At 41.7% G+C, this 226,875-nt stretch overlaps 11 protein-coding genes across 21 annotated transcripts; 6 read left to right on the forward strand and 5 right to left on the reverse strand.

Annotated features, from left to right (window-relative positions):
- Positions 1 to 6,589: 6,589 nt before the first annotated feature.
- mau2 (MAU2 sister chromatid cohesion factor) lies at positions 6,590 to 11,686 on the reverse strand. Its single transcript, XM_029525280.1, has 19 exons — positions 11,453 to 11,686; positions 11,245 to 11,262; positions 11,026 to 11,091; positions 10,820 to 10,915; positions 10,627 to 10,721; positions 10,522 to 10,549; positions 10,272 to 10,427; positions 10,043 to 10,189; positions 9,860 to 9,950; positions 9,676 to 9,779; positions 9,466 to 9,543; positions 9,036 to 9,101; positions 8,710 to 8,793; positions 8,564 to 8,613; positions 8,351 to 8,428; positions 8,133 to 8,244; positions 7,929 to 8,019; positions 7,190 to 7,317; positions 6,590 to 7,105 (listed from the first exon to the last, which is right to left on the reverse strand). The coding sequence occupies exons 1-19, from the start codon at positions 11,684 to 11,686 to the stop codon at positions 7,031 to 7,033; spliced, it is 1,797 nt and encodes a 598-aa protein (XP_029381140.1). The 3' UTR covers positions 6,590 to 7,030.
- Positions 11,687 to 12,252: 566 nt separating this feature from the next.
- Positions 12,253 to 15,751, forward strand: armc6 (armadillo repeat containing 6). Its single transcript, XM_029525109.1, has 8 exons — positions 12,253 to 12,425; positions 12,538 to 12,679; positions 13,326 to 13,411; positions 13,508 to 14,078; positions 14,186 to 14,331; positions 14,510 to 14,641; positions 14,722 to 14,859; positions 14,947 to 15,751. The coding sequence occupies exons 2-8, from the start codon at positions 12,559 to 12,561 to the stop codon at positions 15,157 to 15,159; spliced, it is 1,407 nt and encodes a 468-aa protein (XP_029380969.1). The 5' UTR covers positions 12,253 to 12,425; positions 12,538 to 12,558; the 3' UTR covers positions 15,160 to 15,751.
- Positions 15,752 to 16,060: 309 nt separating this feature from the next.
- On the forward strand, positions 16,061 to 25,410 carry slc25a42 (solute carrier family 25 member 42). 6 transcript variants are annotated; one of them, XM_029525115.1, is made up of 8 exons: positions 16,061 to 16,168; positions 18,514 to 18,668; positions 19,101 to 19,212; positions 20,203 to 20,228; positions 20,445 to 20,611; positions 20,737 to 20,853; positions 21,429 to 21,580; positions 21,724 to 25,410. In XM_029525115.1, the coding sequence occupies exons 2-8, from the start codon at positions 18,588 to 18,590 to the stop codon at positions 22,047 to 22,049; spliced, it is 981 nt and encodes a 326-aa protein (XP_029380975.1). In that variant the 5' UTR covers positions 16,061 to 16,168; positions 18,514 to 18,587; the 3' UTR covers positions 22,050 to 25,410. The 6 variants fall into 6 exon arrangements, with proteins under 6 accessions (XP_029380975.1, XP_029380974.1, XP_029380970.1 ...); XM_029525114.1 differs by having other exon boundaries at positions 16,063 to 16,159; XM_029525110.1 differs by having other exon boundaries at positions 16,076 to 16,421.
- A 45,798-nt stretch (positions 25,411 to 71,208) lies between these two features.
- LOC115058098 (neurocan core protein-like) lies at positions 71,209 to 107,667 on the forward strand. The gene is made up of 20 exons (XM_029525406.1): positions 71,209 to 71,293; positions 82,154 to 82,233; positions 85,700 to 85,897; positions 86,502 to 86,684; positions 87,300 to 87,474; positions 88,205 to 88,332; positions 88,897 to 89,181; positions 89,639 to 89,779; positions 89,889 to 89,957; positions 90,075 to 90,232; positions 90,327 to 90,495; positions 94,522 to 95,664; positions 99,080 to 99,196; positions 102,947 to 103,060; positions 104,517 to 104,568; positions 104,777 to 104,883; positions 105,160 to 105,242; positions 105,412 to 105,556; positions 106,527 to 106,709; positions 107,480 to 107,667. Exons 2-20 carry the CDS (start codon positions 82,161 to 82,163, stop codon positions 107,596 to 107,598), a joined length of 3,642 nt encoding a protein of 1,213 aa, XP_029381266.1. The 5' UTR covers positions 71,209 to 71,293; positions 82,154 to 82,160; the 3' UTR covers positions 107,599 to 107,667.
- Positions 107,668 to 110,691: 3,024 nt separating this feature from the next.
- Positions 110,692 to 113,706, reverse strand: LOC115058172 (transmembrane 6 superfamily member 2-like). The gene is made up of 10 exons (XM_029525495.1): positions 113,615 to 113,706; positions 112,634 to 112,737; positions 112,440 to 112,537; positions 112,259 to 112,362; positions 112,087 to 112,169; positions 111,867 to 111,991; positions 111,402 to 111,503; positions 111,213 to 111,305; positions 111,002 to 111,121; positions 110,692 to 110,901 (listed from the first exon to the last, which is right to left on the reverse strand). The coding sequence occupies exons 1-10, from the start codon at positions 113,704 to 113,706 to the stop codon at positions 110,692 to 110,694; spliced, it is 1,131 nt and encodes a 376-aa protein (XP_029381355.1).
- Positions 113,707 to 130,227: 16,521 nt separating this feature from the next.
- LOC115058353 (myomegalin) lies at positions 130,228 to 164,613 on the forward strand. The gene is given in 46 exon segments (XM_029525702.1): positions 130,228 to 130,737; positions 135,611 to 135,687; positions 138,026 to 138,149; positions 138,242 to 138,399; positions 138,495 to 138,651; positions 139,199 to 139,252; positions 145,611 to 145,748; positions 145,847 to 145,966; positions 146,070 to 146,162; positions 146,263 to 146,487; positions 146,574 to 146,732; positions 146,824 to 146,925; positions 147,514 to 147,651; positions 147,806 to 147,985; positions 148,165 to 148,359; positions 148,451 to 148,633; positions 148,708 to 148,824; positions 148,921 to 149,001; positions 149,112 to 149,218; positions 149,318 to 149,460; positions 151,826 to 151,956; positions 152,083 to 152,258; positions 152,435 to 152,762; positions 153,248 to 153,413; positions 153,473 to 153,637; positions 153,742 to 154,004; positions 154,097 to 154,311; positions 154,520 to 154,637; positions 154,761 to 154,878; positions 154,982 to 155,036; positions 156,206 to 156,453; positions 156,532 to 156,636; positions 156,748 to 156,909; positions 157,049 to 157,306; positions 157,425 to 157,556; positions 157,650 to 157,766; positions 157,852 to 158,041; positions 158,130 to 158,251; positions 158,457 to 158,693; positions 158,814 to 158,915; positions 159,085 to 159,305; positions 159,383 to 159,526; positions 159,653 to 159,791; positions 159,911 to 159,957; positions 160,169 to 160,223; positions 161,529 to 164,613. Coding segments are annotated over 46 exon segments (6,846 nt in total). The 5' UTR covers positions 130,228 to 130,596; the 3' UTR covers positions 161,669 to 164,613.
- Positions 164,614 to 166,270: 1,657 nt separating this feature from the next.
- On the reverse strand, positions 166,271 to 169,544 carry prkab2 (protein kinase, AMP-activated, beta 2 non-catalytic subunit). Of its 3 annotated transcripts, none has more exons than XM_029525703.1 (8): positions 169,417 to 169,544; positions 168,391 to 168,573; positions 168,141 to 168,298; positions 167,929 to 168,022; positions 167,526 to 167,640; positions 167,156 to 167,289; positions 166,634 to 166,702; positions 166,271 to 166,535 (listed from the first exon to the last, which is right to left on the reverse strand). In XM_029525703.1, exons 2-8 carry the CDS (start codon positions 168,547 to 168,549, stop codon positions 166,458 to 166,460), a joined length of 807 nt encoding a protein of 268 aa, XP_029381563.1. In that variant the 5' UTR covers positions 168,550 to 168,573; positions 169,417 to 169,544; the 3' UTR covers positions 166,271 to 166,457. The 3 variants fall into 3 exon arrangements, with proteins under 3 accessions (XP_029381563.1, XP_029381565.1, XP_029381564.1); XM_029525705.1 differs by having other exon boundaries at positions 169,222 to 169,528; XM_029525704.1 differs by having other exon boundaries at positions 169,063 to 169,528.
- A 306-nt stretch (positions 169,545 to 169,850) lies between these two features.
- LOC115057410 (calcium-binding mitochondrial carrier protein SCaMC-1-like) lies at positions 169,851 to 175,315 on the reverse strand. Of its 3 annotated transcripts, XR_003841924.1 has the most exons (11): positions 174,751 to 174,930; positions 174,498 to 174,624; positions 174,313 to 174,400; positions 174,088 to 174,199; positions 173,011 to 173,169; positions 172,763 to 172,915; positions 172,333 to 172,440; positions 171,996 to 172,163; positions 171,685 to 171,835; positions 170,890 to 171,262; positions 169,851 to 169,973 (listed from the first exon to the last, which is right to left on the reverse strand). XR_003841924.1 is itself a non-coding variant. In XM_029524513.1 (10 exons), the coding sequence occupies exons 1-10, from the start codon at positions 174,928 to 174,930 to the stop codon at positions 171,081 to 171,083; spliced, it is 1,428 nt and encodes a 475-aa protein (XP_029380373.1). In that variant the 3' UTR covers positions 170,149 to 171,080. The 3 variants fall into 3 exon arrangements, 2 of the variants coding, with proteins under 2 accessions (XP_029380373.1, XP_029380374.1); XM_029524513.1 differs by lacking the exon at positions 169,851 to 169,973 and having other exon boundaries at positions 170,149 to 171,262; XM_029524514.1 differs by lacking the exon at positions 169,851 to 169,973 and having other exon boundaries at positions 171,081 to 171,262; positions 174,498 to 174,644; positions 174,762 to 175,315.
- Positions 175,316 to 176,387: 1,072 nt separating this feature from the next.
- LOC115057782 (protein FAM102B-like) lies at positions 176,388 to 183,458 on the forward strand. Its single transcript, XM_029524988.1, has 11 exons — positions 176,388 to 176,567; positions 177,748 to 177,868; positions 178,097 to 178,126; positions 178,535 to 178,651; positions 179,094 to 179,140; positions 180,351 to 180,454; positions 180,818 to 180,913; positions 181,010 to 181,217; positions 181,575 to 181,711; positions 182,010 to 182,073; positions 182,315 to 183,458. Exons 1-11 carry the CDS (start codon positions 176,422 to 176,424, stop codon positions 182,355 to 182,357), a joined length of 1,113 nt encoding a protein of 370 aa, XP_029380848.1. The 5' UTR covers positions 176,388 to 176,421; the 3' UTR covers positions 182,358 to 183,458.
- A 322-nt stretch (positions 183,459 to 183,780) lies between these two features.
- prpf38b (pre-mRNA processing factor 38B) lies at positions 183,781 to 188,799 on the forward strand. 2 transcript variants are annotated; one of them, XM_029525669.1, is made up of 7 exons: positions 183,781 to 184,199; positions 184,646 to 184,714; positions 184,970 to 185,121; positions 185,456 to 185,516; positions 186,104 to 186,121; positions 186,771 to 187,006; positions 187,327 to 188,799. In XM_029525669.1, exons 1-7 carry the CDS (start codon positions 183,990 to 183,992, stop codon positions 187,997 to 187,999), a joined length of 1,419 nt encoding a protein of 472 aa, XP_029381529.1. In that variant the 5' UTR covers positions 183,781 to 183,989; the 3' UTR covers positions 188,000 to 188,799. The 2 variants fall into 2 exon arrangements, with proteins under 2 accessions (XP_029381529.1, XP_029381530.1); XM_029525670.1 differs by lacking the exon at positions 186,104 to 186,121.
- A 22,364-nt stretch (positions 188,800 to 211,163) lies between these two features.
- Positions 211,164 to 218,140, reverse strand: fndc7a (fibronectin type III domain containing 7a). The gene is made up of 14 exons (XM_029525425.1): positions 218,056 to 218,140; positions 217,549 to 217,567; positions 217,028 to 217,285; positions 216,272 to 216,526; positions 215,445 to 215,702; positions 215,101 to 215,355; positions 214,539 to 214,793; positions 213,705 to 213,962; positions 213,136 to 213,393; positions 212,723 to 212,977; positions 212,173 to 212,436; positions 212,052 to 212,081; positions 211,812 to 211,848; positions 211,164 to 211,229 (listed from the first exon to the last, which is right to left on the reverse strand). Exons 1-13 carry the CDS (start codon positions 218,110 to 218,112, stop codon positions 211,817 to 211,819), a joined length of 2,454 nt encoding a protein of 817 aa, XP_029381285.1. The 5' UTR covers positions 218,113 to 218,140; the 3' UTR covers positions 211,164 to 211,229; positions 211,812 to 211,816.
- Between the last annotated feature and the right edge of the window lie 8,735 nt (positions 218,141 to 226,875).

Genomic DNA, 226,875 nt, shown 5'->3' on the forward strand with positions numbered 1-226,875 from the left:
TTTTACACAACATGTGGTGCAACCTTGTGTGTTGCACCACATGTTGTGTTGGTCCTGCACCTGAATACTATTTAATTTAATAATCTATTTATAATTTATATATACATTTGTACATATTTCTCCCTACTCAGGAATTATAGAAACTGCCTGTTACCTTTGATCTTACCTGCAACTCCAGCCTGCCAACAGCAATCTGCTTAAACATTATACTGGGACCTTTAGCCCAGCCTCCACAGCATTGTCTCCTGTATCTTATGGACCTCTGTTTGAATCACATTCGACTGCCTGACCCCACATTAAGGCCTTAACATCAACTCCAACTCTATATCTGCTATACTAACTGAGAAAAAAGAAATCAATGCAATATCAACCTAGCCTTTGACTGTGGGGATTAAGATTGGGGGGCTGCATTAATGACCAGTCTACCAAGCTTGAAACTACAGTCAGATGCATACGTGTGTATCCAGAATGCACACATCAGGGTTGCAACGTCAGAAGTTCTGGAATTGCCTCCATAAAGGCTCCAGCTGGCTGCCTCTTTCATGACAAGACCCACATCCCTTCAAAGCATCCCTGTGAACTGAACTAATCCCCTCTCATCCACAAACAGCCTTATAAATGCATGTATACACATATGAGTTTGAAATATTGTGAAGTGAGCAGGGGTTACTATTCATTGGTGGTGGTGGGGTCAGCCTCTCCCTGCTGCTATTTAAATTACAAAAAAGCCCTCTCTAGATGATACTGTGTCATCGAATCTGATTGTTTCTGTCCTGTCATCCCTCCACTCTATCTCCTGAGGCTACAGATTGTCTTGCATAAAAGCAATCAGATATGTACCAGGGGGTTGACTTCTCATAATCACCCAGCACAAAGCAAAGCATTTAATATAGCTGAGAGAAAGCTTTGGAGTTTATGTGTTTTGATGAATCTTTCTATAAATACTGTCAGTGATCCTGTGGACCCTTGAACAATTAGTTGTTACCTCAGTATTACTTTCAAACAAGCATTCAGGTCCAGCCAGGACAATACAGCCTGCTCTTCTATGTTACTGTCTGGGCTGTTAACTTTTAGCAGCCTGGTGGGAGCAACACTTTTTGTGTTTAGTAAAGCTATATTTTCACACTGATGGACATAAGGTTGCTGTCATCATCAAGGTCACCGGGCTCTTGTATAGTCTTGGATCATAAACCTGAGAGAGGTCTGATACTGATGCTGTCAGATGAAAAGTCATGGAATCACCAAAGTTGATAAAGACCAGGAGTGTCTTTTGTTGTCATTTATCCAATATTTTAGATATTTCAAGTCAAGTATTTAAAGCTTATCCTCTTGTGCTGTGAATGTTGGTAAGCACTTAAGGCATTACAGTAAAAAAATTATATGAAATATAATTTGGTAGCACCAAATGCAAATGTGTCTCCAAAATTGATAGGATTCATCCTCTGGGAAGTACAAATGTCTGCAATTTCATGCCAATCCAAATTCAAATATTCAATTTCAACTTAAATGTTGGTACAATCGACTAATTCTGGCATGCCAAGGGATTCACAGCAAGTGCAGTTAAAAATTACCATGGCAGGGATTTAGCTTGCAAATGAGAATAATGATTAATTATATTTAAGTTTCACAAGTGCTGGCAGGCAACACAAATAAATTTGCAATTCCTCGCAGGGGTATATTAATTGAGAAATATTTACAAACACAATATTCCAATAGAGATCTTTGAAAAATATTAAAAGGGTTCCCAGTGTGTGTCTCATCAGGTTTTATTTATTTAATTATTTTTTATATCTCTCTGTTAGGCCCTGCGATGGACTGGTGGCCTGTCCAGGATGTACCCCGCCCTCACTCAATGTGAGCTGGGATTGGCTCCAGCACCCCCACGACCTGGAAACTGGTAAGCAGTAGAAGATGAATGTTATTTTTCTCAAATACCACAAACAATGCATTCATCTGCACAAGGGGTTCATTTGAAGAGCAGACAATGGAAATTTTAATTGTTTTTAAATGGCTATGCAGTGGCAGAAAATAAATAGCAGAGATGCCTGGCAAAAATAATAAATGAGACTTATAATGACTGTTTATGTTTAAAGGTGATGCCATTAAAGGGGATCATCATCTTCATTTAAGCTGAATTCCAATAATTGGGCCTCGAGATGCTTGAGTAGATTATATAAAACTGTCTTTGTCCACTTCATCTATGTAAGAGCTGTACATGTTCTATTTACTCACTGTCAGCTATTACATAAGAACCCAGTGTCTTAAAAAGAGAGGCCTGATGAAATGGAGCACTGGGGACTTTTTTTTTTTGTTGTTGTTTGTTTTTCAAAATAAAATGTAATTATTTTTGAATGATCTGATCTGTTGGGAGGGAAGGGTGTACTGAGGTAAATCTAATGTTATATGCACAGATATGTGAGGCAGTTTTTGGTGTCCAGGTGGAGGGAGCAGCTGTAAGCAGGCTGAGGTGAAGTCAGACTGCAGCCTGTGTCTCCCCTGCTCTCTCTCTCTCTCTCTCTCTCCGTGTGGACCAGGCCCAATGGCCGCCCCGTTACAACATGACAGCTTCAACTTAATCCTCATTAAGTACTGTAACAATGCAGGAAGTAGCTGCTGCAGTCACGATTAGGCGGGATCACTATTTGGCAGGAAGCGGCTCCTCTCAGCTGCGCCTCAGATACCTAGAGCGTCCTAAAACTTTTCGCTCTCTTCTCCCTGATCCTCTCCTTTAGATGGCGAGACTTCCCGGCGGCGGCGGGCCCGTGTAAATAAACATGGGAATTATGATAATTGGATGAAATGATCTTCTCTCCTCCAGTGTTGACATGAACAGTAACAATGGATGAGCTGTTGGAGGGCTCTTTGAACACCGGCAGCCTCTCTGTTCAGCGACACAACCTCGCGTTCATTCATGAATAAACAAAGCCGATAATGAAGCCTATGAAGTGTCACAATAAGATGTTTTCTGAATGTCAATGGAGACCACTAGCCGTTCAGGCCTCTTTATTTTTAGCTGGCCTGGAACACTAATTACAGTTATTATACATGTCATTATAAAAGCTAATATACTGTTTATGTTTTCGACTTATTTTTAGTTCATATTGCATGCATACTTACTTAATAGATTCCAGGTAATATGTGCTTTATTATTATAATCATAATCAACCCTGAATTTTTCAAATGATCATTTTTAAAATGATGCAGTTGCACAGACTAGCCTACTGTGATTCAGCAAAGACTAGACCATTATAATCAATGACTTCCACAAATTTCAGATAATGTACAAACTGTGTGTGTGCCCAGTGTGCTCACACCCTCGGATTTTTTACCCTTAAAGTGAGCCGTTGAAGACTTGCCAGACTTGTTCTAAAGTATGTCTAATTGTTGTTTGTACAACTTGTGAAGGATTAGAGCCATAATTTCGTAATCACGTTGCATTTGTGCTGTTTGATGCAATCAGTAGAATAAAAAAATGGTAAAAGAAGCGCTGTAATTTGTGTCCCTCTGTGGCAGAAATGCAGGCCAGCTGCTCATTGAAGTGCAACTCAAGAGCACAGTCAAATATAATGAATGATCTATGAGCATTCTTCAGCCTGATGGATTTTCTCGTGTTCAAACAGCAGCCGACTGGTTTCTTTGTCAGGTTTTAAGTCTTAAATGTGATTTGACATACAGCAAAGCCAAATCTGAGATGTTACCTGCTCAAAAGTTGCTTTTCTCTAAAATTTGATCAGTATCTCACTCACATTCACTCTGCAGAATTATTGGGTGTCTGCTGTTATTGTTACAGATAGTATGGTCTATTGAAAAGTGCTTTAGAGATAAAATTGACTTGGCTTAAGTCCCATTACCCACAGCTTGATGTCAGCACTTGACGTCGATGTCACGATGACCTGATCCTTATCACTCTCCAAATTGCTTCAGACTGAAATTTTGTCATCTTCAACAGAGTTTGTTCAGTTTTCTGTGTGACTAGTTCCACTAACACATTCTTGCCAATTGTCTTGATTGTGAATTTTATATGAAACAACAGCTAATTGAAAAACACACTAATTGTCCTGATAAGAATATGCAGTGTTATGTGCTTCTCGAGGGGACAAACTTTAGTTAATCACAAATTAGGACAGGCCGTGTGCATACTAAACACAAGAGTTTCAGTCTGGAAAACTGGTGGAAGCTACCCAGCAGCAGATGATTACGTTTTCTTGTTGTCCTTTCATCCTCCTATTGACAACTGCTGATTAGAGCTTTAACACCTTCAGCTTTTAAAGAAGACAGGTTGTAATCAATAGCTCAGCTCTTATGGTTTAATTACATTTAATTAAATATGGATGCTATTAAAGTGTTTATTTTTGGCCTTTCAATATGTTAAATGTAAAGCTCTTTAACTACATTCCTTGCACTTTTTTTTTTAATTCATGCTATGAAGTTTCCAGTTTCTGAAGTAAGCCTTTTTTCTCTACACAGTCTGGAATCCATTGTTTTCAAATCATTTCTGTATGCCAGTAAGATATGCATATAGGGATTCTCTGCAGGGTATAATGCGGTGTAAGGGGAGACCGATATCAAAATGCTGCTCTGCATCATCCCAATACATTAAAATAACTGAGACTGATCAATAATTAAGCAAGTGGGAAGCATCTGCTAACACATTTCCATTGTGTATGTGAAATGAATGACTCTGGTTTGGTCCTTTAATGCAATTGTTTCATTTAATTTCAGCTCTGGCTGCTGGGATAGAGCATCTACACCTCTCTGTATTCATTGCTTCATTCGCTTTGCTTGAGGTGTCTCATTGCTTTGGTCAAAATTGGGGCATATGCGCGATGGGTTTTTATTTTTTTATTATGTGTTGTGTGCGGTTTCTTTGTTGTACTATCACATTGAGACTCATTCCTAACAATGCAAGATGACATGAAGTATTTCTTTTAAACTGTCAAGGCTTCAGCAATATGACCAATCACGTCAATGTGTTGTTTTTATTTTTATTCATAAAAGTCATGTGCTGAGGGTTAAACATAATTAAAATCAACAATGGGGAAAAAAAAAAATATATATATATATATATATATATATATATCAAACATTCACTTTTATGAAATACTGTAATAGGGCAATAAAATAAATGGGTTCCATTCTGTAAATTTTATTGCAGCTAATACTTTGCAAATGACCAAACTATTTGCAAACTATGAACAGACAAATCCATTTTAGAGATGTCTTTACAAGATAAAATAAAATGTACCCTTTTCTACATTAGTGTAACAAAAATGACAGTCCTACCAGTTGTAATGACAATGACACAGAACAAATGTACTTCCTTTAATGAAAGGCAGATTTCAATAAATAACTTAAATGAGGATTATACTGCCATCATCTGGAAGAAATTGATAGAACAGAAAAAGATAGAGACTGTAGTGAGGAAAAACAACAACTAACAAACAAAATCCTTAAAACAAACATTTAGATTTTATCATGAAACACGTATGTGCAAATAATTATTCTTGCTCATCGGAAATATTAACACTAGCATCTTGATACCAGGCAAAATGTGCAAAGCAACTTAACATACACTAAATGCTCAAATTCTGAAGGAATTACAACCACGTAGTAAGTGAACTGAACTGCAATGTCACCAAAGGACACAAATACTGTTTAATCCATCCATCTCAAAAAATATTTCAAGACAATTTTATATATATATATCCCTAAAAATGAAAATAAAAATATGGTCATGGGTACCACAGAGTTGGGTTTGAGTTTGTTTTTGTTTTTTTTTTTTTTAATCTGTTTGTAGACAGATTTTGTTGACACACTGCATCAAGGTAAAATGCAGTCATTGTAGCAGAGATGAAATAAAGGCTTCACTCCAGTATGGGTGTGATCCAACCAGCGGAACTGGGTACTCTGAATGTTAACATGCTGATGGTCGCAGATGTGAACTGCCTTTGCAAGTTATTTTAGCTCAGCGGATAATTATAGATATACAGATATACTCTCAGAATTTGTATTTTCCTTAGCAAAAAAAAAAGCCTCCTTAGATAGTCTTGGAGGAAAGAGTTAAGTGGTGAACTAAATTAGTGAGAAAGTGGGATGATTTTAAATGAAACGTTTGACAGTGCCAGATTTATGCTTATTTCCTTTCTCTCCAAAGGATCACTGAGAAGACAGATCCCACCTATTCTACAGCTGTTTCCAGTCTTTACACTGAACTGTCTGCTGGTGGCAGAGATTTTCCAATCCCCTTTTTATCCTTAGCAATACTTATCAGACGCCAATGCACACCATGCTCAGCAAAACATTAAAACATGAACAAATGCATGAATTCCACAGAACCCTTTTTTTTTTAATTATTATTTTTTTTATATAACTGTCGCAACAGTTTATAGTGATTACTGATATGAATTGCAATGATTAACTAAGTCATTCATATGAAAGGTGCTGTAAAGGTGAGAAAGCATGGACTAAAACAAATTCAAAGTGTAATCATTTTCAATCATTCTAAAAAATAAATCAATAAATATGTTATGTTATGGTACAGATAGAACATTTGGGCAGTACTATGGTTTACCTATCAGTAAACTTGGCCAAAAGCTATCAACATGCTATTTACCAAAAATGAAACTATAAAGTTTATCGGTACATTATGTGGTGTCAGATTGAGGGGAAGAACTTATTGGAATCAAGACAACTCTGTTATACTTCACAACTGTACAAAGAGCGTTGCCAGTCTTCTCATCTAATCCTTCCTTTAATCAGCCAGTGAAACAATTACCACCGCACATTGTGCCAGTCTAACACAAGTTCAACAAACATTTACTGAAAATGTGGCAATGATGCTTCAGTTTCCCAAATGAGTGGGGGAGCTCCAGTGCACCTCACACAGCGACATAGCCCCCCAGTGTCTAATTTAGGTTCCCTACCTCCCTTTGCTCTTATTCTTCTGCTGGATATGTCCCCCTCCGTTTTCTATAATTGTTCTCTGCAACTATTCCTGTTTCCACATCCCTGTTGGGGTGGGCGGCAGTTCTCAGAGCAACCCGGCCAGGCTGGTTGTCGGTCCATTCTGAGGCTGAAACTGCACGGGAGGGAGGCCGTCTGTCCACTTTGGCACAACATATTACATTGTTAGCCTCAAAATTGGCTGGACTCATTTATAGGCTTGCTGACTGACTGAAATTGCACTTACATTGATGAGGTTGTGTTCAGGGAGGCTGCAGGCCGCAATGTGGTCCTGCAAGAGCTGCTGGGAAAAGTTCTGGTGCATCTGAGCTGCCTCATGAGCATCCATGGTGTTTCCACAAGCCTTGTTTAGATCTGATGAGGGAAAGAGAACAGTGAATACAGCTTACATGTTTAGCAAGTTTAGATCTTAATATCATGTTGATCCTTTAATGTTCTTCTTTGGTGGTCTAATGATTTTGAACTGAATTGAGAACTTTGTATCTGGATTCTTTGCAGGGGGTTTTTCTCAGTGGGATTGCTGAATATTGCTGTACAAATAATTTATGTTGCCATCAGCTGTTAGTTGGCGAGCTAAAGCAGTGGCATCATCGGACAAAAAGACTGTATTTAATTTTACTCCATGGCCCATTTTTTATATATATATATATAGTTTGGCGACTCTGTGTTTTGGAACACACTCATGAGCTTTCCTCTTGCTCCCCCATCAGGCCAGGATATAACTATATTAAATCTCTTCAGATTTGGTGTGATATAAATACATTTAATTTGATTTGATAAGCAGATAGCATTGAAAGCTGTTAATTTCACCTTTAGAGTAATTTAACTAATATGTAATTAACAGTTCAGCTTTCACATTAAGGTTTTGGATCCTTTTTCTTTTTTTTCACCTATTGTATGGAAGAATAATCAAACATAGCTTCAACATCAATAGAGTGTCCCTTAGGGATGAGTGACAGCTATACCTTTGAGAAGTGCAGAAGACCACAGCTGCACAGACATGTCTGGGATCTTGCTGGCGAGCTGCATGGCAGGCACCACCATATTGTTACTTTCCTGGAAGAAATATGGAAGCAAACATGCAGTCAAGATTTCATCTGCAGTCTTATGTGACCAGTGCAACTGCGTGTGGTCTGATGGACAGGAAATTTGTTTATTTGTGGACTCACCCTGTGGTTGCCAAGAACAAAAAAAATATGTCCCAGTAGGACAAGTGAGCAAGCAGTCAGCCTATTTAAATCCTCAGCGTTAGACATCTTCAGGGTTTCCCTAAGAAATTTTCTGTTGATGGAAGCATACATGTAAAGCTCTTTTATCTAAACTTAGGCTCAGGACACTGCTACTTAATGTAAAGTTTATTTTGCTCATAAGCAGTAGGTTTTCTTACTTGGCCTCATTGTAACGTCCCTGGAAGAAAGACAGGAGCCCTCGGATATAAAATGCTGCAGCTTGTAGACAATGAGAACTGAAGAATTCAAAGTTACATGATTGATTTAAAAATCTTGCAAAAACAAACAAATGAGCAAAAAAGCAAACAAACAAACAAACAAAAAAACTCATAGCAAACAAACAAACGGTGTGATTTTGCCCGTATAGTTACCTGACAGGGAAGTTGTGATCAGGGTTAATTCTCTCTAGGAGACTGTACAACTGTTAATTTAAAAAAAGCGTGTGTGATTGAAGGTTAAGGAAACATACAGTATATATATATTTAGAAATGTTTGGGTGAGGAACTGGCTCTCTAACCTCCTGATGTCTGTTGCCTTCCCGGATATAGACACTGGCCAGGTTGATCACAATGAAGGTCCACAACTCCTGGTGTGTTGTCAACTGGCAGAGGCCAAAAAAAAAAAAAAAAAAAAGAGAGACTGACAAAATCGAGTCTTCTGAGCCTCACACAGACATGGTGTTATACCCCAAACTATTCCTTTTTCAAACATTTCACTGTTACATGAAAAAAAAAAAAAATCAGACTTGGTAGTGAATTAATGAGATCATGTTCTGGGATTGCAGTGGGTTTCAAAGGTCTGGATAAACCCAGGGGGTCTGAGTGGGGAGGATATGAAACTCACCTGTAGAGCAGCGGTGAACTGGGCCTCAGCATTATCCATGCAGTTCACTGAGATACAGTAAAGGCCCTGCCACAGTAAAAGAAGGGACAGATGTCATGTGCTTGTATTAACTGCGGCAGATACACCTTACCAACACTGAGCAGTTCTAGTGTAGTGGGCAACCAGAGCCCCTACAGGAACCATACATGGAAGAAATGTTTTGTTTTGGTTTTTTTTTTACTTTGATTTCTGCTCCATATTTCATTGAATACAAGATTTAACTATGGTCTTTTATTAAAGCTACTACAGACAAATATATTGCTGACTTTCTTATAGCTGTACTGTATCATTAATTTTATCACTAGACAGTGTGTCTAATGATAAAACTGTTACTTTTTGTGTGTGTGTTACTTTCTGTAACAGTGTCTTTTGTCTTTTCCTGTGGGCTTACCAGCAATGTATGGAGCTGGGCAGAATGAGTTGTAAATAACCTGGGAGACTGCTGACAAAGCTGACAAAGCTGAGAAATCTGAACACAAAGAAAGACAATCACAATCTCACTCACGATAGAGAAGCTGCAGAGGAAACTCCTTTTACAAACTCTTCACTTTTATTCACAGTCAGCATCTGTCCATAAGCAAACTGATGACTAATGACTCACCTCCTGTAAAGCCGTGGCCTTGTGTCCGGTAACGAGCCGGCACATGATGATATGCTCCAGCAGGATGACTTGGAACGTGGACAGGATGGGATTGCTGTCCAGCACTTTGAACAAGTACAGAATTGGTTCAGCATCACTGCCTTTGAAAGGGAGATCATCAGTAAGAGAGCTCCAAAGAACTTACTCTTCAGCTTCTCTAGCTGCATGAGAGCTTTGTCTGTGTACTTCTGTGCCTTCTCCAAGTACCCAGCCTGCATGGAGTGCATCACTGTCACCTTATGAAAAACAAACAACCAAGGCTTATCCTGTTGTAGATGCATGACACAAAACAGTATGCCATTTCAGAAAGCATGTGACAAAATCTCACCAGGTACACAAGCACACACATGTGCTCTTTGGGCAGCCAGTGAAAGAGGGCTGCTGGATTAGTGGGAAGGATTTCATCGTCATGGAGAGTGGAGATGGTCTGGATACACTGCTGAAGCTGCTTCAGACATGGCTTCACACTCTTTACCTAAACCCAATATATGGATAGATATGTGCCTGGCATTGGCATGATATTCATTTCCAATACTGACATGGGGATACAGACGTACTTGTCCAGCATCCAGGTAGTGTGTGACCTGCAAGATGAGGAAGAAAACTCGTAGGGATTCCTTCTGTATGGGGTTTCCCTGCCAGTTCTCCACTATGGTCCCACACAGCGTCAGCAAAGGATGCACCTCACTCAGCTTCTGCTCCATCAGCAGCAGCTGCAGAGTCACACATACATACAGTTTACAGAGCTGCCATGTAAGAGACCAAAATAAATTCAAAGTGACAGTAGCAGAGAATTATTCAACTTACCATTCCTTTGCTTAATAAGAACAGAGCCCTGTCGGACAACATAAAAACATCAAACTGGATATGGGACAATGAGTATTAAAACACAGATCAGTGTGATATTTTTACCGTGTGTACTCTGATCCCATAACTCTTGCATACTCTGCTCCAACTCCGAGGAGGTCACAGGCAGACACCAAGTCCTTCTCCAATGCATGTAATTGCTGCAAATGGAAAAAAAAAAGATATCCCATACATAAATGCCTAACAAATCAATTTGCCAAATATAAATAAGCTTGCAAAGCTTTATGTATTTCCTTACTGCCAGCTGAAAAAGCAGTCTGCAATGCCAGTATGGAGTTTGCTGAGAGATCTGGATGGCCTTCCGCAGCACCGGTTTGGCAGAATCCACCAGGTTCTTGAAAACAGAAGCCAATGGGGGGGGGGGTTACAAAGACACAGCCGAGGAGGGTGAGCAACAGAAATATTACTTTACCCTCAGCCCCCCCAACCCATCATGACACCTACCTGTTGACAGTAGAACTCTGACAGAATACTTGCTGCTTCAAACTTCACATCTTCAAATTGGGAAATCTGGCATAAATTATTAAGGCGTTTTTTTTTTTTTCTCACAACCACCCAGAGCCTGAACCAGAACACTTACTTCATTTTTATGGATTTCAGATTTGTCTGAGGTCCCACACCCTTCAATCTAATGCCAAATCACATCATTCAGAAAAAGGATACTTGCTGTGATATGAACCACTGAGGAGGAAATGATAATAATAATAAACAACAGCACACAAAACAATATTAGATCAGCATTACATTGAGCGTTTATTTTGGTAGTGAGCTGGTGCAATGATTGAAAAAAGAGGAAGCTTTACACACTGGACGTGATTCAAATGTTTATCCTTTTCAGTGACTGAGTGTACCACAGCCCGGTGCTGCTCACCGCTTTCTCCAGGTGAGTCTGGGCCAGCTCGCTGTTCTTCGTGTGGCCGTAAAGGACCGAGCCCAGCTGGAGGTGAGTCCGGGCCTCGACCCTCGGAGGCGGCTCGAACTGAAACACCGCCTGCAGACAGTGGACGCACAGGCGGATCTTCGGCGGACTGGACGTGCGGAAATGTTCCGCTAAGCCCAGCAGGGCCAGGTACCAGGGCTCCGGGGCCTCGGTGCTGGCTGCCATCTGAAGGGGTCCGGAAAACACCGACAGGAGACTGCGCCCACTCTCACAGGGTCCGAGCCTCAGCTACAGCCAAACCCCTCATTCATTCATTTGCATGAATCCGAGTGTTAGCGCCAAACCTGGCAATAGAAGAGCAACTTCCGGATTTTGCTTTCAAAATAAGACCCCCGTGCAAACACAACAATTTACCATATGTGTAATCTGCGCAACGATACTGTCATATTTACAGATAACTGTTCCCAAAGGATAAGTTCACAGTGAATATCTACTAACCCTGACAGTTCGTCGCGAAATTATCAATTTCTATGAATACACACTTTGCTTTGAAGGGAAAGTCCTAGTAGAAAAACTTTGACCTCGGAGTGCCCGAATATCTTCAATTTAACTGACATCAATTTAGCGCTACTCTCCTATTGCGTAATAGCTACCAAATTCTTATTGTATTGATTGTGTATTTGTTATGTGAGGATGGAACTCTTATTTTATAGTCGGTGTTTCTATGGGGGCAATTATAAGAGTGGCACAGTTTGCGGAATTTGCTATTCATTTAAATCGTACGCAAAATTCACGCCCAGATCTCCGTTAATGGAGCTTTAACTGAGAGCACAGCCCGCTACGAAAAGAGCCTTCATTCATACCAGCCTGTCACTGAGGGATCAGTCAAGTGAATTCACCTTTACCATTATTTTCTTGCACGGGAAGGATCCAACAGTGTGACGGCTTTAATTAACGGAAGCTTGTACGTTTTCAACAGCCACGAGGGAAAATAGCACAGTTTGTGTTAGCTAGCGAAAGCTGCTGTTTGCTGTCTTGGGTAAATGTTTCTCATCTTTCGACACGCTCCGTTTCAGGGAGGAAAATAACGAGGGAAGATGTCGAAACGGAGGATCACGCAGGAAACCTTTGATGCTGCTGTCAGAGAAAACATGGAGGAGTTCGACATGGACCCTGACGAGGCTCTGAGGGATGCTGTGGAGCAGTTTGAGTCTCAAGGTAAATGCCACAGAAAGGACTTGAATATTTACTCAGCGGCTGTGAAGCCAAGCAAAGTATGATCTATGTAAATTTCAAGGGAAAACCATTAAATGACAGGGGCCTGATTAAGTATCAGCTATCATTTTTAATAGAGATGAAGACACCGATGGACACAAAGCAGATGTACGACTTACTAAAACCTACCAAAATGTTTACTATGGCAGAGAAATGATCTTTAGTAACACAGAGGTCCAGCGATTGATGTCTAAACTGGAATAGTAGTAAGGAAATATCTGGCCTTTTTACTTTCTCAATGCTGATATTTCAAAATTACAACAGCTGTGTTGTGAATGATTGGTATACACCCAAAGATGCTTATGGGGAGTGTAGGAAGATAAAAGATATAATTATACCTATATATCTATATGCAAATAAAATTTAGGTATTGAATAAACAACCTGTATCCTTCTCACTGTTTAAACTTCATCAACCTTTCTTGGATAGTGACTGTTTTTTTTCTCGTGAAAAGGAGTAGTCTTGGGGAAAAAAAAGAACATAATGCCGCCCCCAAACAATGCTTTGCATACTGACTGCATGCTCTTTAGTTGGTAGGTTCTTCAAAGTTGTGTTAAAGCACTAACCCTTCTGACATGTGTGGATACAGGTGTGGACCTAAGCTGTATAGTAAAAGCTGTACCAGCCGTATCATCTGTTGAGACACAAGAAGAGCAAACGCATGAGGTCTTACAGGTAAGTCCTGTCCTGTTTTGTCAAAGGGGAACTACTTACTCTTAAAGTAACGGTTGTCCAAATCAAACTCTTATGTTCATTTAATCTCACTTGCAGGCGTTGGACTCTCTCAGAATTGGGAAAGACTCTGCCAGTGTTATGGAAGTGACAGATGACATAAAATGCTTTACTGAGCAGTGCTCACTTGGCTTTGCCCAGAGGTACCTGGCTGCCCAAAAAGATGCCTATCCTGTCATCCTCTCCTACTGCAAAAAGAGTGTGGATGAGCAGGAGGCTGTGCTGGCTGCTTTGAAGGCTCTGGTTGCTCTGACAGATGGACAGCCGGACTTATTGGATGCAGAGGGCCAGCAGTTCCTTTTGGATATTCTTAACAAGTACCAGGCAGATTTCTCAGTGGCGCATGCTGCCATTTGCGCTGTACGCCAATGCTGTTTGAAACATGAACAGAACAGGCAGGATTTAGTGAAAGGTGGAGTCCTGCCCCTGCTGACGAACTCTGTTAAACAGCATAGTGAATGTGCGGAGGTGGTGAAGGAGGCCTCTGCAGCTCTAAGGGTCATGACCTTTGATGATGACGTCCGAGTGACATTTGGGCATGCCCATGAACACGCCAAGATGATTGTTCTCGAGCATAATGGATTGAAAATCTTAATTGAGGCAGCAAAAGGTAAGGTTGAAAGATACAGAGACAGTTTGGGGCTTTCTCATAATAGCGTCAGTGACCATGTTTTTTGAAAGTCTGACCTTCTGGTTTCTCATATTCCTCCCTCACAGCTCATATCGATAACATCTCTGTTCTAAGTGAGCTCTGTGCAGCTTTGTCCCGTCTGGCTGTCAGGAATGAATTCTGTCAAGACATCTGTGATCTGGGAGGATTAAAGCTCATGATGACGTTGCTTGCAGAATGCTATGAGACAGCGGTAATATCAAAAGAGACTATGAAACAAATAAAAATGTTGATGCATGACTGTTCTGTTGTGGCAGAAATTGACCGGGGGTATTTTCGTATAACAGACTACTGCCTTTCCTGTTTTTCAGTATTCTGATGTCTTCATTTCTTTTACAGTTCCACTCACTGAACTGGTTTTTCTTTTGCAGGAGCTAGTTCGGCAGGTTCTTAATGCTTTACGAGCCATAGCAGGAAATGATGATGTAAAAGATGCTGTTGTTAATGCAGGTGGTGTCCAGCTTATTGTCATTGCCATGAACAGACACATGACCAACTCTGCTGTGAGTTAAACTTTGTATCATCAATCCCCTAGCAGTATATTTTCAAAATGCCCTGAGCTAGTGTTCATGTTGTGTCATAGGTGTGTGAGCAGGGCTGTGCATGCCTCTCTGTCCTTGCTTTGCGTAAACCCAACAACTGCAAAGTCATCATGGAGGATGGAGGCGCCTTAGCTGCTGTGCAAGCAATGAAGGCACATACTGATGCAGTCAATGTGCAGGTAATATGAGGTTACTAGTAATTGATAAGCTCCCTTGAGGGGAAAAAAACAGACCTTGTATGTGTGACAACTTTCCTTTATGAACAGAAACAAGCTTGTATGCTGTTGAGGAATCTGGTTTCACGGATGCGCAACTACAGCCAACCAATCCTGGAGATGGGAGCGGAGGCCCTGATAGCCCAGGCATTAAAGACCCATCAAGACTGTGGTGATGTGGCAAAAGCAGCCCTTAGAGACCTGGGATGCCAGGTTGAGCTTCGAGAACTGTGGACTGGCAAACATGGCAGCCTCACCCACTGAAAAGACCACAATGAGTTTGTGTTTTAGCCATGATGAAACTTTAGCACATTGTATGTAAGAAGATTTGAAGCAGATGCACCTACCTACTAGACTTATTTGTACAGAGTAGTTGCAGTTGGGAAGACTTGTTAGCATTGCAAACAAACATGCCATTTGTCCTACACAATTCCTTTATGTGGTTGGACATCTAGTCCTCTTTTATATGTTTCATTTGCTGTTAATATTTTGTTTAACAGATATTTGATATGATTTTAATTTTATATTTCTAACATTTCTATGTTCCTAAAATGTTAAATGTATTTTTTTGAGTTTGGTGCCATGGGTACCTACAAATACATCTGCTGCTATGCAACAATATCTTTCCCATTTGGCCAGAGCCAAATTTTAATATGTAATGAATGAATTGTTGGTTTACTAGACTAGACAACACATTTCCTTTGTCTTTATTTTGCTTATACATTATGCAATGTAAAACAGAAATATCAGATGTAGACTAACTAGTAATGACAATATAAATATTCTGCATGACCTCATAAAACACACATTTTGTGTCAGCTTGCTGTGTGCACTGTGGCTTGATTTGATCCAACTAAAAAAAATTCCAGTGTACTTTTTGTAGTTATTTAGAATTATAGAACCTACTTTTGAGATAAAAGCATATTGTTAAATGTTAACAAATAAAGCAATCAATTCATCTTTGAACAAAACCTACTTGGCAAACGACACTAAAAATGTTAGCCACCACATCACTACTTTTTTTTTTATAGATGACCAACTTGTTGCAAAGCCCCTGTCCTGTCCTGCTCACGCCCCTCTAACCGGCCTATCCAGACGCGCCTCTGCCAGACTTCATTTCCCACAATGCCCCGGTGCTCGTCCTTGTCAACCAGTGCTCCGGTCCGGCTAATGTTAACGCCTCAGATCGCTGTCAGGAGTAACGACAGAAAGTCAGCGGCATGTATGATGTCAGTCCCCTGAAGGTGCCGCGGCGCCACCGACAGTGAGACATGTTTGTACCACAGTGCCTTTAACTCCAGGTGCCCGTTTCATGAACATTCAGGCTAAACGTTAATGTTTCCGCAGCGAGAGTAACGATAACGTTAGTGCAGCGGTAAGCTAACAGCCTGCTAACGTTACTTAACCTGCTGTGTGGCTAACTTGAAAACAGCATCAGAAGAAACTACGGACGACCTGAAACTGCTCGCCGAGTGAGGCGGGTCTCACTGCCGACTGCTGGCTTCCTTCGTGTCGGTCTCAGATCGGTAAAGTGTTTGTAATCGGGTGACAGTTAGCTGGCTGCAAAGGGTGGCTGTGTTTGGTTGGTGAGCAAGTTTAGAAAAGGCTGAGGGGAGCAGCAGCCGCTCGGACCGAAACGTGCTGAGTTTGTGTGTAATGCAGTTCTGTCTGAATACGGATCTAGTTGTCCATTGTCCATGTTCACATGAATAAATGGACTTGAAATGGTCAGGAGCAGGGATATGGGGTAAAAAGCTGTCACAAAACAAACCACCTCTACACGACAATCATCAGGAGGTAGTCTGTATGATGTGCAACATCACAAATTTAGGATTCACATATTTTAGTTAGTAGATTTTTGCTGTACTAATTGAAAAAAGGCCATTGCTCTATTCATCTATTAATCATGATTTTATTTATAAAGGATGGATGCCAGATGTAGGTTTGCTTCCTTGCTCTGTCTTATTATGGTGAATTGAGAATGTATTTTCTTTCTTGGGCTTAAATTTGATCAAAGAACTCATTTGAAGATGGCACCCAAACAATTATTTGATTTGAAACAACTTCTGCATCCCTGCTAATGGATCATACGTTTCCCAAAGCATTGGCAATAATATTATTTGTTATTTGTGGGAATTTTGTGGCCTCTAAATTGCTGTGTTCACATGTCTCGACATGCTCTGTACATAACTTCTTTATGAAGATAACCTGACTTAACTTGTGTGGCTGTTGAACTGAAAAGAATTAGAAACTGCACTTATTGTCTTCTCAATGTATATACACAGACATTTTGATATTGTTCTCATTCTGAAACACCACAGTTTACTGACTGACATTGATACTTAACTAATGGACATTAGGTAACTAAACTGAAAGAACAGTTCAGCGAACATGATGGCACTGCTGTTTATTTAGCAATGTTAACCCATAATGATGTAATGACAGGGCCTCATTCCTGTGTATGTGTCATGAAAAGAAGGTGTTGAATAAGTGTGGTAATCAAGCAGACATGTTGAGCAATCAGGAACAAGGAGTGGGTGAGGGGGTGAGGGTGAGGTGCTAGCCTGTGACTGAGGACAGTGGGTGAGGTGAAAGGGGACACACCAGGGGTTTTAAGTGCTTTTTGGATGATCTGGCTTGAAGCGCTGTTGTGCTGATGCCCATAGTAGTTGCCCATGACTACCCAGCTTTTCAGTGAACCCCCTGTTTGCGATCTTTTCCGTTGGCTTTCTCTCACCATCTTGTTTAATGTGGTTTTCCTTACAATATGTTATGTTCGAAGTAAATCTTTTCCCAGCAATATGTAATTATTTATTCAAAGTTAATTATATCTTATTTAGATTTGTTTTGAAGCTGGAAAGCCGGAAAAAAGGCCTTATTAAGGCACATTTATCATATTCTCATACCTACATCCATTAAAATGTTTATATATTTGTTCATTCTATGTGACTTAGTTCAAATTTGGATCGAACAATGGTTGAGTGTGAAACTTGTGTGGAATTTTACAATGGAGCGGAGAGCATGTGGGGTTGAAGGTTGTATGAATAGGTGATTTGACTGGTAAAATGATTAGCTCGAAAACATACAGACATCTCAAATCACCCTAGATTATGTTCTTCCTTTGTAATTTGTCTCATGCTATTTTTCCTTGACTATGTGTAGAAAGATGTTGTCGTTTTACAATTGAGAAATGATACTTTAACCTGCAGTCAAAGGAATGCTTCAGTTGTTTTCTTCTCCTGCAAGAGATTGGGTGTATGTTACACTTGCTGAGCGTTTTTTGTTTTTTTGTATTGAAAGTAGGTTAAGGGTAACCACATTTTCTTCCAAGTATTCACTGATGGTGCAGATTTTATTTACACACCATTTTGTTCTGAGATAACTACTCTGTGACTCATCACTTTACTGACCTGACACAAGTAAAATCAGCAAAGTTCATTATGAGGCTACAAATGAATGCAAATAAATTATAATTTGTAGATAATGATTCTTATAATTCATCATATGAGTCAGTCGTGCTTTTGATTTGAATCATGTCCACCCAAATGTATTGCTAAGCTGAATATTTTACATATAAGTGATGTTGTGGGTTTTTTTTTTCTACCCCGTAACTCTTAGTGACTGATGTTGCTGCCACTTCAGTGATTGAATTCATGAGAGTGTTCATCGACAGCCGTGCTTAGTTCTCGGGGATGGGGAGTGGAATCCAGGAGCAACGAGCATCACTCGCGCAGAGTGAAGTGCTGCCACTGGCTTCCTCCAATCAGTCAGAAGTGAGCTATGAGATGACATTTTATAGATATGAACTTTCCTTTAACACAACACAATGAAAATCTCATTATATTAAAGCCCACATTTTAACATATTTGATTGTTTGCATTGCTGTTCAGTTTTAATCTGTACATTTCAATAATTTACCTAATTTAGAAGCAACAACTGAAGAAATCAACCATAAAGTGTAGCCATTGTGAAAAATATTGTTGGGCACTAAACCACATTTACCTTTTGATTGGTTCATTCAAGGACACCCATTTATAAGGTTTTATGAGCTGGTTAGTGAGATATCATCTATTAAGCTTACGTGACCCAGGCTTAATGATCAACAGTATTTCACACACAATATAGTTCACATGAGGAAATAGTTTTTAGAGCGTCACTCTGTGGGTGTTGGTGACCTTAAATGTCATTCCTCCATCTCTGTGCAGGGTCTGAAGCACACTCGGTCTGTCCTCAACTCACTCTTCTCGGGTGCTTTAGCAGGAGCTGTGGCCAAAACAGCTGTAGCGCCATTGGACAGGACTAAAATCATCTTCCAAGGCAAGTGGGATGTTCAACTATACCAAAACCATTTTAAGAGTAAAGGGAAAAACTAGTTATCATATTTTAAACAAACACTACGTAACCGCTGCCACAAATAGTGGCTTAACCAAAACTATTACAAAAGACAGCGTTGAGAGGTGTCATGCAGTGATGTGGCTGGTGGGGTGTATTACCTTTCACCACCTTTTCCACAAACCTTTCCTGAAGTTCTGTCTCCACTTTTACCAGGATCTGGTTCAATCATCGGTGTCTCCACTCCTGTAAATTAAACAGACACAGTGAATATAACCATTCAAAGCTTATGCTATATGGCAGACAAAAGATGCCAGGAAGGAGAGGGGATCTGAAAATGTAGATTGTTTTCTCTGAAAATGAGAAACATTCTACTGGCAACTGAATTAACAGATTTTTTTTCTCCTTAGAACAGAGATTAAAACTGGTTGAAACAACAAATCCAGCAGTTTCACATAAAATGTTGATTCACTGACTCTCTTTGGTGTAAGTAGGGGGTGTGTTAGTGGTTGGAACCTGGCTGACAATCGAATCTTTGATAACTTATGAACCAGACATTCAGGATGCTTTTACTACTGGTTGAATTATTCACTCTCCTGCTCTCCATAACAAACAGACCAGGAGGTTAAAGTTGGTAGAAACATGAATAAGCGGTTTCACTTTAGAACTCTTTGACTTGCTAATAATGTGAAACCACTCTGGCTTTTTCCTCTCATGCTTAGTAATCCAGACGTTTGACCAAAATAATTCATCAGCTTTATATATCTATATAGCTGGAAAATGTAAAGGTATATATTTTCAGATGTGTGTAGAAACTAGATAAAAGGGGATTCTGAGCATCAGGCAGGCAACCAAACAAAGCACATGCACATCAGATATGAGACTTTGGTATAGCTATACTGAAATGAGAGTAAAGAGACTTGCTTTAAAACCCTGTGCATGTCATTTATACCATACATCTGTTTCCCTTTCCAGTGTCTTCAGCACGTTTTTCTGCCAAGGTAAGTTTGGCTTAAGAGGCATTGTCCATTTTATGTCAGTTGCTCAATAAAACAATAACTTGCTCCTTTCTCAGTTGCGAGAACTTAATTCAGTTCCGTTTTTTAAAGTCAGCTAGTAAGAATTTACATAGAATCCTGAACAAAAATACATAGTCCTGAGTTTAAACAAAGAAGAGAGTATGATGCGTGCATTTATGTGTACATCCTGTATCGCAGGAAGCATACAGGTTGATTTACCACACTTATCTGAAGGATGGCTTCTTCAGCCTGTGGAGGGGAAACTCTGCAACGATGGTGCGGGTCATCCCGTATGCTGCCATCCAGTTCTGTGCCCATGAGCAGTACAAGAGGCTGCTGGGAGGCTACTATGGCTTTCAGGGGAAGTAAGTCTTATTTTACACTAGTAGACATTTATGAACCTTAATGTTGAGGCCCATCATAAGATTCTGCTCTTGTCTTACACATTTATTAAAACTTTGATGTACATTTGTTATCTCTGCTATTTCAGAGCCCTGCCTCCGTTGCCACGATTACTTGCTGGCTCTATGGCTGGTATCACAGCAGCTATGCTGACCTACCCTCTGGACATGGTGCGAGCGAGGATGGCTGTAACACCAAAGGAAATGTACGAACATCTTATCAATCATATTAAAATCCAGTTCAATGTTCTTGCACTTAATTTTATCTGTATTTGAAGTACTGATAATATTTGGACTGCAGCATACAGAATGTTATAGAAGTTAAAGTCGTAGTTTAATTATTTTACTGTTGCATTTTGAAGTTTCAGTAAAAGCTGTAATAGCGCAAGACATTTATTTCTATTTTTAAACTGATTTTGAAATGCAAATTTTTTCAAGCCAAAACACCAGGATCTGGCCTCCTTGTGATAGGAGTGAAAGAGGTGCAGTTGTGTATTAATTATGATATTTTAATTTTGTAAAACAGTTTTTATAATAGTGCTACACATGAAAAAAATGATTACGATATTAATTTAGTTAATATTGCCAAACCCTTTTGACCCTGATGCAGCTTCAGTCAAGCTATAGATAAGAAGGCAAAGACAGAACATCAGTGTTTTCTTAATAAAAACAGTTTTGTTTTGTTTGTTTGTTTGTTTGTTTGTTTTTCTTTTCAACTATATCACATATAGCTTTATCAATTTCAGATATTTAAATCTTGTTTTCTGTTTCTCTGTTCAAGGTACAGTAACATTCTGCATGTGTTTGTGCGGATATCTCGGGAAGAGGGCCTGAAGACACTGTATCGAGGTTTTACTCCCACAATCCTGGGTGTCGTGCCCTATGCTGGACTCAGCTTCTTTACCTATGAGACACTGAAGAAAGTACATGCAGGTAATGCATTAGCTCCACCAATCCTAAATATATTGTAACTATGCCTTTCTTTCTCACCTAATGTTTTTTCTTTTTCTTTTTTTTTTGACATTTGTAAAATACTTAATTGAACTAGGAGTCTTAACATCTTTCTCTCCATATAGAGCACAGTGGACGCCCACAGCCTTACTCTTATGAACGTCTGGCTTTTGGCGCCTGTGCAGGTCTCATCGGTCAGTCGGCGTCTTATCCTCTAGATGTGGTACGGCGCCGCATGCAGACCGCAGGAGTCACGGGTAACACATACGGCACCATCCTAGGCACCATGAGGGAGATCGTGTCTGAGGAGGGGGTTATCCGTGGACTCTACAAAGGTCTCAGTATGAACTGGGTTAAAGGGCCCATTGCGGTGGGGATCAGCTTCACTACCTTTGATCTTACTCAGATTCTCCTGAGAAAGCTGCATCAGATGGGCTATACAGCTCGATAATTATCATTCAGAATGGGAAATGTGGCTAGCACAAGATCCCTGTAAGTACTCTTAGAGCAAACAAAGATGGAAGAGTGAGAGAGAGAGGGAAGAGTGTGTATCGATAGAGAGAGGCAAACACACACGGGCTCAGGATATGTGGGTAATATAAATATATTCTCTTGCTTTATCTGTGTGCAACAAGGGATGCGCAGTCCCTGTAGGCATAAAGTAGGGTGTACGGTGTACCATGTACCTGTATACGCAGTTATGTACATCTAAGTGCAATATGTGGGGTAATAATATGTGTATATGTTGTGTACACAGAGATTATAAAGCTCATGCCCTTATGGAGTGGGCCTGTGAGTGTATTTATCAGTCAGAGAGCTCAGAGGTTCACACACTCTGACATCTCTCCACTGCCTTGTGTCTGCGTAAAACCGACTCCTTCCAATGCGATGCAGGTTGCCACTCATTTGTTTGTGACTTTTTGATTTGATTAAGGTAAAGTATACCCTCTAGAGATTTGCTTTGATGTGAGTGAGTTTGTTTTAAGGAATTATAACAAAGGTTAGGATGTGAGCTAGCTGCACATGATATGATGTTGGAAACAATCTTACCCAGCCCAGAGGTAACATTAGCATTTTTACTTCTAATGAAAAGTTTTTGTTTGAATATTGAAATATATATGAATCCAGTATTTTTAAGTGGAGTGACTGAACATTGAAGTTTAAGAGTGCCGGTATTACTTTATGTTTGTTATCACATCATATAATGAGCTTTTTAAGATATTGTACACTTGGATACGTTTTGTCGCTTGACTGATACATCAGGTGATGTATTTTACCCAGAATGTTCAAGTTCAAAATACCAGCTAATTATGCTAATTTCAATTGAACTAATTCACATCAAACACTTTTATAGGTCATTCGTGAAGGTGTGATGTAACAGTTTATTTGGAACGGTTGTACAGTCTAATGTAATCCAAAACAACAGCTCAGCAGTGGGTATTACCTTTACCTTGGTGAAGTTTACTGTGTCCAGTGTGGGTCGTTGTCACTGTGTAAGAGCTGTTGTTTTAAATTTCTGGCATGTTTTGAGAAAATATTTTGGACTACATTATAGCAACAGATGGGTTTTTTTTTTTTACATTATCACTCTTCTTTATGTGTCACCAGTAACAAGCAGACACAGATGCCAGTGTTCAGTATAGAAATGTTGTCTTCCATTTGCTGCCACAATGGCAGCTGCAGGATTTGTCTATTTTTGCCCGCTGCCATTCATGCCTGGATTATTTAAAACTTGACAGGCCATTGACGTAGCAATAGTCACAAAATTCTGGTTTAGGTGGACTCAGTCTTCACCTGTGATCGTATGTACTAATGGATTAACTTGACTGTAAATGCGCACATAAGTGAAGTGACTTCTCTGTTAAAGGCAGAATTCAGTAGACATTATCTTTTCAGTATTCTACTTCAATAGTGTCAATAGTTTGTATACTTTCTCCATTCTTTCTTTGCTTAGACCATACATGCTGTTTCTATACTTAGACCATAAATACTGGTGATGAAGAGCCAAGTAGAGCAGAGGGCAGGAAGTGTCTACCTTACCAGAATAAAACAGGAAATGGGTGTGATGATTTAAACTGAAATTTAGCAGTTGGTAAAGAAAAAAAAAAAAACAAAACATGATTTTTTTTTTTTTTTTTTTTAATGCATTAACTCACAGTGGTTAAACACTCCACTAGGGCTGCACAAATGATTTATTCTATGACTGATCAATATTAAGAGTGAATAATATCCATGATACTGGAGTCCAGAGAAATGCCTTAACATTGCCTAAGTTCTCAGATGATATACAAACACCCCAAAATATGGAAAATGTTTGGGGGGTTTTTTGTGTCAAAAGAAAAATACACCCCTTTTATCAGTATTAGTGAATCTATGTTGCATGTTTTAACTCTTCAAAAGTTCAATCACCTGCTAAAGTGACTGATCGAACAGGGATGGGTATTTATTTGGTACTCACGTTGATACAAGGTTACCTGTAATTCAGCACTGAAAGATTCTTCTCTGATTTTTTTCTTGGTATTTAATCATTTTGGATATATGCTGCTCGAGACATGTTTTGGTCAGTGACACATTTTGAAGTTTGACATCCAGCTCTCTTCAGTAGCTTACTCAACTACTAACCCCCTCATAACAACCCCCTGTCTGTCTGACCGTCATTTCATTGTCTAGTGAGTCAGGATACGTGTAGCGTTCAGGTGACCTACTTGAACTGAACCAGGCTGCATTCACATCGGCTTACTGTGGAAACCTTTGAAGTTAACAGCTGAGCAGCAGATGCAAGTTTAGTTAGTTTACCTCTTACTTTGGGTAGCAAGAGGGAAGTGTAACACAGCTGAATTCAATGACCTCTTGAATCCTGCATATAGTCTGAGTCAATGTGCACAAAACTATGTTGTTTAAGGTGAACAGTAGTCACAGTACATTACGGTATCCAGTGACTGAAAGCTTAGGGAGGGGCAGTTACTGATCCTTAAGTGCCTAGCAAGGAATAGTAACATGTTTACTATGACTGAGCTGCTTCTACTAACCTTTTTGAAGGTTGCTTCCATTTTCTAGCCTTGCTGCAGTCTTGAACTTAATAAATAAAGAGAAGCAGTTGGTTTGAAGGTGGTTTGCCGTTTTGGGGATTGTTAGACCTCCATCAGTGAATGTTATACTTCAGGTGTAGTTTTTTGTATGAGAATTTTGTAAAACTGACAAACTGCCTTGCAGGGTTTAACCGTTTAGGGTGAGGTACCTGATTTTGTGCTCCCTAGCAGATCAATCCATTCCAACATGGGACAGATTTCAGGATGGTACGATTTAGAATTTCATTTAATGGATGATTTATTATTATTTTTTTTTTTGGGGAAGAAATGAAAGAGGATTGTAATGTTCCTCCCTTGTGATTGAAATATGCCGTAACAGGAAAACTGGAAAAACTGCCAGACAATCATCGAATGCCAAAAAGTTTTTATCTTTTTATTTGTTTCAAAACAGAGGTATGAGTGTTGTTGAGAACCTGACAGTGATTACTTACAACACTCTGGTAAAAGTGATTTTTGTTTGTTCTAATCAAAGCATATTAAATTCTAAAATCCTCTTTGTGGGTTGTCCTACACAGATGTGATGAAACACAATGCTACTGTATATACATGTGGTAACACAACATCTTGTGTGCGTTCTTTTTTCAGTGCAGTGGCCGTTTTGTAAATCCAAATGATTTTTGCCAGCTGAATGTAAATGTACCTACTAACGCCACACCATTTGTCCAGTCTGTAGCATTTGTAGAACATAGTGTTCTGTATTCTCAAATAAAATTGGATGTTCATGACCGATTGAAGCTTGTTCAGTGTTTGTCTGATGTTTTTTGGGTGGGGCATTTTTTTTTTTTTTTAGCTTTATTTTGTTAGGTGATTTTGTTAATGGAATGATAGTGTAGATACAAAACACTAAGTGTGTGATCATCAAAGATGCTCATCATCTTGTTAATGATGAGGAATGGTTTTTACATTCTGGGACATAGTTATTAAAACTGTTTTGTATAAATATGAATCTAAATAGACACTGCTGGAATTGCCAATAAAAAAGAAAAAGCTATAAAAAAAAAAACGTAAAGAAGTCGTGTTGTTGAGGCCCATCCAGAATATAAGATAGATGATGTAATATGATATTTAATGTATGAATCAAAATGAAAGTGAGTGGATGTTTAGGCCTGTAGTGACGGGGCCTCACCGCTGGAGGGGGCTCCGTCCTCGGGAATAGGGGCCCGGGTTGCCGAAGGGGGGCGCTGTGAGGCGGCTCTGAGGCCGGAGGGGAGAAGGTGAGCCGGGTCAGACGACACTTCTCTGCCGGGGGGCCGGATTGGTGCTTTTGAACTTGACCGTGAACGCAACGCACAAGAACAGCAAGAGCAACATGAACACATGGACCTGAAGAAGAAACTGGTTCAACCTTAGAAACTAACCGACTCATCAGAACGAAGGAAAGCAGACTTTCTGAAGACACAGAGGATGTTTGAAGTTTGGTTTAGATCAATCCAAATTATGCTGGATAATAATGAATCCGTTTTACTGGCGTGCAGCTGGTTTCACCGGATCTCTGGTGCCTGATCCGGACTGGAGACCCGGAATGTGTGAATTTGTGGGGAGAAGCGGAGGAATAAAGCAGCTACAGGGAAGACAGAGGACTAATTAGAGACGGAAGAGGGAGGGATGTTCAGAGGCTGTCGGAGGATGGATGCGGTTGCTATAGATACTTGGCATGATGCCAGGTGGAGGCAAAAGCAATTTGCATTTATTCAGATGATAGTAGCTCTCTGTTTCCCCTTCTGTCTGTGTCAAAGAAAGGCAGTCACAGCCTTTCTTCCATTTTAATTTCTCCTATTTCAGATTCATCGGTTTCAATACCATTTCCTTAAATGATTCGTTTTGTGTGGGGTTTTTTTTTTATCTAAATGTTTAAGAAAACATATTAAAAATGCAAAAATATTTACCAACTTGTACCCGGAGAAAAATACATTAATACATATATTAATACATTAATATTTTCATCATTAGGCTGTTTTTATTTGATGGTGCCACAAAAAAAAATTTGTTGTAAAAACCATCAGATTTTTTCTTTTTCTTTTCTTCTCTAATCATGTATTTGATTAAGCTCATCAAAGCTTTAGAGCCACGCTGTTGCTTCTTTTGCCTCTCTTTTATATATATATATATATATATATATAGTGTGTGTGTTTTTAGTTTGCCCTCTTTTTTATTGAGAAGATAAAGAACACAATTGTGCGTTATGCTCCCCCCAGGCCTATGGATAGTTTTGTGTGGGCCTAAATTTGTCTTTAAGGTTAATCTCACCAAGAAAATGCATTTGTTTTAGAAAAACACTCTAAAATACCATAAAAGCCGGCCTCCTTGCAGTTTTGCTCAAATAACTCATTCAAAAGCATCTGTGTTATGGTAAATGAGCAACATACTAATTAGCCTTCACTCAGCAGTCTGGCCTACAAAATAGATTGGTGTTGGGCCTTTAGAAAATTTATTTCACATTATCTCTGATTTGGCAAAAATATTTATTTCTCTGCACCAACAAAGAAAACAAACAAACAAACAAAAAAAACCCCAAAACAAAACAAACTAAATTCAAAGAATAAATGTGTACCACCTCACATAATACCTGATAAAAACCAATTCCAACAAATATGTGTATATAGATATTTATTTGGAACTAGATAAAGCTCTTTATTTAATGTGTAACAGGCAAGAAGAGCTGTTGTTCTTAAATAAATACACATTGTGTTGCTACAAATTTCAGTACAGCTGAATTAATGTAAGAGAAGAAACATATGTCAAAACAAGAAGCAGCAATAAATATTTGCCCTTTATATTGATTATGTTGAATTTAATGATTAATAAATTGACTGAAGAACTCAAATTCCATGATATCTTTATTGATCAGATTTATACCAAATACACACAACTCAAGTTGGTTGAACGAGCAAAAAAGACGTTGTGGGGTTGTTGTTTTTTTTTCTTTTTTCTTTCAGCTGACTCAACATTGACATCTTAAGTAAACACTGAATCTTTTGAGGTAAAATATCCACGGACACACACACACAGCTGGGTTAAGTAATATATCATTTTACATCATTTTACACACATTTTATTCAACACTCTCATGACTATGTTTGGAAAAATAACACACCACATTTGCTTCAGTTATATTTTTTAATATATTAGCTCTTAACTCACGCAAAAAATATACTTTGTCCTAGTCAGTGTTTTTTTTTTTTTTGTTTGTTTCTTCGTGGAATTAGTTAAGCTCCACATGTTAATTGTACCCCACAAGAATTAGCAAAATTGTTAAATTGGTCCAGTACAATCTCACAGAAATTTCTTTTCTTCACGCCAAAAGTTGTTCTGCCAATGAGTCATTTTTCCAGTCAGCCTTTGAACTGGAGAGAAGAAAGAACACAAAGAAGAAATTAGTGACAGAACTGGGACACAGAATAAAAACATAAAAACATAACCCAACATTTCCTATTTTTTTTTACAGCCAGGCTCATATAGAACAGTGATGACACCGGCCAGTTCAGAGTCGATAATCATGTCTGTGTGTCACGTCACAAAAACTGACACAGCAGCTTTCAATAATAAAAAAAGAAAAAAAGAAAGTCGGGATTTTGACACGGCAGTTGTAGCTGCACCTCATGACTACTAATATCGGTCTGTGCTTGAGTCTACACTCAACCACCTCTGACCTCTAAAGTCTGGAGCGTCAAAAGGACACACAGCCGAAATGGGACCCCCACAATTATGCCTGAGGGAAAAGACACGGATGTGCACACACACACACACACACAGTTATGCTGTCTGGTTTTGCACCGTCATGACTGAACAAGATTAGGATCTGACGAGCACAGATAAAGGATTTAATTCAAATTTGTCCAGCTTTAATCTTGATCAGAAGTTAAACAGACCTTTGCCTTTATTTTCATATATTTGAATTTTTCTTGAAAACTTTTTTTTTTTTTTTTTAAATAAAACCTAAAATCGCTCTGGGTTCCTGGGTTTGAAATGCCAGTTTCTTAAATCTATTAATTCACGAACAGTGCAGGATGATTCAGAGTGAAAATCAAGGTGTGTGTGGGTTGTATGGAGGAGGAGAAGGAGCAAGAGGGCTAGTTATGATTGAGGGGATCACAGCTAGACTCCAGTCCCTGGATAGACGCAGTGTTTCAGACACTGGGCAATTATGAGGGGCCTTCCCGAGCCTGTAGGGCTCTCCAGGGCTCTTCTTCTGCCCACGCTGTCCCAACTATGGGCTAATGTATGCAGAGGGGAGCCCACAGTCCTGTCTCCAAACTGCACACATTGAAGGCAACTGAGGAAAAGTCTTTACCGCTGTTATATTAATGCATTTTCATTTTATATATATAACAAAAGTAGGAGTGAGGGGGTAAAAGTCAGAGCCTTAACAGGATTGTTGTGACTTTTCAAATGACACAAGTGTTTTTGAGCCAAAGAAAGAAACACACATTCAGGAGGTCTGAGGACCATAACTTCTTTAAGTAAACCATTTCCTCCTCCATCTTCCTCTACAGTCTTATATTCCTAAAATATCAACAGAATTTTTTATTTTTTGCGAAAGACAGAATTTCTCAGATCTTCTTCTTCTATATCGCCCTTGATTTTTAGTTTTTACTTTGAGAATGCACACACACTGCAACTCTTTTCAACTCTTTCCTAACAGGAAACAACCACCGACACCAACTTAATGAGGACTGGATATTTGAAAATGTGTGACTGAAGCTTTGGATTGGATGAAGACATTTTTTATTCTGATGTCCTGGATTTATCTATAATGAATGTATTTATTATCTCAGAGCTGTAGACTCAAGTCTGTGACTTATTTCAGACTTGTTTTTGACTTTAGACATGAATGTAGTAAGTTTTGACCTGTTAAAATAAAGTAAGAACATGACGAGTTACAGATCTTAAAATTTCAGAAGTAGTCTACATGTTGACAAGGCAAGTCTCTGCGCTGTGAGTTTGCTTCTAGATGAACCCCAGTGGATTTAAAAACAGCTCTGATTTTCAACTTTGTTAACTTCTCCAGCACACAGAGAATACGCTGTTCTCCCTTCAGGACAAGGTCAGTCTTAAGATATTCTCACCATAACAAGCTACAGCTTGTCCCGTAGATCAAGAAGGCCTGACGGAGAAATTGTGTGTGTGTGTGTGTGTGTGTGAGTGTGTGTGTGTGTGTAAGAGCTGCCAAAGTAAGAGAAGCATAAATACAGAAAAAGGATGAATTTGAGGGGGTTGGACTCTCTCCCTCCATTTGCCCTCTTTCTGTATTTTACCCCCTCTACCTCCTCACACATACACACACCCTTACGCTGACATTGTGTCCATTCAACAAAGACGTCCCTGCAGCCCCCTCATTATAAATACATGTCATTGGATCACAGCTCGTCTGAATCCCTGAGTCTGCTGCACTCTAAGTGGCCGTGACTGAGCCCTGAATGGGTGGCCGAGCGACAGCTATACCAATAGAGCCAACTGTGTGTGTGTGTGTGTGTGTGTGCGTGTGTGTGTACAGAGACAACCTCAGCCTATGGGAATGAAGGCTTCGCAGCAGGATGAGGTCAGAGGTCAGGTCGCCTGTTACATACACGCGTTCACATGTACATACACACAGTCTACTGGACATTGGATACACTGGTGCAGAGAAGAGAAAAGAGAGGGATGAAAACACTGAAATGGTTTTGGGTTTAATTCAGTGACAGTGTGTGGCAGTTAACTGCTGAATGTGTTAAGCAGGTTTCTTTAAATCTGGGGCAATAAGTTTCCTGCTGCCTCAACAACAAAGCTGCGCAAATCTAGTCCTGGCTCACTTAGAAGGAGGGAACAAGGTGTCCCTGTGTGTATATATATTCATGTGTGCGTGTGTGTGTGTTAAAAGAGCTCATCCTATTTCATTTTGCAGGGGAAAAATGCGAAAGTGTCGCTATCCCTCTGGAACCACAAACCAGGACACTCACTCGCTCTCGCTCTCTCTCTCTCTTTGTCACTATCAAGGCTTCTATTTCTGAGTCTGAGCTTGCATTTCTCCCTCGGTGCAACAAAGTTTTCCTCACTCTACTTTCCCTTCAGTTTTGAATCCACAGAGATATGACCCGGACTCATCTGGAAATCAGTAATTAACCAACAACTTATCACGAGCAGATACGCTAAATATCCACACCAATAAGGCATTCTCTGCTGCCCCGTGACTTGAGAAAATAATTACATGACATAAGAAGTGCCTCTGCCAATGACAGGTACCGATTAGTGAGTGTGCTTCACACTGGACTTATTAATGCAGCACAGCAACAATGGGCAGAAGGAGAGGGGCTGGTTGCTCATGTTAATCATCTCTGCTGGCCCACCACCTTCCAGCACCTTTGCCTATATATGTGTGTCTCTTCCCCCTCGCAACACAAGGACCCCAAATAGCTGCCCACACACACTGCCTGATCGGAAAGGCAGGCAGGGTTTTTGAGGGACAGGCAGCTGCCATTGTCTCAGATGGAGCTCTGCTGCTATAGTTTGACTGTTGGAGAGGGTTTTATTGAAAGATGAAAATGTTAATGCTGCATTGCATCTGTCCATCACACTTAATCTTTGCCTTCTGAGAGACAGCGTGGTTTAAGCGGCGTCTAGATATTTTTTCCAGATGAGCGTCACACTTATAGGACATGTATGTATCTAACTTGTGCAAGTGAAAAGCAATATACGCTGAGTGATTATCGCAAATGCCAATTCTAAAGTCATTTGTGGAAAAATAAAACCTGGTCAAATTTTAGTTGCAAGTTATTAGTTGCACAACATATGATCGTTCCTTGAAAGGCTCAGAAGTCAAAAGTACATAGGGAGGAATGAAGCATATAAAATATAACACAAGTGAAATGGAGAAGAATGCAAAGCAAGTGAGAGAAAATGAGAGATGAGGGACTAAGAGGGGGTGAGAGAGATGTGAGTCTCAAAAAAGTGTCAATGCCAGGCTCCCTTTAGGCATGAGTGAGAAACTATGAGGGCTAGTGTTGCGTGAATGGTTCAGCAACACGCATACAAAGACGTACCATGGGCACAAACGCACACTTTGACACACATGCACACACCCTCTCTGCTGAGCCAGAGCCTGGCCAGACAGGTCTATGGATCTATTGAGGGGACTTGGAGGGAGCTGTCCCTTTCTGTGGAGCTAATGAAGCCTGCACCCACAAGCATAAAGGAGTGGAGAGAGTTAGCACTGCGCTCCTTCACCCATTCACTCACTTCCTTCCCTTACAGAGCTCCTGATGAGGTAATGCTTTCTCTCTTAAAGGGATACCATAAGTAATGCACCTTTATGCATTCAGCCCTTTACAATAAGACACGCCAGAAATAAATCTGAATCCAATTTTATGGATGCAAACTAGGTGCAGTTTTAGGATGCCTGCTGTTAAAATGTTGCATAAAAGAATCATATTGTTGGCATTTTTCCATATATTTCATATATTTGTCAATAACAGCCACGGAAAGAGCAACATAAAACAATATGAAGGTTCTTCTCTGGGTCGCTTTCGGCACCAAAAATGCTGAAAATGTAAATCTTTGAAAATATGTGAAATCAGAGGGGCTGCTATGGATTAATACACACTTGGCGCTCTAGTCACAACAGGACAGTGTGAATGGAAGGCTTAATACAAGCAGTGTCTATGTTGGTGGGCAGCTAGCAAACTAACTAAGAGTATTTAAGGAACATGTTGCCCGATGTAACAACGCTCATGCTCACTGATAACACCAACTTAGTTCTGTGACACAGAAGAATCAAATAAGACAGACTATAAATAACACTGACACAGGAACACTGGGAATGGATTTCCAGAAGCTGAAAAGTTTCTACAAAAACGCTTAAATATTCTAACAAATCGAATCATTGATATTCGATTTGTTAGAATATTATGCTGCAACTTTGATGAGCAATAATAATAAAAAAAAAAATAATAATAAAAAATATGCTGCAATCCAATCTCAAAATTTTAAGGTTAAAAAAAAAAAAGAAAGAAAATGTGTTCATAGCATGACATGTAGGTTTTTATAGATTTCATTTGTTCGTGATATCCAGCAAAATATGCATCAGAAAAAGGATTAATAATTTTTTGCAAAAGTTACAGCATAACTACCTTGTCGTTGTAAAACAGTGAAGTTTGTGGTCTTGATAATCTTAAATATGAAGGATATAAGACATTGGATCATTTAGATTTTTGCCCAAAGATTTTTGTCAACGATAAATTCACTGTTGGTTTTGGTCTTCCGTGGAATTTATCGATGATGAGTAAAAGACAGAATATGACAAGATGCATCTTTGTGTGAAAAAATAGCCACGTTTTGACAAAACTGTTAATAAAATTTCTCGGTTTGATTTGAGAGAAATCACAGTGGCTGATGCGCACCAACATGGAAATGTGGAGTTCCTGTGCAAAGTTGCCATCAATCCAAAAACGAAACAAAGACAGGCACCACACTGGAGAGCCTGAGACCAACGTGTCACTCAGAGAAGAAATGTCACACAGAACAGAGATGTGGAGAGGAAAGGCTTCCAGGGGAGGCCTGACTTAAGGCTGCCTGTCTATCTGCCTGTCTTCTACTGCTGTGACTACAACATGATGAAGGAGCTCTTGTCCAAGTCTACACCCAGTCTAGTCCTCTCTGAGCAGCCAGACTGAGCTAACAATAGACAGCAGTGCTTATCAAACAGCCGGGCCACTTCATTAGCATCCAGCGCGACCCAGACGACAACCTCATGGGCCAGACACTCCCCTCGCTGGCCTTGACCCATGAACTCTAGGGTCCTTGTTCACCTGCTACAGCCGTATTCATGCTAGCAAGGCTGTCTCGCCAGCGGCCGACTACTCTGCATATGTTCTCCTCACATTCCCACGCTCCGAGCGCAGACCTCCAGCGCAGGAGACAACCACACTTTCAGCACAGCAGCATTCATACGGGACATTATGGAGATTTGTTTTGTGAAAGGCTGTCTGAGACTTTTTCTGGCCTCATTTCTTCGTGACTTTGTTTCTTTTTAGAGGCTTTTCTTTTCATTCCGCCTCTTCAAATGAATCCATTAAATATCCTATAACCTCGTTTGTGACTGGCACACAAAGAAAATAGATAACAGTTATATCAACGACAAATAGATTTATATTTGTGTATTCCAATTGCAGTAGGTCTGGAAAGCCTCTTTCTTCTTCCTGTTGAAATAATGCTGTCGTGCCATTCCTCCCCTTTCTGCTTTCCTCTCTCGGATTTTTTCACGCCAGAAGCTGTGTTGTTGATTTGCCTTCCCCCCGGCACATCAAGGGTAAACTCATGACTCCCCTCGACTTTCCTTCCTCTTCCGGATTCTTTACCATTTGTGACTGGCCGAGAGCAGCTTTGCGTCTCCTCAGTGGCTGGCATAATGAAGAGAAACAGGGATGTGGCTAACACAAGCCTTCATTTTAGTAGGGGTGTTTATGTGTTGTGTTGAGAAATGGGGGAGAGCGCGTTCCTGCCCTCCGACAGATAATGTGGCTGTCAGATATGGAAGGGCGCAGCACTCGGCGGCTTCTTCACTCAGATCATGTGGGGGGAACCTGGGAAGGCATGCAAAAGGCTGTGACTGAATTTGCCTCACTGCACAGCATATGGACGCCCTGATCGCTCTATGCAAATGGCCAAGACACAGACACATGTTCATAAATGCAGACAAACTACCCCCCTCCTCCCCTTCAATCCCTCATTAATGGTTCTTCCTAAAACCACACCCCCCCCTCCTTCTTTCAAATAATAACATCTCCACTAACACCCCCCCACTCCATCTTCCCCTCCTGAACGACCCCCCATCCCAGTCTAGACCCTGCAACCCTCTCTCTATCACACTCTCTTGAACCAGACGCCCTAAACCCCCTCCTCTCTCCTCTCCTCAGCTCCCACGACCAGCAGACAGACCCTATGATTTGCGTGACCGCCATTTTGCTGCCCACACTATACCTAACTGTACAGCACAGCAGCTGCCTTGATGGGTGAATGCAAATACGAGCGCTGCATTGTTACTCAGCTGCTCAGACGACTATCAATCGCATGAATTAATGCTGCCCCTCAAAAACAAGACCTGCTCGATCAAACGTGACCACAAAACAACGCGCTGCGGAAAAAAAAAAAAAATAAATCATACAACCCTTCATTTCTCAGACTAAATGAATGGCTCCGAACATTATGATTAAACCAAGTTATGGTTCAGGTTTGAATATATATTTTTTGATTTTACGCAAGGCGCCGTTTCAAAGTCACAAATAGAAGAGAAGCCGTTCAATTTAAATTGTGTACTTGGGAAGCAGCATTATATGATACTTCAAAGCTACAATCAAGTGTTCTACAGGCAGCAATTTTAATGACGCCGTCTATTTCTATGTTTCATGTGCAGCCATTTTCTGGCAAAATCAGTCCACCCCACATTTGTTCAGTGCCATGGTAACCAGACACCCATGTGCATGAAAATGAGACTATTATGGTCTGTGTGTCTGGAGTTTGTTGGGCCCATGGACCCCTTCTTAATTAGAGTCTGTGTGCGTGTCTGAGCTCTTCTGTTTGCTTAATGCTTTCATTGGTGCATTATGTATGTCTGTGCGCAAAAACTGTGAGTGTGCATGCGTGACAGAGCACTATCTGATTAAAGAAAGCCCCAGCTTAGTCTTTTGTACAGTGCCACATTTGCATGCCAGGGAATCACATGCAAACATGCACACCATATGGCACAATGGGTCCAGACCCCTCCAGCTCTTGCATGCGCCCAACACCTATCAAACACATTTCTGGGTGCAATTACTTCCACCTGAAGAGAAAAACAAACGGTAGCAAACGCCCTCTTAAACATTTCTTCAGGCTTGCTTTTCTTGCCGCTATGCCACATTCAAAGGAACAATTATCAGCACACACCGACGACGTGCTGGTTGCGGGTTATGCAAATGCAATTAGCCCCCATTTGCATTCGATAACAGCTAACGGATGCACAGATGGCAGATGACATAGATGCGCCCGCCATCTTTGGCAGAGGGGATAAACTGGCGGCCATTTTGTCTGAAGCTGTGCCCATCTGGATAAAAACAACCACACTGCATCACTGTGACAACGGCAGCACTTTGGGAGCTGTGGCTGCACACTGCTGCTACTTGCTGGCAAACGCTCTCAAGGCCAAGCATATTCATTCAGTCCATTCATAACACACAGATCTCTCCCTCAGATCCATAAATAATGTAAAGTCTGGCTGTCTCATATGCTTCAAATTGTGACACTGTCAAGCTTAAACACTTTAATGAATCTCTTAAGCTCCAACATAAGTCCAAGTAAAAATGAAAATATCGTTTACAGTAGTACTTATTTCACAAAAACCATCCACCCAAATCCACATTTTATATGTATTAGGTAATAAGAGCACATTGAGAGTTGTTCACAGAGTGGAAAAAAGTGAAGTACAAAAGAGAGATACTTGCCATTTTACCATTTCCACTACAAGATAGGAAGGTCTCTGCTCTGTGATCCTCATCCCTCAGCACTGTTCAGTCATCTTTAAAAAAAAAAAAAAAAAAAAAAAAAAAATCTGTCTGGCATTAAATATTAGGCGTCATGGACAAAAATCATGTTTACACTTGGCGTGCCAGTGTTCCTGGTTTGAAAAGACACATGTCTATGGCTCACCATAGTAACAGCAAACCAAGAGAGGAGGAGAAAATAAAGATAGCACTGTCTCTTTGTCAAATGTAAAAACTGGTTGGGGAATAAACAACGGGTGTGCTGAGGATGGAGTGAGTCAAAAGCAGAACTCCCAAACTGGTTTTAGACAGCCAGAGGCAGAAGGTGGGGGATCTGTCAATCTCACGAAGAAAAAAAAAAAAAATCAAGAGAAAGGAATATCCCTCTCAGTGCTCTTTCAGCATTCTGTGCATTGGGTATTATTTAGGGAGAGATCCCCTTCAGCAGAACCACACACAGCCAGTGGTGATCGGGACTTGAGGTCCAGTCTTAGGAGCCAGGGCTGCAGCTGAGGGCCAACCAGGGCCTGTCCTTTAGAGGTCTGCAGGCCCCGAGGCCACAGACTAACAGAGGAAACCCCACTAAGAGCTGTGCAGGTTGTGTTTCATATTGATTTTTCCTGCATGACGGTAGCTCCAGAGGTGCTTCATTGCCTTCAGGGACCTTCTCCATCCTTCCCAGCCCACTCACTAGCCCCCCACCTGGGCTTCACTGGCTCTGCTGGACCCTTGGATGGAGGAATGGGCCACAGGAGGAGAGGAGGAAGACGAGAGCCCGTGGCAATGATGATGAGCTGCACCAGGTCTCCGAGTTCAGTCATCTACCCGCCTTTATCCAGCCTTCCAACCACCCACCCTTGTTTCAATCTGAAAAAGGAAAAATAGACATTGTTTTTCAAACTCTCACCTTTGGCATTCAGCATCCCTCTGCTCAATGCAAATGCAAATGTAAACACTCTTACTTTGATTAAAAATATGTGGGAAGAAAACGCCAACTTGCTCTCTTGTAACCTGCCCAAAGGCACTTGCTGCTATACAGACACAAATAAAAATGCTCAGCATACTGTATGAAACAGAGACACAACTATGTCAGTTCATATTTTAAAATGTCTTCCAGAAATAAAAATCATTCACATCTAAATCACTGCATGTAACCTATATGATTCGAATGTCATTATTTAACTTTTTGTTTATTTTTACAAAGTTATTAATACAAAAATTGCATTACCAGCCTCTTGGTACCAAACAATTCAGTTAAGTGCAGGAATCTCTTCCCTTCATTGAAATATTCCGAATCACATGTATGGCTTTGTTCTTTTGTTGTTTTGTTTACTTTTTTATTTTTACAGTTTCAGGGCTTTCTTTCAGGGGCAACACATTCACTGGCATGCATTTGTAACAAAATCAGCAGCAAATACATATTCAGCTCAAGGTGGTATCAATAAGACTCATACAAAAGCCAATTTAAACGATTAAGTTCAGTTATGGGATGGTGAGTTGGTGAATTTGAGTTTGCTGTTATGCGCATGTTTTTGAGCTCATAATGGGGAGCACCCGATATTGCCCCCAGCTTGGCCAATGCAAAGGAGTAACATGGGGTGAGACTGGGTGAGCCGGAGGAAGATTCAGACACAATGCCCCCATTGAGAGGCTTCAGACATGGGTGTTAACTCGCCATTCCTTCACAAACAAAAGGCCCCCCACTAGAGTCGGTGTAGGGGACAATGTTGGTTCAGGGCAGCCCTCCACCCAGCAAGAAAGAAAAGAGCTGCATTATCAAGTTGGGAGAAGGCGAAAGACAGACCAGAGATAGAGGGATATGTTTGTATATGGGTGGGGGTGACCCATAGCTTTGGACTTGACGAACAAAACAGAGAGACATCGACAAACATCGCTGAAGCGATGCAAGACCCTACAACCTTAAATATTCAGGATCTCTTAAGGAAGGTTTAGGAGTTGTTGTTTTTTTTTTTACCTTTATCAGAATATTCACCATCAGCACCATCACCATCATATGGTTTGTCTGCTTTCTCTTGGCTCAGTGATTCATCTTGTTTTCATGGCTAATTCAACATTTGGCTGCTGGTTGTCATCTGAAAATGAGCCAGCTCCTGCTATGGGTGTACTTACACTGATGTAGTGAACAAATAAATAGAGAGAAACACAAATAAAGATGTTTCATCAAAATATACCTAAACCACACAAAGCAGCATTAAGGCCTCACTTAACTGTAACAGTAACAGTGAGAAACATTAGATTCTAATTTACTTTTTATTTTAGAGCATCTAATAAAGGCCCCAAACTCCCCCCTCTGATCGGTTAATATATAGAACACACTGATTAAACTTGGGCTGGGTGAATTTAGATGAAGCTACGGAGCCTGGAAAGCGCACTGTTGTCTATATGCTTACAATCTACAGCTTAGGTTTCTTCAACAAATACACAGAGCTATACTTACAAACCATGTAAAAAGTATGAAATGGCTGCAAAAATGTTTTAAGATGAAACTGATTTGGGCCATGCTGTCACACCTTCCGGTGGCATCCCAGATGCACATTGACTCACACAAATTGTGACCACTTACTGAGACAGTGCATGTCCATTTTGTAAAATACCACATATTACTTGGTAGCAATGAAAACGCTTGTTGCATATATACCAAATGACCACAGCGGTTTTAGTCTAGCTGGTGAACGTTTTACCCCCATACCAATCTCATTTTCCCCCCAGTTTCTAAAACCGTCATAACCGCGAAAAGTAACGTAGCAACAAGAAAAAACGAGGTGCTATTGTCTGTCGCAGCAGCAGAATCTTCTTACTGTAGTTCTCTTGTAATCATCTTCAATTTTTCAAGATGAAGTGCTGGAAATGAAACACCAAAATGCACCACTACTTGTGCACATTTCAAAGCTTTCACTAAAATACATCTACAGAGCCAGGTTGGGAATCTGATATATACAGTTTCCCCAGACTTTAATAGCCTCGTGTTTGCAGCAGAAAGCAGGAATCATATCCTCCAGTGAATTCAGCATTTTTTAAGCATCTTTAGCGTTCCTCCAAAGACCATATAACAAGCTTTTACTTGTTCACAGTTGCTTGTTATATATACTGCGGTTGTACAGGAACACTGTTTTGGGAGTCAGTTTGGGAGTGAAACTGACAGCACTAACAAGCTATTGGTAATGTAAGTGTATGAGCTTTTAGTCTACCTTCCACTTCCAGACAAGCAAAACAAAAGAGGTTTCTGCTTAAAATGTACAAAGGAAACTATCAGGTTAGAATTGTTTGAAGCCATACGTAGAAAAGCTGGCAGGGGGTCGGGGTGTGGCGGGTGTAGAGGTAGCTGGAAAATGTTTATGGAGATCCTGAATCTCTCTGGGAGCCTAATAGAATCCTGTGGCTGCAGTAAGAACTCATTGTGGTGGTGTAAAGGATTACACCAGTAAACTGGTAAAACAGAGGAAGAGCCCAAACACTCTCTACCTCCTACAGAGAGGCAACGAACCATCGAACAATGAGAGGGGAGAGTATATACTGCAAGCTGACTCATTTCATCAACGCAGGCAGAAAGTGGCGAGAGGAGGAAGATTGAGGAAATAGATAAGGGAGTTAATATACATGCATGCGCACATGTAAAAAAAAAAAAAGGGGGGGGGGGGGCTGGAAATAGAGTGAAAGATAGAAAAGGGGTGGAAGAGGAGCAGAGGGGGGCCTGGATGACAGTTCCAGCAGTAGAGGGTAATATGGGCAAATGATGTCTGTCTTGCTTGTCTGTCTGCATCCTGAGTGACAGTTTACAATCTCAGAGGCAGCAGGCAGACCCAGCAGGTTGGCTCTTTGGTGCCATACAATCCCTCATTTCGTGACCAATTTTTTCCCTTTCTCCTTCTACCATCCAACTCCAGCTCCCGTCTGTTTAGAGCTATCTCTAATCTCCCTCATTCGTCCTCCACCACCACCCATCTCCTCTTGGACTTTTGTCTACCTTTAAAAATGTTTTTGCTGTGTCTTTCATTTTAACCCATCATTTCAGCTCCCCACATGCTGAGTGAACGACATGTGAGCACCTATTTTTTAGACCTTAAAGGCAAAATAAAACTCTGACAGACATTCAGTTTTCTAATACTTAAGCTATGCGGCAATGATTTCTGACAGGCACTTCCCTCTTCAGCAGGTTTGCCCCTGTTCTTTTTTTACCCCCCCTTTAAATCACAAATGATGAACTGGATCAGTCTGTCTCTGCACCTGGCCTCACATTCATCAGATAACTTCCAAAAGAAGAACAATCACCATCTTTGATGCTAAACCAGCAGATAAATTCTGAACTAATATTTCCTTGCTTTTCCTTCCTACTTGCTTTTGTATCTGTTGAGAAAAAAAATCCGCTGAAGGTGTACTGGAGTCACTACAAATGTCTGTGACGAAGAGACAGCCCACCCAGCGTCTGATGAGCATGATGACCCCCGTATATTTCCCACAGTTTTCATAGACAGCATGCAAGTGAAGCATTATTCTCCTCTCATCTGCTGTTCAAATGGAAACCACACTGAGCATAATGCATCATCTGCATTCTGCAACCTGCTTCGCTCAAAGACTCCTCTCTCCTCCTTTGCTCTCTTCATCTCTGTTCCTTCAAAGGCTGCCGAGGGTGTATTCAAACAGCAGGATACACACTCAGCTAACAAACCTCATTAAGGGCCCATACACACTTTCTCAATGTTAACACTAGCTGCCACACATCCCCTCTCAATGCACACACTGGTGGCCACACTGACCACAACAAAGCATCTTTACAGAGCTAATTAGAAGGGTCCCCCTCTCTATTTGAATTCCATCTGAATTGGAGGGAACATGATAACAAGGAAAGGAGAAAGAGATCGAGAAGGAGAGACATGCAAGAGAGAGAAGGGAAAGGGAGTTGGAGCAAAAACAAGAGACGGAGGAGAGATGACGCTTGCTAGTGTACTTGAGGAGATAGTAGGCGTCTTTCACAGTGTGGGATTGAAGCTGGAAGCTTAAGCAGGCGGGGGGAACTGAATTAGTGTGACACCGCTCTGTAGCTCGGACGCAGCGACAGACGGATGTTGGGGAGCGGGGAGGGAACTCAATGCTGCACTGTTTTTTGATTGGTGTGCCAGTATCTAGAGAGAGATAGAGGGAAGGAAAGGGTGTGACACCAGCCGCTCGCTGAAGGTGGTGAGAGAGCAGCTGCTGCCACGGACGACATATCAGAAAGCACGCTGACACACTGTTCTTGAACATGTGCAACATCACCAAAGGAAAACACACAAAAACGGAATTTGGATAAATATTTGAGCGAGAGGCATGAAGCAAATAATGTTAATAAATGTGTGATATTTTGGTCTTTCTTTGCTTCTACTTTTTAAATAATCTCAGTTTTTCACAGCACAAAAATTTTGAGAAAGACAGAAGGTCGCTCAGTTGCAAAACATTCCTCTATAGTTGCAATACTTTACTCCAATCCTCCTCCATTCCGTGTTTAAAATTTTCCTTTGTGTGTGTCCCCAGCAAGCTTCGTGCGTGCGTGTGCAGGCGTTTGTGTGTGTGTGTGTGTGTGTGTTTGTGTGTGTATGTGTGTGTGTGTGTGTGTGCGTGTGTGAATGTGGATGCAGACAATGCCAAGTTGACAGTTAGGGTCTGGGATCAAGCACAAGGCCAAGTTTGTCTCCACAGACTGGGTGAATGGACACATTAACAGAAGTAAAATATGCCTTTGTTTCATGAAAAATACTAAACAAAAACATAAAAAATAAGAAATTAAAATGAATAAATTACATTTTTTTTTAGGAAATGTAACAACCAGGCAGAATGCAAACTATTTCCAAATGCAAAGAAAAAAAAGCTTAATAATTCAGACTTTTCTTTTCAGTACTTCATAGAATTTTAAGTTCAAGTTGAAGTTATGACCTAATTGTTGTCCCATCAAGCCCAGTGGCCCCTGATGAGACTGCAAAGGATTCTGGGAGAATAGCAGGTGTCCACATGTCACAGAGCTTTACAGACAGCTTGTTAATTTGCACAACTTTTACACACACATCGCTTACTCCGTGTGTGTGCATGTGGGTATATGTATGTGTGTATATATTAGCGATGGGACTTGACCCTAGCGAGCTGCGGCAGTGTTTCGCGTCTTGCTGGGCGTGGGAAAAAGACGGGACCCCTTTTCACAGCTGCCTCAGCCGAGGCCTGTACTGCTGGGGGCCCCTGTACCCCCTCCACACACACCCGTTCCCCCTTGTCTGACCCACCTCCCTCCCCTTCCTCCTCCTTCTATCCCATTCAGGTTCCGGCCTACTGGCTTTCAAAAGCAGGACCTCCTTTCCAGCCCTTCATAAATACATCTCATTATTCAAGCCCTAGTTTGCATAGGGATTCCAAAGAGATCTCCACTCTGTTCGTGAGGCCTGAAGCCCCTCAGCCTTTTGGACCGCACAAGTGCAAATTTCGACTTCGTAATCTCTCTGTGTTAATATTTGTTTTAAAGCGATGTGTTCACACTTGTACAACTATTTCACCAATATTGTGAATGTCTGTATTTATATTCTGGTGCATCCTCTTGAAAATGTGCCTTTATTCAGGGGATGTGGCTGAAAATCCACGGAAACTAAAACTAGTGAAAAAAGAGTTTAGCATGACTATTAGTGAGTGCTATTAGTCTGTAGTCCATCTGCCACCGGCTATTGTACAGTACCTCAAACACACACACACACACACACACACACACACACGCACATACTCTTCAACCCCTCTACAACTCCCCCCAACCCCACCCCCATTCGCTGCAATGCATTACTGCAGAGATTTATCTCCTATCAGCCTGTATAATACTGAGGTTATAATTTACATCCACTCTAGAAAACAGCAGCACAGGCCGGTCCTTGCATATGCTAATATAATGCTTGGGAAAATCTGGGTGACTCAAAGAACTCCATACTAAATTTGAATAACTGAGCTTTCTATTGAGCTTCAAGGTTGTGGAACCATGAAGATTTGACCTTGCTAACAATATGTACTTATTGTTTAATTCCTAATGCTCAGGCATTGAAGAGGGCATTGGAGGGAATATACTGACAGCCTTAAAGCTGGGAATGTTTCTGTTTCAGTGTCGAAATAACTCAAATATCTTTTCGGTTCAGGTTTCCCTTTCTCAGAGGCCTTAAAATACAAAACGCTTAATCCAAATTTTAAGTAGACTCCCAAAACATCTGTCTGAACTGATCACCTTACATTAATCTTCCCTTTTTACAATTTACGCTGTGTTATTTTCAAGCTATTCAACTAAATGCTGAATAGCACATGTGTGATACCTTTATACAAATCGATACTTGACGTACAACAATCAGGAGACTTTGGTCAAGGGGAGGGTGGTTTTTCAAGGCATTAGGGGCAAAAAGGACAGAGCCACCCAAACACTCTTTCCACATGAGCAGGTCCAAACCTTGGGTGAGCCCTACGCCTGCGCTCTACTAACGGGATAAAGGACCGCAGCAAAGATTACATGACCACCTCCCCTGCACCTACCACACTCTCTACCTGACAAATAGGATCACAGTGTTTAAAGGGATAAAACGCTGAATGTATGAGAATGAAAGAGAGGTGTGTGTGTGTGTGTGTGTGTGTGTATGTGTGTGTGTGACGAGGACAGGGATGATGTACAATGTAAAAATGCTAATACTTCAAAGGAGAGAGGAATGATGGAATTCAACACGGGCTTTTTACTTCACTCACTCAATTTCTCAATTCACAGCATTTTCACTCCCATTGTTGCTGTAGGCTAGTCTATCGCTCCTACACCCTGTATGTATTTATTATGATATATATACATGAATCATATAAAACTGACCTTTACACTGTGCATAGACAACCGAGGCAGTAAATGTCCCTCTTTTTGTTTGAATAAGACAGTGAGAATTACTTCAGTGCTGAACATTTTAAATATTGTTCCTGATTCAACACACAAAATCATCAATATTTAAAGATTCATGTTCAGTCTCTCTTTATTTTTTTACACCCACACAAACACATCCAACCAGCTCCATCCCCACAGCTCCAGAAAATATGGACAACAATCAAGCAACAACAGCAACATTGCTGGTCATGACATGAGAAAAAAAAAAAAAAAAAAAAAACTATCTGCAAGCCTCCAGCATCTTAGAGTCTGACCTGAACGTTTCTCTGAACTCCATGGATTTACTGCTCTGTCCAAAATATATGAAGCTGAAGAAACCAGCTGCTGGTTCTTTTGGCAAAATCATGGGTTGTTGCTCATGTGTGTACACCATGCATGAGCTGTTGTTTTAAATATTTACCTGTAAGATGGCAGCTCCTTTTCTTGTCTGGTGGTAGTTTGTCTTCATTGCAAGTTGATGCAAACTTTGAGGTTGGGATTGTCAGCATTTTCCTTTAAAGATAAAACAAAAGCGAGGCATTAATTTTTATAATACGCGGTTATTCATTACAATGAATAAACAGCCTGTAAGTCAGAGGAGGGAAAAATGAGACCAAACAGGAAATAAATGCATTTTTGTCGACCTTGCAGCTAACAACACTTGTTTTACTGTCTTCACGAGTGCTGTTTTCACCAGGCACACTTCTCATTATTTTTCTTTGTTTCAAGGGTAATTGTGTTTCGTGTTTTGTGAACAGTAAATCATGTTTGATAAAAGCCCAAAATGTGTTTGGTGAAGAATTATACCACAAAATGATGCTTCATCTAGGCAGCACCCCAGTTGCCAAGCTACTAAAAACACGAGCTCAAACATGTAATCATTGTATACAAATCAGAACAGGCTATTAAATGCATCTCTGTGAAAAGTAGGAAGATTAGAAAACTCCAATAATATTTTAATCCCTGATTTTCTTTGCATCACGATAAAATGGAGGACATGGGAGGTCAAATCACATATGCTGTCTCAAACTGTACGCTGGCTACTCTATGCAAAAGTCAACAACTCACACCACACAGTCACACAAAGTAACACAAAGTCACAACACTACATGAGCTTTCTAGTTTAACGGCGCATATCAAATATTGTCAGTCATGGTCTAAATAGAGCATGCTGGGACTTCAGGGATATTCAGTCATCTCCAAGGCTTGCTGATTCTGCTCTAAGAATAGATCAAACTCTGAGCCGATGTCCTATTTTGCTCTGATCTAGCAGCCGAACGTGAAAATAATCCATCCAGCAAAACACAAATTTGAACATATCTGCCATGTCTAACTCAGATTCAGCTCCAGTGATGAAGGCGGCTGTGGATGGCCATTCACAGCTCAGTCTATTTTGCTCTAAATGAGTGATACACTATGTTGTTGATGTGTTATACCCTGCAGGTTCTGGCTGGGGAGCAAATAGTCAAGCAACCGCGACTATGTGACAGTCGGAAGATGGTGAAACAGTGTCTATGGCGTTATCAGGCAGGTTAGCTCACAGTGGCTCAGTCCTGTGGTGTCTCTCCACGCTCCCCTCACACAATACAGGGCTTCATTTTGCACCAAGCTTGATGATCATGTGCATACAATTATACATTACACTCCTAATGTCAAGTTAATTACAGCCAGGGAACATCACTTAGCCTTCAGTGCTCCTGAAGGAAACAGAGGAGTCAGGGAGTCTGCTGGTGGATGGAGCCGCAGAGGAAAATTTCACACTGTGAAATTGTGTGAACAGGCTTCAGTGAACGCCACACCAACTTCAAGGCCTGAAAAAAATCGCCATAACCTCCATGTGAGATCTGAGAGAGCGATCTGGTGCTGCTGCTGCTGCCAACACAGTCACGTGAGTCCTGGCTCGACCAATCGCGCGATTCCTTTAACTATTTCTGTCTCGCCCCTCAAGATATTGCTGTTATAACACCCACACTCTTATGACAACTACACAACAGCGTGTGCTGTGGATGTTGGCTTTTACATATGCGTCTCTCTGCCCCGAAGTTGAACGAGTCACAACGATGCTCCAACCACGAGTCCTGCAAAGAGCAGCAACATTCACGCTCTCAGTCACGCAGGTGGCTCCTGTGAACGAGCCAACACCTTTTCAGGAGAGAGCAACAGACACACACAGACACACACACACACACTCCCCTCCACCAACACTGTTCCTGGTCGGCGGCCTCTCTCAGCATCCGTCCATCCTGCTTCTTCCTGCTGCCGGTATCATCATCATCATCTCCTCTTCCTCCTCCTCCATGCCCGGTGAGAGGGACCTCCGGCTCCGAAGTGGTCGGCGTCAGTTCGTACTTTCGGTTCTCTAGCTTTATGAAATTAAAACTCATACAGCTAGATAACCAAAGACACAAACTAAGCCATCGTCTCTTAAAGGGGCCGCCTCTCCGATACAAACAGAGAAAAGGGGGGATGGAGAGAGAGAGACTGCTTGTGGCCACATTGCATAGAAAGCCCCCTCACACTGTCACACACACACACACACACACACACACACACACACACACACACACACACACACACACACACACACGCGCGCACATACGTTGAGAATGAGGCAGAGCAGCTGTACCTACTCAACCTATGGCGAGCTTTTTTCTGCACGTTTATGAAAGTGAAATGAAGTCTAAACACAGTTTGCAGCCTACTGGCATCTATGATTCTCTAACTCTCTCTCGCTCTCTCTTTCACACACACACATTAGGCCCAAATTACAGTTCCTTAGTTGGCCGTCTACCACAAAATTCAACTTTGCTGTTTTCGACTCAAAATGATTTACACGCTGTAAAACACGAACACACAGACTGTTTGTGTTTCACATACGTTGTTGTTGAGCATCTTCGGCGTGTAGAGCTGCAGGCCAGACACCTCAGCAGTCCAACTCTAACCACATTCAAACTACTGATTAAAGTCTGAATAAAAACAACAAAAATCACAGTTGATGCTGCCCTTTAGCCAAATTTGCGGATTTAAACCGTCAGGTCTCACGAACAAGTAAAGTTGCCATTAGCCTGCACATCCTTGAGTTGTGTGGCTGTTATGTAGTTTAAATTTAGTATAAACAGTCACAAAAGCACAAAAGGAATTAAAAAAAAAACAAAAAAAAAAAACACACGACATCCCTCTTCACCGGGATGAAGACAACTCCCACATCAACTGTCTTCCAGCCTCCAGCCCACTTACTTGCTCACTGAGCTAAGTCCAGTCCAGCAGACCGTCCAAATCCTCCAACAGCGTCAAAGCTGCGTCTGTTCTGCGCCAATCCGCATTTACACACAACGGCGTGAGAGAGCAAAGGCGGAAAGGTAAAATAAAGGAGGGGAGCTTTAGTATCCTGTCTGCTGTGGGCTCAGGCAGAACCAACACCGTCTGCTCTCCTTCACACGCGTAAGCTGCGACTGTCAAGCGCAGTGAGTCCTCCCAGTGAACAGAGGGGATAAACTCCGCCTCAGAGAGAGAGAGGGGGGAGAGACTGAGAGAGAGAGAGGGAGAGAGAGGGGGAGAGACTGAGAGAGAGAGAGGGAGAGAGAGGGGGGAGAGACTGAGAGAGAGAGAGAGGGAGAGAGAGGGGGGAGAGACTGAGAGAGAGAGAGGGAGAGAGAGGGGGGAGAGACTGAGAGAGAGAGAGGGAGAGAGAGGGGGAGAGACTGAGAGAGAGAGAGGGAGAGAGAGGGGGAGAGACTGAGAGAGAGAGAGAGGGAGAGAGAGGGGGGAGAGACTGAGAGAGAGGGGGGAGAGATTGAGAGAGAGAGAGAGGGAGAGAGAGGGGGGAGAGACTGAGAGAGAGAGAGAGAGGGAGAGAGAGGGGGGAGAGACTGAGAGAGAGAGAGAGGGAGGGAGAGGGGGGAGAGACTGAGAGAGAGAGAGGGAGAGAGAGGGAGAGAGAGGGGGGAGAGACTGAGAGAGAGAGGGAGAGAGAGGGGGGAGAGATTGAGAGAGAGAGAGAGGGAGAGAGAGGGGGGAGAGACTGAGAGAGAGAGGGGAGAGAGAGAGAGGGGGGAGAGATTGAGAGAGAGAGAGGGAGAGAGAGGGGGGAGAGACTGAGAGAGAGAGAGGGGGGAGAGACTGAGAGGGAGAGGGAGAAGGGGGGGCTGAGAGAGGCGGGAATCTGGAAATATTAAAGTCAATTTGAAAACAGAATGATGCAGCTGTCTGTCAGTCAGGAGCTGCTTCGGTCTTTATCCTCAGTATTTATCTTTAGACACATTTGTAAAAGCAAGCCGAGCTGATCTGATCAGAGCAATGACTGTATTTATGAGAATGTCTCCTAAATGGACTTTTTCCATTTAAATCCAGATCTTGTCTGTGCTGTTTGGCTGCTTCTTTATAATCTTCTCCACGCGTCTAATGGGGGCACAAACTTTGTAAAAATCCCCTAATCCTTTAGAAATTAATTAAATAGCTGCATCCTTAAATTGAGAGCAGCAATGCTGTTAAATGGAAATCGTGTCAAAGAAACTATAATTAATTCGAATTCAGAATATGCTTTTAAAAAATTGTCACAAGAAAAGGAACATCAGGAAAACAAAAGCCTTAATAAGACCTTTTTATGATATTTTAGCTGCTCTGATGTGTATGTTATAAAATGCTGTATGCGGCCAATAAACTGTCTACTGTCATTACTTTAAAATATTACATGATTTTGATGTTTTCTAAGTTTTGTTTTTCCTCACGACCATTACATTTAATGAAAATCCAGACTCTCCTCTGATCAGAGTATCTTGCAGGTTGCAGAGGCTGAATAAAGTAAGAGAAAATGTTGCAAGTCTAAGAAAGAAAGTCGGTGTGCAGGAGCCAAGCAGAGGAATTCGGGGTTTCTGTCCTTGGTACAGAAAATGCCCACGCCTAAACTAAACCCTGATACCATATTCAGGCTATATTCAGCCTTATCGAGAGCGATATTGTGATATGAGTGATATCTAGGCCGCGGAGATGTGATTGCAATCTCACCCTTTGATATAAGAAGCCAGTGGCAGAGACAAGAGCCGAGAAGAAACTTCCAATATCTCCCAAAGTTTGGAGGGATATTTTAAACGATGCACGCGTGTGTGTGTGTGTATGTGTGTGTGTGTGTGTGGGTAAGAAAACCAATAAAAGAACAGGGGGCCACAGTCTTGGCTTCCTCCAAAGCAAGCTTGCATCTGATAGCAGCTACATATCTGATTATTGCGCATGGGCAATCTGTTTGTATCATGGAGGTGCAGCTCTCCTGTCAGACTGCAGCACAGGTCCAGCTCCACTGTATGAATCCCATTCTACTCTGCATTATTTATAGGTAGATCTAATCAGCTGTGGCCTCTGCTGCTGTCATCCTGTAATTGAACTAACACCACGGAATGATGCTGGCGAGGTGCTCATAAAAGCGGGAAGCCTTGCACTTAAAAAAAAAAAAAAAAAAAAATCACTGTTGCAACATTAGCATGAGAGCGGTGCTCATTTTCATTGGATGCACAGGACTCGTTGTTTCTGAGCATGCGCAACCTGGGAGTTGGAGTACACGTGTGCACCATTTTATTGCATTTGCTCAAAAACTCTTAACATCCTATGGTTTGTGCTTCTACATTAAATTATAATTCTAAACTATACGTTTCAGCAACAGATCAACGAGATTTAAATATTAGATTGCCCATTTAGGCTACAGCGTATGTTTTTCTACAATAGAGACAGTAAGGCAATTATTTTGATCACTAAATAAAATATCTATAAAACTATATACAGAATAAAAAGATAATTGATCGATAAAAAGCATGACGGATGAAATTAACATCAATTCAGTGAAACTGTAGTCAAGGTTAAAAAAAAATAACAGTTGAAGAAGGAGGTTGTGTGTGTGTGTGTGTGTGTGTGTGTGTGTGTGTGTGTGTCAGATGGATTTTCCCACAAACAAGTGACAGGGAAAATGTAACCCCCCACCCCTCCAAAAAAAAAAAAAAAAGAGAGAGAGTGAAGAAGAAGTCAACATCAAGTTCAACAACGTGCCGGAGTGAAATTTCCATAACAATCGGGTCTGGGATCCTCGAGGTGCCCCCACCCTGCACAACAGAGTCTGGCGTCAGCCCCGCTACACTTTCCCAGGCTCACAACAATATCTCCCTGCTGAACTCTGCACTGCAGCGCTGCCCGGCGCCTCCTCCTCCTCTCCTGCCAGATGAATACCTCTCACATGAGCACATGGCAGCGGAAAGTCTCATTAAACATTCCAGTTAGCAGAAACTTCTTCACCAACACTCAGCTCTAAGTCTACAAGAGGAGAAAAATGAGTCCAAACCTTGGTGAGATTTTTCTCAACGCTAAAAGCAAGTCATTGATGCTACAGAGGCCTAATAGGATCTTTACAGTTTTTATAATAGTCTATTATTTCTACCCTATATTAGCATTATGAAGTCCATTAGCAGCTATATATATACATATATATATTAGTAACAAGCGAGATCTTTAAGCCTAGAATATTAGATTTTGAGCTTTTATAGTGCATCTTAACTTCTCTCTCAGCTAATGTTTAAGAAAAATAAAACACTTCTTTAATTGTACCCATAAAAACGTTAAAATAAATAAATCAAAATAAAGTCCAAATTACCAGGCACTATGTTTAACTTCTATCAGTGTAAAAATAGAAGACTACATGCAAATTTTTCAAGTTCAGTCCAATATTTCATCCACACGGATCCTTTGGATTTAGAAAATATGCCTTTATAATTTGCTGACTTTAAATTTTGCTCCAGAAACGCTTGCATCGTCTTTTTGCACTAAATCCAAATAAACTGCACTCAAAATTAGAGCAAGACAGCGAGATCTGCCCCGCTGCACACCGCTTCCATGCAGGTGCAATTTACCATCAAATTTACATTTTTTTCTATTTTTTATTTGCTGCATTAACGGATAACTGGCTATCATATTGTGTGGGAAAATCTTCTCTTACCGGATAAAGCGGGTGAGACAGGAGGAGTGGGAGAGCTGCGGCTGCATCCAGCGAGAGAGGCAAGGGGAGGGAGGATGATGATGATGATGATGATGAGGAGGAGGATGGAAGAGGAGGAGGGAATAGACTCGGCTCGGGGCCTATCAAATTTGTCAAACAGGCCCTATAATAATTTGGGGGGAATAAAGGAGCATATAAAACAGCGTGGGATTTATTGCAGCTTTTATTGTGAAACAAGAGTCAGAATCTATTCGACAAAGGCTGCAGCTGCATGGATTAGCCCCAAAAGTGTGTTAATGTCGTTGTGATTAGGGCAAGTAATGTAAAACCTTCGGGTCACAATTATACACAATTGTAACGCCAACGTTAAAGGCTTTTTTCTTTTGGGGAAATATTTCTCTAATTTATTCGTTCTTTTCTGGAAATACGTGACCTACTTCTAAAGAGACCGGTTATATTGTTTCAGTATCATTACTATAATGTAAAATATGATTTATTAATTCCAACGTGATGATTTTAATAACCTTAAAACATTTACCCAACCCCCCCCCCCCCCCCCCCCCCCCCAGGGTTGGTTTTATTATTCATTTTTTGAGGAGAAATCCTGTTATTTTATCTCTTTATTCCTGGACTCACATATTGACACACTGGGAGCGTTTGAAATCATGTGAGCTCGCTGAAAATGCCATGGATCACTGTTGTCTTGTTTTAATGTTAGATATGGACTATGATAAACCTATAAATAAACCTGTATAAGACTGCCTCTGTGATATATGGAGCTCATTCACAGTAATACAAGCTGCATGTACATGGGCTTACAGCCTGTTTATAATCAATATAAACAATGGACAAGCTGTGTACACTGGAATGCTAAATGAATTACACATATTGCTGGCTGCTCCTCACCAACAGATTGTTTCTGTTTCCACAGAAGGACAAATGCATTTTAACGAGCTAGATCTTAAAGACAAACGACACGATGCACTCTCGCACCCTTTAAAGGCCGTGTGTGTGTGTGTGTGTGTGTGTGTGAAATAGCCTAAAGAAATACAGTACACACTTAAAAAAAAAAAAGCACCCACTACAGGATGAAACAGCGACACACTTTGGTGAGAAGAAAGTCGATCACCTCGCTGTTTACAGTCCAGCGATGATATGGTTTTGTTTTTCAGGATTATTAATCAGTTTGATCGACCTTCATCTCTTTGCTTAAGATAAAAAATAAAATAAAAGAGTAGATGTTGACTTAACTAAAAAGTATTCTGGTACAGACAAACAGTGTGTCTGCACGGTATGTTTCCTTAAAACGTGACTGGGTATTAAAGAAGACAATAGAATTGAATGGTCGATCATTTCATTCATAGAATAAAGAAATATAAATTAACTATGACAACATTACCAATTTCGGAGTTTAGACCATTATGATTACAGTACCCGGCTCAAGCCATAATCAAAAACAGTTTCATTGTGGCCTATTTGTATCATGTCTGTTTGAATAGAGTTGAATAAATTTAGAGTGAATAAAATTGCACATCACATTAGTCACATTTAGATTTTATCACAAAAGGTAACCAGTTAAAACCAAAAGAAACAGTCAGAATTGAAAGGTTGACCAAAACGAAGGCCAATAGAGTTTCTACTGTGAAAGTGCAGAACTATTGTTATTAATCAAAATTCTCTTCTTATTATTATTGTTGTTATTGGTAGTAGTTAAAGTTGAATGAGTAGTAATAACTTTTCAGTTAATTAATTAGATTAGTTGGTTTTATACCATTCTTTCAATTACACATAACACAATAAATAATACCAAAGCTGAATTATATGCCTCATATTTCTTATTTGTAATTTTAAAAAAGTATACTTTTTGTTGCTGCAGAATCTTGGGCTTCATGTCCTGTATTACTGTCTCTTAAATATATATTTCACCTCAGTGGAACATGCCAATCCAATTCACTCTACCTGGAGAGTTGATACCATTTCTACAAAACACCGTTATGATTTGTCAGCCGACAATACAAATGATTAGCTGTTAAATACATTATGATTGAATTATTAATTTATACATATTCAAGTTATTTTGACTCACAAATGTTTGTGTATTAACCAATTCTTCGTGGTGTTGTTTATTTATGTCTGTATCTTTCAACACACATTATCCATAGTGATGAATCAGAAAAGTTCTCTTTAGTTGTACTAGTGTTCCAGTTTTATTTCTTTCTTTTCAGTTTTGTGACACAATTGTATGGAGTTTCACCTAAGATGGAAAAGTGGTCTTTTTGGAATTTTTTTTGCTGTCATGTAAGTTTGTCAATTACAAAGACATGAAGCAAAAACCATCTATATTATATTTTATTTTTTAAAAGAAGGATTAATTAATGAAGATAGTCTTTTACTTTATGATTTTAAATTCTTCAACGAAATTCTATAAAAAGCACAATTACCCACTATATTCACTTATCTCTGAATTTTTCACTTCTGCAGGCCCCGCCTCTTCTGTGTACAGTGTTGGTGTTAATTTTTCACGGTAAAGCTCACAGGCCTCATATTACACTCTGTTCATGACTCAACTCAAAGAGTCATGATCAGGCTCAAGTTTCTTCTGTGTAAGAAATTACATGTGAATTAATTTAAGAAATACATGTGGATTATAACATCCAACATGAGGATGTTCAGTTTGTTGATTCTTTTAGTATGATTCACGTTGTTATGGTATGTTAAACCCTATTTTTGCATTTAATGTTTTGCAAATGAAAGCAATTATTTACCAATGACACAAAATATTTTCTGCTTGAAATAAATGAGGATGTGTTTTTAAAGAATGACATAATACCAATACAGGATTAAAAATAAAGTAATTATTCCTGTGCATTATCCTTACTGTTTATAATCAACAACAATAAAATGCATTTTAAATGAAATTAATATGTTCTGTGCACAATAGCACATTTTCTTCTGTGAGAAAAAAAGTTGAGATTATTCAGGGAGGTTACATTTACATTTTTACATTTTTCCAGAGATCATAGATCATGTTTAGTGTGCTTGTTGATGAAACAAAAGATTGGTGGCTATTAGTCTGCTGAACAAAACCAGCTCCTGACACTACACTAACTTCTTTCTTTTTTTTTTTTTCCTGTGTGGCCTTCAGCCAGTTCTTTCAGCTAAAAGGCTCAACTCTACAAGGCACATCAGAAATAAAATCCAGACATGATAATATAATTCTAAATAGGTCCGTTCAAACATTGAAAAGATTGCTAAAATAAACTAAACGAAAAATAAGTGAAACACAGCAGACATAGAACTGCTTTGCAGCAATTTCTGGAGACAAAAAAAAAAGATACAAGATTGCAAATAACTTCCCTGTGCCAGATGAAAAAATATCGATGATGAAAAAAGAAAAAGAGACGCACAGCTGACAGAGTCCCTGAAAGTTTCCTGACTGTGTGTGTAAATGGAGTGAACTTCTTACCGCAGCGGGCTCCCAGCAGAGACCTGTTAATTCCTCCTCGGCCTGGTGTGAAAGAGGCAGAGCCAGCCCAAACCCTCGTGCCTTAATTCGCAGCAGGCTGGGTTTTATGATAATCAGAGCTGACACCGACCTGTGCGCCCTGAATGGGGAGGCCGCGTTCCCACGAGCCGCATTCCTGCGGTCAAGTTCAAGCTCAAAGCGCGAGCCACGATTACTATGCAAGACATGCCGCGTGGCTAATTCCAAAAAGGCGCGCGCTCCCCGCCATGGGAGAGTTGTCACCTTAAATTCAAATATAGACAGATAGACATGTGGATAGATGCTGCTGTGTTCACATACAAACATCTATTCAATTTGTGTTCTCAATTTTATCTCATCAAACTGAAAATGACTATTTTCCAGAAAGCCTCATTGTTTTCTCTCATGTCTACACCTCATCTTTTTACACAAACAGGATTTGCTTTGCCCTTCCTGGGGGAGACTTAGCATCATAATGGGCCAAACACAATGCCCATAATTTCTTGTAATTTTTCTTCCTTAAATGGCAACTCTTGCAGCTAACGATAATCAATGAGCGTGTATGTTCATGGGAGTTATCCCAAAAGTCACTGCCTTAAAAAAAAAAAAAAAAGAGAAGTTAAATCTTAAGAAAAAGTAAAAAAAAAAAAAAAAAAAGATTTGTAAAGACATTTTGGCATAAACTGCAGGATTTGTCATTGTTAACAAATAGCTGGACACCTTTTCAGCACAGGAGGCATCAAGAAAGATCACGTTTTAATCTGTTAGTTACTGCTGTCATGAATCTAAAGAAGTTGTTGTAATGTATTGCACGGGGGCAATGTAAAGTAAGTTTAAGTGTATAATAATGTATTTTTTATTACATTTATGTGTCCAGTGTTGAAAGTGTTTAATTGTTCCCTGGTTGCAACACAAGTTTCATTTAAAGGACAGGGCAGGAAAGTTTGGTTTTGTTGGTGAAAGGCAGAAACAATATCTGAGGAAAGTCCTAGCCATGCAATAATTTTGATAATAAATTAATTTTCATTATAATAAGAAATACAATCATAATGATCACTAATGGGCTCATTCAGTTTTCTGAAAGAAAAGTTTGCATTGATAATATTCTACCATTCACTTTAAACTATTACTTTTTAACTATTCACGTTCATATGTAGGCAGGTACATGATTAAACTGGTGTTCAAATACTTGGTACTTGCATGTCAATATATTTCCCTTACAAAAATGCCTTTTTTAAATTCCATAATGCATTTCCCATGCATTCTTACGATATATTGCATAGTTTGGGGTCACTGTAGATAATTATTAAAAAGCTATAATTTCAGGAACAAACAAAAAAGAAAATGACATTGTTTTATACGTGCACTGATAGTGACTGTTTTCTTAAAAGTTACTTTCCAACTTGTAATATCTTACAGAAATTTTGAGACATTTTGTAAATCTGATTCAGCTTCTTTTTCAATTTCTCCAGAAATTTCAGTCAAAACCAGGTGTCTGCATAAAAATGCAGGACCTCAGTCTGAGTTTGCTTTCAACAGCAGAAGATTCCCACATGTGTGGCATGTAAGTGTGATGTGTCTAGTCAGAGTATAATCGCTGGCTCAGTCCCAGACAGCCCTATCCCACCTCCCCATGCTCCTGCATTTGGGGTGCCACAAAACAGTGTCTGGCTTGCTGATCCCATGACCCCTGAGGGAATAAATCCCTCACTCCTGATTTGGACGCTCCAGCTCTGTCTGTGATCTAAAAAAGTAAAGAGTTTTACATGTTAGGGAGTTATTGTCCCTATTTCAAAGCTTCATGTGTTTGAAAGATTTTGAAACATCCTTTTCATTGTGATAACTAATTTGCATTTTATGGTGCTGAAATTGTATTTATTTTATTTAGATCATGAAAAATTGCTAACTGTGGTGAACACAGAGAAAATCAAAAAAGAAGAAGCAGCATAATACACTAATTGTGGCTCAAACTGTCTGTAACTTTACTGTTGTGTACACATTTACAAGCCCGTATACTTGTTCAGTGGTCTCGTTTTTACAGACTTCGTCACTTTGGCTTTAAAGACTGATCAACCTCATAAAACATTTTACTTTCAACTCTCTGTGCTGCTGAACAGACTCATCAGTGAGGAAGGAAACATCTTATTATGTACTGACGACAAAGAGGGCTGGCCAGGTCAGAGGTGAGATGAAATCTTGACCTCACCTCCCCTGAGCTGCACAGCGTGGCATTGACCACAGGGCAGTTGATGAACTCCCAGAGTGGTGGACAGTGCATTTTATGGCCTAAAGTGTCACTTCCTGGACAGCTGACGGATTAATCTTTAACCCAATCAGCACTGATCAGTTGATATCAATTCAGTTCAGTATCAAAAGTAGTTGATCAAGCGAGAAATCCGGATAATAGTCAGTGGAAAAAATTAACATGATCAAAACTTTGTATTGATTAGCCTCATTAATCACCCGTAAGTTGTATATGCATACTTTGACAGATTTGAACTGAGTAATTTCAGTGGATTTATAAAAAAATATACATTGCATCTGGTCTAAACTGCGTTATATTAGCATTTTCTTTAACACCTCTTGAAATTATGCTTTATCATCAAATGGCTGATTGCTATTATCAAGGTCTGGTTGTTTCAGTCGAAATGGAGTTTTCTGAAATGGCCCTATTTATCTTTAGGGTCGATATATGTGAGAGACAATGTGAGATGCGAGAAACAATGTCATCCTCAGCCAACCATGTAAGCCAGACACCCAGTCACTCAGTGTCAAGACAGCATGTCAGCGAGAACATAAATCGCATCTATGAGTCCACCAAGGCAACTTTTTTACATTTGGGAAAAATATACAAATTATTATTTTTATGTGAGGTTCACCAAATAAAAACTGTTAAAAAGTGTTTAAGTGTGAATTATTTGTAAAAAATGATTAAGTTGATTTCTACCTAGTTTCCTGGTCTTGTGTAGAAAAAAAAAATATATTTCCATATTGTGTCACTGTATGATGGTCAGTCCTGTCTTTAGCAGGACTGGGCAGACACTGGTGGGCAGACATTACCCACCCCCAGCACAGCATACATTCACACACACACCCACAGACACCGCAGGGCAGTCATTTTTCACCCAGCCCTATGGGCCTCTGACAGGTCTGGGAGAGGGTCTGTCTCGCTGTAAGGCAGACTGGCAGGACTGACACCTCCGTGTAGCAACATTAATTATGGGCATCTGCTTGGACGCCCCAGTCTGGGGGGCTTGCAGGGTCCTTGGCTGTTGCCATAGGGACCATGAAGAGCCGTTGGTGGTTTGGGGGGCAGACAGAGACCCTGTTATTCTCCTGAGGGGTGGCCAGACATGACCCCCCACGATTTGCCCCTTTTGATTTGGGTGGGAAACAGTGAGCAGCCAGCCAGGAGAGAGACGGATCGTTTCAGGTTCATTTTGTGGACTGTGGGTGCAGATCCTGTCAGCCTGACTAAAACAGCAGAGCGCAAAAAGAATTTAAATTTAACATAACTCTAAATTCTAATTTGTTACAGAGTACTGTATTGCTTTATGATGTTTCATGAAACCTAAATGTCTTTGCAGGGTTAAATAAATGTTTTTCTTTTGATGTCAGAGTTTATTCATCTTTGTAAAATTTTATGTTTGAATTTTATATATGCAAGGAATGCAAGGAAATAGTAAAGTAAAGTAAAGTAAATTAGTGTTACTGACAAATTTTTACTACACACGCGCGCGCGCACACACACACACACACACAGTGTGCCTGGACTCGCTTTATTCCCACTTTGCATATATTAGCCAGTGTCTGTGTTCTGAAATACATTGTTGTGTTTTCCCACACCTCCCCATTTGATGTCTCTTTTGTCACTGTGAATAAAAGAAGATTGATGAATGGGAGATGGACTGCAGTTCCATCTGAGGGGGACAAAATCAGCAGCAGAGGAACTGGATGACCCCTGTTGGACAAGAAGTGAACGGCAGAGTTAAAGCTCGTCCTGATGACTTAAGCTGATATCTGAGTTTCTTACTTTTGACTTCCAGATACTTAAAAAAGTGTTTCATGTAACCTTGAAAAAAACAATTTCCCCCAAATTCTGGATTGTGTTTAAGCTGCTATTTGTTCACATTTAAAACATATACAAATGAAAGCTGAAGCTATTCCCAGGACGTTGACTTTTACTCCTTGAATAAAAGTTTGTAATATTTGTTGTAAAAGAAAACAGCTATTTTCAGATTTATTCAACCGCTAAACATCATATCACCAAGTTATTTTCACTGATGGATAACATTTATTTTTATTGATGAGTGATGAGGGTAGTAGTTTAGCCTATCACATTGCATCACACAGTGAAGGAGAATACATTCAGATTCCCACACTTTTAAGGGGTATTGTGCAAAAATCATCTCAATGCTAAATTCATACGCCAAATAATGAGGGGTCCTCATATAGCCAGAAAGTTATGGTGTCCATCCTGACTATAGAAAACAAGTAAATGCCCTTTTGGGCCTCCCCTGCCCTTCTCCTGTGTCATTATTGTACTGGCCATGGGGCACACTGAGACAAAAATGCAGAATGCAAAACCCTAAAGGGGGCAGTTGTTAACATGTTGCCAAAGCTGCAAAGACTACACAATAATCAAGCTGCATATAAAAATGGACTCAAGATCTGAACCAGGTTTCAGGTTAAAAAAAAAAAAGAAACATGATGAAAGGCAAGAATTTTCTCTATATAATAGTTTAAGTAAATAATTTCAAAATAAATTAGATAGTTCTATTGACTGCTGTTTTTCATTGGGATATGAAGTGATTATAATCATCAGTCATGTCAGATATTCTTTTACAGATTACATATGAAAACTGCATCGCTCATCTCACTTTTACTGTTAAAGAATGGACATTTTTCATTAATATATTTATTCCCCTGTGTTCCTCGTGTAAAGAGCTCTGCCACTTCTGCACATGGACAACCTGCAGCATATAAGGTTTGCATATCTAAGGCCAGGCATGTTCAAAATCCAGCCAGGTCAAAATTGCATACGGCCTGCAGCCTCTGTCATAAAATGTTTATTTTTTTGTCCCCCAAGAACTGTCGATCACTGAATGTAAAATAAACATTTACACATTAAAATGTTATGTTTCACCAAAAGATAGACATGGCACTACCTCCCTCTGGCTGTTTATATTTCTAATGCCAATCTATATGTGTACACATTTTTTGTCTTTCCCTTAATGTGTCCAAGAAAGAAACAGTATGTTTACACATACCTGGCAAAACCCCTGATGCTGTTTGACCCTCACCGTGACCCTTACTGGCCAACTTCTAAAATGGCGACTGTAAATATAGAAACCGTAAAGTTTTCTGCGCGCTCTGCTGCTTTCAGGACAGGTGGAAATTGAGTATTTTTTCACCGAAATAAGAAAAAATTGTGTTTCCCTAATGTGCCATAAAACGATGGCTTTTTATAAGGAGTTAAATGTATAGAGACACCACCGGTCGAAACATGCTAACGAATACAACAAGCTATCAGCGAGCATAAATCTGAAGATATCTCGTCAGATATGTATTAACACACCGTTTACTTACTTTTGTTCGTTAGCCTGCGATGAAAGCTCGGAAGCATCTGGACGATGAGATGAATGTGACCGAAGAGCTGCTGGACCTGCAGAAGCCAAAGGACCAAACGAGAAAGGCAAACGTATTAGTTTGTTGGTGTCGCCCGGAATGAAATGAAACTACGGCGGGATTTGGACGGATGGATCACCTCCCACCGCCGGAGAAACCTCACCTGGAGCACAGGAGGTAAATATATTACACCACCATTATTCACCAACAACTTCACTGCGCTCAACATCTTATGCACGATCATGTCATACAGACTATTAATTTGTACTCACACTAAAACCTTACCTTCAAAGAATCTCATGCGTTTTCATGACAAATCTGGCCCTCTGTGGGGGGGAAAGTCTGGATCACTTCTGTTTTAGGCCTTAAAACGTGACGTGACACCAACTGTATCCACTAGATGGCCCTAAACCATCATTATTTGAGCTGCATTGGCGTCAGCGTGAATTTTCTCCCCCCTCCTCTTGTCCCTCAATGTGAAGTTGGATTGAGTGTCATAGAAGATGAAATACATGATGATATTTCTGCCAGAGGGGAAGGACATAAGAGAAGTTTCTCAAAGTTTGTTTCGCATACGTGATTCAGTTGGCCTGGAGCCGTCAAGCAGTTTTCCTCAAGTGCTATAAAATTTGGAGAAGTCACACTTTTCACTCTCTGTCAGTCAGCTGAGTCGAACAGACTCTGAGGTATAATTTACTGGAACATTGAGGGCAAGCAGAAGCCACTGGGTGCCCTTCAAGAAAGTTTCTCTAAACATTTATTAGCACAGATGTGACAGCGGAGAGCAAGAAAAAGAGCTTTGGATGTGAGAAACACTTGCAGTTACATTGTGGTGAGGAGACCATTAGTGGCGCTGCACTGTGGAGCGAGGAGGCGACCTGATATTAGGACTCAGTGAATGTCACAGTTCAGCTCTCCTGAGGCTGCTGAGGTTTCAATTAGACTGACCTTTTTACCCGGAGGGTTAAAGACCAGCTTTGCTCTATGATCAATGGGATTGTTAGCCAGCTGGCCAGGTGTGTGCATGTGGGAGGGTGTATGTGTGCTTGTGTGTACTTTCTTGAAACTCAAAAATCAATAAAAGAAGAAGAAAAATGTAATAATGTGTATGTAGGTGCTTTAAGGGGTCTGAGTGTGCTGTCAAAGACAAAATAGAACCGTGAGCCTGGGATATTTGTGGTACTTGAAAATTTGCAGGCCTTTCTGTCAAATCCTCACACAGCACCTCATCACACACGCAATAGACACAACAGAGACAGACAACACAAATCAAGGATGACCTGAGCACTCGCAATGAAATGAGGCAGAGAGGGCATATCTTGAGGTAAAAAGTTCAACAAATTGGAAAACATTTTTATTTTGTGGATACTTGGTACTTTATAAGTTTTATGGCACTCTCATGTCTGTCAGCAAATAAATATGAGAATAACAGCGAACAATTAGCTTAGGCTAGCACAAAAACTGAAAACAGCAGAAACAGCTTTATCAACTTTGTCAAAAAGTGACAAGAACTGCAGCTCAATAAGTAACATGCAAAACTGTGAAACACCGTTGAATGTGATGTTCCACAGTGGTGGTAATGAGTTGGACAATACCTTGGCAAGAATACTTCCTGTTGTCTTCACTTGGCGGCAGCCAGAGTCACACCAGCTGCTGCCCACTTAGTTGACTGACTGCTGGCAGAAGCTTCATATTTATTTACATACACAATTGTTGTATCACACTTGTCATCTGGCCAAAAAGTGAATAAGAGTATCTCACAGATATCAGATTTTTCCTTGTGACTTTAATTATTGGCACAGCTTCAGTGAATTATTGTGTGAATCAGTAGCTCTTCTAGAGTTTTGGTCATTTTTCTCACAAAGCTGATGTTAGCTGATGCTAAATGAAAAGCACTAAAGCCCAACACTACCCAGCAATAAAACGGAAGACAGAGTTAGTGACAAGATGATGAGGGTCAGCTAAAGAAATCATTTTTTTCAGAATGTGGTATAGACCAAAAACAAAGTGATTATTGGACCTACATTTGCACTCTGAGACACTCCGCCTATTTAATGATTATGTCATTTGGTGATTGCTGTACTTACATAAATGCCCAAATTGCCCACAGTTAATGTAGATGTCAAGACACTTTTTAGGCACACTTAGACACACTGTCTGGGATTGTACAGTCTTAATGGTGGTCTTTTAATAATCAAGTGCATTCAAGATGCTCAGCATTTCTAATGAAGTTATGTTCCTTTAAAAAAAAATTCATGCTGTGTTAATGCCTTGTCAAGCCAAATGTGATGTAATTAGAAAAAACAAACAGATGGGCACTTTCATTAGAGGCACTAAACGCGCATGTGTGTGTGTGTGTGTGTGAGAGAGAGAGTACATGGCTCAAAGACACGTGCGCACACACACATACACACATAAAGACACAATGAGAAAATGTAAGTTTTCAGAGTTACTGGTTTTATAAGACAAATCAAATCTCTATAACCTATGAAACACTTTTATAGCTATTGTGTAAAGCTTCCTCCCCCCTTTTTTTTTTACTCCACAGCAGGTTCCTTATGTCTCACAGCAAAATACTGTGAAATTATCTTTTACAACCATTTTATTTCAGCATTAGTCTCTTAGTTTAGCCTGCAGAAAGCCACACACATATAAATATATATATTTGTTTTTGTTTGTTTGTTTTGTTTTGTTTTTTTTTGGTCTACAGTCAGTGTTGCCCCAACATAACAACAGATTGATGACTTTTTAAAAATTTAAAGTCAGTAGAAATAACTAAAGTCCATATTTTTTATTTTGGTGGAAATAGTAGTCAATGCTGTTATGGAGGCACATGTCCTTGTGAAAGGAGAGATATGTGTATACTGATATGAGAAATGGTCCTTAAAAATAGTGCAACACCAGTAGTTGACACAAAGAGAAAGTAGAATACATTTTAACAACTTTCTTGAATGTGGCTGTAAAAAAAAAAACGATAGGAGACTTGAGGGATGAAATGGGTTTAAATCTGGAAGCAAAGTAGGTTAAGTAGTAAATCTTCAAATCTTTATTGAGATTCCCTTCAGTGTCAAGGATGGCGAGTGAGGCAATGAGACTGAAATGTACGCTCCTATCAGGGCAATTAGGGCAAGTCTTACCTGCAGCAATGAGGAAATAAAAAGCATCTTTAGCTCTTTCATTATGTCAGAATTTCTATCATGGTGAGGAATTATGACAACGAGTAGCTGAGTTACATTAAAGTGGAAAAGAGAAACAAGGCATCGTAAAACCAGAACTACGGGAGATTAGTATTTAGTATTATAGAGTAAAATAGTGTGAAACTGCAAAGGCTGAAGTGTAGTATAGTAAAAATCACAGTGGAGTCTATAACAATTGTTAATGGTAAAATGACCAAATTTCTAAATCAATTAAGTTTACCAGACACCATAAGACTCTGCAGCCTGTGTAAACAGCGTGGGAAAAAAAACCTGATGTGGAAATGGCGATCCTCTCGGAATTGCACTCTGACTGGGACTTTAGATTTCTTAACGGCAATATTACTTGAAATCTCAAGTCCAAAAAGACAAGACACACAAGAATCACAATTAGAAATAATTGTTCCCCAGGAGGATTTTTGATTTCTTACCCATGCTCCAAATAGAAATATTACCAGACATATTTACATCTTTAAGAGTTATTCTATAGATTGTATAGAAAAATAAAACTAATGATAAAGCACTAAATTCTCATTCACATTTTCAATGGCTATCCAGCTCAGGCAAGCAGTCTCAGCAAGGAAGCCCAGACACGGTTCTCCCCACCCCCTCCACTCGCTGCTGTGGGAGGATCCAAAGGAAAAGTACAAAGTCAAGGATAAAATTTAAGTGAATGGGCCTATGAGGAACTATAAACGTATAAATAGTGCAGTCTATAAAGATTTTTATTACGTTTTGTACGTGTTAAGCAGTGATGCATAGTTACTATTAATTCAATTAATAATTCAATTGATAAATCCACCCATAATTGTACAGAATTCATGGTCAAGCACAACTTAGCCAGGTATTTGGATAAATATTTGAATAAGGAGGAAAGCCATGATGGCTGCTTAGATTTATGTTGACTCAACTGGCAACCACTTTAATCCAAAGCGATTTAGAAGTGAAGGAACTCACTACAGTTTAATTGTTGTAGGAAACCTTGGCAGAAATAGGCTTAGTACAAGAAGCTCAAGTAAAAAAGTGCACTAATAGTGCACGGTAAGTGCTAATTAGGCAAGTTAAGGTGTCAACGGTGTTAAGAGGAGATGATCCCATGAAAGATTCATGTAGAGAAAGAGGGACAGCCCTGCATTGGCTGTGTAGGAGCATAAGACTGTATGTATGTATGTTGAGCTGAAGTAGATATGTGTGGACCCAGAGGTCACTCTGAAGGCAGGAATTTGAGAAATGGATGTCCATCTGTAGTAAGTAAGCTGACAAATAGCGGAGTGGCTTGTGCCTTTATTGGCTGATTAAGACCTTACAGTCTGAAACATCTACAAGAGATGTACAATACAAGAAATAACCCTGACCTGCACCAAAAGATGGGCGGCATATTGAGTCACTTTGGGCCTTACTTTTCTGATGCAACAAGGTCAGAAAAGGATAGTTGGATCCAGGTTTTGTGCAGTCTTGGTTGGGGTCATGGGTAAAGAGGTGGCTTTGAAATTGATTCCATGATGGAGGCTCAGTGCATATGAATTGGAGTTCAGATTACACATTTTTATTAAACTCTAATCAGTTCATCTTTAGGGCCAAAAAGACCTCAAGCAATATATCAAATTTCAAGGGATACCCTCAAGGTGTTATTGTGATATTGCAGCCCCAAGAGTGGGACGGATAATCCAAACACATAACAGATCCACAAGGATCCACTGGAGGGTTTTCTATTTCCACTGCTGCTAATAAACATAATACACCTTCACTGTTAGTGTGTGCTTGTATCTGAGTGTCTAAAGGACATAGAAAAGGCCAAAGCTTTGTCAACAGAGCTTCCTGCTTTCAGAGCTGTGGATTTTATATGCTGCTATGAATAGAGCGACTGCCACAGAAACTTGATGAAAGAGGGAGGAGGAGGCGAAGGACGAAGGCTGAGTGTGACACAGACCACAGATGCTTCTCACAAGGGCTCATTAGATACACACATACATGAACTTGGTCATACCTACACACCCCAATCATGCATGAGAATCTGCACAGTCTCACACAAGGACATGCATCATTGACACACATGCACACCCACACATACACACAGCTGCTCCTCCACACATGACCTGAATTTTGATTGCCAACGTAGATCAGTGCTTAATTGGGCATGTAAAAGGTTTTTTTCCCCACTGTGTGTTGCTGGGGGGATCTGGGGTATTAAAAACTATCATCAACCCTGAAATAAAAGCCCTCACACATGATCTGAACTGTGACACATGAAGTGTACTGAACATCGCATTTCAAAGATAAAACAAGATCTAACATAAAAAGCTTTGCCAAAAAATATTTGTGTCCTGTTTTGGAAACTTGCAACTAAAACATTTTCGAAACATTTTTATATTGGGAGTTTGTAGCTGCTTGTGTCTCACTCCTCCCCCAAACTCCCTGTTGATCTGTTTGCTAAAACTCTGAACACTGTCTTGGCTGTGATTTTTTTTTTTTTTTCTCCTCCTTCGCAATTTATCATTTCTATTTCAGGCTGCCAAGACATGCTTTCTTTTTGAGGTTCAACTAATAGCTTCCTTCTATTACTATGACATTTTGAAAAGATGCTTTAATTCCAGTGACATGAAAAAACACCATAGAATTGACTAGAAAGCTTAGCTGCCATTATATAGTGTGATTACATGTCTTTCAAAAAGAAATGCATAATGTCCACCATAGGGGAAAAAAAACAACATATTTTTTCAGCCATGTCATCATTAGCATAACACGTAAAAATCTTTTAGACTATTTGAAAATTGCTAAATAAAAAAACTGCAGGAAGGCAAAGGGTTATTTTTAGCTCAAAAAATATGTGGTACACAATTTTGATCAAAGCTGGCTTCTGGTGTTGGATGTGTATGGGCTTTTTTTTTACCTTGTGCTGACAGCTGATTCACTTCCCTGACAAGTGAGCAAGCTGTTTGCGCTTCCGAGGATTTTATTTAAAAAATGCCATTTCAATCATCAGGGAGGAACAAGTCCCCTGATATAGATAAAAGAGTCAAGAACAAGTGTAGCTGAAAATCTACATGGGCATGAAGTTGAGCTGGATCCCCAGTGAGCTCACTGGACAACTAGTTCTGAGGAAAACAAGAGGAATGACAGAAATGACAGCTGACAGCAGCAAATAGAGAAAAAATATTTCCATTTTTGACAGCAAAAAAAGGTCTGCTTGAATGATATGAAAAGATATAAAAAACTACGCCTGAAACTGGTGTGAATGTCAGTTAGTTTTTCTGTGATTTGGTCATGAATTCCGACTCATCTTGAGGGGGACATGAATGTCTGTAGCGATGATAATCCAATTCAATAATTGTGGAGACATTTCACTCTCAACAGTAAATGTCAGCCCGTACATCCTCTGGGTACCTTGCACATCAGTGAAAAATGTTATAGTCATCCATTTAGTAAATGCTGAGCTAGTTCATCCTGGATCAAAGTGACAGAGACAGACAGACAGACCAACACTGACATTTTGGACAGGACAAAGGGAGAAATTAGGCCAAAGGAAGAGGCCCGTGGTTAGACAGTTTGGAGGTAATCCATGTGGTTAACAACGTTACCCACCATGTCTCCCTGACTTCCTCCATGACTGCCCTGCTGCTGCCCAGATGGGGCTTTTTGGCTTTCAAACACTTTAACACAGCATGGTGGCTGAAACAAGTCTGAACTGCTTCATCAGCACAAAGACCGGCGTTTAAAGAAATCCTGTGTAGTTTCGCCCCTCTATACTGGGGGATATCCGGTTTCCCCTCGTTTTATGTGGCATGGAAGTAGGCTTGTTTGATCTTTCCACATTAAGAGCATCTCCGTAAAAGAAACCCAAGAGGAACATGTGTACCCAGTGAATAATTAGTTAACACAGGCGACCGAACACACTGCACATCTCAACCAGTGTGGAGAAGTCACAATGTCACAGAAAATCTTGTTATGCTCTCTTTTTCCTACTGATGGCAGTGTGTGTTAAGACGCTATAATAGCTTTCCAGACATTATTTTTGTGTCATCATCCACATCCAGTCTCCCTTGTGTATTGTGTGTTCTCCATTGTGCATGAATGGCGAGTGATTGACATTTTTTGTCTGTTTGGCAAAGAGCCTGACATTTCTAAAAGTCACAGCTCTCAATAACGCTGAGCCAATTCTCCTTGCATGTGTGCTTATGCGCATCTTTACTTGTGTGTGCGTGAACTTGTGACTGTGCTGTGCATATGCGGTATTTGTATGAAATATAATCTCTTAAACTTTGAGCATAAACAGACTTAGATATACCACACATTTCCTGTGGTTAAATATATGTTTGATATCAATAATTTACAATCATTTGTCAACAAAGTATCGGCTGTGAAACAGCTGTGCTGCTTTAAACATAGAATAAAGCGAATGTCTTTATTTTGAATCGTCTCTTCTAATGGGCTGTTGATGTCAGGGTGGTTTCACATGTTTAAATGAGCTTCCTGCTGCAGTTCCCTGTGGCCTGTGCAGTAAAACTCTTAACAGTTGTGGTTGGTAGCTCTGCATCCCTTTCCACTCGTCTTCCTGTTGTGTTCTGAGGGAATCAGAGATGCAATAAGAGCTGGATGAATTTCCCACTGCTCTGTTTGTCTGTTCTTTCTGCATCACTCTCACAACACAGGCGAGGGGCCTGTCAACATACTTGTCTGTAAATGTGTTGCTTTTAAAATAAACACAGTGACAGGATCAGAAGTGTGTGTGCGTCTGTGTGTGTGTTCATGCCCAATTTGTGTTTTCGCCAGTGACTCCAATTTGAATATATTTTTTTCTTTGTCTCACTAAACTATTACAAAACATGACATTCCATCTCGATGCCAAAAACATTGAGCCAAGATCTAACGTCTGCAACAGGATTAGAGGATAACCAAAAATCAGTTATGAGTGCACGCTGAATTTGACTGAATGTGACTAAAATATGTTCTCTGAGACAACAACCAGCTTTGTTTTTTCAGGATTTTGCATGGAACGTTGATCTTTAGTTTTGTGCAATTATTATGAAACGAAGACTCACAAACACCAAAGAGGATGACGAGGTATTTGGATGGCCAAATGTCACAAATTCTTCCCTGGTTACTCAGGTCTGCAGCTTAATGAGCTGACAAAAACAAAAGCTTATCCTGTATTTGCACTTAAATCATCATCATTGCTGCAAATTCCAGACTACACCAGAAAATAAGACAACATCCATGAATCACTGTGATAGTTACTTAAACACACCACAAACTGTAAGACAACACTGATCAGTATGTAATAGTATGTAACAGTATGTAACACTAACGGACTGAATCGATACTCATACCTCTGTGAACTGGAAACTGATCAGCGGACAAAGAATCTGCCTTCAGCTCCAATTATAGGCGGTCAGTTTCTAGGTGAATTTCAACATGCCTCTTTCACTGTTCTTTATCCCTCAGTCAGCTCTGAATTCTTCAGAGACACCAGGATATAAAGATGTGTCATATTTATGTGGGTGCCTTCACTCCCTCTGAAGTGTCTCAATTTTTTTAAATGTATAAAAATAAACTGTTCAAACCACTAAACATCGCACGCATTGTTTCAGCACAGCACCTGTGGCTTCGGTGTCTCAACCTCAACACATTTTATTCATATTTAATCTCTTAACATCCAATTTTACCTTTATTTCCCCCTCCAAGTAGCCAACTAATATGTTTAGTTTAACAATGGATAAAATGATGGACCCACAGGGAACCACCGACCCACTAACTCTGCATTTCTTTAGCTCAGCTGAGCCGTTTAGTATCTCTCAGCTCATTGTTTTTGGTTTTATGGCCCGCATCTTTGCTGTTCTGTTTTACTCTCTCTGCTCTCATCAACCTCATTTCCAATTGCAGTCACAGCAGGTGGCTGTCTCCAGAGCAGCATGTCCAACAAACCCACTGTGCCTGCTGCCTCCTCAGCACATGCAGCAGACGGACAATGATGGCATCCAGCTAATGAGCGCAGTATTCGGCAGCTGAAGAGATCAAAGGTGACAAAAACACTCCATGTGTATGAGAAAACCACAACAAACACAACAACTGGGTAACCTTTAGCTCTGCACACATGCAAAGCTTAGCACTTAATTTAGTGTCAATGAATAATTTTAGTCTATATTTAGTTTTGTTTAATTATTAATTTGAATCTTGTTCCATGTTATAATTGTGTTATCATTCTATCTCCTTGATCATTTTATGTCATCTGATGCCTTTTCATGTTTTAACTTTGTGTGTGCCATTTCTATGTTGTAAAGCACTTTGAGCAGCATTTCCTGTGAAGTGCTTTACAAAATCATCATTGTTATTTTTACCACATGGTAATATGTACATATCGTGTTTACTGCCTATGTCAGTGGTCAAAAAGGAGCTTTACATTCTGAAAAACGATCTTACTCTACTGGCTGGTAATTTTAGGCTGTTGTAAATCTCCATTGAATACAAATCATGCGAGGTAAATTATTTAAACCATGGGCCGAAACTTTTTGATGTCACCCATCGTTACACCTTTTTCAACATTCAGTCTGGTGTCTTTGGACTCATGATAGAAATAGGCAGGATTGAACCAAGTTTGTCTTTGCCACAGAAGTTTCTAATCCCTTAGCCAGAGGCAGGCCAGATGGATTAAAGTGAGGTTAGAATGAAGGTTAGGAAAAGCTGAAAACCAAAGATTTGTCTTTAGATCACATTACTCAGCACCCTCACGTTCACAGATCTTAGGTTTGAGGGAAAATTTTCATCTTTATTCTCTCAAAACGACCTAAATTCCAGAAATAAACATCATGCCTGGATCAGTGAAATTAATAGACGCACTTTCCTTAAATAAAGATTTTTAGTTCATTTCAGAGTCTGATCACAATGATTAGTGACACATTAAGATTCCAAAACGAACTCCTGCCTCAGTGACACGGGAGAAGATGCATAATTCAAAACCATCTTGAGGCTGGAGAGAAATCGGTGTAGGAGATGAACCTGTGGCCAGCAGCAAGCTTCTTTCTTTCTTTCTTTCTTTCTCACTCTGTTTGGTTTCCACTGAACCTGCAGTAGTGATGACAGGCTGATTGTAGTCAGCTTGTGAGATACATCTGATCCAGTTTTCATAGAGCAACTATGTCTGCTCCACACCAGTCAATATGCTACTCCTGCACACATTAGATTGATAGGTCTGATGAGGGTTTTGTCTCACTGGAATTGGTTATACAGTATGTGACTGAGCAAAGTGTCATGATTGTAGAGGTGTGTGGATCTGTGGGGGGTGTGACATGAGGACATGAGGGGTTTTAGTAGCTGGTGGTCAGACTGCCATTGTGAGCTCCTGGGGTAAATTCTGATGTAATTCACAGACACTGGATCAACCTTTGAGGTTTATGTGGGATTATGGGCATACAAAGTGCACCCCCAACCTCTCTGCCCCCCCCCCCCATCTACACCAACCTCAACCCTCCCCCCCCTCCCATCTACACCATCACCCCGCTCTTTGAATGGAGGCGCTGGAGCCGTCTGCCTGTCACCGCATGCCTCTTTGTTCAAACTGAATCTGCTTCTCTCCCTCAGCGTAGCTGCCGGAGAGGAGGGAAAGGAGTCGGGGGGTGGGTGGGGGGGGGGCGCGGACGGAGCACCTAGCTGTGCGTGCGCATCGATTCCGGCATCAGCCTGTGAGGATGAGCGGCGCATAAGGCTGCTGCCCAGCGAGCGGAGGAGAGAAGGAGGACGGAGCGGAAAGTCCAAGACACGGAGCGCTCTTCCCCGGTCTCTGCTGCCTCTGCAAAGTGCTGTTTCACCCTTGTTCCGCCCGCCCGCCGTCTCTGCAACCTCCGGGTGCTTTGGAGAGCACCTGCACGGAAGCGCAAATCTTTCGCCCACATTCCAGGGGACTGCACCATTAAGACGCACCTCGTTTTTTCAAAGGTAAGAGTGAGAGCCAGAAGATGATCTGCTTCCAGTGCACGCTTTATGAAGGCAATCATTTGGTCAGTGTGCTGTATCTCAAGTCAGCGGGTGGCAGGAGGCTCCTGAGACCGCTCGGCTACTGGAGGACGATCTTGCAATTTCTTGCTTTCCATTAAAGAAAAAAAAGCACTGTTGGTTAAACTCGATCAAAAACAAGCCAAGTCAAAATTTCCAGTGTGCCCGGGCATGAAATATCAAATAATCTGCATGAATAAGTGTCAGCAATACGTATTTTATGTGGACTCATCAGTGCTTTCCACAATTCATCATCAGAGCTTCAGCTACACACAAATCGCATCTTTAATTATTTACTGGTCGAGCTTTTAATATTGGTCTATATTTACTACCCATGTAGAGACATGCATAAATCATCAAGTCACCAAGTAACCTTTTTAGTTTGTCCTTTACATCTCAAAAGATCTTGTCTTAACATCATCAGTAACTTTCTGCTGTGGTTCGCACATCTTCTAAACCTTCCTTAACAGATGCCAAAATGAAATCAAAGGCAAAGGATGCCTTCGGTTGAGTGATGCAGTTGTGGAAGCAGATCTGAACACCCGAACAGGTGTCTGTGAAATCTTTTATGTAAATCAGTGTCATTTGGTGAACAAACAACATGTGTTGAGTAAGTGCCAAAATCAGATCCACCTCCAGAGCTGTCACCTGGGCATTACATTAAAGGTACTGCTGGATTATCAGAGATCACCCCGTGGGTTGGCTGCCTCACGCTAACTTTGCTTTGGTCCTATAAAATGACAGAAGTGACCTGCTGGAGGTTAAAATGAGTGGTTGTCCGTTTCCAAGCTGGCAAACTGATCTCAGAGAGTGTTGCATTGATGACTATCCCCTCTGAAACAAACACTGGTATGAACAAATCACAGGGAAGGATGAGAACAGTTTGGGTCACCTTGACAAATGAGCTGTATTGTCTGAGAATATGAGAGCCCCCACAGCTCAATAAAGCCCATTCTGCTTCTTTTCACTGCTCCAGTCCAGAGGAGTTCAAGTCTTTTCTTCTCTGGCCTTGTTAGTGTGCCCACCACCAGCTGTGTGTCAGAGCCACAAAGCAGGACAAGGTTAACTAGGCAACGCCACGTTATAGACGAGCCGGAGTTGAGGGAAGAGGGACCGTATGTGTATGAAAGATAACGGGCCTGTGGGATGAGGAGAGAGAAGATCGGCGAAGAATGAGGCTAAGAGAACCAGCTGAAAGTTTACAACATGCATTTTTCATTCTTTCCGGATGTGTCTACAGTATGTGCATGTGTCTTTGTGTGAGTGTGTTGTTTGAAAGGGCCATGTGGGCTGGGCATCAATGTGTCTGGCACGCATACAGTAGTTGTGTTCGTGTCTTGCTCTGTGTATGTAGATGACTGCACTTACACGAGCAGAGGGAACAGACAACAGTGCTGTGAGGGAACAGATGAGTCTGATTTGAAAATAGAGTACGAGCTTGGTTCAGCTGCCTCGCTGTCTGTCGTTGCACACTTTGCACTCAGTCAGCCTCAGTATTCTTTATCATGTCTGGCTCTGAGCTCTCTGCAATTCAAGGAGTCACTTAGTCAGTGGAATATGGAAAAAAGTCAGATGGTTTTGAAATAGATGAAATCCTTTACAACTGGAAAAACTGATCAATTACTCAACCTAAAACGATTGGCTGAAATTTTAGCTCATTCATCCAGCAAAAATGCCAAACTTACTTTATTACAGCTTTGAGGATCTGCTGCTTGTCTTTGTCTCATAATAGTAAACTGCATATTTCTTGGTATATTTGGAGTCTGTTATAGTTTTTATAAATAATTTAAACATTTTATACAACAAAGAGTTTATCAATTGGACTGGAAACAATTATTTCATTACTCAATTGACAGCAAAATGGCCAGCAATTGTTGTGACACTTGATTAATCACTGAGTTATTTTAAAGCAAACAGGCCAATGTGGCTCTGAAATGCAAAGCGTCATTTGAACATCCTTGGAATTTAAGACATTACGGTGGTTTTGTGAAACTGTGCTCAGAAGCTTTTCGCTATTTTTTGAAATCTGATCGATTCATTTGGAGATTTATCAATCAGAGAAATACTCCTTTGTGTCAGCCCTCAAATATCGTAGCCTAAATTTTCAGAATGAAATGAATCAGAGCAGACAGTTTATCCCTGCTGGTTATAAATGTGCTTTCCTGCTCTAGATTCCTGCTCCATATGTATTTGGAGAGGCTTGCTGATGGTATATTGTTGGAGCCAAACCTACCTCACAGGCAGGGTCTGATATTAATCTATGATATGAAAGCACCCATTCGGATATTTCACTTAGGTGATTATGGGCTGCATTCCCACCTTATATGGTGAGAATAACAGAATGGCACTATATAAGTGCAAATCAGTGCCTACTCGTTCTGATTAAGGCCGTAGCTCGGATCAAAATAAGCTTCACCTCTGAGAGCCACAGCCTTGGTTCTTTATGGTTGTGTTGCCATGAAATTGGGATGATTATGTTTAGACTGAATGGGTATCTTTGTAAATTGCAATATATTTATCAAACTTCTTTGTTGCGGTCTGTTTTTCTGAGCTCATGAACAACCGATCTGACAGTGAACTAGACTGTGAGCTAAAGTGAGTGTTTATGATCTCTTTGAACTTTGTGGGCTGTTTACAGCCAGAGGGGTGAGCAGGTTTAAAACGGAAAATGACTTCACAGTGGCTGGATCAAAATCTGTCCACGTTTTCAGCACTGGACAGCTCCCAAATCTCAGACCTGACCGATCCGACCATGAACATCTGACAGATATATCTAAAAAAATAAAATGCAGTGAACACTTTGTGTTCTGAGCTGCTGGATTTAGACACAATATCAAACTCTGCCTCCCTCTCTCCCTGGAATATTTAAACCCTCTCATTGAGTGAGTCCCCAGCTGCCAAACCCCAAAAGGGATTGGACAAACCAATCCATCAATCAACTTCAGTCTTTGGCCTGGGTGGGACTTAAGCAGCCAACCAGACCAATCACCACAAGCGTAGATGAGACCACAGCTGAACCGCTCACCCACACAAAGAGAGAAAGGTCCCTCTCTTTGTCTTTGGCTGGGGGGCTCTCTTAATGTAGTGACTGTTGCAAGACAAATGATTGGCTTTATAGAGGAATAAGAAGGTCTTCGAGGCAGCACCAAAGTTTTATTTAGTCTGGGCAAACAGTCATTGCAGTTGTGTTACTTGAAAAATTTTCCCCTTAGTTTAAAAAGACAAAAAACAAAAAACAAACCCAAACAACCCCTTTCAGCTATTATGTCTTGTTATTTTCCACGCCTAATGGCAATGAGGGCTTCTGACTAACTAGGCATTGGCAGTGCCAATAAAATGCTCAAAGACAAAGCTCTTTTTTTCTCACCTAGTTCATAGACCACAGACTCAGTACATCATCAAAGAAGAGGAATTCTTGGATGAAGTCCCAGCGGAGTATTGGTATCTGTGCCTACTATTCCATCCTATGGTTAAAACATGGCCAGATGTGGCCTTTATAGTAGCTCAGTGACTTAAGCCAAACTGTGGGTGTGGAGCTGTGGCACCAACATACTCAGGATAAGTGCTTTTGTTACCAAGGGCCTCCCCCTGAACCTTCACCTCTGACCCCTGGTTTCTGCTTTTCACAGTTTGTGTAGTGGCCACTCCAAAACATTAACCCCGTTCATATTGCTAAATACTTAAGATACATTTGATCTCAATATTTTCAGTGGAACTGACTCTTTAAAGCTGCTGTAATAAATATCCACATTATGAGGATGAAATACATAATAAAATTACCACATGTAGCCCGATATGAAATTAATAGTCTTAAAACCCACAGAGAATTATCATCCAGCTGAATAGCTCACACGTCTTTACTGTTTTGATTTACTCTCATAGCTTGCGTTTGCTAATAGCTTTGCAGTGTCTATTCTCTCATCTGTCACTGCTGTTTACAACTCGTCACACTGCCTCCATGTGGCAGAAATTACAAATTCAAGCTTGTTTATGAATGAAGCAAGTTTTTGAAAGTATGATGATGTTTAAGTTGTAACGAGACAGCCGTACAATAATATGGTGTTTAAACCGTCAACTAAGTTTAATAATGAATTTGTCAGTATAGATACTGTTTTTTGAAGGAAAAAAAAGGTTGCCAAAGACAATATTTATTCACAATGTACTTTTTAACATGCGTTTCTATACCAAATCAATTTTTAGTGAAATCTTTTTCAGTGAAAAAATTCTCTGATGTCTGAAATGATGCCAGCATGATTTGATCCTTTCTGATCTATTACAGAAATGAGAGATGATTGATTCCACTGAGACTGCTGAGTGTTTTCCATTTCCTCGAACAGCTATATTACCATATTCTGTTGTCACGTATTTAGCAGAATTTATTCATGCGTTATTCAGATACATTTTAGTAGATTTTTTGTCAAATGCATCTGCTTAACACGCACTGGATCTCACAGAGTTAAAACTACACCTCCTTCACTTGCTTGCTCAACAAAAATACACATATGGCGATGCTGGAAAGAAGCTGAGGATAAAGAGGTGGAGAGAGAAAAGGGGATTTTTGAAATCATCTGGTGCAGCTAAATATCTCTACAGAAAGGTCGCTAACAGATGGATGTTGGAGGAGCTCTCAATCTCTCTCCGGTATGAGCAAATCGTTTGTGACACATGCATTAAACATCTCTATATTTCCTCTTGGATACCTGTGTATAGTACTGAATAATTGATGAAAAGAACAAGAAAGTTGCCAACTACAGTACTTACAACCTAGTTTCAACTCCTTTTTGTGCCTTTCTTCGTCTATTTGTCTGGCTGGCTCATTCAGCGAGATCTACGTTGCCTCTTCTCTTCGCTTTGCTGCACACACACATTGTGCCAAATTTTAAGTTAGCCTTTTAGCATGTTATCGAGCTGGTTTGAGTAACCCTGTCCCTGTGCCTAGTGGAGTCAATGGTTTCAGTTGGAGAGGTGGGGTGTGTAATTTTGAATTGGAGGGACAAGCAGCTTTCCAAATTCTTCTTGCCATCTGAAGCTCTGGCCAGAACTGCATGAGTCATTAGTTGCTTTGAGTGTGATTAGTCACCACACAGGCTCACTCAATACAAAAGCTATCTGTGCGTTTATATGCAGGAAATTAGAATCTGATTCAACTCCGTTCAGTCCCCCTTTGCAGTGTCCCTTTTTTATTTTTTTTTCTATTTTCTCATTTCTTGAGCAATTTATATTGATGCATGATGGTTTAACACCCTTTTTTGAGGTACAACATCATGACTGCAAAATACTGCCACTGCATTTTTTCGTTGTAATTCATGAATGAAAATTGCTTCTTTCTGAACAGACATTCAAATTTCAGCCACAGATCCTTCAGGATGGACTGGTTGCCGCCCTTTTCTCATAAACAACAAATTAAAAAGAATTATAGAGGCCCCAATGCAGCTTTCTGAAGAGCTTTCATCATGACAGTGTTTTATTGTCATATTGATGATAAAATGGCCTTCCTTTCATTCCTTGTCCCTCGTCCTCTTCCTCTCCCAGCTCACCACTTTGTCTGTCACTCGTCTGGAGCTGTTATTTTCCTGTTCACTCTGCCACTCTCTCTCTAGAGGTAATAGTTTTGTGAGACATGATTAAAGAAAATGAGAGGAGAGAAATCACCTTTTCTCATATCCCAGTTGGGGGAAACAAGACTGACTGTTCAACCCCTTACTGTAAAACTGACTCTGCTTGAGAAATATAGACGAGTAGTCCAGATTTAGCTGAGGACTTCAAGCCTTTTATGTTACCTTATATTTGACGTATCTGTATTCTTAGACAATAATTCAATTGTTCGCTCTTGTCATCATGGTGGTGCATACAGAACGGTACTATAAAAATTGATTTCCCCATTGGGGTAAGAAGAATTCACCCAACAGAGGAACTGTTTAGTTAGTGGAAACTGAACAAGCAAGTTAAATGCCGAACAGAGAAGAAAAGACTCATGAGTTTTACTCTTTCTGGGGGCAAAATCACTGCAACTGTATGTAATAGATCCACTTGGTTGTTTATTTCCTGGAATGTATGCCAACAAGAGATAATAATTTAGTGTGATGTGTTACTGCTAAAATCAGGGTAAAGTAACAAAAACATTGATCAGCAGACAAATATGCCAGCTTTAAGCTAGACGCTTTTTAATATGACCTGTATTTGGTTTGAGAAAGTGAACACTGCTGTCACTGCACCATTTGCTTTCTGAGTTATTTTTATGACAAATAAATTACAATGTAATTTACAATGCAGCATTCTAAAGCTACATCTCCCCTGTTACACCAGAATAATTCAGCTGCTTCTAGCCTTCTAGCGCTGGTTATGTACATGACTTACCAACTGCTGTAGACACTAACATGGGCCTGAGGTTTTATTTTTAGCTAAAGGATTACTTTGAGCATACAACATCTGCAACTATTTATGCACTGTAGACATTATATTCAAAAGTCATCTTCAGAATTTCATCTAATCATAACCTACCCTATAATGATGTTAGGAAAAAAATCTTCATTTAATTCTCTGAGAGTTTTGAGTGCTACATTTAGTTCCATTCTTTTACAGTAGTTCATGCTAGTGTCATGTTAGAGCGGAAAGCTTGGCAGGCGCAACAATAGTAATTTATACATGTCAGTTAATAACTGTCTTGACATTCAAGAGTATCCATGTTTGTATTTGTGCGTGTTTGAGTGTTGTTTTGTGAATGAAAATGCAGACATTAAGATTCAACCTATAATTTGCAATCAGCCGAGGTTTGATGTGGCGGTTTGACTTTGTTGGCTTAACTGTAACACTGTTACAGCGGCATAGTGGCATGTTTGCATATGCTTGTGTCATCGAGCAACACAGGACTTAACCTGGCCTGACTAAGGAAACCATGATAGTCCCCCACACATGCACACGCACACACACGCACACACACACTCCAGTGTACCATGAGGAAGGCATTGTAGTCTAAAAGCTGTCATGCTGTGTTCGCAACCACACCAGCAGATTAGATGTCATGTTACACACTTTTGATGCTTTGTCTTCAAGCTATTTTCCCACCAACTGCAGAATTGAAGGAGATTTGGGTCGAGGGGCCCATCTTGCCTGCGTCATGATGCTCATGAGGCCAGTCGGTTTCCTGCTTCAACAGATTGACAGCTTAGTGCTGAACACTAATGTGGGTCTGCCAGCCTTGTCTGCTAGCTCTCTTTGGATCTCTGTCACCGCACTCGCAGGCTCTTACAATGAGCCAATAGTGCGTCCTATTCAGACGACATCGTGAAAATGTGTCAGACGGACTCTCACATTGAAGTCCACTGAAGCATTTTAGAGACTTCTGGCTGAAGACACAACTGTGCCTGTGTAAGTGAAGAGACGCGATTTGGAGGGAGGCGCTCACAACATCTGATGTCTCGTCCTTAACAAAAGGTGGCACTTGTTAGTATGCAGCTGGTGTGACTGGATGTCCAGTGCACTGTATCTTGTAAATCCCCTCTGGTTAAAACTTTGAATGGCTGCTGTCTATAGGAACACAGTTTGCATGTTGTACTGCTTCCATAGAGACATCCATACGCTGAGCTCTGAATTCTGTTGCTGTGGATAGTGGTTGCTGGAGCCCTGCCAGTCCCAGACACCAAAATACAACACCCTCTAATACACTCTGCTAGCAAGACTGGGCAAACGTCTTGGTGTCATGACCCTCTCCAAACCTTTAGAAATCGCTTGTCACCCACCCAGCAAGCCCAACCAATACTGCAGGTCCTCAACATGCAAGGAGTCCAACGGCTCAACCCCAATCTGTCACAGGCCATCACAAGGTCCTCAACCACCTTTATGGTGGTTTGTTTCAAAGTGTGTGGCACAGTGGGGTCTCACCCTCAGAACCCCCTTTTTCAAAAAGCTTACGACCAACTTGGTTGCCCATGATTCAAAAGTGCACAACAAATTGTTCTTTAATGACAGTATTGTTTAGCAGGTATCACCAAGTGCATTACTATTTGAGAGAAATGTTTTTTTCTTTGCCTCACACGCTCCACTTTTATTCAGTTGAATATTTTTCTTTTCGCTTTCACATCATTGGAGAAGAGAGCCTCCATTATTCTCGTAATTTATAAAGGGTTGAGGTGCTGTTGCATAATCTTCTTTTTAAGCTTGGGGGATGCTGCTGGCATGAGTTGCTGTTACCTTGGTGAATGCAAAGAGGCCATTTACTTTCTTGGATTAATTATTTACTTTATGTAACTTAATCCTTTAAAGTCCAAATGTGTTGGAACAATTTCTGCTCCGATTATTTTGAATTCTTTAAATAGCCACTGTAATGCATGTGAAGTCAGCAAGGAACAAAGAACCAATATTTTGTCCACAGATAAATGAATAATTTAGCCTTGTTGAAATTGCTTAACTCCCCTTGAAATCATCATTACTGTTGAAAACAAAGCTGTGTTTACTTCAAACAGCATACTCTCCTCTTCATCTCCATTTCATACCAGTGCAGAGCAATATGGCTCCATCTCAGGCGTCTCTCCATTGAGCTGAGAAGCTTCGGGCCCCAAGCCAAATCCTCTGGCAAAGTCAGCAGCTCATTTCTGATGTGTGGTAGGATTTCCTCTATGTTGTGCAGTAGGAATGCTCCAGAATTACCTTTCTCCTGCAGTATACTGAAAGGTAATCTTGTCTTGTTTTTTGGAGAGTGACCATTTTGATTTTATCAATGCAGTCATAGTCATATTACATATTGATATTATTCAATCCAGTTTTCTTCATCTGATTTATCCATGTCTGACAGCAGAAGCATGTGATATCAGACTTGTGAACTTTTTTTTTTTTTTTTTTTTTCAGTTTTAGCACTTACTAAAACATTGCGACTGGAGCTCAGGTACTAAAGTAAGTCCAATTTGAAAAATATAATTTGCTGTCAACAAAGTCATCTCCCAAATAATTGAAATATAACTATAAATTGGAAAAAAATCTCAGTTCTTCCATCTGTTTGTACTTTTCAGTGAGGTCTACATGAGCGCTCATCATTGTATAATTTGTATAATTGTATAATTTAATTAAATCATGGTTTCTTTTAACAGCCACATATGAGTGAGAAAAAGGTTGAACTAACACTTCACACTGTTTTAAGACTGTAAATCATGTTCAATATTTTATTTGCTGTTACAGAATATTTAAATGCTTCATTTAATTTGAAATATTTGAAATCACACCGTGACAATTTTATTGGTAATATAAAATATATATGTAAAACGAATGCAATGAAATATACAGGCAGGCCAAGAATCCTTCCTTCTTGAAGACTATTATGTTGATTATTTATTGAATCCTAAAATGTTGATTTATTCATTTAATATTCGTCTGGAGGGTGTAATATGCTTCGCAGTCTGGAGGAGTGAGGGGATTGCACGTCTCCTGGTCTGTGTGGGTTATCTCTCTGCACTTGGATTTACTTCTTCAAGGCACAAAAAATGTGGTTTTACAGGACAAGACACCTCTTTTAGCGGTGGATATATTTTTCCTGTTACATTATAAGATATAATATTGGACAAAATTTATCAGGCTTAAGCTTTTTTTCTGTGTTTACAGAACCCTAATAGTGTTACTCATTAAAAAAACATGATAAATCGTGGAAGATATAAAAGCTGATAACATATAGGTAAAGATTTTTTAAAAAGAACAATGGGCTCGATGCATGTTTGGTTTGTGCACATTTGATAAATGAAATTGTTTATGATATTGATTGGACACTCTCATGGCCACTTTGGTGCAGATAGCGGACTTTTATAGGCGTGACTGGCAGGGAGTTGGATATGAGTGGAGGGGGCTGGGGGGTAAATGATTGCAACAATACATAGATGGGAGAAAAAGCTAACAGAAGGACAAATAGTTTTCCCGTCCCCTCCCCAACTTGCAGAGACCTGCATCAGTTCCTACTGCTGCTGCTCTTGAACTTGAGTTGAGCTCATTAAGATGAGTGGTTTCTTTGCATGATTGAAACAGCACCGGCACAGTTAGGAAGGAACAATAACTTTCACTTCATTTCCAGCAGGTGAAAACCCTTTGTCTGTTTTTTCCTTTCAATCAAGACACAGTTTTGTCAAAGTCACAAATTTGAGATGTTCTAATTAGCTTAGTGTTTTATAAATCAGAAATCTATGGATACAAAGAGTATGCTTGTTATCTGTTCAGACAATGGAAGCCACCGAACTGCTATTTCTGAAAGAAAAATGTTCACACTTCGTCTCTTTTGCATCTCTTTCACACTTTCACACACACCAGTGACAGTGCGTGTCCATGCAGAGCAATGTCCCAAATACACAGAGCAATTTTTGGGTCGAAGAAAACTGGGATTTTTAAGATCATGGATTTCATGTTAACAAACAACATCTATAACATCTGAATATTAAGTCAAAAATATAGTTACAGTACAGAGTTTGGCTTCAAGGGGAAAGCATACATATTAATGCATGGGCTGATAGCGCTGCATACGGATGTGTACACTTTCCATGAAAATGGACGAATATATGATTCAGTCTCAATATGCCTGAAAGCAACTGACAATATTCTCAGCAAGCTGCAAGTAAACTTTAAGATTTGCTTCATTTACAGTTTAGAAGATAAGCTATTCATTGTATTGTCCAAACTGTTTTACAAAATTGGAACATTTAAAAGCATTTATTCATATCCAGTATAGCAAAATTTGATCTAAAGAATTCCACCGGCTGGCTTACTCCTGATACTACTGGTTTATCCTCCCTTCACTGATCTCCTATCTATTCTCTCTCTCTCTCTCTGCAGGTCCAGGATGGTGCTGACTCTGTGTGCAGCTGGGCAGCAGACCCTCTTTGCTCTATTGCTGCTGCTTTATTTAGGTTTGGGTGAGTTCTCTGTCTCCTATCTACACTCTTTCTTTCCTTCAACCGCCTCATCTTCCAAATGCTGCAGAAACCATCCAGCAGTTTTGGATATGAAGGAACAAAAGCCAGTGTCAGCAAAGCATGTCCAAACACGGGATGTTTTGTGTAAGAAGAGGGTGGGAAAGAGGACAAGTAACAGAATGGATGGGAAGGAGGGATGAAAGAAGAGGAAGCAGCTGGACCAGAATATAGAGAAAAGAGTTACTGCATTCGTTTTTCTATAGGCATAATTACACCAGACAGGTCTGTACTCATGTGAGTGTTGTAAGTGAAGGCTGACATACTGAGGATGTTTGCAGACAAGCTCGGTGGGACTGAGCTGGAACACCTCCAAACCCATTTGTGCAAGTTTAGTCGACCATCTGTTCCATTACAACTATGCGTAAAATTCACAATTATGTGAACAAAAACAAAAAAAAAAAAAAGAAAAAGAGAAAAAAAAGAAAAAGTCCAGGCGGCAAATCTCTGGTGGATGCAATCGCTGGTTTGAGGTCACGCAGCCTGCTGACTGCCTGCACTAAAGATAAGTTTCTCTCCTTAATTACTTCTCCTGCCACTGGCATGCATGGTGGAAGTTTGTGAGCCTTGGGTTTTCATTTAAAGAACTGCATCGCTCATCATTAAAACAACCTCACTGGTCATTACACATGGATGGGAGAATGCTTCTGTCGCACAATCCAGGATCCAAAAGTAAACAAAACAATCTTCCTACTATTATTTAAAAATGTTTCCTTCAACTGCTGACCTATAAACTGTTGCATTTATGACCACAAAGTTGCCTTTGAACAGACAACAAAGAATCAAATAATAATACTTGTTTTTTTTGTTTTTTTTTACCATGGCAACTACTAATAATAGTGTAAAGAGAGTGAATTTTCAGATTCAATTGAATTTAGGAAACAGCAGTGAAACCCATTTTGCAGTTTATCTGTAGTTCCAACAGCTCAGTGGACTCTGGAGGGCTGACAGGAATGAGAGATGACATCTGTTAATGACAGAGAGTGTCCTTTCATGTCACTTCCAGCTCTCTGCTCCTCTTTTTAGGCTGTTTTTCTTTTGTCCCAATTGCCATGTTACAGACAGGGTACACTTGTCATTCAAAGTCCCTCAATTTCCACCATTTAGTTTCTCTCCCCTCTCTCATCTTCTTCCCCTGTTATTCCTACTCTACACTGGCTTTTATGGCCTGTGTGCTTTTTTCAGGTATTTGTGATTACATCTGATTTGGGGGAAGGTGCTGGTGGTGTTTTTCAGCACAGGGAGATGCTCTCAGAGGGGTTCAGCTTGTGAAAGCCAGCCAATCTAAATGCAGATGGAAATTCCTTTCAGGGATTCAATTCCACCATGTGCAATATTATTTTTTTCCTTTTTCTTTTTCAGACATCCCCTCTTGTGATGCTTGTATTAATCCACTTCATCTTAGTGGCTTTGACTTACAGCAAAATTTCCTCAATAGAGAAGAAAAGTAAACAAATGCAATGATACTCAAAACGATTTTCATTAAGTCCATTAAGTTTTTTTGTAGCGACTCCGTCTTCTTTCACTGACAAATACTCAACACATCACACAACGTATCACATGTAACATTAATATGACTATGACTGCATTAAGAGCAGTTAAAAGTAAGTGAAACGTTGCAGTGACACAAAGACACAAAACATGATTCCCGCCATCTATATAATGAAAAACAATAAACAATGTCTGTAATTGACTTCACCATCCAGAGAAGGTAAAACTATAGATGTTGTTAAGAATTGGTTGGTTGCTTTGTGGATAATACCTTTGTAGGTGATCTTGTTGTCATGGTTACATTGGACCTGTATACCCTGGCAACCAGGCTGGGTGAGTTGCCGATATCGATCTGTAGAAACACAAATCTAACTATTAGGATGATATCCCCTTTACAAGGATGCTCCTTTTGTATGAAATAACTCCTCAATTAATCTGAGTGACAGTAAAGGTCATTGTGTGAATGGTGAGAAGAAATTAAATAATTAGGAAGGAGACAGCCACTGTGGTGAGCTGTATTGTCAAAACAAGTATTCAGACCTTTTATTATAACATAACTGTGATAAATGCTATTGACTGGAATTCACAGTTTTGAATGGCACACACCTATACCAGCTATAGAAGGCAAAAAATGCAAATTCAATGAAAATCTAAGCTATGAGGAGGAAGGAGCTGCCTGCAGATCTCAGAGAAAGGACTGTGAAGAGCCACAGATGTGGAGAGGGCTGCAAATGATTTGGGTCTATATTGAGTCTAATACTGTGTCTGGTTCCCACTAGCAATGTGGTCTCTAGAATTCTTAAAAAGGGCCTATAATGCTGCCATGAGTTTTCTTTGTGTGTCATTTAACTTGTTGTGCATGTTAAACGTCTAAGGCCACGAGACTTAAAGCCCACACCCAGAAAAATCAAGATGGCAACAGCCAAATTATGAATTTAAAGCGTCAAAAAACAAACAAATAAATCGAAGAGATGAATTAAAAATATCCCAAATAATAAATGTTGTCAAATGATATCAAGAATTTCAAGCAACTTTATTCCCAGCACTGTTCTCCACAATTCTTCATTTTCCTTCCTCAGATTGCCTGGCAGGGGGTTCCCTTGTTTTCTGGCTCTAGTCCAGCCTGTGTGGTGGGTCAGCCTTAAATAACTATAAGCTCTTACATGTGTTTAGACTGCAATCTAAGGTAAAGATATGACGCTGAAGCAAGGAAATCTGCCTTCATTGACACCATGAATGAAATGGTGAGCACAAAAAATGGCCTTGATATGTTCTCTTTAAACAGAAATTGTTTCAAACAACCAGGTATTTTCACAGAGAAAGTAGTAATCTGAGGAATCTATAAAAGTTTGCAAAGTGTCAAACTGTTTATAAGCACCAGGTCAGGAGTCAGGAGGAAACCAGGCCTGGTTAGGGTTGAGAGGAAGCTGAACAGAGCTATGTGCAGCGATGTTCGTCATCAGATCTTGGTCCTGAGCCCTTGGGATCCTGGATTGCTCCAAAGCTCAACTTGTATCAGGTAACCTTCAGCAAGCAGCTGTGACACTGAGTGGTTAAAAAAAAAAAAAAGTCCTTGAGCAACTCAGCCAGAGGCCTGAGTTGAACCCAAATACCTCTGAAGAAACCTGAAAATGGTCGTCTACCAATACTCCCAAGCTGCCAGCCTGATGCAGCTTAAAAGGATCTGCAAGAAGACTGGCAGAAAATCTGTAAATCCGTCTGTGCAAAGGTTTTGGCCAAGAAGAGTCCAGGTTTCCAGTATAATTGCTCCCTTAAGAACCTGAAGTAAATTCTGAATTTTTTCAATTCCTTTCCAACCCCCCCCCTAACCCTAACCCTAACCCCCCCCCCTCCCCGAATATATTTTATTAAATTGCATATTATAATTATGCTCTAATTTGTTGGTGTTCCTCTTTAGGTGAAGCCTCCTCCGTAGTGAACATGCGTAGGGTCATCCATCCTACAGTACAACAAACACTGGCGGCCAAAGCCGTCCTCCCCTGTGTCTTCACCCTTCAGACCAGCTCCTCCAGCCAGCCAGCCCACATCCAGTGGACCAGACTCCCGGTGGGGAGAGAGGGTGCTATTCAGGAGGATATTGTGCTTTCAGTTAAAGGTGAAACAAAAATGTGGTCTGACTCAGCTGTAAACAGCTCAGCAAGCTGACATTAGCAGTTCCAGAAATGAAAATGATCCACCTCCTCTGTACTTGTAAACACTCCCAATCTATCTTAGTGTTAGAGTTTCAGTGGAATCAAGACATATTCAATGTATGTATGTATTTGAGGCCCCTCTGTTTCATTTTCAAATTTGTGTGTTAATTGTTTTGGCAGCAAATAGTTTGCAACTTGCTGCAGAGTGGCGCTTTAAGCACCCGTTCCTCTGCTGCAACGTTTTTTTGCCAGATTACACCAGAACACTTTAACATATCCATTTAACCTATTGTTTAAAATACTACGATAGCCCAGTATCTTAACAAATCTGAAAGCCTCTGAAATAAGACTGTGGCAGAGCTTGACAAGCTGACAACAGCAGCTCTTACAGTTAAAATGAGATAAGCCCCTTCAGTGAAAAGGTTTGAACGAAAAATGAAATTTGGACGTGACATTTTATCTCTGTTTCTCTAGTGCTCGATTTGTATGTATTTATCTTCTGTCTGGAAAATCCGCAGTATACCAGTAGACATTTGTGATGAAGAAACCTATTTCTCTTTGCCAAAGGTGATGTAATCAAGGTGAATAAGGCTTTCAGCGGACGTGTCATGCTGCCAGGATACACTGCCAATCGCCTGAATGCTACCATGGAGATCTCCAGTCTCCGTACCAATGATTCAGGCACTTACCAGTGTCAGGTTGTCATGGGCAATGACTACGAGAGAGACACTGTGCCCCTGGTGGTCTCTGGTAAGTGCAGCAGCCACTGACAGGGATTTCATTGTGAGAAAGGTTTAGTGCCATGTCCCCTAAAGGAAACATTTGAACTGAGCAGATCTGCTGCTGACAGACTGAGCAGAATCAACACAAAAGCCTTGAAATTTCTTCCTGAAACTTAATAGATTTTTGTGTCTTATTCCATTCAGGTCTTGTTGTGGTAATATAAGATGAATGATGGTTTCTTTAAAACAAGAACAAATCCAGTCCCCCTTAAATGTTTTTTTATTCAATTAAACATTAATAACATTGACTCAGTCTATCAATACCATAGCTTTTAATATATATAGCTTGGTGTTGTGTTGTTTTTGTTGTTTATGTTATTGAGCTTTCCAGTGTATTAATTTTGTAATTCTGTGGACTGAAGTTTTTGGTTCAAACACTAGTGATGATTTTTCTGATTGCTCATTTGTGAAAAATTTGCTGAAACTCACATGGGGTAGATTGATCTGTTTGCGGCCAAGCCAACATGTTCTTCAATTACATCCCGCTGAATTATTGATTTTCAACTTGGCTGTGCTGGTCTATCTCTTTAATAGAGCGAACTGAAAAGGTGTACCTCAGCTGTCTCCTTGTCTGCCCATGTAGGTGTGGTGTTTCACTACCAGGCTCCCAGTGCCCGTTACTCCCTTTCGTTTGCCGACGCTCAACGGGCCTGCCTGGAAAACTCTGCTCAGATAGCCACGCCAGCCCAGCTGTGGGCAGCGTACTATGACGGCCTTGCCAGCTGTGCAGCCGGCTGGTTGGATGATCAGACTGTACGGTGAGAAAACATTAAATAAAACTTGCACCTTTTGCTTAACGGCAGGGATGTAAGAAACAATTTTTATGATTCATATCAAGTGACGGATGAGGATGAGGATTTATTTTGAAGACGTCAACTTCAGACTTGGGGGGAAAAAGTAATTTCTCACAATTTATTTGAAGCCTTGATATTAAAAAAGTTTCTTATTAAAAAAAAATACTGAAAAATAATTTCACAGTCAACAAGGACACCAAAAAACACCAATATTGTCACATTTATAAAACAGAAAGCAGAGAATTCTGGGCGCTTTTGCTTCAAAGAATAATAATAATTATTCACTTTCAAACCAAGAGTTGACCAGCAACAAATGATCAATCGAGTAATTGATTAATTAATAAATTGATTAATTGTAATTAATAATACACTAATTTTCACTGTCTTTGTGTACTGTTCATCACTTTATGGATCATCCACCAATGTAAAAACTTCACTTCACCTTCTTTAGGATCATCCTTTTTTACCCTCTTTGCTGTTAATTGCATTTTAATTCATTCTAATCTTTTACTCTTTAAAGATGGAAACACATATTCATTTATGCTGAACTGACATTTAAAGATGTAATAGAAATGAAAGCTTTGATAATTGAGCTGAGATGGTGTTCATACAGTGAAACATCCATTAGATATTTATGCTAATAATTTCCTAGTTAAAGCACACATGGTTGACTTCCACATGGTTGTCTCCGCAGTTATTCTGTGCAGCTACCAGCGCTTGGTTGCTATGGACACAAAGAGTACTCTGCTGGAGTGAGGAATTATGGGAAGAAGGACCCGAAAGAGCTGTTTGATGTGTATTGTTTTGCAAAAGAACTGGATGGTACACACACACACACACACACACAGAACAATTATCAAAAACCATGACGCCTTTTAGTTTTATAATGATGTTTGCATCATACCCATTACAATATTAAGATAAGTCCAGCAACATTCTTTTTCATTGCAATAAAATAATAAAAAAGACAACATTGGACTGATCCTGCTTGAAAGTGTAGTCAAAGCTTATTGTGTGAGCATGGGCACTGCAGTTCTCTCGTCCTTCTCTCGTAAATAATTTTGAAATTCTAACAATGTTTGTTCAAAGCAAATGCACCATTTGCTCATTATTGATTTCTGTTTACGTAAAATTGCAGTGTGCAATAATAATTTAGGAAACTAACATGTTTTAAAGAAAACAACAACTTTATATACACAACAAGCTTTAATAGCTTACCGTTGTTAAAAGAATTAATTGTTTGGACCTCAGAGAAACACAGAGAAACAACCAAAATCATAGAATGCCAACAGCCTTATGCTTTTAGCACCAAGGCCGTGACATAATGTTACATGTAGTTTTAGAAGTTCTTTTACTTCTTGACAATTTCGTGTTTCCCTCCTCTAGGCGAGGTGTTTCACTCATCTGTCCCAGGCAAGTTGTCTCTGTCTTCAGCCTCAGACCGATGTGTGTCCCTCGGTGGTGAGCTGGCCACCGTCGGGCAGCTTTATCTGGCCTGGAGAGCTGGCCTGGACAGCTGCGCCCCAGGCTGGCTGTCTGACGGCAGCGTTCGATACCCGGTGACCCGGCCTCGCCCAGACTGTGGAGGGAGCCGGCCAGGAGTCTGGACCATCACACCCAACAGCACTGCAGACAACACCACAGTGCTATATGATGCTTATTGTTACAGAGGTACTGTAAAACATGGCAACATGAGTAAATCTGTTGTGCTATTGCAATAATCTTGGACCAATGAGTCATGGAAATTTAACATAATTGCGCGTGTCAATCATAAATAGGAACTTATATGGATGATTGAACTGAAGTAGCTACCATCTTACTCATAGGAAAAGTGTTGAAGTTGCTGTGAATACTTAATGTGGTAAGAATGAAAATAAATGTCATTGCCAGTGTTGTAGCTATGGCAACACTGATTTGTGATCCACATTATCTACCCCGCTGCTATGTGTCTTCAAAACAGAAGAACAGATTGACAGAAGCAGTGGAAGAGACAGAAAAGAAACTTAAACATCCAGAAGCTAATTTTAAGATTTCTGCAACATTAAAACAGTAAATTTTGACACAATCTGGATAAAAACCTTCAGAAACTCCCACAGGAGAAGCAAATCATTTTAAACTTATTTTCTAGGTAAAGTGAAGAATACTGGCTCCATCTCTCAGATCTACACCTCCCTGTGGAAGCCCTGGAGCTACCTCACAGGCTCAAGTGATGCCGACTCCACAGGGACAGAGCGGCCTGACTTGACTACACAGCAAACCGCCACTAAAGGTTTTACACTTGTCTTTGCTTCGCGGATGTGTAGAAGCACAAAACAGCTGAATAATCAACCAGAGAATCAACAATTTAAAATATAAACATGGATGTTATTCCCATGCAGGGTCCTCAGATGTTTCACCTTCCAACTGGACAGGATTGTTTGACCTTGAGGAGAAAGCCACTCTTCAGGGTACTCCTACTTTTGAGCCATCTTACAGTATTGATTCCTTTGAAAAAAAAAAAACAAAAAAACAAAAACAAACTTTGCAGATAAACTGGATTATCATTCACCTGTTTATCTCCACAGCCACAGACCCCTGGTCCTCAGAGTCCTCAGAATCTTATGTGACCCTCAAACTGATCCCAGGTCAGAGCTCCTTAGACTGGGGAGAGCTGCTGGAGCCTGGACCTGATTCAGAAGAGTTTCTCCAACCCCCAGCTCACCCACCTACTGCTGAGAAGAAGGTTGGCCTGATTCTAGGAGTTTTTTCTAAGGTTTGAAGGGCTGAAAGGTGCTGCAGATACAGTTAAATTTTCATCCACTGGTTCATTATTTCAGGCGATCTCAAAGATTGTCAAGTCTATTTGGAAGCCTTGGAACTACCTGGTGGGGGCTGGAGAAGAAGAGGGAACCCAAGCACCAGACAGCCAGGTTGAGGAAGAGGACACCACTACAATACAAAACAAGACTGATCAGGAGTCATATCCATCCAGCGCATCATCACCAGGTGTGTGGATTGTTGTTGTTTTGTTTTGCTTTTCATTGAACTGAATGGCTGATTCTGAGCCCGATGCTGGGGAAACATCATCTGGTCAACAAAACAGGACGAAACACCATGACTACAAACAATCTCTTTTAAATGTGAGTCATGAAAAAAAAAAAAAAAACACCAAAGTATACAAGGAAAAAAGTAACGGCAAGCCAAAGGCCTTTGGGCCCTTTGCATCCAACTTGGAGCCAAACTAAAACTGCGTGGTTCAGGCTGCCTCTCTGAGTCACTAATGAGCTGTGATGGACACCAAGTGTGACAGTGAATGAGCTTCAGCTGTTGCACTTGCTCCACTGTCACTGCAATTTAATCTGAATATTTAACAGTATTTATTACTTTTTTATTTAACTTTACTTTTCCAGATAATATCTTTTTAAATAAATGAGAAATTCAATAAATAAACACAAATCAGACTATATTAAAATTCCACTGATTACCCTACTTTTGACTGGTTAAAGTTTATTGACTGGTGTAAAACAAGTCTGAAGGTCATGCAAAGATTAATTCACGTAAACAAAAAAAGTACATGGCCTACAAAGGTAGCAAGGATGATGGTGTGAATGCACTATTGGAGGGAAGTTCTTTGTTTCTTGATGTTGTTTGTTTTTTTTGCATTTCTTTGCCACACTCACTGTTGTCATTCTGGGTGAAAATAGCATGGAGTGTATGTTCCATTTTTCTTATCTACTAGCACAAATATAAATGGTGCATTATCATGTTTACCAAGTTTCTGTATTCCTTTTTCCCCTCAGTAATATTCTGTCACATTTGACTGTCTCACTAACAGTGTCAGTTGACTCGGGTACGGGAGGGCTGTATAGAGTGAAAAGAAGCAGCTGCTGTGTTATTCTCTTAGCCCTACTCATCGCTTATTGCCACTGAATAGCTATAATTTTCTGTTGTTCTTTAGTGGTTCTGTTTTTCATTGGGATCCAAGCAATTATTTGAGGATGGACCTACACTGACAGCTCCATTTGTTGTGTATTTTGCTGAGTTTGTGTGTGTGTGATACTACCCTTTCATTTATCTGTGCGGGAATAATGACCACCAATCAGTGTATGCAGTACAAAGGGTAAAAAAGATACACAAGTGACCTTCGAATTTCTTCTCTAAATGTGAATGACATTATCCATGTCGTAAATGCCAGACAAACCTGACACAGAAATGTCAGCCTTACTCTGAGACACCCACAGTTTGGACCTGGCACAGATTGAGCAATGAGGAGCTTTGTGTTGATTGTATTCTACTCATCACACAACTCACCACTACAGCAGGGATTGGTCTCTCTTCACGAGGCGTTACAATCAGGACATGTGAATGTCTTGCTTGTGGTTGAACCAAGCCAAATGTAATTTCCACTGTTATTGATAAGGATAGGGCTAACCTCCTCAAATCAGCTGATATGAATAAAATAGGTGTTTTTTTATAGACTTCTTTGGCTCAGAATCTGTTGTTGAGGCTAGAACAACATTTTTGCTCAGACAGAGATCCTTCAATGGTCTGAAGGCTAAAGGCGGTCATGAGGGTCAAATAGTGCAAACTGATATACAGATTTCAATTTTTATGAGTGCCCCTTCAAATGTCTAACAGCTTGTGTAATGACAAATGGTATACAGCCTTTTGCTTTATTTTACTTAGATTTAAATAGGCTCAGAGCGATGGCATGGCCTTGACTTGTTGAATCAGTCTCATAAAGATGACTATTTGCCCTTGACTTTTATGTATCTTGCAAATTTTCTCTCTCTACTTACTCAGGTAAATCACTCTGGACTGAGAAAAGGCATTTTGCTTATTTGTCTGGCCTAGGGAGAGGCTTAAAATTTTAAAACTACTGATAGATATGGATGGCCCTTCTATGTTTTTTCCTATATATCTCAGGAGGCTTGTATTGATGGTTTTACTAAATATCTAGGAAGGACAAATGTGAATAATCCGTAGTCCAACATCCTCTCCTGTTCTTTTACTGACAAAGGTATTCATGTGACTCTGTGACCCAAAGTCAAGAGATATCTAATGTTACAAAGGAAACATTTGGATACTTCCAAACCTTCTCATGTCATAGTCTTTACTGAGAGATTTGCTCACTTGCAGAGCTAAAACATTTTATATCTTTGTTTTATTCACTTCTTTGATCCATATGTGGTAAATTCTTCTGGTAAATGAAGCAGATTTAGACGCAAAATATATTGATCAGTTCCATGTTTATATGTAACCAACTAAAGGACACACTAGATTCTTCAAACCCCTGCACAAAGGAAATCTGTTTGACACAGTAAGTGCCATTGTTACATGGCAACACATTTCTATTGCATGTTGGGTTGTAAATTATTTTTCCAGATTCTGTGGATCTATTTTTGAGGTAATTAGTGGAACATCTAAAATAAAAACTGAATCTTGCAATGCTCCCTTTAATTGTGTTTTGCATTATTGGATCAAAGACTTCCCACCAAGTGTCACCTTGTGGTACAGACAGACATCATTCCGACCTAAAAGCATTCAGGCTTTCTTAAAAAAAAAAAAAAAGACAAGACAAAGCTGTTTCTCAAGAATTGGCCACAGTTTCTATTATTCACCTGCAGATCTGAAAAACTTCCTTCATGGGTGACCACTTGTTTAAATAAGCTTAAAAGTAAACAAATATAAAAAAATATCAAATGACAACACAAGCTAACACCGATGATAAAAGAATGCTTTAGAGCTATTCAACTCAGTAAGAGATACCTGCATATTTGTTGTTTTTTTTTTTTTGGAGGAAATATATTTCATTGTTTTGGTTACGCAGAGCAAGCAGAGACAGAAACAGAAGAAGCATGTCTGTTTCTGTGACCACCTTCATAAACTAGTGCACACACTGAGAAATCATGTCTCCAAATGTCTCTCTTGAGCTGGATGCCCATTATTGACACTGAGGCACAGGCATCGTGGGAGGAAAACAGCAGGTTTCTTACAAACATGAAGACAAGCAGAGGATGTAAAATGAGTGAAGGCTAACTCATCAGCTTCAATTTCACTTCCTCCCCCCTCAGGGGTCTTGTGGGTTTACTGGTTTATATGTGCTGGCTCTGGAAGAAAGTGGTTTTCAAATGACAGGCATCTCCATTCAGGGTTTCTTCAAACTGTTTTATATAGTTGTTGATTCAATTCTTAGGCAATTTTTGTGACCGTATTTGTCCTTATTGTCATCGCCTTTGGTCTGATTGTGTTTGTAGGTGTGTGTGTAAGTGTGTGCTTGTGCCCAGAAGGTTCTTATACCTTCACCCATACATTTTTTGTTTTCCATTTGCTTTAATTAAAGCTGTTAGCTATAACTATAACAATTGCATAGTCATCTTCTTAGACGTCATCAGTAATAGACTATAGAATGCTACATTTTGATGAGATGAGATAATTGTTTTTGAAACTGTTCTTGCTGTATATTATCATTAATTAATTATCATTAATTTCGGGCATAGAATTTATGAATAACATAGATCTTATTCAACTCTGTGTCTGTGTCCCTGCCTTTTTATCACAGTAGAAAGCTTCAAGTGTGCTACAAATCAAAACCTTTTTATAGAAACTGGTAAATATTTAAACATTGATATGACAGGAACATTTTTATTTAAAAACTCACATAGTGTTGAATTGTCCACTTAACAATAACAAATAATTTAATATAGCACATCACATTTGTAAATGTAATAACATAATTTTCTTTAGTTTGTTTCTCCCTTATATTCAGTGCATTTCTCTGTTCATGTGCAAAGAACTGCTTGCTACTGCTGATAATACTGAAGTGCAGCACTGGTTCAGTGACGGAGAGAAATGGCTGATGAGTAGTTCATACAGCTTTGAAATACTTGTTTTGCCTTTCTTGGCAAGACAGAGAATCCATAAGATGATTCTCACTTTGGTCATCACGCTAGTTCTTCTGCTTCTGTCTGCAATAATTGCACCGCTGACTCTACTGGTCTTTTCTTTTTCTTCGCTATGTGCCCTCTGCAGGGTTGCAATCTTGGGGAACTTTGTGGTCCAATCCCACAGAGATGAACAACACACCGGTGAGTGAAAACTCGCCCACTCGGTTGGCATCTAGTTCGACCACCTCCAGTGTTTCTACAGAGAACACCAAGAGCTGGGAAAGTTCAGAGACGCACACATTCACCGCCTCTAGCTCGGCACCTGAAGTCACCACATCAAGTGGCGATACCTGGGTCCGTGTTGAAGCAGAGACCACAACCCAGTCGAACGAGAAGAGGGGAGAGACAGTGACCTCCAGAGCAAGTGGCAGAGGAGGCAGAGGGAGGGGGAAGAAGAACAGAGGGGAGGACAGGAGCAGAGGAGAAGAGAAGGGGAGAGGAGACGACGAAGGCAGTGGAGAAATGACAGGAGCAGAGGCAAAAGGGGAGATACAAGTCTCGCGGCGCCCAGTTGGCACCAGTAAACCAAGAGAAAGGTCCAGAGAAAGATCTAGAGAAAGGGGCCACAGGAGAGGACAGACCACTACCACCACCACAACCACCACTACCACTGACAGCCCTCCAGAGGCCACAGTGATAACCACAACTGGGCTGGAAAGTGCTGACCTTTCTACATCAGAATCCACTTTACCAGCAGAAACCCCATCCCTGTCAGTCTTTTCAGACCCATATCAAACCCCGTCCTCATCTCCATCTCCATCTCCTTCTCCATCGGCAGCAGTTCCACCATCTCCATCTCCATCCATCTCAGAGTTTAATTCCTTTTCACAATCTTCACCATCTCAGTCACAGTCTGAGCCCCAATCAGCTTCCTCTCCACCCATCGATGCACCTCTATCGACTTCCCAAACTCCATCACTCTCACCCTCCCCACCAGCCCCTTCTTCCCAGTCCACATCTCAAATGTTTGGATCAGGAGAAACATCCCGGTCTCCCCTCTCAGAGAACCCCCACAGCTCCACTCACCCCCTCAGCTCACTTCAGTGGGTCCCAGTGGAAAAAGCCGATCAGAACAGCTCTCTGGATTATCCTCCATTGCTGCCAGGGCCGGATGAGGAGGAGCCCACGTGGTCTCACGCTGTGGGTTCAGGGGCCCTGTTGCCTGGCAACATAGAAGAGGAGAGCAGCAGAGGACCCAACATCAGCACCATAACTCTGGGCCCAGCAAGTAAGAGCTGTTAGTTCATTTACCCTGTTGGTAGCCTTTGTTTATGTAATTAGTCTGAGAATTTTTTTTTTTTTTTTTTTTTTTTTCGAATTAAAGAATGATTATAATTTGATTAACTGAAAGCATCACATTGATTTGTTATTACAGCTTGAGTTTTATTTTTCAAAATTTCTCTCTCTGGCAATTGAATTATTGAGTCAATTTAAAATTTAAAGTCAATTTTAAAAAAAGAAACAAGTCAGTGAAACACAGCAGCTGACAATCACACAGGTTTTAAACAAACATTGATTAATCAAATGGAATTGGAAGAGAAAACAAAGAAAAGTATAAAACAACATCTTTGATCTGGCTTACTGACTGCAGTTGTGCCTGCTATGGTGGCTTGAGGGAATCTTATTGACATTTGTGGTGCACTCACTCTCTTTTTGTCTTATGAATTCTGTGATTCAGATATTCTAAGAAGACCTCGACTTTGTTTATAAGCAGTGCTAATAAACACCTTTCTTTTTTTTTTTTTTTTCATAGTTTATTGACGTGTGAACCTTGTTGCTTCACAGTGAAGTGGTTGTTTGCACCAGTTGGAAATAGCATTACTATCCACACCTTAAAAACGCTGACATTATGATGGCTGCTTATTTAATGAGGTCGTCTTGTTTTCTATTTTTATATGTGGGAAATACAGAAAATGAGATGTTTAGGTGTGTAGACATGAAAGGCGCCTTTGACAGAGCTCAACTGAGCCCTTGCTCAAATCTAAGGCATTACCCTAGTGACACTCATCATAACAATATGGTAAAAATAAGCTCCTGGTTTTAAAAGAACAGAATTATCCTGTCGTGCTGGCTTTTCATGTCCGTTCCCCCGACCCCTCCACCAGCGTATTTATTCAAAAGATTCAGTGTTTATTCCCCTGCTACATACCTTTTTATTCCCAGCGCAAGACATCTTGGCCACTTTATGCAGTCTATTGATTAGGTTTGCAGCTCAGTGAGGCTCCTGGCTGGCCACCTGTTTTACTACTTATTCAGAGCTTGATAATGAGTGCTCATACAGAAAACATCTTATCATCCAACATTTGAAAGCCCCATGGACATGATGCTATTATACATTTTTATGGTGATTTATTTGGCGCCCTTTGAAAGCCGCCTGCTCAGGGTTTGAGGGATCCACAGAAGGAAATCAGCTATAAACTGTATCAACAGGCAGCCGAGGGCAACCTCCTGGACTGCTGATGTACAGTACGGGGGTTGATTGATTGACTGAGAGACCCTGAAGCAATGCAAGCCGAAGAACATAAACGCACAAACACGCTGATATCTTTGCTGCCCAAACATAAAAGAATGGATGTGCTTGCAGGAGATTGGACCAGAGTAATGGCTTTCAGCCTACATCTCTCTCTCTCTATCTCCCTCTTTGTTGTGTCCACACTGTCAGCCCTGTCCAGTCCCCTGTGGCTGGGATGGTATTCATGTTGGTGGTCAGTGTTTGCTGTCCTCACTGGATCAGGCAGCACTTCATCAGTTCATTCAATCAATGGGAGGGAGAGAGAGAGAGAGTGAGGGAGAGATCCATACTAAAATGTGAACACATCAACACAGACGCACATGAATTTGCACTTGATACACAGATACATAATTGCGCATCAGGTTTCTTTCAGCTGTTTTCAGCTTTTTCATCTTTTTTTTTTTTTTTTTTTTTTTTTAATCAAATGTAGCATTTAAATCACACAAAGGTCTCTTTGTTTTCACCTTCCTCTCTGTGCTCTTCTGCCTTCACAGAAATGCCAACGGGGTCTTGTGAGATTTAAAATGCTTATCCAAGAGTCATATTTCCAAAGTAAACTGTGTTTCCACCATAGTCCGGAGCTGTGATTACTCAGGGCAAAGGCTAGGTGTGACATATAGATTAATGCTTTGAAGTTTCCCAGTGCTGTTGCTGCAAAGTAATATCCTCTAACTGTCCTCTCTGAGTAAACATATTAGTTGGATTTTGCTGTTGCCAGCTTATTGTCGTTGTTTGTGCTGGTGGTGTCAGTCGCTGCGCTGAGTGAGGGGCTCTGCCGTCCTCATTCTCCCACTATTGATTTTTCTGCACCACTCGCTTTAATGAACAACCAATCACACAAGTTTTATCTTTCACACATATGGAGACGCACATACATACTGTCATAAATCTTCTTGTCATAAGAGTTTATTTGTTAAAGCATGCCATGACCTTGACTGATGCAGAGGGGGCAAGTGCACTTTGGACCAGACTGCTGTACATTAAATGGAATGCATGGCTGGTTTTAGCACCTGACTTCAGCAGAATTCAACCCTCAAGCAGTGAGGTTTGCTTTGCAAAATTTATCATAAATCTATAGTGCTAAAGTTATTTAGAAAGCTGGCTCTCTGCCAGCGTCCTTGATTGAAAACTCTCTCTTTTTTGTCCCTGAACATTTATTTGGCCCAATAAAGCAGCCGCCATGATGAGAAGTGAGGATGTGAACTTGAGATAGCTGCTTCTGGTTAGTTATTGAACAGGATCAGCTTCAGGGATAATCATAACCGACATACTGACTATGTTCATCGTGCTCTGTAAACAGAAACGCGCACACACACACACACGCACACAGCGTCACACACACACCACCTCCTGCTAATCAGAGAGTGAGAGAGATGTGGCAGAACGAAGACTCCCACAGCCCAGCTTCTGCAGCCATGATGAACAAGTGGTGGTTTTCAAAGGCCTTAAGTTGCTATAATGAGCAGCTCAGGGGAGAAGCACGTGGTGGTTTATCAATTGATATGGAAATGTGTAATTGTGGAGGGAGACCACACACACGCACACATTTTGGGGGTGAATAGGGAGGCCAAGGCGCTCAGCGGGGGGTCTGCTCATTTCTTTTGAGGACGGCTAATGTCTGAAGTTCTCACGCTGCCCACTACGCTCGCTGGAGTGAGCCAAGTCTAGCTTTCCATATGGTAACCATGACAACTGTGGCTGTGAGTGGATGGTGAGGTTGAGGCTATGTGCCTTCTGATCCCTTTGAAAAGAGACAGGGTGTGAAATGGATATGTGTGTGTTGTAACCGCTGGTTTTGGCTCAACGGCAATGATGGAAAATTAGTATGGTGGGGTTTTTTTTGTTTTGTTTTTTTTTTTTTTCACAATACACCGTTATACACTGATTGTGTTTAGACTCCAAACACTGCTGGAGGAAATTGTGCTTCAGCCATCCAACTTTAAAGAATCACCATGGAAAGAAATATTTCAGGCTTTGTTCTGTGTGAGATACATGTAGTGCCCTTGCCAAAATAAATCAGATTTAAACAGGGAAAATAAACATTCTCTCTTACATTATCACTAATGAGCGGCCCTGTTTTCAATCCCTGAATTCCCCCTCAACCCCCCCCCCGTCCTTCTGTCTCTTTTAGTCGAGGTTGAGCCCTGTGTGACAAACCCATGCCTGCATGGAGGAAAGTGTCTTCCTCAGGGAACGGGCTACAGCTGCTACTGCCCACAAGGATACACTGGGGAGAACTGTGAGATTGGTAAGTTATGCTCAAACACACACACATACATTGGCATAATGAAGCCAGCTCACCGTAGGTCGGTACATATTGATGTAAGGTTCCTCAACGGTCTATTGCTAGGTCATAGGGCGAGCTGTCTGTCACAGTGGGAGAGAAGGTTGACCATACACTGGGGTCAAAGGTTAGGCTCAGACTGTCAGAGAAGGATGATGGTAATAGTCCCTCAAGGTTGTAGCTCTGGTAGCTGTCACTGAATAAATTTTATTTTCAGGAAAAAACTTCTTGTCAAAAGTTGTCTTGTAGCCAGGATGCTAATTTCATGCACAAATGGATCCACTCTGTGACACAATTTTCTATCTTGTTATTGAACAATCACTCAAATTTTTATTTTATTTTTTCTGCGTAGAATTAATGACTGAAGGTTTTTGGAATTAAGTAAAGGCCTCACTCTGATTTATTGAGGCTATGAAAAACAATCATGTTTAATCCCAGATTCAAAGAAAAAAGGTGATCACGGTTATTTATGTAATTTATGCTCTTGGAGAAAAGGTCAGAATCACCCAAAACCACTGAAGATGACCTGGATGACAAAAAGACAAAAGGCAAAAAGAATTCAGAGATTCAGAATCTTCTTTATTATTCCTTCTTTGTCTAATTTCTTCTTTCACTCTGAACCCCCCCCCCATCTTTGGTAACAATACAATACAATGCAGTGGGTCACATGTACTTTTTGAAGTGTCACTGTATATTTGGGGCTTTTCAACCATTCACCTCGTCAGCTTGAGGCTGAAAATAAAATTGCGATGTTCAAAAAGCTCCAGTAATAACAGACATTACTGTTTCGAAATCCAAGATAAACACAGATTCAAAGGAGCTTCGGAGAAACAGAAAGGCTGATAAAATAAAATATATTCAAGTCAAACAGCCTAAATAAAAAATTGTCAGTGTGTTGCTGAGAGATGCTTTTGTTCATTAATGCAATGCACAAAGAAACTGAAGAGGCGCATCAAGCTGAAAAAGATTAGGATGCTTTTTACTGATATCTTTCTCACTGTGAAACAAGTACTATTTTTATGTTATATAAATACATCCCTTTTAAATGTCTCTGCTTCATTCACATGATTACTGGGAATTTTGGAAATAAGATTAATGACCACATTATATTAAAATTACTCATTCTTTGCATCGGTGTGATCAACATCTTTATTGATTTAATTCTGTGAAATAGGTTTCTGTTTAGGTTTTCTGATTTCCTTTATCGTGATATTAGGAAGTATATTCAGTGACAATACTGAAGCAGAATTTATTTTATGACTTTTACCACACTACAGTTGGAAGACAAATACTGTATCTTTAACTCCACTAGGTGTTTAAAAAAAAAAAAGACAATGGTCCTTCTGTCGAGTCAGATGTTTTTCAGGAGGATCTTCTATCGGCTTCATTGCATATTCTTCAAGTGCTTCATTATGCAGGTTCTATAAGACAGTCAGTGCATTCAGGTAGAATAAGTCGTTAGGTTCTCTAAATTCATTGTGGCATCAATATAGCAATGTGGTAGCATTAAAAGGAAAAAAAATAATACTTTTAATATTTTTAAAAGCAAGTACTCCCGTACTTTAACTGAAGTAAAGGTTCACCTGAACAACTTTCACCTTTACGGAGGTCATATTTGACCAGGATTATCTGTACTTTCACTCAAGCAATGGAGGTGAGTACTTTTTCCACCGCTAAGTATATTGATAGTGCGATAGACGATTCTATGGATCCTCCATTACTCCCCACTCTGACCCTGAAATATACATCTGTCCTAAGGATCCTACTTTGTTCACACATGCTCAGAATATTAGGCAGGTTTTCCTCAAGTCTACATTCAGGCTGCGATTATTTACTGAGTTTTGTGTGTTACTCAGTGTCGTAGAAAGACAGAGGGACAGACAGAGAGACGCTCGTACTGACAGCCAGCAGCTGATGCGTGGGCATGCTGGAAGGCTTTGTTATGGATTTGCAGAATTTCCAGTATCATCTCTCAGAGGAGCAGCTTTCCCTCTGCATAATAGATGAGAGGGAAGAGGCGAGAAACATGGAGCAGGACCATTTTTAATGAAAAGAGTTACACTTTAAACTTGCACATCTCTAAGTCATACAATGTAATTGATTGGTTGGAGGGATATTTCATATATTTTATATTTTTGTTTGTTTATTTGTTTTCTTTTATATGTTATATTCTTTTTAATTATTCCAACCATTTGGCATATAAAGAATATGAGGTTTTAGCCAGTATATGTTCTTAGACTATCTGGCTGAGATGAACCCACTTTGTTTACTTTATTTTCTAATATGCTCTGAGTTTGGTAGCTTTATGATTAAAATGACCAATCTTTGATTTACATTGTAGGACTTTTTGCCCCATTTCATTGTAGTTAAATAACTTTAAAGTGTTATGTTTTGTATCACATTCTATCACATCTTGGTTTTGAGTGATTTGAGCCAATAAACAGAGTTCAGGCTGCTTTTCTGCTCTTAAATTTTGTTTTAATGTTACAGAGAAATTGGGGTTGAATTGATCCAAACTTACAATCGGTTACAAGTGAAAACATGATCACAAATCCTTGGTTTCAGTCTCTATTGGCAGCAAAGCAGCTCCATTTTCCTCCCTCTGTCATGAAAGAGCTGGAGCAATCTCCATCAACAAATCGAAAACATTTTGATGCCACATGAAAACACTGAAGTTAAAAACTTAGAAAATTGTGTTTAAGAAATGATTCAAAAGCAGTCTGACTTAGTGTCATCCCGACACTGCTGTGTGAAGTACCTTACTGGCAAAGCGTGATTTAGACAGAAAATGGAGTCTTATGGGTAGAGGCTAAAGGTCGGTCTAGCTGGATCCGTCTGACACATCTACACCAGCTCCTCACAGTTGCTGACCTTTTCCACTGTACATCTTTTCTGCTTGAAACTAAGAAACTGTTGAGCTCCGACGAAATACTCCAAGTAAGTTTAAACTTCTAAGTAGCTCTTTCCCTCTCTGCAGTCTCGCTGTGAGTTTTAATAGATTTCCGTTGTCCTGGGGTATATCTGTTATTCTAGGTCCAAAAAACCCCCACAGTGCTGAAAGAAGATTACATGCCCCCTATTTACAATGATAAAGCTATGCTTTATTGATCCCTGTAGAGAAATGTTCTTGCCTGCCACAGAGAGGTTAGAGAGCACAGTGAGCTGCAGAGCTGCAGCCCTGGAGTGGGCAGCGTATCTGTTGTTGCTTCAGGCTTCCTCAGCAGTGTGGAAGTCTGCCAAGAAGGGGCCCAGACCAAGTTCAGCCTATCTTCTCACTCCACCAAATTTATGTCTACACTATAATAGCTTTAAAGGAAAAGCAATTCAGACTGCAGTTTCTCACTCATGCAGTGCTTTGTAAAAAGGGACAAAATAAGAAATTAGATGTACATCAAGTCGAGATTTGCAAGATGGATGTAGCAACACTTGAAAGGCTTTTAGCGTCTTCCTCTGTGAGGGGAAAAAAGGGGATTTGACTTTCTGTATTCTGCTCACATCCTGTTTGAGTTATGATGGACACACCAACATGGGCACACTGCACAGTTAAAGCCAGGATTGATGACCAGCTCTTTTTTTTTTGTCACCACTTAAACACGTGCACAGTTTTCTCTCTTCTTTATGAACCATGTCCCTTCAGCAGAAAGCATCCCTTTAACTTGAACCCAAATGTGCTTTGAAATCCATCTGTTCTCATTGCTGCTTTCCTTCCAACAGATGTTGATGATTGCCAGTCCGAGCCATGTGAAAATGGAGGCACTTGCATTGACAAGATTGATTCATTCCTCTGCCTCTGCCTGCCCAGCTACGGAGGAGATACATGTGAGAAAGGTGAGAGTGAGAATACTGCACCCACAATGTGGAGAGGATTATCATGCATTTCGTTATTGGACTTTGTAGCACCAACAAATTCAGTATGTTGTCGTGTGTGCAGCCACAGTGGGGAATTTATTAAGACTCCCAGGTGTCTGACACCAGCAGTTAAAGGTGCTGGTGGAAATAATCCTGCTTGGCGTGCAGTGTCTGTTTCCTGCTCTATGTCACAATATAATATCACAAGGCTGCCTCTCTTTGCAGCCATCATGGAGCCAGTAATGTTTGCCCGTACGTGTAAAGGAACATAAAACTCAGGGACTGCTTCAGAGTAGTACTAATGGTTTAAGACCACAGGAAGAGTAGTTAACATTTTTATTGTGGATCCAAGTGAGGCAAACAGGCAAGAAGTATCGATATAGGTAGTTTCAAAGGGAAGAAGGCAGATTACGAAGGACATGTCTCTAACCACGACTGAGCTAACACAAACAGATCATTATTTTAAAAGTAGTTTGACATTTTGGAGAATATGCTTGTTTGTTTTCTTGCTGCGAGTTTTCCAAGATAAACTGTGTTAATAACTGAGCTTAAGACATGTTGGTTGGCAGACTATGGTACCTCCGGACACAGCCAGATGAGCTGCTTCCAAGAAATTAGTCAGAAAATGACAGTGAGAACCAAAGTTGGAGAGGCAGGGAAAAGAGATACTGAAAATATGGAGGCAGATGTGAAGCTCCGTTGCTAAATATAAACCAAACTAAACTGGCAATTAACTGACAGAGCATAGAACAGTTCGATGCTGGCATTCAAATATCAAAATAGGCAAATAGGCATCCATGTTAGATAATCAAACAGGCAGCTCTCAACCCACAAGAACAAGGCTGTCAGCCCATGATACAGCAAAAATTCTCATGAGAACATGTAGTGTGAACAAGAAATGCTGAAGCAAAATTCACATGTTGTATGTCTGTGTGGTGTGTGACACTAAGTATCCCCCATGACACACAGTCATTGATTCATCACCTTACTGGTTGTTACCACCTCTGGCCAGGTCTGTGTGTGTGTGTGTGTGTGTGTGTGTTCTGTGCCATGCAGAGTGGTAATGAGGATTAATGAATATCTAACCTTTGCAGTTATAAATTAATCCACAAGCTTTGGCGTTATTAATGAATACTAATAATGCAGAAAAAGGGCCACATGTGCAGTGAATGGAAAACGAGCCTGTATAATTACACTTCATGTATTTACCCTCTCAAAGCCCTATATTTTAGTCTTTATTTGCCAAATGAGACAGAACGCTCTGTAAGAGAGCAAAAAAAGGAAACATTTCTCCAGCTTCCTCTCTCCTCCCATCCCTGACAGACTATTTAGTCTTTCTCCATATTCCTGCATTTAGTGAGGCATTTTTCATTCCCTTCAAAGAATAATTTTAGCTTCTGTCATTTCTGTGCCTCCTTTCCTCTCTTCTTTACAGACATAGAGGGTTGCGAGCATGGTTGGAGGAAGTTCCACGGTCACTGCTACAGGTAACAAAACTGGGAAAATAAGGAACTATATATAGTTAATATATTTACCAGCTACCTCAGATGTCTCCTTTGTCTCTGTTACTTCTTTATACCCTTGAGTGGTCTGTGACACACTTACTACAGCACTCTGTAACAATTAAACTGGTCTTGCTGCATAATGTATGAAATGTGTATTTTCAGCTGCACTTTCACTGCGTTTGTACTACAGGTACTTCACCCACAGACACACCTGGGAGGACGCAGAGAAAGACTGCAGAGAGCACAGCGCCCACCTCAGCAGCATTGTCTCTTCCACGGAGCAGGACTTTATCAATGGTATGGTGGTCTATATATTTTTTTTTCTTTGGTGAGGTCCAAATATGAACAAAACATAGATAGATATAAATTCACTTCCACATGTGACATTCAGAAACAGGACATGGGATAAAATAACTGAATGCGAATCTAACTTATCTCCGTGGTCAACCTGATTTGTTCATTACACACACAGTATGATGCAAAAAGAGATGGTATTCAAAGAAACGGTGATGAAGAAGAGAGAAGAGTTTTTCCAGTGTAATCAGGATCAAGTTTCATTGTTGTTTTTTCCAGGCCTGGGTCATGACAATGCCTGGATCGGACTGAATGACCGCACAGTGGAGGAGGACTTTCAGTGGACTGATGGAAATGACCTGGTAAGTAATCAGAGTTCAGCTGTTCTGCTGAATGAAAATCACCAACATAAGTTTCAAAGCTCCCAATAACAAGCCCCAAGCTTTAAAAAAGAAAAAGAAAGAATAATGAAAGAAGAAAGAAGAATTGGTTGTATTATATATAACTCTTGTGTTGTTTGATGTTGTGCAGGTGTATGAGAACTGGAGAGAGAGCCAGCCGGACAACTTCTTTGCTGGCGGCGAGGACTGCGTGGTAACTATTACCCATGAGGACGGAAAGTGGAATGACGTGCCCTGCAACTACAACCTGCCCTACATCTGCAAGAAAGGCACAGGTACTGAAACGCCGCTGATCTGAATGCAACATTGAATTCATGGATTTCACTAAAAAAAGCGAACTGTTTCTTCAGCACTCCTTTCCGTCCTTCCCCGGTGCGCTTCAGTATGAGTCAGTATTGATAATTATTTTATGTAGACAGATTTTTCCATTCTTATACAATTTAGCTGCTTGCGTGCAGCTGTTGAACAGCTGGCTCCCTGTTAGTCATCAGTGCTTGTCTTCAGTTCTTATGCTTTTTAATCCGGAAAAATGTCTTCATCACACAGCGTCAGGAGTTACACAGACTTTTTCTCCATTAAAGGTCACAGCAGCAGATGCTTCAGAAATTACCAACAACCTCAAGTGAGGAATTTTTATTCAGTCTCAAACCTGTATTGATTTTTGGAAGCAAGTGTCTCCTGGGCTTAGTTCCATTTCGTCCATGCAGCAGAATTGTAGTTGCAGTTGTGATCAATTATTACTGTGTTCACAAATTTGATGAGATTTTTTTTTTCCCCAATTCCGACTAGTACTCACCTCCTCCTTCCCTCTGTACGCAGAGGATGGTTAGGAGGAGTTAGGAAAGGGAAAAGACAGATGGGGATTAAGTAGTTCAAGTGTTTGTTTGCTGGGCTGTGGTCTCATGGCTCTGTGGCTTGGCTGAATTCCTTATCTCCGTCAGAAGGCTCTTTCCTTCCTCTGGCCTCAGTGCAGCTCACCATAACTATTAGCTACAGTAACAATGCTGCCATCTACAGGCAACCACACCTGTGCTATAGTGCCTTTAATTTTTTATTCTGTTACACCTACTGCAATGGACAGTATCCTTGTGTTTGTACAGTCTGTAAGTGGAAGAGGCCATTACTTTATATGGATTTGTATATTTCAGTCTATATAAGACTGATGTAAAATAGATGTTGTTTGTAGAAAAACCTTTATATACGAGATATAAATATGGTTTTAATTTCATTTCATTCTTTTGTCAGTGTTGTGTGGGACCCCACCCACAGTGGAGAACGCCCACTTAATAGGTCGCCGGAGGTCACACTATGACATCCATTCAGTGGTGCGCTACCAGTGCTCGGAGGGCTTCTACCAGCGTCACATCCCCACTGCTCGCTGCCGGGCTGATGGGAGCTGGGAGAGACCCAGGATCATTTGTACAAAGTGTGAGTATTGTATAGTATGAAGCTCCATCGGTGGATGGGACAGTCTGAGGGGAACGTGTTACCAGCGTCAGTAGCATAGATCCATGGATCCAACTCGCTTTGTGTCAGCAGGCTGGTGTTGGTGTGATAGTGTGAGGAAATGTTTTCTTGGCACACATAAGACAACTTCAAACTTTATTTGCTACAGACTAACTGATCGTTATTGTTGACCAGCCCTTTATGGCAACATCCTCTCATCGTCTATTGGCTGATAATGTCACAAAGAAAAAGGTGACCTGAGCAGCCTCCCCTGTCAATGGATCTGAAATATGACGTTGGACAGGAAGCAGGGTCCACCATGGACACAATGAGACAAACAGACATTCATTCTCACCTGGACATCTGCTGTCCAATTAAACTGTGCATTTCTTCACAGACTGAAGAAGCACTAGGTGACACAGCACTAGGCCGCCCATCTGCAGATATATTGTTCTATTTATATCTTATTCAGTCTCAAAGAAACAGGTTGCAAAGTAAATACATGGTTCCCTTAAATTTGAAACATTTACAATCTAGAAAAATGCAAAGTAAAGATAAAACTGATTATGTTTTTAAACGGTGATGCAGGGATTTGACTCACCAGGTCCAACAAGTACAGTCTGAAGCACCATAATCTTACTCTGTCTTCATCTCAATCTTTCCCTGATCTTAAAATCAGGTTGTGCTGTTCATCTGCAGTGCTACAGCAAATCTACAACATAAAATAATCATAGTTGCCTCTCTGTTTTTAGCCCGTCGATCACACAGGTACAGACGCCACCATCACAACCAGCACCGTGAGCGCCGCAGCCACAGGAGGCACGGAGGGGAGGGACACAAGGCTAGAGAGGACACACACAGCTACTACTGAACCAAATAACACAACGTCAGCAATGCCTAGGTGCTAACCATGGCCCATAAAGAAAAGACAGTAGTTCACCTCACTCCCATTTCCTTTCCTTCCTCCCTCCATGCTCTCTGTTTAGCTGATGAATAAGGTTTTCTGATTTTAACATGAACTTTGTTTCCATAATCCCGTCAGTGAGTCTGGGTATTTTGATGATTCATCTTGTTTTCACCACCCTTCCTTTAACCCGAGGTCCATGCGAACACTAACTCTAATTAACATCCCTCCTCCTGTTTCAGAACAGTAAATCCTTCACCTGTCTATGAACTAAAGCCCTCTAGACTTTACAGCAGTGTGTGAGCATGTGTGAGCGAATGCATGTAAGAGAGACTTAGAGAAGTGCTGAGTCGTTTTTTGTTTTTTTTGTTTTTTTTTGGGCGGGGGTTTGTTCGCTCTACATGAAAAATGACTCGTCCTAGTGTTCTGTTTCCGAAGCACAGCTGTAATAATGCAAGATAGCATTCAGTCCATGATAACCCTGAGCTTTTTGTATGTGTACTGTAGCTGTTACTTTTATCCATAGAGTACCCGAATAGCTCGTCTGTCTTAATCTACTGACATTTGCTACATTTTTGTGTAATGTTACTATTTATTATGAATCATTTCTTAGTGAATATGCTTCTTTTTTTTTTTTTTTTACTTAACTTCAGAGAGTCAAAGTAACATTGTTTTTTCTAAACCAGTATATAAGTCAAACAATCAGTAACAAAATTAATCATGATTGCCTCTAATCTCTGCATTGTAAGTATTGTGGTGTTTGTTATTGACTGATCCTCGATCAATAGCTGGACCTTGCCCAATCGAATAGACTCCTAGTTTCCCGTAAACATTCTCACCTCATGAAAATGTCCCATTGAGAAAAATAATTCAAATGGGATCCTACAATACTTTTGTGAGGTTAACGACTTGATTGTACCTGAATCGCTAAATACTTTCAATTTTTGCACGGCTGTAATTCCATGATGGGTAGAATGTCGCAATATTTTGTCTTTGGTCCCTTTGATATTTGATCGGTCATCCACTTTTTTGGTGTTCTTATGACTTTTTGTCCTGCTGTTGTATTTCATTCTTAATAAAGTGGGAAAAAATGACCATTCCTGACTTTTCTTCATTCAAGCCAAACACCCCCCCAGATTTATCCACCTCTATTTTGAAAACGTGTCAACCCTCAGGTAAAAAAATGATCTGTTTTATGACCAAAACAACACAAAGCAAATGACTTTTCTGTGATATACTAAACTAATATAGCGAACTTAAAAACATTAGACCTAATAAACATGAAGTTAGTCCTGTCATTGTTAGGAAGCTGACAATAGCAAGCTCGTAAGCCTTAGACAGAGTTAGCAGCTGTAGACGTGGGTTTTGGTTTGTTTTTTTCACTTTAGTCCAGGTGCTGTAATATATATATATATATATTGCTGTTGTTTTTAAGGTTAAATCTGTTATGCCACCAGTTTTGTGCCCCAAAATGGGGGAAGCCTTCATGCTGACCTTTTTGTTTTTGGAACTATGCTCATTTTATTTTTCTCTCCACAGAGTGAGCAATAGTTTCATCCTGTTTGGTACCTGAGGCCAGATTTTCATTTTTGTTGTGTCAGTGGGCAGAATATTTGGAGAGAGAGAGGATGACACACGAACAGAGTGAGACATAACAGAGGCTATTTGCCAGAAACAGAGAAACCCAGAGCCACCCATTTAAAAGAAATAAAAATAATAATAATAATCAATGCAAGACTGATAGATGCAACAGTGATGATAATGCATCTTTAACAAGGGTCATAACTTTTTCCTCATTACATCAATTTAACTGTTTTATTATCAATTCACTAATCCTGCAAAAACTCTAATTTCTCTGCTCCACTTGCTAGAAATAAACTGCACTGAGGTTTAGAACGTGATTAAGTGGTAAGTTGATGTCTTCCCTCATTTCGTTTGGCATAAGAAAAAAGGATTTCTAAAATGATAAAGTGTAAACTTTGCTTAACTTAAAGTTTAAAGAGCATATTTCCTCTGTGTCCTTAACAACAGCCAGTTTAGTTAAATCACAGTTGTGGTGTCGCAGCCAAAACTCTTCCAGCTCAGGTTATTCTGAGCTGAATGATTTTTCATGTGATCGTTGTGTGCTCCTGTCATGTGTGACGGCTAAATGAAATCCAGGGGTCACTGCTTATCTGCTGGACAAGCACAGCGTTCATAGGGCAGGATGACATCATCAGTACTGCAGTATTGATTTCTGAGCAGTTGGTCCAATTAAACCAGCAAACTGTTCAGTTGGAGGATGAAAGCAGGTTTCACGGTCAACTTAAACCTGCTAGACCGATGAATTGATGAATTGATGAGTCGATGATTAGAACATTTTAGAAGCAATTACAAGTCAATAATCACAGCTGCTTTCATTTGTTGTTTCATTTGCTCGGACATAAAACTTTTGGGACATTACCTTGGGATCTAAGAAATTGAAATGGAATTTTGTTTGGTGGCATTTTGTTGTAATCAGTCAATCAATCAATCAACAGGAAGGAATCAACATTAGCTGATCAGCAGCAGTTGCAGCATCTGTCATCACTTGCTATCATCTCTGTTATCAGAGGTATCAAGAGGTTTTCAAATGTTGAACAGTTTTTATACAGTATGATCCGACGGTTTTCACTAACTACCCATTTCAGAATAGTAACAACAGTCAAGGAATTGCGGAGTTTGATGTAGATAATGATTTGAACTCCCATGAGGCATGTTACTGACCTGTATATCAAGGTTAATAGTCTTTGGGACGATCTGCGTCTGGGTATCTGCATGATTCACCCAAAAGCCATGAAAGATGATTACACTCCTAAACACCATCTTATCAGGGTCCAATAGTCCATTCAGGGAGTGCTGCACATGGTGACTCATTTTCAAAATGTTGACTGTTGGGAGCAATGCTTTTAGATTTCCTCTGGGATTTCAGGTCGGAAAAAAGGGGGGTTTAAGGCAGTTTGTGGACAAGAGAGTCCCCAGAAAACATTAGCCCTGTCCCAGTGTGAAGTGCTGCTCAACAGTCCACAGCTTGTGTGCGGTTTAGTTTTTCTTCTTGTCGTTGTTGGTCTGTCCTTTGGGAATGGGTTTCATAAAATAAGCAGGCCTGGTGTGGCAGCGCAGCACCAGGAGGGCCGGCGCAGCAGCCAGCAGCACATTCAGAGCGATAACGGGCCACCGTTTGTCTGCTGGGACTCGGTATGTGAAAGGAGTGCGGGAGTGAAAAGATGCACCAATATGGCACCATTGCATCTGGAGAGAGCAGCAGAAGGACAAAATCAGTCTTTATTTTGCATTTTGCTTCTTTTTTACAGATTATGAATAATGACAAAAACACAATCAACAAAGCTACCTGAGCCATGGCTCCGGCAAAGAAGATGCTCCAGTCTAGCATCCAGCTGCACCCGGGTGTTCTCAGGCCGTAGATGAGGACAGTCTGCAGGGGGAGCGCGTAAAACAAATACACCAGCATCTGAAAGAATTGTGCAGAACATCAGTCATTTTTTTGGAACAAGGAAAATACACTAGCTCTAGTTTATCTGTGCATCCGTCTCCAGACTGACCATGACCCGAGGGAAGCCGACTGGATCTTTGAGGTACGGCTCATATTGATAGACGTAGGTGAAACAAGTATCCAGCGGACAATCCAGCACCACCTGGAGCAGAGCAGGCAGCTTCAACTGTCAGTATCTCAATGAGTGAGGCAGACATAGTGGAGAAGGTTACCAAAGCCTCCGTGTGCTTTTACTCACTAAGCCTCTGAAAACAGAGAAGGCCATGGCTCCCAGCAGCAGCAGTGACAGAAGCAGGTCAACCGGCCGGGACAGCAGGCCTTTCTTCTGCTCCTCTGCGATCTAGTCAACGTTGTAAATTCACGTAAACCACAATGCAGATAACAGTTGTTCTTCTCTTTCATGATAAATCTAATTAAGATTTAGTTTGGCCACGACTTTCATCACACTTAAATGTGTTTATGTCCAATTTCAAACACGCTCTAACTTCTGTATGAGCTGTGACCATCATCATAAATGCCATTCGCGACATGGGGTTCACACAGCACGAGGGGTTGGACCCTCAGACGGGAATCTGAGAGGTCCCAAAATGATTTCCACAGAAGTCTTTTATTGAGGTTTTCTCTTATTTTAAACATTTGTGTTGGATGTCACTGCTCTGTAGATATTCAGAATATTTTAAATGTCTCAAGAACTGAAAGTTACCTTGTCTGCTGTGACAATTGGCATCTCTCTGGGTCTGCTAAAGAGCAACGAAGCCGCCCAGAAAGGCACCAAAAAGAACGGCACGTTCCTCCAAAAGGCGAGGTGAATGTTGGACCCATATTTACCTGCACGCACACGCACGTCATCAGCCTCAAAGCGCATTAAATGAAACGCATGCATCCACACGATGACAAACACTGCTCATGCAGGCGGCTCTCACCAATGACCACCCCTGGGATGAGCACAATTTGGTGAGCGATGGAGGAGCCGGCCCACAGCAGGCCGAGTCTTCGATAGGACTTTCTAATGGGAAAAGCAGCAGGTTTGATTAAAACACACAGCAGAGAGACAGACAGACGGACAGAGACGGCGGCGACGATGCAACTGCTCACCCTTTGAACATGCGGTGGATGATAATGAGGAAGAGTATGAAGTGAACAATGCCTTCCCAGTAAGACATCATCACAGCGTAGGCGCTGCTCAGATGAGGTTCACCCTGAACAGACGGTATCACACAATGGCGTATAAAAATGTGAATAAGAATAAAGACGTGTAAGGGGACGTTTATCTCACCATCTTTAGATAGAAGCCCATGAAGCCGGAGATGAGCCCGTCCTGCTCTAAGGCATTAGTCAGCCCAACCATGCAGGTGAAGGAGAACTCTGCAAACACTGAAGAAGCAAGTGGAGTATGGAAATGAAAACAAAACAAAACAAAACTGCAGTTTCACTCGAAGAGATGGCAAAAATACATGAATCCGGCTGTACCGTAGAATAACGGGTCCACATTCCTCTTGTGTGACACGGTGCAGAGGAGGAGAATAAGAACTGATCCCAGGACAGTCATTCCAATCCCCAGGATGGGCAGAGGTCTGAGGAGTGACAGGGACATTTCACTCTACTGTATAACCCCACAGGTGTCGAACTCACAGGGCTGTAGCTTGTGCCGAAGCAACTGACCAATTAATCAGTCTAAAGAAAAATCAATTTGCAACTATTGTGATCATTGATTAATTCATTAAATACACTAATCCGTCCAAAACCAATCATTTGCTGTCTGCAGAGCCTCTGTTTCCAGGATTTGCTTCTTTTCTTTGCCCTTTGTAATAATTTACTGAGTGACAAACCAGACAAAGCTTTGTGTTTTGAGTATTTATTATATAAATGCCTCCATTTCCAACATTTTCCTCCATTTAATATGAAAATAAGATGCAGGTTATTTAATAAATTATTATGTTTGTTATAGCTCACCGGAACGTACTAACTTCACCTCTCATTCAGACTCTAATCAGAAAAAAAATCAAATCACAAATGAAGAGTGAGATTGTTATTTCCTCCATTTTACATTGTGATTATGTAGCAGTGACATTTACCATTACTTGATGGATTAAAACTCTGGGCCTTGCACTGATCTTAGAGAGCCCCAGAGAATTAGGGAGATTTATTTGCATTTGACAAGTTAAACCGAAAGTAATGAATTTAGTACCACATTACTGCGTTTACCAGTTTAATCTATATTCCATGAATGAATTAATTTTTTTTTTTTTTTTTAATTTGCTCATCAGTTACTTTACACTGGGTCACCTCAGGATAAACACGCCCTCGCTACTGACCTCATTTCCCTTCAGCCCCGGGCCTTTCCACGACCTTATTATTACTAGCACTTTCACTGTACGATGCCTCCACACAGCAGCCAACATTAGCATGACCTGCTCTCTCTCACACACACACACACACACACACACTTACTCCTGTAACATGGGGATGCTGTTCATGGTGTAGAGGACTCCAGGAGCCAGGAGAGAAAGCAGAAACACGGATACTTCCTCCGGAGGCCTCATGGTCAAAAAACTGACTGCTGGGTCTATTTTAAAAGAAGAAAAGAAAGAAAAAAGTATCCAGGTGGAAATGTCCCCGGCTAAAACCGCTTATTGGTTATGAGACCAGCATGTTTGAATCCAGCGTCCGCTCTGCTGCTACTGAGGGAAGGTGATCGCTAAGAGGAGTGTCACCAGTTGCCTTTTGATCTGTGATGAAACACTGAGCTGCTCCACTGTGTCTGCTGCTATCCTGGTAGTCTCAAAGTTCAACCTGGGGGTCATGTTCAGTGTGTGCAATCTGGGTGGAAGGGAAGGCATAAAAACATTTCCATTATGGATACCTAAATTGTGCCTTGTGTGTAACATTTACCTTTCTGTTTATAGCCTCACAGCAGAAGCCATATGTTGTCCTTTATGATTATCCACCATTCAGTTTGTACAGACTGCCGCTTGCTGGAGACAACTTCCTCCTTTAGCTTTGTGTTTTGGGGCTTATTGCTTTCCAGTAATATATGAAGTTTGGAATTATAGGTAGATGAAAAGAGATAAAACAAAAAAAAAAACCTTGGTAACACTGCACATGTTGAAGTGTTGTCTAAGCCTGTGTGGCCCCTGGGAGCCCCTTAGGGGGCCATCTGTCCTGTTTGGTGTAAGATTAACAACTGCCCCATTTGATGTCTCCAGTCTTGATTAGATTCTGGATTATATCTGAGTGGGAACACAAAGTTCAGGACGAAGATTATGTTTTCAGTCAGTGTGCTGTTCGAAACTAATCATTGTTACATTTCTTGGACAGTTTCTTCACAAAACTTTGGCTCATACTTGCAGTCTTTTTAGTTTAGATCATGGAGAATGAACCAATGCGTTACACAACCACAATAAGGATGAACAACATTTGTAAAGCAGGGTCACAGCTAATGCAACTTTATCTTCTGTTACAAAGCGGCTGAAGAGGATTATACTGCTGCTGCCTCAGACACTTGGCGACCAGCTGAAAGAGAGCGTGGAGAGGGGTGGGGAGTCCATGAGGAGAGTAGAAGCAGGCGGATTCAATCAGACGTGCAGGCGACCCTTCACACACCCACACAGCAAACAGATTGTTGGATTGTTTTAGTAGGTGACACAGATTTTTTTAAGAGAGCCCACTCAGTCTGTCAGCATGCTGCACCCTCTAATCATCGGCATTCTGACCGTAAACACCTCCCTAACCGTCGTCTATTGGACCTTCATCCTTGGAGATGCCTACTTCAAGTGGCTGGCGGAGCCAGAAGACAAACCCAAAAAGGTGGTCACCCCAGCCTGAGGGAGTGGCAGTCACCATGGACCTACGCTGTTACTCTGCTTAGGACTAGTTCAGCTTGTAGAGCTTTCTGTGGAGTTAGATGAAGAAGATCTGACACCCCGCTGTGACATTAACTGATCTTGAATGCCTCTCGCTTGTGAACGAAAAAGAAGACCCTCTCACAGGTAACGTCTGACATGAATCTAAAACATCTGCAGCAGATGATTTGTTGTGTTGAATGGTTTTTCCTTCTTGCAGCAATATTTGTGCTTTGCAGTTTGAAGCAGTGGCTCAAACTTCACCACACTTCAGTGATGACAGCTTCCTCAGGTGATGCTGTGTTAAATCCATCTTCAGTTTTTCCATCTGCTGACTCAGTGAAAAAGGTGCTGCTGGTGACGGAGGCATGTGTCAACCAAATCCTGCCTAGGATTACTAAAGAACGTCTCATCCTGAGACGCCTTCAGAGACCTCTGCTTTCTCATCGCAGCCGTTCCTCTCCTTTGTCTTTCTCTCGATTTTGATATTCCCTCAAATTCATCCCCCTTTTTTAAGTCTCTCCTCCTCCTCTGGGTGTTCGACATGTCTCATGTCTTTTACTGCGGGCTGCACCCGGTGTCTTGGTTCATTCTGTTTGCAAATATTGCCATCACCATTATAGAATGGCGTTTTCTGATCTCCCAATTCAACCAGGTCTCAGACCCACCAAAAGAAAATCAGCCTCAAACCTAACAGAAGCAATCTACAGCAAATCCTGATGCTTCCCAGAAAACATCTGATAGGATGAAATTGTAATTTAGGACTAAAGTTTACCTGCCCAGTTATAGAAAAAATAATGATGGTAGGTTGGTTTGTTTTTTATCGATTTTTTTATTTTCTGTTTACAGTGATGGAGCGACCGACATGGTAAGCCTTCTGTTTCCATGACCTTAACCTGCTGCCATGTGTTTCTGCTTATTTCCAGAGTTAATGCTAACTGTAAAGTCCTCTCATGCACAAGTAAAAGAAACAAACTGAGGAGCTGTTTGAAGTTTTGAAGGTAAGGATGTGGATTTATTCCCTTAATCATCTTCAAACTTAATTTCCTCCTTTTCATCTGAAATATCTTCTCATCTTTTACAGAAGAATTTGATTATAAGTGTTGCAGAGTATCAAAAGTTACATTTGATGTTACAGTTTAGAGTTTCTCATCCATGTACTTGTTATAATAGTCAGACTGCATTCTGATATATCACCATCTGTTCTGTTGCAAGGCTGTTCTGGTGCCGAGTAAATATTGTGTAATATTAGTAAATGTTGTCGTAGGACATTTATAGAATACAAGAAATGGATTGCCTGTGTCCCTTTTAGATAAAGCTAAAAGCATGAAATGTATATAAAACCATGTCCATTTAAACAGTGGGTTTGCAGTAATGTACTGTATGTGTTATATTTACATGCAACGTGGTCATGGAGGACCATAAGCCTCTTTGGCATATTACTGTCCACCTCTCCCTGCTCACATCTCTAATCCCTGCAGATGGAAAGCTGATATTACTCTGTGACAGACTCAATCCTATTAACTCTGTCTGTCCTATATTCACCTATCCTCCGTCTCACACTCCTCGCTCCACAGGAAATTCAAGACCCCTTTCTGAAAGACAAGGAGGAACACTGGGATTTAAGTCTAGACGAGAGATTAGGAGAAATGGCACACTTAAATTATGAGATTGTATTTGTCTGGTGAGCCACATTTCCAGTGACACTCCTGAGAGATAATGTTCTCATTTTTTAAACATACTGATGTCTCCATCTGTCAGTCAGTCCTGCCATTCTTCCCAGCTCCAGACAATGTTACAAATCTTCAACCGCTCAGTTCCTCTCCCTCCTCCTCTCTGATGCACCTGTTTCACCCTTCCTACACGTGTTCACAGTGCCATGCAGAAGCAGGGATCTGCAACAACGCCATAAATCTGTCATCATCCAAAGAAACAACACCAAAGTTTGATCATATTATTTCAGATTCTCCTATAAACAAAGTATCTACTTGTCAAACACGACTTGACCAAAGCAGCCAAACCATGAAGCAACAACCAGTTGTGTCCCTGAACGCTTCGGGAGGAGTTCTGCTTTTCAACCTCACACAAGTGCTGTTTGAGCACCGACAGCTCCTGCAGTTGTCCAGAAGGAAGGCAGAGGAGGAGGCCTATTTCGTGGACTACATTCCCCAATCTAGAGATGCTATAAGTCTGCCACAAAATGTAGTCTACGTTCTGGTTGGGGTGGTGCTGGTTATTGTTGCCACTTACGCCATAGTAGGACACCTGATTAAAGACCTGATGCATGACCTGGCAGGTAACCCCTGGCTGGTGTCCTCTCCTTTGTCTCGGTCTGATGCAGTGTCTATGTTTGTGGCGTCTGTGAGTCCTCTACTTCCCCAAAAGTCTCAGGTCAATGTTGTAACAATTTTGTCTTTCCCCTGTTTATCCTCTTGATTGCAGTTCCTTTTTTACACCATTGAGGTGATTAAGAGAAACTGACTGAAAGTTGCGGTTTAACTCCAGCTAAAGTAACAACTCAAAGGGGCACTCTGGCAATTTAGTGTTTTAAGGCCAAGATACCTTAACTGGTAGATGCCTACTTCTTTCAGTCTCCTAACCAAAGATTCGACAGTATCATCAGCGTTAAACAGGCCTTCTTGATGCAAAGAAGAAATGAAGTCATTTTTAATAATTATATAGCCTGTATAAATACTTCACATGCATAATTGGCAGAGTGTCCTTTTAAAGCGCAGCCATCACTCCAGAAAAAACACTGAACATCATTTCACTCTCATGCTTTTTCGCCCTACAGACTGGATCCTTGGCCCCAAACCAGTAGAGGATGATTCAGAGGAAGCGAAAGCTGAAATAGAAGAAAAGCAGAGACTGAGTGTTTCTGAGGAGCTGAGGGGGCAAGACATGCTGAGCATAGAGATAGAAAGGGCCCATCCACTGCCTGGTTTCCACCATCCATCCACTCAGCCTCCACTGAGAAGCGCCATTGCGTCGTCTTACCCTGGAGAAAAAAGGATATCCATTCATAGTGTCACCTTCGCATGCCCCGCCACCCCCTATGCCACTTCCCTGTGAGCTTTTACAAATTCAATTTGTCACAAAAGTAGTTCAGATAGATGTTTGTCACATCTCTCATTTCAGTGCAGTGATCGATATTATCTCTTTGCAGTCATGATGCATAAGGTTAAGCTGTTGTTGTTTTGTAAAATGCAGATTTTGGTCAACAGTTTGTACTCTCTTTGAAAAGAAAATGCTTTCTTTCATCACCTATTAAAAAGTTAGAGTAAACATGGTCCACATTGTCAGTCATTTAATCTTATTCCAGTTTGCCATTAATTGTCCAACTTCATGGGCTGTAAAATATAAATTATTTACTTTGTGAACTCCAAAGATAACGTGAGTTGTAGAAAGGACATTTTATTTTGATAGCTGACATTTAAATACAAAAAAAAAAAAAAACATGACTGAAAACTCCTTCTGAACTTTAAGTGTTCTTAAATTGCACAAACATTTCTTTTTCAGTGCATTTTCCACCATCATTACCATCTTTTTTCCATTAATGCACACTTGCTGTTAGAATGTGTTTCTGAAGAAAGCACACCTCAGTTTTCCTGTTGTGGTGTTGAGACTAAGCTTCTCTCAAGTAAACAACTGAATAATACAAGACTGCGCTTGTGTCCTGTCTTCTCTCATTAATCCATCTTACCTGACTAATACCTGGTTGTGTCAGGGGCAGCAACCTTTGTAAATGCCAGGGATTACCATATTAAATACAGTTCAGTAATGATGTCCACCAGACAGACAGACAGACAGACAGACAGACAGACAGACAGACAGACAGACAGACAGACAGACAGACAGACAGATAGATAGATAGATAGATAGATAGATAGATAGATAGATAGATAGATAGATAGATAGATAGATAGACAGACAGACAGACAGACAGACAGACAGACAGACAGACAGACAGACAGACAGACAGACAGACAGACAGATAGATAGATAGATAGATAGACAGATAGATAGATAGACAGACAGACAGACAGACAGACAGACAGACAGACAGACAGATAGATAGATAGATAGATAGATAGACAGATAAATAGACAGACAGACAGATAGAGAGATAGATAGATAGAGAGATAAATAGAGAGACAGACAGACAGACAGACAGACAGATAGATAGATAGAGAGACAGACAGACAGACAGACAGATAGATAGATAGAGCTTCCTGCTGTTCTATGTGCAGCAGGTATATAATCTGAGGGAACTGTGCTTGCTGGGCCATTCCTCCGTCTGACCTTGAGAGCCTCTAGCTGCTGCAACTAATCTAGTTTTCAGTTGCATCACTCAACAAGCGGACCGATAGGGAGTGAAACAAAATGAAGGAATCGGGGTGAAAGATACAATTGAACTTTTGATGGCTTTGTGTAGTCTTGTTCCACTGGAGTTTTAAGACACCTAATGAACCGGAGGAGCCTCTCCTGCGTCGTGAGTACGTGAGACGATGAAGGGATAGATGTATTGTTATGTATGTTGTTAGGTATGTTACTCTTCAGATATTGTCTTGGTTTTAAAGATTTAGGATCGTGCATCTTTTTGAAAACGAGTGGATAACAGCAGATTTTTGAAGACGACCCCGCAGCAATGGACGTGTCAGTGGACGGCTTAAACATTCGCCACAAAGAGGAAGATGGGACCGTGTTTTTTGAGTCTTACAAGCCACCTTCTCGGGATGCTGTCCACCTGCCTACCTATGTCTTCTACCTGCTTATTGCTATCTTCATAGTGCTATCAGTTCTGTATGCCATCATTGGGCACCTCATCAAAGACCTCATCCATGACTGTGCAGGTTTGTTACTCTGCCTGCAGCCTCTTAAAACCACAAGATACTGTGTCTACTGATTCAAAGTTGTTGTCATTGTAGTTTTCTCTGGCATTCTGTTTAATGTGCTTCTTTTGCACACTTTCCATCTGTTTCTTTTCTTTTTATTTTCCAGATTGCCTATTTGGGGAGCAGCCTGAGGAAGTAGTGGTGAACTACTGCGAAGCCAAGGATAAGTTCATGGCCGACTGGTGCCCAGAAACGTCACCTGAATTAGAGGCCATGGCCCGCGCCGAGGAGAGTAAGATGGCTGACGGAGACTTCATGAAATCCCCTGCCATCTGGATCATCAACACAGAATCTCGGGGCAGCAGATCGGGACCCCGTGTGGTTTTTGGCAAGAAGACTTAATGAAAAAAATGGATGAGGAATTTGAAATTGAATGAGAAAGCTGTTGATGGTCCTGACCTTCCTGAACGTGGTGTAAATACATGTTTACGAAAATGCTCGGGAGGTGAAACGAAAGGACATGAATGTGTGAGGCTGAAAATGTGTAATAGTGTAGGAATGGCGGTAGCTCTGTCTATATAGGTGCTAAATGCCATCTAGTGTCTGCTGAGATACCTGCAGCTGATTTAAAGGCTGAGATTATGGAGATGAACAAAGAATGCAGGAAAAAACAATGAACAAGCTTTTCCATGTGATCGCTCATTATTGTATAACTTTTATAAAAAAAAAATTTTTTCCCCTGATCATAGCTGATATAAGAATATGTAGACAGTGAAAGGATATCAGACTAAGACTACTTTGAGAGCCATAAAAGAAGCATTACTTTGATTTTAATAAATAAACATGGAAACATGTTTCCTTATTATCTTCTATTTGGAAAAATCTTTGTTAACAAAGACAACCAAAAATAGAAACACAAGAATGGTTCACATTGATTCAATGAATTGGACTGAAACAACAAACGAATGGGTGGAGTAAATATAACACTGTTTTTATTTTCCAAGGTGAAGAAAGGATGAACAAATGAAGAGGGTTAAAGAGAAAACTAACATGTAAATTTACACCCAATTAATTACACGCACAAAAACATCTGAATAGTAATTCTGAAGAAATCTTTACTGTGAAAAGAAAAAATCTTTTCCTTTTCAAATATAGTGGACATTAATGCGCTTCATGAAAACACCTATGTGCATTTGCACACAGAGATAGACAGTAGGTCCTGGATTTTCCTCACATAGATACACACGCACAACCCACACAGACCTAACATGCAGCATAAAGGACCAGGGAGGCATAAAGTTTCAGAAGTTCCTCCATTAAAGAATCCACTTGTTCCAATAAAAACACCTCCATCAACAAGAGAAATGACCAGAGCATCAGTGGACCTGCCATGGAGGCTCCCAGCTCATATCCTGTTGGACTGCCAAAGCATCCAGAAAGTCTTTTTTAAAATTTGCTGGCTCTTTCAGCGACTTTCGTGGCGGGGTCTTTTGTGCAACCACAGTTACAGCAGACTGAATTTCATGGCAGTCGGACGATGGAGCCATTAGTGATCAGGATTCACAGGCTCACAGCCCTGAGAGCTGCCACAGCACTTCAGCGTGACTCACAGGAGGTTTTTCTTTTCCTCCGTGTGAAAGTGGCTTTATGTAACATCAAATTTGTTTTGAATTAGGGATGGCTACAGAAGAAAGAAATATTAAATATTAATTGGCCTGCTGCTTCTGACGTAGCCTGTTTGGGAAACAGTAAGATGGCTATGGAGAATCTCACGGAAGCATTTCCCCTCGTTTGATTGTTTTTGCTGGCTTGTCTGTCTACAGGCTTTCTTCAGTTGGGCCTGTTATGTGTTTATTGGGACAGATCATCTGTTGAGGTCTGAGCTTCTGACGGCCTAGTGTGACATCCAGTGGCAATACAGAATAATTTAGTTTGGTGTCACATAAACAAATATCACCGCTCGGATTTCATGTTAAACTGTTAGAATGGTTCACATCTGAATCACGTTACATCCAAGTTAAACAACAAGGACATTAGGACATTTACTGACCAATGAACCGTCCACTGAGGAAATATTACTGTGATACCACACAAGACTGAAAACAAAACACTGCTAAAGCCTGCTTCATGGCCCTGCGTTAAATCAACGCCGTACCCACATCGTAGGGTGTGGAGGCTCATGGGGAGGCCCGCCGTAGCCTGACGTCACCTCCCCCAAAAATTGTTTTAACGACGCGTCGAGACGGCGCAGGGCTGTGATTGGTTTGCTTGGTAGCAACGCATTTCCGGTTCCGTATTTCCAGATTCTTCTTCTGTTGCGATGTAGATGTTGCACGGATACCTTCTTCGACATCCAAAAACTCAAACTCCAGCAAGATTCTGTCTCTCTCGGTCGACATTGTTCACCGTGCCCGTGAAAAGTCGCAAGCTAAAGAATTAATCAACCGGAGAAGACGATAACCTTTCGGGGAAGGAGCTCGGCCTCCTACCGCTCTGCCGGTGTGTCAAACGATTGGTTCCCCCCAAGTTCCGGTTCCCCTTTAAGCTGCTTTACTGCTGAACCGTGCCTAGGTGCTAAGTTACCGTGCGTACTTAAAGAAGAAACGTGGTGATACACACCAGGTAATAATACAACCAAGATGTATGATGTAGAATGACCCGATCGTTATGGAGAAATTATCCAGGTAAGGTGAGGATTATACATCGTGACCACGTCTGTGCTGTTCCAATTAAGAATACGTGGCCGTATTATTATCTGGAACACACATTAGCTTGTACCCAAAGTTTGGATGTCTTCTGTGGACATCACTTACAACAACACGGTCCGACTCCTCATCACAGTATACAGGTCTGTCTGCCTGCACACACACACACACACACACACAAAACATTAACAACGAGTAATGTCCCGGTCCTTGTGTGTGTTGTTGTGTCTGAGTGGAGTACTTCTTCTTAATTTGCGGTCAATATCTTTGTGCAGAAGTAAAGCCAACAAGTTAAATAAATTCCTCTGCCCCCCATGTCACTTTCTCTGTGACCTGACTGCAGCTGGAGCCCTCTCCTCTCCGTCTCTTCCTTTCTGATGGAGCTGCCAAACTCAGCTGTTTCTGTCAGAGATAACGTTTTGTGTCGGGCTTTAATACAAGCTAGGCTAATGGACGTTAGCATTAGAGCAAATTCACCGTCACCACCTTTTTAAAAAACTTTTATATAGAAAATTTCTCAACCCTTTATTTTCTTATTATTCTTTCTTTTCCTTTCTGATCACCGGACTGATGCTGACTGGACATTTTCCTACCGAACTACAGACAGCAGACAACAGGCCAGCATAGCAACAGTAACCAAGGGGGGCGGGGCTTAGCGAAGGCTCGGTGGGAGTGGGGGGGGTTACAATTAGGAAGAAAACAAGTAAGAAGCTTATGTAACTCAACTTTGTAACTCACTAAAATAGTTGTGTTTTTTTACATGTCCCCTTTTTCCTCCTTCCATAAACAACAAATCATCTTCACACTTTTACTGGTCTAGTCTGTGGTCACGTCCTGTCTCGGTCCGTTCCTGGAGGGGTGCCAGACCGGTCTGGTCTGGTTCGGCCTAGGTCCTGGGGGGGGCGCCGTATCTGCATTAGCCAAGTCCATCACTCACAACCAATTAACTCCGTAGACACGTTCAGGTGCCCACACCGGGAATGGACCTTTACATACATACATACATTTAGGGTTACAGTACAACATACGGCTCCAGCACCCCACGTGACCTCTTCTTCTTAGCTCCGAGTCCACGCCTGTTGATTTGTTAATTATTTTTAGTAAATCAAGTAAATAAATACCATGCTTTGTTGCTGAATTTCTGTTGTGTATATGCTACAGTTTAACTGGTTGATCGATCAATGACAATTATGTAGACCTATAGCCTATTTTATGGGCGTGTCGTGCAAAGATAACAGGGAAAAAATATTTTAAGTGTTCAGTGAATGGATCATTGACTTTCGTATAAATCGTGCGCTTACTTGGAACTAACCCAGGACATAACCCAATTCCCAACCCAGTTTCCCAAAGGGCGGCCAGGATGAGCGTTTATCATGTGAGTGTATGTTCTTTATGGTAAAGTGGACAAACTTGTGTTCAACGAGTTCGTGAATTATGAAAAACATGGACACTATGTTTTCCAGGAGCAGAAATGTGTCATGGCAAGCAATAGTAACGTTATACGTCAAAAATAATGTCATCAATTCGTCAGTCGAGCATGCTAAACAGTTAGCTAGCAGTCGTAGTGTAAGTGATCCGGCAGTGAGGTTTACTTAACGTAGGCTACACTCGCACAGCTATGCTAGCTAGCATCCATTTACACAAAGATTGACAAAGAATGGCCGAACAAATGCATTCTCCATTTATTTTGTTATATAATAAATGCCACACCGATAACCTACACATTGGCTTTTTCCATTTCGCTTTCCGTACACCCAACTGTGTTTCTATTTGCGTTTCTTTCTTAAGTACGCACGGTAACTTAGCAACTACGCGCGACTCAGCAGTAAATCAGCGTAAAGGGGAACAGTAACTTGGGGGGAACCGAATCGGTTGACACAGCGGTGAACTGCACCGCCACGAAATGGACCATAAACCAGATTAAAAACTGTGAGAGCAGTGGTTACTGCTGTGCAACATGCAGCCATTTCAACTACACAAATCTGCAGTCTAACCGAACTGAATACAACCATTCACCCAAACACTTAAAAACAATGTTTTGTGAGTTGCAGGCTTGGCTCCAGGAGAGGGCGCTGTTAAAAAAATGACCACACGTGCCATCACATCGGATGTCTTAGAGGAAGCACAAGAACACTTTTATTTTATTTTTTTTTACACTGATGCGACACATGTATCCCTCTTCACCCCCCCCCCCCCCCCACACACACACACACACACACACAGATCTCAGGGCCGAGTGCTAAAACAAACAATGACATAATCTTATTAACTTTGCTCCCCTCATGCTTTCTCCCCTGAGCAGAATCACCAAGTTAATGTCAATATCTTGAAGTAGATAAAACAATCAGCCTCTACAAACCTGATACAAACATCATCAGACCAATCTCAGTAACCTCTGCAGTAGTGTGTTTAATATAAGGCCATTGAAGAGGAGCTGGTCCTGCTGTATGAAACAGGCACATTCATGCTCTGTTAAAGATCTCACTGATTCCATGTGGGGACATGATGGAGGAACCTAAAGAGGAGGAATGTCTGGATGAAAACTGGAGGCTGAGGGTCCGCTTACAATAATCATTTTATTTTGGAGAACTGAGGGAGGGTGCAGATGGTTACTCTGCTCGTCGTGGTGGGCTCTGCTGTGAGGGAGGGAGGCAGTGTGACGGCTCTCTCTCTCTCACACACACACACACACACACGCCCCCTGCAAACCTGAGCGATGTGCGGTGCGTCGACCGCGCGGATGTCCGTGTGTTGTGTCTCCCCGAATAAATGAACAATGGACGGCTGATCTGAAGGCGACGGCTGAGCGGGAGCAGCCTTTATGGAGTGGAGCTCATCATCGGCGGAGCAAAGCTGGGGAGAGACTGAGAGGTGAGGCGGCATTTGGTCGGTGTGTGTGTGTGTGTGTGTGTGTAGGTGGGGAGGGACACCGCAGCGGAAGACCGAAGCCCGTTGGGCTTTTTAACAAAGCAACCTCCCGGCAAGCGACCATTCCGTTTAAATCGCAGTTGTGATTTCCATTTTTTAAAAATCAGATACTGTTTCCGTAAAGAATCAACTAAAGGCCCATCTCTCCACATCAGCTGTAGCAGCATCACATTCAGGAGCCATCTGCATGCTTTATGGACCGGGCAGGTTATTTCACTGTCATGTTGCACAGACCGCCTCCATTGCCCCCCCAAACGCATTAAATCAGTCTCAGGTGAAATAAATGGGAAAGGACGCAGAGCACGGATCTAATTTAGTCTTACTTTGTGCAAAAGAAGACACAGTAGAAGATATTTGAATGGGGCCTTATCGTGCATTTGGGCAATAGGGCCCAGGAGACACCTCACACAACAAACAGAACCAATAACTAAAAATTCAATCTCTTTCCAGCCTATAATCCGGTTTGAGACACAATAGAAGCATGATTTTTCTTTAAAAACGCATTGTCAGTGTCTCATCTAATGTAACCTAATGCACTTAATACTAAATACAAACTAGGTGCTTAGTTCAGACTAATAAAAGTCACATGGTTCAGATCCCAGATTTGACTGACATGTAGGTTACTCCATCATCAAATCCCTCCTACAACACGATGGTGAAACAGTGTGAGATTTTGAGCTCTGCAGCACGACTGTTCCTTCACCTGGTGAACTTTTGGACCTCTGGCATGCAGCAACTGTCTTCGCATTTTCAAAATTTTCTGACTCAGCAGCTGCCAGAGGAATCTACAGAATGAGGAGCACTGCTCTGCCCTTTGCAGTGCTGCATACTTCCCACCAAAGTAGTCTAAGCCAAAATAAAGGCCCTATAATACAGCATGCTGTGGTTTGTTTGAATCCAATCGAGTCAGCTGGTTTGAACCATGTGACGGAAATAATAATTCCAGCGCTTGCAAATGGCAGATAGTTGATTTAAAGGGTCCTGATGAACTCTGACGCCCCCACCCCCCCACACACCTCTCTAAAATCTCCCCTCTGCCCTGCTGACTTTCCTCTCTGTGATGCAAATAAGGCCATGCCTCCATAGTGAAAAGGTTTTGGTGGCTTTTATTTCCAAAAAAGCAGGTTATTGATTATTTGACATAATTCCCACCCCCATCAGTTTCAGCCTGCTATTGTACACAGTCAGAAAATCACAGGTTCATGCTTTTCATTTTTTCTCTCTTTCTATTTATTGGGTGTTACCAATACAGATGATGTTTCTCTTCCTTTTTTTGCTTTCCCTGACAGTGCTGTAAAAGAAGATTCTTCATCCAAGATCACAGGTCACATGACAGGTACATAGCTCTCAGTGAACTGCCCTTTGTAAAGACTGTCTGAAGTCTGTCCTATTATGTCTAATACATTCAAGAACTGTTTGTTTGTTTGTTTTTTAACTTCTGTTCAGATTTGTGTGGCGATGAAACAGACAACTCTCTTCCTCTCCAGCTTCACACGCTCAAGGAGTTTGAACAGGTAAGAGCCGCCCACTTTATGTGTCAGCACCTTGTCCTTCAGCATGATCAGTGAGGGGGAGGCCCTGAGACAATGTGCTCTACAGAGCCACCTTGTGGATCCATGTCATGCTACAAGATGTACATGAGCTGACTGGTTTGGCTTTGATGCTGTAGCTTTGATCATAGTGCTGAGGAAATCAAGGTGTCTATCCCAGAAGTCCATGATCATAAATGAATCATCTGCAGTACATTTCTTACCATCACTGCACAGAAACACAACACCTGCAGTTAACAGTGTGGATGGAAAACACCCTGAAACTCCTGATGGTTAAATTCTGCCTCTGGCTGCCTCATGACCTACTTTAGGATTTCTCATCAGTCTCTGTTCAGCTATAATTAGACATTGTACCCATAACATATGACAAAAATACTATTTTAAATATTCTTTTCAATGCCTGATAGTAGGTCACATTATAATTATTAGACAGAATATTACTGACACATTCAAAACCATAAAGAGCAGCATTCAATTATCCTGCTGTTGTGTACTTGAACCAGGTACACCACTTTAATACAAACTGCAGGCCAGTTGTTGATGGTCAAGCTCGAGCTAAATTTGATTATATAGAAATGTTTAAGTTGAGGAGGAGTTAAACTGAGGTGGCTAAATTTTTAGTTACAGTAACGATGTTTTTGTTACTGTTACTGATAGCTTCAGCATAATTTCCTTAGTAGATAAACGTTATCTTTGTATGCATATATTTCAACAAAGCCAATCATTTCTCAGCTGTAGCTCTACAAATAAAGCTCCATATTACTTCCAGCAGCTGCCGTTCCCGTGCCTCTTTATGTCTTGTTTCTTCTCTGAGAACATTGTCCATTAGTAGAATCATGCGCTGTTGGCTCTTTGTAAAAAAATTAGGTTTGGCTGATCATCCTTTTGTATTGTAAATACCCAGAATACATACATACATACAATTGCTTTGATTTCCAGGTACGCCACGCATTCCTCCTTCAATACAGTCCTCAGTGCTCTTGTTGATGTTTCAGACATAATAAAACACCAGCTGACCTCTAAAAGTGTCACTGAAGACTGAGCACTACTGATGCCCCTTTAATGTTATTCTGGCTTTGCTGCTGAGCCCTGTTTAAAACAGGAGGTGTCATCAGACAGATATGAAAGCTGGAGTGACTTGTTGAAAGACAGCAGCCAGCTCAAAGTAGGAGTCCCTTTCATGGGTGTCAGATGTCAGATGTGCTACCGCTACACCTCACATAAACAAACTATGCAGAACAAACATATACATTTACTCCTATTTATTCATCTTTGACTGAGAGCTGAAAAGTGCATATGTGGTGGGGTGTGGCTTGGCCATGTGTCGAGTGGTTTAAAAATGCACTTTAAACATGATGTCATCCCAAATGTGGTGTGGAGTCTCCACTTGGCGCCTGCATTATTTAGTAGCAGCATGTAATTATACACTCACTAAATGCATCAGGAAGCAATACTGACGTAATGTGTTGGAAACATGTTTCAGTCACTTTATTAGCCTCCTTTTATTCAATTTATCCAAAGAGGGAATGGTGTTCTGCTGCTCTATACACAGAATGAACATGGAGTCGGGGGCATTGTTTTTCAGCAGTGGAGGTTTAAACTGATGTCTTTGTAAGATAGTGGAAGAGACACTGATGTTGTCATGCTGCTGATTCCTCCCCCGGCATTATGCTGGTTTGATTGAGTGGTAACATATCCAAGTCAGTCGTTATCTTTTTAACAGCTATACAGCAGGACGTTCAGGATTCACATTTTCCCAGGACATTAGTCTGGGAAAATGTCCATTGTCCATTGTCCCAACACATTGTCCAGGGTTGGTCCTTTTTATCATGACGTTAAAAAAAAACAAACAAACAAACAAACAAACAAAAAAAAAAAAAATGTGGAGCCCATCTTCCTTTGCTTTTCTTTCTTTCTGTTCCCTCATCTCTGAGGGACGTTCAGGGATTCACCACTCTGTGAGATTCAGGACACCTCCCTATTAATAGCACTGTGGCTCAGTGCTTCCAGGTCTCCTATTTCATCCAGTTTCTTTCCACTCACCTGTCTGTCCCACTCCCATCAGCCCCCCCCCCCGACTTTATGATGGGTAGACCTTATCAGGGGAGTGTATGATTTTTTTTTTTTAATGTGTGGAAGTATGGTAAATTTAGTGCAGCAGACTGGAAGTTATTCCTGTGAAGGCATCATTTTCAATAATATGGCTGAAAAAGTAAGGACAAGATCACCATAACAAGCTATCAGACAGAACCACATTGTTATGGCTAATGTGACGGCAAACTTGGTTGCACTCCATAAGATAATCAGAGTTGTATTTCTGTAATGACATTAACACTTAAATATTTTCTCTTGCCTGATCTCAGTTTTAGTCATCACTAGTATGTTGTGTGTGTCCACTGCATCCTTCCTTTACCTTTATGAGCAAAATAATTGGATAAAACAGACAAAAGGCTCAGTAAAGATGCAGGCGTGGTTAATAATTTCCTGCTGATTGGTCAATAGATGTGACAATCTTTTAAATTAGACTTTCTCATTTGAATCAGTGTTGAAATATTGATTCCTGTAATTATGGTCTCAGGTCTGGCTGTCTACCTTTTGCTTGTCTAATGTACTTTATCTTAATGAATCGTCAGTAATGCTGTTATAAATTGTGATTCAAGATAAGTTTCACCCACTTTGAGTTCAGATTTTGATGAACTTAAGTTTCAGGGACTTTATTTCAACACTGTGCAAATGACCAAAATAAAAAAAAAAAAAACAGAAGTGTAAAATTTTTGGTTATATAACATTGAGGCTGATGTGAACGGACTCAGCTGTTCTCTCAATAGAGATCAATGTCCACACTTAAAAATATGAAATCACATGTGGAAGGGGTTAAACTGGACAAATGAGACTGACCTTTAGCATTAATGTTGCAGAGGAAGCAAGGCAGGATACAAAGAGACTCACATTTAACCTCCTGCCTCCTCATGTAGATGTTCCTTTCGACTGGTCTGTTTTGCAGAGTGGTGAGATATAGATCCCCCTCAGATCACAAGTGCCTGTGAGTCCTGAGTCTTTTACACCCCCCCTCTTCCTACCGCCTCCCCTCCTCTCCCTTTCCACCCATCTCCCTTGGCAGTCTGGGATTCCAGGGATGTCTCCTCCAGTAAAATAAGCTCTTGTGCCGTCCCCTGGTAGACCAGATCACACCATGGAGTTGACATGGCTGCATCTCTGACAGCCCGGGCTGCAGAGTAGCCCTCTGCACAGAAAACGCCCCATTAGACTGTAGTGTGTGTGTGTGTGTGTAGCTTCAGTGTGTATGCTCTTGTAGATGGTGTCCCAATGGCCTGTTAGAGGCTGGGATGCCACTTTGTAAATAGTTACTTTTTTCTGTTAGCATCATGCTCTTTAGGCGGAGGTAGCAGCATGTCTAACGGTTACTGGACTCTCACAGCTGGACATGCCCTTACAGCTGCTGTCCTTTAATATGGACTCTGTATTCGCCCGGGATACGGAGAGGACGAATACAACTGTTCATTTCTGAGCCAAAACGGACATGTCAAGCAGTGTCGGTGCTCTTTGACGGTCATGTCTAACGGTTACCGTACTTTGTCACAGCACCTGAATGACCTGAAGAAGGAGAACTTCAGCCTCAAGCTTCGCATCTACTTCCTGGAGGAGAGGATACAGCAAAAGTATGAGGAGAGCAGTGAGGATGTCTACCGCACGGTGAGTAGGATTCCTCTCCCTGAGTGGCAGGAAATGAATGGTCTTGTGTGAGTGCTGGTGGATGGGGCTCTGAATGAATCCCCTTCTGGGTCCAAGGGTCATTTCATGAGGAACAATGGTCAGCGTGAATTGCTTTTTGTTTTGATGGAAAACTTGGCAGTCAGTAAATAATGAAAAAGGTTGATTTGTCTCTTCATTAGTGGTATAATATTATTGTTATCAGGATAGTCCTGAAAAGTTGCTGGACTTAGCCACTTCCACTGTCTGTTGACCCAGCTGTCGCACTGACCTGGTTGAAGTGATGTGACCTGCCATGTGTTTGTTTTACCAAGTGCCCGTTTAGAAATGGCCCTCATGTGAAGGACTATAGATTAACCAGATGTTTGCTCAGGAGCTCTTAAGATGCAGTATGTGTGTGTTTGTGTGTCCTGTCACTCACTGTTTTGCTATACAATTTTGTTTTACTGGGATTAGTGAAGATTTTATGTGTTTCAGTCAGACAAACTAACCGTGTCATCTGTCATCATCTAAGAATTTCAAATCCCTGAACAGATTTCCATTCTTTTTGTCAAAGGAATGTATTTAACGAATGCACCAGATCACCTCCAGCTCAAAGTGCTGTTCTGTGCTTATGTGAGACAAACATGAATGTATCTCAACCCAAAGAGCAATTATTTTATATCAGTATGCGAACTATTGGAATTGGTATTGGAAGAGAAGAGACTGGAACTGTAACTCACCACTTTTAGCCAATTCTTAAAATGTACTTCAGTTTGCCAAAGTTTTTGTGCGGCTGCTTATGTTTAGGCAACATTTAATATGAAATCAAATGTTTTTTTAAATAAACATTTCTGGTCCTCCTATGTGTAATAGCCCCATCCATGGCCTCAGCTCTGCATAAATTACCCTGATTGTTCACATAGCGCTCCCTACACTGATGACACCTAAATTTAGCAGTGACAATAAATAAAACAACCCACTTAAACCTCCCATAAAGGCACTATTCTGTGCATCTCCTGGGTGCCCCTGATGATGTGTGTATCAGTACAATAGTACAGGTCAGATCTCAAACCCACCATTGAATTAATATATGAGTGTATGGTAATAAATAATCTAGTACTAGTTTGTTAACAGCAGACTGAGTTTGGATACTGGTGGTGTAGTGAGAAGACCATGCGCCCCCTTAACTCTTTCAGTTAACCTAACTAATAAAACCGGAAAGGCCTAAAATAAACAGATTTATTGTCTTTAATGAAGCAAAAGCCACCATCGCAGTCCAGATTCTTAGATATGAAGATGTGGTCTGTTTTATATTTTATATTTTATCTTTAGGCTTTGGGCTGTTGGCTAGAAGAAAATGCCTGTACTAGCATTTTTATTTATTATAGGATGAATTATGATTCCAGGAAATTTTCTAGATTTCACTGAAAATTAGTTCTTTCATTTATCATCAACCACTTATCGATAGGGATAACAGAGGCTGCTGGAGCTGATCCCAGCTAATGTTCCAGGTGAGGGCGGGGTTGCCCTGGACAGGTCGCCAGTCTATCACAGGGCCGACACATAGAGACACACAGAGACACACGACCTTTCACACTCACGCCTACAGGCAATTTATAGTCCTCAATTCACCTAAAGGTCTTTGGACTGTGGGAGGTAGCCAGAGGACCAAGAAGTATTCCATGCTGGCACAGGGAGAACAGGCAATCTCCACGTATGAAGGCCCCAGGCCTGGGAATTGAATCAGAACCTTCTTCCTGTGCAAATGGCGCTGACCATTATGCCATACCAAAAAATATGAAAAAAGAAAAGGAGAAAGACTAATAATTTGTCACAGCCATGATATTTGTCTCTTTCTCTGTCCTGGCCTGTGCTACATATTCTGAGCTCTGTGCTTCCAGACCCCTACAGTATGTGTTCCTCTGGTGTGTTCGGATAAAGCGAGCACCCACAGTAAGGTGACCCAGCACAGCTGATGCCTGTTTGTATGAACTGGAGATAAAGTCGTCTCTCTCTCCTTCCCTTCATTACAAATCCCTCGTGGTCATCAGCAACGCTTTGATATGAGAAAATGAAATGGCTGCTTGAGCCGGCTGAACAAGACCTGAATGTCCTGCCACTCATCCTCCACAATTACTGCATGCCAGCAATGACTGAGGAAACTGATCCCACCTCGCACAGGCATCCAGCTGGAGTCTAATCCATCTTTCACTCTGTTTGGCTACAATTCATCAGTCTAATCACTTTTTTATTGGAGCCTAGATTTTTGCACTGTAGATGTTATCAGACCTGAGCAGCGTGGGTACATAGTGATCTCTCTCGGAGCTCGAGAGACTCTATTTATAGGACAGAGTACACTGATTTATTCATCATGTGTCCATATAACACAAGATGCAATTTGTTACACGTGTTGGTCTGGTTCACTTAGCTCTATCATTTGTTTTATTGGTCTTTTTACAAAGCTGTTCACTCATTTCATTTTATTAATGACAGTTATTGCTTGATATTAATTGTAAACAAATACATATTCAACATCATTTAGTAACTGTTGTGATTAATCCATTAATTTCTTGGGCAGTTACTAGTGATTACTGATAGATAACCTCTTGAATACTTTTCTTTTTAATGAATTATTTAGCCTATAAAATAACAAAAAATATGCATGTCAGTAATTTTTCACTGATATAAATCTGAGAAAAGCTGCAGTTTTGCATTTCAGAACCTTGAACATATCAATGTTGGACTTTTTTGCCATAAAATAAAAAGAGACGATATCATGTGTAAATGAACTGATCAAAACAAAATGGGCAGGATCATCATGAAGTTAACTGATAATCCCTGTTAGTGGTAGTTGTAAGTATTCAGGTGTCGCCTGTTTTATGAGTGATGTCTGTCCATGGTGTCATCTTCCATCCTTCAGTGAACGGTTATAAGTGGATCTGTTGCTGAGGGCTGTCGGATCAGAGGGGCTACTGCAGCAGGTGCACTGTGATGGGGGTCTATATTTAGAGCTGTTTTCTCTTACGGTAAAACTGGTTGACACATACGCAGGAATACGTGCTACTCTTGTATGTGTGATACATTATTTATTGTTGGAGCATGCGGGCAAATTGTTTGCCGTCACGAGCTATCCAGAACATATGTCTGGCCATATGCTGCAGTTTTAGTGACTGCTGCTTCACTTAGGATCATCGGAGAGTGGTGCTTTGTTAGAGATGAATTGAACATTACATTAATAGTCATTATATGCAGAGAAAAAAAAAATCTAGTTTTAAATAGACTTAATTTGAGTCTGTTGGCGTACAAACAATAAAGATGCAAATTATTAGGAATGATTTCTTCACACGGTTTGCCAATCAATCCATCATACATTAGTACGTCATCCCATCTTCTTCTGTCTTAAAAATTTCTCCTGGTGGTATAATTATTCTAACACAACATTAAAACTGTTGATTTAATGACTTAATTGATAATCCTTTTCTCTATAAAATGTCCAGAAACAGTCAAAAAGTCAAATTGAAGACGCTGCAAACTGCAGTTTTGTTCATAAATCTGTCTCAGTCTGACTGCAGCCAGGCTGCTGGGTACTTAGATCGCGTGCTGGGAGAATACGTGATGACCAACCATGTCTGTAGGTGTCGCTCAGAAATATATTTATGGCAGGTTTCAGGCTACATGGATCTGCAGATGTGTATGCCAGCTCTCCGTGAGCACTTTTGACATACAGTACATGCATAAAGCTCTCATGGAGAGTCAGGGGAAGGTCAGCGATTTTGGAACTGCATGAAGAGGCCAGAAAATGTATCTGAAACATAATCAGACAAAGAAGGAGGCAGGGTGGTGAGACAGAGAGGGAGATAAACCAAGATGATGGACAAGAGAAAGTGGACGGCCTGTTGAAACAAATGTGATAAAGGTGATAAAACCACTGAGAGCCATTATCTGACCCGAGTCCAGCAGACAGATAAACTGTCCTCTCTCTGCTGTCTGAGGTCAAAATGGAAAGAATGAGCCCCACTATTCCCACAGTTTAAATCCTCTCTCCCCTAGCTCCGTTTCAGAGCCCTGATTGGCCCCCCAAAAGTCCTCAGTGGTCCACAGCAGGTAAACAAACTGTGGAGTTTAGCCTTTGGCCCGGGTGGTGAGTATTTGAGCCGCCCTGAATTCTCCAGCTCTAAATATATCAACCATGAGAGCACAGTCAGATGTTCTGTACTAATGATACACAACACAGACAAGCCCTGCTTCACACAACAGAGACAGAGGGACCATGGTGTGATGGAGATTGTAATAACAGAGGAGACTGAGCGGGAACTTGACAGACTAGTGGCTAAGATGTCACGAGGAGAGGGAAGATTGCAGACATTCAGGCGAACCTGTAGAATGTAATAGAAATGTAATTCAATCTTTAATTGACCTTCACGTAGACACAAGAAACATTTTTTTATTGAATGTGAATACACATGATCCCAAAATTTATTGAGTGGTCCTTTGAGTTTTTTCAGGTAAAGATAGGCTTTGCTATTGGTGCCATGCATATGCTTGGCTATAAGCACGCTTGGTCAAGTGAAAGATATTTTTTATAAATATCATGTTTTCATGACATCTCTGCAAACCTGAAATGATTTTTGGTGGATGAACAAGTACTTGTATCTTGTTGCGATTTTAAAATTTTTATGTCAAGTGTCTCCATCATTTTAACAGCAGATGAGAGTATTTGTCAGCAGCCAAAGTCAGGCTTTATTGCAGCAACGAATGAACACTAACTAATGTTATAATCGTGGCTACAACAAGCTGTGATGGTCATGCTGATGGCCATAATGATGATGTTGATGATGGACTGGCTGACTTTACCACTCGTCATTTTTTGCAGAACATCGAGCTGAAGGTGGAAGTGGAGAGCTTGAAGCAGGACCTCCAGGAAAAACAGCAGCTTCTGGATAAAGCCCTGTAAGTCTACAAATATTGTGATCTTTAGGTGTGACCTTTGGTTGGTTAGTTTCTGTCCCTGCTTATTTAGATGGTGGAAGAAGCTAGTATATACTGAATGAATCAGCGCAGGAGTGTCCCACTCTAAAGTCAAGAATCAGAGACCTCCTCTCCTTACACCTCTAATACCTGAACATGCCTTACTAGCATTTACAACCCCCCTCCAGTGCACTTCATCTCCACATCTTCTATGACAAATGTATTACTTAAAATTACAGCAAGGTCTCTTGCTGCATTGCTGCATTATTGCTGTCTTTGACTAGTACACTTTCCTGGTAAAAGTGTCTGCCAAATAAGGAAATGTAGAATGCTTTTTATTTTGAATTTCATTGACTGCAAAAGGCTGCATAAGATGCTAAAGTGGTTACGCAATGACAACACAGATGGCTCCTCTGGTATTAGACCTATGTGTTTTTATGTATGGTTGTGTGCCTCCATCTACGGATGTTGGCTGCCACAGTGTAAGTGTGCCCCTGCTAGAGATTAGCTCCCATTCTCTCCATGGTGCTGTCTTAACAGTGCTGACACCTCATATCTCTAACAGCTCATGTTGTGCAGCAGCTGATGGAGACACACCACACAAACACACAGTTTCACAGACCTTCTTGAACTGATGAATGTTAGGAATTCCCACTATCTATCTATATGAAGGGGTGAAGAGTGATACTGTCTTTTGAGAGAGAGAGAGCTTACAACATGACTTCTTTTACAGTTTTTTTTTTAATTCATTCCCTGTGAATAGGAAAAGCACTTTTCAAAACATTAAGCTCAAGTCTGTTAGTTTGAGTTGTTCACAACAGATTGGAATTTCTCATTCATTCAGATAAATTGCAAAGTTTAAATATGTAAGAGTGAAAAATGTGCCAAAACAGTTGAGAAATAACTTTAATAGTCATGTGAGAGAAACACGGGTTTCTCCATTTGTGTTCTCGTCCTGTAGGACGGGAGCTGAAACTGTGCTGCAGGATACATTATATTGGCTTGACCCCACTTTGGTTTGTCACAGATGCTGCTTTTGAGGTCATGGTAGCTGACCTTTTAATTAGTATGGATCATCATTGGCCTGCTGCTGCTGCTGTTGGAAAGGATAAATTGGCTCTTATTACTCAACTCTATTTTAGTGGTTGTTGTTGCTCCCTCTCTCCACATCCTTGTTGCGAATGAATATGATTTGAAAAGATGACAGTGAAGTCAGTTATTATTCCTTTACACAGATTGTGCTCTACGTACTTTTGTTTTTTTACAGTGCATGTTCTGCAGTGTGCTTGCTGCCATGTTATTGTTACTGACAGTGGCAGATGACAGGTGCCATACCAGCAGCACATTCATCGTTTTGAGCATCAACCAGAAATTACTGCTGAAGCAAACACTGAAGCTGCTGGAAAAACACACTGTCTTACCTTAGAGCCTTCCACAGATTCTTTTTAGTTTATTTTGTGTATGTTTTCAGCAAACCAACGTTACTGTTGCAGAAGGGGTAGTGTTTAAACTGTCTCCATATTCTGAACGGCTTGTCCACTACACATAGAAGACACTGTCTAAGAGACAGACATTTGCATTACTTAGACTGGTTCAAAATATCCCAGTTATTTGAGCTGTTGCATGTGGTGGACAGAGTTAAAAACATATGTAGAGAGCGTCCAGAACAGGACTCATGGCGACAGAGTGGCGAGTGCCATTCTGGGAGGAGGAATTCTGGGATAGGGTGGTTGACTGGCTAAGTGATATAGACAGATGCTCGCACAGTTGGAAGTCCAAAGGAGTTAGGAAAACACTTATGAGCCAGGAGTCATATATGTGGTTGTAGAAGAAGACAAAGGCACAATGTGTGTGAGTAAAGTCTGAAATGTTTATTGCTCATGTTTCATTCATGCAAAGCTTTCATGGCGTTATTTAGTTTATTGTTTTACCACATTTACATTTAACAGCCAGCCCTCACATTTCTAGCACAAATCTCTGGTTGAACTTACCACAATCACCATTCCCAATTTCCAGTTACTTTCAAAAGAAAGAAGATAAAACCACACCAGTGCATAAACACTGGACCATATGGACATCACCTCAGAGAGATACATGCTATCTTAAATCATGACTATAAAAGTCTACACCACAGATGGGGCACATCCTTAATCTGTGCTCTAAGTGGTCGGGTGTTGGGTATCCCATGAGGGCTGCTACAGACAGGAAAGTGATGACATCATATTATGTCTTTGTACTTGCTTATATCTCCATCATGTCCTAATGCTGGACCTCTGACTACATGTGTGTGTGTGTGTGTGTGTGTTTTCCTCTTTGACAGCACAACAGCAGAGAGCTTGACCAACAACAATGAGGCGGAACTGCAGAGAAGATGTCAGGAGAGACAGCAGGAAATCGATCACATGCAGCAAGTGCTTGAGACCAAGATTCAGCTCCTGCAGGAGGTCTATGCACTTCCACCTTTAAGGGTTCAAACTGAAACAAAAGTCCCTCACATTTACAAATGATAACACTTTTGCCATATATGTGCTTCCAGGAGGCCCAGCTAGCACGCAGCGAGGCTGAGCGCATGGCCTCACTAGCTGGATCCCACTCTCATGCCTCTCTTCTCTCCCTGGACACACCCATGGAGGACATCCCAGAGGATGAGAGGCCTCCAAGCATCCTGTCCCCATCCAACACCAACAAAGACAGGTGGACAAATAAACCTCTTTATTCATCAGCAACAATCAACCGATTCAATCTCAAGGCAGCACTGACTGATCGACCATCCCCCTGTCTGTGTTCAGGTTAATAGAGGAGCTAACGAAAGAGCTTCGTTCCAAAGAGCTCCTCATCACAGAGCTGAGTGGAGAGAAGACGACCCTCACACTCAGGGTGGGAGCACTGGAGGGACAAGTCAAGGAGCTTTCATCGTCTCTACTGCAGAAGGACAAGGATGTGGAGGTATACATCTTGTACTTCTGCTTTTATCGACAACAAAGTCTAAACACCTCTTTAGACTTGGCTGAGTCATAGCAACCTCATCTGTCCCCTTGTCTGAGTTTATCCTTCAGTGAAGGTCCTTCCAGAAGCTATTTCTCCCTTATATATGTAAAGTATATCAGTCAACCCCCTTTACAAATACCACCCATCTATTATTACTGCATTCCTTTGGACCACCATGTTCTTTCTGCTCAGACTTTCTATTCCAGAAAGAAGCAGCATATGTAACATTCCTCAGCCTTATTTTAACAACTATTCATGTAGGTCACAACAGTTTGCACGCACGACTACACCCAAACAATTTCCTCAACAATCACATCATTGATGTATGTGGCTGAATTTGTATCCAAGCAGGGTTATCAGTTCTTTTCACATTTCACTGCTGGTTTATTTATTCACATTCTGTTTCTGTCCTTTATTCCCTTCTCCCATTAATTTAAAGATGTTGAAATGTATTTTTCCTTTCCTACATACAGTTGATTTATAGTGTGTTTTCTCTGTTACACAGTTCTATCAGGAGGAACTGGGTCAAGAGAGGCTGCGCATTGAACAAGAGATGCAGGTAAGCACAATCTTAAATTTAAGCTCTTCAGTTTGGTTGATTCATTCCAACATGTCATTATACAGCTCTCCACTAAGTGTCAGAGCAGCATCACTGTGTTCATTGTTGAAGTCCAGAGTCTCTTATCAAACCAGACTCTGCCTCCATATGGAAGAGGTGACGCAGCATTTTCACACAAGAGCTGACAACTGTAGACTGAACAGGATGCATATTTGAATATTTTAATATGTTACATTTTTTATACAACATATGAGAAAAAATGATTTAGTTCTACCAGTAAAACATATTCTGTCTCCACAGAATGTTTTGTGCAGAGATCAACATAGCAAAATCAATCATTAGATGCCACAGCAGAAAGAACTGACTGTTAAGATCATGCCAGAAAGGAAACATCGAATGAACCATCCTTTGGTGAAAGGCTACGCATCCTGCGCACTGTGCATCTGACAAACTTACACACAGTGGGAGGGAACATGATGCAAAATGGATTATGAGGAAATTAAAGCTGTGGCTGGTAGAGAGTTACTTGGGGGTGTTAAGGCAGAGTGCATATCACAGAGGGTTTCTCTCACTGCACAAAGTGCCAGAATCTCATTACATTTACAGGCTTTAGCAGCGCTGACATCCCCAAGGACAGATTTTCATTGGACACATAATGAAAGTACAAATAGAGAGGGACCTTTCATTTGACAACAACTCTCTTCACCCACTTTGAATCCTTAACTTTTATACGTTTCCTATACAGCAATACCTGGCTCTGGTTATATCTAGCAATAGCCTGACTGAGTCACAGTTTTTGCTGCAAACATATTTGATGCTGGGAAAGTTTCTCACTGTGTTTTTGTTTTCAATGTGCCTCTGCAGGCGTTTTAACTTGTAAATTAGTTTTTGACTATGAATGCAGATGTTCTGGGCTGGCAGCCCTTTGCTCAGATTTCACAATGGAAGCGTGAGTGTGGAGGTGTGCACATGTATCTCTGTAGGAGCTCACTGAGAAATATATAGAAATATGAGCTCTATGGACAAATGTATAAGCTTCATAGTATGATTTTGATTGGGATTATTCACTGCAGGCCTGCATAAGAAAAGACAGTTTAAACTATCTGATGAAATACTTGTTGCTAGGGTTAGGGTTAGTTTGACTTTGCAAAATCAGAGGGAAGTGTCATTTGTTTGTTGAGTAAGTCGTATGTGAGTTTGCACAACATATATTTCTAAACTCTACTAGCAGAACAATGTGGCTAAATTAAAGTGGTTTTAATATTTTATAGCTTTAATTGACACTTGTGCCTTTTACTTCAATGCACAGCTTCGTGTGTGTGTGTGTGTGTGTGTGTACGTGTACATTCCCATGAGGTGCTGTCTTTCATATGTGTGTGCGCACATACAAGCATCTCGCTGGTTAGCAGTTTAGCAGCTCTGGTTTCAGCCAGGTTGTCAATAGGTCAGGTCGACCTTTGCGTGATCTGCGACCCTGACACTGATATCCAGTTGTGTTGTTTCAGACAGACACCCGCCACAAGAGCTCTTAATAAGTTCCCCAGACACCACAGCCATTTAGATCAAATCTATGTCCGGAGAGAAAGAAGGAGGCAGGGAAAAAAGTTTCAACTTAACACAATCAGTCCGCTGTAAACAGCCAAAGTATTTGTATGTTTTACCATTTGCTTATATTTATGATCATTACATTTTGCAAAACATTAAATTGTATGATCAGAAAACATACAAATATAACAGACATACGATCTGTAGACTTCAGCTGCATCCCTCTCACGTGTCTGTGGCCTTCTGAAAACATCTGATTTAGAGAAAATTTCTCTGGAATAGTGATTAATGTTTAAACAATCAGCAATCAAAAACCTGAAAGCAGACTAGAGGTCCCACAGCTTGATCTCATGCATCAATGTGGATGGGAATGATCACACTCTGACCTGAGGCAAAAGAACTGCTTTGACGATGGAAATGCAGCGGGGTCAGGGATTTTTTTTCTTTATTAACTGTGTGTCTGTTTGGAAGTCACAGCGTGACCATCTGTCTCTGTCTTTGCACCCTCAGGAAAACAAAATGTGGTCGCTAAAGGGACAAACTTCCACAGTGAAATTTTGTAGAAAGGCCTGGTTGTTTGACTGTCACAGTAAAGCCATTGTTGAAGTATCTGCACAACCACAGCAGGAAATGCTAATAGTCCTGCAGCAGAACTTGTTTTTAATGCACACAGTACACTGCTCTGCTGAGGATGCTATTAAAAGATTAAACTAACAAACATTAAAAAACACCTACCAAACAACTTTTTTTACATACAGTATGTGTTCAGATTTATATATTAATATTTAAAAAACCCAACATGGCTTATACAAGTTATAATTGAAACAATGATCAGTCAAACTGTGACTGAATGATAAGATAATGAAGCAGCTTAATACTGACTGATCAGTAGAGAAAGCCAAACTCCACGGAGCCTCTTGACATGCCCCTGGAATACCTGACAATCTTAAATGATTGATTGGTTAATCCATTATTCCACTTAGCATTAGTATGCATGAATTCATTCATGTACAGAACATTTTATAGTCAAACGTTGGAATACAGAAACTGGATCAAGCCAGCCCTGCGGCTGTGTTTGTGTGTCCGCATTTGGCTCTCTGAATTGATTCATCACAAAAAGGAAGAGGTTTAATTTACATACATTTGTGAACCTTGTAGCACGCAATAAAACTTTTCTGTCGCGCTCACAAAAGAAAATAGAAACAGAAAACAGAATCGGATCTAACGTGTATTTATTTTGTAATGTAATCAGTAATGTTAGCGTGTTACGGAGCATTTCACCTGTTCAATCAGCCGAGAGGACCGGACGGAGGGAAGTTACAGACTGACGGGGTGCAACACTGCGGCTCTATCACACCTAACCTTCATTAAATTAGCTTTTCGCTGGTTTTACATGTCTCTGTCGGTTCATTAATTAAACTCGTCCTGGTTAATAAGAGTAGCCGAAGCTATTGAACCCTTCACATTCCCGTAAGGCTTTACTCGGTGGCTCCCCCCCCCCCATGGTGTTCCCTGGATGGTTTGCTCCGCCGCTGCAGGTCTGGTCCGGGCGGTCACATCCTTATCTGTCCGGAGGTGTCCCGCCGTGCGTGTCACCGTCTCCGGTTGTCGCTGAGCGCTCTGAAATGAATGAAGAGTCCGCTGTCACGCGGGCGGAGCCCGAGGAAAGACTCCGAGGACCGTCCCGGGACCCCCGTTAGTGTGCCGCCTCCGCGAAAAAGCACGACGGATTGTCGTAAGGAACGTGACGGCGGAGGGATGGTGCAGAGGACAGTGCGGGGCTGTCGGGAAACGGTCAGCGCGCGGTACGCGGAGAAACACCGCATCTGATTGACGTGACTCGAACATCTGTGTGGGTGTCCGCCGCATCCCCGATGCACATGCAGAAAATGGACGGTGACTGAGCTGATGGATAGTTACAGCAGCTGATCACCTGCCTCACCGCTTTTATTAAAAAAAAAAAAAAAACGACAACCTGTGCGGCCATCCTGCTGCTGCTCTTCTACCTCATTTCGTTTTTTCCTTAGTCTTTCATTTTAATGCCTGGGACTGGTGCCATGAAGGGTTTCACACTGTATCTGATCCAGAAGCCTTTTACTGTGATGTGTGCTTGGACATCCTTTTCATCCTAAGGACACAGGTGTCCTCTGTCGGAGCTGATATGATATGCCTCTGTCAGATAAACCTGTGGAATGCTTGATCTCAAGATGAAGGAGACGTGTCGCATCTGTGGACGGGAGCTCTGCGGTAACCAAAGGAGATGGATCTTCCACCCCACCGCCAAACTGAACCTTCAGGTGCTGCTGTCCCATGCTCTGGGGCAAGAGCTGACCCGGGATGGCAGAGGAGAGTTCGCCTGCTCCAAGTGCACCTTCATGCTGGACCGCATGTACCGCTTTGACACAGTCATCGCCCGCGTGGAGGCCCTGTCCATCAAAAGGCTGCAGCGGCTCCTGCAGGAGAAACATCGGCTAAGGCAGTGCATCGGTGGCCTCTACCGGAAAACAAACTCAGAAGACGGTGAGGGAACTCTTGGTGGAAGTGGTGAAGCACCAGGAGACGGCATGGTGGACATTTCAGGTCTCACTCATGCAAAGTATTGTGCCCTGCTCCAGGACGATCTGGTCTACTCTTTGTATGAGTCCTGGATGGACGACAGCCTGGACTGTCCTCATCACCACCATCTCCAGTGCCCAGCAGTTCCAGGGTCAGAGGTTACAGTTGCAGGCTCACAGCGCTGCGTGCCCAGCACTCCCAGGAGGTGTCGAGGTTGTTCCTACTGGCGGGTGGCAGACTCGGACTATGAAGCTGTTTGCAAGGTGCCCAGAAAGTTGGCACGGAGTTTTTCCTGCGGGCCATCAACCAGATATTCAGCCAGTGTTACTGGAGGCAGTGTGATGGGAGGTGGTGGAGAAGGGGACAGAAAAAATGCCGATGATTCAGAAGAACCCCCATCCTCTCTAACTCTGGTCCCTGGTTCTCGGGAACCCTCGAAGACATCAGACAGCGATCGCACCCTTGCTGGGCGAGCCAGTTCCAGCCCTTCTGTAGCATCACTTGAGATTGCTGAGGAATACAACCAGCCCAGAGCTGTAACAGATGGTCCACTGAGCTCCCCCAGAGACCCCTTAGATGACCGGATATCTGACTCCCTCTCTGAGGAGCACACAGGAGCCCCACATGGTCAGGCTTCACCTGCGCTCAGCATCCCACTGGCCCTCTGCCTGCTGCAGAGCTATGCCATCTACCGGCCAGTCCAGAGCTCTAAGGGCAGCAAACTACCAGTGCTGCTCAGACAGAGCTCCAGGAATGGAAACTCAAGGCTGGGCTTCCCAGATCCTTTGCTGGGAATGTCATATGAATCTCCAGATGGAGAAAGAGACAACCACATGCCAACACCTGAGCTCGACACCCCTCTGATCAGGCTGGATGTCGGGCTCGATCAGGAGCTGAACTTGACTGAGATGGAGGCGCTCTTTGAAGATCTGTACAAAGAGTATCCTCCCCCACCTCCTCACCAGGTATAAACCATGTTATACCTGGTGCAAATCTGCAGTATCTGCAGTGAACCACCCCAACTGGCTCTGATGTTTGACGTTTAGACAGTGCTGCCTACCCACGAATCTGTTATTCTCACCACTTAAAAAAAAAAAAAAATCTTAATTAGCTGCATAATCCAACTGCCAGTCATTTAAATCCTCTCCCACAAGATTTTACTCAGGAGGATGTGAACTACAGTGATTGTGTGTGTGTGTGTGTGTGCGCTTACACATGAGCAGTCAGGTGTGAGCAAACAGTGAAACACAACATGGCCTAATTTCTGTGTGTGTTCACATACTGTACAAAGAGGTCATTTCTCATGTCAGTAAAATGGATAATAAGATTAAAGAGTGAAAACCATTCTCACAATTTTGCGATTATAAAGTATAAGATTTAAAAGCAGCATCTGACTTCTCTTCATCTGAGGAGCCAATCATGACTTCTACACAGCTGCTGAATAATATGTGTGAGCACAGCCTGCAAACAGATGAACTGCCCAGTTTTTCCAGTTATACGTTAAGTTGTAGCACAGGATTTTGTGGACTAGTATTAGGAAATAAGTGTGACTCAGTATTAGTGTGGATCCTGTATTGAAAAGCCAGTTTCCCCACCTTTAATAATATGCAATAGCTTTTAGATCTGAATAAGCTGTTCATCCTCTATTGGAGTGTGTGGTCTTGGTGCCGTGGCTGAAGTAGGTTAGATGTACGAAGACATTAAGATAGAGTGACTCCACCACTGGCCTATTTTCACTCAGAGCCCTTGAGGCAAAAGTGATCCACGCAATGTCAGACCACCCCGTCATCTCGGTACTGGTTGGCTACTACACAAACACAATTTAAATGAAATGTTAACTTTAGAATTTGGGAGTAAATTAATACAATTAAAGTAACAATCTAAATGTACAGTCTCAGATACTACTAGTTGTATCTGAAATTAAACATTTAGCAGTAGTAATACTAGTAGTATGTAAAAGATGGAATTATTTATACTCAGGTTATGTAAATGGTAATGCAGAACAGTTGCGCACACTCCCTAATGCTAACTCATGCATGCAGATGCTCACTCACCACTCTGGATCCTCTATGCTCGTGACAGCTTTTTACAAAGCATTTCATGGATGAGCAGTGTTGTGTTGTATGTTGTGCTCATATAGTTTACATAATCCACTCGGGAAGTCATACAGCCTTTTAGCTCTGTACTTTTCTTGGATTTTTCTGAGACAAAATCATAAGAAAATAATTTAATGTGGCTTTTATTGTCTTCATTGCAGAGTCTGGTTGAGGAGCAACAAAGTCAGCTCAACCAGTATGAGTGTGCGGCTGGTCAGTGTGTCAGTGAGCTGCAGAAGGCTCAGCTCCAGGTTCAGTCCCTGCAGGCCAAGATCCATGAGAGCGAGGCTAACAATATGGTAAGATGCACAATCAAAGTCATGCAATTACAGGTGGATATATTTAGTACCAACACACATGAGAGCTAATGAGCAGCCACCTCTGTCTCCATCTGTAGAAGCTGCAGGAGAAACTCAATGAAATGGAGTGTGAGCTGCGTTCACTCCGCCAGGCTGGTCAGAGTCAGGAGAGAACCATCCAGGGCCTCACCGACTCAATCAGTACAAAAGACAGTGAGGTGAGTGTGTTTTTTATGCACTAACCAGTGAATTAACAAAACTCAGCCAGTATGAGACAAATGTGGCTAATAAGTTCAAACACATGATTAATTTAACTTTAAGGCCCAAGAGCTGTACCAGATGATTGAAGGACAAAACACTACTCTGTGTAAGCTGCGAGAAATGGCCCACCGCAACCAGCTCGCTCAATGCAAGGTGAGATCTGATCCAGAATCATTGTTATTAATGGTGAAAACTTGTCTCCAGCTCTAAACACGCAGTGCCTGACCTTAGTCTGTGGTCATTTCCTCTCCAGGCCCCCGAGGGGGTCAGTGAAGCCTTGACGCTTGCTCAACTACAGGGTGAACTAATGGGGGTTCAAAGCTCCCTGTTCTCCCTCGGTCTGGAGCTGGAGGCCAGCCAGAGGAGTCTGAGACAGAGCCAGAGGCAAGGAGATGACCTAGCTAGGTTCAAGGATAGACTGAACTCCGATCTGCAGGAAGCACTGCAGTACAGGGAGGTCACTGAAAAACACAACCAGGTCAGTGTGATCAGGAAAGTGCAGCAATGAGAAAACCAAACATTTCGAAGCAGACGTGCGAGCAGCTTCTCCTCTCTGTGCTGCAGGACTTGCACTGTGCCCTTCAAAAAGCTCACTCTGAGCTTCAGGCTAAAGAGGCAGTTCTGAAGGAGAGTGATGCAGAAAAACACACTCTGCTGCGGGAAAAGGACAGAAGCATTGCACAGCTGAAACGCTCTCTGCAGGACAAGGAGCAACAGTTACAGGTAACGCACACATCCTTGCACAATTTGTCTACATACACTATGTAGAGACACACGTGTACAGATCTGTATCTGTCAATCTTTGTATCTGTAGGAGTACTCAGACATGTTGGAATCAGCAGGAAGCTCCAAACCGCGAGATGCCCTGCTGGAGAAATTGCGAGAACGTATTAAAGATAGAGACAGAGCCCTGGAGGTAAAAACAAACGCTCATTCATTCATTCCAATGACTGACGGCACATTGCAAATACTGACTTGCAGCAAAAATCCTCCTGATGCCTGACTAGCATGCTCAGCTACTGCTTAGTGTCGGCTGCTGTACCCTATTCTGTGTGAGTCATGGGAGTCTTGCAGAGAATTTTTAATCAGAAACGATCAGTTTGCAGTTTTGGAGAAAAGGCCAGTAAACCAGTAGTTCAGCATAAAATTTGAACAACAGTATATCAAGATCTTGTTGGAGGCATGTGAGACAGGAGGAGAGCAAGAGGAGAGGACAGGAGCAAAGGGAAATAAGGGCTTAGTTATAAGAGGCAACATCTTCCTAAAAATCAGAGGACATCTGTAGGGAAATGTATGTATATTCTTCTGTTGTGGTATATTCTGATACATTGGATTTTGCAATTTGTAAAAAAACAAAAACAAACCCTTTGAATTCTGCATACTAGCTCCTCTCATTTGTTTCCAACCACTGAGCTCAGCACAGTATAGAATAAGATGAATGTCACAGCAGCAGGAACCCAGAATAGCAGCAGTGGGATTTACCCCCCCCCTTCTCTGTCTGCAGCGCTCCATTGATGACAAGTTCCGCTGTCTGGAGGAGCGTGAGGGCCAGGTAAGGAGGCTGCAGCTGGCCCTCAGGGAGAAGGAACGAGACCTGGAGAGACTACGTTGCATCCTGTCCAACAATGAAGAGACCATCACGGTACGTTCCTGAAGACATCACAGCTGATGGTTCATACGTAGGGCTAAGATGCATTCAGGAGATTTTTCTGCTCAGAAAATCACCAGGTCCAGAAATGTGTAGTTGTATTTGTATTTTTTTTTTTTGTGGTTACACCTGTGATTGTGTCCATCAGAGTCTGGACAGCCTTGTTCGAGGCAAGGAGCTGGAGCTGGAGCAGGCAGCCGAGGCCTACAGGAACCTCCAATGGCTGAAGCAGCAGAGTGAGGAGAAGGAGAGGAACACCCTGAGAGAGAAAGACACAATCATCAACCAGCTACAGGCAGCACTTCAGCGCTGCAGCCAGGAGACACAGGTAGCACACACACACGGTTTCATGCTGTTATTATCATGGTTTCTAATTGTTTGCTTAGTTATTTTGAAAGCTTCGAAAGACCAGCCCAGGCAGACAAACCTGTGTGTGCTAGTTCACAAACAGGTGATCTAATGCAGCCTTTCGTGGGTGTGTGCCTTTGTCTGTTTGTCTGTACACAGGATCTGACAGCTGCCCTTGTTGCTAGAGCTCAGGCTGGTCCAACTGAGGTTGTGGAGGAGCTGAAGGCTCGGTTGGAACTCAAAGAGAAGTTGTTTCAGGAGCTGCTGGCCGACCACAGCCGCCAGTCTAACGAACACCAAACGCAGGTCCAGGATCTGCTCAACACTCTCAGCTCCAAGGACCAGTATCTGCAGGTAAGCCTCTGTTGCTGCTACCTGCAACTGTTTGTGTTTATGCCCAGCCAAAAAGTTTGAAATCCTCCAACATCTTCACCCCTTCCTTCAGGACTACTCCTACAGGCTGTCCTTAGTGATCAGTGAGCGGACAGGCCAGCTGCAGGAGCTACGCAAACAGCTGACGTTAAAAGAGCAGGAGCTGACCAAGCTGAGACGGGACAAGGAGAGGGAAGGGGGAGGAGAGACGGCACATATGCACAATCTGCTCAAAGAGAAGGAAGTCTTTATCAAGGTATCTGTCCTTGCATACTTACCTTTGCTCTGTGTACTCTATGCCTGATCTTCACAGTATAGTTTGTTCATTAGGAGCTGATGCAAGGCCAGGAAGAGGCAATGCGGCTGTCTTCAAAAGAGAATGAGGCAGAGATGAAGGCTCTCCAGGAGGAACTGCAGCTGGCACTGAAGAAAGAAAGGGAGGCTCAGGTATCTGGATAGATGATAAATTTATACAATCTTTGTGGGGTTTCATATCTTTCTCGTGTGTATATAGAAGTCATAACCTTTTGTCCCTCCATGCAGGAGGAGCTTTCTGCACTGCGGTCATCTCTGGCTCACCAGCAGGTCAAAGTAGTTGCCACAAAAGACAGCACAGATCACCAAGTATGATTTTCCTTAATTCACAGTCAAATATTTAGGGGTTTGGATGGCTTATTTTTTGCACTTTCTGTACATCTCCTTCATCCTCATCTCTGTCTGAATATCTGATTTAGTGCGTGCTGGAGCAGCTTGTGTCAGAGTACGACAAGCTCAATGATGCCCTGAGGGCAGAGAAGAGATTGTACCAAAATCTCATGCAAATTCACACCAGGAGTGACAGGTAGCGAAGATGTACCGAGTCCAGTTCCTTGTGAATATAATCAGGTTTTGTTGTCATTGTTGCCCTAAATACAGTATTCGCTTCTTCTTCACCTCGCAGCACTTCAGAGAAGATCCAGTCCCTCCACACTGAGCTAGACTCAGTTCAGGCACTCCGTGGCCAGCTGGAGGAGGTCCTGTCCAGGACCCGTAGCACGGCCTTGGTGCTGGAAAAGGCTGCGAAAAGGCAGCCTGACTTTGGAGGTGGGGAAGAGTGGGGTTCAGCCTCCAGGGCTGTAGGGGGCACTTTCACTAACGCTCCATGACGCTCTGTTTGCTCGCAGCTCAACTGAATGACACTGATGCTCTTCACATGAGCGAAAGCTGCCTGTAGTCACTGATGGTCATATTTATTAAAGAAATGTGGTCCTAAAGTAAATATGATGAGATATAATATATTGAGTATGAATGAGACTCAATATCTGACCCTCAGTCTGCAGGAAGTTTTCCAGACAGCAAAAGCACTATTCACTGTAGGAGCTGCCTGTTCAGATTCAGAAGTGTCCACATGCAACTCACATCTTATTTATAAGTAGATTACACGAGTATGGTCTGAATATGTTTTGTATTGTTTCATGAAAACTGCCTGTGTATTGCTTTGCAGTGCGATTGTTCTGTATTGCCATTTCTGTGTACTGTCTCTCACCAGTGTCACTCTTCCAGCCTTACTGTCACAGTGAAGTTACGCCTTACAGTGAAACGTCTCACCATCCATCATTTTTTCTGTTATCTGTTGTGAAAAGGATGTGCACACTTAACAAGGCCCAAGATACAAATCCAAAAAGAAGAAAAAAAAAAAAAGATGGCCGAGCCATTCCCCTCAATTCAACTCAACCTTGAAATATACTGTTACCTGCCCTGCTTTAGTTACATTTTAGTCTGACAGCTATGCATGAAACATGCAGCTATATTAAGATATAAGGCACTAGGTGCCTACTGACCTCTTTAAAATAAAGTTATGGTAAGTTAATATATTTATTTCTTTTAGATTTCTTTTAGATTATCTGCTTGTTGAACTTCCCATCAGCTTTGTACCAACAAACTATAATATCAAGTGATATTACAGTCTGTGCTTTCTATAAACCACATGAGAAGAAATAATACTTGCTCATTATATCTTTATATTTGGAAGACTACGTTTCTTAGGATGTATGGCCTGATTGCTCATCTGGCCTCAAATATGGAGTCCTTGTCAACGCGTCTTTTTTTTTCTTTTGTATTTTAAATGCTACAGAAATAAATGTGCTGGCTTTTTGTGAAAAGCAGCTGTTATGGATTTTTCTTTCTTGTGTTAAATTGGGAGTTTGTTGTAAGAATATCCCAAATCTGAAATCCTCCTCATGCTGCTTGATTATACCCCCCCCCCCCCGAGAGATTTATATGGTCTATATGAACCATTCTTCAAAGTAGAAACACTGTTTCCATGGTTTCCTCAGCACTTTTCCCCTACTCTGACACATTATTTTTGTGTAACTATAAGAACACAATAATGTCTGTTATTGGACATCTCCAACCCGAATCAGTGTTGTTTGTTCATGTCCCTGATTTCCTCATGCATGATATTGTGGCATGGTTTTCATGTTTGCATGGCTGCTCGCTCTAATGCCCAGTAAGATGTTCACAAAACTAAATTACAAAATCCACGAAATAAGTGAAGCTCACTTGAGCCCTTCACATGATAGATATATTGGGGGGAGGAAACATGAAATCCATGTATCTGTAAATGGCAGATACACCCATGATAAGCCCCTAAAGTCCCCAGTCTGAGTGGTGACAGAAAGTAGTGTCCACAGTGTGTAAACAGGGCCCCACACTCAGTTCAGCTTACAGAGCACATTGTTCAATCAATAATAACCCAGTACTGCTGCCCTCTCACTAGCAGCACAAAGATACTTCTACTGTAGTGAGTGGAGACATTTTTAGTTCCTAAGTATGTTTGAACCTTCCCTGATAGTGAAGTAATCCCATAAATCCCAACAATACAAAGAGCAACTGTAGAGATACACACCACAGTGTGTATGTGTTAGTGTTATGTGTGTCTGCCGAGTATCGTTAGGGCCTATTATGTAAAACAGTTTTCCTTTGGAGGTCCAGCCAGTCATTTTCCTGTGAGCCTCCACTTCCTGGCAGAAAACCAACATCCATGTATGTTCCTCGCGCACCGTTTGTACAAGTGTGTGTGTGTGTGTTCTTTACTAATACTTTAACACAAAGTAAAAGAAATGCTACACACAGCAGATTTTGCCACATGATCACCAACCTACGTGAATAGAAGTGATCTGAAGTCCATAAAATTTTGTTTCAGTTTCCCATGAATACACACACGCACAATTCAGTGTTTTTGGCATGCTGGCAAAGTATGACATAACATTTCCCTTCAGTGCCACAGCTTTCAAAGTGGTGATTCAGTGTACAGACAGACGTGTGGAAAGAATGGGGTAGAAGGTGAACGGCAGCAGGGAGAGACACAAATATCAAAGTAGAAGAGGAAAAACGGTTGGATTAAGATGTAAATACAAACTCTAAGAAGAAAATGGACATTATCCTTATATGGTTGTTGTGTTTCCAGAGCTCAGCACAGAGGAGGAGGACGAGGAGGAGGAGGAGGGAGACTACGAAGATGGCAGCAGTGACGAGTTCACAGACAGCATAGAGGAAGATGAGGACAAAGTGTTGGCCAGAAGTTTGGCCTTTAGTCAGGTAAAATGTTTCTATACACATTTCACGGTTAAATATCATTAAGATGTAATCATTTATTTCTGATTTCATTCTTGGAGAAGGTTTGCTCAGTCCCTTCACTTAAATAGCTTTGTTTTGTTTTTTCAGATTTCTGTAAAGCCTCCTGAAACTGGAGGTGTGACTGGAGAGCTATCGAGGGGGCTGCCATCCCAGAGAGCTGATGTAAACCACATTGAGGAAGCAAAGAAGAAGCTTGAATCCCAGCTTGAGGAAATAAGGTTACAACTGGAGAAGGATGGCTACACCTCTGTGACCCAGATGAGGTAATATTATTTGACTCTTAAGAAACTGCACGTTCTAATTATCCAAGAGGACTTTCTGACTGTTAGGTGGTGGTTGTTGTTGCTGCTGATGTCTCTGTGTCTGAGCTGCTGAAAGCCTGAAAACTCTGTCATGTAGATGCCTATTCAGCTTCATCTTTCCATCCGTCCCCAACTAGGAGTGCACTGCTGAGGCTGCAGGAGGAGAACCTGGTTTTAAAAGAAAGTCAAGGACAAGGCAAAGCCAGAGTCCTGGGACTGAGTCTGACCCAGGAAGAGGAGGAGGAGGAGGAGGAGGAGGACGAAGAAGAGGATATTGAGGAGGAGGAGGAGGAGGAGGAAGAAGAAGATGAGGATGAAGAGGAGGAGGAAACCTCTCCTGTGCTGGTCGGGAAGCGAGGTCCGTTGTGTGTAAGTGAGGAGGGAGGGAAGAGGCACTGCACAAGGCCATGTTCTCTGGACCTGAGCAAGCTGACGTCCCATCATCACACACAGCAGCTTCATATGGTAACACACTGTACATTTCAGCACAATATATCTAATGCAGATGTTTAAATTTTAAATAATTGAGTGAAAGCGGTCAATGAAGTCCTGTCGATGTTCTTACTGTGTATGCTGCATTTGATTCCATTTTTGGAGAACATTCATTGAAGAGAACTGCAGCTGGCAGATTAATGTTCTGAAAGTGCTTTGTTATGTTCCCCTTTTTGAATAAAGCAACATCTATGCTAGTTGCAAAGCAGATTTTGGTGATCTGTGGTTGAGCAGCTTTGCCTCTGGGGCCTGTTCTCCTTTTCTCCCAGACTTCTCATCACTGTGCTCTCTATTTAGAGCGCTTTGTTGGTCTCGTGGTTGTTTACAGAAATGTTGCTCTCACCTCGCCTTCCCGTGTACACGTTAAAAAATTCAGTTAGTATCCTGATATTAAACGAAAACGTAAACTTAGATTTGTTCAACTGAAAATACTGCCTTGAACACTTTTGTTTCTGCAGGAGGTGGACCCAGCTGAGGAGGGTCTCCATGAGCAAGCAGCCCGCCTACGCTCTGATCTGGCACTGAGCCATCAGGAGAACAGAGATCTGCAGGAGAGGCTGATGGTGTCTGAGGCTACAGTCCATGCTCAGGCTGAACAACTGAAGGATTACAGAGATCTGCTCAGTGAGTTACTCTGAAGGACATGTGTGATGTAGTGAAGAGATGCTGATAAACGCATAGAGACTGAAAGTGTTTCAGATTTAAGCCATTCCTCTTTTGTGTCTGTGCAGCAGAGACATCGGTCCAGCAGGCCAGTAAACAGGTGCAGGTAGATCTTCAGGATCTGGGTTATGAGACTTGTGGTCGCAGTGAGAACGAAGCTGAAAGAGAAGACACCAGCAGCCCAGGTAAAAAAAAAACAAAACAGGTGACTCCAAAATCATTAGAACCACCTGTAAAATGCACTCTTCAATCATTCAACAACATGTCACTGCCTCTCTCTGTTCTGCAGATTTTGATGACCTGGAGATGTGCACATCACTGTCCCATCAGCAGGACTATGAAGGTGTAGGCACCAATTGGTACGCTGGTAGCTGCAGCAGTAACAGAGGTACTTATGAAATAGGGGATGAATCCTCTCTCCAGCATCTGGTCCAAGATCTGCGCTCGCAGCTGAGCCGCTGCCACAAGGTGATCCGGGGACTGCAGCTGCGTGTCCGATCCCTGTCTGCCACCAGTGATTATGCTTCCAGTCTGGAACGCACCCCTCGCAAGGTACCGCCACAATAATCAAGTCCTCTTTGTTACTGGCTGTAACTATGGACAAATCAGAACTTTTCTTTTGGATATTTTTCCTCATCCTTCAGGTAAACTGGGCCTTTGAGACATCACCTGCCCCCAGTGGTGTGGAAGAGGACGAAGGCTGGATGTCTGACACACAGGGGATTCAGTCAGGGTCCAAACCAAGTAGGGAGCTGCAAGAACTGATTGAAAGAGTTGCATCGCTGGAGGCACAACTGAAAGACTCCAGACTGGAGGGAAAAGGGCAAGCAGAAGAGGGGAAATGTGCCACTTGGCCTGGGTGAGTGGACAGTGAAGCAGCGGTAAAAGAAAAGAGAGAAGGAGAGATATGCCTGTTCACCCAAAGGCCCCTTTATTTGAACCAGAATTGGTTAACAGATGCACATGGGAATGTCATAAGACTTAAAGCCTGTGGTGCTTCTCAAAACTTTAATATTCATATCAGAGCTTCCTCGTGTCCTTCTGTGATGCTACTCCTCTCTTCACAGGAAGTACAACTCTCTGATTCAGGCTCAGGCTCGTGAACTGTCCCACCTGAGGCAGAGGATGAAAGAGGGACAGGGAGTCTGCCACATCCTCACCCAGCACCTGGGTGACACCACTAAGGTACTGCAAAGCTTTCTGCTTTCATTCATTCTTCATTGTCTTCACATCACCAAAACAATATGGACCACATGGGGATCTTGAGTGGTTAATATTTACTACACTCTCAAATTGTCAAACCATCAGGCCTTTGAGGAGCTGCTGCGAGCTAATGATATTGACTACTACATGGGTCAAAGCTTCAGAGAGCAGCTGGCACAGAGCATTGCCCTGTCGCAAAGAGTGGTCACCAAGATCAGTGGACGTAAGAGACACTGTCCTTTTAACACAGAAATCCAGCTCTTGTTATGGTATTGTACTAACACTGTGGCCGTCTCCTTCCATTCTTTCAAATTCGTTTTGCACAGGCGAGCGTGCTGAGAGCAATGACGAAAAGCAAGGCCACGAACTGCTCGCCCTACGGTGAGCCAACTTTGTTGTCTTTGTGCTGAATGTACTGTTTGTGTGTAGCTTTTATCTGCCTCACCTGATAAGTTTAGCTCTAATGCGGAGCCAACCTGAGAAATTACATTTTTAGATCTCAATACATGAGATCATACACCTTCAGTTACATTAAAAGGAATGCAGCAGATAGTCCATTGTAGCTCTTTTTTCCTGGCATGTCCCAGACGTGGTTGTAGGCTTTAGCATCACCTGCAGCAGTGAGGTCAGTGGATTTCCCTTTAAGTAAGTAGCTCCCTTTGTAAAGCACTCGCTGTATCCTTCTGATTAGTTTACTTCGTCATGTGACTTGTTGCGGCATGCTAGGAGCTGTTCACATTGAGACAGACTGTTGCTGTTAATCCACCATTGGCCAAAGTGGGGATCCTTTACCGTTAAGTTGCTTTAGCCGAACAGACTTCCAGGTGTCCCAGCAGCCGGGCTTAAGAGGCTCAGCGTGACTGTCTTGTATGGTAGAGCACCCTGCTGACAGGCTGTTCCTCGTGGATATAAAACAAGGATTTTGTCTAATTTTATCTGGCATCTGAATTATAACTGTTTTTGTTTTAAATCAATTTTCCAATACTAATAATAGTCATTTATTAGGTTGTACTCTGGGGAAAATGCAAAGAACCAGAAGATTTGAAAGATGAGAGTCAGCAGTTTGCTCTGCATCTTTATAGCTGGCTCAGCTGTCTGTAGTCCACCAAAGATTTGCACTTTCTGGGCTATACTTGCAGTCAGAGGGCTCCTTTGTGGGAAGCTGTGCTTTCTAAAGGCAGCTCCATATACAGGCAGTCCCTGTGAGGCCTTTTTAATGATGCTGGAGAGAGGCAGTTCATGCTTCAACGGCTGAATCATTAACAGACACACATAGTCAACTTCATGTCTAGTTCAAAAAAATCTTCTTTAAAAAAATACAATTACTGGTCAGTGGTTGCAGATTGGTTGGTCAACGGGTGAAGGTTTGATTGAAACCATTAAAAAGATAGGTGAAGTTGAGCGACTGAATTTTATGTATTCAGTTAAGTGATTTATCAAATTATCATTGCAGCTCATTTGATTGTAGAGATATAAGCTATAAAGGGCTCCATTGTGAACGACACCAGGAAATGTCAACCAGGTGATTCTCATCCTGTGTACACATGCAGGCTGAGGAAGGAGCTGCAGCAGAAAGACAAAATCATCGAGTCCCTCCACACCAAACTGCAGCAGCGTCCTGAGACCCCATCCAGCTGCCATGCCCTCTCAGAGACCACCGACCAATCAGACAGGACCTCCTTGGTGTCCGACGAGTACAGGACCAATGAAGACTTGGATCTGTGTTCGGATTTAGATGCCAGAGAGTATCAGGAGGAGCGCCGGCTTCAGCATCCAGGACACGGACCAGAACCAGACGGTATTGTTGAATCTTAAGTTTTCTTTCTCTCTGTGAAATGTCTCTTCTATCCTTTCACCTTCCATTCCCCTCTTCTAGTCTGTCCACATTTCCCTCCTCCTCATGGCTTCCTCAAGTCCTCCAGCAGCTGTCCCAACATGCTTTGCTCAGCCCCTCTGGCTTTGGCAAGTCAGTCCTCCAGAGGTATGGGACTCACAGATGGCTATGACTTGCAAAGCACCCAAAAATCCAAATTTTCTTTTCCTCCTCTTCCCCCATGTGCTGTACCTGTCACTTCCTGTCATTTTCCTCCAGCCCTTTTCAGTGAACCTGTTTCCTCCTTCCTCTCTGTCCCCTCTGGCCCTGACGTCTGGGGTAACGAAGTCACTTCTGACCCCCGGCCCAGGGCCCTGTCTGTGATCGCTGTTCGCCCAGAGCTGGACACGCTGTACAAACAGATGAATGAGCAGAACAGGGGTGAGGGGCCAGGGAGAGTGTGTCACATGTAAAAAATAAATGTAAAATAAAGACTGTTGTAATCTCTACTGAGAGTAAGCACCATCTTATAGTTTACCAAACGTCTTCTTGACTCTTTTGTGTGTGTTTCTGGTTCCAGGCTTTGCGGCTCCCTGTGACAAGCCTCAGTTCACCCTCTCACCCAGTGCCCACAACCAACACAACCTCTCCAGTTACAGCTTGCTATCCCATCATGCCTTTCAACCATACCAACTGGGTGATATCCCTGAAGGTCCCTCGCTGAAGTCTGACTCAGGTCCAACAACAGGCGGGACTTTATGGGACATGGAAAATATGGTTCAGCCAGTTGGAAGCTATCCTGGATCATCTGGACACCAACCAGGAAGCAGCCAATCAGGTGTGAACAAGTTTTGTTGTTTACCTACTCTGTATCAATATCATAGATAAATTATTTGTAAGGACAATTAGTTGACAAATGGAAATAGCTAATCTTGATTCCAAGTATTTTTCCACAGGGGTAAATTTGATAGAGGAGCACCTGCGCGAAGTGAGGTGTCTCCGTCAGCGTCTGGAAGAGTCCATTAGGACTAATGAGAGGCTCCGACAGCAGCTGGAAGAGAGACTAGCAACCGCTTGCCGTGATGGCGGTACATCAGCTGTGCTACACTTTAATATCAACAATCACCTCATTCTCTTGGAGAAATTGCATCAAATGACTTAATTTTTTTTTTTTCATCCAGGGGCACCAACAAACATTTACATACAGGGGCTGGACACAGTTACTCAATTGTCCAATGAGATCAGAGTTTTGAAGGACGAAAACCTCAGCTTACAGTCACGCCTCCAGGACAGCACAGGTGCTATATCTGAAAAGCAGATAGCAAGTTTTCTCATTGCATCTGTGCGTTAACTCTTTTGCCCTCACCTCTCCTCTTCCCTCAGACACATGTGAGGAGTTGACCCAGTTAAGAGAGGCTGTGTTTACAGCACGAGCACGTCTGAAGCAAGCAGAGCTGGAGGCTGAGCAGTGGAAAGAGGAGCTAAGGCGACTACAGACTCACAGCCAGGAGCAGGGGCAGCAGATACACACATTAAGGCAGGAGCGTCAGGCCGGTCAGGAGAGGACCAACAGGTTGGCGTACGAGCATATAGAAATGGTCCTCATATGTGTGTGCTTGCATATCTGTCAGCTGACAACATTTGTTTGTGCACGTCTTCAGGCTCCAGCATGAGGTTTCCCTACTGCAGCAGCAGCTATGTGAGAGCAGGGAGCTCATCCACTCCCTGCAGAGCGAACTACAGGTTTATGATCGAGTGTGTTCCAGCTCAAAGGCCAACAAAGGTGAGAAAGCTACTTCTGATATTTTTCCTTTAAATAGAAATAGACATTTAATCAACAAATGCACATGAACTCCTGTGGATTCTTTGAGTTTGGTACCATCTGGTGGTAAATTTAAGAACAACACAATGGTTGTGATGAATAAGTCAAAGCATTTGTTACCCGAAGGCATGCAAGAGTCTCCAGATATTGTGTATTTTGCTTTCAGGCTACCTCTGTGAGCTCCCCGGCCTACCCGTGGAGCTGGGGGAGCTGCTGGGAGAGGTGAGGAGTCTGCGGGCCCAGCTGCAGACCAGTGTGCAGGAGAACAGTGCTCTCAAACAACTGGAGCTCCACAAGCAGCTGGAGCAGAAGCTGGGTGTTGGCTCTCCTCGGACTCCCTCCCTCTCTGCCCTCACTGCCAGCCCTCAAAGAGAAAACTTCTACAGACGACAGCTGCTGCACGGTGAGACTGAGGCTTGGAGATGCAGCTCCAACATCCTACAACACAAAGTGTTTATTTGCATGGTGTGGTGTGGGTTTGCATTGTGTCCAAGCCTGGTTTGTGTGTCTGTGTGCTTCACAGACCCAGCTCCGTCTCCACCAGTCAGGGACATTGGTCTGTTTAACTGTGGATCTCCTGGTCCTCCCTACTCTGACCTGGACGACAGTCATAGCACTGCCAATGGTGTGACTTAACACTGCAACTAAATCTGCCTTGAATTTGTTGCCTTATAATAACAAGCTGTACTGCTTTGTAACTAAAATAACCCTTTGCTGTGATTTTTATGTACTTTTGGCCAATTGTCTAAAAGACAGAAAATGCATTAAAGATATTCAAAATACTTTTTTCCCAGCAGACCCTCTGGACCCTCACTCAGAGCTGGAAGGGGAAGCCCCTGACGGATCTTTTGCAAACCGTAATGGTCGACATGCCATCGGACATGTGGATGATTTTAGTGCGCTGCAACAGCAAGTCATAGAGGGCCGGAGCCTTGTCCAGCGCATGGAGACAACCCTGCAGGCCTTCCTCAGCCCACCACTGTTGGAGGGCACCCAGAAACAGAGCAGTGAACTGGTGAGACAGAAGTATTTTCAACAAGTGTCCCATCAACAACTGCAGAGCACAAATATCTAAGCAATTTCTAAATGCAGGTCCTGGACTATGGATGTGTGAAGAATCTGCTGTCCAACACCAGGACACTGAGGCAGATCCTGGAGGAGGTGATGTCTCTGCTCAAGATGTTCTGGAGGGCAGCTCTGCCCAGCACTGATTCCTCCATTCAAAACCTAAAGAAGGTTTGGAAACACATTACTATTATTATTCTTTTACGAACTAATTTTAAGACTGCTGACGTTCAGAATGATATAACAAAATCAAGTCATGGTGATAAATATACTGTGTGTGTGTGTGTGTGTGTTTAGGAGCATAGTATGCAGGAAGAGATCTTGTCCCTGAAACTGCGTATTTCAGAACAGGAGGAGGTTCTTAAGGGGACAATTCAGAGACTAAGGAGCACCAGCCGCACCAAGGAGAGCATGGAGCACTTCATAGTAAACCAGCGTAAGTGTTTCTGTGTGCGCATGCGAGTTTTTTGTAGAGAGAAAATGATCAAACAAAATGTTGTCATGGCAAGTGTAAAACAAAGGTCTAAGACCCCCCCCTCTTCATCTTTTTTACAGTGTCAAGGACCCGTGATGTGCTGAAGAAAGCAAGGACAAATTTAGAGGTAAGCTGCATTTTCTAATCCAGTATATCATTCATCATGAAGGATATCTGTGCGTTTATTCCATAGATCACAGTATCAGTATTGTATGTTGTGACGTCCCTGTACACTTCTTCAAGTCTAGTATTAACTGTGTAAGTTCATCAGTTTTGCCTCTGTCTTCTGTCTCACTTGTTCCTTCGTCCCGCATTTGTCTCTCTTTTAAACCCCCCAGAAGAATGAGCTGAGACTTTCTTCTCTAAGCTCCTCCTCCTCCTCTCCTTATGCTGGTAATTGTCTGACATATCATGGCCTTGTGAAGGGGTAAATGTTGTCCCAGATATTGTATTTATAACTGGACTGTAGTAGTTTCTGTTTTCTGGGACAACTTTTACCCGAGTGTGGATTTGCTTTTGCCCAATCGTGCTGATGTCACTGCTTCACCACCCCATCTGACACTAACTCATCTTGGTTTAACTGTTGACTGCTATTTTAAGGATTTGTTTCCGCTTTAGTGGAGTGAAAACAGAAATAAAACACAAGAATTAATGGAGCTGATGGCATGCTACTGTTTTGGTCAAGCGTAGGAAACAAGATGACTGCACACGTGCACGTACACGGTCCAGTCGGCCATTTTGTTTTCTACTTGGTATGTTTTTGAAGTATATGTCATATTCATCACTGACCTCACTGCGTAACTCACATGTAGGCAATGTTGGTTGATTGTGGTTTTTAAAAATGAACACACAATTGTTGTTTACTGGCAAGTGACTATGGTTGAAGTTGAATCTATTCATAGCTGGAGAACCCCCACGATGGGCACCAAAATAACTACACGCATAGTTTCCATTCTGTGTGTTGGCTGTCATCGTATCACCCAAGGATGTAAACAAACGTGTGTGACAGCGTCATGTGTCGGATTCAAGACGTTTGCCCTTTAGTCATAGGAGGGGTGTCATACGCACTGATTTATTCAGAATACAAGACACACAGCGCACAGAAAAAAGCATAGCAAGTACGTGTGTGTGAAGGAAGGGAGTCTTGAGAAACATATTTGTCTGCTCTCTAATCACTCATTCTCATTCATCTCCAAGCAGTTGTACTTTGGGAACTTTTATCACACGTTATGATAACAATCTGCTCCTTGCTGTGATGTTGGGGACTAGTTTGACAATACACTTATTTGCTTTTTTACCAAGACTGAGAAAAAAGAGAAAAAAATTGCAATGGTCGGCACACTAAATGTGACACTGGAAATCAACCACTGTAGCTTAGCAGGTTAGCATTAATTGTCCAAACATGGCAAACAGCTGACAGATATTTCCAGAAGGAAAATAAAAGATCCCCTCAAAAGATTGCCATCCTTTTCTTCTCCAATGGAAATCATACCATTCTGCTAAGCAGATCATCTCCCTTGGTTTATTGTCATAATTACCATACAGGCAAGAGAGAACTAACAATCTTCTTCTAATTCTCTGTAAGAAGGCAAATAAGTATGTTCTTGTATCCACTGTTGATCTGCTCCTTTACCGTCTCACCTAGCCACCGCTTTTATCAGGCTGAGTAACTTTGCCTTTCTCCGCCCTGAAACCCAGCTGAGGACCCAGGAGATGCTGCCAGAGAGCGGCCTGCTCATGGCACTTTCCTGAAGACCAGCAGTGCTTGCCGAGCTGCCGAGGCTGCAGCCAATCCGCGTCCTCCAGCGAGGAAGCGCAGCAGCCAATGCCTGCTTTAGACTTCTAAAGAACCAGCCTCAACGCTACCACCTCTGACCTCTATGCTGAAACAGCCAAGACGCCACCCCAACAGCCACTCTCCTCCCTCCAGCCCATCACACCAGCCTGCCACCTCCCATTCTTCCATCCCTCCCCCATCTGGCCAATATGTGCACAGTATAATCTGCACCTTGAGCCTTACGGAACTCTCCTCTCTCCCTTATCAGTTTTGTCACTCTCGCCCCCCCCCCCCCCCATCATGTGTTATTGTCTTTGAGTATCAGTCAGCAGTTTGCCTTGATGTGTGTGTTACAGAAAGGTGTTTGAAATGTGCCTCTGAAGGTTTCAGTGACGTGCGTCCTTCTGATGGAGCTGGTTAAAGATGCTCTTAGACACCGATCTCAGATCTGCTCAATCTGGATTCAGTAAGGTTGCATTAGAGGGATATTGACGGTAATCTTGGTGATCGAAGTATTAATTATCTTTATTATCTTATCTTAATTATCTTTATTATATTAATTATCTATCTAAGTATTAATATTTTCTATATTTGGAAATTCTGACAAAGATTTGACAATGGGGATGCACATTTTTCCACACTTAAATTTGAGAGAAGAAAACTTAAAATGCTTCCATAGCAGGCCACAGATCGGTCTGTAAGAGCATCCTCTCCTGAGAACCAGACAGCCTGTGGACAGAAGATGTGATCGTGAATGTGTAAGATGGCTTGTGAGAGGAATCCTGCACACATGTACACATATCTATATGCGATTGAACACAGCTGACTCAAAGGCAAGACACCCTCGATTATGAATGCCACAGAAATGTTTACTTCTTGTGGCCCTTTTATTAACAGAACATCTATTCTTTTTTTTCTCCTTTTTTTCTTTGCAAATGCAATGCAAGTAACAATGACACCCACAATGTATTCCTAGACACAGTGGAAGAATGTAGAGGAAGTAGGAGATCACTGCTACATAGTTGTGTACTCGTATCTGTTTCTGTGGAGGATGATGAATGCTCATGAATTCTATGTCAGCCGTCAGCCATCAGCCAAGGGTTACGAATATCAGAACAAAAGCCAGAGAACGGTTCCATTTCTGTCACAGGCCTCCTCTTTTAGCACCTAAATGTGCTTTTTGGCATCAAACTGGAGTTGGAAAAGGAGAATTTGATTGGTTCTTAAGGCCACTCATTGCTTGGCCACTTGTGATATCTTAGCGGGATGTGCACACGGTCTTTAAAAGAAAGAAAAGAGGTTAATGTGCTCAAATGGAATCAGGCTAAAACACGCGTATTCAAGCTCCTCTGTAGGAGTTCTCATACGAGCATGTGCAATAATAACGTTGTTTCTTGAATGACCATGCTGCACCGGATTATTATTTCTTTGCCTGACACTGGATTATTAGTCACATTCATAATAATGCTAGGACACGATCAGTGTTATGATTGTAGTTGTTTTCTTGAGTGTTGATGCATGACCGAGAAATGGTAATATCTAAGCTATGGAACAGGGGATTGCCAAATACTTGCCAAAGTTTGAACTTTGAACTCTTTACTTCACTTTGACTTGCCTTATCCATGCAGATGACAAATTGATCTGAAAATGTTTTCAGACTGTAGAGGCACTGAGGGTTTTGTTTTTTTCCTCAGAGGACCTCTAGAACCGCAGGGACAGTAACCGTTAGACAGCTGGTTAAAGTCATTTTGAATTGTAAACCAGAATTTAGCTTTATTTTATTTTTTGGACCAAACAGTGGAATGTTTTCCCATAAGGCCATATGCCTTTAGTTTTTATGTTATTTGTCTTGGTTCAGGCCATCTTAGCATTCCCATGGCAATGGTGACATAGGCTTTTAAGTTCTTATAGATGACTCAAACTTTGGCAGGCAACTGGTGGTATTGTTCCATTCACTCCCTTCTAACAGTTCAATTTCAAAGTTGCTATTAGTTTTCTTGCTGTATATTTGTCATGTTATGCTGTAAATATCCTGCATTTTTTTGTGTGAATTATACGTGTGTGTGTGTGTGTGTGTGTGTGTGTGTGTGTTTCAGAGTGTGTGAGAAAGCATACAACATTTGCTTTTTGCAAAGTTGATTCTCTGGGTAGCTGTGCAATAGCTTTACATATTTTATTTTGATGTTAAACATCATTGTATTACAAGTATGTTTGCTGCGTTCACTTCCGGCAATGTATAATTTATATGCAGTGTATGTTAAAGGATTATGTCACTTTCGCCACATAGATGTGTCTAATAAGAAATCATATACTATGCCTTCATGCTATGTAAGACACTGATCACAATATCAACCACCTATAACTGAGCTCTGATTAATGTGGCTTCGCTTGCCTTTAAATTTAGCTTGAGAGCCTCTTCAGTCTGATCTCAGTGGTAGAAATGGCCTTGAACTAATGCTTATCTACCTGGGATCTGCCATACTAGGTTTTATTTGCGCTCAAGTCTTCAGACAAAAGTTGCCAAGTATTTCAACTGAGGTAAAAAGTTTGATATTTCCTTTTAATATCAAAGAAATTAAAGGGAAAAGTTTGGGTGAATTGTTCACTGTAAAACAGAGCAAAAAGCCAATGACTGGAAAAGATTGTGAATCCTGGATCCACAAAGCACCTTGTTAGAGCGTAAACAAAGCCTTATTGCTATTTGTTATTAAAAAAAGGGAATCAAACAGCAGTTTGAAATAATGTATTGTTGGTCCTGAGTTGCGTATGTATATACTGCTATTTGATTGGTGCAGCTTTTATGTGATTGGAAAACAGCTTTGTTTCTGAGTTTGTGTATAATGAAATAGAAAGCCGATACAGGACTCATATGAATCCTGTCTCTGATGACAATTAACTGCGTGTTGTGTTGGCACGAGTATTATCACTGAAAGATTTGGGGGAAAGAATGAATAAAAACACTTAAAAAGGGACAGTGTTTTGTTTTCTTGCTTTTATATTTGGATCACCATTACCTTGATTCTGCCACTAGATGAGTTTCTAATTTAGCACCAGACTTCCTCAATGCTTGGCCACAGCCACCAGTGATGTCACAAACCTGAAACATAACACCTAGAATGTTTTATTAGACCGCATGAACTTACCCTAAAGAGGAAGAGAAAAAGACAGGCGTGTGGACCAGCATATCGTCTCTTTATTTGCAAACAAGTAAAACTTTGCACACTGATTCTGCAAAGCACTTTAAATATTCATGTAACCATTTCAAAATTCAAGTTTTGGTTTTTAGCCTCAAATCACCATATCCTCAACTATTGTCCAAACTCCCTTATCGTATTTGTAAGTGTTAAAAACTTGGACAAAACTGCATGGCTAGGCTCGAACATTCATAAAAGACTTTGTCTCTCGTTTATCAGCAACAGGATTCATGAACCCCTGTATAATGTTTTGTAGTGTATCAACTGTGGGTTTATAATGAATTGTAACACATGACTATTAAACAATGTGACTTATAAGAGACAAAAATACCTTTTGAAGCCACCATACCTCAAAATACGGATGAGAATAAACACTTATAAAGCACACATGTGAGCAAACTTTGTACATGTTAACTGATGGCAACTACTCATCTTCATAGCCCTGTTTAATTATCTGAAAATGTGCCTCTGATCAGATCTTGAGGTGTGTGTGGTCACAATCTGCTTCTGAATGTGTATTACACTACTATGAATATGGCACATAGTAGTGTCATATTCTTGTTATAAACATTCAAAACATGCAAAGCATCAAGTTGAAACTGTTTGGGTGCACACGCAAATGTGTATAACTACATTCAACAGACACATACAGTACATTACTATCTGATAAACAGAGCTCGGTACACACAAATATAAAGCACTGCAAATTCATCATAAAAAGAGTACTCTATAGTCCAGAGATACTACAGTACAAGAGTAATCTGCTGCATAGTTAGAAGCTTCTATTGACACTCCTGCTCACAGGATGGTAAAGTGCTTGCAACATTATGTCAAGATAAAGGTGACAACAGAACTCATATCCGACCTTTGACCACCATATTCCTTTTGTACAGTGGCTTTTCCTCTTAAAACAGACAAATAGCTCAATTTACAATAGCTAATTAATTATATAAACATAAGTGAAATTGTGTCAAGTTTAACTTATTTACTGTGTATCATCAACATGAAACTGTTCACTGCTTCCTGACTTAATATTGGTACTTTCCTTGGGTGGGTTATTGCACGCTTTGCAGCTCTCCTCAGCACATTGAAAATGTCGGTGGGCCTGATAAAGTCATTCTGTGAGCACTTTCTGAGAGAAACGTCAGGTCACTTGGTTAAATAACTGACTGGATGAATTAAAACGTGGATATGACAACACAACACTTTAAAAGCAAACTGTTGATCCGCACGCAGACTGCCAAGGCGACAAAATATGGATACACACCCAGAAAATCCACTTTTTACACACAAACATGCACCTAATCACGTTGTGTAGCACACACAATGATTTAGTCCGTCTTTTGTCTCTCTGTAGACTCTGTAGGTAAAACCACATCAAGGTTTTCATCTCTTGCTGGCACCCTACACACTTCGCTACTTTTGTTTAAAGCCCTATGTAGACGAAAGTGCAGCCCACCCCCCCCCCCCCCCTTCTTTTTTTTTTTTTTTTTTTTTTTTTTAGAAAAAATACAAGCCACAGTCACAGGCCTTGAGCTCACCTGTAAACTTGTTTCAGTGCAAGATTTGGCTAAATGCGATGATACAAAAAAGAAAACACAGCAGAATACAAACAGGCTGCTTTCTAAAAGCACTGGTGCTCACCCAAGGTCAAGTTTAGATAGGCTTGTAGAGCAGAGAAGTGACGTATTTCTTTTTGTATCGGTGAGTTGCGCTCAGGACCATCACTCCATCCTACACGGAGAAACAAAAACAATGGACAGCCCTGTTGCCATTAGTCGGTTCCAAAACTGTGAAGCAGATAAATACTGACAACAATGAGGGAAACCTACCTTTATTGAGAGAGCATAAAGGTGATTTAACATGACGTGGTTGGGTTCAGGCAGGAGGGCAGGGTCACACTGACAAGACAGAGTCAGAAGAAAAGTTACTAAATAAAACTATCAGATGTCCAGATGTCCAACCAAGTCTAAGATTATGTCACAGGGTAGTTGGATGCAGAATGTCACATTGTTATTGTATAATATTAGATATTTGTGAGTTTACAAAAAGGGGTTTGTGAGGTCACAGTGATCTCGACCTTTCAAAACCAAGATCGAATCAGCTCATCCTTGAACCCGGGGGGATTTTTGGGCCAAATCTATCTTGACACATTACTGAGATTTCATCTTCACAAGAATGTGATGGGACAGATGGCCCAGCAACAAGAAACATCATGCCTTCAGGCCATCAGTGCCATTGCCTATAAATGGCCAGCATCAGTAAAGACAGGGTCAATCAAGACCCAAGACAACACAGTATCAACAGAATTATAAATAGAGAAAGGTGGCAAAGGAATTACTGCAGGCACTGACAGATATATTGGTGTCTTTGTTGAGTATGACTTGAAGGAGATGGGGAGGGAGTATTGGCGGGGCTTTGAAATGCTCCTCGGGTCTGAAGATGTACTGTTCCTGCCCATATGGACCTGGAGGGGAACTGGACAGATCTGTGAACCAACAACAGACACAAATCACACTTATAAGATTTGAAGATTCCCTAAATGTTCCTGTTTTTGTTACTTTATTGTGAATATGCTAAGTTACTGGTCGGTGTACAAAAACCAGAAATAATCACAAGAATGACCTGGATCTTTGCATATGTAGAGGAATTGGCAGTTCTGGCAAATGCTCGAGACCATTCATATGAATATTTTATACATTTCCAGCCTGGATGCAAGCTGACCTGATGTGTCTGAGCACTCCAGAGAATCAACCTGCAGGGCATCGAACACCTCAAAGTCAGACTTTTTCACCTGGATCAGGTTGTTGATGGTGCCAAGCTGGCTGGTTACCACTGGCTGCAAAAGAGAAATGTTCCCATCATTCCCAGCAGCACCCCAGGGTTTGAGTAGGGCAAAGACTATGCGTTCATTTTCTTGATGCTTTCTTTTACAATGTCGCAATTTCCTTAGAGTCTTCTATTATTTTGCTCTTATGCCTTTATAGATATTTAAAGGCCACCAAAATTTTGAGTTTGGGAGTGAACTTAATGACATCAAGATGATATGTAAAAAATATATTCAAAATGTATTTTTTCTACATGCCAATATAAGTGGTGAAGCTTAATAAAACAGGTAAACGTGTACCTCAGAGGGATCATGGACCCACTGCCCATCTACAAAAAACTTGTATTGGTGCTCTCCTTCAGGTAAGTCAAGGATTGCTACAAAGTCATTATGGCTTTGGGGAGAGGAAGAAAGAGAGTATTAGTGTAATAATGGGCTAAATTAAAGACATGGCCATTCGTACAATGCAGTGAAAGTGGGAATGCTGACATCCACAAAACAATCCTTTTTACCTTTTATTTAGGGGGATTTTTGTGCCCCAGTTATTAAAGGAACCAGCTATGTAGACTTCCTTCCCGCCTCCTGCCCATCGGATTACAGTGGGTCGAGCCTGAGGACCAGGTTTCACCAAGTCATCCAGATCTGGCGTGAATTCTTTCTCTCCTGAAGCCTAAAGGCAATTTATTAGGCTGAATTTAGAAAAGTTATCATTTAACTGAAATCTGCACAAAAATCTGCATCTCTGCATTTTTCCAGCAGTACCTTGGATTCGGGCCCATGGGTGTTAAAGATATTGGGGTCATCTGTGCTGTCCACCATCTTGCTGCTGTGTTCTTGGTCTTTATGGCTTCCGCTGCTGTCTGAGCGGTGGGCTTTGGCTCCATGGCGATCTCCAGACACTCTGTCGCTTGTGTTCCCCATAATGTCTCACTATTTACAGTGCTTCTGAAACGAAAAGACACCAGAAAACTAAAGGACTCCAATTTCATCACAGCCAAGTGAGACTAGGAAACAGATTAGAAATTCAACTAGACTGTGAGACTCAGTAACAAACAACATGGTGGCTCGTCGTGGTTTTAAATGTGTGCCAGGCTGATAAGGAGCATGTACACAGTTGATGGATGAAGTCCCTGAATAATCTTTATCAGATCAAGATAGCTGCTTAATGCTAAAGAACTGCAATCTGTACAAAAAGGGACGCTATCAATTCATAATCAAGTCAATATCATTAGACTGCCTTATCGACATGATATGAAAAAACATGCAGTAGCTACAGTGTTTAGCTCAAATGTCATAACAATGGCATGAAAATACACGACAAGCTGCTGAAATGGCCAATTTGATTTAGATGGCAACCATACAACTTGGACTGGGTATAACAGTTTAATGCCACATTAACCACGAAGAGGATGAGCAGCAGTCTGGTTCACTCACAAGACTAAAGACTGAAAGGTTTATCCACCGACTGACCGGGCAGATGCCGCCATGAAACTGTGGCTGTCTGCTGAATGAGGAGACCACAGCCACCAATTATGGTGAATACAATGATCTCGTCAGAGACTACACAAAGCAACAAGTTTCTGCTCGACAAACCGATGTCGCACAACAGACACACGGCCGAATGACCCTCCGGTGTCCCTGCTGTCCGCTCGGCTCAGTCCTTCTTCAGCGGGAGAATATTTTTAGCAGCTGCTGGCGGTGAGCTAGCTGCTGGCTGCTAACGAGCTTCCTGCCATACTCACGGCGTCCATACCGGGTTAGGGTCGAGACAACCCGGTGAGAACTTACTACAGTCGCAATGCAACTCGGATCGAGCAGAGGAGCTGACAGGCAGCAGCTGTTGACGTCCTGCAGACAGTTCGTGTTGGGGGAGGCTCACCGCTCAGGAACAACTGCAGCCCAGCTACGGTGGGCAGCGAGGACAAAAAGGAGTCGACCAGAACGCCCCAGCAGGAGCAGGCAGCGAAGAAACGCGAACACCGTCAGGCCTTCATCATGTGAGTTGGACTTTGTTTACGATGTTCTGATGTAGAAACGACACAGTTCGTTTATTTGGTTTATTAAAATAATTGATGTCGATGTGGTGATTAACTTAAATTTGTAATCGTCGGTGACATAATCTCGATACTATTGCAAAGAAGGGGGAAAGTGTTTTAAGGTGTAAAGTAGAAGGACAATCTGCTTTATTTGATTTTTTCTGACAAACAAAATCGCCATTAAATTTGTTTCACATGCTCTCTTTATTAACCACTAGATGGAAATGTTAACTCTTAAAACCAGTGATGCCAGTTCCAAGGGGCTGGAGATTAACTTCCCCAAACTGCTGTTCGCAAGTGAGCCTCCCTCTGAAAACAATGTTAGAAATCTGTGTTAATTTTCCACACATTCAGATTAATGAGTAATAAATCAAGAGTTTTGCTTTATTTTCTTAAAATCCACAATTCATGTTTTTTTTTTTTTATAAAGAACAATTGCTCATTGTCATCTTACATGGTAAAAATACAACCACTTGTCTGCGTGTGTGTTTGCATGTATCACAGTAGGGGTTTTATTGTGTTGAAATGAGAAATACTAGAAAACTAAAACAAACACACACCAAAAACCATGCTCATTACGAGCCTTTTGGACTATCAATGACAAATTATTGCACTTTTCTTAGAAATTTCCATAACCTGTAATAAAACCCATAAATAATCATAACTACAAAAATGTATGCATATATTTGTATATGTACCAATATATGTAGTAAAAAAAAAAAAAAAAAACACCTGCTGATGTCAGTAAAATTCACATGAAATGGCTGTAAGGCACATTTAAATAACTATGAAATTACACATTGCACAAAGTGTGTTTCTTCAAGCACACAGTATTCCAGTGTTTGCAAGTATTGATCTTTCAGGGCCAGTTATTTTTAGCTGACAGCTGCTAAGTGCTTCAGTGTTTGGAGCTGAAATCTTTCTTCGCAACTTAGAAGAAGTGTAACAGACACACATGTCATTATTCCTCATTAGGTTTTAAAATAAGACATTAACCATGGTGTGAGAAAATGGTTTCATTATGAGCAAAGAACAGGATGTGCCGTGTCACGTTTTAACGAGTACTGTAAGAACAGCATGGCTCAAACAACCACGATGAACTGTCAATTCTAGTTCCAATACCAAGTTTTGAGTACAGCAATGCAAGTGTCAAGTATCGGTTTGGAGAATTAATAAATTTAGAGAGTGTGTTATGTGCAACAGAAAAATGGAAAAATATGCTCACCACAAACTATTAATGCTTCAGTTATTGACAGAAGACTCGTATCAGGATACATGCAGTTTACCCTCCACTGAACATTTTTGCCTGATGAAAGTCATGCACTGTATGCTTGATGTCCACCCATTTCCTTGGGCTATTTCAGGCATTTTCAAGTCTGACAAGTAAGCGTTATTTTACTTTACTTGCTTGCGACGTCATTTAGAGATTCCTAAGCCAGCCTTCATGTACTCATAAACTACATAGCTAATGCTGACAGCAGGAATGACTTTCATGAAGTTTGGCAAGATGCCACGGTAAAGTCCAAAAAACCCATCTTTGGCTACAGTCTTCTTCATCATAGAAGTCATGGAGGGCTGGTCTGATGCATCCAGAGACGCTGCAAAGAAACACTATGTTAGTGACGAGGTGTTTTATCCAAAAGCTCATTTTTATTTCTGTGAGTCAGCTACACTAAACAAGCTTCCACATTGAAAATATTTTTGAACACTAACAAGATTTCTTTGACTATCTCACTCAGTACAGATTTGCTTGGATGAAATTTTAAAAGAGCAATTTACTATTTATGCAATTCTAATTCATCAGTCTGTGTAGCATTCACTGCCCATAGCTTTCATTAAAAAAGTACTGGATTTTGTCTCAGGATGGAAATGAAATGTGAATATTATGTGCCCACTTACATCATTCTAGTGCTAACACAAGCCTGTTTACATAAAATAGCAGGCACCTTTACAGAATTACCTCTGGACTTAAACATTTTGCTTGAATGTTCTGACACTATTAGTGTCAGACTGAGTTTACCTTGTGCCTGCATCCGTGTGCGTACAAGTGCGAGTGGATAGCTGGCCAGCTGGCCACAGCTACTGGAGATGGTCCCGCAGCCCAACAACACCAGAACTCCAGGATTAGCCGAGTCTTTGGCGTAGTGCGACAACCAAGTGTTCTTTAGAGTCTGTGACACATCAGCATAACCCATTTTTTATCTGATGATATTTAATCCAATGCAATTTGAGATTGATTGGATTCTTGTGCATGCAAATGAGTTAATTTAACAAAGTGCACTCTGTTGTGAAATATCACAGACAGGGCAGAATGTCTCACAGCCGACATACCTCATAAACAGCAAGGTCTATCCCCGCATAGGGAATAATCCCCAGTAGATTTGGAACGTAGCCTTTGTAGAAAGCTTTCACCCCCTCCTTTTTCAGGATCTTCTTGGCACAATCAAACACTCCTGCATACTGGCCAGTCTTTCTCAGAGTCAGTCGAGTTTTCAATACCTTAACAGTACAGAAGGGGAAAAAATGGAGGCAGTCAGCCTTAGTCAACAATTTCAGCCGATGATTTGTGTGTCATTTTTGACATTTGTGTTAAAGGAGCTGACTTCATTTCATTATAATGCAATCTATGAGGCTGGGCGATGAAAGAGTAATGCAATAGTCGGATTACCTCCATTGGGTAGATGGATGTCTGCGCTGTGGCTCCAGCCAAAGAACCAGCTATAAACCGCTTGTGTGTCTCAATCTTTTTACCCTCTGATGATAACAACTTCTTATACTGCAACAAAAACATTTTAATTTCCAAATTGCAGTTATATGCTTCCACAAATAAACTAACCTTCAAAAGGTCACAGACCATGACCACTAAAATCTCATCAGCTTGAGTAAAAGTGAATGTTTATTCTGGATGTGAAAAAATTATTCGCTCAAAACAGTCTTGAGATATTTATGAGAATGGGGAATAGGCACATACCTCCACGTGGAGACAGACACATGTCTCCAAGCGGAGGTATGAGGATGAATAATATGCCTGATGCATCTATTATAAACAAGTACAAATAAATTCTGTAACAGCTTTTGTTTTAGAGAGGACATCTTACTTGTTCATATGCCATAAATTTGATTGCCGTCTCAGGTGCAATCTTTAATACATTGACTCCGTTTCCTCTCCAAAGTGATGTTAGTCCTCCCTCATTAATCATCTGTTTTAAGCCCCCAACCAAGCTTATCTTGTTGGACTTTGAGGAGTGAACCTGCAGTAAAAAATAAATTGAGTGTACAGGACCATTTCATGTGCATCTAATAAAAGGAGAGGATACATTTTGACATATGTACAAACATATTTCACCTGCATGAAAACTTTGATCCTATCCAGAGGGGCAGTTCCGGTGCGAGAGACTGCCCCTGCCACTGCACCAGCAAAAAGCTGCTTCCACCAGAGACCTGAGCTCTTCTCTTCTTCTGTGAATTCATCGGGAATGGTGAGGCTGTCACCAATGTCCAGCACCTAGTAGATACAAAAGCACATATACCAACTCTACCCCAATAAAGAGACACTATCAGCACAATAAAAACACACAGTATACTCTGCAGTCTGCTTCTGACAATGTATTGCTAAGGTGCAGGTCTTTTTGTGTGGTTGACGACAAACTTCTCCTTTTGAGGTCTGTTTTCACAGCAAGCCAACAGCTGTTGTTGCTTTTTTTTTTCAAAGCTACCAAAGTGTGCAATGGAGAGAGGAAAACATTTATAAAACCTTGAATATAAGGTTTTATCCAGGCTTCACATCACAAGGACATCATAGTGCACTATAGTGTATTTGTTTGGAGTTTCAGCAAAAACAATGTTCTAAACAATTTAACAAACAGTAAGCTCCTAATCTTTAGATGCTGGTGTTAGTGAAACCATAATCACTGAGCTGCCTGAACCCTCGTCTCACATGCTTTAGCGATTTCAGATAAACATCTCTAATGTTTTTCCAATAGCATACTGTAGAGGTGTCTGTGTGAAACATGATGCAATGCGACAGGGGGACACATGAGCTTTGGTTATTTGTCCTGACAAAACTAAAATGTCAAATAAATGTTGTGAGAAGGTAGCTGATTCTTGTGTTGCTACCAAACACACCATAAACGTGCAGAAGAGAGAAGATTAGAAAACAGGGTTTACCCGGAGGGGCAGCATTTTGTTAATGATGGAGCACAAGTGAAAAAACAGCCAGTGACAGCTTCAGTTACACTAGGAGGAGCATGCTCCGAGTAATGGTGTGCTATACTGTGGCCTGATTATCTTGGACTGTCTGGGGCTATTGCCAAAATTGGAACTGCAGAGAAAATCGATATGTAGAAGACTTTACTGTATGTGATTTATTCCATGGCAGTCGCCTTTGTGTGTGTCTGCAGAATGTGTATATAAATGTTTATACCGAGGAGTGTTTCCAGTAGCGTATGATCTCTTCCAGGTTGTGGGCAGGGTATAACAGGAAGTGTTCTCTCCACTCATTCCAGTCCACCATCATGGAGCCATCAATGTCCATACTAAAAAACACAAAGAGAAACTTCTTACGCTGCATCACAATGTATGATAAAAACTGATCTGACCCAGATGACATCTCTGAATCACACACACAGGAAATAAGTGGAGATCGAACCTTTGCAAAATTTTCTGGGCATCCTCTCTGCTCACATGTATGCCCAGCTCTGCAAAGCTTTGCTGGATCTCAGAGGCATCAATGCGTCCTAACATGACATAAGAAAAACTGCTGAGGTACGCACCAGCATACACTGTGGACATGGCTCTGTAGGCATTCACTGCTAAGTGTGAAAAATTGTTTACCATCGTCGTTGATGTCCAGACTCTTAAATGTCAGCCACAGCTTCTTCTCGTGTTCCTTCAAGTATCTGGTGAACTCGCTGAAGTCGAGACTCCCATCTTTGTTCTGGTCGCCAGACGACACAATTTTCTGCAGAGAGGATATTAAATCTTCATCTTCACACACACCCTACCAGATGGTCACCCTTCTGAGGAATTTCATGCACTGGGAGCAGGCCAGATCTCCAGCTCCTTCCGGATGACCCCGACACTTTACCTGTGCAGCACCCTGTCGGAACATGCCCATCGCCTTGAGGCCCGCGCGTAATTCAGCAACATCCACCCTCCCATCTTTGTTGGTATCGAGCCTGTCAAACAGATCCTGGTACGGTCTCTTCCTGTCGGCATCCCAGCACCGGGCATCGCAGAGCAAAGCAGCCCGCACCGCCTGATACATGTTAGCTCTAACGTGCAAGCAGCGCGCCAAACGAGCCGTCCCGCAGTCCAGAGATGGTGTTTTTTAATCCATGCTGGATGTCGCTCACGGAGCCCCGATAAAATCCCGATGTGGGCTGGTGTTTGGCGATGAAATTGGGTGTCCCGGTGACTTTAATGTGCAGACCTGAGGTGAAGTCTGAGGCGGATCGGGACAAATGCGGCAACCGGGGGCGGAGCGACGCGACGTAAATAGCCGATGTTTGGGGGTGAAAAGCAGGAAAGAAGCTGAAATAGTAAAGCGACCAAGCAAACCACCTACACCCGGATTAATCACCCAGGTTTAACATGCTGCACTCCCACAGAAGAGATGTTTATAGTCTGACTTTATACCCTGGCCCCGTGTGATAAGTAGTGGTGCATTTTAAAGGGAAATTTAATCTCCCATCTGGCGAGACGCGTCATTTGAAACAGCCAACATCGTATTTCCTACAAGGGAACAACATGGGTGCTCAGCAGAGGGCAATGTTTCTCTGCACACAGGCTGGAAGATTATACACTATAAAGTGCTATGCCATCGATTCTCTGAAGCTGCATCATAGTGTCAGTAAAATATTTGTAAAAGTAATGAAACAACCCATTTAGTAAATGAATTTACAGTTGAAATGTTTTGATTTGTAATAACTAAACTGACTTAATTTAATTATTCTTTCCCCAGCTATAGTGTGTGTGGGATTTAACACTCTTCTCAACACTTTTGTTGCTATTTCAGCCACACTTCTGTTTATGCTGTACAAATGAACACAAGACTGTGGAGTATTACTCCTCTGGGCCAGAGCCTGATCAGTCAAAGATATTCTACTGTATTTCTAAAGGTTCATCAAATGCAGCTCTCTGCAACCTTACCTCAGTAAGATTTGGCACTTTATCACAAAGAACCTCTGGAAAGCTGCACTGTTTTGCGGCCTTCGTTTGCCATTTACAACTTTCAACAACCTTGCGTTTCTTGAGGAAACAAACTTTAATCTTTATTAAACGTTCAAAAGTTCATATGAGGTTTCTTTCCTGTTCACAGCTTTGCCAGATGGTGGTTGCCTTTTTCTTCTTAGAAATAATAAAGAAAAAATTCAGTGATATGGGTCTTTCCCACTTTAATGTGTGTGTGTGTGTGTCTCACGTGTTTGGTGAATGATATTATCCCACTTCCCTCCAATATTTTGGTGTCTGCAGGCATGGCACTGCACTGCAGTAACCTTTCAGAGTTAGAAAAAGTCATTTTCCTCTTTTTGGCATTTTCAATGAGTTTCAGTCACACTGTTAAAGGTGAAATGTCCCTTTCTTTTATTCCTTTTTTTTTCATTCAGCTTGACTGTCCAATCGAGGAGGAGAGATGCCCTGACGTCATGCACTGTGTTTGTCGGTGGGTGGAAGGAGATTTGAACTGTGAATGGTGCTCTGCAGCAGCTGAGTGAGCCCAGACAGACAGCTGTCAGCTTCGGCTGTGTCCCTCACCATGTCGTTCATTCTCATGAAGAAGAAGAGGTTTAAATTTAAAGTAGACTTCGACTTGGAGGAACTGTCCTCGGTTCCCTTCATGAACGGGGTTTTATTCTGTAAAGTCCGGCTCTTAGATGGAGGCTTCGCCAAAGAGTCGACCCGGTAAGAATGCTGGCTATATTTAGCTGCAGCTCACTTGTGGTCCGGACCTGCTGCATTAGATTAAAGGCTTTAACATCTTCCTTAGTCTACTTTGGACACCTACTAAACATTACTTCTCTTGGCTTTGCTTATATGTTTTGACGGATACAGTCGTGAGTTCTGTCCCCTTAAATACTGTAAATACTTTCTGTTAAACTACTACACGACATAAAGTAGCATTAAACTAACCTAATTGATTTAAACGCTGTGTTAGCTGAAGCTAAGCTAAGATCTGTTCGGTGTTAATATATCCAGCCCAGATTTAAACACGTGTCGCGAGGTTTTAGGACAAGTTTTAGGACAAGTTTTAGGACAGTACGAACCGGGGGGCTGTGATTTAACCTGGTTTTTAAATGGGTCAGCTTATTATTTCAATACTATACAATAATATACACCCTAACCAGACGGAGATCCTGTTAAACGACAGATTTCGGTTGTCATGGCTCTACTTTTTGTTTTTCTTTCGCTTAAATTTTTTGTTGTCTTTTTGCTCATGTTGGTTCGTGTTTTTTTTTTTGGGGGGGGGGGGGGGCACCAAAAATGTCGGTTGATCATAACGGCTGGTAACACAAAGTTAAGTGAGTCACTGGAAAAAACGGTCAGCAGTCCCCATGGCAACAGTGTGTCTGAAACACCAACACTCAGCGACATACTCAGTGGCTGTGCTCATTGTAAATGTAGTCCTGTTTACGCACAAAGCTATATATGTGTGATGTATTTATTATTATATAAATAAATGATCTAAAGTGTCATTTTAATATAATCAAGCCTCCCCCGGAGCTGCACCCATCACAGAAGTTCAATCCTGCACACATGCTTGTTGTACACACTTTGGATCCATCTGAAGTATGAATGGAAACATCATCTAATAAATCTTTATAGAAGATAGCTTAAAGTCTCTAAAAAGATTGGCGGACCACTTGTGACAGTAAATTCAAAAAGCTTCTGTTTGCTAAACTCTTGTCAAAACTGGACACATGCAAAGCCCAAGCTTTCACTATTGTGTACTCTGTGCAAAATTCATGTGCAAATTCAGTGACAGATTTGTGATTAATATCTGCTCTTTCATTGTTCAAGATGTCTGTATGTCTTTGGGCTCTGTATAAATGTATTTTTTTTTTTTATGTACCTTCTCTCACAGGGAAGTTGTCCAAGCCAACTGTGTGCGCTGGAAAAAGAGATTCTCTTTCATGTGTAAGATGAGTGCCAATGCTGGGACAGGTGTACTAGACCCCTGTGTGTGTCGGGTGTCTGTGCGTAAGGTATATGACCTTTTCTGCCATCAAGCTCTGTTTTGTTGAACGTAGAAAAAGGCAAAGTAGCTGTTTTCCATTCCATTAGCCAAGCTAATTTTTATGTTTAAAATATCAGAAGAATTGTTAATTTGTCACAGCTCCAACTGTACAGACAATAGTTACTAACGAACATTTACATGAAAATAGTCGTGTGTTATACAAACAAACAAATGCAACCTTTTTTTATCATTTTAGGAGTTGAAGGGTGGGAAAACATTTGCAAAGGTAATATCTCATCTCAGGTATTTGTACACAAAGCAGTGTTGGTGTCAGCAAGCCATTAAACTAATCTTATCATGAAATGAGTCTGATAACTGTCAGCCTTCAGTTGCCCTTAGTCGACATTTCAGTGCATGTGCAAAGACTGTTTTTAATCCTAGTTTCCGGCTTTGGTTACTGATTGAAAAGTCAGTTAAACAAAACCTACTTCATTTTAAACAATAATGAAGTGATGGAGTTATTGGATTGTATTGAATCTCCTGTTTGAGGCAATTTCTGTCTGTTTTCTTAAATTTAGATGACTGTTTGTAAAGTGGAAAATGCTACATTCTTATTATTCAATACAGTTTGAACTGAGAAAATCTGCCCTTACATTTGGGCTGACAGTTAAACAACTAATTGATCTCTGTGCAGCTGGGCTTTGCTGACTTAAACTTGTCAGAATTTGCTGGGTCAGGCAGCACAACACGACGATGTCTCCTAGAGGGATATGACACAAAGAACACCAGACAAGACAACTCAATTCTCAAGGTATGCAAGTGAAGCAACACACAGTTCCACAATCCTCCTTTTTAGTTATGTGGGAAATGGCCTTAGGCGTCCCAGCCACACTGCCTGCTTCTCTGGTACAGTTCAATAATGTGTTTGCACATGATAAGCATACCAGCTAGGCTTGCAAAATTGAAGCTCTAAAGCAAGACACCAGTTTTTGGGTTCACTAACAGCACCAATCTTGGAAAAGTAAGGAAAGTGAGATTTATGGCATGAATGGAAAGCTGAAAGCCCCAATAGTTGACCCATGGTATATCTGCACGTGACCTATTAACCACTATTTATTAATGTATATTCTTCCTTGGGATGGACCTGCAATCACCTGACATTTCTCAAGATCATATTTTAAACTTCTGATAACAGACACCATTGCTTTTCACCCTAAAACTAAAATCTTGGTCCTTTCTCTTTCTCGTTATAGGTTGTCATCACTACACAACTTATGTCTGGAGACCCCTGTTTTAAAACGTAAGTGTTCACCTTGGTATTATTCATCACTTTTATCTCTTTATATGTGACTCATTCTTAAAGAGTATAAGTGTTTCAATAATCAAGCTGAAATTTTTTAACCCAGGTTACTAAGTCTAGATTCTCATGTTTAATTATATTCACCCTTGCCAAAGCAGAGTTTCTGCAAGTTATGTTATGAAAAAGTATAGTCTGCATCCAACCACAGAAAGCATTTTCATCATATCCTGTCACCAAACTGGTGACGCACTCTTACAACCACAAAGAAATTTTGTATTTTTTTTTGTAGCTGGGGTCTTATCTGAGCCTTATTTGAGAGCTGATAATACCTTGACATTAATCTGCCCAACCCCCAGAGTGAGCAACAGTTGATAAGCGATCAGCTCTGCCCAAAGTCAAGAGCTTTATGTTGAGCAGTTTTTCACAAAAGATGTGATGTATTAATCACAACTGTGGCAAAGGCTTTAGTAGATAATTAGCTTCCCACAACCAATAAAAGTCTTTCTCTTTATTCTTTCATGTAACCACTCCCTCTTTGTGCAATAATAGATGTTGCTGCCATGGTGAGTTTCTGTGTAAATCCATTCATCCCACACAGTGTTACTCAGTGTGCGTGGAGGAGTTACAGTGTAGGGTTGAAATGTGACACGCAACATTTTTTATTAACTGCCTCTGTGTCATTCTTTGTCTCCCTCTGTGCCCTCATTCTTGAGTTTAACAGTGAAGTTGGCTTTGCAGCGCTAATGTCAACTAAACCAATAAGCTGTTAAAGAGTTTGAGCATCGTTTTTCAACACACCATTACTTCACCAAAGGCTGCTGGCTTTGTGGTGTATTTTGTAATGTTAATATCAGTGACTGAGTAATTACAAGGACTGAATCAGCAGAAAACTACATTTTAGTTCCAAGATGTCTACTGTATGTGACAAGGCCCATGCGTTAGATGTCTGTGTGTGCAGAATTTTTATGCAATTATGGCATCTCTAAAAGGAATATGAATTGCCTAATTTTTTTGCACATGGGATTATTGCCGTTCTCAGGATTTTAGTGTGCATATCTTTTCTATTTGATATCAATGATTCCACAAAATCAAAAATGTTTTTTTTGTATACATAGTGGCTCTAATCAGATTAGAGCTCAATTTTAGTGTCCATGTAAAAACACCTGCTGGTGAGAAAGCAGCTGGTCACTGTTTCCTGTCTTGCACACAGCCCTCCATCTACAGCCCCAACTGTGGGAATCCCACAGTCAGAAGCCGAATGTCTACTTGAGGACAGAAAAGGAGGGCACATCCAAACACCCCATTCACTTACAAGTATGTATATCAATTTATTGATTTGAAAAGTTCACTTTCCTTCTTTTACAACAGATAATCTTAAAATATCTCAATTCATAAAAAAAATAATGGAAGTTTGGAAAAGAAACAACGCTTTATGGGGTACCATGATTTTTCAGTAGTAAAAAGTAATTTGTTTAAATTTTCTGAATGAAAGCCTTCCATTAAAAGGCTCATTATAAAACTAACAGGCCTCTGTATTTTTACCACAGAGAACCCACAGTGGCCCCAGATAGTAGTTTTATTCTAGGTGCGTTTTGTCAGGGAATTTATTCCTTGAAATTTTTCACAACAAAACTTGTGATTTGCAGATCTCACCACTGTGTTACCTATATCTTTTAGAGACTCCAGGGAAATCCATATCAGTGCCAGAGGAGCTCATACGGTTCGGTCACTCCCGAACATCCAGCTATACAAGTCAGCAGTCAAAAATCTCAGGTACTTAACACCAGAATACATATTTATTTCCTTAGAAGTAAAACCATTGTCTCACAAATTATATCCCTTCATATGTGTTTGATTCTCTGTCTGCAGGTTATAGCTCACATCATTCTAGTTTAACGGATCTCAGCCATCGACGGAGCGCATCAGGAAGTTCTGCCTCTACAGGCATTGGCAGCATCCTGGAACCAAGTGATCAACAGGTAGAGAGGGTCGAGAGGGAGAGCAGGTCTACTCCACCATCCTTTCCAACCTGTCACAATGCACCTGAACGGCCCTCTACACCGGCCAGGGTTTTAAGGTAGTAACCTCAGTTACAACATGTCTGAATTTGACATTCAGCTGAAAGTCAGCTCATTTTTTTTAATAAGAATTATTGAATTATTTAATTCTTTACACTATCCACACTAGAGGAATTCATAAAGTTTAATTTTGGGCAATATGTGATACCGAATAAATGATCCATATATATTGTTATTATTGGCAGATTTCTTTTTTTTTTTTTTTTAAACAGCACTATTTAATAATGGCCAGAATTTACTAGGCATTGGAGTAAAGTCATGTCAAAATACATCTAGCACAGCCTTAGGGCTTCCCAATGCCAACGAAACATATTGTCGTATTTCCTTTGTTTCTTTCCTATGACTGCTTTCATTAGACATCCTATGAAGCAGAACTCGATGGAGAACCAGTTTAAGAGAGTCAATGCCACGAGGGTGGATGCTGATGACATAATAGAGAAAATCCTGCAGAGCCAAGATTTTAGTCACAACTTCTTGGACTCCAGTGCAGAGGGTGTGTATCCTTAATCTCCTGAAGGCTGGCTTTAGAAAGATCCCAGTGGGATCAAATGACTTTGACATGTTGCAATTTGATTATGCAATGTTTCAAATATTTCCATGAGTGCTTCTCAACTATCAGCTACATCCCTGAAAAATGTGTATGCTTGTGTTGTTTTTGTCAGCTCTCTCACTAGCTTCCTTACATCCTGCTCCCAGTCAATAGTCAGTTATTTAATGTTTTAGAAACAGTCATGTGAATTGAGTGATTGTTTCATGATATCTAAACTGTAAAAATGTGTTTATTGCTACAGAAGAGGGGCTCAGCTTGTTTGTCGGTCCTGGTGGGAGTACAGCCTTGGGAAGTCAGCACACAAGGTGAGTTTGATTGTGCTTGCCATGCAACAAGCATTTACAAGAAATCTAAATTTAACTGGCTAACAAAGAATTTTTGTCTGGTCATTAGTTTGTAACATTGAAAATCTGATATTATGATATAATGAATTCACTACATAGATTCAGTTTTTGGACATGAAAGTGTCAATTTTCTACTGTGATCTGGCCCCAGATCAGATAACCATTGCATTTCCTGTCATGCAACTGTGGCATTGTCTTTCAGGGTCGCAGCTGGAGCCTTTGAGCAGGTGGTGATCAAGCGCTAGATTTTGGGAAGCATGTGCCTGACGTAAAGGGTGCCATGTTACACTGATTCACAGGGCACAAGACCTAGATGTGGAGGAGCCATCAGAACTTGGCCTACTCTCATTCCTGCAGATTAAATTTCTCTTCAGCTATCTCTATGCATCTGTTCTGAAACTGACAGACCAGGACAGCCCTCTAGTGTTCAAGAAGTGTAAATGAGGTGAATAATGTACTGACATATTTTATGGTTGTCCTGTATGAAAATATGAGACAAGAGATTAATAGGTGAAACCCTCTGTTCAACCCTCTTTGTAACAAGTATGTTATATTTGTTTTTCCTAGTTTTTAAAGAGTATCCGGCAGTATCCAATGTATTTTTATTTTGGTGCAAGATTTAGTTTCACCAATTTAATATGTTAATATGTTTAGTATTTAATTTGTGGAAAAAAAAAATCTGTAAAAGATATTATGTCACATATTCAAATTGTTGTTGTCTCCTTAAAATCACAACTTTAATTAGAGACTATGATTGTATTGTTATGGAAGCAGAATATGACAGATAATTATTAGCCACTTTCTCTCTCTCTCTGATTATAGAAAATATAAGTGGATGGGGAGCAGTGTCCCCCCCTGCCTTGTCTTGTATCTAGAGTAGCAGAGGACAGTGTGGTATGTATGTATGTATGTATGTATGCAGGTTACATCGCTATGGGGAAATGCCTCAGGTAAATTACAGTTAAAGTCTTTGCCTGGTTGTGAGGATAACTGTATTTAGAATAACATCAAGTTTTTATATCATGTCTCTTTGTATAATATATAGCATTTATTGTGTGTGCGCGCGTGTGGAGTCAAATTATTTTTACTTTTATTTATATATATCTCGTCCAAATTTGGTCAACTGTATATTTTCTATGACTTAAGTTCTACATTTGATATGTAAGCTATGGCACATGTGATGAAGCTCCCTTTCTCTCTTATTTTTAAGTTGTTCATAGTGTATGTATATAAAATAGACACAGACGATATAGTGAATTGCCAGCTACTTTTTGTGCTGCCTCTCACTTTTCCTTTAATAAAATAAAGAAGTAATTAATGACAAAAAAAATTCATTTGTTGTTAAACTTTGTAAATATTTAAGTGGCTTTGAAACTCTAGAAACACACACAGTGAGATAATAAAAGTTCTGGGGAAGTATTTCCGGATTAGACAAAACACATTTCAACGTAAATCTCTAATGAATGTAATGATAGAAAAATAAAAAACTAAAAAAGTAAGCGCAATTTTCTATGACTACATGAACATACAGTATATGATGTATACAATACTTTAAAATCTAAAGGTCTATAAGCCGTTTCCTGTGTGCATGGATGCTTTTATTTTCCTGATGAAAGCCCCGGTGTTGGCGGACGCTGGCTGCCAGCGGTAGTCCGTTCATACTGCACCACCGACCGTGCAGTTCCGGTTCCACCTCGCAGCAGGAGCTAAGCTACAACGACGGCGGGAAGTTGGTATCGTCAATTTAACCGCAAATCGGCAGAAACCAAACGGACGAAATTGTTCCAAGTCGACGGTTCACTGTCTAATATTAATGGATCTTTAAACGGAAATACGCCAACTGCAACCCAAGTTTAGCGGCGTGGGATTCAGCTAACATGGCTAACGTCGGAAACCAGCTACCAACACAGGCCGTCAGCAAGCCTGCACCAGGAAAACATGGAAATGTATTGCCCCTGTGGGGCAACGAAAAGACCATGAACCTCAACCCAATGATTCTCACCAACGTGCTGTCCTCGCCGTATTTCAAAGTTCAGCTTTATGAACTGAAGACTTACCATGAAGTCGTGGACGAAATCTATTTCAAGGTAACATTAGCGAATGCTAACCCGCATGCTAGTTAGATAAGCAGTGTCCAGCGGAGCAGCGTTTCTATGGCAGGAGTGTGCCGCAGTCACACGCACAGAAAGAGGCTCCACACCGCGGAGAAACCAGCCATCTCTTTCCGGCAGCTTCAGATTAAGACGGTCTGCTTTTGTTGGCACTAATTCTACGCGATTTCCCGTAAACCCCCCACATTGTCTGAACTGGTCTGTGTTGTGTCGATCGTCAAGTAAAAAAAAAAAAATAAATAAAAAATAGGTCAAGTCATCTGTATTCTCGTGGATGTAGGAAAGCTTGGTACAAATCGGGACCAGGGGCAGTTGTCGTGAATCCTCTAAGGTTACAACCATCAGGGTACTTGTCGATGTGTGAAGCAAGCGATAGCGACTCGGGTTAAATGTGGATGTGTTCATGGGTCCTCTGTCCACAGGTGACTCATGTTGAGCCTTGGGAGAAGGGAAGCAGAAAGACTGCGGGCCAGACTGGAATGTGCGGAGGGGTAAGTGAGAAGTACGTGCTTTTTATATTCCCCCATTTTTTTAACCCCCACTTATAGTTTCATTAGCAGGCTGGACGATATCCCTAATCGTTGTGTTGGGGAAAAAAACCCACTTGATTCAGTTTACAAGTAGGGGAAATTTACACAAATTGTTATTTGTATTGTTGTCACAGTGGTGATCGGTGAAGAGGAGCCAGTGGTGACCATTAGAGTAAACAGCGGTGATGTGCTTTACAACATGTCTCCTCTTCCTAGGTGCGTGGAGTTGGGACTGGTGGTATTGTGTCTACTGCTTTCTGTCTTCTGTACAAACTGTTTACACTCAAGCTGACTCGCAAACAGCTGATGGGTCTGATCACTCACACAGACTCTCCATACATCAGAGCACTTGGCTTCATGTACATAAGGTAGGATGTTTGATAAATGAAATTACTATCTGTTTTCTTTTTTCTTTTTTTTTTCTTTTTTTAGAGGAAGTCACTTTTGTTTTGCACATGAATTACAAGTGTAGTATATATATATATATATATATATATATATATATATTATGAAGAATGGAAAACTTTTTATTAAGTATTTTTTTTATTGAAAGAATTATTAATATTACCCTTTCCTCAGTGAAACTTGACATATAAAGTATTACTGGAACAGGTCCATGAAACATCTGTGTATCACAACAGGGTGATTTGAGGATGTGATCCAAATCAGGATACGACATTCTCTTGTTTTATCCTACTGCAGATACACTCAGCCCCCAACAGACTTGATTGAATGGTACGACGGCTTCCTGGATGATGAGGAGGTATGTCACCCCGGGTAATAATTTGATATTTCTTTGTCTAATTAAATACAGTCACATGAAACACCTTAATAGCTGTACACCCCCATCCCCTTGTGATGCTCATAGCTGATTTTTCACCTTTGCCTTCATTTGGCTTAATTGTCCCCAGTTTTTGTCCTCTAAACCTGAGTAGCTAGGTTACTTGCTCACTGCTCTGCTGCTTTTATCAGGGTAAGTACTGCAATAATGCTGAGTCAATCATTTAGTCTAATGTGATATTAAGGCATGCTCTCTGTTTTTGACATTTTCTAATTAGGACTTGTTGCACAAATAAACTTTGGGATGAATCACTATTGTAGAATTTTCTCTCGCTCTCACACAGACACACACACACACACACACACACACACACACACACACACACACACACACACATATTCATTCATACAGCCACAAACATTTTGTATACGTTTTACCCTGACTTAATTCAAATACGAATTGATCCCAGGCTGTGCAACCAGGCCTCTGTTGATGTTCTGTTGCATTATATTTGAATTGATAATATGAAACCCTACCCAACTGGTTAATTCCCCTGTTTTTTTCTTTAGATGCCCATTGTGCAGCAGGTGAATTGGATTTTGTATCTCAGCACTGTTGGTTTGCGTGTGTGAGTGCAAAGTGGCTGTTCTCTACCATATAAAGTTGATAACTATTCAACTGGTGTGCACTTACCTACCTGTTCCAATCTGTGGTTATACTGTGGGCATTTTCCATTCTCGTTAAGAGGTCATTGTGTTGTGAGGAGAATGACGGAAACCAAGGCTTCTCTGTCTTTGTCCCTACAGCTCAATGAGGAATTGTTATTTTGCCCTCCCTTCCTTTCATTTATGGTCGGCAAAGAGCAGATTTTTTTTGTTTGGTTATTGTAACAGCTCATCTGAAGGGAAAGGGAGAGGTAGAATGTTTGGCAGAAAAAGATAACCTGTGGTTGATTGTCAAAGCTCACTTTGTAAAAACAGATTCCAGGAACTGCCAGGCAGTTTAGATCATGCAAACATTTCTGTGATATTTCAAGTGTTGTTTTCCTCTAGTGATTATTAAAAGTAAAATCAGGCACATTTGATTGATGTGAGAGATTAAGCTAGATGAACAGAGGTGAAGGTTCAGTACTTGGTCATCACAAACTGTTTTGTGATATGAAGCAAGATTGAAAAAGGTCCTCCTTGTACACTAATTGAATTTTTTTGGGGGCTCTTCCTCACTATTTGGTTGCAGGAGCTTGACGTGAAGGCAGGAGGTGGATGTGTGATGACCATCGGAGAGATGCTGCGCTCCTTCCTGACCAAACTTGAGTGGTTCTCCACTCTATTCCCCCGTATTCCAGTGCCTGTGCAGAAAATTATTGACCAACAAATAAAGGCAAGGCCGCGTAAGGTTGCTCAGAAGGAGACACAAGAGGAGGAAGCCAATTTTGCAGAATCGGGGCGGCAAGGTGAACGACGTCGGTCCAGGTAAGGGATTCAAATTGTTTACTGTTAATTGTTTTCCTTAAGACAGTCTTACCTAGTTCAGTCTTTTCCATATCTAAAGTTGTTTAACAGTATATTCATGTAATTCATATATGTTGCAAAACATTAAACTAGTGGAAAAGATTGTCAAGTCTAACTCTAGCAATCAATCAAGGTTGTTGTCAAAGTTACTATTATTTTTAAGCCTATATACATCCATAGTGTAACTACACACAATTTGTCTGTTATTTGTGTAAGCAGACATGTAATGTACAAGTAATTAGCTTTATAGTTGGTTGAACCTCATCGTACCTTTGTTTCAGGACACCCAGGCGGACACCGAGTCCACGAAGATCACCCAAACGGTCAAGGAGCAGAAGCCACCACCGTGAGAGGGATCGGCATGGCCCAAGCTTCGATCGAGAGCTGGAAAGGGAACGTGACCGGCAAAGGAAAGAGAGGGAGGGAAGAGACCGGGATAGGGACAGAGGTGAGCGAGGGGACAGGGAGAGGCGACGGTCCCGCAGCACAGAGAGGAACCAAGACAGGAGAGAACGTAGAAGAAGTCGCAGCAGCAGTCGTGATAGAAGAAGTGAACGCAGGGACAAAGAAAGAGACGCCGGGGATGATAGGAGCAGAAGGAAGGACAGGGATCACCATAAGGAAAGAGGCACAGAAAGAGAAAGGTCCAGGGATAAGAAGAGCAGGGGAGAGACTGATGACAGACGGCATAAAGACGACAGGGAGAGGCACAGAGAAGAGAGGAAGGCTAAAAGGTCAAGTCGGAGTCGAAGTAGAGAGAGAAGGCACAAAAGTGGAGAGGAAAAGGGCAGGAAAAGAGAGCGCAGCCACAGCAGAGAGAGGGACAGGGAGCGGGATGGAGAACAGCGTTCTCACAAGCGTAGTCGTAGCAAAGAGAGGAGTCATCATCAACGTGAGTCCAGTAACGACCATAGTAAACATAGTGATCGCAGAAGAAGCCAGAGCACTGAGTAAATGTTGCCATGCAGCAATATTTCTTCTTCTACTCCCCATGTTTTCCCTCCTTTTATTTCACCCAGTTGTCTGGCCTGTCCCTTGTGCTAAAAACGAAGGAATATTAGCACATCAGACATCTGGCGTTGTCATCTTTGGCCAATGTAATGTTGCTTTACGTTATGTTTTTCTGCCTTTTTCACTCCCCAGTTAGACAATTGTTAGTCTTGACTTGAAATTTGAAAAGTGGCAAAAATGGCATTTTAATTTTCTATGGTTTATTGTTTTGCCCCTGGACGATATGGGTTTGTATATAATGTTTAGAAAGCTGTCTACACATGATAAGTGGTCAGAATTGCATTCACTGCTGGGTTGGCTGTGGTGCCTGCTGGAAGCTCAGTGTAACGGTCATCATAATTTATAAGGAATAACTGTTAGGTGCAAGCTGTACAAAAGCCAAGAGACACATTTTTATAAACATCTGATCAATACTGCAGTGCATAAGTCTGAAGTTTTGTTATCCTTCAGCTTTTCTGTCACCTGTATTCTGCTTAAAGATGCTTTTAACGGTCCTAAGTGAGCAGTAAAAAGTTCATATTTGAACATAGCAGGAGCGTTACTCAATCTAGCACAAAGTAGTTCTGTCAGTGATCGTGTGTAGACAGCCTGAGAATGTTTTAATCCTCCAAAGGGCAGTATGCAAAGGGTAATTTTTACTACACACACTTGAGCCCGGCTTGTGCTGTGATTGGGTTATTGCTCTGTCGCATTTTGTTTTCTATTAAAACACTTTTATGAAAACAAGCACTGTTCTTGTTTTAAAGGAAAAGGGAATTCTAATGTCAACCAAGCACAGGATCCGCTGCAAACTGAAGAATGGCACGGTCATTGAAATTAAAAGATATAGTTTGAACAAAAACAATACTTTTGATAGTTTTATTAGAATGCAGTCTGAAAATAAATTCCACATTAAATATACATTCAGGAATGACAAGAAGTTAATACACGTCCTGATATATTACCTTTTAAGATGACCAAAACTTAATTTACAGATGTTTATAAAATATAAAAGCAGAAGGAGCAAGGGCCTAGATATAAAATGTATAACCTCAACCAACAGCAGTGAAAATATATCCCTCGATAAAAGTTTTAAAAACAAGTACAATACAGAACAACTTAAATATTTGGGCACTAGCTTCTATTAGGTAGATATCATCCAAGTTGTAGCCTTTCATTACATGAACAACATGCACCAAAACGTGTGCAATTTGTGGTAAAGCAGCAGAATTGCAAATGTCAAAACAACCCACACTAACTCCCATGTCCTACTGGATCTACCGTTATTTTTAATTCTGAGTAAATGCCAAAAAATGCTGCCGCTTAGACCATAAAACTATCACATTTCATTGGGAGTAGCTTGCTTTGTCTACAGAAGTGCTCTCCTGTTTACTGGGGAAGCCCTGTTCCTGTTTGCACACACACAGGCTCTGACTCTGGTCCACTAGTGGCTGAGTTTCTGGCCAACACAGTGAAACAGTAAGTAGAGTTTGAGCTCAGATCTGTGAGAATGACACTCTCTCCATACACCGTCAGTTCCTCAGGTTTACTCAGTCGGTCCTGCTTCTTGATCAGCAGGCTATAGTGGGAAGCAGCCTCTTGTTGAGACCACTCGACAAAAACAACTGCTGACATTGCTTGTGTGACATCTAGCACGGGAGCTGTGAGACCTCCTGTTGGGAAAATAAGTCAGAGTTGTGAATTAGGTCGCGGCTGGTTTGTGGGTTGTTTGTCATGTGGAACAAAGGCCATCAGCCCCTTAAAAATCTACAAAATAAAAAAAAAAAAAAAAATAGTTTTTTAGGATTAGTTACCATTCTGCATATCACTGAGATCTCTCCTCCTGCGGCCTTGTGATGTCACTAAAAGGGATAAAGGTAACATCACTAAGTTTCTTCATAATACAGTCTAATGCATCAGTTTAAAAACACCAGTTTCCTACCATTCACAAAACTAGCTTCACTTTCTCCAGCGGTGTTGCTGGCTGAGATTGCCAGGGAACTGGACGAGATGTTGGCCAGGGAGCAGGACAGCCCCGTCCCGCTACATAGCTGAACCCTTGGAGTAACACTGACGTCATACACAGTGTATGTGGTGGCAAACACCGACGGTCTCCATGAAACCGTGACCAAGGAGCTGTGAGCAATGTGGACCTCTCCTGATGGTGGACAAGGAGCTGGGAGGAGAGAAAATTGTTAAAGGAACAACAAAAGGCGATTTGTCACTGCAAAGAAATCTAAAGGTTAGATTTCCTCTTTTTATGTGTCCCTGTAAGCTGTGACCTCTGCTGATTTACAGCTTTCACACAGCATCTTGGGACTAGAGGTTTAAATGCATCATTCATTTTTCAGTTATGACCTTGCAGAATCTTTGGAGCTTCATGTATTGGGGGGGAAAAAGGGCTCCTGGGAGAAAAAGTCTGCCAAAGCCTGCCTTCAGTAGATTTAAGTTTAAGATACCTGTAGTTCCACTGAGCGGAACAGACAGGTCGCTGGTGCCAGCATCATTCCTGGTCTGCACTGCAGCGCTGTAGGATGAACTGCAGGGGAGAGGAATCTCAAAGAACGTTCTGTTGGTCCAGTAGGAGGAGAGCTCAAACAGCGCCTGGCTGTCCCCAAGCAGACTTCCTGTTAATGATAGCATGTACTCGCTGTCCCTGCAGGAGGCCTGTGACCAGCTGAAGCGCATCACCTGGACCTCCATCTGCATTGGCAGCAGCTTCACCTCAACAGCATCTGGAGGACAGGGAGCTAGGGGAGAGAAAGGATTTACTGCAGGTCAAACATTAGTTGTTGGGTGTTTGAGAAGTAAAATGTAGTTGTTATACCTGCTCCCCTCTGCACAGGGTCACTAAAGGAGCTGTTGCATGTCCCATCGGAGGCCTGGACAGAGAAGTTGTATATAGTTCCACAATCTAGGCCCTCGATTGTACAAGTGGCATTTGTGCTGTGACAGTACAGCATTTCTCCATCCCCAGATTGGGCACATCCATAATAGTCTACGTTATTATCGCTGGGCAACCATGACAGCAGTGCAGACTGGTTGTTGCAATCTAGTGTGACTGAGAGTCCAGTCGGCTGACAAGGACCTGGATAAAAAAAAAAACCCAAAATTCTTAAAGCGCTGAACTTGAGGTAGAATGTGTCTCTTTCATGTCAGTGCATTAATAGAAGCTGAGTTTATTTATATAAAGACAAATACCTGTATGAAGTGTTGCATTTTGACTGGCCTTGCTGGAGCAGTTCTCGTGACTGGCAGTGACTAACACTGTATACTTCTCATCACAATGGAGCTCTGACACGCTGCAGTTACTGGACGAGGTATTGCAAGTATACACATGTCCGTCTGCACCTGTAGCAACAACGTGGTAGCTCTCAGCGACAGGAGAGGGAATCCAGGACACCAGTGCACTGTGGTCCTCACAGGAGCTGCTAACCATCACATTTGTGGGTGGACAGGGCTCTGGGAGGAGAAAATAAACCTGGATTAGTTTTTGTTTTGTTTTTTTTTTTTCATTACACAATAGTAGTTTGTAATTATTTACCCCAGTGTTTCCTCAGAATTAAAAGTTATGGCGCACAATATTTCTTTGCCCTTCTTACCCATGCTAACTCTGTAGGGTGGACTTCTCATGCCACTGCACTGGTCTGATGAAGCACCAACAATGATGGTATAATGGAGGTCGCATCGTGCTCCATACAGGTAGCAGCTAGTGCCTGTGTTGTTGCAGGTGAGGTAGGTGTGATCACTGGCTTCTGCTGTGACAGTGTATACTGTGTTGCTTCCCTCCATCAGTTCCCACATGACGAGGATGGAGGAATTGTGGCACTGAGGGAAGGCTGTGATGCCTGAGAGGGAGCAGGGGGCTGGAGGAGGGAGCAGCTTTCAGTAACTGTGACACTGGAGCGTGAGTTAATAATTGAAATGACACTGGCACATTTTTTTTTTCTCACTATTGGGCTGCAGTCTGTTACCTGTCTGCAAGTCGATGGTGGAACTCGGCTGACTCACACACTGGCTGTTTTTCGCAGTAACACTGAAGTTATAAAGCACTCCGCAGGCCAGATCTTCCACTTCACATGTTGTGTTACTGGAAGCAGTGCAGTTAGCTGTGTAGCCCTCTCCACCTAGAGCTGTCACAGTGTAGCTGTCTGCCCCTGGAGCAGCATCCCACGATATCCAGGCAGAATTGGTGACACAGTCCAGTCTGCCCCTGATGCCCTGTGGCTGACATGGAGCTAAAGATCAGATAGAAATGTTAATTCAGTGGGTGGAAGGACAGATTGATGCAAGGATGGACAATTTATGGCATCTTCACACCTGACACGATGCTGTGTGTCTGACTGTGCTGGCTGCTGCAGTCGCCTCTTACAGAGGTGACCTGAGCAGAGAGCATTTTCCCACAAGTCACATGGCTGATGTGACATGCTGTGCTTGTGGAGTTGCATGACCCGATGATTCCCCCATTTTCTTCAACTACTGAAACCAGGAAGTGGTCAGCTTCTCTGACGGCATCCCAGGAAATCATCAGGTTGTCCGAGGAACAGCTGAACTGGGCACTGACATTCTGGGGTGGACAGGGGGCTGGGAATGAGGAGATAAACTCATTATTCTGAACACCAAAGTATAAAACTGTAACCATCTATCATAGTTTATTCACTTCTTCCATATCTCCCACCTGAGTTTATTGCCAGTCCCTGGCTCAGGATACTAGAGCAGCTGTCGTCCATAGCTGCTACCTGGATAGTGTATTGGCTACCACATGTGAGGTTGCCTAGGCGACAGCTGAGGTCAGAGGTTTGGCAACTGGCGTTGCTATGACTACTGTGAGCTTTTACCAGGTAATATATGGCCCCGTGACTGGCAGACCAGGTCACAGCAGCAGAGTTGTTGGCACAGTCCATCGTCACAGAGATATTATTAGGAGCACATGGCACTGCAGATAAAGAGGAGTTTGTCAACACACACTGAGTGCAGCATGTAAAAACACAAAGTCAGTGTTTACAGATTCTTTACAGGTGTAGAGTTATTTACCACATGCATTTTTCGATAAACTACATATTTTTGACATCTATTGATAATGGAAAATGTGAAGAATAAATGCTAAGTATTTCTGACATCGAATTCCAAACAAAATGAATTGAAATTGTGTGAATATTGACGTCATGGCCTTTGTTTGTCCTACCTACTGTTTGGTGCTCACCTGACTGCAGACTGGTGGTCTCACTGGGGCCCGAGCTACACTGTTGGTTGGAAGCTGTGACTGACACAGAGAAGTTGTACCCACAGGGCAGGCCTGGGAAGCTGCACTGATTAGAGTCGGACATGCACGTGTCTGAGATGCCAGTGGCCGTGTGTGCAGTGACAGTGTAGTAGTCTGACCCATTGCTCTCCTGCCACGTGACCATGACGATGCCAGAGAGACAGTCCTGCATGGCGGAGACTCCGGAAGGTAAACACGGCCCTGGAGAAAGTTCATTTTAAACCTTTATCAGTAAAAGGCTATGTAGATATTGTGATTATCAAGCCTTTTCTCCATCAGTTTGCCCTCACAAGTTAACATATCTTGCATGCGTCACTTCAAGATTGTTTTATAAAAAGTGTTTAACCTACATGTCAGTACAGATGTCGGCTCACTGGAACTGCCAGGACAGTGCTCCCTGTACGGTGTGACTCTGAGGCTGTAATTTTGCCCACAGGCAAAGTCTGAGAAATGGGCTGTGGTGACATTAGTGGTAAGCCCAGTTGTTTTGTTCCATTCCTCAGCTGATATCACATACAACTCTGCTCCGTTACTTGCGTTCCAGCTCAGAGAAACCACATTCAAACTGCAGTTTACGGCAGCAACCAAGTTCTGGGGCACACAGGGAGCTGGAAGAAATAAAGATAATAGGTATGTTGCTACAGAAGTTTCCACCATGTCTTATTCATTGTAGCTGATTTCAAATATTGTAGTTTATTATTTGCTGACATTTTAATTCATGGGTCTGTAAATTACTAATATTTTCCAGGCGGCTTTGTGGGAATAACTGTAATTTGATACTAATGACAGGTGTCTTTTCTACATGGATGATAATCATGCGTTTGCTTGGACACAAATTTAGACAATGATGGCTATTTTTTTCATATAATTACTACTGAAATACATAGTTTTTACCAGGTGACCTCATAGATACGATAAGAAACTGACAGATCTCTCCTTCAGCTCTTCTGCGACATGTATCGTACCCATATGGATGACTGACGTGTTGCTGGGAAGGCTGGTGCAGTTGTCATCCTTTGCTCTTACGACGACAGCGTAGTCCTCCCCGCAGTGCAGGTCACTCCAAGTGCAGGAGGTGTTGTCGGTGAGACATTGGTGGGAGTGTCCATCCAGGCCAGTTGCCGTGGCGACGTATGTTTCGGCACCATCGCTGGGCCTCCAGCTGACAGATCCGAGGTTAAACTCACACTGCACGTAGGTGGTGACGTTCCGGGGGATACATGGGGCTGTGGAGAGATGTGGGGACAGTTGTTAATATGGAGTCACACAGTGATAGACAACATTTCATCCACTGAACACGTGAGGCGTAAAAATAAAAAACACACAGGTCTTGAAGAAGGCAGGGCTGCTGTGGATGCTGTCACAGTTGCTGCCTTGTCCTTGTACAGTGACACTGTAGTTCTGACCACACGGAAGAGTGGTTGACAGAGAGGTCTGAGCTGTGTTGTACATCTCCACATATCCAAGGCTCCCTGTGGCTGTAACCAGGTAATTCACTGCAGCACTTGCTTGGTGCCAGGAGATCTGGACCTCCTCACTCTGACAGAGTGCCTCAGCGGACACAATCACAGGCTGGCAAGGCTCTGAGGCGGGCAAGAAGAGGAAATGGGGAAAAAGAAATGTTTAAGAAGCAGTAGTACTCCTTGATGGCAGACTGACAAAACATTAATCACAAACTACTTAAATGAACAATTGAGTGTCAGTGAATAATCTTTTAAATTTGTGATGCATGAAAAATCTGAATAGTTCTTGCTTTTTCTTGTTTTAAATTGTAATCGAGTACATTCTTTGGACTGTTGGTAAAACAAAGGTATTTGAAGTAGACATGTTTTCATCTTTATGCCAAATTCATCTATAATACTAATAATAATAAATAGTTTAAGCCAATAATACTATAAACAATCTTTTATACTAAAACCATCAACAGAATGTACTGACAACATCAAAAGTAAATCTTACTGTTCGGTAACTGTTGAGTGAACAGTACCTGTTTGAATGGACACAGAAGTACTGGCCCGGCTGGAACAGCTTTGGCTGTGAGCTGCGACACTAAAGTTGAAAATCTCCCCACAGGCCAGGCTGGGGAACTGGCAGGTGGAGTTTGTGGAGTTACACTGCCTCACCTCCCCTCCAGATGCCAGGATGGCTGTTGCTGTGTACAGTTCAACATCAGACCTCTCCTCCCAGGACAGGACTGCAGTGTGGGAGCCACATTGAAGGTCAACAGCTACACGCTGAGGTGGACAAGGACCTGAGGAAAGGTGTGGACAGGTAAGGAAGGAATAAAACCCAGACTAAGATTTGTCACTGATGATGATCAACTGTTGACTCACGTGTTGTGAGTGTGGTGTGCGTCAGGGCTGTGATGCTGCACTGTCGGTTGCTGGCAGTGAGGCTTAAGTTGTAGGTTTCCCCACAAATTAAACCTGTTACATTGCATCTGTTTTGCTGAGTTGTACACAAAGTCTGAAGACTTTCACTGACAATAGCTGTCAGGGAAACATTTGCTGTCCCAGAAGTAGTATTCCAGGACACAACGGCGTCACCGTCAGAGTTACAGTCGACTTCTACTTCCACCTCACTGGGCAGGCACGGAGCTGAGGACACAGCATGAGAGGAAGTAAATGAATGGATCCAAAAAGAATAATGGAGAAAAGTTTACATGTGTAGTGAGTCTGCCATCACCTGATGTGAGAGACACCACTGTGCTGTCAGAGCTGTTGTACTGCCGTCCTATGGCCTTGACCCAGACTCTGTACACTGTCCCACACATCAGTCCTGAGACACTACACTGGGTATCTGTGGTGGCGCAGGACAAGTAGTGGCCATTTTGGTTGTCGAAGTAGGTGACATAAGCCACAGCCAGAACACTCTGCTCCCAGGAGACCGCTGAAGTCAGTTCCTGACAGTCCACATCGGCCTGAACATTGTTGGGCGGACAGGGTTCTGAATCAGAAGATAACACACATGAGGGAAAGGCACGTAGAGCACTGACTGTGCATATTAAGAAAAGTCAGCCGTTTCACATTTATTTCCAACCCACTGTGTCACCTGTCATGAGGCGGTAGGGTTCAGACATCACAGAATTGTTGCATGCCAGATTTCGTGCCATCACAGTCACGTTGTAGATCTGACTACACTGCAGGCCGCGCAGGAAGCAGATGGTGCTGGTGGCGTCACATGTGACCACTGAGCCCAGATCAGTTACTGCCTCAACAGAGTAGGCAGTGACACCACCTGCTCTGTCCCACATCACCTGGGCAGTGCTCACATTGTAGAGGACAGAGAGGTTTGTGGGAACACAGGGCTCTGCCGGAGAGAGAGTGAGAGAGAGTCAACAGTGTAGTGAACCGTGAAGAATTTTTAAACTGATATGGAAACCAGTATAATCTTAATCTGCACAACAAACGCAGGTGAGCATACCATACCTGTGGTGAGGAATCCTGCCATTTTAGCAGTACTGTTGCACGTGTCCCCTACAGCTATCACGGTGACATTGTATTCTTCACCACACTGCGGGGAGCTCAGTACACAGTTGGTGTGGTTGGTGGTGCAGCTGATGGTGTGGCCTGATGAAGCTATAAGTGCAGCAACATAAGATAAGGCTCCAACGCTGGGCTGCCAGGATACAGTAGCAGAGCGGGCCTCACAGTCCATAACGGCTTCGATGCCGTGCGACTGGCAAGGGCCTGTGATATAAGGAGGAATATAATTTAAAACAATATTCCAGGTGACAATGGTGGAGTTACAGTCGATTTCTGCCTCAGCCTGTCTGGGCTGACGCAGAAGTTAAAGAGCAGCCTGAGGATGTTAAAAATGTCTTGAGTCTGTCATCACCTGATGTGAGAGACACCACTGTGCTGTCAGAGCTGTTGTACTGCAACCCCAGGGCCTTGACCCAGACTCTGTACACTGTCCCACACACCAGTCCTGAGACACTACACTGGGTCCTGGTGCCAGTGCAGGAAGTGTAGTGGCCGTTTTGGTTGTCGAGGTAGGCGACATAACCCACAGCCAGAACACTCTGCTCCCAGGAGACTGTCGCAGTAAGATGTTCACACACCATATTGGCTTCAACGTCAGACGGTGGACAGGGCTCTGAGTGAAGGAAAAACACATGCAAATATGGAGAAAGTGCATTGTCATCCATACACAGACTCCACTTCTCAATCGGGTAGCGAACCTGTCATGAGGCGATGGGTTTCAGAGAACAAACTGTCACAGACCAGGTTGTGTGCTGTTACAGTCACGTTGTAGATCTGACTACACTGCAGGCCGTGCAGGAAGCAGCTGGTGCTGGTGGCGTTACAGGTGACCATTGAGCCTTGGTCAGTTAACGCCTCAACAGAGTAGGAAATGGCACCACCTGCTGCGTCCCACATCACCTGCGCAGTGCTCATACTGTAGTTGACAGAGAGGTTTGTGGGAACACAGGGCTCTAAAGTGGAGGAAATAGTGCAGTTTTTAATTTGGTTTAAGTAAAATGACTTTTAATGATCCAGAGCTTTGAGTTACCTGTGGTGAGCCTCACTGGGGTACTGGCAGGTCCCGGACAGTCAGTGTGCATTGCCTCCACAACAACAGAATATACCTGTCCACAGAGCAGACTGTTGAGGTTACAGGATGTTCCCATCTCACTGCAGGAAGCGTTGTATCCATTGGGGGAGGTTGCCTGGACGCTGTAGGCTGTGGCTGCAGCCGCGCTCCTCCAGCTGACCAGAGCATCATGTGTGGTACAGTTCAGTTCAGCTGCCACGTTGGTTGGAGGACATGGGGCTGGAGGAAAAAAAAAAAACGAGGCATAGCTGTGATGAGGAATAAAGAAAGGCTAAAATAAAAATGGGCATAAAGATCAGTCCTACTTTAAAGTCTGCTTTCTCAAGATGAAGCTACAGCATAGCCAGCAGGTGGTAAATATAGCCTGACCTAAAAGCTCCTGACACAGAATCATCTCACTAACACACAGAATTTCATTGGTTTAATCCCCTGTAGACTGTAAAAAGTGTCATCAGTGTCCAGTGTGGCACATAGCCCACATCATTTAAACATATTACCTTGGGTACTCTGGGCTAACCTAAGAGGAGGAGCTGTTTCTGGTAGCTTCACATTGACTCCCCTGACACGAGAGTGATTTCATGTTCATCATTTGCCAAATGTTAAACCGTTAAGGAGAGTAAACTTATTCGGTGTACCAGTGAGCTTCTCTGAGGGGATGCTTAAGTCGCTCATGCACACATTGGTATATCCCATCACAGTGAAAGTGTAGCGTTGACCGCAGCTCAGGTCCAAGAAGGAGCAGCTGCTCTCAGTCGAGTCACATGTTGAGTTAACAGCCGAGCCAGATGTAGCTGTAACGGTGTAGTTTTGAGTTGTGCTGCTCTGGTTCCACTTTACTGTCATGACGTTGCTGGTGCAGTTCTGCTCAACAGTGATGTTCTCAGGTTTACAGGGAGCTGCAGGGGGTAGGGAAAAAAAACCCAAACATGATCGTATTATCGATGCACCAGCAGTATTATTTTGTCTTACACTGATGTGAAAGAGCTGCACTCACCAGACTGAACCTTGTAGTCAGAGCCAGCAATGATGCTGCAGTGGATGGAGGAGGAGGTGACGGCCACCTCATAGACTTTACCGCACTGCAGGTCATGGATGGAGCAGGAGTTGAAGGTTGAATTACAGGAAGCTCTGTGTCCATCAGAGCTGATGGCCCAAGCGGTGTAGTCATCTGAGCCTGCAGTCTGTGTCCAATTCACATTCATCACATTCGTGTCACACTCGACTTCCGCCACGACATCGTCTGGGAGACAGGGAGCTGCAGGGGGCGAGTTCGATCACAGATGAGTACATGTGCTACCAATATAGACATGGATGTGAATCTGAAAATAATCACACATTATTTGCAATCAAACGAATCTGCTATTTGCCTATGTGCATGTATGCCTGTAAAGGCGGATGCTTTCTCATTCCTCACCAGAGTCAAAATGAATGTCAGCATGCTGAGTGCTGTTGCAGCTCTCTGTGGAAGCTACCAGTGTGGCATAGTATGAGCGGCCACAGTCAAGTTTTACAGCGCAAGAGGTATCATTGGAGGAACAGGACGCTACGCGGCCGTGCTCCCCTGTCACCTGGACGGTGTAGAAACCTGCTCCGATGCTCTCCACCCAGGAGAAATTCCCTCTGTTTGTCCCACAGTCTACGCGCACAGTGAAGTTGGTGGGCTGACAAGGGGCTGAAAGAGGCACAGGAGTGGCACTTGATGTTATTGATTTTATGTTATGATATATATAGATAATGTTACTCCAGTTGTAGTTGCCATAGAAACATCATACCTGTGCTTATTTCTACGGGTGGACTGTAGCTGCTTCTGCAGTTTCCATCCTGCGCTGCGACGTGGAAACCATATCTCTGTCCACACAGCAGGCTGGACAAAGTGTATGTAGTGTTAGAGGTGGTGTAGACTGAAGGAGGAGCTACGCCGCCTATCATCTCACTTTGCAAAGTGTAGGTGGCCCCAGATACGGGACTCTGTTCCCACGAGAAGATCAGGATGTTGGTGCCACAGCTGACCTGGCCCGTCATGTTAGCAGGTGGACACAGAGCTAGGATGAAACAGGAGGATGTTGAAATAACATTAAAGTAAATTTAAATAATTCGGATTCAGTGACGTTCCCTCTCACCTGTGCTGAACACTTCAGTGGAGCTCGGCTCACTCCAGCAGCCCCTGTCCACAGTGACTACAGAAACAGAGTAGGCTTCCCCACAGTGGAGGTCGGTGAGATTGCAGTTGCTGGAGTAGTTGGAGCTGCAGGAACAAGTGTGTCCGTCAGCTGCTGTTGCCGTTGCTATGTACATCTCTGCCCCTGTCACTGGAGACCAAGAGACAGTGCTGTCCTCGCAAGCGGAAGACACAGCAACGTTACTGGGAGCACAGAGACCTGGAGAGAGGGGTAGAAAAAAGGGTTTAACGTTGCCAACAGAGATGTTTGACTATTAAGTCTTTGTTGCACCTGCACTGAAGCTGTAAACAGCACTGGGGTTTCCTGCACACGTGCTGGAGTGGTGTGAGACTGTGACACTGTAGGCTTCACCACAGTGGATGTCGGGTACTTCACAGCTGCTGGTGTTGGTGTGGCAGGTGTGTGTGTGTCCATCCTGGCCTGTGACTGTCACACTGTATCCTACAGCCATGGAGCTTCCTGCCCACGTCACCAAGGCGGAGTGATTGGAACAGACCAACTCTGCGCTCACATTCTGCGGAGGACATGGAGCTGTGGAGGGAAAAAGAAAAAACAGAAAAAAGACTGAATGAATAAATGAATGAATTATCTTTTTCACCATAAATGATATTGGCTTACATTTTAGTAGGTTAGTTCTTCCAAATAATCCAACAGTGGGACGTTTTGGTTTTGTGGGCTTTATCAGAAATATCTGAGATATAAACCAGAGACCAGTGGATGGGTTTATGAATGAGCTTCTTTCCCAGTCTGCCAATACTGGTTTTACAGAGATGGCACAACCCCAGAAACTGTTAAAGGGCTTCAGATTCATGAACGATAAAGTAGTTTCTAAGTTGTTTATAGAGATAATAAAGAATAAAGATATTTAACATGCTAAATATCAGATTTATTTTGTGCACAAAGGGGGATTCCATTTGTTCATAATGTAAAAATTACCTGTTTGAAGGGACTGATTGATGCTTGTGATGCTGCTGCACTCCACGCCCTGGGCGTGGACTGTCAGGCTCAAATCCAGGCCACAGGGAAGATTTGGGAACAAACAGCTGGTATTTGTAGTCTGGCAGCTATCCTGATGCTCCTCTGCTGCAACCAAAGCCAGGTAGCTGAGGCTTCCCACAGATTCAGTCCAGCTGAACTCTGCTGTGTTGGTGCCGCACATGAACTGCTTATATATGATAGATGGAGGACATGGGGCTGAAATGAAAGCAGAAGATACAGTATGAAGACAATGATTCCTTCACACACAAATACCTCATGCTACATACGCTCACCTGTAGTAATGTTGATGCTGGGTCCAGGTGTGCTGTCACACTGGTGTCCCTGTGCAATGATCGTGGCTGTGTAGGTTTCACTGCACTGGAGATCTGTCAGGATACATGTAGCAGTGGCCGAACTGCATGAGACCTGGTGTCCACTTGAGGCTGTTGCATTGACGATGTAACCTGCGGCATCAGCCGTTGATTTCCATGACAGAGACGAAGAATTGGTGCCGCAGATCTGGGTGCTGTTCTGGATGTGTGGAGAGCAGGGAGCTGAACAGGAAATAGAAGATTGTCAATGATTAGAGTAAATGTTTTAGCTGTTTCTAAAGACATGTCACAGCCTGTCTTCTACCTGTCATCAGGACTGTCCTGCTGCCTCCTTTGCTGTTACAGGTAGCATCACTGGCCACTACAGTCACGTTGTAGACTTTACCGCAGTGAAGTTGGTTCAGTTGGCAGGAGGTTGTGTTGCTCCTACAGGACATGTAATGCTGAGAGCCAGCCTCTTCAGCGACTACGGTGTAAGAAACAGCCCCAGCAGCAGCAACCCAGGACACCATTGCTGTGTCTGAGCCGCAGTGGAGGTTGCTGGTCACGTTGACAGGATCACATGGTCCTGGTTGAGGAGATGGAGAAGAGTATCACGTTGTGTTTCAAGTCTCCAAATCCTTTTAATATACATACAATGTACAGAAATATGTAACCTGTTGTTACAGCAGTTTGACTGGGGGTGCTGCTGCAGTGGTGATCCTGGGACGTTACTGTAACGTTGTACTGACTGGCACAAATCAGGCCGGAGACAGAGCACGTGAGGTTTGATGACGAGCAGGCTCGAATGAAGCCACTGAGGCCCGTCACTGTTGTAGTGTAGGTGGTTGCACCGAGGGAGGCGTGCCAAGAGGCCAGGAGAGAGTTTGTGCTGCAGTTTGTCACTGCCGTCAAGCCCTGAGGGGGGCAGGGTGCTGCAGGACGGCATCAGAGCATGTGAAATAACCAATATAACAGAACCTTTCATCCTTTGACCATCACAATGGTGATTACCTGTATGAACTGTCTGTGGTGAGCTATCTGGTCCAGAGCAGCTGCCAGCGAAAGCTTTGACAGAGACGTTATACGCGTTTCCACACTGAAGCCCAGTCAGACTACAGCTAGCGCTGCTAGTGCTGCAGGTCTCTGAGCTGATGTCTCCAGACAGTGGCACAGCAGTCACACTGTAGTTCAACGGCTCAGACGGAAGCATCCAGCTCACCATCAAGTCACTAGTGCCACACATCAGGGTTGTACTGACGTTCTGTGGAGCACAAGGCACTAACAGAGAAAGAACAATACGGCTGAGTCGAAAACTGGCAACAAAGTCTTCGATTTCATTTAACATAAATATAACCAAAATCCATACATTCACTTTATTAAATCCTGTTCATGAGTGGCACAGGATTTAACCAAGGCATAGTTATTACATTGAAGTAATAAATTGTTCAGTCATTGAGCTTTAGCGCTGCTCATGGGCTGACTCAAAATAAACAATGTTATTTTTGTTTATTTGTTTATTTGTTTTTATCTATTTTACTGAGTTTGTAGTGGAAATGTGCTCATACATTAATCAAAGAGAGAAAATGTGTGTACCAGATTTAGCAAAAGCAAATTTCCATTTGCAGTCTGTTTGGTATATGCATCTGCATATGGGCAAAACAAACCTAAGAATAACTTTGATCTCCTCATTTAATTGTAGGAAATAGCATTAGCGTAGTCCCTCAAAATGCTGAGCTGTTCCTTTAAAGCACTGACTCATGGTTACTCAGATTTTATTGTATGATGGATGTTATTGCTGGCTCCTTTTTAATTATGATATGAACTGCAACTGCTGGCTACTGTCATTTGGCTGAAGCAGTTGAAGATCACTTTTATTTACCACTTCTGACCAAGACCAGGTCACAGGAGGCGAACGGTATGTGTGATCGAGGTGGCTGTAAGTACCTTGGTCTTGTCTGTAAGGAGCACTGTAGCTGCTGACACAGATGCCGTCAGTGGCCATGACGTGAATGTCATACACCTGGCCACAGACCAGCTCGCTCAGCGTGCAGTTGAGGCTGGAGCTGCTGCAGGTGATCATCTGCCCACTGCTGTCTATGGCTTCCACATCGTAGCTGACTGCATTGGCACTGGGCGCCCAGGACACATGAACATTTCCAGCGCTACACATCAGCTCGCTGGCCACATTAGTGGGAACACATGGCTCTGGTGAGAGTATCCAATAAAGCATCACTTCCTGCTCGAGGTCTTCATCTGTGACATATCAATGACGTGCTGGTCAGCACTGTGTTACCTGTATACAGAGAGATGGTGCTGCTCAGATGACCAGTACAGTTGTTGTCAGCTCCTGAAACACCAATGGCGTAAACTTCCCCACACTGGAGGCCAGGGAGGCTGCAGGAGGTGTTATTGGCTGAGCACTGTGATCTGTGACCTGTGCCGCTTATAGCCACAGCAATGTAGTATTTGCTACTGTCGCTGGCCAGCCAGGATACAGGTACAGGATCTCCACCGCATGTTTGTGCCGCCGTGATGTTGCTGGGAGGACATGGCACTGAAGGGAAACAGATACGGACAACTTTGAGGGTGTGTTCATGGTCCTGCACTCGCATCAACGACCTCAACAGTGAGAAATCAGCATTACTCACGCGTTTGCACGGTGACGTCTTTACTGGGAAGACTGAAGCACGTCCCAGTGACGGAGAAGACAATCACCCTGTAGGAGCTTCCACATAGCAGCCCTCCCACGGTGCACTGTGTCTCTGTAGAGTTACAGTGTAGGGGCTGGCCCATTCCTCTGGAGAAGACGGTGGTGTAGTTCTGCGCAGGAACTGAGATGTTCCAGGCGACTGTCACCTCTCCGGTATCGCAGGCCACACTGGCAGTGACATCCTCAGGGCCGCATGGTACTGAGAGAGGAAGGGATTGAAAATGAAGATGCTTATATCGTCCAGAATTCTGGTCATCATTCTTCCTAGTTCTCCACTCTGGGTTCATTACCTGAGTCAGTGGTGATTGGTGTGGAGGTGGACGGACAGTTTCCATCGTAGTAGGTGACGGTGACGTTGTACCTCTTCCCGCAGGGCAGAGAGCTGATTTTACAGTTGTTGACCGTCCTGCTGGTGCAGTTGAGTCGATCTCCGCTTTGATCCTCCATAACTGCTGTGTAGAGGCCCGTGGGCTGATGGTTCTGCCACACTATCAGAGCATGGTTGGCCTCACAGTCTCTGAATGCCTCAATGTTGGTTGGAGGACACGGTGCTGGAAAGGGAGCAGATTCACTGAGAAATCTGACTTTGCCAAATTCTAAGATTGTTAAGAATATGTGATATGTCAAAGTTTTCAGTGGGTGCAAAAATGCTTTGGATTTCACCTGATGGTAAAGTCGTGTAATCCGCTTTTGGGACCTACCTGTCATGAAGGTGACCTCCTCACTGGCAGTGCTGTTGCATTTGAGATTAGTGCCCATAACATTGGCAGTGTAATTCCATCCACATCTCAGGCCTTCAATCAAGCAGTCACTGCCCATTGAATTGCAGCTGTGTGTTTTTCCATCAGCATCCTGAGCGATGGCAATGTAGAATATGGAACCAGCTTTTGTCACCCAGTTAACCATTGCAGAGTCCTGACTGCAGTCAATGGATGCTGAGATGTTGGTTGGGGAGCAGGGAACTGGAGAGAAGGTGAAAGTCAAAGCAGTCCCTCAGGTTTTGTTTAAATAAGCTGATACAGTCGTCACACAGAGCTCTGAGTACATACCAGTCTGAGCCACCTCTCCAAGCACCCTGTTGGTGGTGCACTTGTCATTGGAGGCGACGATCCACACGCTGAGGTGTTCGCCGCACGGCACGCCGGTCACCGCACAGCTGTTTGACGAGGAGGTGCAGTTGTATTTTTCTCCATTATTCCCTTGCGCCTCCACAGTGTAAGAAAGAGCTCCAGCAGCAGAGTCCCAGGTTGTGATCAGCATGTCGGGGTGACACTCGGCTGATGTCTTTATGTTTGTTGGCAGACAAGGAGCTGGTGGAAAGAAGAGTGATGGAAAAAAAAAACAACCAACAAAACAATACAGCAGTGTGTGGCAAGCTGCCCCCCCCCCCCCCCCCCCCCCCTAAAAAAAAAAAACAAATGAAAAGTAGACTCACAGGTCCTGACAAATTCAGGCTGGCTGACCTCGCTGTTGCATTCGGAGCTGATAGCGTACACGGTGTAGGTGTAGAACTGACCGCAGCCTGTATTAGTGAAATAGCAGGTGTTGTCCACCGTCCTGCACTCAGTTGATCTGCCGGTGTTGTCCACGGCAGTTGCCACGTAGTACAAGGTGTTGTTGGTGGGCTGCCAGCTAAAGACAATGGCATTGCTGGCACAATCATGAAGAGTCTGAAGATCAGCCGGAGCACAGGGGACTGGAGAAAACAGAGATGGGATGGAGAATCAGCCACAACAAATGGAAAATGAACTGCAAACTGGTGGCATGGAAATGGAAATTTAAACTGAAGGATGAGCAGAATAGAGATTAGGTTGTAACCAGGGAGGAGAGTGGACTTTATATGAATCAGTAGACTTTGGACCGCTATTACAGCAGGTCCTGTTTTTGTTTGCAAGGCCGCAATCTACATGACCTTATTCAGCTCTTCCCCAGGCAGACTGTGTATATATGTGTGTGTGTATGTCTCCTTCATCTTTTCAATTCCCAGACTGATACTATAGCCGACCTTTGGGATAATTCCATGATTTCAATAGACTTTAAAGAGCTTTAGATTGAGTGGTGTTGGGTGGCAGTGTCTTGGCGGCCAAAGAGAGGGCGTGTTTCACTGCTGAGCACGAGAGGAGCACATAAGACACCGTGGGAGGAACCTGAACACTGTCCCAGAGGAAAAACTTATAGGGAAGGTTAGCGATAAAGAGCTTTGTGTTTGACGATGAGTGCTGCTATGAGAAGGCAGTCAAGGGAAGAAAAGGGAGTGACGGGCAGATGCACGCCACATCTGTAGTTTCCATACATCAGGTGATCTGCTCACCTGTCTCGAACAAGCTGGAGATGTTGGAGGTGCTCTCGCAGTCGTCAGAGACGGCTGTGACGTAGACGTGGTACTTCTCACCACATTTGAGCATGGTTATCTGGCAGCTGGTGGAGTCCGATGTACAGGAAAGAGACGTGCCTGTGCCGTCGATAGCTGTGGCCCGGTACGAGTTGGCACCAAATACCAAATCCCAGGTTACTGTCACCAAGCCGCCGGAGCAGCTGTAGTCCACGGAGATTGTGGTCACCGGGTTTATGGCTGAAGTGTTTGGGAAATACAACGATACAGCAGCTGAGAATGTAGCCTCACTGTGACGGATAACGCACTGTGTTTATCCCAATCATTTTTATCTGTTTAAACGAGTAAGCATTTGGTTTACTAACAATCATTGACAGTCATTTCTGCATTGTCTCAACTCTACTACATTACATCTTCGGTGCATTTCTAGTGGTCACTTTTTTTGTTTTTAATGAATTATTTTCACACATATAACAACAGGGCTCCGTGGGGCCCCATCAACGAGCACTTAAAACCAAAAATTCAAAAAAAGAAGGGCAAAAACAGAGATAAAATGTGTTCGGTTCTACTGCTGAAATACTCACTGGCTGTAGTGTATGTAACATTGGAGGCCTCTCCAGGCATCAAGAAGACGTTGACTGATGATACTCCCACCGTGTAGGAGGAGCAAGGCTCCAGTTGGCTGATATCCATGGTTGTAGACGAAGTGTTCCTGATGACCGGGGCGTTGCTCGGATTGTCTTTGTCACTCACAGTCACTTGGTAAAGCAGCACTTTGCTTACAGAGTCCCAAGTCACTCGGGCTGTGCTCTTCCCCGTTGGTACGAGGGCCACACCAGTTGGTGGCTGCACCACTTCCAAGAGAAAATAGAAGTGTTACTCTTGTGCATTTAGAAAATCCCCCTTGTTCTTTCATAGATTTTACTTTTAAGGGTAATTTGTGTGCACTTACACGTTGTGATTGTCCTTATATTACTTTGGGCACCTCTTCCAGCACTGTTGGAGGAGTAAATATAACAGTTGTATGTTTTGGACGGAGTCAAGCCATCTACTTGTCCACTCAGGGTTGTGAAGGTCAGGTTGTACTTCTTTGTGGGAAAACTGAACAACTCCTCCACGTACAAGATGTAGCTGTCCGCCCCTATCACGCTGGACCATTCAAACTTTATGGATGTACTTGAAATAGCTTTGGAAAAGGTGATCTGAGAAGTGGCGGGCACTGTGGGAATGTAAGGTGGAGAAATGAATATTGCTCAACAAAACAAGGACATTATTCTGATTTATCTTAGTTTTTTTCAAAAAGATTATTATTTTGTTACCTGTTATAGCTATTTCAACGTCTGTGCATACAACATTATAATACTCAAAGACTTTCAGTGTAACTTGATAGACATGTCCAGGTCGTAACCCCTGAATCAGCCTCTGTGTGCTGGGTGCTGTTGACATCACCACCACTGGGGCGATGCTGGTCGAGTTCACAACTCGCAAATCCAGTAAAACTGAAGTTCCACCATCGTTGCTCCACACCACATTCAGCGTTGATGCCGAAGGAGACGTCACAGACACAATAGCACATCCTGACAAGGGGAAAAATGAATGAATTGAAATATTTTTGCACAGTTTTTTGTGTTTTTTGCCCCATGTTTTCAGGTCAGTCAGGTTTAGTCAGTGACATTATTAATTTTAATGCAAACGGCTCTTTCAGTTTTGCGTGTGTAGGGAACCAACTGTAGATGAACCGCTCATTCTCACTCATTTCCACTTTTCATTGACTTTCTGAGGCCAGTTTTGATTAAGATGCTGACACCTGACATGTAATGATGACACATTAACAAACCTAAAGCTGGAAATGGATGAACTTTGTTAATTTTGTTTTATTGGTAATGGACAAAAAACACTAAGATTCAGTTTAGTTACTTTAGCTAGAAACCACTAAATATGCTTGGTGTCAGTCAGAGCACTCACCTGTAGCCAAAACATGCTGTATCTAAAAGAAAGAAGAAAAAAAAAAGAGAATTTAATAAGAACAATTATGGAACTACAGAATAAAATAACCCATTCAAAACAAAAACTAATTCCAATTGAAAAGAAATAATAATATAAATACCTGTATGACAGACAAAAAAATCACTGCAGGATAAAACATCCACATCTTTTCCATTGTTCACGTCTGAGTCTCAGTAAGTTACATCCGTATTTGACTTCGGTGCTCACGAGCTCATCTGAAATCTTTACATGCTGAGTGCCATAGATCAAGTTCATGGGAACCAATCAGGATGGCCTAAATGAGGACATGTCGATGCCTGTGGGCTCCCTGTCATCATAAGAAGGAAACTAAGTGTGTGGCTTGTTCGGTGGAGGTGGGGGCGCTTTCAGTTCCCCACCCCCTACTCTCTGTATCTTCTCTGTTACTTATAACTTTCCCGTCTCTGTTATATTTGATCAAATTAGCTTTAAGAGTAAAGATGACCTATGACGCTTTTCTCCAAATATAAATATTCTTTTATTTAATCGTTTTAATAATTTCCCCCTCATTGACCAGAAACAGGATTGACCTGCTCGTAGGTAACATGATCTCCTTTGCAAAACATATGGAAAAGTTAAACGATCCAGCCCCCCCCACCCCGATTTATGTCATTTTTCTGGGAAAATGCTCAGTCATTATTGTATAATGGCTGTCTGTAGGACTTAGTTAGGAAAAACAGCTACATACAAAAACCTGATTGTTTTGTCATATTTAATATTCTGATTATTAGATTTTGTGCTGATTTGACCTAAACTGTAACGTAACTATTGATATACAGCACCAGTCAAACGTTTAGACACACTTTCCTTTGAATGGGAAAATGTGTAGAATTGTGTAGCATTGAACCAATGTGGCAGCTTTTTTCAAGAAAGGCTCTGGAAATTGGGCCAAGTGTATGAACAAGCTTGACTGAGAAGTTTGTTTTTTTTTTTATTTTATTGCATGTATTTTATTTGTTGATCAGTTTACTCTTTTGAAATTTAACCAGAATCCAGGATAAACATGCATTCACATATTTAAACAGCTTCAGCAGGTTGAAATGTGAAAACATTGGAAAACGTTTGTATGGGGTGACATCATCAACAGCTTCATCCAATCTCGTCCATACCTGTGAGACAGATAGTGGATCTACAAAATCATATTTTTTTTGTCATTGTTTCCTGATATATCCTTGTGACTCATCCACGTGAAATTTAAAACTTTTAAAACTTCCAAACTTCTGAAATTTCTAAACTTCTAAAATGTCATCATCGTTCTGTGCCGAATAGAAACGCCTTTGTTCATCAGGATTACACAGGTGCACGAAATGATAGTAATATATAAGTATAAGGTGTCTTTCAAAATATTTTATATATTGTTTCCTTATAATCTTACGAGCCTTTTAGGTAATATAATATTGGATCAAGAACCCATTGTTGTCAATGACAGAGAGCTGCAGTTACATTTCATTTTGTAAAACAGATCATTGGTCTTGAAAATGTGATTTATAAACCACTTCCAGCTGCTGTTTAGAATAATTTTGACTGAGTAAAATTCATTTTTTATTTTTTGCTACTACCTCACCTGTGATCAAATCTAATTTTTTTTTCTTAACTTTTCATTCCAATTTTGTTCATTATTTTATATTTTTCGAAAGGCAAACCATAAACAAACAAACAGTCAAACGAAAAAACCAAAAAACCCATAATGGACTCTATAAATGAGAAAATGAGAAAATAGATTTCGTGGCCAGGAAATATGATCTCTTCCAGTTTAAGCTCAGTGTGTCCTGCTGATGGTGATTCATCAGAATATGTGATAGCTTGTTGTTTGACAAAGAGCAGGGGGCCACATCCCTGCTGTTGCTCTGGGCTCTGCCCGGCTGCTTCAGTGTGTCTTTGGTATAATTTTTTCCATTGTGAATATACAGGTCATTATCCTGATATGTGTCTGCTTGGGTGTCAAGCAGCTTGTGATTGCCACATGTGGGAGTGAAACATTCCAGAGAGGACACACGTTTTGTGACTTTAGCTTGGTAACTGAGAAAGTTCACCTTTGGGATTTCAGGCCACCGTGCTTCTCTTTCGCAGAATCTACGCGATCAGCCAAATATTGTGTAATGACAGCTGAAATGTCAGTGCCTCACAGTGTGAGACCCCACACACCAGAACAAAACCTCTTGACCTCATGAAAGAAGACACACAGTAAATGCTTGACACCACACAGTGTTGTAATGCAAAAAAATTGTGCTTTATTGTTGTTGTCTGTCAACAGAGTGAAAACAAATCCAGTGAAATTTAGAGGTAACTCTGAATCTATCCTCAGCAATCTGATCAGACATATCGTCCACAGACTAGTTGTGCATGACTCCAGGCCTAAGAGATGGATACCCGCTGCCCTACTTTTAACTGTAAACCTTTTTCGCCAACCCACTTTGAAACCCAGAAACATCACACAGCAGTCATATGGAGGTCTTCTACTTGGAGAAGTCCAAAAACACTATTTTAAATGTATTTATCTGCATTTTAATTATTGTTCCTATTATACTTTTACCTGGGGCTTCACTGTCGAGTTTCAGTTTTTCTTCCATTTGCATTTATACTGGATCTCATAACGTAATACATCAAGTTAATTTTTATGAAGAGCCAACTGTTGCAATTAAACATGAGAAAGAGCAGGAAAATAGTGTACCTGTTAATAAAATTACAGTTACAGAGGATAAATGACCTCAATTATATTTTCCCCCAAAGCACTTTTTCATATTTAGTATATTCAGCTGTCAGTTGCTACAAGTGTGAACAGTTCACTTTCCATGGCGGTCGGTGTTAGAGGTCACATAGGGGACGTCCATAAGGCTACAAAGATGAGAGAGAGAGAGAGACAGAGAGATAAATAACCTTATAATGTATCATGAAAACTTTGGTCCTGACTTATCGCACTCGATAAATGACACACACAGTCAGAAGCTCTCAAACATATCTATCATTTCACATGCACTCATCATGTTCCTGCAGCAGAGCTCCATCTTCATTTTACTTCAGTTGCATTCTCCTCATTCTTGTTTCCATGTTTTATAGACAGACACGTCCCAGAGGAGCAGACAGACAGAGACCACCCTCCCCTGCCGCCGCTTGGCTATACACTGTCTCATTCACACCTATTGTTATTACCAGTGCACTGTAGGTAGAGTCAATTTATGGTTGCATGTGATGCTGTCACAAGATACTCTTTAAGATGTGAAGTACAATGGACGAGTCCTGGGAGAGAAGCTTTCATCAAGTTCTTTCACATCAGTTTACAGTCAACAGTGTAATGTAAAGGAAAGCACGTTGTTTCTCTCGGGCTGTTACATAACTCAGTTTTCATTTCAGCATGTCAACTAACTGGGAGAAGATGCGTAACACAAAAACACACACATACAGAAAAGAAACACTCACAATATTTAATGCAAGCTTCGTCTTCCACGAGAGATCACTTGAGGAAAACAGAGAAGATATTAGTCACACTAATCACACACTTTTCAAATTGCTTATAGATTAATTTTGCTTTAAAGAGACATTCTGGAAAATCTGATTATTGCTTCTATTGTCTGGAGAAGATTGAACTCTGTACGGACCAAATGGGTCAGACTTTTCCTGTAACTACGACACAAAGTCAGTAGTTTAAAAGATACTTACTCATGCCAGCATTACTTCCTGGGCAGGGAACTGCGATAATGACAACATTGGACACAAATCACCCACAATGTACAATAACAGAAATTAATGTGTGAAAGGAACACATTACTTTATGACTCACCTGAGTACGTCCTGGGCTGACAGAAGCTGACTTTGACCCCGTTCTGTCCCAGTGGTGCTACCAGCACAGTGTAGACATCCCCACATGTCTCCTCCTGGATATCACAGTATGTGCTGCCGGCAGTTGCCGTGCAGGTGTAGTTGGCTCCTGTCCCGTACAGCTCTACTATGTGGTTGTGGATGTGATGACCCAGAGAGCGCCAGTACACCCTCAGAGAGTTGTTGGCCCTGCGATAAAGCTTGACGCCTGTTGGACAGCAGGGACCTAAAAGAGAACAAATTTAGAGTTTAGAGGGTTTGACACATTTTCTGTCTATATTTAAGTTTGTCCAACCATGCAATCTTCCTTTCATCTCGTATTTTGGAAATAAAAAACACTGCCTGGATACATTTTTGTGCATGTGGGCACTTATTTGAGATACCGAATGTTTGCAGGGCTGTTTTGGGTTTTAGCTTATGGCTCTTATTCATCTTCTGATTGATGCATTGACTGGATTAATGTAGTTTTTTGTCCATCTATGCACATTTTTATATCTGCCAAATGTCCTCACTGGAAGAGAATCCGTGATATTTGCACTCTGACTTGTGTCCCGTGCTGCTGATTGCTTCCAGGTTGACGCTGTAGTTGGTACTGCAGGTGATGCATCCCATCAGGCAGTGAGTGTCTAGGGTGTGGCATTTAGCGTGCCCGCGGGAGGACGTCAGGGTGGTGATGTAAGAGCGAGCTCCACTGCCGGGTGACCAGGTCACGTTGGTCATAGCCTGGGTGACTTGGGTCACATTCACAAATGTGGGGCAGCATGGACCTTGGGAAGAAGATACCAGGTCGGGAATTATTCAAGTTCTCACAGACTCCTTATAGGCCTCTTTTTGTTGTTGTTGTTGTTGTTGTTGTTGTTATTTTCTAAATAAAACAGATTTAACCTGACGTTTAATAAGAGTGATAACCCAGATGCTGACATACCTGTCTCCAACGGTTTACTGAATCCAGGTAGACTCCGTCCTACAGCTGTGGCGGCCACTGCAGTGACTTCATAGAATGAGCCGCAGGGCAGCTGTGTAAGTTCACAGGAGCTGTTTCTTGTCTGGCAAGTGTGCGTGTTATAGCGTCCGACAGCAGTGATGGTGTAATTTGTGTTGTTTGTGTTCGGAGTGCTGATGAGGACTCTGTATGTTGAGTTGTCTATTTGTGCCATATTCAGGATCTCTGGAGAGCATGGGGCTACAGGGAAAAAGACAGGGAACAAGAAACATCATACGACTGCAAAAAAGCAGTTTAGACCAAATGTCCTCTGTCTTACCAGTACAACTTCTTTTCAAAAACAAGTCTTTCTAACGCTTGGTAAGAAGAGAAATATTCCTTCTGAATATCAAATTACGCCTTTAAACTCATGTAGACTTACTTCTTCAATAGTTTTGGTTGATTAGTTTATCTCAAAGAAATACTTATATATGTGTTTTTATAAATAATTGTGTTTATGATCTCAGTTGTCACATCCAACCTTGTGTGTTCGAAAACAACCTTGTTGATACCTGTCTCATGTGTGTGTGGTGTGCAGGTGCGGTTGCATCCTCTTAACTCGCTGCAAGGTGTGACTGTCACAGCATACATTGTGTTGCACGTCAGGTCTGACAGGGCGCACACCGGCGCTGTGTCATTACAGTGGACGACATCATCGGTCTGCCTCGCTGTCGTCTCGTACAGCTCGGCCCCTTTGACCGGTGACCACATGATCTCCATTGTGTCTGCCGAAACCAGCTCTATGGTAACACCCTGTGGACAGCAGGGGACTGGGGGGTGTGGGTTAGGGGATAAAGGGGATAAGGATAAATGAGAATATGGACTCACACCAAGCTAAGGATCAAACTGGTGGCTGCCTTTTTTTTCCACTTCTTGGCAGAACTTGAAAATGAAGTCCATCATGCTGCAGTTTTCCTCCACTTCTGTTCTGTATCTTTGGCAATACAAACAATTGGATTCATTGTACCAGAGGAAGCTTGGATGTAACTTAACTCCACATTTCCTATAAAGCCATTCCAGTGGTTTTAAAACCAGGGAGATGGTATTGGGTGGCAAACCCAAACTACAAACACACGTTGCACCTGTTGTTCTCCCACTATACTTCATCCAAAGAGCTGCCAAAAATAAACAATACCAGGATGATGCTTTCAGGAAAGTTTAGATATCTAATATTTTAAGCCGCAAAGCTTTTCACAAGGTACTGAAATGCAGCTCCAAGTGGGCTGTTGTGAAAAAGTAATGTTGTAATGCAAAATATACACAGTATGAAGTTTAAAATAAAAAAGATGAGCCCATTATTTGTAGTATGTATGGATGGTGCTACGCTTTGGCTGATGATGTCCTACTGGTGGTGTAGTTGCGGACATGTGCGTAAGGGCTGGAGCCGGCCTGGTTGTAGGGGAAGACGGTGGTGAGGTAGGTGTAGCCACACATGCAGGAAAATGGGCAGGTGGTTTCAGTTGTGTTGCAGGAATTCTCCGTCCCGTCATCCCTCTTTATAAAAGCCATGTAGTACTCCACCAGCGGCACCTCATCCCACACCAGCGAGCAGTTTCCTGCGGTGGGCTCCTCCACCCAAATGTTCTCCGGGGTACACGGGTCTGATGGAGCAAATTGAACAATGTTGTACTCACTTGCTGATGTCTCGATTTGGCACACTTGCTTGAATTTTTGTACAAATGTACACAACAACTTAATTTGTGAGCTTTAGAGCTGCCAGGCTAGATGTTTTCTCTGTTTCTAATCTTTACGCCAGACTACGCAAACTGACTTTTGGGATAATACTTTCATCTAAAAAAAGCACATTTTCTCGTTATAATGAATCTGTTATTTCCAGCAGTATTCTCTCTCAGTTCTTCCAGCTGTTACGTCACTCTATGTGGCTTTGGCTTTGTGTGATTTACCCACATGTAATGTAGTCAGCTGGTTGTGAGGGGCTGCTTGGACCAGCAGAGTTAAAGGCTGTGACGGTGACTGTGTGGTTCTGGCCACAGTCTACAGGTATGATGAAACAATAGCTATTCACTGTTGCGTTACAGTTTTGTCCATTTGAGGTCCAAGCAATATAGGTCTCAGCTCCCAACACTGGCATCCAGTACACAGTGATCCCAAGGGACCGACCCTGAGTCACCTGGACTTGTGTCACATCTGGGCTTGGAGGACCTGAAGAGAAAAGACAAAAAGAAAATCTTGCCAGCACCAAGCCACCTTTTGTTTCACATGTTCATTAGCTCCATCCTTAACATGCTCACGTGTGATCTGGCAGACAGTCACATCATCTCCAGTGCGTCCGTCAGAGTCCCAGGCTGTGCCCTTGATGCAGTAGGTAGTCCCCGCCTGAAGGTCATCAAAGGTCACCATGGTGTCGGTGGTGTTCAGTTTGAGGCGGGAGCTGGAGCCCTCTCGGATAATACAGAGTGTGTAGAGGACGGCATGCTCAACCGGGGGCCAGGACACGAGGATGGTGTCGTTGCTTGGGGAGGTCGTGCTCAGTTGGGGTGCAATCACCACTGCAGGTGGTTAATAAAAAATAAATACATTTGAATTTCTTCCTCCACCAATTTCTTTCTTTTTCTTTTTCTTTTTTGAGGTGTGAAACAAACAATTTTTCAGAGATTATGTTCCATCCATTTCTCTTTTGGGAAGGGAGACAACCTAGTTCTCATGGTTTCTCTTTTCACATCATGAGAATAGTATGCTGCAGAAAGATGGATACAGTTTCCACCCTTCTGCATTGGCTGCAAAGAGTAGGGACTGCGTGACAATGGACGGTGAAATGACATGCCGTAAATGGCCGACGGAGTGAGATAACAGACTATTGTCCAACAGGAACAACAGAAAGGCTGCGTTTCACTCTTTATACACTGATTAGCACCTTGTGTTTACTGCGTCAAATGTGTCTGGAGAAGCGAAAGTGGACAGAAAAACACCATATCCAATTTTTATAGTTTATTATTAAGACTATATTAGTCTCCTAAGTATTTTCAGACTCACTAAATCAAGTTATTAGTCATCTTTTTTAATGTTTCTTCCACAGTGTGAAGCAGATATTTGGGACTTTTAAGCATTGCACCCATACCTGTCTTGGCCTTGACAGGGTAGGAGGGCTGGCTCCTCCCTCCAGAGTTCACAGACATGACGCTCAGCATGTAGTATGTGTTGGGCTGGAGTTGGAGCACGGTGCCGGGGGAGTTGCTCACCGGGGTCTCAGAGAAGAAGTCATCTGACTCCGCCCTAAGGATGTAGCCAGTTGCCCCCGAAGCCTCTGTAAACTCCACAGTGATGCTGTCGCTGTGTTTGGAGTAGGCCTTTATAATGCTGGGGACCTCCGGAGCTGGAGTCCAAAAGAAAGTGAGATCAGTTGAACAGATATCAGAATGAAGATGGCTGTCACTTTCCATTTCCATTTACTCCTTTAGCATTTCATCCAATATGTTTCCCTTTTTCAAAAACATAATATATGATAAATGTAACTAAGAGCAAAATATTTATATCATATCTATATTTAATTTTTATACCACTTAATATAAAATACTCATTTCAGAGGGTAATATTGTTGTTTCTAAACTCGAATTTTTAATATGAAGAGGTTATAAATTAGCATTTTATAAGTCTGTAATTTAGACTGATAATCTTTTTTCTTCTTTTTTTTTGGATAAATCCTTGTTCTCTACTTGTAATTTTTATACTTTGGGGTTATTAAGGTAATAAAACTGTGGTTTCTACGTGCATTGTTGAATCCGTACTTGAGTTCGTCAAATGTAAGCCACAAGAAGTAATCGGAGCTCTGAGTCAAACAAAGTGTCTGAGACCTTCTCCCTGCTGTGTTACTGACCTGTTGTCTCCTCAGTCAGTGCACTGCTCATGACATTGAGAGCGTTGTCCATGGCCTCTAGCTGCACGGTGTACAGTGTATTTGGTGACAGGGAGTTGACAGAGCCCATCACAGAGTTACCACTGAACTGAGCAAAGACGGGATATTTTGAGGAGTTCTTGGGTGTTGCTGTGATCTTGTAGGAGCTGGCACCAGTGGGGCCCGTCCACTGCACTGTCATACTTTTGGAGGTGACCGTAAACACTGAAATTGTAATGTCTGAAGGGAATAGAGTGACAAAAAATGCGTGAATACATTCAAAAGTAGATGTACAGTACCAGTTAGACGTTTGGGCAGACGTTTCCTTTCAAATGAGTGTGTCTAACCTTTTGACTGGTACTGTCTGTATAAAGTATTTTCAAATCCTGAGTAAGGGTTTTGCTTTTAATTGCATTTGGAAATTTGGAGTTTATTCTAAATGACATATATGTATAAAAATTGGTATATTTAAATTAAGTGTAAAAATGGAAAAGACTGTTTACCATTTTGAGCAGCACAAATCTGAAAATGACAAAACAACACAAATCAATGCTTGAAAAGAGAAACAATGGCAGAAATGCCAGGAAAAAACATTTTTATAAAGACAAGGACATCATTCCGTGGAGCAGAGCGCTATTTGTATTTCACATTATATCCTGAGGCAAATTATGGCCTGTATCACGTTCTTGAAGCATGAGAGGCAGCAGGCTGCACATTACCTTCACTCAACACACATCTCAGGAGTGGTCAGTGCAGGTATTTCTTTCAGGTCTGAATGAATTTGTCTATTGAGCTACAGCTGGGCATGCCACACACACTTGTTGAAAGCAGTGACACTCAAAAGAGCCAGTGTTCATGTGTATCAAAACCTCCTCCAGGAAAATGGTATTCTTTATCTGGATATAGAAGATCTATCCATAAGCTAAACCAGGAATTTGAAAAATGACATCCACTGGACACCAATGATGTTAAAAGTGTTGGTAATTTAATAGGAAATGATCATGTCTTACCTCTGTGAAGGTCAATAAAAGCAAAAGCTTTAGCATCTTTAAATGTGTTGTTCCCATGCCCTCAGTGTCTTTCTGCTGGGCCACAGTCTGCAGGTCAAACAACTGAAGCTGTTAATGAAGCTGATTTAAGAGAAGTTTTTTGTTTTTTTTCTCTCACTCCCTTCCGCTCTATCTCTCTTTCAGATGAAACGACAGGTCCTTTTTTGTTTCAGCAAATACCAAAGAGCCCAAAGGCTGTAACTCCTCCCCTCAGGGGTGTTTGGCTGGCCTATCAGAACGAGAGGAGGAAGCTCACCTGGGTTATATGAGGATGCAGATTTAAAAAAAAAAAAAAAGTACTTTTGTACTATAAACTGTAAACTTTTTTTGCAATCATGGCCCAAACAAGTAGAGAATGGTAAAAACCGTTTTGTGTCTTAAATATTTTCTTTCCGTGAGAGAAACCAACCTAATCGTAGCAAAGAAATATGCAGCGTCATACGTTAAATAAAACGATACAAGTGATGGCTACATACCAGTTTTAAAAACTAAAGGAGTTCTCCAAAGTTTGGTATATATCGAAATGTTTTAATATCAAAATATGTGCACACGTGAAATCAACCAGATTAAAGCTTAATAGAACAATTCTAAAAGACTAAAAGCAACCAAAGGCCAATCAATGCACATATACTCATTGGAAGTTACAGTTTGTTCAGAATGAGCAAAAGCCACAATTTTCTTTTACCATGATACTGAAAAAGTCAACAAAGTCATCTTATGTAACTCCATAGAAACTTGTTGGGTACACCTGAATGACTTAGTCATACAGTATGATATAGTACTGCAGGGATTGTATAGGATTACTAGATTTACTCTATGTGCAGCACTATTTGTACAAATATTCCAGTTTAAAGTTACAAAGATGACCCGTCAGCCACCCTGCTGAATGCTGAGCCTTGAATAAAAGCCGTTCTATTCCCCAGCGACTGAGTATCTGCAACAGGTATGTGTTTTAAAGATGGGTTGGGAGCATCCCCAAGGACCAGCTATGAACAAACTTTCTACAAAGTAGAAAGCTGATCAAATTTAACTTCACTCAGATGACAATCAGAAAGTTCAAAGAACAAAAAGTGTTGGTGTCGGATTTCCCAAATTACCTGCACAATTGTTTTGTATGGAGCTAATATTCCAGTGTAATTCAATATGTTGTAAAGGAAGCAAATTGTTGTTTTTTGTTATCAACATTGAATCTCTGACTGTTCAGAATTCCTCAGGCAAAAAAATAACAAAAGATGAGGCAGCGCATACAGCGCATACAGGCAGCGCAGAGAAAAGTAGAACAAATGGAGTTACAATATGGAAAAGTAATTTAATAGATTGAATGTATTAGAGCTATATAACTGCTATTTATAATGAAATAACTGATACACTCACTGGACAAATGTTTGTTATCTAATCATCCCACAGATGCTGAAGCCCTCCTAACCCTCCCAACCCTTTTTCATTCCATGGGTGAGCTTCCTCACTTCTTCTAATCATGTCCCTCATGCATGCTGTTAGGACTTGCAGAGTTCTGTATTGGAGGATGTGATTGTCAATTTTTTTTCACCGAACCAAACCGCCACCCTGGTCTACCCATACTCAGCCATTTAGGGATCTCACCTTTGTCCCTAATTGGACAAGCCGTCCCAAATTAACCAACACATTATTGACTATCACATGTACACCCCTGAGGAACCACCGAGGTTTCTATTTCACATTTGTCCAGGGTGCAAGTTTATTGTAACTTCATTAAATTGTAGTGACTTAATTCGAAATGGAGATAAAATACCAGAAAGTTGAATAAAAATAATCATTATAAGACACATTTTTCTCTGATATTGTCATGAATATCAGTATCACTGCTGATAATTTCAAAGAGCAGCAGTAACAAAGTAATTTCCTGCTCAGGACCTCAGCTTCAGGTGATAAGAGTGACCAGCTGATCTATTGGGGAGACTTTGTACTTGTGTTAAAATGAGAGAAAGGCTGCACTGCTGGAGAATCACGGTGTCTGGTGTGACATGTTGACACTCTGCAGGTTGGTAAATACTGAGAACGTCACCTGCTGTTTGAAAAAAAAAAAAAAAAAAAAACATGTCCAAAGCAATTTCTTTGGACACGTCTAACCCTTTTCCTGATACCTCCCTCACAGGAACTCTATACCCCACAACAAAAACCTGAACTGAGCCCAGCAGCAGCAGGCTGTGATGATGACAGGACCTGCACTACAAAGACATCCAGCAGAAACTCAGTAAGAAGACACTTTGTCGTAAATATCCACAGGCAAATAGAGATGGCATTAGAAGCATCAGATGAGCATATTAGCTAAAAGCACAAAAGTTGATACACGTCCTTTATAAAGGCAGAAAGGGATTTTCCTAAAGTATGACCTACATTTATTTTTATTTAGCTCCACTGGTGTGCAGCACTGAGCCACTAACTCCCACAGCTTTGAGAAAACCCCAGTAATATAACATCAATACGTGCTGCTCGATCGGGAAAGAGGTGTCATGGCTTTTGGTGTTGATATTCCAATTTTTCCAAAAGTAATTCCCCCCCAAGAAACAGCAATAGTTCCCCATAGGAAAGCTTCACGTTTTTTCTGAGTCACCTACATCTCTCCCATGCCTGCACGTAAAAACTACTCTGAACAAGAAGAAGGAAGAACTTCATCAGCATTGTCTCCAGATCAAAGACAACTTGATGAAAAGGCTGCAGGAAAAAGACCGAGAAAGGGAGAAGATGGAGACCTCCATGAAGATCCGGCTGGAAGAACTGGAGCGTAGGATCACCAAAAAGAAAAATGGTACCAAAAACTCCACTGTCACCACGGCCTTCTTTGGGGTTCATGGGGAGTTTTTATATTTCTCTCCTCTCCTCTTTGAGCTTTAAAATAAAAAGAAATAGAAAAAAAAAAAATCACATTAATAATAATGCAATGTGTGGTTTGTTGCAGTTGGGGACGTTAAGTTTGACCACAATAACATACACTTAGTTTAATGTATAAATCAAGTCAACGGGGAAAAACTCTAATAAATATCAATTTTTAATTATTGTCATCATAAAATACATTATTGTGCTGTAAAATCCAGGACAAAAATTACAATCTCCCACAATAACACAATAAAAAAAAAAAAAAAAAATCCAAAACAATCTTAAATAAAAATATGTTTTGAATATTGAGGTGCTAATTAAGTCCTTGAAGGATAAACATCATTTCAATAATATCAAAATGACATTAACAGGAAGAAAACAAACAAACAAACAAAAAAAAAACAATAATTAGAGGAATAAAAATATATTTCTGCACTGTTGAGTTGTTTTGGATGAGTCAAAGAATCTTAAAATTTTGGAGTTTGAGACAGACGTACAGACACACACAGACAGATCCAGCAACAGCCCCCAAGGCACTCTCAAAATTTCTGTGAGGAAATTTTCTAGTTAAAGTTTAAAATTTAATGTGTGACAAAATCCACCCATAAAAATCACAAATGTGACAATGTACCTGCTTTATAGTTTTTAATTTATGTGAACTTGACTGAGAAAAATAAAGATAAAGATTAAACATTTTTCTAACTGGTGAGAATAAAGTTGTGATTCTGAAGAATCAAATTGCCCGAAGACATAAATTCCTAAATAAAGACAACATGACTAAAAAGCTGTCAATCAAGCTAAATATGAATTTGCTTCAATAAAATCTAAAACCTTAAAATTTACAGGTGATGTGTTGACGTATTGATGTTTCACTGATATGTTATTCATTTTCTTTTAGGTTTTTCTTATAAATACACAATTAATTAAAAAACAATACTCTCACACAAAAAGAAATAATTTAATAAATCTAACTGTTAGCTAACCTGCTGTGGACCCTGGGTGTCATAAACCATGGTGTTTACTGCCCACTAGTGGCTGTATGTTGTGCAGTTCCCTGCAGAATTGCTTTTTGACAAGATCAGCTGACAGTCTCCTGGCCATCCTGTCAGTTGTCCTCTTCATGCTGCGGGCCACCTCAATAGCCTCATCAAGAGTCCTGTCCATTTCCTCCTCCTGGGAAACATCAGCAAACTTTCCAAAGAGCTGAATAAGAGAATAAGAATGAGATAGTCACTCACTTTGATCCTGAGATTCACAGCAACCGGTTCCAGTGTATAGAAACAAATCACGTCACCTTGCTGCCTTTGCGTCTGCCTGTCCTGATGACGGTCTTCGAGGGCTGTGAGACGGGGGACAGTGTCTGCTGGAAGTATGCGTTGCAGGGGAGGAGGGCTGAGTCTGACTGTGTTGATCGTTTCCTGTGATGGGACATGGACTGTAGTGGCATCTCCCTCACTTTATAGCTGAGTTAGAAGACAGGAAGTGGGACAGAATGATACCTGTTTTATGAGCCTTGTGTGTTTGCACTACAGGTGAGATGTGGGTTTACCTGGCAGGGAGGCTGCTGGAAGAGCCGTAACTGACCTGGAGCAGCGGCTTCTGCAGTGATGGAGAGGAGAGGAGAGACCACCTCTCCTTGGAGTAAAAACTGTCCATGACAGCTGCTGATGTGAGACGTACAGCACAGTATGTAAACAACATCTTTCTGGATATATTTACAGCCATGTTTACAATAGTGTGACGGAAAAACTGTTCATGACAAAGTTACTTACTCTGCTGTCTTTGCTTGGCTTGGCTGTTTGACACTCCTCCTTTTAAAATGGATGAAGTCATATCAGATGATTTCACTGAGCAGTTTTCTTCTGTTCCTAAAGCCACAGAAAAGAGAATTAAATATAACATAAAATTCAGAATGTGAAATAGAAGTGTGGCCTTCACCTCTGTTGGACTGCAGTGCCCCTTGAAGTTTAAACTGAAACTCAGGTCCAGAGCGAAAGCTGCTGCCTCTTCTGCTCTCTACAGGTGAAATGGGGAACTGTGACATGATCTCAGAGTCTGTACCTGCAAAGGAAAATATCAAACTCAAAATGGACCCACTGCCAGGGAGTGATTCTGTTGTCATGTGTTGTGATGGTGGTGAAGTACATTTGCTCTTACTGGGGTCCATGTCAGAAGAAATCCAGTCCTCTACTCTGGCTGGACTGGAAATGAGATTACTCACAGTTTGTCTGCTGTTTGATGACTTCCATAGTGTAAAAGATAATAACGGAATGATAAAAACCACAACGCCTCTTTCACCTGGTTTCTATCTAATAAGGAATAAATGCATGCAAACATGTTTTCTCTTAATTCACTATCTGACATGGTTCACCTGTCACAGGCTGCGGTGAGATGGGTCACTGGTTTGGTTTTAGATCTAAGATTTTGTCTGTATTTGGAGGCAAGATAGTCCATCTTCTGTACTAGGTGAGGCAGCTGGACTAAACCTTCCTCCAGGTCCTTCTTCAGCCTGGACACCTCTGACTGCAAGGCCAGGATAGCTTTGCTGAGCAGAAAGACACAGATACAGATAGTCAAATGTTCACTGTATAAATAGGCAAGAATGGAGGTGGATGCTTAAATCTTTCTCCACTCTGATGAAACAAACGCCTGTACTTGTAGCTTGCAGCATGTTACTGACTTGTTACAAGAGCATGAATACACTTGGCTGCCTCTCTCTTCTGAATCCATGGCAGTGTTGAGTACTGGTTCAGAAACGTGACGATGGAGCTGTGCTGGCAGGCTGGGCTCAGATCCTGTTCAGTGAGTGGCAGAGCAACATTTAGTATATTAATCAGCCAGGATCACACAAAAGCAGCGCTTATTAAGGGAGATGAGGAATCACATTGTGTTTGTAAGACAAAAGACTTTCTCACTGTGTAGCCGAACTGAAGGCTCTTTAATGGTGCTTTCCACTCGTAGCTGTGCTGCAGCCGCCTCACCACACAACCGCAACTGGACAGATGTGCAGGGGTCCGCCCACTGCTGGCTGTTCAGAGAGGCTGAACGGATGGCTGTCTGCAGGTTGAAGCTTGAGCCCTCACTGTCAGTACTGCTTAAACCATCATTTTGGGACTCCACACTGAGGGCAACATTTGACATTAGAGTGACTTCAGATGAGACCCGTGAATCAGAATTTGGTTAGATTCGTACCTTTCTGTGAGTAGATTTGGTTGGCATGACCCAGAGGCCGATTGATTTAAATAAGAGCTCCCAAAACCGCTGTCTGTCTCTGGACTCACAATCCTCTATAATCCAGAAAACACAACATCAGTCAAAGTAAAGTGGCCGCAGCAACTTTCACACAGCTGCAATAAAAAAAACAACCAAAAACCTGTTGCATAACAAACTGTAATTACAAATTTGACGAAGCCACATTGATCAAATAAAAAACCATTGTTGGGCCGACCTGTGATGCACATGGGCTGTTGGGAGGCAGCTCTGAGCAGCTGTGAGTGTGTGAGTATCGTAGTGCATTAGAGGATGAGGAGAACTCCACAGCAAGACTCCCCCAATCACCAGCATCACAGTCATCATCTAGGTTCAGGATACAGCCCTGGGCATCACAACTGCAGCAAAAGTGATAAAGATGTGCAGAGCTAGTGAATGACAGTTTTATTGCTTATGCATCTTTCAGGCTGTGGAGGTGAAATTGAAAGAGTTTGTTTAAAAATGGCAGGCAGGAGTTTCACGGTGTGACATTAAACAGTTTATGATAAGTCATTTGCTTCCAACATCCAAATAGAGCTGAGTTATGCTGTGACAGGATTAGTACACCGATTGCTTGTTTGATAACTAAATAATTCAACAGTAAAACATACCAGACACTCAGTCAAGTCACAGTTATCTCTCTTATGTGGTAAAACTTTGATATCGTCAACACTGACCTGTCAGACGTCCACTTCCTCGGTCTCAGGGTTAAGCTGGTTTTACTCAGGTGTGCTAAGATGTTGCTATGCTCTTTCCCCTCTGACAGGACAGAGACAGAGCTCCCCTCCTCTTCATCGCCCTCCTCGTCCTTTGCTGCCTGGAGGTCCAGTCTCTCCAGAGAGCCCTGTGAGCTCCTCAAACAGGGAAGAGACGACAACCTGCTCACACGGTCAGACCAAACACTCTGTTCCCTCTGTAAAGTGCAACCCAACACCAAAACTCTGCCTGAAACACGATCAGCCCACAGGAAGGCTGAGAACATGCTTATTATTTTAGCACAAACACACACACAAGTATAACTCAAATCATCAGTAGCAGGACACAGTAGTGACAGTGGAACATACACAGTGTATAATAATGTATCATGGACATACATCTGCAGGAGATTAAACCTGTTGCATGTACTATTTAATTACACACAAATAAATACACACGATTAGAACAATGTAACTCAGCTGATGCATTTTTATATTGAAACTTAAAAAGTAAAGATATTCATTGATAGTAATTATAAGTGGAAACGATAATATTATCAGAAGATAAGTTCAGTCAATGAACATTTATATTATTTTGTTTTACCATGAATGGTAGCTGTTATATAAGGTAGGGTCAGTGCTTTGTTCTAATTCACCATCTCCATGGACCTCACTCGACTCATTTGGGTCTTCACTTTCTTCCTCTTTTTGTGTCTCCATCTTATAACTCACAGGGGAAAAGCATGGCCCCTGAAACATAAAGCCAGTCAAACAACTTGTGGTTCATGTAACACACAAACATACAGTACACACTCAGGTTTGTAGAGGGCTCCACTTATTACAATTGAGAAGGCATCTCGTTCACACAGGAGCTCAATATTTAAATGGTTTGTCAGTGTCAGCAAATTGGTTTTAGGCCAAAGTACACTGTAGAAACAAGCTCACATCTGGTACTCATTAGGCTCATTGAGAGCCAGATACTTACCTCTGAAAAAAAATAGAATGAAGTTTTCTCTTTTATGAAAATTGAAAAAGCTCAACCAAAAGGGGCTGTGGAAGAGACAGAGCCTGCTGGCATTGCAGACAAACTTATGCAGAAACAGGAGACACACATCTCACTGCAGTTGTAAGTTTGATGCTGAATACTGAGCTTAAAACATTGGCGCGGTGTCTCCACCCAGGAATTCATGAGTTGAGCCAGGTCCTCCATAATGAAAATGAATGAATGGCCTAGGCAGTGCCACAGAAATGGGGCAATTAAGGGGGAAGAGAAGCTTTGTAAAGAAGGATTGGGTATGCAGAGAGGTGCTCAATACTGCCCAGCATACGTTCAGCACAATTTAATAGAGTATTGCAATGGTTGTTAAGGTTAATCTGTGAAGCTCCTAAACATCTCAAATAATCATACAGCTGAAACACAGGCTCTTGCCACTAGGAAATGAAAGTTTTTGATATGAATCGTATGGATTATGTCTCAGTGAAATGAATTGGAAGGAGATACAGAAACAGACCATCTTGAAGCCATGAGATCAGGAGGGGACAAATACAAGATCTGCTCACGGTTCCGGAAAAAGTCGGAAAGGTGGAGAAATGAAGACCTGCATACTGAGCAGGTGCCTTCTATTCTATCTTAACTCTTTTTAACTTTTTTATTTTATTTAATGTCAGAAATGTAAGATAATATAGTTGCTGCATAGTTTTTGTAGGAAAGTATGGAATCAGTTTTATCAGTTATTAATTTCCACCGCATGTTGACAAAAAAGGTCGTCACACACAATCTGCTGAAATACTTGACTGCAGATTAAGGGTCTAAAGCTATTCTGGTAAGGAGGCACTGGGGACTTTGTGTGCATGAGTGTGAGTTGTTACCTCATGCAGGGAGGGTGTAGGACTTGGCTTGACATGTAGCATCTCATTCATGGGCATAGGAGTGGAGGACGAGTGCGGTGGAGAAACCTGCTCACACACGTTTCTATCTATC

The sequence above is a fragment of the Echeneis naucrates genome, chromosome 17, assembly GCF_900963305.1.
Source record: "Echeneis naucrates chromosome 17, fEcheNa1.1, whole genome shotgun sequence".
NCBI classification, from domain to species: Eukaryota; Metazoa; Chordata; class Actinopteri; order Carangiformes; family Echeneidae; genus Echeneis; species Echeneis naucrates.

What these genes read in the sequence shown, in the direction of transcription:
- mau2 (XM_029525280.1), bottom strand. Translation starts at nt 11,686, where the DNA reads ATGGCAGCCAGCACCGAGGCCCCGGAGCCCTGGTACCTGGCCCTGCTG. An exon ending in AGGCCACGGCTTTACAGGAG is followed by an intron (nt 9,544 to 9,675) that starts GTGAGTCATTAG and finishes CTTTGTGTTCAG; the next exon opens with ATTTCTCAGCTTTGTCAGCT. An exon ending in CCCAGCTCCATACATTGCTG is followed by an intron (nt 9,102 to 9,465) that starts GTAAGCCCACAG and finishes TTACTGTGGCAG; the next exon opens with GGCCTTTACTGTATCTCAGT.
- fndc7a (XM_029525425.1), bottom strand. Translation starts at nt 218,112, where the DNA reads ATGGGAACAACACATTTAAAGATGCTAAAGCTTTTGCTTTTATTGACC. An exon ending in TGTCCGCAACTACACCACCA is followed by an intron (nt 213,963 to 214,538) that starts GTAGGACATCAT and finishes CACACCCCCCAG; the next exon opens with TCCCCTGCTGTCCACAGGGT. An exon ending in ACCACACACACATGAGACAG is followed by an intron (nt 213,394 to 213,704) that starts GTATCAACAAGG and finishes TTTTCCCTGTAG; the next exon opens with CCCCATGCTCTCCAGAGATC.
- LOC115058172 (XM_029525495.1), bottom strand. Translation starts at nt 113,706, where the DNA reads ATGAGGCCTCCGGAGGAAGTATCCGTGTTTCTGCTTTCTCTCCTGGCT. An exon ending in CATCCCAGGGGTGGTCATTG is followed by an intron (nt 111,992 to 112,086) that starts GTGAGAGCCGCC and finishes GTGTGCGTGCAG; the next exon opens with GTAAATATGGGTCCAACATT. An exon ending in TTGCCGGAGCCATGGCTCAG is followed by an intron (nt 110,902 to 111,001) that starts GTAGCTTTGTTG and finishes TGCTCTCTCCAG; the next exon opens with ATGCAATGGTGCCATATTGG.
- LOC115057410 (XM_029524514.1), bottom strand. Translation starts at nt 174,930, where the DNA reads ATGTATCAGGCGGTGCGGGCTGCTTTGCTCTGCGATGCCCGGTGCTGG. An exon ending in GCTACTGGAAACACTCCTCG is followed by an intron (nt 173,170 to 174,087) that starts GTATAAACATTT and finishes TGTATCTACTAG; the next exon opens with GTGCTGGACATTGGTGACAG. An exon ending in TAGACCTTGCTGTTTATGAG is followed by an intron (nt 171,836 to 171,995) that starts GTATGTCGGCTG and finishes GATGTGTCACAG; the next exon opens with ACTCTAAAGAACACTTGGTT.
- prpf38b (XM_029525669.1), top strand. Translation starts at nt 183,990, where the DNA reads ATGGCTAACGTCGGAAACCAGCTACCAACACAGGCCGTCAGCAAGCCT. An exon ending in AGACTGGAATGTGCGGAGGG is followed by an intron (nt 184,715 to 184,969) that starts GTAAGTGAGAAG and finishes TCCTCTTCCTAG; the next exon opens with GTGCGTGGAGTTGGGACTGG. An exon ending in GGTGAACGACGTCGGTCCAG is followed by an intron (nt 187,007 to 187,326) that starts GTAAGGGATTCA and finishes CCTTTGTTTCAG; the next exon opens with GACACCCAGGCGGACACCGA.
- LOC115058098 (XM_029525406.1), top strand. Translation starts at nt 82,161, where the DNA reads ATGGTGCTGACTCTGTGTGCAGCTGGGCAGCAGACCCTCTTTGCTCTA. An exon ending in TTGGATGATCAGACTGTACG is followed by an intron (nt 87,475 to 88,204) that starts GTGAGAAAACAT and finishes TTGTCTCCGCAG; the next exon opens with TTATTCTGTGCAGCTACCAG. An exon ending in CACCTACTGCTGAGAAGAAG is followed by an intron (nt 90,233 to 90,326) that starts GTTGGCCTGATT and finishes TCATTATTTCAG; the next exon opens with GCGATCTCAAAGATTGTCAA.
- armc6 (XM_029525109.1), top strand. Translation starts at nt 12,559, where the DNA reads ATGTCGAAACGGAGGATCACGCAGGAAACCTTTGATGCTGCTGTCAGA. An exon ending in GGAGCAGTTTGAGTCTCAAG is followed by an intron (nt 12,680 to 13,325) that starts GTAAATGCCACA and finishes GTGTGGATACAG; the next exon opens with GTGTGGACCTAAGCTGTATA. An exon ending in CAGAATGCTATGAGACAGCG is followed by an intron (nt 14,332 to 14,509) that starts GTAATATCAAAA and finishes TTTCTTTTGCAG; the next exon opens with GAGCTAGTTCGGCAGGTTCT.
- prkab2 (XM_029525703.1), bottom strand. Translation starts at nt 168,549, where the DNA reads ATGGGGAACACAAGCGACAGAGTGTCTGGAGATCGCCATGGAGCCAAA. An exon ending in GGGTCCATGATCCCTCTGAG is followed by an intron (nt 167,641 to 167,928) that starts GTACACGTTTAC and finishes TCTCTTTTGCAG; the next exon opens with CCAGTGGTAACCAGCCAGCT. An exon ending in TTTATGCTCTCTCAATAAAG is followed by an intron (nt 166,536 to 166,633) that starts GTAGGTTTCCCT and finishes TTCTCCGTGTAG; the next exon opens with GATGGAGTGATGGTCCTGAG.
- slc25a42 (XM_029525115.1), top strand. Translation starts at nt 18,588, where the DNA reads ATGGGGAGTGGAATCCAGGAGCAACGAGCATCACTCGCGCAGAGTGAA. An exon ending in CTTCCTCCAATCAGTCAGAA is followed by an intron (nt 18,669 to 19,100) that starts GTGAGCTATGAG and finishes ATCTCTGTGCAG; the next exon opens with GGTCTGAAGCACACTCGGTC. An exon ending in GACTAAAATCATCTTCCAAG is followed by an intron (nt 19,213 to 20,202) that starts GCAAGTGGGATG and finishes TTCCCTTTCCAG; the next exon opens with TGTCTTCAGCACGTTTTTCT.
- LOC115057782 (XM_029524988.1), top strand. Translation starts at nt 176,422, where the DNA reads ATGTCGTTCATTCTCATGAAGAAGAAGAGGTTTAAATTTAAAGTAGAC. An exon ending in TTCGCCAAAGAGTCGACCCG is followed by an intron (nt 176,568 to 177,747) that starts GTAAGAATGCTG and finishes CTTCTCTCACAG; the next exon opens with GGAAGTTGTCCAAGCCAACT. An exon ending in TCAGCAGTCAAAAATCTCAG is followed by an intron (nt 180,914 to 181,009) that starts GTACTTAACACC and finishes CTCTGTCTGCAG; the next exon opens with GTTATAGCTCACATCATTCT.